The sequence below is a fragment of the Meleagris gallopavo genome, chromosome Z (genome assembly GCF_905368555.1).
Source record: "Meleagris gallopavo chromosome Z, MGAL_WU_HG_1.1, whole genome shotgun sequence".
In the NCBI taxonomy this organism is placed as follows: Eukaryota; Metazoa; Chordata; class Aves; order Galliformes; family Phasianidae; genus Meleagris; species Meleagris gallopavo.
The window spans coordinates 17,208,403-17,496,760 of record NC_139435.1 but is presented as its reverse complement, the minus strand read 5'-3'; the positions used below and the strand labels follow the sequence as shown (position 1 = coordinate 17,496,760).

General features: G+C 39.8%; 3 protein-coding genes and 1 long non-coding RNA gene across 8 annotated transcripts; 2 read left to right on the top strand and 2 right to left on the bottom strand.

Moving 5' to 3' along the window:
• Nucleotides 1-114,128: 114,128 nt before the first annotated feature.
• ANKRD55 (ankyrin repeat domain 55) lies at nt 114,129-165,902 on the top strand. Of its 3 annotated transcripts, none has more exons than XM_085213909.1 (11): nt 114,129-114,590; nt 122,400-122,522; nt 124,161-124,291; nt 126,314-126,423; nt 129,979-130,039; nt 133,831-133,959; nt 146,345-146,529; nt 148,219-148,386; nt 149,870-150,528; nt 155,878-155,979; nt 165,146-165,902. In XM_085213909.1, the coding sequence occupies exons 1-11, from the start codon at nt 114,551-114,553 to the stop codon at nt 165,412-165,414; spliced, it is 1,977 nt and encodes a 658-aa protein (XP_085070035.1). In that variant the 5' UTR covers nt 114,129-114,550; the 3' UTR covers nt 165,415-165,902. The 3 variants fall into 3 exon arrangements, with proteins under 3 accessions (XP_085070035.1, XP_010723734.1, XP_085070036.1); XM_010725432.3 differs by having other exon boundaries at nt 149,867-150,528; XM_085213910.1 differs by lacking the exon at nt 165,146-165,902 and adding an exon at nt 156,076-158,504 and having other exon boundaries at nt 149,867-150,528.
• Nucleotides 158,519-197,513, bottom strand: LOC146542145 (uncharacterized). The gene is made up of 2 exons (XR_014880600.1): nt 196,976-197,513; nt 158,519-158,671 (listed from the first exon to the last, which is right to left on the bottom strand). It is a non-coding gene; the product is annotated as an uncharacterized LOC146542145 (long non-coding RNA).
• On the top strand, nt 197,441-233,484 carry IL6ST (interleukin 6 cytokine family signal transducer). Of its 2 annotated transcripts, XM_085213904.1 has the most exons (17): nt 197,441-197,574; nt 201,303-201,428; nt 205,592-205,672; nt 206,779-207,090; nt 208,845-208,977; nt 209,665-209,825; nt 210,165-210,316; nt 211,854-212,013; nt 216,815-216,897; nt 217,988-218,207; nt 222,009-222,182; nt 222,865-222,966; nt 223,522-223,668; nt 224,566-224,706; nt 225,921-226,017; nt 226,869-226,950; nt 227,739-233,484. In XM_085213904.1, the coding sequence occupies exons 3-17, from the start codon at nt 205,606-205,608 to the stop codon at nt 228,462-228,464; spliced, it is 2,757 nt and encodes a 918-aa protein (XP_085070030.1). In that variant the 5' UTR covers nt 197,441-197,574; nt 201,303-201,428; nt 205,592-205,605; the 3' UTR covers nt 228,465-233,484. The 2 variants fall into 2 exon arrangements, with proteins under 2 accessions (XP_085070030.1, XP_085070031.1); XM_085213905.1 differs by lacking the exon at nt 201,303-201,428 and having other exon boundaries at nt 197,446-197,574.
• Nucleotides 233,485-236,655: 3,171 nt separating this feature from the next.
• On the bottom strand, nt 236,656-273,392 carry IL31RA (interleukin 31 receptor A). 2 transcript variants are annotated; one of them, XM_085213907.1, is made up of 17 exons: nt 273,259-273,374; nt 269,155-269,252; nt 264,287-264,371; nt 262,919-263,215; nt 261,931-262,051; nt 258,302-258,486; nt 256,200-256,351; nt 254,769-254,934; nt 253,920-254,002; nt 252,951-253,167; nt 251,412-251,594; nt 249,444-249,545; nt 248,243-248,389; nt 245,827-245,967; nt 244,509-244,602; nt 242,985-243,063; nt 236,656-242,474 (listed from the first exon to the last, which is right to left on the bottom strand). In XM_085213907.1, the coding sequence occupies exons 3-17, from the start codon at nt 264,339-264,341 to the stop codon at nt 241,866-241,868; spliced, it is 2,631 nt and encodes an 876-aa protein (XP_085070033.1). In that variant the 5' UTR covers nt 264,342-264,371; nt 269,155-269,252; nt 273,259-273,374; the 3' UTR covers nt 236,656-241,865. The 2 variants fall into 2 exon arrangements, with proteins under 2 accessions (XP_085070033.1, XP_085070032.1); XM_085213906.1 differs by lacking the exon at nt 269,155-269,252 and having other exon boundaries at nt 273,259-273,392.
• Nucleotides 273,393-288,358: the final 14,966 nt, after the last annotated feature.

Genomic DNA, 288,358 nt, shown 5'->3' with positions numbered 1-288,358 from the left:
GACAATTTGAGACATGCCCCAATTTTCTATGTAACTAGCATATAATGACTGATACCCAATACTTGGACCTTGTACTGAGGGTGAAGTCAACAGTTGAGCACTTTGTTTTAGGAAGGTGATTGAAGGCTCAGCAGAAGGATTCTGTGTTTTTTGTAACAGTTTTGGAAATGACTCTTACCTGTAAATTGAAAGGCTCCCATTGGTTTTAATAGCTCTCAGACACGTTCCTAAATGTTTCTGTAGTGAATTCTCATTCCTTCAACTCCATTTCATTCAGTTACTTCCTGTAAATGTTCAAATGAACTTCTTAACTCTAGGAAATGCTTCTTGGAACAAAGGATCTTCTGCTAGATCTACAGAGATGCGAGCCATGTTAAATCTGTGCATGTAATCCTGTATGTTCGTACCAGCAGGGTCTGAAGGTAGAAGTAATATTTATCCAACAAAGAAAAGAAACTCACAACTTAATAGTATACCCAACAAAATATCTAACTTCACTTAGCATGTTTGCAAAGTTTGCAGGTCAGGAATTTGTCAATTCAGCTAAGAAACTGAAGGTCAGGTAAAAAAATAAGAATAATAAAAAATAGCACTAGCTGGACAAAACACTTTCCAAATGAAATATTTACCCAGTTCTATTTTCATATAATTAGTTCAAATCTGACAAGGGCTGATCCTAAATACTGAAAGGCACAATTGTCCAATAGCATCTTTCTAGGCTTTTTAAAAGGCTGTGGTGGACAAGTGTCAGCAGGAAAAGTACCCCCAGCATTAGCCATACTTTTGAGCCATTACCTCACCTTTGGTCTAGGGTCTTAATCAGCTAAGACTAAAGTGCCTCATGATTCCTATTAAAAGAGCTCTTCCGTGCTAGGAGTTGTTGACAAAGACATGAAAAAAAGATTTTAATTTAGATACTGGATCTATAAAAGAAATACAGTTTCTTTTGAAAGCAAAATGGTTAGCATTGCTGCATTTTCTCAAAAGGAAATACACAAATAACTTCAGTATCCTTAATTTTATGATCACCTTTCAACCCCATGTTGAGAAATTTATTTGAGCGACCCAATTTTCAGAAGTCCAAATAGCTCCAGTTTTTCTTCCCTCCACAGCAGTGAAGAACTGTCAGCAAATATGGAACATGTCATTTAATTACAAACAACTATTCCCATTTTAATTCAAATTGGTTCTGAAAACTCTAATTCATACCATTGCTTGTAACCAGAACAAATGGATATGTACATAAACAAGTTTCAGACAGGGAGACAGAGTGAGAGAGGCTATTTATCATCATCATAGAATCATAGAATCCCTAGAGTTGGAAAAGACTTCTGAAGGCCATCTAGTCCAACTGCCTTGCAAAGACAGGGACTTTCACAGTTAGAGGTTGCCCAGGGCCTTATCCAGCCTCAAAGTCTCCATGGATGGGGCATCCACCACATCACTGGGCAGCCTGTTCCAGTGCCTCATCAGCCTCACTGCAAAAGATTTTGTCCTTATATCTAGCCTAAATCTATCCTCTTTGAGCTTGAAATTAAAGAGTATCAGTCCCAGCACCAACCCCTGGAGATAACTATTCATCACAGATCTCCATCCAGTCTTTGAACCATTGACCACCGATCACTGGACTCAATCCTGCAGCCAGTTCTTTGTCCATCAAACAGTCCACCAATCAAATCCATCTCTCTCCAATTTGGAGAGAAGGATGTTGTGGGGTGCCATGTCAGAGATCTTTCTGAAGTCACAATATTTGACATCCATGGCTCTTCCCTCCTGGACTTTTCTTTTCTGGTTGAGGTATCTGTAGAAGGCTTTCTCCATCTTTTCAGCATCCCTAGCCATGTGCAGTTCAAACTGATATTTTTTTGCTGTACTGACATTGCTTTAGAAATATGGAAATGAAGTACTCACACAACTCAAGTGACTGCAAAAATAGCAGATATTAAATAAACTATTTATATAAATGGATTTTTATACATTTTGATTTATAGGTAACTACTTAGCTGAGTTAATTTTAGATCAGCCATTATTTATTATACTTTGTCAGGATGTGTAGCATGGTGTTTTTATTTTTAGTCCAGCAAGTTAATAAAGAATCACTCTGGGTTCATCAGCTATACAGTTAATTCCCTCATGACTATTTATGTGGTAGGGAATATTATAGTAGGGAATTAGGCATATTGCTTAATTTGCTTTTGTGTTCAATTTCATGGCCGTGGTATATATGGATGTAAGTGCACTCTTTACATGATAATATGTCACACATTGGCTTATTTTACCTGTTGCATATTTTGGCCATGGCTTTATGTATGTGTGTAATATCATATGCTGTGAGTCAGATATTAACTCCAAGAGTCTTTGTAGAAATTGGAGATGTCTTACCATTGAATAATAGAATCATTTTCATGGGAAGAGACCTTTAAAGGTCACCCCACCCAACTTCCCTGTGATGAACAGGGACATCTACAGCTACATGAGGCTGCTCATCCACACTGACCTTGAATGCCTCCAGGGACGGAGCATCCACCTCCTCCTTGGGTAATCTGTTCCAACACCTCTCAACTCGTATTGTAAAAGACTTTTTCTCTTATATCCAATCTAGATCTCTACTCTTTTAGTTTGAAACTGTTTCCCCTTGTCTTATTATGGTAGACCCTCCTATACTAGAGAGTCTGTCCCCTTCTTTCTTACATTTCCCTTCAGATATTGAAAGGCCATTATCATGCCTCCTTGGAGCCTTTGCCTCTCCAGGCTGAAAATCTCAGCTCTCTCAGCCTGTCCTCTCATAGAGGATTTGTTCCATTTCCTGGAGCATTTCTGCGGCCCTCCTCTGGATGCATTTCAGCTCTTGTGCTGAGAAGTCTACACCAGTCTCACCAGTGCAGAATAGAGGAGCAGGATCACCTCCCTCGACCTGCTGGTCACAGTTCTTTTGGTGCAGCCCAGGAGGGTTGGGACACCTGGGATTCAGTCCTGAAGAGTAAAGAGGTCCAGAATGGCTGGATATCCCTCAAGAAGGAAGTCTTAAAGGCACAGGAGTAAGCTGTCTTCCTGTGCCATAAGATGACCAGGAGAGGAATAAGATTGGCATGGGTGAACAGGGAACTTTTTCTGAGACTCCCTGGGGTCTCAAAAAAGACAGTGAAAAAAGAAAAAAGAGTCTACTTCCTGTGGAAGAAAAGACAGACGACTCAGGGAGAGTACAAAGACATTAGGATATGCAGGGATAAAGTTAGAAAGGCAAAAGCCCAGCTTGAACTCACTATGACCACTCGGGTAAAAGAGAACAAAAAACTTTTTTACAAATATATAAACAGTAAGAGGAAGGCTAAGGAGATTCTCCATTCTTTACATGGCAGGTAACATGACCTCTGAGGATAAGGAAAATGCTGAGGGTCTCAATACCTTGTGTACATCCATCTTCAGAAGTCAGATCAGTTATTCTTAGGGTACTCTGCCCTTTGACACGGAAGTCTAGGATGGGAAGCAGAATAAAATCCCCTACAATTCAGGTGGAAATAATTAAAGACCTACTACTCCACTTGAACTCTCACAAGTCCATGGACTCAGATGGGATCCATTCAAGGGTGCTGAAGGGAACTGGCAGAGGTGATTGCCAAATCACTTTCCACCATCTATCAGCAAGTCCTGGTTAACCATCTCCAGTTGACAGTTTCTAGCACCTCTCTGTCCTAGAAGATTGGAGGCTTGCCAACGTGAATCCCATCTACAAGAAGGGTTGTAAAGATGATCCAGGGAACTATAGGCTCATCAGCCTGACCTCAGTGCCAGGGAAGGTTATGGAGTGGATCATGAGTGAGATCACATGGTATGTGCAGGACAACTGGGGGATCAGGCCTAGCCAGAATGATTTCATGAAAGGCAGATCCTGCTTGACCAAACTCATTTCCTGCTATGGCTGGGTGATCCATGTTGTGAATGAGGGAAAGGCTGTTGGCATAGTCCACCTAGACTTCAGCAAATCCTTCGACTCTTGTCTTCCACTGTATTCTCCTAGAGAAGCTGGCAATCCATGGCTTGGACAGATGTAGCCTTTGCTGGGTAAAGAATGGACTGGAGGGCTGGGCCCAGAGAGTGGTGGGGAACTGAGTTAAATCTAGCTAGCAGCCAATCACAAGCAGTGTTCCCCAGGATTCGGTACTGAGGCCTGTCCTGTTTAATACGTTTATTGATGACCTGGACAAGGGGATTGAGTGCACCCTTTTATGCTTGCAGATGACACCAAGCTGGGAAGAAATGTCAATCTGCCTGAGAGTAGGAAGACCCTACAGAGGGTTCTGGACAGGTTGAATAGCTGGGCTAAGCCAGCAGGATGAAATTCAATTAGATCAAATACCAGATCCTGCACTTTAGCCAGTGCTACAGGCTTGGGGCACAGTGCCTGAAAGATTTGAGGAAATGGACCTGGGGGTGTCAGTCAGCACTTGGCTAAACATGAGCCAGCAGTGTGCCCAGATAGCTAGCCAAGAAGACCAATGGCACCCTTGCTCCTATCAGAAATAGTGTTGCCAGTAGGAGCAGGGAGGTGGTCATCCCCTTGTACTCAGTGTTCAGCTTTAGGGCCCTCACTACAAGAAGGACATTGAGGCCCTGGTATGCACCCAGAGAAGGGCAACAAAGCTGACAAGGGATCTGGAGAACTATCCTTACGGGGAGTGGCTGAGGGATCTAGGACTGTTTAGCTTGGAGGAGACTCAGGGGAGACCTTACTGCTTTCTATCTGAAGGGAGGTTGTAGCAAGCTGGGGATCAGCCTTTCCTTCCAGGTAACTAGTAATAGGACTAGAGAGAATGGCTTCAAGCTGTGCCATGAGAGGTTCAGGTTGGATATTAGGAAAAATTTATTCTCTGAAAGAGTGGTTTAGGTGCTAGAATGGGCTGCCCAGGGATGTAGTTGAGTCACTGTCCCTGGAGGTGTTCAAGAGACATATAGATGTTGTACTAAGTGACATGATTTAGTGGGGAAGTATTGGTGCCAGGTGGATATTTGGACTGGATGTTTTCCAACCTTGGTGATTCTATGATTCTATGATTCTACAGTTAGCTTTCTTGGCTGCGAAGGACAGTGTTGGCTCATGCCCATCTTGCCATCCATCATTATAACAGGGTCCTTTTCAGCAGGACTGTGCTCTGTCTTTTTACTCTATCCCACCTTGTAGTGATAATGGGGATTGCACAACCCAGGTGCAAGACCTTGCACTTGGATTTGTTGAACATCATGAAGTTCTACTTGGACACATTTCCAAGCCTATTTAGGCTCTGGATTGCATCCTATCCATCATGTTTGTCTGTTACAATAAGATGCAAAAGTTTTGCTCAGCTTGTTGATCAGAAAGCCATATAGTAACCTGACTTTCTCTAGGTTTATAAATACAAATAACATCTGCTGGCAGAAGCAAGTTTATGAGATTGAATAGGGATCAGATGAAGCTGGATGTATATGAATAAACTGTAGATTCCTTGAAGTGAAGATAATCAACCTTTAGAGTAACACAGAAAGAAATATAGTGAAATCTTTTTTTGCTACAAAAAGGAACAAAGACTCTTTAGAGTTAGATTGGGCATCTGTGTAATAAACATGTTTGGATCAGTTTGAAATTATGATGTTCAGTGAGATATTCATAGAGGGATATTTTGTATCTGATGCTATACATGAAGTCCATGTAAAGGGTCACAACATGTATTCCAGAGTATTACAGACTTTTGATGTTTTGCCATCGTTCTCATGGTACTGAATGACTTACATGCAAAGCTCAAAGGCAAAGAACTGTGTTACAGGTTCAGCTTTATCACTGCGCTAGAAGGGACCTTTAGAGATCATCAAGTCCAAGCCCTTATCAAAGCGGGCTTCTTAGACAAACAGGTAGGCATCGAGGCAGGTCTTGAATGTCTCCAGAGAAGGAGATTCTACAATTCCCCTGGCAGCCTGTTCCAGTGCTCCGTCATCCTTAGCACGAAGAAGTTCTTACGCACATTTGTGTGGAACTTCCTATGCTTCAATTCATGGCCATTTCCCCTTGTCCTATCTCTGCACACCGCTGAAAAGAGTCTAGCCTCATCCCTATGGCTCCCACACCTTAGATATTTATAGACGTTGATCATATTACCTCTCAGTCTTCTCTTCTCAAGGCTGAACAGGTCCAGGTTATTCAGCCTTTCCTTAAAAGAGAGATGATCCAGATCCTTTTACATCTTTGTGGCCCTCTGCTGGACTCTTTCCAGGAGATCCCTGTCTTTTTTGTACTGGAGAGGCCAGACCCAGACGCAGTACTCCAAGTGAGGCCTGACCAGCGCAGAATAAGGGGGAAGGATCACCTCCCTTGACCTGCTGGCCACGCTCTTTTTAGTGCACCCAGAATACTAGCTGTATGATTAATGTCAGTTGTTTGCTTTAACTGTGTTTAAAAACCTCCAGTAAAGCAGATCTCCTTGTTTCTGAAAAGCCTTTTCCAATGTTACACTATACTTGTAATCAGATTTTTTCCTAAATCTTAATCTAAGTGGTGAATTAGCCATTTACTTCTCATCCTTTTGGGGAGAAGGGAAAGTTGGTTTCTGCTTTATTTAGAATATTTTTTATGCGTTTGCAAAGTATTATCATCTTCCTTCTGTCTTCACTTCCTAGACTAAACAGTCCCAGCTCTCTTAACCTTTCTCAGAAGTTTGTATTTTCTAAATCTCTTATCATCTTGCAGCAGCTCTTGAACTCTCTACCAGTTTGTCTACAGTTATCTTAGAATGCAGCACCCAAAACTGGACACATTGCACCAGATGAGGCTGCACTAGTGCCAAGTAGAGCAGAATAATTACCTCTCTTGTCTTATACCCAGCATTCCTTCTAATACATCTTGGAGTGACATTTGTCTTTTTTTGCAAAAGCATCACATTGTTTGAAGAGAGGCTTGAAAATGTGATCCAAGTTCTGGCTGAAGTTTTCAAATCCAAAGGCACATAAAAAGAAGAGGGAGGGAGAACGTAATTTTTCAGTCACTCGCACAAAATGAGGGTCTGGCTCAACATATTTAAATGTCTTGTGTTGGCAGTTCTGACTAAAAATCAATGAATCACTACAGTCAAGCCTCATTTAATTTGCACCAGAGAGTGGGAAAACCCTGGCAAACCGCATATTTTTGCAAAGTGAGACATTAATGAGCAAACCACTGGAAAAGGTAATGAATCAGAGAATAGATTTTCATCATTTGTGTGAAAAATGATATTAATTCCATAAAGTACTTGAAGTAAATGAAGCCTTACCATGGAAATCCTGCTGCAGTGCTCAGAAACTTAATGAATCTTTCAGGACTGGGGGTAGCATGATGTGCAGTTTTTCCAGTACACCATTTAATGCTCTGTAAACTAGAGAGGTTTTAATGTAATAGTCTTTATTAACTGCTTTTTAATCTGTGGCCCTGTTAGCCATGCGTTTCAGCAAACTGTGTAGTTTTTACTTAATTTTCCAGGCCAAAGCATCATGCTGAATTACATCAGTCACCTCATGTGTTCCTGTAACTCATTTTAACACATTCCTGCAATGACCTAAGTAAAATCAGGAAGGCCTGATTTAGAGAATATAGCATACTAAACATAGCCAGGAGGGTAAAGAGACTGTTTACAGTCTATTTAAAAATATTTATCTGTATTTGATGATTTATCACGGGGTTACATGTAACTCACTTTCTTTCAGCAGTAAATGACAAGCAGAAAGATCTTCCTCAGCTCCCCTTCCCAGGACCCTGATAGTCTGGGAAAATCACTCCTTTCACCCACTTGCCTATTTAAATTGTAAGTCTGATTGATTTTACAAGGGGGAGAGAAAGAGTGAGGGTGTCTTTGTGTTTCAGAATCTTTATCAAGAGTTTGGCAAGGACTGTCATGGACAATTTGCTTGTTAGCTTGATGAGAGACCTCACGAGTCAGGGATTACACAGGATCTCTGGAGTGTCTAATGATTCACAGTCAAGAAAGCATATGTGTTTGGAAGGGAAGCATGGTCACAAACGTGCAACATGATATAAATGCTCAAGCAGAAATTCATTCCCTTCAAGGGAGGTAAAAAGGACAAATGAGGTTTACATTCAGACTACCTCTTTTCTGAGACAGGAGAGCTGCTATTCATACCAAAGTGCTACCTCAAGACTGCAGACTCTTAAAGCTGGGTCCTGGACAATAAACATCAAAAGACAGTCCCTCTCACAGAACAAAAGCATACTGAGTACAAATTCAGGAAAAAGTGCTGTATAATTTACTGCTGAAGATTTCGGGTATGCTAAAATGACATGCAGTACTCATCACTCACTCCATGCATTTCAGGAGAGCTCCTGATTACTCCACCTTGTACTATTACATAGCACTGAATAAAATTAGGTCCTGCTCTAAAAGTTATTACTGTCAATCTATGGATCTATTTACTGTGAAGAAACACTCCTTTTCACACTATTTCATATATTATTTCCAATTAAGTTTCATGCAACTTTCCCATGGGCCTGATCAGGGCAAATAAGTGGGACCCATTAAGTAAAGCCAGAGTTTCTTTCCACCTATGTATGTGCAAGATGTCTCAAGAAATGACAGATATCGTCAACAGACATACTTACACTTTTTCCTGGACACATGTGCATGATAATTCCCCCGTGGTCAGAGCATAGGGACAGGAATTAAAATGGAAGCACCAACAACTGACTGACATAAATGTACTGTCTTGTTCTCATTTGGCTGAGAAGTACAAAACAGCCAATCTGGGGGAACTGAAGGTGGAACCCTGGGACATGTTAGTAATTTTATTACAGCTGGAGAAACACACAGGAACATGGAGTTGTCTTAAATGAATTAATTTCTTTCACATGGAAATTTTATAGAGGTTAAAGATTCAGGCTGTAGCCTTCTGAAGTATGCACTAATAAGAGGGCAGGAAAAGTACATCCTGCCTTTTCTCTCTCTTTCATTTTTTCTTTAACAGTAATAAAGCAACACTTTCTTCTTCTTAGGCATCTTTACCTTTTGTGTAATACTATTGTTTCAAACTAGAATGTATTCATCATAAACTTAATGAGTCATCACTTGCCAACCCTTCACCTCACTTTGTGAAGAAACATAGTCAGAAAAAATTCACTACATGTTCAAAGATAAGAAATGCGGGTGATTTCTGAGCCAAGATAAATTTTCATGAGGTTAATTTTATCTTAAAGCAAAGTCTGAGTGACTTTCTGCAGCATGTTATTCTGTAACAGTGATGCATTCATCTACGCTACGAGAAGCTGGGACAACAGAATTAGGCACTACTCTGCAGTTTGCTGCACTATAACTGTTAGCACATACCCTACCATGCACTTGACTCATAGCAGAAGAACTGAGTGGTTTTCAGAGTCCATGTAACTGATCCACATTGAGTTTTGCCTTGAGATCAGCAGAGATTTACTGGGGTCAGATATGCTAGTGTTTGTATTAGTTAAGCTGCATCACAGAGGAAGACAGCTTCCTTCTTCTGAGAAATGCGCTGGAGAGACTACATGGGAATTTTTCACCCTTCCAGATGGATAAGAAGAAACAGAAGAAAGTTGCAAAAGTTCCTTAATGGAAAAATTTTTTTTTTACTTTTAATTGAACCCATTTTAGGAGACAGAATTTTGAACCTGAAATTCCAATACTGCAGTGAATGCTGCCCAATAGTCAAAAGTTGAATTTGTAACATGTATTTCTCTACTTAACACTATATCCTAGATCTAGGATCATTTCCAAGTTTCCCAACTTTAAACAGCACATGCATGTGGTCCGCTGATCACTGGCTGGAATGTAACTGCAGGTGAAAATGTAGTAGTTGTGAATTATTCTTTGAATGTTGCTCATTGGTGGCAGTGCACCATGGACATATAATGCCAGTGCATCATGACTCAGCCCACCGTGACTCTCCCATAGATGGGGGATGGATTCAGCTTGCTAGCAATCATAGTGTCTATATTGTCATATATCTTGCTCACAGTGAGGTCACTGCAAAGCCTCCAAATCACTGAATTGTAGGAGGTAGAACTGGAAAGTATCCGGTTGAGTTTTGAATATCTCTAGAGAAGGAAACTCCACCACCTCTCTGGGCAGCTCTTTCACCCTGAAAGTAAAGAAGCTCTTCTTCATGTATTTATGGAACTTCCTATCTTCTAGTTTGTGCCCATTGCCCCTTGTTCTGTCGATGGTCACCATTGGAAGGAACCTGCCCCCATCTATGTAACATCTGCTCCATAGATATTTATAAATATTGATGAGATCCCTTCTCAGTCTTCTCCAGGCTGAACAGTCCCAAGTCTCTCAGCCTTTCCTCATAACAGAGATGCCCCATCATTTTTATGGCCCTTTGCTAGAACGTCTCAAGAAGTTTCCTGTCTTTCTTGAAATGAGGAACCCAGAATTGGTCACGGTGTTCCAGATGTGGTCTCAGCAGTGCAGAGTAGAGGGGAAAAAGAATCACCCTCAACCTGCTGGTTATGCCCTTTATAATGTATCCCAGGATACCATTCGCCTTCTTGACTACAAGGGCACACTGCTGGCTCATCACCAATCTGGTGTCCACCAAGGCACCCAGGTCTTTCTCCACAGAGCCCTTTTCCAGGTCAGCCCTTAACCTGTAATGATGCATGTGTTTTTTCCTTCACGGGTGTAGGTCTCTGCACTTGTCCATGTTGAAACCCATAAAATTTCTTTCTACCCAACTCTCCACCCTGTCCATGTATCACTGAATATCAGTGCAGCCTTCTGTTGTGCCAGTTACTCCTCTGAGCTTTATATCATCTGCAAACTGCCAAGGGTGCATTCTATCCCTTCATCTAGGTCACTGATGTAGATGTTTAACAAGAGTCCTGTTTAACTAACTTAAATTCCTTTTCTGACAAAGTCACCTATCTAGTTGACCAAAGAAAGCCAGTTAATGTGTTTGTTGTTTTTTTTTTTATTTCGGTAAAACTTTCAATACTGCCTCTCACATAATTCTTCTGGACAAGAAGACAAAAGCTAGACAGAATCATAATGAGATCGGTGAGCAATTGGCTTAGGGATCAGGCCCAAAGTTTTATACTAAATGGGGTTACATCAGGCTGGTGGCCAGTCACTAGTGGGATTCCCCAGGGCTCCATTTTAGGGCCAATTGTCTTTAATGTTTTCATAGATGACTTGGATGTAAGACAAGAAGGTGTTTTGAGTAAGTTTGCTGATGATATTAATTTGGTAGGAATTGTTGAGTCAGTCAAGGACAGAGAGGCCTATTAGAAAGATCTAGACAAATTAGAAAGCTGAGCAATTGCTAACTGCATGAAGCTTTAAAACAGCAGCCAGTGCTAGATTCTGCACCTGAGAATGGACAACCCTGGCTGTACATACAAATCAGGAATGAGACCCATTGTAAGAGATTTGGGGGTCTTGGTTGACTGCAAGTTGAATATGAGTCTACAGTGAGCCCAAGAAACCAGGAAAGCCAACTGTATCCTCAGATGCATCAAGCATGGCATTGTCAGCCATCAAGGAAAGTGATTGTCCCATTCTATACTACACTATTACAGCCTCACCTTGAATACTGCGTGCAATTTTGAGTGCCACAGCACTAAAAGGACTACTCCTGATAACCTTCTTTTCTTCTACTTGCTTGGAAATGACATCCAGAATAAGTTGTTTCAACACTCTCATCAGCAGAGGTGTGTCTGAGTGACCTATAGCTGTCTGACTCCTCCTTCTTGCCCTTCCTTCAGTCTCCAGGCATCTGTCACATTCTCCATACTTTTCATAGATAATCAAGAATGGTTCTGCAAACACTTCTGCCAGCTTTCTCAGTACTCATAGATGCATTCCATTGGGATCCCATGAACTTGTGTGCATAGAATTTGCCTGGATGATCTTTCACCCTTGATACATAAAAAGGATGTCTGAGGAGGCGGTGTCTTTTGTTGGTTATGATAAAAAAATTTTGCCTTCCTGTTTAATGCCAATGTATTCAAAGGTGACCACAGTCTACAAACCACTAGTGCAAAATGCTGAGAGGATAAGGGAGAAATTCCCTTAAATCTATTAGAAGAAGGTCTGTGTTTTTTTTGCAAGTAACAGATTTTAAAATACCAATAAATCTGAGATTGTGATATTTTACACTCACAGTGCATTTATGAAGGGCTCTCTGACGTTCAAGAGAGGAGAAAGCCTGTCCTGATGTCTGCTGACTGCCACCAGCCTGTGCAGCAAGGGCAAACCTTCATATGTGGGTACTAGAAAGAAAAGTTAATTCACGGGGAGGGTAAGTGTGGTGGACATACTGCGATGGAAAGCAGGCAAACGAGCTGAGGCCTTAACTCTTTCAGCCAGAGTTTCCTAGTGGGACTGCAGAGCACTGCTATCAAACACAAAGCTGACGTTCCACCAGCTTTATTTGAAGAGGAAGAAGGGTGGGAGGAATATTTTCTCCAGGGGAAAAAAAACAACCTAACTCTGCTGAAGCTTTCTGTTGCCGAGGAACTTCAGGGAAAACTCAGGAAAACTCCTTTTTATGTTCTTTATGATGTTTACTCTGCCACATGCTGCCAAGACAGGGAGGAGAGCAGCTGGGGCTAAAGCTGCACACACACCAGGCTGGCACGAATGGAGTGTTGCTCAGCACTGTAGGGAAAGCCCAGCCCAAGCAAGGACGAGAAAGGCCCTGCCAGTGGCCGCTGGCTCTTGGCTGCCCGTCCCCTGGGTGCCGTCGGCGGCTGCGACGGGAAGCCCACAGCGGATGTGTGATGAAAGGGCTGCTGCAGCTTATCTCCCCGAGCAGGGCCTGCTTGGAGGGCGGCGCAGCCCGCTGTGCCGGCTCTGCTGGCTGGCGCTGGTGGTGTGGCCCCATGATTCATGCAGGGCCAGCAATGCTTGCCAAGGAAAGCTTCCCCCTTTCCCTCCCCGGCCAAGCATCAACGCAGCAGAGGGCCGCCGAGGTCACAAGATCTGCCTGTTATTGCACTTTACAGGAAGGAAGATACACTGCCTTCAGATCAGTTTATCAGCTGACTTCCCTGTGAAGAAGACAGAGGCTGTTTTCCTGTGTATTGCCACCCCCGTAATTCCCAAACGATCGCTCTCTGTTCGCATCTCCTGCCGGTTCAGCTGCACACACTTCTGAAACAGCCCAGTATTAAGTAAACAAATAAAAAAGCCATTGTGTGGCTGTGCAGAGACGATGTCTCTTATCAAACTGCCCTGCACGAGGGGATAAATCTCTTCCTTAGGGTTGCCTGTCATCTCGCTGCCTGCCAGCGTCAATGCACAATTAAACCCGTTGTGACAAGGTAGACGTGGCTGGAGGGCATGGGGTGAGCTGTTCTTAGGGGTGCTGGCAGCAGCCGAGCTGACCTGTAACCATAGCTCCCAAGGTGCTCTCTTTGTGCTTTGAAAATCCATAGGCACTGTGGTTTTTTGAGTTTGAGGTTTTTTTAGGAGGCTGTCTTTTAAAACCCATCATCTCTGTAGATTATTTTAAACCAGCATGCAGACCTGGCTCCCTCCCCATGGCCTTTTCCCCAGTGTTCCTGTGTTCATAAGGTTTTCAGCTGAGGACAGGTTGCCTGTTTCCTCTCTTTGCTCATTGTGACAAATACTTTTCTGTGATTAGGAAACTGCAGATGTTAAAGGTCCACGAAGGCGCAGTTTATTAGCTAATGATTCTTAATCTTGGAAGAATTATACATATTGAATAATGCCATTCATTGATAAACAGGGGAAGGGAATCATCCTGGCTTCAAGAGTATTTACAGTAGCAGCTATAAGTGATTATGCTCTCTTTTTATACAGCTGTAAAGCTAAAACAATCCTCCAATGCTATTTGCATCTTAACAAGTTGTTTTTGTTTATTTTTTTTTAACAGCAAGAAAAAACATTTGCTAGAAAACAATTATTGTTTTTTCAAATAACTCTCTTTAGTGGTCTGAAAACCTACGTTGCACAACAAAAGTGTCATTGATCGTATTGATGTCTTCATTGTACACTAATTTTTGTGATATTCATCTAGCTAGATTTTTCACCCACTTTTACATAGCTCTGTGTTTTCTCCACCTACACAGAATACCCAGTGCTCAGTGTCTGCAGAATCTTGCAGTAATCCAAAGGGAAGAAGGCAATGAAAACTGGGTTACTAAAGACCCCATCCCTTTTATAAGCCAATAAGATTCTTGGTTTTGATGTAGGATCATGCCTAATATAATTATTCAGGGCATTTTCTAGTCAGTGTCTGCCCAGAGATGTTTCCTGTCCAGATCTTAATGCCTACATATGTCCAACCTTGCAGCTTACACTTATGCAAGCTATAAGCGTTTTTATACAGTAAGTATTTTTATGTATTTTGTTTTTTCTTCATCTAAAATAAAATATGTCTTTGGAAGGATTGCAGATATCTACCATATTTATTCTCAGACAACATCGTTTTATTTATTGAATCTGTGCAAGACCTTGATATAAAACACACAACACAAGAAGTTAAACTCAGATAAGTTTTGAGAAAAGTTTATAATACTCTTGTTGAATATCAGAGCATAAATCTAAAACATGAAGATGGCATTTTTTTAATAGAAAGAGAACACAAATGTTATAGCAGTACAAAAGAAAAGCACTGTTTGGTTTATTCTGAATGATTTAGGAAAGCCCTAGTCATATTGAATTTAAACTGAAGTATCTAAGAGAGAGTTATAACAAAGCTGAAATGAGAGGAAAAGGATCCTTCCGAGCGTTGTTGCTACACAAATGGGTTTTGGTTTGAACTCTTCAGTTTGCCATTTGCCAGCCTACATTTAAGAAGCAACCTTGTTTGGTTTTCCACAAAGAATCTCATTCTTTTTCAATAAAAAGACCTGGCAATAGTTCTATTGGCACTAGATGAAGAGCTTGTTTATTCCACTGGTGATGGTTTCTTTTGTTACCTATTTTAATGAAAACTTTATTTAAATAAAAAATAAAAATAAAAAGATTAAAAAAATAGAAAGAATTAAAAGAATTAAAAAAAACCCAAACCCTGAAAGTTTATGGATTAAGCTTAGGTACATTTGTACCAGTCATATGCTCAAGATTTATTTGTTATTGTAGAAAGCTTCACAACAGGGAGGAACAGGGTTAATAATAGTATATTTTGCAAGCAACAGTCTTTATTCAACAGCATGAAAAAGTGAACCAAACTACAGAGCCTGAGGCAGGCATGTGGGCAATTCAACAGTTTTGACTTCACAGTAATTCATTGCGACTATGTTGTTTGCAACCTTTCAGGAAAATCCTATGAAATCCACTTTAAAATTAAGTAAGTCTGGAAAAGCTATGTCTCCTTTGTAAAGGATTTTTCTGATACATTCCAAGTAAAGCAGGGACCTGTTTCTGTAATTAACTCTATATATGTGCCTTCAAAATCACAGGTGGAATATAGATTTTTTTCTGTCAGGATTTCTGGTTAAAATATTTTACATCTTGCATCTTTTTGGTGACACAAGATACCAGCTTTTGTCGTCGTATCTGCCATTCACATCACAAGCTCTGATGTCTAGCTGCTTCCAACAGCACAACCCACAGCATAGTGACAAAGCAGGTATCTATTCATGGCAAAGGTTACCAGCTGAATCCCTTTTTCAATTTTCACCTCACAGTCAATGATCTTCACACCATCACATCTTTGATGGATGGAATCTCCTTGCTGGGATCTGGGGTGATCTATCAGCAAGTGAGCTGGGAAGGGAGGTCATGCTAAGAAGACTTAGGGACAAAGCTGCTGCCAAGGTCCACAGGAGGAGCAGGTCCATGAGAAGCACCAGCTCCATCCCGGTGACCACAGCTCCAACACACGTTGCCTACATTCTGCTGGCCCAGGAGATGCATGCAAAGGGCAGGTTTCATGCAGTGGCATCCATGGCTATACACACCCATGCTGTGCAGGACATTTGCATAGTAGTCTTTTTCTTTTAAAGCATTATAAAAAACAGATTATGGCTCTGAAGTAATAAGGCTTAATGAAGTGCAATATTAGGATCTTTTTACGGTTTTCTCTGCGGAAAAATAAGCTCCCTGTTTTCCTGGTACATAAAATACTCTTTCTGATGAGACTCCGTAGAAGGTGGTGGAACAGCATCAGAAAAGAATTTGGCATCACATTTTAAATTTTCACAGCTTTCCTTTTAGGGCAGTTCTGTAAGTCCCACAAATCAGAGTTTCTTCCTCTCCACAGCATTTCCCTCCGTTCTATCTTCTTGCTCCTTCTCTCTCCTCTCTTGGCCTCTGCTGAAGTAACAACTAGGAAAATATCTCAGAGGTAGAGCTGTTTATTATTGTTATTACTGCCTCCTTTACATGCACTTCATGTTTTTAGCACACACAAATATCAGTAATTTTAGGCAGTAAACAATAAATACTTTCTGATTTTGTGCTGAAATGTGCCCTCTGAGCAACCTGTATCCACTTCACCAAAACCAGATCTAGATGCGACATTAGAATACATCTTTGTATGCAGTGAATGTGTTGTTTCATTACATTACTTATATTTGTTCATACATATTACTGAATGCTGTTTGTGGGATGGTTTTTAATGGGTGAATACTTTTTTCCCAAAGACAATAGAATGTGTCACATCACTGTCACAAGAATAATTTTAGAGCATTAATATTAGTACAATGTTCATGCATGGAACTTTGCAGAGCCATTAGTGGAGAAGTCTGAAAAAGCAATATTCAAGTAACAGTTGTATGATATTTACCATTGTGGTCTGCCTGATAGGCAGGGAAAAGAGAAAGAAAAAAGAAAAAAGAGAAAAGAGAAAGAAAAAAGAAAACAACAAAAGCAGAAAAACTAGGATGTTGCCACAAATGCAGATGTTCAGATGCTGCAGGTTCTTCTGAAAAGTTGGCCTTCATCTCTAATAACTGCTAGGTCTCAGAAGAAAATGTTTTGAATACTTGTCTTAAGGAGAGGGAGTTTTTTAATAAAAATGTTTTGAACTTAGCAAAGTCCAAACTTGCAAAAACGTGAAACGCCTCAAGAGATTATTGTTTTCAAAGGGTTGTAGTAGTTCATGTCTCAGGCTTGACCAGTCTCTGATAGAATCAGAAGACTTCTAAAGGACGTATTTTTCTCCATCTATCTTTTGTGGAGTTTCTATACCATGCTCTGATTACATGACTGCAGACAGTACAGAATGTTGTCACCCTTTGTAACTTTGGTGGCGCTAGGCATGGGTCAGCTTTCAACATCCAGTTGCTTGCTCTGCCATGTGCAGGTGCTCATATTCCCTATTCATGAAAATGCTCTCAAATCTGCTGGGTCTCTGAAATGTGCAGATGATCCTCTGAGTCTTAAAGAAAGGCAAGATGTTCTGAAATGTTCACTTAGCTGATATAAAAATGGCCCTCAGACCTGGGCAGATGGTCCTCACATGCTGAAAAGTTATATGTGCACACACACCACTGAAATTAAGATCATTCTGGTGGACAACTCCTACAAACAGGATTCGCGGAAGGGTGGAAGAGGCTCTGAAACTATAATGTGAGAGATGGTGCTCTAGGGTATTTGTCACTCAATGAGATAGCAAGCCAAGCAGAAAGACTAGTAGAAAGAAAGTATAGCTGGAAGTCTTTGATCTCTTCTGCCTTTGTTTCCAGGAACCTTCTTCCATCCATTATATATGTATGAGCTGTATATATTCAGTATATATGTATGAGACAAGGCATCTCAGGGATGGGTTTGGGGAGAGATTTGGGGAATTAGGGTGTTCTGCATGGGAGGTTTGGGAAGCTGAAAGGGATGGATGAGCAATTGCAGACTGCAATGCCATTATAGCTGAGCTGTTGACTCATGAGAGGCAGATAGGGTTGTTGGTTTTCTTACTTAATTTAGACCGCAGTTGCTACATTGAATTTTGCTTTGCGATCAGTCTTGTAGACCAGAACTTGAATGGAATTGTGATTGCATAATATCTTTACCTTTTTTGGAGATTATTTTCATGCTTTGCGAAATACTGAGGAAATTTGCTGTGTTAAAGTGTTGATACAAAAAAAGAAAAGCAGTCTGATGGAAGTAAAAGTGCTGCTTCTAAAATGCATGTGTATGCGTATCAATTAAGAAACCTTTTTTGATATTTTTCTTTTTCAAATGATGTTTTCATTTTCCCTTAAAAACGGTTCACTGTTGTCTTTATAAATAAACATACAGCAGAGACTCAAGTACATTTGGCAACTATTAACCCTTTGGCATTAATAATCTCATACATAAGAGACAGTGCTTGAGGCAAAGATAGTATTTTCGTTGCACCATCTGACTCACCCCTGACTTGTTACTGAGCTCCTCACTGTTTTCAGGTCTGGAGGAAACAGAGCTGTGAAAGATACAAAAGACAGTTTTGTGCAGAGTGAACACTTCTTTTGATCCTACAACTCATGTGCCAAAACCTTTAAGTAGATCCTACTACCTCAAAGACACTCTTCCCAAAAATATGTCCCAAAAGATCATGCTGATTTCATCCTAAATTACTTAGACAAAGAGAGTTTCCACCATTGATTTCTAGAGATATGAGAGACTCATCTGGGTTTGGACTAACCTCTGGTTTTGGTGTTTTATTTTTTTGTCCTTGACATTGAGCAAATTATGCAGCTTGTTCCTTTGCCATATTTCATTTTCCCTTTCACTTCTTGACAGAAACATCTTCCTAACACACTATTCATACTTGCTTTTATTGAAGCCCACCAAATTTAAGTGTTTGTACACTGATTATCCAAAAACTGGATGTGTCCACTGGCTTCTCTTGCCCTCTGATTCTCTAGTATTCCTGTCAGCTTTCTAACCAAAGGAGCAAGTTCTGTGGAACAAAACTTGCCATATCACAGTTGTCTCAAATCAGGCAATTTTACACTCACATCTTGCCACTTTCCTCCAGGAAATATTGATTTTGTTCTGTCTGTACCTGATCCAGGTATAGATTCACATGGATGGAAAAGATAGGGTAGAAGAGGGAATTTGCATTCACACAGCTTTCAAACTCCTGTGATCTGTGTGACTCAGCAACTACCCAATCCACAGTGGTTTCTTACCCCACAATCACAACTTTCTCAGTTCCTCCGTCTTTCTTCTATATAGTTCAGAGAGAAGACAAGAAGAAAGGAATGCACTAATGCTCATATTTCATTTTCTTCCTAGTCCAGGATGTTTCTGCAACTCTCCCAAGACACCCCTTGGTGGATGTCACATTTCCTACCACCAAAGTAATCCTTCCCCTTCCAAAACCATATTTGTTGAACAGCTTTTTGTGTGTGTGTGTGTACACTCAAAAATAAACATTTGAATGCAAAAGTTTCAACCAGTCCTTTTTTAAAGTTTAAATCAAATCAAACATATGAATAGAGTAAATTTGCAGGGCCAGGGAGTTTTATCTGGGATGATGGGAGCAGAAGAATGGGAGACTCTGTATGTATAATAACATACAGATGGTGTAACGTGGCCTGCTGAGGGCATAACCCCACATGTGAGAATTCTCCCTTCCACACAGTCATTCATTACTAGCATCACCTCTTTCTCAATTACAGAGAGTGTGTGGAAATGCCTCTGTGCTTCATTGCAATGATTATGAACAGAATGAGTGGAAAGGCAGGAATGGATATCAAGTCCTGAGTACTGAAATAGCAATAACACACTGGAGTACATCCTGTTGTGATGTATATACTTTCCTCTTTAATTCCTCCCCTGGGCAGTATGAGGATGGAAATGTTTTTCTCAGAGGAAGTATTCTCACTACTGATTTTATGGAGAAGCAGCAATTTCCGTAAAAGGGATAATACTGGAGAGTAGTTAGAGATCTCTTTGTCAGATATCATTTTTTGCTATTTCTGTATATTCTACATGATCATTCTTTTGCGAATAACACTGTACCATAAATTACACTATTATGTGGGGGTCTCTACCGCTCTGGATACTGCTGTGCAATGTAGTAGGTGCTGTGCAGAAGTGCTAATCCAATCCTGAGCATGCTGGCTGGGAGTCTAAAAGCAGCAGTGCTTCCCAAGTGGGGTGGGGTGGGGTGGGGTGAGAAGGAAGGGCGGGGAGGGGAGGGGAGGGGAGGGGAGGGGAGGGGAGGGGAGGGGAGGGGAGGGGAAAGTTATTTTAAGATCTTATCAGACCCTTACCTACTAGAGTTGTGCCATCACATTAATATAGAAGATCTCAAAATAGTTGAGGTTTGACTCTGGTCTGGAATACATTTTTATTATTTAATTGAAACTGAAAGTCATTGGCAGGTAATTGCACATAAAAATGATGTTTTCGGAAGCACAAAAGTCAGATAAACCCTTCTACCTTTACCTACCACAAATGTGAATTAGGCGGAGGGAAGAGTTCAAACCTGACTGTTTGGAACAGAGCTATATTTTCGCCAAAAACAGAGATCAGAGAGTGTAATGTTAAAATCATAAATTTTTGTAATCCTCCAAGCAGTATGACGGTATTATCTGAGTAGGCAAATGAGAAGCAGGTTCACAAGGTCCAGTATATTTCCTCATTTATTCCATCAGAGATCAAACCCTACATGTATCCCAGCCAATATTTTAGAAAGAGTGTTTTTAAAAAAAAAAAAAGAAGAAAAAAAAAGTTTTTAAAGATCAGCACACAATTGCCAAACTTTCTTCATAAGTTAATTTTCTTGAAATTTTCCTTACCAACGTCTTTCATCTCATAAAATAGCTGTATGTTGAATATAATAGTTTTCTCTTCATAGGAAAAAAAGTCTTGATATCCGGTAAGTTAAGAATGTCTCCAGATTCTGGGTGTTTATGGAGCATTTCCATCAGGGTGCTTGTTTATTCTGGATTCATTCCAGGACACAAATTTGGACCTAGATGGCTGCCGTTGACAAGAGAACAATGTATGACTGATCATGTGAGATTATTCTGATCACAAAGTACCTACACAGTTTATTTGTGTACTTGGGCTACTCAGGAGCACATATAAAAGGTCCTCAACTTTCAAACATTTTGCTTTTTCCATAGAGAAGAATATAAACAGCTACCAAGAGGACAAACAGAAACGTTAGGCTATGAGACAATACTTGACTTTCTCAGAAAGTTCAAAAGGTTACAATGAGCTACTCTCCTTCTCAGCCTGCCTGTGTGCCAGAGATTTCATTTGCAGTCCTTAGTCCATTAGTCCTTAGTACCTTAGCATAGAGTTTGATAAACCTTTCTGAATTTCACCTTTGATAAACCTTTGTGAATTCGGTGCCCAAAACACTGAAGAGGAGAAATCAGCATCAGGCCAGAATAGAAGATATTCACATCTTACGTTGATCTTTGTAGGAAAACTTTGGTATATCTCAGGAGAGACTGCTGAAATATATGGGATTTTGATCACGAAATTGCTGGTGGCAAAAGATAAGGCTGTGCTTTCCCCACGTTTGCAAATCAGCCTTGAACTGAACTCATAACCTTTGTGCACATTTCAGTATCAGTTTCTCAAAAGCACTTGAAGGATTTAAATGTCTTTTTACTAAGGTCATTAGGACTCATGCAAGGAACCCTCTAAGCAGCCATGAGAATTTCACCTTTAGTAACCAATTTTTGCAGCACTTCATGGGATTATCTCTTATACATGTTATACTCTCTTATAGAGAGAGCGGATCCCAAATGCATGGAGTTGCCCTGCATTCTTCACCCTTCCCTTACCATGTTCCTTTCTCCCTGTTGTTCAGCATTACCTCTGCAAGCCCATGTATTTTCCTTGCAAAAAAAATGCTTGGTGATGAAATGCTTTATTTAAAATCAGTGAGATCAAGTTTTAAATTAAATTAGTAATGTAGAAATTAAGCAAAAATCCCAATTTTTTTGTGTTCCTCTCGCCCTAAATTGAATTTTTTTTCAATGGATTCTATTTAATGTAGTCTGAAATATCTGATCATGATCAAAAATAAAAAACTCTGGAACTATTTGCATTTAAAATGTGGTTATTCTTCGAAGTAATTGCTTCCTTTTAGATTGTAGTATATTTATTCCTTTCAGAAGGATACAGATAGTAAGGGATCTTTTTTTATAGTGTTTAACTCAAAATATAACGAATAAATGGAAGGACATCAAAGCGGTAAGCTTTCTGCTCCTCCTTCCTATTTTCTGCAACATGGATTTGACTACAAGCTGTCAGCAATTCTTCTGAGATTAATCTACTTTTTAAGATTAGATCCATGAATGAAATACAGTACAAACTTGTCCCAGTGTTACTCAGCTGACAGAGAAGGTTATTTTAAATAGTTTTCTAAATGCTTTTAGATAAATTCATCACAGCTCAAGAGCTTATGGGTTACACAGAGCAAATAAAGTATTAGAAATGAAAAAAAAAATTGCATAAACCATTGACTGCCAACATCAGTCAGGACTGCTAAGCTAATACACATCCATTTCTTGAAGTTTGGGTATTTCTAGTGGACCAAAAGACAAAATTTTGATATGAAAGGAAATGTATTCAACTGAAAGTAAAGAAAGCAACAGATAAACTGAATGATAAATGTATTGAATAAGTCTGCATCATATGTGGTAAAGCTTATACTTTGGAATGTAATATCAACTGTAAAATATTTAGCTCCCAGATATTCAGGAATATCTGTTGGTAGAAGTGGTTCAGAGAGATTTCACAGAATTCAGTAGGATGTCGGTGCATTTCCCAGTTGTGCCAGCAACCAGCAGCCCACCATACCCTCTAGACATCCACCATCTCCATGAATTTCTAGTGTGAGTAACATGCCGGGCACTGAATATATTTTTTGCCTCACAGTAGAAGATTAATTACAACAACTCACTGTGTTTCATTCTTGCCAGGATTCGTATCAGTGCCTGTGTAATGAGTCTTGACTGCTCCCCTCCCCTTCCCAACAGCTGGTGACCAGAGCACGGGGGATACACCTCACTTGCCATAGGACAACTTGCCCAGATCACTCAGAGTGCATAAGTACGTGTGCAGTTCCCCACGATGATAGAAGTGAAAGCACATTTTTGCCAGTGGAAAAACTGTGTTGCAAAGCGACACACTGAACCTTGTTTTTGAAACTGACTGTTTCCTTTGCCTACAAAGTGAAAAAATTAGGGGTGTGATTCAGCTTCTCCTGACTGCACACTGCATTTTGCTCAGTGATTTATGTAAAGGGCAAAGCGCAGCCCTGATGCTAAAGAAGAGAGATCTGAGTTCTGGATCGCTCCTTTTAGGTCAGCTAGATGATGAAATTGTCATGCTGTTGTGAATGCAAGATTCCCTAAGGTTTTTTTTTGTAGCATTTCATGTCTTGCCTCAGGCTTGATAGTTGCAATGTACAGGACAGAGCAGATAGAGATAGGTCACTGACCTGTACCTTAGTGTACAGACTCCCAGTGCCATCAAAGAATAAATGATAACAGAGATTATCTATTAGATGACTACCTTTGTCTGACGGGTAAATTCATTTTTAACCTTACATCTTCCACAAGAGGCAATTGAAGCAGTGTCTTGGTTGTAATACCGGTCTGGCATTATTAAGACATGCAAGGTCTGGCAAAGCAATGTACAATTATCTTGCTTTGATTCAGAAATCTCACTTCCCCTATTTAATTTTAAGATAATGTTGGTTATTTCCTTTCTCTAAATAGCATTGCGCAACACCCATGCTCGCTATTTTGACATCCAGCAACTGCATGCTACCAGAATTGAGAGACCCAGAAAACATCCACTCTGTGCAATACAGCACACTGCAGGTGTTCCTGAGAGCCTGCAGGATCGGGAGATGAACTGGGGCAAAGCTCTGCATGGACACATCAAGACTGGAAGGGCCATAACTACATCCTTGGAGATATGGGCTGCCTTGTGGGACTTGATTCAGTGGTGAGCTGACCTGGCTCAGCCAGAGAATAGTGAGCTGCTACTTTCAGTTTGAGCTCCATAGGCAAAGCAGATACATCACGTTATAGAATATCACCTCAGTATCGAGGTGTCCTCACCCAACCTGCCTTGTCCTTTAGCTGTTGCTCATTCCATAAATATTACCTCTTACATCTCTGGTGGTGATATTGCCACTTGTGATTTAACAAGAAATGCTAATACCACTCAGAGCTGTTATACCCTTCCTTCAGATGAAACCGAATTTATATTCAGGAGGAAAGTGCTGCAAAGTCCATGCATGTTTATGCCAAAATCATCAGATAGAAAAGGGAAGAAGCACCCTACAAGGTCATTATTTTCACTGTCTTCAATAACAGAGAAAAGATGGTATCCAAACCATTGAGTCTGAAGCTTCTTTGTGCTGCTCTTAAGAATGGTGCCAGAGAAGCAAATTGCCCGCTAGAAACAGCAGCTGCAGCTAAAACAGTACAACACAGCCCAGAAACTGAGACCCAAAGTGCAACAAAAGACCCAGTTATAACAGCTGCAAAACCAAAGCCAAGCAGTGGGGCGTGACAGCCTCTCCAGCTCACAGAAGTCATGTCATACCAGTTGCGCTCCAATATTGCACAAGTGAAATTGGTCATGAAACCTGATGACCAAAACTCTATTTCATTCCCCAATTAAAATGTTCCCAGTTCCCTTACCCTGGTAATAAAACATATCTGCAAACTGAATTTGCATTGTAAGCTGCTTTGCTCAGCACAGACTGTGCTACAGCATTTTCCATCAGCCTATATGCAGTGGTGCTAGCTTCACTCCACGTCTTATCTCCTGATCCTAAAAGCAGATACCCAAGCCTAGTTACCTAAGAAAGCTCCTTGCACCATCACAGACATCAACAAAACTCTTCCAACTACATTTCTGACCTGGAGATGAAGCTGAATTTGGACCAAAATCCACTTGGTATGCATCTTGTGTAGGATGTAAGCCTGCATGTCAGCACAGCTATAAATGGAATGGTGAGAGAGCCACCACCACGTCCATTCCCGCAGCACAAAAAAGATGTGGAATTGTTGGAGCAAGTCCAGAAGATGTCCACAAAGATTATCAGAGGGCTGAAGCACCTCTCTTATGAAGAAATAGTGACAGAGTTGGGCTTATTCAGCTTTGAGATGTTTCCAGGGAGACCTCATTGCAGCCTTCCAGTACATAAAGAGAGTTTTTAAGCAGAGGTGTAATTGACATGATCTAATAGTGGTAGGAAGAGGGGGAATGGATTTCTGCTAAAATAAGTCGGAAAAATTGGGTTAGATGTTAGGAAGAAATTCTTTACACAGAGGGTACAGTAAAAGCTGAGGCCCAGAAAAGCTGAGGATGCCCCATCCTTGAAGTCATTCAAGGCCAAGTTGGATGGGGCCCTGATCAGCCTGATCTGGTGGAGGGCAGCATGCCCATGGCAGTGGGGATGGAACTAGGTGGTCTTAGAGTCCATTCCAACTTAAGCTGCTTTATGATTCTATGATTCATACTACATCTGTGCAAGGTCCAATTCCTGAATCAACTGCAGTATGAATGGGCTGGGGTGCATTTCCTCTGCTCCTGAAATACTAATATGAGGCTGCAAGGATTTGTGGCCATCATGAATGTGAGTTTTCATTACTCTATTCTTTTATAATATTCAAGCTTTCAGATATGACTGAGAAAATGTAATGGGTGCTGATGGCTCCGTGCATGTTCAGATTTGGCACACAAAGGTCAGTGTAAAAAGAGATTTTCTTTTGGGGGGAAAAAAAAAAAAAAAGGAACAAAGAAACAGCAAAAACAAAAACACAGAGTATGAATTGCCCAAGTCTTTGCCTCTTTTATCTTTGCTTTCTCTTCTGGTTAGACTGTAAAATCCTGAAGTTTGCATGTTTCATTCCGTGTTTCTACAGTGCCTACCAAAATAGAGCTGAGGCTCTCATATCCTATTTCATATCCTATCATAAGAGTAAAGCAAAAATCTTCTGTCTGGCATCTGAGGTTCTCCTCCAACACACTTTTTTTTTGGTAGCAAAGAAATAGAAAAAAATTCTGCCTGCAACCAGGTAATAAAGGGGGGAATTTCTGAGTTCTCATTTAAAGTAATCCAAAAGTGGAAGAAATTGTGTAAGTTGTCCCTTTGTCTCCAAGAGTCCTCTAAGGCAATAGAATCTAGATAAAATGCTTTTTTTCTTATTGCAAAACTTCCTCTGGTTCCAGATGGCTAGCTGGCCCTGTCAGCAGAAGCATAGATGTACACTTAGTCTGTTGGCTTCTGGAGAAAATGATCTCTCTAATGAAATCAAAAAAGACTTATACGAAATGATAGAAAAAGGGAAAAGATGAAAGATGCTAAATAAACTTTTATAAGATATGCACAGAATTTGACTTCTTGTCATCAGAATAGAATTCTGAAAATTATCATCAGAGCTGATGGAGCCAGAAAGGTAAAATATACTAAATTCAGCAAGCAAATCTGATCTTTACCCAAAAGTACATCTAACACATAATGGGAGCACTGCCCCCGTTTAATCAGACTATGCAAGCTAAATCCAGCTTAAAAGATTCCCTATCCATTTATTAAATTTGGCAGATGTCTCAACATACTGCACCAAACTCTGAGTTACATCATTGCCACTACAATGAAATATGTAATAGAATGGCACTGAAATTACTGAGAGAAGTGTTTGTTATCTTATTTGTAAGAAGGAAATATTTCTGCGTTGCTCCTAAAGAGGGTGAAATACTAATCTGTCTCCACACTTCTACACACAACTTCTTACCGTCCTGGTTTCAGCTGGGACAGAGTTGATTTTCTTCAAAGTGTCTGGCATGATGCTATGTTCTGGCTTATGTATTAGTATACTTTCTATTACTTCTCTCTTCCTTCTCTTTCTTAGTAAAACTTAACCTAGGGGAGTTTTACCTTTTTTTTTTTCAGATTCTCTCCCCAAACTATGGGGAAGGGAGGCCTGTGTGAAAAGCAGTGTGGTGTTTAGCTGCTTGCCAGTTCAAACCACAGCACTTACCTGCACACATCTTTCATGTTATTTCTGTAACTTTAGAAGGGCAGACTCACATCTCAATAACATGATCAGCGCAGTTATGGAACTTGCTTAAAGTTTCCACTTACAACTAGGTATGGGCTGCCCTATTGGCCTTCTGTATTCGTGAGAAGTGCATCAAAAAGGACTGGCACAGTAGCTGGTCTTGAAAATAGAGAACCATAGAATAGTCGAATCATCAAGGTTGAAAAAGACCTCCACAATTATCCAGTCCAATTGTCTACCTATCACCAATATTTCCCACTAAACCATGTCCCTCAACATCTCAAAGTTTCTTGAACACCTCCAGGGTCCACCACCTCCATGAACAAATGACATGGTGCACAAGGCAGCCGAATAATTAATGTAGGCACAAGAAGTATGTCAAGCCATATGTTTAACTCTATCAACAAAATAACTAATTAGACAATGCTCTTTTTTCTCAGAAAACATAGCTAAAGAAGAATTGCCAATAATTGAAACTATTTTGTGCTTGTGGCACAGACCTCTGTCAAAATGTTGCAGCATATCAGCGTTTCAAGAGGGATCTTCAAAGTAAAGAAGAGACTGTTATTTACAGTGGAGTTCAAATCAGAGCTGGAAGGCAATCTTTTAAAAAGCAGTTTTCATATAAATGGCCCTTAGCTATCTTAGAGCTATCTTAGCTCTTTCAGCCTCTACATTCTTCCTAACTTCAGGCTTTTAGTGAGAAAGACACCATAAGCCCAGATGAAAACAACTGTAAATTCTTTATGGTAACTAAACATATTTTGCTCAGATAAAATGTTCTCTCTTCTCTCAAAAGACCATTACACTATGCTCACAAAAACATAACCGTTAGACAAATAAGTAGGATGTTGTTATACAATGCACATAACCATGACATGCTAAAGATAATTTGACATATTTCATTAAAATAACAGGACCAAATTCTCATAGTCCAGTTTCAGAGTCCATATCTAGATCTGACTGTTGAAATGTGAATTTGTAGAGCTGTCCATCATCTACATGATCCTACATTTACCTTCCAGAATGTAACATATCTTTTTCCAGTTACTGCAAAGTTTTCTTGAACATCTAAACAGTAACTACTGGTGAAAATGGCTCATTATTTTTACATAAGTGTAATATAAAATTGTTTATTACCTAGTTAGTATCCACATTTTTTCACACATCGATAATTAATAACTCATGATGCACTGGGAATATTCAAAGAGCTGCAAAAAAATTCTATTACTGTGATTCAAATAAAATCTTGTACTTCGATGATGTTCATGGAGCAATTGTTGTTTACACTTTGTCCATACATGGAATTAGGCCTCCAGCACTGGTTACCTGAATCTTATTAAATGCCTGGATGTGTTGGTCTCTTGTCCGCTGTTTCTGAACCTCACTACAAAAGCTTGTCTAGCTGAGTGTGAAATTTTATCAAGACACAGATTAGTGTGTTAATCTAGCATTTTTAAAAAGTGCTACATTTGAGGTCTCCAAATCTTAAAATAATGCTTCAAAAGAGATTTTTATTTTGTGTGTGTGCTTTTTTAGTTACCTGATTATGCACACTGACTTTTTCTGTCACATCTTTTTGCTGCCTAAGCATAATTTTCCTCCTGAAAGGAGAGAATGTATGAAATGCGTGTAAGAAGCATTTTCTGAATTATTCCTCAATATGTTCAGTGATGTGGCCTGAAACATGTTACAACTTGAAAGAATGAGAAATTAGAGTATGTCAGAATGATTCTGATTTGAAGTTATGTCTGGATTATGACAGTGGCATGGCTGAATGTGTCAGAGCTATGATATTTAAGGGGCTGAAAGGGAAATCAGGTTTTGGTTTAGTTCTTGGTGATTTTGTCAAACACTTTACTGGAAGGAGGTAGGACAAAGTTCAGAATCTACTTCAAAATTCATCTTATATATTATTTCTTTCAGATGTAGTATTTAATAACTTAGCACTATTGCTATTAAAAAAAAAAAAAAGTAACGCATTTACACATTCCTCCAAAATTCAAGCTAACAGGCTTGCAAGTAACCACAGAGATGCTAGTAGAGATGCCTTTACCTCATCTGCAGAAAATGAGGAAAAAATCCACGACATCTTCTGAACTAGCAAAATTCCAGTTCACAGCAGCTTCTCGATGCAGTTAGCAGGACAAGGCAAAAATACACCAAAGTTAGCAAAAATATTTCAGTTCCCACTGGACAAAAGAAAAATTAGACCTTGTCTGCACACAAAGCAAAAAGCAGTGACCTGTGTTTCCTGTCTCACCCCTATTTGGACTGTTCACAGATGAGGTGACTTTGCTATGACTTTTGATATTCCAGCCTGCAAACAGTCATCAGCTAGAGAAATTTGTGTTACAACATCTAATTCTATGAGAGATGGCTGGCTGAAGGATATGTGCAGCTGGGTGGAGGGAAGTAAAACAAGATAAGTCACTACAAGCTGAGAATGCGTTTATCACAGCATATGTAATGCCCAGGTGCTTAAAGAAAATAAATAATGACAGTCCCTGAAAATCTTGCATTTGCCACAGAATTGCCAACTCTGATTATTTTATCAAGTAAAAAGAAGCATGTGTTTCATCACAATCACACCTTCATGCAGGCCTCAAATTGCAGACATATAATCACATATTATCTCTGGGTTAGTAACTTAGGGTCTTGTAAAACAGGAAATAATTAATCTAATAGTAGATTATGAGAAATTATTTTTGCAGTGTGGCACAGAATGGTTGTTACTTCAGAGCAGAACACTGTTCAGTAGGATAGGGAAGCTACAATAAGATGTATGTTACATAATCCTGCATCTTTTTTTTATGCTGAAAGATGTGATTAAACCAGAGACCTTTCATTTTTATATTAAATGAACTGAAGCAAATAGGCAGATGGGAGGAAAACATAATAGACTCAGATACTGCAACATCCTAACAGCATAGGAGTATTCTCAGTGGCAAAATAAAACAATGAACTCCATCTTAATTCTGCTAATGAGCACAGTAATGGGGGGAAATGCTGTTGAATTACATCGTAAAGATGTAAAATTGACGTATGGATTGAATGTACACCATGCTATGAAAGCAGAGGGACAGATTTTATTCCAGATTTGCATAAATGTTCCCTGGGAGATTGAATCTGACAATGCCAAATCCATTTTCCATGACAGAGTTATGAGAAGGGGGGAGTAAAGCACAGACTTTGCTGGTGAAACCCATTACAGCCTCAACTGGAAAGAGAGCTGGAGCATATGGAAAGGGAACAATGCATTCCTTCCAAAAGGAAGGTGGGGCAGGCTTCTCCCCTTTTTACAGAGGCTGCATGTTATCATACCTAGGGATGATGTTTATGCTGGGCTTAAATGGCAGATTTTCAATTTGTTTTTTGGGAAATGTCTCAGGAGTGGGAGAGGGCCCTTAGCATGGTAACAGCCATGCTGGAGGTACATCTCCAAAGGGATCTGCATACATGAAAACCCAGAAATCTGGCAAGGGTTTTGGGCAGAGTAACTCAGCATTGAGAAAGGTGATAGCTTAAAAGGAAATAGCAAACTGGTGTGTAATCAGGCTGGGATCTTTTATTTTTTACCCACAAAAGAACCAATCACTGTTATCATAACTGACCACAGCATGCTTTTTCAGCAGCAGCATTAATAAATAAAATAGACTGCCACCTTCCTGTTTTTAAACTGGATTCCCCTAAATGTATCTTTTCACTAACATCTTGCCCTCTTTCTACAGATTTTAATACAATCCCTACACAATACTTATTCTTTCACAATTTTCATATGAAAGTTATCATCAAAAGAGAAATTAAAAGCAGGGGAAAATAACTGAAAAGAGCATGGCCTGATTCTTGTAAAGAGAAGAGCTATGTTAACTTGCTGGAAATTCCATTTTCTTCCCTTTCTCTCAAAAACATGTACATATTAGACATTTACATGATAGACGAATATATTCCTTTCTTAGGGAAAGTATTCCACTGGAACTCAGAGCTCGGGTAAGTTCCATGTAATGTGGCCGTTGCCAAGGAAACTACTTGTTCTTAATTGAATAGTAGAGAAAATATTTGTGTAACTTATTGGCACATAAATTAAGGTTGCCCTTGAGCAGCCTTAAACTCACACAACCTTCTTTTTTTAACCAAATTGTCCTAGTTTCTTCGATTTTCTTTTAATGTACAAACATCACTGAAGAGTTACAAGATGCCAAGGGCCTCTTCTCCAGCCCAAACCACAGTTGAAGTAGCACGGTACTTAACTTCAGCATCTAAAAGAGAATAAGCTCGATTATTACACAGAAGATGAGGATATAATGTCAGAAAAGTACAGGCTAAGCAGGGAAAAGGTAAGAAAATAAACTGCCACAGATAAGACTCCTCCTAAAGAGAATGTCACATCTCCATCCATAATGGTGTCGATAACCTCAATTTGTCTACAGCAGTGTAGTTCCTCTGAAGTCAATTGACTCATGCTGATTTACATCTGCCGAGCCTTTTATTTGTGGTGGTTGTTTTTTGTTTTTTTTTTGTCTTCCCTGTGTCACCAGTTCTTACTATTTATTCAAATTAGTATCGGTTTCTGAAGGACAAAAGAAGTGGTTTTCTAAAACAAGGATTGTCTTTCATGCAAAGCCCAAAAGAACATAAAATCCCACGACAGGCTTGTTGAGTTAAACAGTCCTCTGTTGCTAGTGATGAAATGGAGCCAGAGACTGCACAGATACTGAGCAGGGGAAGAAATCTGATCTTTGTGGACCAGATCACCTTAACTTTCCTTTTCCCATGTGCCTCCTTCCCTGGATGCTATTGGAAAATGTAAGGGCATCATGAACTCACCCTGGCAGATATGGAAGGTGCATGTTCAATTGAATCATTCTTCTTCAGGTGTTCTTAAGAATTTGCTTACCATCTTGCTCCTTAACAAAAACGGTCAGTAGAGAGATTTCTGACAACCTAATAATCAATTCTACTGTTCCAAAAAGAATGTGGTTTTCTTCATTTATTTTTCTTTCCCATACATAGGATGCTAATCAACTTTCATCTATAATATTTCAAAATTTTAACGTTCATTTAACTCAAATTTATCTAGAGTTTATCTCCACAATAAGGAGGCAATAAAATAAGAGTGATTAAGCTGTGAAATTTTTAAGGAACCAATCAATACTACAAAGCATTAAACTAAACTATTCCTTTCTCTCTAGGTAAATTATGTTCTCTTCAGTCATGGTCCTACTATTTTGAAGTACAGGAATGGTTCTTCCATTTGTCAGGTCCTGCATGGCAATCAGGTTCTATCATCATCCTGGATTGCAGGATCCCTAGGACACAGCTGTTATATTAGATGCCTGAAAAAAGTCCTCTAAATAATAGGCCGCTGTAATACTTCCCCTGTAGACCCTTGCCACTAATTGATTTCATTTTGCTAATGAAATATGGCTTTTAAAGTTCAAATAAAAAGCAGATTCTTATTCAAGTGATTTCTTTTTCCTCTAACAATGTGGGAGGATGGTGGATAGCGTGGTATCCTTTCAGTCAGCAGTGAGTGAGTGTAGAATCTATATATTCAGATAACTAAGGATAAATGTTGGTTAATTCAAGGTTATGTGCTTGAAGATAAATCCTCTGAATAAAGATGTGGCGAGATACTACGAGACCAAGGCAGGGAGCCCAAACAGCATCATATAGGTGACCCTGTCATTTAAGCTGAACTTGTACTAATAATGGTCCTTAACAAGCTGTCAATCTTAAAGGAGAGCCTTTTGTGCCTTTTCCCTGATGCTTTTGTATTCGCTTACTCGATGGCCACAAATCAGCTCTAGCTGAGTTGCGGTCAGTCGTAGGGCAGCTTGGGAAAGATGACACTTCTTTCTCCTTGTATTCCTTGTGCTCTTGCTTTTTCCCCCTTTCTTTGCCTTTCACTGCCGCACAAATCATAAAAATTGCAGGCTGGAGGTCAAGCTGCATAAAACAAGCAGACATTGGTTTCCTCTTTGTTTCAATGCAAAGCATGGATGGGAGGAGGGAAACAACTGCTGTTTCACTGAGATAATTGCCACTAGAGTAGAAAATCCAGAAGCATCCCAAGACAATGGGAAACACATCAGCAGAAAGTGTTTTTCAGTCACTAGGAAATCCAGATGGGTTTCTTAATACCTGCTGAAGCAGAATAGTAGCAAACTATTCACTGAGTAATTAAGCTCTCCTCCATTTTTCCCACCTTTCTTGTTTATTGAAAAAATAAATACCATGCTGAGGACCAGAAAAGAATCTGCAGTATTGGAAAGGCTGCCACAAAGCCCAGTACTCCCAAAACCTCAGGGCCAGCTGGTAAATGAAAGGGGGATATCTTGGCCTTTCTCCATCATTCATTCATGTCTGCTGGTGAAGCCGCTCCTAGACTCCAAACAACAAATGTGCAGAGTGAGAAGTGTAAAGCCTTCCTGGAATAAGGGTGCTGGTACCAGCTGTGCTTTCAGAGCTATGTTCTCATTTTATTCAAGACACAGTGACACAGGGTGTGTTTCTCTGTTCTGCACACAAAGCTTGATTTGATGCTCATCTCAAGACTGGACTTGTTCACTGCCTATGATCCACCCTTCAGACATCATATATAGAAGAACACCGTGCTGTAAATGCCAGCAGGCTGTGGAGAGAGCTCATCTCATAGGTTCATCTCATTTCAGTTTCTTGAGCAACACCTTACATTCTCTTTAAAGATGTGTGGGGAAGAGCTGTTTACCTCAATTCTAGATTTAATACAGCACAGGGGGGATTCAAGCACAGAGCAAGACAATCTGCTTTGATCTCTGTCTGTAGCCAGGCTGTAGGTAGCACTGTGGGTAGATGGCATGGAAATTACAAACTGCAGGATCACTAGCATGGTGATCTCTTTCCCACATATGTTCACTTGTATATGCTCACAGCATATACAAGTCCTGTGCCACCCAGTTCTGCCATCAGAGCAAAGCTGCAACTCTGCAGCATCGCCAGCAGGTCATACACAACAGCAAGGGTCTGACTTCTGCTCAGCCTACATAGTCTCACTTGTTGAAAAGCTTTGGAATACCGTCAGATGGTCTTGAGTGGAACTGAGTCACAGACTATGGTGGTAACTGCAGTACTGGTTTGCTTCAGTGACATCTCTCTTGACATTTCACTAATCTAAAATCCAAGCTGTAGAGAAACTTGAAGACTTCAGCAGCTGGTAGTTATCTTGAGAGGAGAAGGAGAGAAAACAATCCTTTTCTTGAAGCGTTCTTACCCAATGTTTTTGCAGTCACCACATGCCTGCTCCCTTAATGAGAGGGTAGAGGGACATGGAGATCTATAAGATGCAGCTGAGTGTTGAGCTGGAAATCAAAATTTTTTTTTTAGCCATCAGTATCTTTGTATTCTGTATCACTTCCGCTGTAATGATCAAGGTAGAAAAAAACTAAACATCACCTCAACACCAAAACAGAGGAAGGTGGACTTGCAGATTAAACACATTTGACTTTCTCTGCACTGTCTATACAGCAGCTTTTGCCCTTGATCCAGTTTTCATTTTTTTTGCCAGCTTTGGCAAAACACTTTCAGTCTCTCTTAATATGTTTTATTTAATACTGTCATGGAGGTAATAATCCATACCTACATTTCAGCATTGTGAGAAATGTTTAGCTTGCACAAAGAGCTTTGACATGTTAGATGAAAGAACAGTTAGAAATGAAAAGTGTTTTATTACCATTGTTATTAGCTTATTTGAAAAGCAAATCTGTTAAAGCTCTGCAAAACAAACACAACCCCACGCTTGAGGGGCAGCAAGGCTCAAATCAAACCATTTGCCTCTATACTCTAGCTTTGGAAACTGAACATACTACAAAGATCCAAATTCCATCTTTGTTAAGATGGAATTGTGATGAAGGGCTGCTTTTGCCTTGCTTGTTTTAGATGTAGCTTTTTACAAGGTCAAGATTGTTCTCTTTTCAGAACAATTTTTCTATGTTATATCTTACGATTCTTGGAAAGAATAAAGCAGTGATCAATTTGTGTAACAGCATATCCAAAATAAAGCGCAGCCTTCTCATTGACTTTGGTATGTCCACTAATGTCTGGTCTCATTTCAGTTTCTTGAGCAACATCTTACATTCTCTTTAAAGATGTGTGGGGAAGAGTTGTTTCCCTCAATTCTAGATCTAATTCCTTTGTTGGTGTTATATAAAAACCAGTTTCATCTTTTTTATTTTGACACAGCATCTAACAGGTTGAGGAAAACTTGTGACTATGTATTGGTCTTAACTTGGGTCATAGCTTGGATTAGCCCATGGTCATCCATGCAGTCATACCTTTTAGCAGCTCCTGCATGTTTTGAGTTTGAGGTTGGCTCTGTAGGCAGCCTGCCTAGGCTTAGAGACAGAGGCAATACTCTGTCTGGGGAGGGAAAAAAAACACGGAAGGATGCACAAAAAACCTCTAAGAACTACTAGTCTGCAATTTAAAAAAGTGCCCATCTGTTGCTATTCACACACCGCTATCTAATGAAATCAGAGCAGTAGTTCTACTGATTTGTTTTATCTATCATTAAGGTGCTGGAGATCTATTACAGCCAAGGAATAAAGAGACAAACAAGTTCATCCTTCTACATGCTGAACTGGATACTGTTATCTGTTTTTGGCTTTTGCATCTTGATGAGTGTGATCTATTTACTAATGGAGTTAAAAAGAAGCTGAATTAGGTCCCTTAATCAGGTTGGCTCTATGGCTATTTACATCCCATTACAATATTAGTAGTCACAATCTCTATACTTCAGTTTCCAAATTCAGTTTGAAAATATTTTGAACCAAGGGAGGGAAGTGCATCATGCACAGATCATTCATACACAGAAAATATGTGTCCTGAGCAATTCAGGTTAATTTTCTTTTCACAGGATAAATCATACTCGGGAGTAAATGCAGGAATTGTGCCTTAGCAATAAATTAACCTGATGTCTCTCAAAACAGATATTAGGTCTTATTTTGCTGATAATAATGTGCAAAATGACCTATAGAATGCAAAGATTTTACTGTTGAGATGCTGGGCTTTGACTCATGTTGCAAAGAAAAAACTGGTTTTGGTTTGCTTTGGCTTTTGATTTATTCATTATTCTTGGGCATATCCAGAGAGCTATTACTAAAAGGTATTCTATCAACAGCAGATTTTGGCAGGAATTTAAAGACTAACTGACAAGAGGTTGAAAGTAGGACCTGTATCAGTACTGCTGGTAATACCACTCCGAGCAAATTACTCCAAGGAAATTTGCCAAGGCTGCAGAGTACATGGGTTATCTGTAGGAGATGTTTGAAGCTCTATCTATTTAATAAAAAAGTTCAGACTGCCCTCTTCGTATATTAAAGCCTAATGAAAAGACTATAAAAACAGATTTTCTGATAATAGGTAGCCACAGGTGGTTTCCAGTAGCAGAAAGCATCTTGGAAAACTGACGGGCTTACAATTTTTGCTTTTCAGAGTATTTTAGAGTGATGCTGCCCTTTTGTGCATTCATCATGTGCTGACATAAAACTAATCACAGGGTAGTTGGAATAAGCACTCTTTAACATCTTCCTGCATCAAACCCTGTTCAAGTTTGACTTGTCAAATCTTTTTTATTGCACAAGATGACTTTCAGCTTCCTACTTTCAGATTCAGCAGCTATTTTCTATGCTGATCAAATGATCTTCATACAGGGTTTTAAAAGCCAGGCTTGGAATAGGGTCCAAGATAAATAAGCAGGTCTACCAATTTCCACCAAACAAGAATGTGTAAGAGATTTAATCAACAGAAATAGTTTTTAGTTAGTAAATTCTGGAAGCAATTAATGACTGTCACCAAATTAATCTCTGACTCAAAAGCTATCATAAATAGGATTTGCCACATCATTAAATGGACATCAGGTGGTGCCAGGGAAAGAGTGAGAGAATGGCAACAGTACAGGGATTAGAGGTAGACAAGAACAGAGATTTCTCCAACATATGGGAGTATGAACTTTTGTCTCCAAACCCGAATTTGTGAGAGAATCGGAGCCAAAAAAAACATTGGTTGTACCTCTTCAAGTTTCTTCAAGTCCTCCTGCTCAAAGAGGCCTATGACCAACATGAGTTACAGTTACAGTTACAGTTTTGGCTAGCCAAGTAGCGAAAACCTTTAATGCCAGTGATTCAAAAACCTTCCTCAGTAACTCTCCCCTGTGCTGCAGCAACCTCCTATGATAAATCTTTTCTTAAGGTCTGCCTGAAAAGCATGTACTTTTTGTTATAGTGCTTTGTCATATCATCTACCACAACTAAGAAGAACTTGAATCCATAGTCCTAACAGCTCCATTGCAACAACACGTAGGCTTTTATAAGATCACCTCTTAAACTCTTCCACACCAAAATAAACAAGCCCAGTTCCCTTAGATCCTTCTTACTGCTGTGTGGTAACTTGCTGCACCCCACAACTTAGAACCTTCCACTAGGCCTTCTCCATTTTTCTGCATTCCCCAAAACCAAACTTAGTCATCCAGTTATGACCAGTTAAGCTGCTCTCCTCAATCTGCAGGCCAAATTAATTCTTATGTAACCCAGCACGTGGCTTGCCTCATTCATGATGGCAGCAGAGCTGACTCTTATTCACCCTGACATCCACTGCAATTTCCGGGTCTATCTCACCCTGGTGCTTTTCAGCCTGTCACTGCCCACTCTGTGCAGATGCATGAGGTTACTCTACCAGAAGCAGGACCAATGGGGGTTAATTAAAGTTGGTTCTAATAACCTTCTGTAGATGTATTGGAAAATGATTTTGATTAAATGCATTTTATGCAAACAGAAAGTCTGTTTTATTATAGGCTATCTCCCATCTCCCTTGTTGCACTGCACTTGTGATCCCATCCCATCACCAGCTCATGTTCCCCAGGGAAGTGTGCACTGCAACACAGAAAAAAATGTGTGACAGAAGATCCTATGCTCTAAAGGCAAAGAGTAATACAAGAATAATTTTCCAAGACAAATAGTTCGGTATCAGCCACAAAATGGTGAGGTTCACATTTCTCAAAAAAAAAAAAAAAAAAAAGAGAGACAGAAAAAGAAAGAAAGAGGGGACAGAGAGTATCAAAGTGTTTTCATTTTCTGTGAGTACTTTTCATTTTTCTTACCTTCAGAATTAACCCTAATTCTACCATCACTGATTCTAAAAATTTCTCCAAAATTTTGCCAAGTTTGTGATGACGTATAAGGCAGGACATGATAGTACACAAAATTGTCTGCAGTAGAAAGATTTAATGAGGCCAGTTCCAAGGTCTTTCCATCTACCAGCTCCTGCACGACATTATTTGTAACAGCAGTAATACTAATCAAATGTACTAAACCATTTCTTTTATCATTCCTTATAAGGAAGTATAAAGTCATAAAGAGGCACAGTTCAATTAGCTAGAGCAATTCTATTAACATACAAGGAAAAAAAAGACAAAGGAAACCTAGAGTAATTGTAATTCTTCAGACATTGATAATTTTCACATGGGTTTCATCAGCTCATGAAGTAAATAAAGGCCTTTTTTCCAGAAAAGGGTAGTTAAGAAAATTGTGGGCAGATGGTTTTCAGGCTCTCTAGATAATTTTACACAGATCAGAGATATGGACATGCATTCTATGAATGGTAGAAATGTAATAGCTTCATGATCCATGGATATTTTCCATTAGTATTTACCCATGCATGTTGCTTTTACTTTTGGAGGAAGGTAGGGCAGACAACAAAAGAAAAACAAGGAAAAAACCAAAATATTAACTATTTATGAATTGCTGACTAAGGAGTTCAGAGCAGTGTGATTGAGACTGCTCTTGGAGACAGTGGCAGGACTGATTTGAGCACAGATTAGAACTGCAGGCACAATTGCATAGTGTAGCCTGTTCCTGGAATGAAGATGTCAGAAGTGAGGGACTGAACATTTGTTGAACAAGCTGTGTGCTGTGCGTTGTATTGGAAAGTCAATGCGCTGTGTACTCATTCGTGCAGCCTCTCTATCTCTCTAAAAGCAGAGAAAAAACAAGGACAGCGACAGAGTGTGTTCTATCTTGTCCTGAGCCTTTCCCAATGCATCATGCAAAGCTGAATTTGTTTGTCAGAAATTGATTCTAAGGTAGTCCAATCCATGATATTTTTCCTATTTTATACAATAAGTAAGTGGGTACTGAATCACTGGTAACTGAACTCTATACAGTAATTCCTGTAATCTCACTAAGAAACAGCAAAGACCATAAGTACACGCCTAACTTCTGGTTAACACTCAAGTTAGCAAAAAGTGGGAAGTTAGAGAGCTGGCACCAGAGGGTTCTGTCCTGGGGGGTGATGCCCCAATGCCATGCTCCATCTCCAAAGTACTTAGCAGGAAGTCCTTCAGGACAACAAATGTCAAGTGGCCACTCGGGCTGTCTCTGGATATGGCACCAAGCTTCCTTGCTGCTTCAGTTACCCAACACAGTACATGCCTCCTGTTCCAATGGAGCAGTGGGGTATGGCACAGCACAGCAGCTCTGCACTGCTCTTAAGAAGTGCTGCACTGTTCACAGTGTACAGTGTCCCCATTAGCAAGAAGCGTTTATAATGTTTGTAAAGAATGTGAAGCACTTTTGGATTCTTCTGGATGAATGACAAATAAATGACAACAGGAAAGTTATTAACTGGCTGACATAACTGGCTCATTCAGGCTCCCAGATCTGCTCAGTATCTATATGACCTCACCTCTGCTTGGGAGACAAAATTTTTACTTATTGGTTGGACAAATCTGAAAGAAAAAAAAAAAAAAAGAGAGAGAGAGAGAGCATTCTTTTCTGGCCAGAGGAATGAGCAATGACAGCAGTCTGGGCAGGGCAGTCCACTGGTCAGCTTTGTCAGCTGGGGATGTGACTTCAATTGGACTCAGCAGAGGAAATATCGCCCTGGGACATGGCCTAGCAAACAAGACCTGCATCCATGTGTTTAACTTAGCCTTGTTTAGGAAAGGAAAGATGGGCAGGGCTATAGGAGATGCGGGGAATTGGGAAAATGGTGGCTAAATGAAACAGAAGTTTTACCTTCCACCAAGGGCAGGTATGCCAAGCAAAGGCTTGCTGAACACAAGGTGAATTGCAAGTGAAGCAGGGAGTAAGGGAGAACGGATATCCTATTGATTTTCTTAATTTACAGTTACAGCTGCACTATTGTGCTTTTGTTTCTTTTTACAGGGTGTTATATCATGAGGCATAGGAGATCACCAAAACAAACCATACACAAAGAGAAAACAACTGGCTGGGCTTTCTGCTAACAATCACCAACATGAAGACAACTCTTTACACATGAGGACAGGGTGTTTCTTTTCAGCCTCACACCATGAGCACACAGAAGACAATTTCACTGTTAACAAGCATTGAGCATTGCTGTGGATCCTTCCTCATACGTAAGGGTTGGGAGAAGCCCACTGACACTTCCAAGGGAGACAAATGCCTGGTGTGACATACATGTCTAAAGTAGAGTCTTCTCCAGGCAGAGCTCCTCTGCTGTGCCACTGTCACAGAGCAGTGGAGAGGCACAATGGCAGAGGTGCTGCTGTGTCCATCAAGTCAGCCCATCTCATTTTGTCTTCTTATCCCAGATCCACTTTGGTGATACCCAAGATCAGTAAGGCTGATCCTTTCCCTCAGGAAAATCGAGGTATTTAATCCTCCAGAGTCTTTCTGGGGTTGCCAGAGGAATCTTAAGCCATGAAAACAACAAGATAAAAATTTGGACTTTGATAAAAGGCACTTAGGCACCTCACTCTATTCATTTCAGAAGGAATTAGGTACCTAAGCAGCTTTAGAAAGCTTGCACATACTCATCGAATGAGGAATTTTGTCATTTCAGATGATTACTGCATTCTTCTGTAGTCAGCAACAAATGCCAGTTTAGAAATAGGAAGTGATTGCTGAGAGGCAAGAGGAACAGGATGAGATTTCTGTTTATTTTACACAGGGAATTGGCAGTGGCTGTCTCTGCTGACCGCAGTGCTACTCGCATTCCCACATTCTCAATCCCCCTCCAGCCTCAGGCATCCCCCTACCCCCTGCCACTGCTTAGGCCTTAATGTTCACTAAATTACTAGGTATCATTTAAATGTGAGGATTATCTTTCTAATATGCCATTACATATTCAGAAGTCTGATTAGATTCCTAGTAGAAAAACAAATTTTCCCTTTCTGTGGCAGAATTTTGAAAATATTGATGACTCCATTGTTAGTATTGACTTGCTAGTACAGATAAAATATAAAAATGCCAAATTCCAATTAATTTCTCCCATGCTTCAGAATTCATAGGTCAATAAATTAGAGGAAAAATCTCTCATATCTTTTCGTAAAGAGGGAAATCAAAGAATCACAGAATCATGGAACCATAGAATCACAGAATCACAGAATGGTTTGTGTTGGGAGGAACTTTAACGACCATCTAGTTCTCCCTTCTTTACTTTTAAAGCCACTTACCTATGTCCTAACACTACCTGCCCTTCTAATGGACAGATCGAATAATTTGTTCCCTAAAGCTAATGCCTGGCTTCTAATACTGGATCAAACATAGTACTGGATCGTCTCCAGATCTAAAGATTTTTTCCTTTCTGATCAATTTCTCTATTATTACAAAGTTTGCAGTACACCACTCAACTATATATTTGCAGTTCTTCAGGAGTGTATAATGTAAACAATATTTGCTAGTTGTTCCCTAAATGGTCTCCTGGATTTTTGCCTGGGAGTAAGTGTATTGGCTGATGCTGGGTCATCTGAGCTGTTGCCATTATTTTGTTCTGAAAAGTAAATGACAGAAGAAGGCATAATGATATTTGCATACACCCATTAAAGTGAATGTGATTAGCTAAAAGCCAATACTATTTGACTTTTAGCATAATTTTATAGGCATAATATGCATTAACAGTTCATTATTTGCTTTGCGATTTCTCAGCCTTGTTTAGTTTTGGAAGATTTATCATATAACTCTTAAAATAAAAATATGCTGACTTCACTCTGACTTGAGAGGTCAATTATTGTTTGGACATCCTCCATGTTTGCTCAGAATAAGAATTAACAATCTCTGAATTTATGCATGGCCTCACAGTAAAGAACAAAAGATGACATTCCAAGTTATCCAAACAAATACTATCTGTGTGACCTTGCTTCAAAATGAAAAAAAATTAATAATTCTGAGCATTATTTTCTTTATCACTAATAGCAAACACCAATGTTAAGCTGTTAGACAAAAATTGCATGTCTTGGTAAAGTCCTGATGCAAGCCTCAAATCGTAGAAAGTGTTGGCATTGTGATCACCAACACGTGAAAACACTTTCACCTATTGTCACTCCCTCACTATGCTACACAAGATTCAAGCTCTGAGGGACTGTAGCTCCAAGAAATACTGCCTTCCTTTCTCCCCTTAATTGCAGACACATCTCCAAAAATTTCCACCCAGCTGTTAAACTGGGACACAGAATCAGACTTGGGTAACTTGCCACCATAAGTATCTCCTGAAACTCCCACAGAGTTGGTCATTCTACCATTTTGTGCACTGCTGCTTTGCAGAGGACTAAATGCCACTTACGAATATGTTTTGCCCATAATGTTTAGCACCTTGCAGTGACTGTCTTTAACTGAGTTAAACTGAAATACTGAGCTGAGGGGTTCTCATACGGCTCAGTAGACTTGGAGAGCACTATAATAAGAACTAGATGGTCAAATTCTGCTCCTAACTTGTCTGCTTCTTATCTGCATTTTTTCTTAAGGGCAGCAACTCCAAAGATGATGATGTTCCATACTAATGGTTTGCCACACTTTGTGTCATAGATTAATAGAATCCCAGAATGGCTGAGGTGAAAAGAGACCTCTGGGGCCATCTGATCCAAACCTTCCTCAAACAGGGTCACCCACAGCAGAGCACCCAGAACCACATCCAGACAGCTTCTGAAGACACCCAAGGAGATTTCCAGGGAGGAAGTGTCCATCCTTTTCAGAGTGGAAAAGCTCACAGAGGAATGTAAAGCTATCCAAGGGAACAGGAGGAGGCTTACTTCATTTCTGTAAATCAGCACTCAGCCACCAGTGTGGCTGCACTGTGGTTGGTTCTCCCTGTGAATCTCTTCCTGTTTGAGAAACTGGACAATCTCTAACACTACTGACTGCTGCATTTCTTCGGTCTTGTTTGATTTGGACCTCTAATTGTTGCTGTTTAGTTTTAAGTTCCCAGCAGACTGTGCCTGGGATTAATTCTCATTATGAATGGAAATATCATAGGCTTTTTGCAAATATGATTTTTGTTTTTTTGGGCACTTCTTGTGACAAATGATTTCAAGTGACCTCTTCCTGGCTGCATACTTCACACTGCCAGATTCTCTCTTGCGTTTCAGACTTGTGATATTCATACCTCCTGAGTTGTCCTGCCATTGAGACACAGCAGGATGCCACAGTACAGAGATATCATCTTATCTGCACTGGTAGCTCTTTCCCACATGCATCAAATCCGGCCACATTTTTCATTTGTACCAAATGTCAATGTCCATTCCCTCACCAAACTGCAAACCACAACATTCCTTTTTTTATTTGACTTTGCTCAACTTTCTCTCTGTGTTCATCCTTTTTTTTATATTCTTGTAAGCAATGTTCATTGACTGTCAACATCAGACTGGGCCCCTCAGAGAATTTTTTGTTGTTGCAAGGGATCTATTTTCTCTTGGGTCCCGAGGAGATGCAAAGGCCAATGTTTCTACATATCAGTATCTTTCATGAGTTCTACTTACAGTTCTCATGAATAAGCCATTTGAGAGACAACAACTGTTAATGGGTTTCCAGCATCCTGTACTGCTGTACAAAAGACAGCATTTTTCAGAGGCCAGTGGTAATTACATACCACAATTTGTCAGTCTGATGGGGAACAATTTCAAGTTCTAAAGCCCACAAAGCAGAACTCTTTCACACAGAGGAGTCCAAGCAACCAGAGGAGCAATTCTGAATTTCCACCTGAGTGCAATTCCTATCCCCTGAGATGAAAGGAGCCATTTGGCAGCTACAAGTCTGGTCCGTAGTAACTGCTCAGGTCTCCTCTGTAGCAGAGAGAGACCTCCAAATACAGGTCATTAATAATGGCCAACTAGAACATGACTAAAATCTGGGGAGGTTAATCTTATGTCAAAACCTGCGCACATTAATTCAGTCTCCTCTCATGTGACAGCTATGTTTCCCACGTTTCTCTGACTCCGTCTCTGTAAGTCTCCTCTTCTTCCATTTTCCTTTTTTCATGTTTGTTCTGACACTTTCTGTTCCTCTTTCTTCACATAGTTGCCTTGTGTCCCTTCTCTCAGAAAATGTCACTTTGGCTATCTATGCTCTTTGCCACCAGAAAAATATTAGATGACAAATATTAGATATCTGCTCCTGGCTGGCACTACTGAAGGTCCTCTATAGTTCATCTTCTCTGTACATAGCTGTACAGTTTTTTCACTATCAAAATACCCACAGGTTCTTCAAAGCCCACATTGGAAATATGACCTAGGTATAATAGGAAAAAATGAGTAGAACAACTAGAATATAGTGAGTTCTGTAATATTGCTGATATTTTTACCTGAAAGAAACAAACTGTCAGTGAATTTCCTCCGTGAGAGCCCAGAAGAGACTCAAAACCACACAAATAATCTTGTAAAACAAAGTCTGCACACATTTTTCTGGTAGGAATGGAAGGGAAATTACATAAAAACTGTAGATTTGCACGTCAGTAAGAGGGGTAAGAGAGACAAAACAAAGACATTGCCATTTGACCTGAGCACTGTACAGATTGCTGATGCATTAATATTTTCACGTTAAAGAGAGGAATCTGAGTGCATGAACAATTAGAATGAACTGGAGATTTGTTCATCCACTTGGACCTGCCTACTCCAAGAGATGTTGTGTCCACTCCAAGCTACACAGACTTTCTATTCTGTAACAAGTTTGGAAGATAGCTCTGGGTTGCTGTATATTTGAATCATGGCCATTTGACTTGCTTCGTGGTCCCAGTAAGTGTGCATCACTTGGCTTTTCACCACTGCATGCAGCCATTGGTAGGAGGGAACCCCACTGTATGAGCGCAGCAGAGGTCACAACAAAAATACAGGACCTGTGTTCTCTGTTGCCAAAATTGCACAACATAACATAGATGTCAAATCTCAGAGTGCATTTCCATTAGTAAGCAAGTCAAAGCCCCTACAAGGCAAGTACTCCTGAGCAGGGAGACACAAGTCCATGGGGAATTCATTGAACACACCAGCCCTTATGCAGAAACCACAGACACATTCTCTCACACACTCAGGAGCCTCTGACACCAGAGGCATCCCAGAGGGAGCAGGGACTGATAATACAGCCAACTCTCATGACTTTATCTTGAGTCTTTCAATGATCAATGTTTATTTTAAAGTTCCTGGAGTTATAGTCTCATAGACTTAACAATAATTGTCCTGGGAGATGATGCATAGTGGATTATCCACTATTTCCCCAAGTCTGTTCTAGTGATCTGCATTTCCTTCTGTGTTCTTCATCTTTCCCAGACCAGTTCTGACTTCTATCATGCTAAGGCATGTATTGCCCAAATGGACCTACTTAGCCGATCAGTCACCCTGTCTGCATGCACGGTCTGTTCCTCTCATTGTTAACTGCAATGTCCATGTTTGTGACATCTGTAGATTTCACCAGCGAAAATCACACCATTTCCTTCAGACTGAGTGAATGTACTGGGTTACATTGGCCCAAGTGCAGTCACCACAGGTTTCTCCACACAATTCTTCTGTTGGATGAGCATCTGACATTTACAGCCACTCTTTAATATCCATCATTTCATCCACTTGATATAGACTTTGGCCATTTGACCTACTATATATGTATTTACTCAAGTCCACAAGTGATTGTTTTGGGTATGAGAGCATGATTATTAACCAGCATGTTTATTTCTACCAGCACTGAATCATATCTGTTTGAGCCAGGGTGCAAATAGCATTATTTACATCCACCACAAAGATGGGTAGCCAGTTACCTTTATGAGATTACAGTCTTATCAACTTGAAAACTGTTAGAGGAAAAGGAGTTCTATCAACTTTGTTAACCTGTCAACTGGCATTAACTACATTGCCCTCCTTTTCTAGTTGTTTCCCATATCTGCTCCCTGGTGTCTAGCCTATGTCTGTATATGATTATGTGGGAAACATAGCTTATATTTGAGATAAAATAAATATTTAGTCTTTAAAGTTTCAACACAAAAACTAAAACTCCAAAAGCTAATGAAAAATCTCAAAGTTTATAACAGTATAATGTCATTGCTTTTATGATGTTTTTGTGAATTTCTGGAGCCTGTTTCAATGAGCAGTGGGGTTGGTCAGCAGTGTCTTTTGCCCCAGCAAGACAATTTGGAGAAGGTCTCCTGGACATCCTCTGCACTGTCTGAGGTGGCTCCCAGACTGTGAAGCAAAGAGAATGCTGAGCAACAATCCTAAGTATAAACACTTCAAACATATGTGTATGTAAAGTTTGCAGAATAAGACAGAAAAACACATTGTAGGAGAGAGGAGGAACAGCAGTCATTCAGTCCCTCTACTCCTTACCACCATCATCATCCCCAAGCAATAATCTTCTCAGGGTCTACAAGCAAATCCCTGCTTGCCCATGTCTGCTTGCTAGCTAAGTTCTAGCAGTGTGCAAATACAGGCACTAATGAATTTTTAAAAAAATAACATTTTGCTGATTACCAAGGGGAAGAATTACGCATTAACAGAAGGAAACCAAAAGCCAGTGCTGGAGTGCAGTAATGAGCCAGGAATTCACATGAGCATTCCCTGGGTTCACATCTGTATGTAGGGCAGTCAAAGTTACACAGCTCATGCCCTAGGGAGTCACTGTACAGCATAATTAGAGTTAGGAAAATATATTTGACTGATCCTCACTGTGTGAAAATATTAACTCCCCTAGTTAAATCATCAGCTTCAGAGTGTGAAATTTCTAACAGTGGATATTCCAGTGCTGCATACAAAACCTCTGAAGAAACAAGGAGGGAGTCTTCTCTGAGGAGGATCCCACTCATGGGAATGCAGTACACAGCAGAACCTGGATTGCTGGACTCTTCTACTGCGTTAAATGTGGTTAGTTCCTGTTTCAACAAACTTCATAGTCTCCAAAAGTAGCCACAACAGAAAGTTAATCTGTGTATTTCTTACTACTTCAACTCTGAGCAAGCCTGGAGCTCTTGTATGGTATGTGCGGTATATGGACAGGATAGGATTAACATAATCTAAAGACATGCAGAAGATGAGAAGACAAAAGAGTCAAAAAGAAAGAGTACAAGCTTTCCAAAGTTTCTGAGACACAGAACATCCAAAGTCAACCTCAAAGCATCCATCACTCAGCCCAGTCATTAGATTGGGGAATTCCTGTAACATGACACTTTCTCCTTGAAAGAAGGCACACACCCGCTAGTAACCCACAAAGAGATTGGATAAAATAAATGTAGACATCTATATAATACTTACACACACACAAAAAGTAACCTGAGTTTCCTTTTAGAAAGCTCTGTTAACCAAAAAAGGGCTGTCTTGCTCCTAGGTTTTTCTGGGATTCTTCCTCGGTTGCTTTAGAAATCTATGCAGCAGAGAAGCTGTTCAGTGCTAACAGCAGAGGGCCAGGCTTCAGAAGCCAAACAAAACAGCCAGGGTACAAACTTCTGCCACTGAGAGAATTCTACAATACAGCCTCTTCTCATCTGAATTGCTTTTAAACAAAATCCTACAGGATATTAAAACTAGCTCAGTTTTCGGACTGATTGCCTCCAGTCTAAAACAAAAATCTGAGAAATACTGATAGAAACATCTGTACATCTAAAATCTTATATAGCTACGAAACTGCAGCTTTATATGGAGAAAGACACAGAGGACATTCATTTCTCTTCCCAGATGCCATCCCATCTTCCATTCATTTCTCTTCAGACTAGGACACTGCGATATGTTTATTTTCTTGCTTGCTATTCTACTACAAAATTGAGAATCAAAAAACTGTCTCCGGTTACTATTCTTCTCCCGCATCAAAGAGGTCTTAAAAAATCTCTCCTAATTTTTTGACGCTGTGAATTTGAAAACCAAAACAAAATTAACTGAGGTGAAGTCTTTATGAAGTGAAACGTGTATGTGAGATTTCCTGTTGAGACTTAAAGTTAGAAATGGAAAAGAGCTAGGTCTGGTTCCTGTCAAAAGCAAAACTTTCAAGCTATCTTACTTTCCAGCTGTTTGGGGTTGCAAAATAATAGCTAAGTACTGTAAATGAAGCAGGGAAAATTGCGTCTGTAGCCACATGCAACGCTTATAGAGAAATGCAAACAAAGGGAAGAAATATCGGAAGTGTGTACAGGAAATGTTTGCTTAAAATAGATTTCTACTTCTTCTTTGCTTGCAGAATTTGGTTTTTGCTGAATTCTGTATGTTTCCTCAAGCAAGAGGTCTCTGTGCATTTACAGACTACACTGACCCCAGTGATCAGAAAGCCCCGCAGTGGGAAACAAGGGGACAGCAGGGCATGTATAAGACAGTCCATGTGGATATCAAGGGAAATGGAGGACGCAACTCTGCCCTATCTGCAGAGGGAAAGATAAAGTAATGGTCACTATTAGACAGCCACAAGAAATACATCTTTTCATTCTGTCAGCAGAAGCAAGGTAGACCAGTCCCAAACTATTGACTCATTTTGTTCCTAATTGGCCATGTATTGCAATTTTTTTTGGCTCCTTACAACTCCACTTAGTGCTTTGAAGATTTTTAAACCCACAGGAAACATCAACAGCTCAACATTGTTCTTACCCAAATCTTGTATTTTGATGTCATGAAGATTTATTACTGTTTATGACCTTCTTTTCTTGTATTTAGATAAATGTTTGAAAATAAGAGTCTTATGTGAAAAAAAATACTTTTTTCTCTATGCTTTCTAGTTCTGCTTTGTCTGACCTGGATTAGCAATCAGCACCCTTCAACCATATTTTGCACAGAAAACGCAGTGTTCTTGCACATGATCAATTACTCTTGAATTTCCAAGTCTTTTGCAACATACAGCCTTCAGAAACTTACTTCCAGCTCTTTCAGAACAGTTATAATAGCCATGGAAATCCAATCTAGTCAAGAACATTAGGACATTCGGAGGGATTGACTGATATTTTAAAGCATGTCCTTAAAATGAGTCCTGCAATTACTAAGCAAGAAATTTCAGGAGCTTTGCAATGCAGGGGATCTGCATGTCCAGAGGCAAGAACAGACATACAGAGACATTATAGAGGAATAATCTGACCATGGAAATGAGTGTAATAACCTTGTTTACCTTGTTATCAAGGAAACCAACAAGTGCTATCAGCACTCCAGTACTCCTCACTGTGTATGGGACTTCTTAATGTTAAACTGGGCCTAAAATGCCACTAAGGCACTGATTCTTTACATACTATTCTGGGAAAATGAAATTGCACTTTGTTAAATGGAAAATTATTCATAATTAGATGGCGAAGCAAAGCACTTAGAAAGCAGTAAGCACGTGATTAACCTCCCTGCTGGATACATACTGTGCAAGTGCTGCAGAGCCTGAAGCTACTAAGCCTTTGTGCCTGGTCAGCACACACAGTGCTCCCTGAGTGAATGGCTCCTCCATTTCTCACTGTTTGCAGTGTGGCAGCCCTGCAGTGCAGAGACGTCCCCAGCACAGAGTTCAGTGCTCAGAAGTCAGGCTCATTTCAGCTCTTTCTGTGTCCTGCTGTGGTGCCATGACCTCCAGCATCACCCAGATGAGCAAGTGGCCTGATTTCTTTTTCATGGCTGGAATACTGAGGCCCAGTTAGGCATGGGAGGTCTCTGACATGCAGGTGTGATGGCACTTCAGAGAGCAGATCCTGTTGCCGTTAGCTGCATCAACATGTACTATGGTCTTCCACAAATCAGGAAACAGACACTAGAGAAGAAGGAACATATACGGCATTTCCTTCTGTTTAAAATGAGTTTCCTAGCAGTACAGCAAAATGCTGGGCATGGACAAGGACAGAACCCATTTCTCTGATAATATATTGAAATTACCGTTGCCATGAAACCACCTCTTCCTCCCCGCACTCCTTGTCTTGGCTGCTGTGTGCATTCACGGAAAGACTTTGTGGGTCTTTTGTGATGCTGAGACATCAACCTTTTGACTCAAATTCCAGACAGATTTCTTTGTCGAAACTGAGAATTTCAAACCATGAAGGCTGTCACAAGAAATTTCTTCCTTCTTTCACCTTCAGCACAGCCCCTCCTTTAACGGTTGATCTTCCTGTACAAAAGGTATCCCACATCTGAACTGCTAGGCCTGTGTCCCCTTCCCTAGACCCACTACCAGAGAGGGCTTTATTTTCAGACAAATGTAGGCTCAATGCTAGTGTAACATGACAGTTAATGCAGCCTTTGCAAAATTTTTCCCAACAAAGTATTCCTCATTAGCACTACTTAATTGATATCTATCATTTACACTAAACAAAAGAGGGACTATACCACATAGGAAGATGCAGAAACATGGTCAGACACATTAATATGGTGGAACTACACAGCTCTGTGGCTATCTCTTGACAACTGGGTGCTTAACTTCAAAACTCTAACAACTTTTTACACATTTTTTGCTATAATGCATGCACACATTGAGGTTTCATCAGCCTTATATTAGATTTTGATATCTTTCATCCATCAGAGTGGATGGAAGGAACTCCGACAGAAGCCTTGCTAATGCCAATGAGCAGTATGACTTCTCAAGCCATCTCTGGTTTGGAAAAATCAGCTGTATTATCTGTACTATTCACTCATCATCCTAGACAGAAAGGTTTTGATCAAAAGGATCTAGTTTAGCCACTTTCTTGTGTTGCCTTTAAATTCTAAAATTTCTGCTTCATTTTCACTATTACTAGGTTCCATAGAGATGCTGCTTCCAAGGAGGAGAGAGGATCCAACATTAAGAATTTATGCCTACACAGACATAAAAAGGTGTCCAGGAAGGAAATACTATCTCTCCATCAGCAGAAGATGCACACACACCAGTACAAAATCATACTGAAGATCTGTAGTAGAAAAAGATTTGTATCCCCAGAGTTTCTCTAATCACTTTATTCTAATACTACTCTTTTATTGCTTGTTCTCCATCTAGAAAAAATGATTTAGATAAGTCTTCTTTTTCCCTCAAAAAAGTGAATTTGCTATGCATGATTTAATAATAACTTTGTAAAACAGATTTGATCTGCTATCCTGTAAGAACCCCTTCTTTGCATACTTTGGATTCGCATATGCTTCTACCTATCACCTTTTATGTAATGTGTGCAAACTTTCCAACATGATATGAAGAGCTCAGCTGAAGACTCTGCAGAAGCCTCTGCTGAGATCAGCCTGGCCCTGAGACACTGCTCTGATTAGTTTGATTGCCCAGAGGCCTCCATTAGCCTAAGGGGACCAGGGCATAGCAGTGCTTTTCTTCCTCCCTAAATAGCAGTTTGATCTTGATAGAACCAAAACAATTAGGTTGGAAGTAACTGTTAGTCAAAAAAAAATGCATGATTTTAATTTAGAAAAGCAAAAATTGGAAAGTTCATTAAATGATATTGGAAGAGATAAAATTCTCTCTCTTTTTTTTCATATAAACACTGTCTTCAAAAGGAATGACTATCCTCCCGCACAAAGAAGTATGCGTTTTTATTTGGATGGCTATAGATAGCACAACTGTGGATTGCACTCTATTTTGTGAAGCAAAAATAAAGTCTGGTCTCTTGCCTTTTGAAAAGTATTTGCAAGTGGCACAAAATGTCATGAAGAGAATCATGAGATCCTAAAAACTTCACTTTGATGAACGGAATGTAAAAAGATTATTGAATCATGTCGGCACTGGCAGTGCTCATAGCTTTATCGGAGTTTCATTATACTTCATGATTTTTTTTCTGAAATCCCTGATGCCAAATTGTGTAAAGATAAAGGTCACAGCTTTCATTACAAAGAAGAAATAAATCTCTCCCTAATTACTATAGAGGGAAGAAAGGAAGAAAACTTATCTCCAGCTGTTTTTAATGGTACCTAAAATGTAATTGATAGACCTTGTAGCATTATATCTTCTTTTTAAGACAACCTGTCACTGTATTGAAAACATTGTTCCTGATTTTAAACAGGCCATGGTTAGCAATGCTGTTCCTCATTAAAGCTTCAAGCGCATAAAGCCAACAGCAAAACAGAAAACTTCGGGAAAATATCCAGCTTTCCCCAGCAAGTGCCCTGAGAAGCTGCAATTCTTGTTTAAGAGTCATGTGGCAAAACATTGGAACAGTATAACTTGATTTTGGGATGCTACTCATGGGCTGATCTGGCTCAACATTTCTCTCTCCTGCAGAGTAAGCCAGGTGCACCAGGAAACACAAATCATGTGCAGGCTTCTCTGTGGGCTAAAGAGGCTGAGGACCACAGCATTGAAGTTGCTGCTTGTCATTCATGAGTCTCACCCACAGGATTCTCAAACTTGGGCTAAGTTCTGAGTCAGGAAATGCAGCTTGGTTACCTTCTGCATCCCATTTACCACAGGCAGAAGTAAGTACTCCAGTGCACCTTGCATTTGGCTTTCCCATAGTCTTTCCCAAAGAAGCCTACAGAAACCATTACTATATCCTTTTGAAGAACACTTCTTACCTTTAACTCTAACACTGGCAGTGTCAGGGTTCTTTTGAGTGAGCCATGCTAGCTTTGCCAGCTCAAAATCCTCATTTTTCACACCCAGCGACCTTTTCACATTGGTGAAGTTCGGAAATTAGGAAGTTACACCATTGCTCATACGCGTGTGCTGCCCACATTGCAAGAAGTTACAAAACACAATTGCACTGTTCACGTGTGAACACTGCAAGTGGGGTTCTGGTCTCACATGCTGTTTGTGCGCTCTTCTGCTCATTGTTTCTGAGATCTATAGCACCAGGGAATACGATACCACGAGTCCGTAATTTTCAGACTTTAAACACAGTATTTCCTTGGGTTGGTGACCAAACTAATTTTTATGACATGTCATTTCAGCAAGGACATTGCTTTATTTTGCAGAAGGGTTTCCCATAGATAATGGTTGTTAGTTGGCTGAGTTGGAATCTGACAGGATTAAGGAAATCTAAACTGACAGCTGGTTTTGTGCAAGGAAGCATAATGTGGCTGTTGTTACAAGAGGCAATGTGAGATGTTTGTGCTCAAATGCATGACAAGGGGGTTTGCTCTTAGCTATATCTGTAAGTGGAGCTTAGCAGTTAGAACAGCACATCAGGGATAAATGCCTGATGGAGCAAACTGCATATGACTTTTCCATTGTATATGGTTTGCAGCTATAAATATGATTACATTCTTACTTTCATTATAGTTGTCAGGATCAGATGTTTGAATTCTGGTCAAAGGAGTCATATTGCAAACCATGTTAAAGAGAAGCCAGGTCAGCAAATATGATAGTCCATAGCAGAGGATCAGATTACCTCCCCAATTAACAATCAAGCTTGTATGTAGGTCGTCACGGCTGATACAGAAGTATGTTGCATAGGAAACAGCACCTCGGATGCTCACATTTCATACCGCAGCTCCTAGGTTTTATTTTCTGATCAAACTTCCCAGCAACTGATGCAAGTGAGGCATAGGCTTTTAAAAACTATTTGGCAGGTTTGGCACACCTTTTACACTACTGCAGCTCTGAATGCTCCAAAGTAATATTCCGTTTCCCTTAGCAGTGATGAGGACAGATCTAAAACCAGGATTCACAAAGCACTCAGTACAATGCAGTAATATTTTGGTGAGACATATAGGGCTGAGTATAAACATTCTTGCCTGGGACAGATGTTTAACAGTATTGGCTAAAATAAAAATGGAAGAAGGGTTAGGAAGAGATGAAAGTAGAGGGACGTGATTTGGCATAAAATGTTGTGCTGTAGACCAGGGTAGAGAGCAGAGGTAGCAGCAGGTACCTTTCTGTCCATGAGTGCTTTGAAGCTGCAGTGTACCTTACACTTGTTCATGCAGGTGGAGGACTCAGCTACGTGTCTGGGTGAGCAAGTCTGAAGAAAGGCATTCAGAGCAATCAAGGCAGAGTGAAGCTCATGTGGGCTTTCAGAGTGCAACATGGGCTTCTGCAGCTTCCTGACTCCAGGACAGACTACTCTCAAAATGAAGTCATTCCTGAGCATGGAGAGTCCAGCACACTATGCTGGGCTTGTGCAAAGGAAAGTCTGAAAGCCGCTGCCTTGAAATCTGAGATTGCTGTTCTCTTGCAAATGATACAGAGAATTTCCAGTTCCAATCAGAAAGAACCCAATGTACCCCCGTAAAAACAAGTCTGATCTGCCCACAGATCTGCCATCCCGTGAGACTTAATCTCAGGTCTTCTGCATTTAAACATACAGGGGAAGCATTTCCTTCCAGGAGGGGAAGGTAGGGAAATGCCTCCCACTTTGTCCTGCAGGCTCCCTCAGCCACGTCCTGTAGCAAGATCCTGTCTGTGGATGCAAGAGACACTTTGATTATGGGGTTTTGGCTTTATGCTGCTGTTTGGGACAGAAATATATTTCTAATTACTTTCACCCTAGAGAACATGAATCTAAGAGTAAAAAATATTGGAATAATCAAGGAAAATAAATCCAAAAACGAAGAGGAAAACCTGTTTGATACAAGCATTTTGATAATATGCAGACCCTTCATAGCCATTTTTCCTTCCTTAGCAGTTCATGGACCCTTATTTACAATGCAATATATTTCTTGGATTGACCTTACTGGAAAAGAAGTCCTGGTCTCTTTCTGTTGAAATATTCTTCTTCCAAACTGCAGCTCTTCTATGGAAAAACAACTTATTCACAATTGTCAGCATTTGATCACAATTAATATAGCTATTTTACACACACAGAGAGAAATGAAAGCCACTTCACTTGGTTTTTTTTCCTACTAATTTTGATGGTAAAGCATGCATGGATTTATAGTGCATTAACACATTCTCTCTTCACTGAACCGAGGGACAAAACAGCAGATCTCTGACCTTGATGTTCAACTCTTAATGTAGAAAATGTGCTATGAGCTTATTTAAAAGATACAATTAGTGATTAAATGTAACAAATCTTGTTATTTTCAAAACAAAATCCTACTTGGACAACTAAGTCTTCTTGTGAAGTATTTTTGACCATGGGTAGTGAAAATTGTAGATCTGTTTCTTGTTTCATAATGAAGCCAAGAGAGCATCCAGATCTGCCACAAATGTAAACAAGTGCCAGGAATTCATATAGGAGCTGGAAGGAGCCATCATCTAATTTTATTTCCTTAATAAACAAGCTGTGTGAGAACAGAAAGATCCATTTAGGGAGGGCAGCCTTTCTCTTCTGCATGGGCCTGACAGAACACATTTTAATGAGAAAATGCCAGTTCACTGGAACTGATTAATTCCAGATATTTTCTTGCTTCCTGCTCATCGTGTTCACCTTCAGGGGCTCCCACTCCCAGCCTTCAGCTGGGAACAGAGATGCAGATGGGGCTCACATGGCATCCACTGGCCCATGCCAGGCACCACAGTAGGCCAAGAGCTCCAGCAGACACAAGTGGTTGAGCAGCTCCAGCCATGCTGGAGGTTGTCTCCATCCATTCCTGGCTGGAGACATTTTGGAGTCTGCTTACCTTCCTCCTGCATCCCATTGTATGCTGACTAGGCACATACTTCTGATTTTACAAACATCCCCTAGTTTACATTTTCTCCAGTTTCACCTTTGAATTTGTCTCTTCACTTGAATAAGAATCCCACTGCAACCAAATGTTTTCTCCCACTGCTGTCAATTATAGATCAGGATCAAGTTCTTTCTTTGTTTTGTCTCCAGTATACAGAAACTGTATACGATTTTCTAAGGTTATATTGCTGGATCAATGAAATCTTTGAATAATGTCACTCTTCTGTAATTTAGACGTGTTAAATATGGAAGAAGCAGATTTATGTCAGATTAGCTAATCTAAGCTTTGAAGTAAAAATCAAAATCAGCCAGAAATATTTTAGCAAGAACTCAAAATTTAGTAGGTTTGTGTATCCAAAGGACTATCTTATAACATTAGATCATTTAGTACAAAGGTGCTCCTTACATGCTGCTTTCTGCATTTCTGGAATATTGTTACAGTTGTATGTCTTTTAAATGAATGTAAAATTCATGGTGTGATTGTATGCCTCTGATCTGTGCATGGCATAATTAAATGAAGTGAAACGATCTCATGACAAAAGTGTAGAGAGCGCAAAAAGAAGAGATTGTCAATGAACACTAAGAAGGTAGTAGGAAGGAAGACGAGAGCATTAGCATTGAATTTTTGACAAATTTAAGTAGAAAATTTGAAGTAGAATGGTGCTAATGAAGATTGTCAGTACCATAAAAAAAATTTAGGATAATTCGAGAATCAATCCTATAGCTATCTTATTCCTTCAGAAACATGAATGGAGTGGTTTCCCAGAGGTGTTATCATTACATTATTTTGTAATGTACAGTATGATACCAAAAAAGTCACCACATCTTTCTGTTTCCATTGTCCAGCAAAATTTTGGATGCACATCATGCAGAGTCTGCCACTATTTATGTGAGATCAGTTGATGCCCCTGGACACTTTTCAATATATGTAACATTAATCCCCCCTCAGTTCCCATAAGCCACAAAATAGCTTCTGAACAGAGAGAAGCCACGTTCCCTCGTGCTATGATGTGGCAGATCTCTTGTATTCAGTTCTTCAGTTCTTCAGCTCTTCACCTAGGGTGCTAGAAAGCTGTTGATTTCTTCCCCCCAAAGACAGAATTCCCATCATGACCAACTCCATCACCTCCAGCCAGGGAAGCATCCCATGCCCTGCTTGGAGCTCAGGCCGAGATAACACTAGGAGGCCCTGACCTCTTGTGGTCAGTAAAGATTCCATGCCACTGTTCCAGGAAAATAAATAAATAAATAAATAAAAGGAGGAAAAGGGTAAGGATAAGTCAACTCCAGTGCATTTCTGGCTGAATTCTCACTGCCTGTCTAATATCTTCCTCCTTTCCCAGGGGAAAGAGTATTAAAACAGTTTTGTGTCTCTCTCATGGGCCTCCAGCAGTTTATGTGATTGTATTTTCATGCATGGTTGTCAACAATAGAAAATATCTGGTAAATTTCCCTGAGACTGAAATACTCCAGGGGCAGGATTATTTCAAACATGTGACTTGTAAGAAGTCGTCCTGTGAGAAGTATCCCTTTCCTGTTGTACCAAGTTTTGCCAGAATTTAAGTGGCTGGCTGACATTTTCCATGCTACTGCCCTACCTCATTCTGCACCAGTTTTTACTCTGTAAAGTCTCACTTTGAGAAAAACTAACCATTTGAGTGCGTTCAAAAAGAATTGTGCTGTGCCTGAAATATTCCATGGGATGTCTCAAACTTTCCCACATGAGAAGAGCAAGATTTGAAATTTTGCTGGAATAAGGCGGTGACTTGCGTGAAGGCACTGTATAGAGAGTTGTGTTACTTTTTGACAAAGCTATGGACTTATCACATCAGCTCTTTGTAAATGCTTGATAGCTGGTGGCATGTCTCAGCACTTTTGTTGACAATTTTCTCACTATTGTGCATGGTGTAGCCTCAGGCTCCACAGCTTTTTCTTGTGCTCTTAACTCTGGCTTCCCTGGGTAGCATCAAATCACCAAGTTCTATCTTGGAAGCTGAGTGATGAAACAAAGGGCTGGAAACAGAAACTGGTAGGTGAGGAAGAAAGGATGAAGATCAGTAAAGAGCAATCACTCAGAAGAAAAGCTGGGAAGAGAATGGCATGAGGTCCTCTCCCTTCACAGTCCACGGCTGAAGCTGGAATCAAAGCTCCCCACATTGCTACAGCTCATGGTCAGCGAATGTCTGTGGCAGTCCTGTGTAGGACATCTGTGGTCAATGCCCCCTCCTCCTGAGCCAGCAGTTGAGGGCAAAAGATTGGCCCTAGAGATTTGGGCTGGCCGATGTACAGTCAACTGAAATATTCTATACACCACAGAAAGTCCCTGGCATTGAAGAGGGGAGTAATAAGCAGTACTGCTGACCATTACTGCAACAGGTGATGTGGGAGAGAACGGGCAAAGGAATCAATGTTATCTACTTTGGCAGAACAGGATTGTAATGCAATGCTGAATAATGATATGTCTATTTTCTTTCTTTCTTTCTTTCTTTCTTTTTTTTTTTCCAGTTTGCTTTCCCAGAACCCTAGGAAGTTATAGCAAGATCTACATTAAAAGAGCAGAAAGTAAACTACCCAAACACTGAGATATCCAAACATATTAGAAGAACTGAATTCCTTTAATCATCAAATCCCACCTGAATGCAAGATAAAGTCTTCAATAATTGACAAGACAAGATTTTCCCACAGCAAACCTGCCCAACAGCACTCACTCTGAGGTCAGTTTAGAGACTAGGATTTTTCCTTGTCCCTCAAACCACCGCAACTAAATGTCTCCCAGATGCTCTGATTTTTGGTTCCTGGCTTGAGACTTTCAGGCCCAGTCAGAATAAGTGCTGAGTATTTACAGCTGTATTTACATCACTGCTGCTTAGAACGCTCTATAAAGCTTCAAGAAAGAATATGTAAAATAACTCAAAACTGAGCCTGAAGAGCAGAAGTCAATGTTAATTTCACCTTGAATTCTGCACCTGCAACCTTCTTCCTCTTAAGACATTTATAAAAGATAAATTATTTCAGAAAAGCTATGAAGGTATAAAATGACAATATCTTTGTACTCTTTTTGAGAGTGGTGATCCAGGAAAGATATCAGTTCAGCTTTATTTCTACTGAAATATATTGCAGATTTGAGATTAATGAAGAATAACATGTGATAAGATTTCAGTTGAGATAAGTAAAGGAAAGCACAGCTTGTCCTGACCTCTCTTAGCATGAATAGTTCCATATCTGTCTGAGCAGTTCTTTTTATGTGGTAGAGGGAGTGAACCACCCAAAATATGCATGAGATGTATGTAGTGAGTTCAGAGTGAAGAAAAAGGCAGTATAAGGAAAACTGTCCATACACAAAGATCAAAGTTAACATATTGGACAAAAGAATAAAGGAAATGATCCCTATCTTCTGTTCAGCCAAGCCAGTAGATTCAAGTGCACTATTGTGTCAGTACTGTTTGAACTGAAAGACTTTATTATTCAGAAGTTAATGCTCTACAGCAGTAGATACTGATACAATGAGTTGTTCTGCTTTCCAGCAAAACTTCTGTAAGTTACTTGTATTCTTAAATTATCCTCCAGGGATCTAAGCAAAGCAAGTAAATTTAAACCAGACCATAACCTGTCTCACAAAAAAATTGTTTTTAGAATAAAAGTAAGCACCTTCCTCTATGGTAGTGGTGTGCAGTCTGCATGAGTGTTCATGCAATGCAGTGTGCAATGTATGCTCAAGTAGCACCTCATGAAAGACAAGCACTAAAACATCATGAGGCATTGACTAATATTTGCCCCAAAACTGACAGTCAGCATGGATTTTCCTTTTGGAAAGGTGCTTATATTTAGAAAAGTCTTAGGAGAACATAGAAGATTTAGAAAGGTTTTAGAAGGTCATCACAAGTGGTGTTTGCCACAGCTGCGTCTTGGAACCAGTGCTCTTTGACATCTTTATCAAAGACACAGATAGTGGGACTGAGTTTGCTGATGACACCACATTGAGTGACACAGTAGACACATTTGAAAAGGAGGCATTTGAGAATCTAATGAGTTTTAATAAGGCCAAGTGCAACACATTGCATGTGGGTTGAGGCAATCCCAGACACGAATATAGACTGGGAGAAGAACTTATTGAGAGCAGCCCTGCAGAGAAGAATTTGAAGGTCCTGATGGATGAAAGCTGGGTTTGAGCCACCAATGTGCGCTTGCAGCCTGGAAAGCCAACGATATCCTGGGCAAAAGAGGGGTGGCCAGCAGGGAGAGGGAGATGGTTATCCTTCTCTTCTCTGCCCCTGTGAGGCTCCATCTGGAATATTGTGTCCAGGCCTTGGGCCCCAGCACAGGAACGACGCAGTGTTGTTGGAGCGGGTCCAGAGGAGGACTATGAAAATAATCAAAGGGCTGGAGCACCTCTCCTATGAAGAAAGGCTGAGGGAGTTGGGCTTGTTTAGCTTGGAGAAGAGAATGCTCTGGTGTGACCTCATTGTGGACTTCTAGTACTTGAAGCAGAAGGGACTAACATTTTACATAGCCTGATAATGAATAACAGGACAAGTTCTTTAAACTAAAAGAGGGGACAATTATGTTAGGTGTTAGGAAGGTATGTTTTACTCACTGGGTGGTGAGATGCTGGCACAGGCTGCCATATGAGGTCGTGGATGTTCCATCCCTGGAGATATTCAAGGCCAAGTTAGATGGAATCCTGGGCAGACTGATCGATAGGTTGGCAATCCTGCCCATGGCAGAGAGCTTGGAACTAGATGATCTTTAAGTTTCCTCTAACCGAAGCTATTCTATGATTCTGTGAAATGTGGATATGTTTTCATTTTGTTATAGGCATAAGTGAATATCCTGAGGATTTTGTGTTTTTCTGGTTCTGATTACAGAACAGAAGATCTGGTTGTTCTATAGAGCTTAAAAGAACTTCTCTACTTACTAAAGTCCAATTACCAGGTTTGTACATACAAATATATACACCATTAACGGACAACTTGCACTTCTCACAAATTTAGTTAGCAAATGTTCACACAAAGTCATAATCTATTTGGTGCTGTCATGAAAAGTTTGATATGTCCTGCATGAATTCCTGCCTTCTGTTTTGAAAATGTAGCCTATACTGTCCTTCAAATACAATAATTAAGTTCTAAATAAGGAAGCAAAATTGAGGCATTAACACTATTTAAATAATAAGGAGGGACTGAACATAGGGAGAAGTCTTTCTAATATTTTACTCCATATGGATAACTTTTTGTGTCAGTTAAGGGCTTTGTGTGACATAATTCCCAGCAATGAAATACCCCTGAGAGAAAGTTATAATTAATCATCAACTTTCGTGTTACCACCCAGAAAGTTTTTTATTTTTTCATGATGAGGAACTTAAGGGAGAGAAAATACAGCTTGAAAAGACAATGTCCAGACAAAAGCCTTAATTTGGCTTTTGAATTTGCTCATGCTTCAAAAATTATTCTGAACATCTGGCTTCTTTGTTAATCAGAGAGAGCATGTTGAGCACGTTTTATTCCCTTGACTTTTGGGTAAGAAAAAATGAATGTACTGTAGTCTACCATATGATGAGAATCCACTGTAAGGGTAACTACTTGCATACAGAATATGACATCATGCTACTCGTGATATGTCTCTCTGTGTACACGTGTGATAACAATAAGCGATTATTTTACTGAAGGATTTGAAACCACACTTAGGAACCCCAATATCATGGCTAGCCAGGAGTGCAGTACTTGCTTAGCACTGCGACAGCCAACTTAACCCAGTCAAGAACTTACAGGTAGGCAGGGTGTGTTATTCTGCATTAGGCCCACACAAACTGCACATTCTTTTCTTTAGTGATGATCAGAAGAGCCTAGAAGTCAGAGATGATCAAGATTTTACTTCCCGAGTAGTCAGCTTCTGCTCCACTCCTACCTGGGTAGTCATCCCCAGTTGAATTTCTATTGATTTCCATATATATATATATTATGGTGCAGGAACAAATTGAAGCTTCATGGAGACTTTAAGCCAGCTACCCAGGAAACAAGTGATCTCATGATATGCAGAGAGATCAGAGGCTTCCCTCCATTCTATTAGTATGCTTCAGAGATGTTGCCATCATCAGTTCTGGAATCATGGCCATAGGCAGGAAGGAGCCAGGAACTCCTAAAACGATGGAAGACTACAGTGGATGGAACAAAGTCAGGCCTTTTTGCATCTCATTTTCAGCTCTAGCATCACATCAGGGAGCTGCTAGGAAGACCTTTGAGATTAGGGTCACTAAAGCTAAGAAAGAAAACCATGATAAAAAGATCCTAACTGTATCAAAAGGTTGATAAGGATTTGGAAGTTTGGGTTTTAAGAAGTTTTATTAATTATGTATTAAAATGCAGTAACATGGGACATTAACTAATTAAAATAGTAGGAACTGGATTGCATTTAAAAGATCTATTGCTCATTACTCTCCCACAATCTAATTAACTTATAATAACAAGTTCTAGAATAAGATAGCTAGTATAAAATGGAGCCTAAAATGTTTTATGGACTATAATTTCAGAAACATATCTATTTTATTAGCAGCAAAGCTTCACCGCTCTATAGGAAAAGACTTTTCACAGATTGATTCTGTGTCACGCAAACAAAAGCATGATTTGTAGGAAGTAGTGCTTGAGGGGTAAGAAATGCTGGGACGACCACTCCTCTCTCGTTAGTGGTAAGAGATCTTTAATGATTACCCACATCGGACAGAGTCTTTTACTGACTCTTTACTTTTTTTTTAACTTTTACTGACTTTCTTTACTGAGGAGAAAGAAAACATCATCCTCCTTTCAAAAGAAACTGCCAGTTTCTTTTGACTTCTTGTATAATCTGGGATTAAAAACTGAGATAGAAGTCTAAAGAGCTTTATTGTATCACCGGTCTGAAAGTATGCATATGTGATTGGATATATGAACTCAGTGCCAAAAATGATTGAGATCTCTCAGTCACCACTGTCTGATAGCTAAACTGTGAGTAACGACAATGGTTGTGCTCCTGTGAGCTGCACTGATAGCATAGCTGCCTGACTTTCCCCATTATTAAGCACTGTTTTCGGTTGAATTGCCAGTTTTAGCCATCTGGGCTGTGGTTGCCTATACCAAATGTCTTCTGCTTTGCCCACATTTAAATATAAATTTAAATGTAAATATAAATATAAATTAAAAAAGAGCAGGTATTGTCAGGATGAGGGGAAATGGTTTTTTTAAACTGGAAGAGGGTAGATTTAGACCAGGAAGAAATTCTTTACTGTGAGGGTGGTGAGACACTGGAACAGGTTGTTCAGTGAGGTTGTGGATGCCCTCTCCCTGGGCAGGCTGGATGGGGCTTTGAGCAACCTGGTCTAGAGGGAGGTGTGCCTGTCTATAGCAGGGGGTTTGGAAATAGATGATCTTAAAGGTCCCTTCCAACCCAAACCATTCCATGATTCTGTGGTTCAATGCCTTATAGACATTCCCTAAATCCTCCAGCTCTTCAAAGCAGTGACTTGAAATCTGGCAGTGGGGATCTCTCAGCTTGTCCTTGAAACTTGGACATCTTGCTCAGGATGTCCCTGCTTGAGCAGAGGGCTGGAACCAGATACTGTGAGAAGTCTTCAAATGCTTTATCAGCGGTTGTATCTCTGAAAATGCAGGTACACATGTAACAGGCAGTGGGGCTTTCTCTCAGAGCCCTTTGTCCCTGTGACTTTGAGCAGCCCTTGTCTGCAGGCAGCTCCAACAGGGCTCTGTGTAGATGTGCAGCTGAGAGTGGAACGGATCCACGGGGACTGAGAAGGTGTTTTCCAATAGTCACACCTACCTGCTGCTGTAGACACTGTGGGACTCAGCTTTAAAATAAGCTTACTGTGCTCACAGCACTCAGCCACTAACAGAGAGGCAAAGAAAGATGGAGAAAGGATGAGGAGGGAGGGGGAAAAGACAAATTCTGAATTAGGGCTGGCACTCTCTGAAAAACGTGGCAGATCATGCAAAGTTCTGCTGGTTGAGTTGGCATCTCTTCCACTCCATTTCTTCCTGATTTTTCTTAATCTTTTAGATGTCCAATTTCACAAATTTTATAGTCTTTTCTGTGCAATTATGTTTTTACATACATGCTCAAGCACATGCAGATACATGGATGACCTGCCTTGCTTCTTCTGTTTCTGTCATCTATGTAAAGTTGTCAGGGAAGTTCATATATCACTTAGTCAATGCACAGACTGTGGAGCTTGAAAGTGACTAGGGGAAGGAAGGAATTTCTTCTGCCGAGATACCTGTGTTTGCCTAGCTGACTCTGGAGCAAGCTGATTCTCCAAAAACATACTAAAAGGGCCACTGAAACAAACAGAGGCTACAGTGTTCCTCTGTGCCAAATGTGTTAGTAAGGCTCGAGGGCAAGTTGAGCTGTATGAATTACGGCACTTCCTCACAGCTCTTGGCACTTCCGCAATGCTCTTTTCATTACCCCACCCACAGCCTCCCAAATGCTGATGATAGCCCAACAGCGCAGCAAGGGCTACTGTGATCACAGGCAGCCTCTCAAAATGAACAACAAAGAGAATACACTCCATGCAGCCAAGGGCTAGCCCTGGTTTCCACAAGCCCACGGAGAAACCATTTACAATTGTTTGTTCCCTTGCTGTAAGCACCAGCTGAACGGTTCTGCAGTTGACCTGGGTGGATCTCAGTAGACCTGAGCAACTTCCTCTGGTCATCTGTGCAAACAAAAGGCCTCTGTAAATCAATGTACAGTGGAAAGCTGACACTGCAGTGCACTGGCTCACTGCTATTAAGAAATTAGTGAAAAAATGTGGCCAGCAGGGAACTGCAGGGATGTCTGGGGCAACAAAACAGAAGTTCACTTTTATCCATACAAAACTCTTTTAATGTTCACAAGAAATCTCCACTTCCACATTCTCTTCTGTGCAAAAGCATGATTAGTGGAGTTGGATCCATCAATATAGGTGTAATTAAATATATTTACTAGTGATCTCTAAACTCTGGCATTAGAATCATTCTGAAAATAAAGACTTTGCATTACTGAATATAGAATGTAGCAAAATTTTAAATGGCACATATATTACTGGGGTAAACTGAGGAAAACAAAATTACATTGGAGTATTTCAATTGAGATTCAGTACTAAATTTCACTCTTCCGTTTTGTTTCTAAATAATAAAATTAGATGAGTTGTTGAACACTGGTGAATGAGTATGAGATCAGACAAGAAAGGACACCATTGCATTTGTAGTCTTGTAAAACTCTGGCTGAGTGGTTAGGTTTTAGTCGATCAAGGAGGTCTGTGCTATTCACAATGGCAACTCAGAAGCTTAATCTATTTTTATATGGTCATATTTCAAACTCTACTCTGCTTTCAAATCAAAGCAGAGACTAACCTATTTCCGGACATTTCTCTGATTAGTTTCTCAGCAACAACATCCAACTGTATTAACACAGCTGTCAGAAGGGGGCTGCTTAATAAAATGTAGCCTTTGTGGAGAAGGAAAAAAAGAAAATTTTATTAGTTTGTTGACCAGGGCATTGCAACAGATTGAGTCTGCTTCTCTGGTTTGTATCATTGCTCAGATCCAAATCTTGTCACTGTACGATTTGTCTAGTTTAATTTCTCTAAAATGAGTATCTGAAGAGATTATATATTAAACTGGAAGCATACATGAAAGATTTTATTAAACTGCGTTCCTGTCTTATCTAAAACAGACCTAGTACTGTAAAACAAAAAAAGGGTTTATTAAGACTCTAAAGATGTCTTCGTCCATCTGCATAAATTGGCAGGTTGCATGAAAACCTTTTTGTTATTTATAAATAGAGCTGTGCCCAAAATAAAACTGTGCATCCAAACTGCCTCTAATTTAAGAAAGGTTAATATCCTAGGTCTTGATATCCATCTTGCAGCTAAAGCCTGTCATCATTATCAGAGGTTTCACTGTGTGTTTCCTCTGGTTCTTGTTTCAGTTTGTTGGTTTTTTTTACGAGCCAGCCTTCGGTTAACCCTAACTCTTTCAGTCATCATCTGGCATGTGCTACATCAGATAAATGTAAACATCCTTATAAGTCTATGAAATGTATGTGCTCAAAGATCCCCAAGACCATACAGTTAGCCTATATCTCCTCTGCTCAGATTGACCCTACATTGTTTTTTGCTTCTAAAATACCATATATACGCTATCACACCTGGTTGTTTTCAGCAATTACCTTGTAAACCCAGAGCAAGCTGGAATCACTTTATTTTGGGTCTTATTTGGGCCTCCTTCAGAATACCACAAAGATCCTTCCTGAAATCACCATCTGTGGGACAAAAACCCTCTAGGTAAACACTGCCCTTAGGTGTGTGAGATACACATTCAGACTGCAGATCTATTATCTCTGGCAAGTCCCGAAGCAGCAACTCAACACAAAATAAGTCTGCACAGAAACATAACCAAAGCTGTAACCAAAACCTGCAGGGTTAAGCAGAGCTGGTTGAATGCAATCTGCATTGCACAGCAAGGTGCTAAAAGGCTGCACACAGGTCCCACACATCCAGCCTGCAGTGCTCCAGGCACCTTCCTGGACTAGTTCTTCTCACAGTGCAGCTCCAGATACTCAACACCAAAGAGACTTAAGCCATTTCTGTGCAAAGTTCTCAAAACAGGGAATTAGGAACCCAGTGCAGGGCCAAAGGTAGGAAGTTTTCAGAATTTAAAACATTAGAAGTGATGCAGTCCAGTTCAGACAGAATTTTCTAAAGTTGCAGCTGAAATTTGAAGGCACATACATGCACTGTTCTTGTCAAGGACTGGTAACTCATGACTCTCTGGTAACTAAACTATAGTCAGAACAAAGTGTAACATTACACCATTCAAACACCAATTAGCTGTCTTCTGCAGAAAAAAAAAAGTGAAGCTGTTTTAACAACTGGTGTTTAACAGCTGGCAGTGGGCAGGCAATATGACCGACAGCAATGGCTGGAGATGCCTTCATTTAAATCAAACCAACACAGGCAATCCTTACCCTGAGGAATTACTTCTGTTAATGACCTGATCCATTAAGTTTGTGATGCTGTTCACATGCATCAAGAGTCTCTGCTGGTGGGAATGGAGTGGCTCTGTCACGCTTCCTCAAGACTAGGAATATATGAGCTTCTTTTAGCATGTGGTGCCAATCACACAGAGAAGTTATCTGGTTTGGATAAAAAATAAGGCTGTTATCACTGCCATGCTTAGGAAATGTTCTGTGCTTTATAGGGATTGTTATTTTCTTAAGTGAAATCAGGAAATGGCTGAGAGCTTCACATCTGTGCCTTACTTCTTCTCCAAACTACACCAAAATCAAAATGAACATCAGTTATGGTTACACAGGCTTTTTAAGAGCCTGCTCCACAGACTTAGCTAGTCTGATGAGAAACTATTCAGCTTCACAAAAGCAAGTCATTAATGCATTCTGGAAGGCTTTTCTAATTAATGCTTGGCTTACATTATTTCTTTGTGGTCTATGCAAGCTTGCCAGAAAATTAGGGACAGATGTGCTCCTTAAAAAAGACATTACATTCTTTCAATCTGATTTTAATGCTTCATGATTAAAATAAAGACAGGCGACAGGCCTTTTGTACCTCAGGACACAGCACCTTAGGACTTGCATGACTGAAGGCTTTAAAAGACTTCCCCATCACCAAATCATCAGGCCTTTACTCTTCCCTTCTTCCTCAGCTCTGCTGATATTCATGCTCTCTTTTACAAACTGTTTCCCAACTGTTGTCTCCACTCTCTTCCACTTTTACAACAGAATTCACCATGTTGTTTGTGCAATATTTTGAAGACTTTGGTCTTTTTATAAAGCTGCTCTGTACTTAGGTAACGTGTTCAACTCATACTTCCTCTTACTCCCAGTTCCTAAAATTGTCTTGCCTCACCTGATCTTTCTGTCTCAGTTCTCTCCCTCCAACCTTATTTTCATTTTTTATCTCCTACAAGACACACTTTGCTGACATCTTAAACTGGACATGGCTAAATCCCAGTGCCCTGCAGTATCACCAATGGGTGGAGCTGTGAGAAATGGCAAAGTATCTTCTTTCTCACAAAGGTAAATACTTACCTGCCAACTTATAATGCTTTCCACTACTTTCACCACACCCTTAGACAGTCTCTTCTAATATCTTACCACAGTAACATTGGAAAACATGGTTTTCCAATTCCACCATAATTTTTCAGCTGCAATGTAAGGTGATTTCCTCCTGTCCCTACTCCAGTTAGCATGGGATTTAGGTTAGAACTATCTTCTTTGCAATCCATTTCTACCGACTGGAAGTGTGTTGCCATGAGTTCCTTTTTTTCCTTTTCACTCTTCTCTTTGTTTTAAACTAAGCAAACATATCTCTGCTCATGGCAAGTTGTTTTCCAAACCTGCTGTCATTCTGTTCTTTCCCTGGTCTTCTGCAAAAGTCTTTGCAGCTGGGAAAAAAAAAAAGAGGAAAAAAAAAGAAAAAAAAGCCTTTCCAAAGGGTCATCTCAGGCCTGAGTAGAGCAGAGTCATTATCTAGTCTTACAACTGGCTTTCCTGGTTTTATTTCTTTCAGCTCATCTCTCATTTTGTGCTAACCTTACTAATACTGTATCTCATCATTCTGGCCCAAGTCTTTTCCTGACAAATCCAAAAACTACAAGAATACAGGAGATGGATTCTTATGTCTGTGACAAGAGGATGTGAAAATATGCACTATTTTTTTTGTTCTGCAGACCTTTCTCATGAAAAGATCGAAGTTTTCCAAGGTTATCTCAAGGCTATATTTATGCTTGCAGCCTATAAATCTGATTGTTCTCAATTCTCATTACTTTAAGTGCAAAACAAAACAAACCTCATGGGACACAATTTTCCCCTCCTCTCCCTCCAGCATTATTCAGAAATTATATTGCCTGAAGGGAAGTATTAAATCAATGCCTGTTATGGGTTCCCTCCTATACGATTAACAATTTCCAACTCCAGTGCTGCTCCTTGAATCTTGCCTTACTTCTATTGTCAATTAAGCAACTGACAGTTCTAATTATTGTATTCATAGGCAAGGACTTAATTAACCTAATCAGCCTGCCATGGAGCTGACAGGTACGCTTTTCTGTCACAGTTAGGTCAAAACATGTAATCTGCAATGAATAGGAGCTCTTTTTCAGCTGTTCTGGCAGTGGTTCAGCACATCTATGCCTCTCCTCAGGCCACTGAATTGTGTGATCTTGCATTTCACGATGAAGAGTGATGATTACAAAGCGTATGTCAAAAAGCTAGTCTTCTCTGACCTAGTTTCCAGAAACAACACGATGGATGAATGAAGTAGCAGCCTGTGCTATCAAACAATAAAAGGACCCTCTAGTGAAAGGGCCAAATCAGATGGATAGACCACTTCCTCAAAAATTGACAATTCTCAGCAGAGAATAGTATGAAGAGCTTTGTTTTTCAGGGTGTGACTATGAGTCCCAAGGTGATACCATCAGAGACACCTTAGCAAGTATTTGTATCTGTGCCTGCACTCTCCTGACTACCATGGCCACTTTCTGGCCACTCCAACAGGAAGATACCTTTTCCACATGCTGTGGCTGCTGTGTATTGATAGAAATGGATCGTTGCCACAAACCTGATGGATCTTTTTAGCTGTGCTACAATCACAAGATCAGGGACAGAGATAATGCCTGGAGGAAGCTATGATAAATGGTTTGTGTCTGTTTCTCTCTCCAACCCTCTTTGAAGCTGGAGATGCTGCATGCCAGAATGGGAAGCCCAGAGTGATTCTTTATTAACTTGCTGGACTAAAAATAAAAACATCATACTACACATCCTGAGAAAGCGTAATGAATAACAGCTGATCTAAAATTAACTCAGCTAAGCAGTTACCTATAAATCAAAATATATAAAAATCCAATTATAGAAATAGTTTATTTAATGCCTGATATTTTTGCATACTTGATTTGTGTGAGTACTTCATCTCCATATTTCTGAAACAATTTCAATATAGTAAACAAAAGTTCAGCTTGAATCAAACTTGGCAAGGGGTGTCAAAAAGAAGAAAGGCTTCTACAGGTACCTCAACCAGAAATAGAAAGTCTAGGAGGACATGCTCCTCCAGTGAGTGACATAGACAAGCTGGAAACAGCAGACAAGGAGAAGGCTGAGGAACCTAACCGCTCTTTTGCCTCAGTCTTCCCTGATAACTACTCACCACACAGGCCTCAAGCATTTGGTTTGGTAGGAGGGGATCGAGGAAGCAACATCACTCCCACTCTAAGCAAAGATCCAGTTCATGACCACTTGAGGAATCTGAACATTCACAAGTCTGTGGGTCCCAATGAGGTGCATCCCAGAGATCTGAGGGAATTGGCTGACGCGGTTGCCATGTCATGCTCAATGATATTTGAAAAGTCATGGCAATCAGGTGAAGTCCCTGGTGACTGGAAAAAAGGTAACATCACACGCATTTTTAAAAAGGGTATAAAGGATAACCCTGGGAACTAGCAATCTGTCAGTCTCAGCTCTGTGTCAAAGAACATCAGTGGAGTAGATCCTCCTGGAAGCTACGCTAAGGCACATGGAAGGCAGGGAGCTGATACGGGAGAAACAGCATGGCTTCATCAAGAGCATATCCTGCTTAACCAACCTAGTGACCTTCTGTGATGGTGTCCCTGCATCAGTGCACAAGGGAAGAGCCACAGATGTCATCTATCTGGACTTCAGTAAGGCCTCTAACATGGTACTCCATAACATCCTTCTCTACAAGTTGGAAAGATTTGATGGGTAGACTGCTCAGTGAACAAAGAACAGGCTGCAGGATAGAGTCTGAAGAGTGGTAGTCAGTGGCTCAATGTCTGGATGGAGATCAGAGAGGAGTGGCATCCCCCAGGGGTCGGTGCTGCTCAGTACACTTTCCTATCTTCATCGGTAACATAGACAGTGGAGTCAAGTAAACCCTCAACATATTCACTAATGACACCAAGCTGTGGAGTGCAGTCAACACAGCAGAGGGACAGGATGCCATCCAGAGCAACCTAGACAGGCTGAAGCAGTGTGCCCAGGTGAACCTCATGAGGTTCAACAAATCCAAGTGCAAGGTCTGGCACCTGGCTCGAGGCAACCCCCATTGCCAATACAAACTGGGGGATGAAAGGATTGAGCACAGTCCTGCAAAAAATGACCTAGGCATACTGGTGGATGGGAAGCTGGACATGAGCCAGCAGTGTGCCCTTGCAGCCCAGAAGGCCAACAGTATCCCAGGCTGCATCAAAAGGAGCATGGACAGCTGGATGAGGGAGGTGATCCTGACCCTCTACTCTGCAGTGGTGAGGCCTCACCTGGAGCACTGCATCCAGATTTGGAGTCCTCAGGACAGGAGAGACATGGACCTGTTGGAGCATGTCCAGAGAAGGGCCACAAAAAATAATCCATAATCCAAGATCACCTCTCCTATGAAGACAGGCTGAGAGAGTGGAGGCTGTTCAGCCTCCAGAAAAGAAGGCTCCCAGATGTCCTGATGGTGTCCTTTCAGTATCAAAAGGGGAACGACAGGAAAGAAGGGGACAGCCTCTTTAGCAGGCTCTGTGAGGATAGAACAAGGGGAATGGCTTCAAGCTCGGGGAGGGTAGATTTAGATTAGATATAAGGAAAAAGGTTTATACAGTGACAGTGGTAAGGCACTGGGACAGACTGCCCACTGATGTGGTTGATGTCCCATCCCTGGAGACTTTCAAGGCCAGGTTGGATAAGGCCTGGGTTAGGGCAACCTGATATAGCTGCAGTATTTTTGTTCACTGCAAGCGAGCATGAAGAAAGCTAGACATGTTTTTCATATCTAAAAACAGATATGCAAGAGTGTGTTTCTTCATTTGTTTCCTACAAGGCCATAAATTTCAAATCCTGTGGTTTGTCAAAGTCACCTTTTCTTTAACTGGTATACTTTTAATTAACTTGCACTCTAATGGTATGTAGCACAATACTAGCTCAGAGAACAAGTCTGAGACTACAACGGCAATGGGTGATGTTGTGTGTCCTGACAGCAGTGCTAGATCTTTCTGCATCAACTTCAATTTCTTCAGCCTGGAAAGCTCTCTTTTACTTCAGCTAGGACCAAAACGCCTCTTGTCAAGCAACTTTCTCGATTTTTTCCCTTGCCAAATAATCCAGGTTTGAAGGCTGAATGGCAAGGTGCCGGGGTAGCTTGTTTGCTTTCGGAATCAACCTGTTCTCCTTTTCACTAACATCAGTTACTTTGATATTTTGAAGTTATTCAGAATTTAGGTTCCCTTTAGGCTTTATATGCAGTGAAGGCACAGTCAGAAGGTGACTGTGGATTCACTCTGTAACTGACTTATTTTCCAAATGCCTTCTCTATTATCCCTGAAGAAGTGGGCCATCAAAAAGATTGAGGTCAGTAATAGTATAACATATATGTTCATAAGTACATATACTTATATGTACTTCTATACGAGTACAGGTATTTTCTAATATGTTCAGGGAGAGCAATCTAGTGGATAGGTGGAGGTTTCTGGAGCACTCCTCTCTTTTTGAGGAATAAACTTCTCTATTAGCTTATCCCAGTCTCCACTCTCCATCCCTCCCTCTAAAGATCTAACCCATCCCCTTCCCATCTAGCCATCTTTGTCCTCACATTTCATTTACCTCCTATTAATGACAATGAGCCTATTGCTCTCCTCAGACAGTTATTTTTGCCTCTAGGTTCTGCTTGGTCATTGAGGTTTTGGCTTCACCACTGCTCTAAGATCTTAACTGTGTGAGGCTGGAACAGCTTCTCTGCTGCTGGTTGACTCTTCAAGGTTTCTTCTTTCTCCATTTACTTCCTATCTTTCAAAACACTCACTTCCTTTGGCAGTTTCCAGTCATAGGAAATGCCCCCCAATGCAGAGAGAAGTGTTTCTTCATTAGCAGCTTTTTGCCTCCCATCAGGGAATTCATTTGGCAGCTCCTCTGACAAATTGATAAAAATATTAAAAAAAAAATCAAACAGAAATTGGAAACTAAGATGGAAAGCGAAAGACTGGGAAAACATTAGAACGAGATGGCATTTTCTGCAGTCTTTCAGTGAATTCTGTCCCTGGGCAACTGTAAGGAAGAAAGTGTATACTTAAAATAATTGATGAGATTTGGTCATAGAATCATAAAATGGTTTGAGTTGGATGGGATATTTAAAATCATCTAATTCCAACCCCTCTGATATAGGCAGGGACTTCTCCCACTAGTTGCTCAAAACCCCAGCCAGCCTGGTTTTGAATGCTTTCAGGGAGGGAATAATCTGTTCCAGTGTCTTACCACCCTTCCAGTAAAGAATATCTTCCTGATAACTAGTCTAAATCTACCCTCTTCCAATATAAAACCATTTACTCTCATCCTGTAGCTACATGCCTTTACAGAAAGTCCTTCTCCAGCTTTAATGTAGGCCTCTTTCAAGTACTAGAAGGCCGCTGTAAGGTCTCCCTGCAGCCTTATCTTCTCCAGGCTGAAGAACCCCAGCTGTCAGCCTGTCCTTCCAGGGGAGGTGCTCCAGACCTCTGATCATCTAAGTGTCCCTCCTCTGAAACCGCTCCAACAACCCCATGTCCCTCTTGTTTTGGGGGCCCCAGAATGCAGTACTCCAGGTGGGGTCTCACAAGAGCAAAGAGACAGAATCACTTCCCTTGACCTGCTGGTCACATTTCTCTGGATGCAACCCAAGTCATGTTGGCTTTCTGGGCTACAAGCCCAGATTCTTACTGTTGATCTCACTGACTTTTCATACTGCAAGAACCAGTTACAGACAGACAGTTGTTGGCCCTAGAGTTCAAGTTTTGCAGGAGATGAGTAAGTATCTACTTCAAGCATCGGGCTTCCTTCAGGCAGTGTCATACCAAAAGAAATGAAAGCAGATTGACGCACCATCCCTGTCAGATGATAATACTTGCTGCATCGATCCTTGTGTAAATTTGTTTAAAGTTAGATTTAATTCAGCTCCTATCAGCCTTATTCTTTTCAAAACATTAGGACTATTCTGTAATTTATATTTACCTACAAAATACCATGGTCTTTCATGTTATAAATTAAATTCTCTGGGGAGGACTGCCCAGCCAAAGAAAAACAAACATCCTTGAAAACAAAGTCTGAATAGGTTAAGCATCTATATTGCAAGTCACAAAATACATAGGACTCTAATACCTGTACTTGATGGCTTGAAAGAACAAATGTACAAAAGAGAAAACAGCAAGGAACAAATGACTCAGTCCAAATGGTCTCTTACAAGCATGACATAGGAAAAACACTGATGTTTATAGTAAAGAATCAGAAATCTTTGTCTAGGACCTCAGAAATGGCAAATATCCCCTGAACTAATCTAAATCAGGAAGAACATGAGTGCTCTGGGAAGATATAGATAAATTTCATAGAGGACTCTATAATATACAGTTGTGAAACTCAGACATCAGCACTAATATTTTATGCAACTCAAAATGCAGCAGGGGAGACATCTGTAATGATATAGTTTGATTTTAGTACTTCAGAAAATGTATTTTTCTCGTATTTCTGAAACTATGCCACTAATAAGAATTAATTTACACATATATTCATATTCATTAGCAATGAGCCCAAATGCAGTGCTGTCCAAAAGGAAATCCAGAGTCTGAAATAAGTAGAAAACTGCTATTAAGTCACACTAAATGTTGGACCATTGCAGGCTGAGAAAGGATCTGACTTTGCAAGAAGAGTTAAGAACAAAGAGTTAAGACAAGTAACAAAGGAGAGTTGTCTAAAGCACTTCTATATGATGCCTATTGCAAAGCAGCTAAAGAGATAACAAGTCCCAAGGATCCCTAGTTGCCATTGGACCAATATTGTTTACAATGTCTAGGAAAAAAAATGTGATTAAAATTAGAATATCCTGGAACAATTTGGAGTTTGAGGAGGCTTTTAACTTTATTCAGATTTGATTCAGGAACACAGGATGGATTTTAACTTTAATTTTGGGCGCCCATACTTGAACATGGCAACTTTTAAGCAATACACAGAACAACTGGTGTTTACTTGTGTTTTTAGCTTCAGGAAATCTTAAAAGCCTCTTAAAACACTGTATGTAAGATACATAATAAGCTAATATTATTGCCTAATATCTAATTTGGTAGACTAAATGGGTAGCTTTTTTTAAGAAAAAAGTGAGCCTCTGTATCTGCAGTGCATCCAAGGCAAAGAAAGCAAGGCCCTGAAAGATTTGATAGTGTGAATCCAAATACTGATTCTCTCTAAACAATAGCTTTCCATTGGTATGGTGACAGGATGCCTCTGATCACAAATATTACAGAGATGCTGTTTCCAGTGTTATTTCTGTTCTGACTTTCTCACACAGAATAACTAGAGCAGGGAAACAGCTTTTAGTGGAAAAGCAAGCAAGCAACAACAAAAATGCTTCTAAGTAAGGATAGATTAAGAGTCTGGGAATCTTTTGATCCTTTGGATTCAGCCGTTCCCTAGCAGAACAGAGAAGAGCTGACTGAGGAGTAATAATGCCAAATAACTGGATTTCTGGGGGAAAAAAGCTGAAAGGAAGCTAGGATTGAATGTGGAAATGTGTTTGCCAATGAAGCTGCATGAAAATCTAGCACTGCCACAATCACATTGGAGCCTCACTTTTGTCTGCTGTGGAGCCAGACTTTAATCACAGAGTTCAGTAAGATTATCCAAGTTATAAAAAGCTTTCCCCTGGAAATCTTAAAAAATTATCATTATAAAAATGTTGAAAAATTATTTTTTGGATGAGACTATCAGAAATAAATTAACAAACTTTATTTCCATTTGAGGTGAATGATGACAGTACACATTACCAAGACATAAATTAAGGTCATTTCTGTTACAGTTCAGATAAACTTCAACTCTGTCAAACTGTCAGTATAATTATCACAGACCTACTCATGTGATCTTCAAAAAAAAGGCTTGTATTTATCAAATCACAGTAGCACACAGAATGTGAGTGTATCATACATGTACACACACACAGAAAACTCTCTGATATCACTTTTGTCTATGCCTGTGTTTGAAACATTATGACGGCTTACCAACTGCTGGACTATAAATTTTGTATTAATACGTACTATCCTGAACCTAACACAACTCTCATTCAATTCAAGAAAAGTGGAAAATTTCTAGCAAGCATTTTTTGAATTTGAAATCACCACTTTGTTGAGACAGAAATGTTCCAAAAACATGGCTTGACTTTATTTTCTGACCACTTCTCTCTTGTCCTCTAGGGTCACAGGATAACCAAAGGCCTGGGAGACCTGGCTTTTGAGCTCCAAATAGTTCCAAGCTTTTGATGTCCTGAGGTTTTGTATCATTTGCCTTCAGGTGGCTTTAATTCAAACTCTAGATCTACTTCCCAGTGCTCAACATGAATGCGTCTATCTCAGAAAGAAGATTTAAAAAGGTCTGCTTAAGTATCTTAAGTTAACTGTGAATCAGCTAGTGGAAGGAAACAGCATCTGTTAAAATATCGGATATTTAGAAACAACCCTTCTTCCCTGTGTCTACAGCTGCCCAACTTCTAACTGTGAAAGAGGCACTCGGTGTGGAGAAAAGCCCATGGGTACTCTGCTTTTCAGGAGCACTATATAAACACTGCTACAGAATAAATAGATTGTCTTCCAAGGACAGCAGCTGTCCTTTGAATCACAGGAACTTTTCAGAGTTGTTATGATTCATTTATATACATATGTATACATATCCTGCATTGTGACAAAAATAACAACAAAAAATGTGATGCTCACACAAATAGTAACACTACTATCAAATGAAACAGAAAAAAAATAGCAGAAAAATGTTTTTATAGTAATTATTGATCAAATGATTTTATGTTTCCATTTACTACCAACCTGTTTCTCTAGGTAAGCCAATACTGACCCATGGGTCCAGGGAGAAGACATAAAATATTTACTTATTCACAAAATACCAGTAAGCAAAATTCTTGCCAAGTAGCCAGACAGCTACATAGGATGCAATAAGCACATCCTAATGGGCAGGGAATAGTCCATTAACAGAGCTGTTTTGCACTGTTTGTGTAGGTTACTCCTCATGTTTTGAGCTTCTCCCGAAAGGCCAAGATTTACCATTTGGAACAGAGGCGGCTTTCATTTATCCAACAAAAATTATTCTCTGGTGCAGGTTTAAGGCAACTGGCAGTGCAGGCCTTAACTCGATGAACCTGGAAGGGCCCACACCTCCCACACCACTGCCTTTCAAATTAGAAATTCCTTGGCACAAAAGGCTCAGCCCACGAGACTTCTCCAGACAAACAATCAGCCTGCAGTGCTTCACTGGGCATAAGGGTTTTGGCAGGGAGCCATTCACTATCATTAAAAGTGTTTATAAAAAAATGTTCATTTTTGGCCAGCTTTTTTTTCCAAGGCCAGGCCTCCACCCCCACATCTTCAGTGGAATGTGTTAATAATTTGCTTTGTGGAGATGAAAGGCTCTTTGATAGGAGTAGCATAAACACATCTCACTGTGCTCAAAGGTCTTTGTCCCACAATAGGAACACAGTTTCTGTACAGTGTCTTGAATGGAAAGAACAGACACATTTCTGAATCACTTTTCACTTCTTTTCTGTCTTTTTTCCCTCCCGTTATCTCTTCCTTTATTTCTCATCAACTCTTATAAACCCTTGTATGGAATACAACCAGGCAAGTGGTTCTGGACAAGAAAATCCTTGCTGATTAGTAACAGGCTGTAGAAAAATATCAGCCAGTGCCCACAGTCCAAAGCATCAGAAACCAAATGTCACACCAGAACACAAGTCTGTCCCCAAGTGTATGACAGTGTAAATCAGTGAGTGATGCAGGAGAAAACTTTGGCAGCCGCTGCCTTCCGATCTCCTCTTCATAGCAGGTTACAGAGTCTACTGAGTAAATATAGCATACAATGGAATTCAGACATCTTTTCAGAAGTAAGAGCTTATCTGGAGAAGTAACATAATTAACTCAAACTGCCATCTGCAAGCCTTGCCTGGCTGTTGTCACCCAGCTATGCTTCAACCCATTCACTGCAAGGTTGGAGCCACTGCATATATCTCCATTAACTATATTATCACTCTGAAAGCTCAAGTTACAAGTGCTGTACTATTAGCACTGGTGTTCAGTTTCATTTAAATCAGATTCCAATGGGATAACATATATAACTGAGATATTACCCTTCCTTCCTTTCTAATTTAAATGCAGACCCTAGTCTTAAACAACACCAAGTCTCTTTAGATAATTAGCACTTCAGGATATTGCTCGAGATGAACTGTCCTTTTGAGAAGAAAATATGTCTCTTCTCATAGTCCTGCTTTTACTGTGTCCTCTTTCCTTAAAAAGTATTCAGTGTGTTCACTCAATGTCTCCATTTACTCTTGAAAAAACTTAAATGCTTTTTCTATTCATGACAACCCTATCTAAAGAATAATTGATCATTTTGCAGATGTATAACTTAATGTTTCTTAGGTAACATCATTTAGTCATTAGAACAACAAGGTCAGATATTCTTAAGTGACTCAACAGTCTGCACCGTATTTTTAATTGTAATTCAGACACAAAAGGTGCTTGGCCACTACTTCACTTAAAGCATTATGTTCTTTCATGTTGTAGGCTACGACAAGGTGATTGGTATAGAGGGCTGCCCACCAGCCGTCTTTGCACTCTGCAGTGATGCAGTGTTAGCCTTGACACATGTTGCCACATATTTTCCTCTGGGAGAGACAGTACTCCTCGTGATTTTCCAGTGTTTTCACACAGCTGTTGATGTGTGTATGTCCCATTATGAAAAGGATTTTACAACTTTAGTTAACTCTGCTCAGAGTCTCAACACTCAAAAGAGCGACAGAAGAAATGCAAGGCTTTTAGGAAAACCAGTAGCACTGTAGTGTGAATGTAAGCTTTCCCCTGAGCAAGCAAAGCACAGTCTCTGAGCTCACTGAGGTGACAGCAGTAGATAGCTTTAAGTGCAGTCTTTCCAACATCGGATGTAGTTAGTACCATGGGCTGAGGGAGGATTTACAGGCTTTGAGCTACAGCAGCTCAGCAAGTGCTAATCTGGTCACCCTGCGCTACTAATCTTGTTCTTTTCTATAATCATTGTTTCCAGCCCTGTTTTTTCAGCAAGCATAATCACGATTTGTCATCTGCAACACTTCCTCCCATGTAATACTGTTTGACAATAATGTCAAGCCTGAGTTTTAGCTGTGGCCTTGGCCCTCCCTTGGTTATTAATCAGTGTTGCGACACTGCAGCAGTTGTTTGAACTGAATGGTAGGTGAGACAGTACCTGTATGGATGGTGTCACATGTTCAAGCTAAATAGTGTGGGTTTAAATAAAATATCTTGAAAGAACTACTGAAAGATATGGGCAACATGTATTTTTATTCATCTGAATGTTGGAGAGCTCTGGGTCCATCTTCATGTGTAATGTGGCCTGTAATGCCATAGTTTGCCAAAGTGTCACTGATCTTAGCTTTCCAGAATATAGGATTCCACAATGCTCTGTAAAATAGTTATCATCTATTTTGAAACACTTCCAGTGTAAAGCCATCTGAAGAATGGCAGTTTCACTTGAGCTTAATTTGAGAGTTTTGGGCCCATTCAGAACAGAAACTTAGGGAGTGCCTTGATACTGCAAAGCAAAGCAAATATTTGCACAACCCTGGAGACCTAGGAGCACCAAGTTTAAAACAGATCCATTGTGCTGCCGCCTCCAGCTGACATTTGTATGTTTGTGGTAGGAATAAGCAGGTTGGACCTGCTGTGCATGTCCCCAGTGCTGCTTGCCTGCCAGCCCCTGTGCTGACACATCCTGGGGTGCAGGTTGCGCAAGGGCCAAGACCAAGCCAACTGCTTGTGGAGACATGCTCTGGTAACAGAGTTTGTCCTTATCAGGGCATTAAGGAACAAGCTCTGGCTCCCTAAGATGCATAGACTGCATCAGCTCCACTCTTTGCCTACAGCAGAGCCAGGAAGGCAGTGTTCACCCACACACCGCCTGCTCTAGCACCACAACAAGCATCTTCTCCTAAACTGCACATCAAACAGTCTCTGTACTGAGGCGCTGGATTCTCTATTGAAGCAGATGAGGGGCTGAAGTGAATTCCCTTTCACTGTTCCTCTCATCCCAGAGGAAACCTCTAGCAGAGAAGTGGAGACAGTTCGAGGAGTGGAGGATAGCATTTTAAAGCAAAGCATCAAATTCACCAGAGTTGCTCTGCATGCATCTGATTCAAAACATCTCTTACTCAAAGTGGTTTTTTAAGGGAAAACTGTTTTCCTGGAACAGGAGTACTCCTAAGGTGAGACTCTTAAGAGAAAAGACTTTCTGCATTGTTGTTAGGCTTCGCTCCACTGATGGATGTATTTAAATAAAATGATATGCCTTGCAAAATATCAAGATTCCTCTTAGCTGACTTCATCTGCTTGCAAGTTGAATTGCAGATCTAGCTGCATCTTCTGCTGCCCAAGAGAGGAGCAGGAATAAATACTGTGAGAAGGAGGCAATACTCTATAATGAACAGAATTCTCTCTTTATTCTGCATGTAATGCCTGGCGTTCTGTCACAAACATTGCCTTTAACAAATAATTCTGTTTTCTCTGGCACACTCTGAGTTATGCAGCACAGTGATCTGCTCCTTCTGAATAAAAAGCCCCACTCTCACCAGTTTCACCATACCACACTTGCTCTCTGTGCAAAAAGAACTCATAAAATTGGACTAGGCAGACCCATGAGCAGCACTGATGTTCGTAATGAAATTGTAGATGTGACAATGGCTCCCCATGTAGGAAAGATTGCAGAATGGAAGGAGCATGGCTGAATAGCTGTTTACAGGGCTACCAAAGTAGGTGGTGGGTAGGATGGAGTAGCCCCAGCCCTGTTCTTCTCTAGATCTCTGAGTAAATCTGTAGAAATATGGAACTGAAAATGCAATGGAGATGTCCGAAGCATTAAGCAAGGCATTTACTATTTGCCTCTGGGCAATGGGAAAAGCTGCAGTTGATGTTTTTTACGCTGTTCATTTCCTTGTACAAAAATATAGGGAGGATTGCCAATCTCCTGATCATTTTCCTGTTTCCTCAAATAAGAAAATCCTGGTTGCATATTCCCAAGGAGTCTGAAAGCACACAAGCAGAGACAAGCTGGAGAAAAAAATAGGTACAGGAATATTGCTTTGGGCTGAAAGATCCACAACTTTCATTTTTTTGAAAGATAAACATTACATATAAATAGTCGTGACAACCTGATAGAAAACACTCTTTCATTGTTTATCTAATGAGGATGATACTATGAATAGCTTATAAGCTACTCCTAGAAAGTACAAATAGAATGCAGACTCCCTTTTCCATGCCTGTGAATGGTTTCTATGCATGTGAGGACCAGTTTTTGCAATCTTCGCTGACATGAGAAGTGTTTAAGACCAGTAAGGTTTGCAAGGACGAAGATAATGAGTAAGTACATGATCATAATGACAAGATTTTAATGTTCATGAAGAAAGTAAATTGAGGCACTTCATATTTTCCGTGCAAGAGGAAATAAATATTTTTTTAGAAGTGAAATTACAGAATGTGGGAGAAACGAGGCATTTCCAGGTGAGAACAATAGGAGCTCCCATCCTATCCGGGTCTGGGTGCTGCTCTGGAACTTTTGCTTCTGCTCCACTATGTCCCAGAACAATAACACAGCACCACTATTTTTAGCATGACTATAATACATAGCAATTCAAGGCATTCATGCCATATTTCATGAGGATGGTATTTCTCTTTTGCTTATATGGTTCCCAGGCTATAGCACCATTCTGTTCACCAGTCTTAAGCAAACGCCACCCTTGAGATTTCCTAAATAGTTCAAAGTAGCGCCTAGGGAAACATTAGAAACACACATGGAAAGCCTGAACATGCTTCAGATGAAGCCACTTTGAATATCCATTTTTGTGCAAGTTCTAGGCTGGAAAATAGCATAAAGTAGGAGTTTGTAGGATAAACTTATCAGAAATGCTGCTATAAAAGAAAACTTTTCTAAATATTTATTCCTGATAAGCTTTTCACAAGCCCTCCTTGGCTCATCACTTCATTCAGTTTTTAACACAAGAAGAATTTGAGGAGAAAGAATTAACGGTCATGAACTCTGCAGTCCCCATGCAGTTTTGACTGGAATGCATTTTATGTGTTATTTCCCTGCTTATTTGTTACAAGATGCATATGTAGATATGTTCACTGCTGGAGACAATGTACAACAGGTGCTGCTCCAAAAGCCAGTTTGGCAGCACACATCACAGCTACCATAACTGTTTTCTGTCCTAAATATAGAAAGGAACTGCTGTAAATTACACCTACTAATTTGCAAAATACTGAATAATACTCTCTCATTAATGGGTAATTGCTGTTCACAAGTAATGGAAATCAGGTCTCTATCAAACGATGTTATTGTGCTCTTTGTATGTGCTATAGTTTTCAGGGAAATAAATAAGAGGCATTACTTTTGGGGCAACTTAAATTTACTCAATGCCTGCCAACCAATGTCCTGCTTACATTATAACTGCCACCAACCAAAGCCCCACCACCAACATTAGGTCTCATCCTCTGCCAATCAACACAAGCAGTGGCTGCCCTGAGCCAACTTCCCTCTACGTGATGAGATATATTATGGAACAACTGCTGACCTAATTCATGCACAGGCCCCTGAGAGTCTGAGAAATTCTTCTGTGGCCTTTCCTGTGATTCCTAGGAGAGATGCTGGACCCATAGAAAGAAATTTACATTTCTCCTCTTCAAAGTGAAAAGATCTGCCAATCATTCTCCAGCCCTTACACAGCAGATACCTACTGAAATTTCCTTTCATTTGCAACCTTCTGTAGGAACCTTCTTCATCCTGGAGTTGGACTTGATGATCCCCAGAGGTCCCTTCCAACCCCTACGATTCTATGACTCTTTGGAACCCACTGGGGCATATTCCATTCCCGCTCAAGTGTAGTCCAAACAACCTAATTGCAGACCACATCTGACCAGTTCTTCACTAGGCACCATCTTGAATGCTAAGCTTGCATCTGTCCACATGGGCATACATAATATAAGGGTAGCTAACTAGTTTCTTCAGGATATTCCATTTACAAGAAATCTGGTCCAGAAGACAGATGTATTGAACTAATTATTAGGATTCTGGGGTGGATGAACATCTGATAAGCTGCTGCTGCATACAACATGGCACAGTCATCTTGTCTTGATGGCAAATGGGCAAGGTGGTCAGATGCTGGGCTGACGATCAAGAAAGCAGAAAATCTGCAATACCTGATGGAGAGAGGTTAGGACCTGTCCTGCTGCTGCTTCCCAAGACTGTTTCCTGTCTTCTGCTCTCTCCCAGCCCTACTTTCATCTTCTAGTTGACTTTGAAACACATCTGAGTCCCACCTGCTGCTTTAACCATTCTCGATCTGTTATTACTAAAGCTTTTATTGGTCAAAGATCCAAAGACTGGCTGCTGACCACACTGATGCTTCCCTGCTTTGTGGTCTGCCCTTTCCCTCCTTGTCTTCCAGCCACAGCCTTTTGCTCCTGACGCTGCTCCAACCTCATCCCACATCTCAGCTTCAAGTCAACCCTGATTCTGCAGCTGGCACACACAGATGATCTAGATCCGGGTCTGGTGCAGTATTTTGTGAGCTCTTCAGTGGCAGGGAGACATTGCTTCTAGCCCTACTCCTGAAGCACAAAGCAGAGACTGCAGAGAAGAGGCAAAATCCCAGTCTTTGAGGTAACAGGAGAAAAGGGAGATCCTAGGCATCCAGTCATTGCAGTAGCAATTGCAGTCTACTGCAACCCAGAAAGATACTGATGGATAAAACCAGGGAAAGGTGTTTCAACACATTTTCCCCTACTTTGTTTCTGATGCATTTTATTTCTTTAGTTAAAATAGCTGCTGATCATACCATACTGACACTAGTAAAGGGGCTTTAACAGAGGTCATGGCACCATTCAGCACAAGATGAAAACTGTTTGTGTGGTTTTGAGATAACACCACCAGTTGAAGGAAGCTGCTAAAACAGAAAGCAGAAAGTTTTGTGCTTGATGGATGCTTTTCACAGGTGAATAGTCACTTCAGCATGCATCTTGCAGAAAGAGAGGAAGAGCCATTCCTGTGTGTTAAATTTTGATTAAAGCAGATGTCCAGATTAAATTCTTCTGAGTTCCTCTGTCCCCAAATCCTTTTGGATACCAGTAAGCACCCTGCAAGATCTGCTTGTGCCAAGTGTACCGTCTATCCCTGTGAAATATGGATGTGTGTTTTGCAAGATGGAAAGTAAACTGAAAACTTCTAGTAGTAGAAAAATTACTTGTAAGCAGCTAACTGACACAAGGAAATTCTCTAAGCTCTTCCTGATTAAAAACATATTTAGTCAATGCATGATTTTATAAATCATATATATATAATTTTATAAATCTGGCTCCATTTCAGATGTGTAACTGTTAGATTACCAACTGTATTGCTTCTCTCTCAATTGTACAACCAGACTGAAATTTTCTTTTTTTCATTTCATGTATTTATTAATAAGTATGGAAGCATGGTTCCTGCATTTGCTGAGTTGGACTATGCAAAACATTTCCTATCCATCAGGATTTAGTGTTCAGCTGACAGTGCTTTTACATAGGTGTGTGCATGAGAAATATACATCTGTGAATGCTGTATGTACATATTGTTAATGTTGGAGAGGAAGAATACTCAGGTTAAAGGTCTACTCCTTCTTTGACTCAATTAATCTCTAAGGATGTCCTACAGATGTTAGTGGGAGAGCAGTTTTTAGCCTGATTTTCAGGACATCTTTTCCAAATGCAGGCATTTTGTCCTTTAGTGGCTCACAGCAAAGGAGGGAATTGAAATATTATCTTCCATGACCACAGTATTAATTCTAGCCATTGGACATCTCTACAAAGAAACATGCTCTTGCACAGCTTCTCTAGGCCTTTAAATTTAAGTAAAAGTTGTTGCTTGCCACTGTATTTTCTGTTTTTAACCTAATCCTGTGCATACATGTTATGTGTGCTCTGTAGCTCCCTTCCAGTAACAGCAGATGAACTCCTTACTTGTGCAACCTAAAGGTAAGTTAGTGGAACGTATTTGTTAAGTTGTTTGGACTTTCTGAGCCTCAGATATTTTGAGATTGCTGCTGAAGGTAATATAAGCAGCCTAGGGATTCTCCATCTTGAGCTTAGAGCCTCCTCATATTTAGGCATGAAACTGAGCTGAGGTTTTTGAAGTTCACAGATCACAGATGCATCATATTAACTAGTATGTACAGTTTAGTGACACCAGCTTTACCTACTGTCTGCCTCATACACTTATGAGTTAGAAGCTCTGTGACATGCAAGTGTAAACAGCAGGACTTTGCAAAGAGTCAGCATAAACAGGGAGCCAGAAAACAATCTTCACATGAAAATGCAATAAAAGAGAAAACAGAAGTTTAAAATGCAGAACAAATCCTTTCGTCTCCTTATTTCTGCTTTCTAAGAAGAACTGAAAGTGTTTACAGCAGGATGGAGGTTGCTGCCACTGGTATATTTGGCCGTAGTTAAACTTCCATAAAAATCACCCATGGAGCATTCAAACCTGGCGACTGCAGAAAAGGCTGAAGGCTGGCTACTTGGAGAAGGATTTACATCCTAGCATGTGAACCTGCTGTTTTACATTGCTCAGATATATCACAGATAAAGCATCACACAGCATGCTTGTTTACAAATTGCATATGAAGGATTGCTCTTGAACAGGAAGTTTCCTCATTATAGGAAGCATCTGGAACTAATTATGTTCTGCAGAATGGTTATATGGCTTGTAATAACACTCTGCACAAGAACTGAGCTTGAAACTTATTGTAAGCAGGCTAGAAGAAACCTAACCTCCACAATCAGTCTAGCAGAAAAAACACAGGCTTTTTATCACTCAAAAGATTTGTCAAATGACAATTTCATCCTTGATTAGATAGGTGAGAATCTAGACTACATAGCACTGAAAGTTTTTTTCCCAAAGAGAGTACAAGAGATTAAGCAGGTAAGAACAGCAATAGTTAGGATCAGGAAGCAGAAGCTGTGTGCTAGCTTGTGTACTGGCCAACACTGACCCTGCACAGCCAAAGGGCTGGATGCACTGACCTGCACCACTGCTGCCTCATGACTAGAACTGACTGATGTGAGGATGGAGAGGTCACATATAGTGCTAGCGTGCTCTGTTTCCTTCAGACACTGACAAACAAAGTATAACAACGTCAGTTTATTTTACAGCATGTTGTTGAATGCATGACTAAGAGTGCAATGCAGCTAACAGAGTAAAAGCCTCTATTATATGATAAACAGAATAACTCTATAATAAAGAAGCCTGATTTATCATTTTTTTCAATGTAACACTATGTTTTATTTCCTGCATAATAAAAACAGAAAGCAGAAGACTTGCAACAGAACCTTTCCACGTTATGAAATATGTTATCTGAAGTATGCACTCAGAAAAGGGTAGCCAGGGCATGCACACATCTCTGCACACATTGTGAAGACTTTGAGTAATCATCTGTCAAACATTTACATTACATGGAATATGAAAAATCAGTGAGAAAGCCAGGACATGTTAGACCCATTTACCACAGCCTAATCAAACAAGTGAGTTCAGATTATTAAACTAATTATGAGTGGATAAAATAATTAAGGATTCCCTTGTCATGTGATATTGTTGAAATTCTTTGTTGCAGAACAACTGCACTATCATTAGCAAACACTCTGCATATGTCCAGACATTCGCTTTTTTTTGGACAAAAAACCCTCATTGCTGAAAAGCTTTAGTGTCCATTTGTGAACAGTTAGTGTCAAATAGGTAAGAGAAACAGCTTAAACATTCAGGGAGGTTTTCTTGGGAAAATCATCATTTTGGGGGTGATAAAAAAAGAAAGTGATAATTGACACATAAAGAATGCCTCTACAGGACCTGAGGTTCACTAATGCCCTCTCCATCCTGCTTGCACAAAGCAACAGTAACTCCCCTTGACAATCACGTTAGCTGAATATGAGCATTCTATAGGTCTTTTAAGAGGAGTTACACTATTCCAGGCCATTTCTCATATATATGAGTATTCTTATCAGAATAAAGTCAGAAAACAACTTGCAAGTATTTCCCTGGCAAATACCCAATAATGGTACCAATTGCAGCTTTCTGAGTGAACTGATCCTTCCTTACTCAGAGTAAATCAGTGCACAGGTGTAAGGACTGATCTTCATGTTCACCATCAACTTGAGCAACTGAAATTAAGCACATTAAACTCTTTGTTGTAAGCACTGCATTTGTTTTTCATGTTTTAAGCCCAGTTCTGGTTTCAGCTTACTAGTTTCTTTCTGATGCAAAGATCCATCTGATATTTTTTATCTGTTACAAAAGATATTCTTTTTTTTTTCTGACACGCAGCACCATGTGTTAGATCCAGCCTGTACTGAGGTAAAAATGGTTCAGATGCTAGACTTGGGCTGGATCTAAGTCTCAATTCACCAAGTGTACACTAGTGCTCTTGATGTGTTTGCTAAGCTCAAAATTTTGGAAAATCAACAGCATCTTCCCAGCTGAACTTAACCATTTACATACAGTTGTCTTTGTAGTGCTGTGGAGGGGATAAAAATACCCAGTCCAAATGTCAGGAGCAATGTATGGAATATCAAACGTATGGAAGGAAAATAGTACAGGGTTAAAATGAGAAAACAGTGTTTCAACTGCAGCCAAAGCCATGTGCTAAGAGGAAAGCTGCCCAGCCAAATGATGGGGCTAAGTCTCACCAACCCAGAGCACACACTGTGCCACATAAGGCTAGTACATAGGTACTCTGCACGAATCACATCATATCTGCTGAGCATTAGTCCTTCCTGGCTTAGTAACATCATTTTCACAGGGTCAGCAACCTCTGTGGGAATGATGGAAGTTAATCTTTTCTCTTCCTTTCCCCAATTATTGTTCAGCTAATGATTAAAGCAACCCCTGGGAAACGGAAGGTGTGGTTTACAATCTCTGGGGACCAAAGTAAGCCTACAGCCTTTTCTTAGGCAGTGCTGCCTTAGCCTGGATGAAAGGGGCACTTTTTCATGCACAAACAGAAGGTTCACTTTGGTTTGAAATGCCTTCTTTATTAAATCCTCACTACAATCTAAGATTCTGTATTTTAAATACAGAAAATACCGACGTAGAAATGAGTTTTGACCACTGTTCTCTGCGGGTGGTAATGCTTAATAAAGCACGGCATGGTGTGGTAGATATAAAGCATCTCAGATATCACGATTAGAAAAAATATGAATTGAGGAATGAAGCAATTAAAAGATGTGCAGTATTTCTTGAACTTACAGGCCTGTTTCCTGCACCAGTGAAAGGACCACATTTTATAGTTTATTGCAGGTCTTTTTCTCTTTCTCTTCTGAAAAATGACCTGACAGAAAATATAAACAGCCTTTACAGAACTCTAAAACCACTCTTTATCTTTCATCATACTTTCTAGCAGCTATGCTTTATTATAAATAGCATAAGGGGAGTTGGGGAAACAATATAGATAAAAGAGCTAATGATGAACTAACAAATACCAGATCTAGTACAGCAAAAAGTACTTCAAAAGTATGCACATTTATTATGCATAGTATCAGGCTATCTTTCTGGACACACATAAATATAGCTCAGAACTGACATGGAAAAAATTTAAAATGGAAGTTTCAAATTCTGCTCTTATTCTGATTTCTGTCATAAAAAAAAAATCTCTTCTGATTAGTGACTGAAGTCAATGATTTTATACTTCGGGTTGGTAGCTGCACACACACAGGACTGACTCAGTGTGTAACATACCACTCCATAATCACATGAGGAAACAAAAGGGCTGCTCCTCTTGTTTTGTTATATTGGCCCACAATGTCAGAGGCAGATGTTGGTAGTACGGCAGCAGAGACTGCACCTTCTCGTCCATATCCCATTGCGCGTTGCTGCTGTGGGACAGATGGCAGCTGAGAGACAGTCTGATAAAATGGTGTCTGTCATAGTGTTGCCTATGAAACTGAATTCTTCCATGTGGAAAAAATGGCACCCACTGACATTCATCACCACTTCCAGAACATTTATGGAGCCCAACCTGTGGATGTGAGCGTAGTGAGGCAGTAGCAGTACATTTCAGCAGTGGCAACAGCAATGTAAAAGACAAGCTATGTTCTGGATGGCCATGTGCAGCTGTCACCACAAAATGAAGAGCATCTCAATCAGCTCATGCACATGAATCAGCTAATGTTGGAGACTATGCTGAAAAACAGTGCTTTGTAGCTGATAATTAAGTCTATCAGTGTTATTGTTCTCTTTGTATCCTTAGTAGTTTCAACAGAGGCATTGCTTTGACTGACCTGCATACATTGATCTTTGAGAATGTTATAAATGCATGTAATTTTTGAGGAAATGTAATAGCGATGACAGCCTGCCTTGTAAACACAAATAGTTCAGTGAATAAGAAAACAGTCATAAAAGTATTGTCACTAAATATTTAAGTATTTGGATTTAGTGGCCAGTTGAAAGCGTCTTGAGGATATGATCCTTAAAGACTTCTGTCTTCACTATGTATGCATGTAATTTACTGGTACTGATGCTAGTTCTCCAGTAGATTAAGGAATGCATTGCTCATAGTTTTCTTTTACTTGTTGATACATACTACCAGGTCAGAGAGGGAGCTGCTTGGTGATCTATCCCAAATCTCCTAGAAGCTCCATGTCCAGAAGAAGAGATGGTCCCAAACAGATGGATCTGCATCCTGGGAGGTAGAATTTGCTGTTCTCACCAGTGACTGCTCAGGCCAAAACATTTTCTCTGTCAGAAGGTAAGACCTATGCAGTGTGAATTGTCACAACCTGACAGAGAAGAGCAGAGAGAGCTGCACTTTTAAACTCACAGGAAGGAATTTGTTGGTTTTAGCATCTTTGCTGTAGGCATCAAAGCATTTATTTTCTCTCTGAAGAGTATTTTTCTATCTTTCTGAGTATACTGTTAATACAGAGACATTCAATTTTTTCCACTTAACAGAATTCCACTGAGTTCTAATAATGAGCAGTTTCTGCATCCAAAGAAAGAGCCATTCTTTGCAGGCTGCACCCATTCTTCTTTACCCGTAAGCCTCACTCAGGGGAACATAGAAATAAAGATGCCATCCATCAGATATATTCTTATCCCAGCCCACTTACAATACAGATGCTCCTCTGGCAGATGCTGCTGTGAACTAAATGGGCAAGTTGGAGACAGCATTGCACCTCTAATGTTTGAGGTGGAGGAAAGGCAGCAGCCCCCTCAGCCCTCCTGTTCTGGTAATCTTCTATCTCTAAGAGGCTTCAAGTGGCTTCAAGGGTTCCCAAGTCTGTATTTATGCTGGAGAGTAAATGCAATGTAATCCTTTAAAAATGTGCACATGCATGGAAATGCAAAGAAAAGTATAGAAAGGGCTTGAGAAACACAGAAGATGGAGGGCTGTACAGCTGAAAGCATCTAAGTGCCTAAGTGCCAAAAAAAAGAGCAACATTAAAAAAAAAATTATTTAGGAAAACTTTGATTTTATGGAACAATGAACACAGTAGGTAGAAAGAGGAAGGAAAAGACCTTTTGAGGGCAGTTTTTGACGTACATATCCATGTGGTGTAGAAAATCTCCTTCTAAAGATGCAGGTATGATCTCAAATGCTTGTGAATTCAGGAGAGACCCTAGCTAGAGGGCAGCAATGATGGCACTGGCCTGGGGCTGTGAGTGGCTGTGAGGTTCTTTAGAAGGTTCAGGAGTCAAAATGAAAGCTTCCTCACATAGCACAGACCAAATATCCCTTTTTGGAGTAGCAAGGAAAAATTTAGATGAAAGAGTAATAATAATGTTTTCTTGTTTGGCAACCAGAAATTACTAACAGCAATCTCTTAAAGCTTAAAGCTTTATTTGAAGGGATAAGCCTGCCAGAACAGAAGGAAAAGTAATTAATAGTAGTTCATTTTCTGAATTAAAATATTTATGAGGCAACAAAGAGCTAAACTATTGTATTTAGAGCCAGCACAGTGCCTGTATACACAAAGCCTCCAGGAAAAAAAAAAAAGAGGAGCATAGAAGGCAAAGTCTATAATGCTACACTAAGAATCCACTAGCCAGTATGGCTACTACTGTATAAGTTTTGGCTTTCTCTACCCTGCTCTCTCGCTCAGCACTTTCGTATCCTCTATTCATCGTCATACTGACAACACCACTTTCTCAAAGAATGGTTGCATTATTTCAGATACCTTGAACTGAAAACAAAAAAGCAAACAAACAATCCTGTGGATGAGAAGTACTGTATGGGACCCAGTGGACACAAGGGCCCAATGCAATATAATGTGAGCGTGACTGAACAAATACCTAGTTTAGACTATCCCCTAGCCCTGTGTAGACGTAGCCTAACAAAAGCACAAAACCGAGTAGATCTACTGAGTCAGTAATTATAGGTAAGAGTGGGGGAAATGTTAAATGAAAGTATTCGTGAATGAAGGATACTGGGCACAAACTTTAGAATGATGTTGATGATAGTGCCAATGATGAAGTGAGGTGAGGAAAGAAAAAGACATAATATCCTGTTACTTGAAATAATCTCTTTATGCTAAATAAATTGTTATTTATTAAGGATAAAAAAGAGGTATGTGGCTGATTGGAAACCAAAACATATTTTAGATTTGTCTATGTACAATGCTGTGATCATATACAGTAGAGTCTGTGCAACTCTCATAGCCATTTGAGTTTTCTTCTCTACAACATGCTGTATCTTTATCAGTAGAACTATGTAGATAAAGAATCTATAATCAAGTGAAACTTTGTCTAAACTATGGTATCTGTTTATGTCAAAGCTGGCTGATACCACAGCTTTGATCTTTCAGCTAGGACAACAAGACCAGAATTTTTAATTACTCACATTAGACAGAATAAAGTCTCTCTCTAGGAAAACAGGGGGGATATTGTTAATCTGTTTCTAAACAACAGTGAGTTATAGTAGCTCTTTCATCTGAAGATGATAGGCCCTGGACTGGAATGAGTGCCAGCCAAGTTCGATGAAGAGTAAGGAGTGTGTATATCATACTTTATAGAAGCATTGCTATTTTGTGACCCACAAGAAGATACTCATAGTGTTGGAAGTACTTGAGAGAGACATCAATCTGTGATCAGTAGGTGCATTTGCTATACTTTCTCCTCGTTTGGTAGTCTTATTTTTTTTTTCTTTTGAACTGTAATGTACTCTGTTATTTTCTTGTCCTTTAAGGACCTTCAGCCTATTAATTAAAAGTAGATAAGATAACTTTAAGAACCATAATATTTCAGAGCATGCATACTACTGGACTGTATTTATGAATACTTTTATGCAAACTGGTAATGCCTGAGCAAATCCAGTAGTTACTGGGATTGAGCAGAATATTTTTACCCAACAATTAAAAATAGCCCTGTTTTGAACTTGGTAAGCCATTTTGAGATCTATCAAACTATTAAGTAGGTTTCAATAAAAAAGATGTATAAGTCAAGTAAGTTTTCTCTTTCATAATGACTTTCAATGAATTATTTCAAGACAGTAAATGAGTAGCTTTTCATGATCATAAAAAGAAGATACTTACAGAAAGATTTTGTCAGCAAAATACAACAAATACTCTGTTAAAAGCTGCAGAACTACATATGCGTAATTCCAATACTTTGCTGTTTAAAACATTACAATAATATAACTCATTAAATAAAGTAGGAAAAATAGAAAGAGAAAGACATCTGATAACTTGATGATGTACTCTTGTACTAACTTAGTACAAGAAGTTATTCATGTCAGTCACCAAAGTCCATGATGAAACAAAGTATAACAACCAGATCAATGAGCTTTTCAGCATTCTGCACATAGAACCATATTTCAGTTGTATCATCAATCTAAAACCAAGTAGAACCACAATTTAAGGGATATAACAAACAGGTCATCCTCTTTATACAAATCCCGGGAGAAAAAGAGCTCAAAGAAATAAAACCATATTCAGATCTAGGTCATGTATTGAACAAAAATCATGCCTGCAAATCAGCCTCAGTGCCCTTCAGAGTTGACTTCAGCTTCATCTTAGCAAGTTTCTGTGTCTTCATGTTTTCAAAAGCCAACTCATGGATGAAATTGCTTTAAATATAGCTGGCATGCTTGCTTTGTAACTGCTCCAAGAATATTGAAAAATAATTAACTTGTCAAGCCAAAAGCACTGGAGTAAACAATTTATGCAATAAACATAAAAATGCGGCAAACTTATTCACCCCCGAAATCAGAGAAGGACAGAAAGAGCAAATCAAGATGTAAAAATATTTGGATGGAAAACAGCAACACAAACAAGTTAAATTGATATTGAAGTTCTCAGCAGCATCTTAGCAAATCTGGTTTAACAAATGTTTGGATACAGTAAATTGCTAACAAAGCACAGAATCATTAAGAAGTGTATCTGAATGCTAGTGTAAATCACAACAAACTTGCCAACAAACCTACAGTAATCCAGAAAGAAATTATCTGTTTGTGGCATGTCCTCAGCTGGTTGTAAACAAATTGAGAAATAAGAAATCATTGCTGGGAGAAAATTATAATAATCATAGAATTGTAGATTCATTAAGATTGGAAAAATCATCAACCATCAACCCAGCACTACCACATCCATTAAACCAAGTCCCTCAGCGCCACACTACACATTCATTGATGGTGACTCCATCATCTCCCTGGACAGCTCATTTCAGTGCCTGACCACTCTTTTGAAGAAAAAACTTTTCCTAATATCCAACTTGAACATCCTCTTGTGCAACTTGAGGCCATTCCTTCTAGTTCTTTTGCTGGTTATGTGGGAGAAGAGGCCAACACCCATCTCATCACAACCTTCTTGAAAGGTAGCTATAGAGAGGAATAAAGCCTTCCCTGAGTATCTTCTTCTGCAGACTAAACACTCCCCGTTCCTTCAGCCACTTCTCATAAGACTTGTGCTCCAGACACCAGCTCATTGCCCTTCTCTGGACACACTCCAGGACCTTAATGTCTTTTTTGTAGTCAGAGGCATTATTCTGAAAGCATTACTCAATGTGCAACCTCTCCAAATCCAAGTACAAAGACAAAACACCTAATGGTCCTTTGGGCTGCACTATTTTTTTATACAAGTCAGAATGTCACTGGCCTTCTTGGCCACCTGGGCACACTGCTGGCTCATGTTCAGACAGTTAAGGACTAGCATGCCCAGATGTTTTTCCTCTGTACAGCCTTGCAGTCATTTCTCACTAAGCCATAGCAATGTACTGGCTTGTTGTGAGTAACATGGAGGACCCAGCACTTGGTCTTACTGAACCTCATATAGTTGAATCAGCCTATCAGTCTTGCTTACAATGCACATAGAAAGACATTATTTATTATAAATACTAAAAGGATACACCAAGAATATAACAGGATCATAAAACATAACAAGTATATGAAGTTTCCAGATATATACTGGCATGTGCCAAAGTGATCTTTGAGAAAGTGAAGTTCACTATGACAAGAAAAAGCCTATTGACCCTGTGGAATTTATCTTCAAACACTGAAATGTTCAAAATAAATGAACTCATAAGAAATCAGAACAGTGAATTGTGTGGGTGAAAGATATACCTCCATAGAGATAATGCTATGTCAATTTGGAGTAGAAAATAGATGCTGATCTAAAGACCAAGAAGACAATGCACAGACACTGGAAAAGGGCATAGGTACCAAAGGAAGAGCATAAGGAGCATAAGGAAGAGGTAGGCTGTGTACCATTGGGGTCAGGAAAACCAAGACCCAGTTCAAACTGAACTTGGCAAGGGATGCCAAAAAGAAGAAAGGCTTCTACAGGTACCTCAACCAGAAATAGAAAGTCTAGGAGGACATGCTCCTCCAGTGAGTGACATAGACAAGCTGGAAACAGCAGACAAGGAGAAGGCTGAGGAACCTAACCATTCTTTTGCCTCAGTCTTCCCTGATAACTACTCACCACACAGGCCTCAAGCATTTGGTTTGGTAGGAGGGGATCGAGGAAGCAACATCACTCCCACTCTAAGCAAAGATCCAGTTCATGACCACTTGAGGAATCTGAACATTCACAAGTCTGTGGGTCCCAATGAGGTGCATCCCAGAGACTGAGGGAATTGGCTGACGCGGTTGCCATGTCATGCTCAATGATATTTGAAAAGTCATGGCAATCAGGTGAAGTCCCTGGTGACTGGAAAAAAGGTAACATCACACACATTTTTAAAAAGGGTATAAAGGATAACCCTGGGAACTAGCAATCTGTCAGTCTCAGCTCTGTGTCAAAGAACATCAGTGGAGTAGATCCTCCTGGAAGCTACGCTAAGGCACATGGAAGGCAGGGAGCTGATACTGGAGAAACAGCATGGCTTCATCAAGAGCAAATCCTGCTTAACCAACCTAGTGACCTTCTGTGATGGTGTCCCTGCATCAGTGCACAAGGGAAGAGCCACAGATGTCATCTATCTGGACTTCAGTAAGGCCTCTAACATGGTACTCCATAACATCCTTCTCTACAAGTTGGAAAGATTTGATGGGTAGACTGCTCAGTGAACAAAGAACAGGCTGCAGGATAGAGTCTGAAGAGTGGTAGTCAGTGGCTCAATGTCTGGATGGAGATCAGTGAGGAGTGGCATCCCCCAGGGGTCGGTGCCGCTCAATACGCTTTCCTATCTTCATCAGTAACATAGACAGTGGAGTCAAGTAAACCCTCAACATATTCACTAATGACACCAAGCTGTGGAGTGCAGTCAACGCAGCAGAGGGACAGGATGCCATCCAGAGCAACCTAGACAGGCTGAAGCAGTGTGCCCAGGTGAACCTCATGAGGTTCAACAAATCCAAGTGCAAGGTCTGGCACCTGGCTCGAGGCAACCCCCATTGCCAATACAAACTGGGGGATGAAAGGATTGAGCACAGTCCTGCAAAAAATGACCTAGGCATACTGGTGGATGGGAAGCTGGACATGAGCCAGCAGTGTGCCCTTGCAGCCCAGAAGGCCAACAGTATCCCAGGCTGCATCAAAAGGAGCATGGACAGCTGGGTGAGGGAGGTGATCCTGACCCTCTACTCTGCAGTGGTGAGGCCTCACCTGGAGCACGGCATCCAGATTTGGAGTCCTCAGGACAGGAGAGACATGGACCTGTTGGAGCATGTCCAGAGAAGGGCCACAAAAAATAATCCATAATCCAAGATCACCTCTCCTATGAAGACAGGCTGAGAGAGTGGAGGCTGTTCAGCCTCCAGAAGAGAAGGCTCCCAGATGACCTGATGGTGTCCTTTCAGTATCAAAAGGGGAACGACAGGAAAGAAGGGGACAGCCTCTTTAGCAGGCTCTGTGAGGATAGAACAAGGGGAATGGCTTCAAGCTCGGGGAGGGTAGATTTAGATTAGATATAAGGAAAAAGGTTTATACAATGACAGTGGTAAGGCACTGGGACAGACTGCCCACTGATGTGGTTGATGTCCCATCCCTGGAGACTTTCAAGGCCAGGTTGGATAAGGTCCTGGGAAACCAGATCTAGCCATGGTGTTCATGTTCATTGCAGGAGAATTGAACTAGACATTCTTCAGAGAGGTCCCTTCCAACTCTAAGGATTCTATGATTCTATGAAGAAATGAAGGCAATTTTTATAATCTACTCTGGAAATTCATAAAAACTTTTCAGAACTGCTTATATTTCACATGTGACTTCAGTGATAACAGATAATGTACCTCCAAGTTTGTCTTTCCAGTGATCTTAACCTTACTCAACTAACTGATTGAAATAAAAACTTCTCTCACACATCATCAAGAATTTTTTCACAGAAATATGTTTGAAATATGTTAACAAAACTACGTATAAATGTCAATCAGTCACAAAGAATGAAAAAAACACACTACAATGCAGAAAAGATATAATTTTTGCTGATGAGAATTAAAGCTCACTCTGAAGCCATATATTTTGTATTTTATATTTTTTCACCCACAATGCATTGAACTAAATAAGATGTCCTCTTTGGGTTCAGGAGACCCGAGTATTGACCTTATAATTTGGCAGCATTTTTATTAATTATATCAAAACACAGATGTTCCCATATAGTTTCATAGAATCCACATCTTTTTGACAGAGTATTTAGAGACACTGAAACTACATCTGGAGACCAGTGCATTGAGAGAATCATGAATGCTTTAGTGTTGACAGTTCAGAACAACCTCTGCTTTCATTTCACTTTGAAGTAATGTAAAAGTGGTACATTAATTCTTTCCTGTTTCTCTAGCATTAATGCTATGTAACGTATTTCTTACATACACTAAATTTTAAGGGCAGACTTCACCTGACATGATTTTGACAGTTGCTTTGGGATGAAACTGGTTCTGTGCTAATAGCATTTATTTCTCCCTTGATTCTAGAGACAGCTCAGAAACTGGTATCTACAGCACAAATAAGTATCTACAGCATAGTTTATTAGATGGATTCCATCTACAGAGTTCTACGTATAACATTCTTTATTCACAACTCCATTCTGAAATGAAGAGGATTGATTACAAGTCATGCAAAATAATCTCTTCCTTCCAGGATCTCAGCCCACCACCAATGCCCTGTTCCAGGAGGGAAACCCATCTCAGAAATTTCCGCTGGTCAAAAAAGATAATAAAAAGCAGATTGTTCTGCTACCAAATATTTCCTTCTACAGGAAAGTAGAATGTCTTTTGCTGCAGCAGTGGTTGAATGCTGTCTTGCACTAGTTATTTACGAAAGTCTTTAACTTGCCCTAGAAAGAATCTGAGAGAAAATAAATTATCTGAGTTGTACCTTTTTATGTCTGCATAGTGACACACAGTAACAATACTCACCAGTAAGTTAAATCCAATAAAGTTATCTTAAAATGGCATGCTATGCTCACTTCTGAGGTAAATAAAAGGAGATGGTGGAAGAATACCATCTCACAAGCATTTCTGACTCTACTGTATTAAACATGCTTACGTTAGATATTATTTAATGGACTAGTCTGTGCAGAATATTTTATTTGGAGCTTAAATATAGAGAGAGACAGTATTTTTTTCGCAAAAAGGATTTGTAAAATGATAAAAAATGACAAACCGGCATTTATAAAGTAACATACTCTGAGCAAATCCTGAAAGTTGTTACTTTAATGTTTCTTGATATTAAAGTATCACCATGGCTATGTCATATAATCTACCATTTCACACACCCTGTCATGTACTGAGAATACTAAAACCAAGCTATGACTATCTTCTGGCAGAACTAAAGTTCTCATGCCAAATTGCTTTTGAACACATTTCTTAATTTATCAATTAAAATTTGTTTGAGCTGTGTCCAGCAGCCAGATACTTGGATCAGCCAGCAAGGGACAGAACAACTTGTACTGAAAATATAATAGATGTCCTGCATGCATGTCACACTCTCGTGACCTCATGGCCCTTTTTCTTTATTTCTCTTTGCCTCTGTGCATTTGTTTTGCACTGTTGCTGCCCTTTCATGGATGTGCACAAGATGCAGTGACCACTGACTGCTGTGAGGTTCAGACATGAAGGACACATTTCACCCACAAAATGCTATGTGTAAAGTAGGGGTGTTTAGGGTTAGCCCAAGTAAATTTGGGGGGTAAAATAATTTCAGTGTTGCTGTGCTGATTTGCAGCAGCCAAGGGTCTGCCATTTTCTGAAGACACTGATTAGAAGGAATGATGAACATTATACTCTTGAAATAAGAAAACCTGGCAACCTTCACAAGTCACTAAACAGTCTATCAGGACCAGATCGACATCTTATCAGTTCCAAACACAATTCTATATTTGCCGTACAGGAACTAGCCATGGGAGATCCCAATTTAATAGAACTTTTTAATTACAACACAAGACCAGTCTGCTACATTGATCTTTCTTTTTGTGACTACTTCAAAAATCAGCTGGGCTTTTACTTCAGCCTCCTTTCTGTGAGCTGTAGAAATGTCAATCACAACCCAAGCTACTAAAGGAAAATGTACAGTTGGATGAAGAAGAACGCTCAGGTAGATAGTGAAAGATATTTAAAAGAGAGCTACATAGATGAGGTCTTTTTACAAAAATTAATGTAAGCATGGCTTTTTGCGTACTACATTTTTGGCAGTCCTCCAGGAACGGTGGTCCACAGTGTCTTCCATAGCTGTAGTATGGAGGGATGAAAGGAAAATAACTCTATGACAATCCTCTTAGTTTTGGACAAGCCATATCATGCAATTCTCCTGAGATGTGGGTGTTCACTCTCTCTTAGTTCAATTACAGAAAGAATAACTACTAACCCAGGCTGCTCACACTCCCTGTGCTGCATCTTGTGTGGGTGAAGTACAAAGCAAATACTGCAGCCCCAAATCTACTTTGAGCCAGACAGCCAGCCTTCCTCCTTCTCCCCCCTCCCCCTGGCTAAATTATAAAAGACATTTATAAAAGCTGAGGCAGAGATAACAAGAACTAAAGGAGTTGTAGCAGGTGTTGAGCATTAGAGTACCATCTGGGGCTGTCTAATTCCAGCCAAAACAGTCTCCTCCACAACTGATCAGAAGGGTGGTATAGGATCGTTACTCAATGCCATGTGGACTAAAAGAAAAGCAGAAGCTCTGGCTCAAGCCTGGAGACCGTTACAAGAGCCTCAGAGATTGTAGCAGCACTATTAATTACAAGGACGCATTAACACAAGTGCCAGCTCACATTCCTTCTCTGATAACTTTTTTTCTGATGTATCATGACATTTTGAAATTGCCTTTGACTCTGATGGTGTTAGTCAGATTCCAGAAATGTGCTGCAAACTTCACCAGTAAATGCAGGAAGAGTACAATTGCTCCCTGTTTTAGGTTAAAGTAAGCTAAAAGATTCCACACCTTTCTCAGACAAAAGCTGAAAAAACTGAGGCTACGCCATGTGTTGAAACTTAAGAATCCCTCAAAGCTGGTAGCACAGGTTCTATTCACAACGAAAGGCTTCCAAGAAGCACATGGACGTCAGTCCACATTTCCCAACTACAATTTTGTTTGACACTTTCATCTGACACTTGTTTGCCAACAGTCCACTGAGCCTGGCATTATGAACCTATCCCTACTCTGCATTAGCTGTAACTTTGAAGGGAATTTAGGAATTCTTTATTGTAAAATACAGTGTTTCTCAATCAACAATAACTGAAACACATTTTATGACTAGTTATGATCATTTTTTAGGGTAAACTGCTGTAAATCCTGTTAATATATGAAAGCACTTTATTCAGGAGCTACACATTTACTGGAAAAATAGGGGGATAGCAACAAATACTTTTTAAGGTATTATATCAAACAAAAATATAGTGAAAAGGTGAAATCAGACTAAATGTACATGTAGTGATGAGGTTCACTCTTTTCTGAGTTAGTTTTAGAATTTATTTTTTTTCATTTTTATTACACAAACTGATCTGTGCAAATAGTGAAACACTAACCAAACACTTCAAACTGTAGCTCACAAAGTTGGTAATAAAGTATTATGACCACAGATGAAGTCAAGAATGATCAGCCTGTTTCACAGTATAGCTTATGACTCATGCCACTGAGTCATATGGCAGAGGAGTTAGCCAGCACAGAAGATGGGTGCCCTGACCTTGGAGAAAGCCATGCCTGGCAACGCATCTCATCACTCATGCTGTTTTGTGCAGAGGTCCAAAGATGGTATTTCAGAAATAAAAAGAGTTATCCACAGCAGAAGTGAGACTTAAAAAGCTATGTTGTACAATTTTGCTTTAAATAAACATATAACTCAGGCTGATATCAGTGAGAGAAATGAGCTTTGTCTTTAATGATATTTGAGGAGCTGAAGCCAATAAAGAGGAAGTAGCAGGCAATGACTTTGGCTTGTCTGGCTGAATCTGTGCTGAATGTTTTGAAGAATCCCATCCTGACTGTGTATCATCTCATTCTCCTGTAAAGATATTGACTGCAAATGTTTATTTTTTAAACTTGCTGAAGTTAAGCCACCAGTTCTTCTTTGTCTTTTAACATATTTTACAGAATCAATGAGATTTAGACAAGAAAAATGTAATATTCTTTAATTATATTCTCATACATGCTAGATTTTGTTTAATAAAAGAAAAACAAATGTAAAGCGTATAAGGAAATTTTGTACATAATTTCCCACAATACACATGACTTCTGATTTTTGTAATTGCTATGTCTGTAATACTGAGAGGGAAATATAGCTGTAGTTTCACAAGCAAAAAAACAAACAAACAAAAAAAAGGCTATAGTATATTCTGATTCTCATGTGTACAGACCAGCAACAAACAGCACAATTGCACAGGTCAAGTGGTAGCCAGAGGCCATTATTTTCTTGGCAGCTTTTATTAAGTCATTTGACACTAGAAAAAGATGGCTGTGCTATTCTGTAACTGTGCAAAGGATAAAACTCCAGTGCTACAAAATCTTTTCTTTCATATACTCTGAAACCATAACATGCAAGATCCACATGTAGATTTGGTTGGAGGCTTTGGATCCAGCTATCAGCATCACAAAAACAATACCCTGATATTTGTAATAATGATTTCTGTTTCAGTAAGAAACAGAGGAGCCAACTGCAAACAGAGGCAGCTTCTAAAAAGACACGGATTCCTAGGCAGCCCCTTCTTTTTAGGCTATTTAACACAATAACCTCTCAGCTCGTCTTGCATCATATCTTAGAATTTTGGAAATGTTCCCTGTGACTGATATCCACTTCTTTAAACTAGATCCAAATATCAGTGCCTAGGCTTAAAAATACTGTAGTCTCTCCATAAAACTATGTTTTATCACAGAATAACAATGATGTCATCTGTATCTCTCCCCATGAATGCAGGGTGGTTTTCTACAGTGTATGTCAGGCAGCTTTGTTCTTGTTAGTTAAATGATTCTTGGGCTTTCATCAGACTTTTACAGCTTAACATATCTTACTTAACATGATGTCTATTCAGATATTCAGCCTACGTTCTACTACACATATTTTGAATTGCTATCCTTCCTCCTAACTGAATAATCAAGTAAGCAAAAAATTAGGTTCTCTTTGTGTTCTGCCCTTCAGAGAAATGCAAAAAGACTTGACTTCATGTGTTGAAAAAAAACATACCGAGACAGAAAATGTAGGTGGTTTCAAATGCACCAAATTTAAACTTTTTCAAATAATTTTATTGTTCATCAGAGTCCAAACACCTCTAACTTTGACTCATTCTGAGCAATAAATTAGGCCATCATTTTCTATCACCTCTCATCATCATTTTGGTTTCTTCCTGACTGCGTTCTGTGCACTTACCTTCTTCAGATTCAGTGGATACAATTGATCATCATTTGAATATCAACTGAATAGACACAATGACTCCTATAAAAGAATGCATGTTCATTTTGTTGTTTGTTTTTTTCCTACTTAGCGCTTTTTAAATTGATTGGTTTAAAAAACACTTCCATGTAACTCTAATGTTTTCACTCTCCTATACCCTGCAGCATCCTATTTCTGACCTTGGTCTCACACAGTCAGTTGTCCTCCAAACCATTCTGCTTCATGCACCAACATAACCTCAGAAAAAGTCTGGTGGATAGACCACCCTAATTAACAAGAAGTGTTATCTAACTAATCTCATTAGACACCATAATCCTGATTAAAATGTCCAGGCAGCCAACATCTAAGGGGATGAGTAAATACATGGATTCAAAGAAAATCTGGATTTATAATTGTTCCCAAATAATTAAATCCTGGCTTTTTTACATTTGAAGGATCTTCAGATATAATATGTAAAAAGAAGCAGGAGACTTTGCAATAGTTTTTTTTAGGTAGCTGCAGCACCTTATAGGCCTTCGGTAGCATCTCAAATAGTTGCATTAGGTATTAGACATATATCAAGTGCAGATACATACTAGGCTACCCATTACATATGTGTGTAAATGTCTATGAAAAGGTGGGAATGTACAGATACAGATATGGACATGCATACACACATAGATAGGTCACTCTGAAACTAATGCCTCTTACTCTTTTCCATTGAAACTACAACAGATACAAAGATTATAATAACACTATTTGATGGAGCACATTCTCAGCAACAACACACTATTTTTTTCAACATAGCAATCTCCATTAGCCATGCACTTTGGCCAGTGATGAACAAGAGCCTGCATGACTTGTATGTGAAAATCTGCACCAGCTTAGGTGACCTGTTGATGCTGTTGCCACTGCTGAAACACAGAACCCACCATCTCACTGTGCTCACATCCAATGCTTGGGCACCATCAATATTCAGCAAGCATCAGTGAATGTCAATGAGTACCATTCTTTCAGCAGGGAAGAATACAATGGCACATCTTTTCTTCATATGCATTTCCACCTCAGATGCCATTTTGTCAGACTGCCCCTCTGCTGCCATCTGTCACACAACAACAACATGTAATGGAACACTGGTGCGAAGGTTCAGCCTCTACTGCCATACCACCAACATCTGCCTCTGACGTCATGGACCAACATCACAAAATAGGAGGCATTACTTTCAGAGCTTCCCCGTAGAAACATGCATACATACATACACAGGTTCCAGTGTGTTTATGAGATGTTCAGCACCTAGGATAGAAAAAGCAATTATGTGAATTCCATATTATTTGCAATGCTATCATCTGTGGTAGCAGAAGAATTAAAGCTGAGGACTGCTCTAACTCATGAAACCACTGATATACCCTACACTTCAGCTTTTGCAGTTGTTTTGGCATTGTGAACATACAGTTTCTACCATAAAGTGTGTGGCCCAGTGACATTTGGGGGTATATTTACTCCACCTCTGATAAAACATTGTGAAACATCGTCTTCCCCATCCAAAGCAAAATGTGGCAGCAGATTGCACAAGAAGTGGCCTTATTGTAAGCTAAAGTTGCTGGTGTTTGCTAAGCAATTTTAAGCATGCTAAGCTTTCTAGCCTCTTTACAGTCTAAGAAAGATGTTTATCTCCTCTTCTCTCTTGAGTATTCACCTTCCAGAGGAAAGTAAATCTGCTCCAAGATACTTTAGAAACCTTTCTAGGATGATGACAGATACTAATGGTAGGTATTTTATACTATGCCTATGGCTGCTGTTTTTCTTTTGCTTTACTAATTACTGACCTAAATTAATCATTGCTAGAACTTGATTGATTCAGCAGCAAACTCTCCTGGAAAAATCTATCCTATGCTATGTTTAAGCAGCTGCCGTACCTGCTCTGCCTCAGCTCTACATTGACCCTGTGGTCACCTGAGAAGACACTCATGAAAATCTCTGCATCCCTTTCCTCTTTTAAAGAAGAAATTATTTCAGGAATACCTTTTCATAACTTCTTTCAGCTTATTTTATTTCAGAGTACTCAGTTATAAAACTTTGGCGGAGAAGATTCGTTTGTTTCTACTACAAGAAATCAGTTTTGCTGTTCCTCACTGCTGAGGACTCAAAACATCTGCACTGCATGTTGGCTTAAGCAACATCTACGTAGAAGGACCATCAGTGATAGAGATCTATAAATTGAGAAATACTGCAGCAAGTAGAAATCTGTTTCTGAAAGTACAAGATTACTGGGCACAACAAATTTAAACAAGTACTTCAAAATGGCATAGAATCTAGAACTATGAGCTAGTCCAACAACCTAACAATATGACGAATTGTTCCACTTATTACACTTATCATAGCCATCTGAGGATGATATCCAGAATAGGAAGCCCCCAAAACACAGATAGGTAGCTGGTAACTAGGTACATATCACAGAAAAAGAGATTGGATTGATTCACTTCCTACATTTTCAAGTTGCTGCTTCTCACGGTTGCTGGAGACGGCCTACCAGTCTCACAGAAACCATAGTTCCTGTAGTCTAAATATCTCTGAAGTTAAGGCCACTGTTTTTTTATCGTCATCCAGTACGGATGCATGATACCTCATGAAGTCCCTGTTCAGATAAGCCATTCTTCCAGCCAGCTACACAGTCCTTTAATAGCTTCATTAATAGGGATGTTGTGTCTATACTTGTGGTCTTACTTTCAGATACTTCCTCCTAGATTGATGGAGTTCTGATGAAGTGATTTTACGTGGATCCTCCTGGCTAAGCTATAGATCTGCATTAGTTAAGCAGAGCTCACTGGAGCTGTGGGATGGATTGAAGGATGCACAGCTGCTCCCCATGCATGTGTGCCATGTATGAGGAGCAAAGACAGTCCTCTGTTGTCTCCCAGCCATCCACCAGCAAATTCCCTCTGGATTACACAAATTCAGCATAAAATTGTCTGTTACCCGGCTTTATTTCATATAGATATATTTTTTCTACATCAGAGTCCACTGCAATATATATATTTAAAAAAAAAAAAATTTTTTTTTTTGTACTGTAATCTGATTCCAGTTAAAGAGGTAAAGGTCCTACTTTGTGTTTGTGCAGATATATAACATATGCGTGTTTATGTGTGATTTTCCAAATCTTAAATAGGCAAATGTCTATTGCCTATTTGTTGTTCATCTTGTTTGAGTGATAATCTAAGGGCCTGGTGTATAACAAAATTTACTTGCTAAAATGCTTGTTTGGAATTGTAAAGGTACAACTTCCTTGCATAAATTCCTGCAGGATCAGAGTTATCCTAGAATTGAAGAATCAGAATGATAGAGACTGAAAGGGACCCCTGGAGATCATCTTAGTCCAGTCTTCCTGCTAAAGCAGGTTCACCATACTAAGTTGCACAGGAAAGTGTCCGAGCAGGTTTTGAATATCTCCAGAGAAGGAGACTCCACAGCCACTCTGGGCAGCCTGTTGCAGTGCTCTGTTACTCTCAAAGCTTTTCCTCATGTTCAGATGGGACTTTCTGTGTTTCAGTTAGTGCCCATTAGCCCTCCTCCTGCGATGGGCACCACCAAAAAGAGGCTGACCTCACCCACTTGACAGTCAGCCTTTGAATATTTACAAGCATTGATATGATTCCCTCTCAGTCTTCTCCAGGCTGAACAGTCCCAAGCCTCTCAGCCTTTCCTCATATGGGAGATGCTTCAAGCCCCTCACTACTTTGTGGCCTCACACTGAAATCTCTCTAGAGGGTCCCTCTCTTCTTGAACTGAGGATCCCAGAATTGCACACAAAATGCCAGATGTGGCTTCATCAGGGCAGAGTAGAGGGGAAGGATCACCTCCCTCAACCTACTGGCCATGCTCTTTTTAATGACCCCAGGATAACACTAGATTTCTTGGCTACAAGGGCACACTGCTGCTCATGGCAAACATGCTACCCACCAGGACACACAGAACTCCTTTCCAGCAGGTCAGCCCCTAACCTCTGAAACAGAGGGGAAAAAAAAGTTTTTTCTTTACTCTTTAGCCAACTGAAATATTAACAAATACAAACCAGTGTGCCACCTCATCTACTAAAAAATATATGAGCCTATCCCATAAGATCCTCTATTTCAAATAATGAAGATACATGTTATTCTTTCTTCAACATGGCCCTGTCCGTCCCTGACTTAAGCAGTCTGTAGACTGCCAGATCTACTCCAGTTAGGAGAGAAATTACACAATTTTAAAATAACATTAAATTTAGTGGCTGATTTAGTGAGAAGACATCTACTGCTGCCTGTGTGTGCACTTCCCTATAGCCATTGCCCTTCTGCTGTAGGATGCCACAACGCTGCCCCAAAACTGACCATGTGAGAGAGGTCTGGCACAGCAACCAAAACTAGAGATTCTGTTAGGAAAAGCTGAACGACTGGGGCATAGGGAGCATTTGCTTTCCACTGCGTAATTCCCTGCTGTCCAGAACAAATCTCAGCTAGAAAAAGCGTTTGTACAGACAAAACAACTCATACTATTCAGTAACACCCAGGCAGACACTCAGGGTGAGAAGAGCCCCGAGGCTCGTAAGCCTGCACGAGCCCGCACGGAGCCCGCTGGCAGCCTGCGGGGACCTCGCTGGCAGCCTGCAGGGAGCCTGCGAGGGACCTCGCAAGGGACCTCGCTGGGAGCTCGCTGGGAGCCTTCTGAGATCTCGCTGGGAAGCTGCAGAGAGCCTACTGGAGCTTTCTGGGAGCCTGCAGGAAGCATGCGGCGAAGCCGCAAGAAGCCCGTTCCCAGCTGCTGCTCGCGGCACGGCCCAGCCCTGACCCCAGCTGGCAGCTGCTACAGCTGCAGGCTCGCTCAGGCCAGGTCGGCGTTGCCGCCTCCGACGGTGCCTGCCGCCAAAGCAGGTCTTCTCAGACGGATTCCTGCAGCAAAGACATTTTCCTACCAGCTACATCTCCAGAGAAGCTGTGATGCCTGTTTGTCTGTTGCCAAAAGATCTACACTTTCACCCTTACCCAGGATTTTTTATTTTTATATTTTTAATTTAAGACTGTCACGCCAGACAGAGAAAAACTTCCCTCTCACTGAAAATAACCAGCAGAGCAGCAGCTGTGGCAGGAAGGTGTGTGCACGCAGCGCAGCACAGTATGCTGATAGGACCCGTGGCTTCGGGTGTCACTCACTACGCCATGGAAGCCAGAGGTGTCACCCGTGCCATGCTCCCCGATGTTCCCCATCCCTCAGCCAGCTCAGCACCCTGACAAGACCCACCTCATGCCATGGTGGTGGGCGCACTCCTGTGGCTGAAGCAGTGGTATGGCAGTAGAGGCTGAACCTTCCCACCGGTATTCCATTGCATTTTTGCTTGCACAAAAAGTGATAGTATCAGTGTCACTGAATTCCTCCATGTGGAAAAAAATGGCACCCACTGATTGATGCTTGCTGAATGATGATGGAGCCCAAACAGTGGATGTGAGCACTGTGATGCTGTGGATGGTGCATTTCAGTAGTAGTGATGTTAAAGACAAGCCACGCTCCAGATGACCATGCAGATTTTTACAAGCATGGCATGTAGGGAAAAACGCATAGCTAATGTTGATGACTATGTTGAAAAATATTGTTTTGTAGCTGACAATTTGTTCTATCAAATAATATTACTGAACTCTTTATAGCTGTTGTTATTTCCATTCAAATAAATAGGAGGCATTACAAGGCATAACAATGGAAGCAAAGTATGTATCTATGAGAGAAACAGCGGACAGACATCAAAGCTAAAAGATGAGTGTGCACATTCACAGTGCTGAGCCTGAGCTGACATACCAGGTTTGTTCTTCTGTCAGAGAATAAATCAAGGAAGTTCCTGCTGTCCATCACATGCCAAATAAATACAAGGTTACCAAGTGGTCCCACTGAGTTTCCAGTTTCTGTTGCCAATTAAAGAACCCACATAGCTCAAAGCTACATTTTGATCTATTTGGAACAGCTTTTGTGTTGTTGGAAGAGTCCTCTGAGATTCTAGAACTATTCCTTATAAAAGCCACTTGTCAGCAGCAAAACAGGGTTGTAGGCTTCTCCTGCACAGAAACTACAGAGATCATAGTAAGAAATTAGCAAATTTTATAGTAGCTCTCTTGCATCTCCATTCAAGCACTTTAAGCCACAGAATTTCTGTGTATGAATTCTTCCTACAAATGACTTTGAATGTGGTGCTCAGGGACATGATTTAGTGGAGGGTTGTTAGAGTTAGAGTAGTATGGTTTGATTGCTGTTGAACTTGATGGTCTCAAAGGTCTTATCCAACCTGAGCAATTCTATGATTACTACCATTATTTGTTCCACTTACAGGTTGTGAGTACATTGGCACAGCAGAGCCCAGGTCTCAGGATGTTTTTCAGCCCTGCAAGACACAATGTGAGCCCCACACTTGTTGGCCCAACAATAACAACATAATTTCACAATAAATACAGCTCTACTGTACAGGCTATGGGTTTCAGGGTTCCATGTGCAAATTTTGTAGGTCTGGTATTTATTCTGTCTCCATCAGAGCAATAACAAATGCTACTGCAACCTGCAGCCCTGCAGATTTGATGTTCCTTCAGCACGTGCAGTAGTGTAAGTCTTAGGAAAAATAATGTTCAGTCAAATGTGCTTGGTTTTCTTCTGAGCTTCCTTCTGGTGCTGTGGCCTACTCAGCTTCTTCCTTTCACATTCTGACAGTGTGTGCATCATGATTATTGAGTTGCATTCGTGTCTGAGCTTCACTGGCACAGGATTAAATTGCCTCTTCCCTGTAAGTGTACTCACACCAAACTACAGGCCTGTGTGCATTGTTGCTGCTATTGCACTTAGCAACTCAGAAGTCTGAGTGAAGACTTTAATCTGGGACTAGGTATCAACGAGAGTCCCAGGTGGACAAAGAATGCAAGATGGACACAATTTGCAGTTTGTAAGCCACAGACTTTTTTTTTCCTTTAATCTGGGCTTCAAAATACCCTGGCATCGTCATGTAAAATATGGCTGATCAAAGACTTCAGTGGGTATGTATCTCTGATTACCCAAAACTACAAATAGACAGAGACCATCAGCTCATTCACTCCATGTCACGTACCTCACTGCAGTCACACTGAGAAGAGTCACCAGAGCAGATTTTGATGCAAGATACCCTGGACATTGCTGAAGTTGCACAAGTAAAGATCTAACACTTGTCTTTGGATCATACTTTTGCTGACATACACCAGAATTTATGCACAGTAGGAAAATGGCCAGCAACAAAAAAAAGATGTACAGGATCAGAGCTGTAGTCAGAAATAGAAGAAAAAAAAAAAAAGCATGGTAACAATAACAAGATATAAACGGAGGAAGGAATTGTTTTTCTGCTTACAATGAGATGCTTTTTCATGGTAACTGTCATTGCAATGTGGCCCATCTAAAATGCAAATTTTCTTGGTCACATTACTACTTTTTTCCAGCATTCTCTGTACTCTTCCTGTGTATAAAGTTGATTTGCCACTGATTGTCACCATGCCTTGACTACTCCCCCACAATCCCAGCCAGCTTTCCTGAAGCATGACACAGCGTCCAGGCAGTGGGATGTCTGGCTGAGGGCTGAAAGCTGTGTCACTGGAGGACTCACCATCCTAAGTGCACGCAGTTATGAGAAACTGAAATCACCAGATAGAGCACTATGTGGAATATAAACTTGTTATTGTCCTTTGATTTCTGCATTAAAAGGCAAAGATTTAAATAAACATGATTAGAAAGAAGGTTTGCACTTTCGTGGCTAACTACATTAAGGAGAGGAAGCATAGTCATCTGATATTGGTATATTGTAAAAACTAATGAGAAACAGGGCATTGACATGGAACAATAATCTTATGACCAAAAAAGAAAAAGAAAGAAAAGAGATTCCTGTTTTTCTACAAGAAAAGCTAGCTGGACTCAATGTTCTATATTTGCCTTTCACATAATATTAAAATGTCTAGAAGCAGAGAGTGAACTGCTTTCCTGACTAATCCATTTCCTTCAGAACCAAACTCACTGCTCACTGCAGTTTCCAGTTCTCTGTGTAGATGGGCCTGCTTGCATCTGTTGCACTGCCACAGAGTGATCTGTGGAGCCCGAAGGCACTGGCCAGACCAGACACGGCTGCTGCTGCAACTTGCAGACAACTGACAAGCTGCTCACAATCCTTGCTTTCTGCAACTGACAGCAGAACTCTTAAAGGACAAACACAATGGAGGATGGTGTGAACAGCATTGAGAAGAGGATCAAGCATCCGTGGGGGACTGCTGCTCCAAACACAATCAGAAAGATGAATTGACCTTACCATCTTTTAGTGCAGTCAGAATGGGATTCCCAGTGTGCACATCCCCATCTGCTGGGGAAGAGGCAGCCTCACCAGCTTCTGCTGGGACAGCACTGTAAGGCATGGTTTTCTCCCTTTGCACTTCAACTCTACAGACACAGTTACACCTGTCAGATTTGTTCATGTTGCTTTCAGACCATTTATAATTTGCTATTTACCCCTAAATGATTAATTTCCCTGTTTAAAATAGAGCTTTATGGAGTAGAAGATGTTAAATACATGTTAAGCCTTTCATGTCTTAGCAATGAAAATGTACAATCACAAAGGTTTGTAAAGAGGCTCTCAGAGTTTACCATTCACTGATGATTAGTCATGCTTTGTAATGTTATTCGATATTTGGAATGAGACTTGGTTCATTTGCAAGCATTCTTAATGCACTGCATAATGTCAGAGATTACTAGTCTCCTGCAAATGAATTTTTCTTTCTCTGTTTAAAAGCATTTTACAAAAAAAACAATGCAAGTATCTCAGTGTAGAGCTGTTTCTCTGGTTCAAAGAGCCAAGTGTTGATCAGATCCCACCATCTACTGGGACTCTGCGAAACTACAGTGCTGTTTTGGAGTGCACTTTGAAGAACACTGGATGCACTGCTTGGCCTGAAATTTCACCAGACAGCTAGCCAAGTGCTATTTAGACACTGCAGTTACTGGACTAGTAAAATTATGGTCTGACCTGAGACAGACAGGAGAGGGAATGACTGTTTACAAGGGGGGGATAGCGATAGGACAAGGGGGAATAGTTTTAAACTGAGATGGGAGAGATTTAGGTTAGATAACAGGAGGAAGTTTTTCACTCGGATGGTTGTGATGCACTGAAACAGGTTGCCCAAGGAAGTCGTGGATGCCCCATTGCTGGAGGCATTCAAGGCCAGGCTGGACGTGGCTCTGGGCAGCCTTATCTGGTGGTTGGTGCACATAGCAGGGGGGGTTGAAACTAGATGATCTTTGAGGTCCTTTTCAACCCAGGCCATTCTGTGATTCTATGATCTTCCCTTATGCTGTCTTGTAAAGCAAGCAATAGTGGAATACCAATCAGTAGTAGTTGTAGTGCAAATGTTTGAGCATAAATTTCCCTCTGTACGTATGAGACCATGAACACAACAGCCCTTAGTCACATATACCATCGTCCTTACTCCATGCCAGAGGCTTTCAATGAGGTTTTAAACCTGAAAGTATCACAGGGAAGACTTTGGAGGCTAAAGAGTGATACCTACAACGTGGTGAGGGTGAAAAACTCACTGGGAGACTTCCCACTTCTTCTAATGTATGCACAACAGCCACTGCGAGCAAAATTTACAAAGTGACTTAGTTCAGTACACATGTTGTCATTTGAGAAATCAATACATACAGAAGCAGTTACTGGTTTGCAGCTCTTCTATAACTACAGAAAGGACTCTCAGGTGTGTTTGGCTTGTTGCTAAATTTCCCTCATGGGATACTAGTGATGTCTCAAACAGTTGTGCCATGAGAGACACCTGATCCCATTATAGTCAAAGCCAAAAATTCACATTGACTTAGCAGAGGATGTTATTTGAGCTTATGAAGAAAGAAGCAGAGTAGGACAGATACTCACTCTGTCTTGCATTCCATGTGGGAAGCTCTAGGATGCAACCGTGGTTCCATTCTCCAAGCTCTAGTTGCTGTTTATCTACTGACACAGTGGTAGAGATTGTCACTGTTTGGTTGAGCCCTGGGTCAGTCCCTGCAGAGGGCACAAGCCAGTCCTTCTGTCTGTCTGTCTTCTCCAGATGCGTCTGTACTTGGTGCACTCCATAACACTTAGGATGTAGCTCCAAAATACAACCAGGAGTCAGTATAGGTAGAGAATATTTCTGCCCAAAGTCGGAAATGCCTTGCACTCGATGGACAGCAGTGTGCACTTGCAGCCCAGAAGACCAATGATATCCTGGGTTCCATCAGAAGAGGGATGGCCAGCAGGGAGAGGGACATGATTGTCCTCCTCTACTCTATTCTGCCCTTGTGAGGCCCAGCTGGAGTATGGGAGCCTGAGGCCCCCAGTACAGGAAAGATGTGAAGTTGTTGTAGAGGGTCCAGAGGAGGTCTACAAAGATGACCAATGGTCTGGAGCACTTCTCCTATGAAGATAATCTGAAGAAACTCAACCTTTTCAGCCTGGAAAAGAGAAGGCTGCAGGGAGACCTTGTTGTGCCTTCCAGTATTTAAAGGGAGTTTATAAATATGAGACAAATCAACTTTTTACATGAGTAGGTAGTGATAGGACAACAGGGAATGGTCTTAAATTACAGAAGGGGAAATTTAGATTAGATGTCAGGGGGAAATTTTTCACTCAAAGTGGTGAGGTGCTGGAACAGGTTGCCCAGAGAGACTGTGGATGCTCTGTCCATGGAGCTGTTTAAGACCAGGTGGTGGATGGTGCCCTGAGCAGTCTGATCTAGGAGCTGGGAACTCTGCTGTGGCAGAGAGGCTGGATCTTTATGATCTTTGAGGCCCCTTCCAACCCCAGCCATTCTATGATTTCATGATGACAGAGGGCCCCTGCCACACATGAACGGCCAGGATCCAGTCGTGGTGCCTTCTGAAAGCCACTGGGCAGAATGATAACCTGCAGCTGGAGGTGCCCACCCACATTTCCAGCTGCAGGCCCTTCACCTATCTGAGCAGCCCAAGGCACTGGCCCACAGGGGTTGCTCATGAGCCAGGGGCAACAGGGCCACTAGCCGGCCACCTTTCTGGTGAAGCTGTGCTAGATGCCAACCATCCGCATTGTGCCACATTCCCAGATCTGTACATGGCCAGCGCTCGCCAGGCAATGGATCCCTCCTCAATACAAAGAAGGCAGAACCAAAGTACAAAGACAGCAGTAAAGAAAAAGAGTCAGAGCCTGTCTCACTGTCACATTTTGGAGATTTTCAGCTTGGTTCAAGATGTCAAGGCTGTATTACTACCTGGAGCATATAATATTTTTCCAAACAGTTTCGATTTAGGTTCAGAGTCACATGCCTGGGATATGAATCAACTGCAGATATAACTCCTACAGTGCCTATATGTAAGTTTCTGGTATCTGCTGTAGACTATAGAGTTGGTCAATTCAGCAGAATATAATGAATGTGTAACATCTAGGGGGTTGTTAGGCTGACCAAACATGGACATCATTTTACTGTATATCCTCTTTATGCTCTTAGGCAAAAAGTGCCTTCCTTAATTTTCTTGCATTGCCTTGCTTTACTCAGCAGCAGCGTGTCTATTCCACTGCACAAGTATAAAATTATCTACATGCCCCAAGCTGCCAGCACCACTCACTACTCTGGGCAAATATCTGCCTTCAGATAAACAGATTATCAGCCCATTTATTGCTACTTACTATTATTTCTGCCATGGTAACATCCTAGTATTAGGTTCACTAGGGGAACCTCCTTTATAAAGCAACGATCCGAATTCCTAACTTAGGGAGGTACAGGCCCAGCCAAAAAGGCAGCTTTTAGACATGAATCCGCTGTCGTTTTGGTGGATGCAGAAGGTTTGGAACACCCTCTGTGAACAGCTGCATTTGTTGCACTGCTTTGTTGGAGCATCACTACCTGCTTCAGCCGTAGTAATGTGCTCACAGTTCTTGAGAACCATTCTTTTATTATACCTTGCATACTAATTAGGTATAGCAATAGCTTCCTTATTTACATTCTGCACTCCACAGTTAAGTCAGCAAATGGGTAATTTCTGAAATGATGATGCAGATAAGCACCCCAGGCACGGTGACTGCAGCACCACACTAGCAGGGCCAGGTGGGCGCAGCACATGCCGGCACAGCGAGGACGGCTGCACCCGCACAGCACCACAGCTCTGCACATGCTCTGTGTGCCAGCACAATCCCATTCACGCTCTGAGGCTTGTTTGTCTACAGGCAGCACTCTGCTGCTGAGGCTGGGCAAGCTGCAGCATCTCTCGGAGATGCTTGCAGCCAAATTAACTCGCTGAAGGTGTTCTGTAAAAGCTAAGGGATGTCATTTTAAGAGCACAGCAAACAGAATATACTATTCCCATCAGGCTGGTGAAATGTCCTTGCCTTGACAACAACCTGAAGCCATAAAGCAAGTTTAATTCTCTGACAAGAAGGTTGGCAAAAGCTACCATTGTTTACTGTAATATACGGGATTCCTCCTCAAAAACCCTGGAGATGGTGTTTGCCCGGTGCGGTTGTAAATATTGAGATAGACCACAATGGATTTCAGTTCCTCATCTGTATTTGACCAGCAGAAAGGTAAGTCACTTCTTCTGATTTCAAAACCTCCAGTGCTCCCATGCCTCCCATGCAGATATACTAAGATTCCCTGACAGAATGAATGGTAAGATTTTTTGGAAGAGGTCAGGTCTCGTGGAGATTGGTTTTGCTTACACAGGAGGTAATTTCTTCTGACAATCTCAGACACAGATATTTCAGCCTATTTCTATATTTATGTATAGAAATAAAATACTTTAGCAGATAAGCTACAGTACTTGATTGCTCTTACATCAACATCAATAAACAAACACAGATTTATTGCTTATATTGTATATTTGTGCTTTTGTGAACATGCATATTTATAAAGCAACTGAAACAATAGCAAACAAAGTAATTTAAAATGGAGAAAAAATAAGAATAGCTTATTTTCTTATATCTGCTGGTTTGTATACACTGAGAGGACTAGGTGGTGATGAGTGATTGACTTTGCTTTAGTAAATGTTAGCCGTATAGGTAAGTATTGCCGTAATTATGAATTTAAGATGTCCTTAAATGCCACAAAGTGAGGATTTTCTACATGATAAGGTTGCTATGGAAATACTAGTGCCTCTTTTCTGTCTGTTTTTAAATTAAATGAATGAAACGTCCTGTATTTATTTGCCTAGACAAGCTTTTCTTTCTTGTTGTTTAATGCACAATCAAAAATATAGTAGTATTCCTCTTACGCTCTCAAAGCAGAAAGCAGTCATGTTCGCTCATCTGTGTTCCAATACATTTCTCTTCAAGTCAGCTTGCAAGATTATCTGTTTGCAGCAGCCGCTGTTTCCAGCACATGCTCGCAAAGTGCCCCAGCTGATGTGGCCACGCCGGCCCCACACTAAGGGTACCGAGGGGCTGTGTGCCACACAAACAGGGACAGGACGTCCTGGGTCATGTTCAAATGACGTACGGAACATTTCCTCCAGAAGTACAGAGGTGTGGGGCTGACCGAGCTTCAGCAGCTCCAACAGCCATTCTGGAGCTGTCCTGCAGCTGCTGCAGCGCTCTGAGCACAGCGAGGGCACGGAGACACCCTGCGCTTTTGGTGCTGCGGGGCTGGCTGGTGTATAGGGAGCTTGGTGCCAGCAAGGAGGATGGAGTGTAAGCAGGGTTGGAGGAGCAGAGAGGGCTGGGGAGCAGACAGCAGTGAAGGAGACCACTGATCCAAACCGCCTTATCTGGATACAATTGAGAGAGCGGGGAGGCAATACCTGCCAGTACCTTCCTGACTCCTGCTCTGCTGCTGTCCTCTCGCTGGGACATTTTCCACGCTGATTCTATCACTATTCCCGTACAGCACCATCTCCCAACCCCACCTTCCGCTGCTCGTGCAGCATCTTCCGAGCAAACGGCGCCCTCCGGCGCTACCCCTCAGCCGCACGGCCACGGGACTGCCGGCTCACCGAACTGCCTCGCTGCCCGCCTTCCTGCCGGCTGCAGAGACGCGGGCGAGCAGGAGCAGCACGCCGTAAGGGACACTGAACTCACCCGCAAAGGCAGCTCTGTTCAAAGCGTATGATGGATTTAGCTAAGTAGTATTGAGTGCCTTGACATATTACCAATTTAATGAAGAGTTTTTTTGCGAGGAAAAGAAGCATTGTTACTCTTTGGAGCGATTTCTGAGAATGACAGAATGCAGACCATGTATTAAACACACTGATCAACATCCATCAGACCGATATATCTTCCCCTACAATCCCATCTCAATCCCAGTTATCAGAAAATTCCTCCAACAATAGTGAAGAAAGAAAATCACACTGTCTCTGCAACAATTATTTGATATCACTCATCTGTAGCGGTAGCAGAGTGAGACTTCCAGAAGCTAAGCCTTTCCTCTCTGCTTAATACTGCTCGGTGCCATTCATGTTCTGTACCTGGCTTGAGATATTTAACAATTAAACAAAGGAATCAGGAAAAGGTCTGGATGGTCACATTCATAGCCAAGTACACACAGGGATTATTACTTTGTTGAACAATCAATGAATCTTTAATATTATAGATCGAGTTATGGTTTCCAACATCTGCACTCATCCACCCATGTCCCACACCCAGGAGGGGGCCACCAATGCTGACACAGGTTACCCCAGTACAGCCAGAGTGGCTATATTATTTAAAACATCAGAGAATGGGGATAAGAGGATGCTCAGTGGATGCAAACCCTTGTTTGTAACAGTAAATTGCAGCAAAGTGAGACTGCATTGTTGCACTTCAGTTGCTGTCAGGGATTCATTGTGTTTTGGTGAAAGTAAGCAGCATCTTCTTGGTGAAATCACACAACTGTCAGCATCTGCTGATAAGCAGTGGGAAATCATATACGGCACTTCGCTACTGAGTGCAGGGTGGGAATACAGTATGTTTGCTTACTGAAAGAGGGCAGAAAATTGTATGTATAAATATTTCTTCTTACTGGTGAACATAAATTATTCTGTCATCCAGCTTTCAGCTCTAAAAGCCCATGAATTTCATCAGGGTCCGAATCCATCATTGTCAAGTCTGCGTACAGTCAGCCAACATGCAGTGACATTATTTGGATCTTACAAATCCAATGCAGTAGAAAGCAGGCACTTACGTACACCTAATAGCCGCTTTGTAAAATAACAGTTCAGCCGACATCACGAATTGTGTAAAGCACAATCTCTTCACATGAAAGTCAGAGTGTTAATTGAGTATACTTTCATTGCTGTGAATCCTGTGATCTTTCTGTATGTTTCTTTATGTATCTCCTTTCAGACCAAAAGGCTTTTATTGTACGTGGGACAAACGACACGTTTTTAAAATACTGCAGCTCATTTCAAGTAGGTTGGCTTTTAGCTGTGATTCTTTCTGAGAATTTTAGCTATGAAAAAAAGCTTCACAGCTGTTTTTCCCTACCTCTGCTCCACACACATGCTGTGAGATGGACTTCCTGCCTTCCTGAAAATCACTTTCATGAATAGCACAATATTTTCCAAAATATCGTGTATATAAGACAACAGAAGTGCTCCTTGGCATTTACAGGGCAGTAAAACCACAGAAATACAGCTAACATGTTTGCAGATGGAGGACAGACCCCCTCACTCCTGGGAGGGTTAAACTGAAAGAGAATGGAACAAGAGACTACATCACTTGCAGCCTGGTACAGCCTGGTGAATGACATCCAGGACCTCTTCAAATTCCCTAGTCCCTGCCATATGAAGCATCAGAAGACCACATAACCATTTCCCCTCTTCTCCACACCAGAGCCACATAGGTTGTGTTAGAGAGACCCCACCCGCATCCTTGGTCATGCTCCAGAACTAGAATTAGTGTCTACCTATTCTTATGCCAGATGCACCACATAGTTCTCTTTAGTTTCTGTTGGCCCAGTGTCCCCTGCCAGTAGGGGAACAGCATGTCCCATGCACCTCGCTGCTCTGACAGCTAGGTCTTCTGGTGGGGAAGAGCAAAACCTAATCTTGGCTTCATGCCACTGTTCCCTAGCAGAACTGGAGTTCATGCTCTGCTAGAGAAGGTGCAGGGAAGACTTATTCAGTCATCCGTCATTCATTCAGCTCTGCACCCTCTCTCTGCATGGGAGGACAATTGCTCAGAGGAAAGCAAAGCACAGAGGAGAAGGCACTTGAATCAAAAAGGGCAGAGGGAATCTGTCCCAGATTCAAATTTGTTTCCATGCCTTCATCTTCCTACCAGTTTGCCCTAGGTAGCAACTAGTCTGCTCAGGAGATGAAAAATTTCTTCTTCTGACTGGATTACTCTGCTCCTGACTCACAGTTGGAAAACAGAACTTACAAGGTACTCAAGAAACATATTAAAGTGGCATTGAGGGACATGGCTAGTGGGCATGGTGGGGATACACTGATGGCTGGACTTGATAATCTTAGAGATCTTTTCCAGCCTTAATGATTCAATGATTCTAAACAGCAAAAAGTTTAAAATTTACATGAATCATAGAGCTGATGACCACTCTGTTACACAGTCTGTACCTGATTTCTTCCCCCACACCAGCTTCTCCATAACTCTCCCATACGTCAGCCATCAGATGCAGCTGTCAGAGGCACTGTACCAGTGCTCATGGCACCTCCTGGGAAACTCTGAAAGGTGGCCAAAATGAACAACACCTGTGATGATCCTCTGCCTTGTTCCTTGCTTACCATCTAGCTCACTGCGCAACCCACTTTTGTTTTGGATCTGTCTCAGCAGCACACAGTTCAGAGTTTCTGGGAGAAATGTCTAGTTCTGTGAATGGCAGAATCTCCAGCAGAGTAGAAATTAAGAATTGTATCAAACGTGTAAGTTGAAAGACAAGTCAGGAGAGGAAAAAGGAAATTTGCATTAGTGGAGCGGAGAGGAAATAGGAATCTGAGCACTGCTGAAGACAGATTTATTATCACAGAATCACAGAATCACAGAACGGTCAGGGTTGGAAGGGACCTCAAGGATCATGAATATCCAACCCCCCTGCCGCATGCAGGGCCACCAACCTCCACATTCAATACTAGACCAGGCTGCCCAGGGCCCCATCCAATCTGGTCTTGAACACCTCCAGGGATGGGGCATCCACAACCTCTCTGGGCAGCCTGTTCCAGCACCTCACCACCAGGGAGGTGCTCCAGTCCTCTGATCATCTTTATGGCTCTCCTCTGGACCCTCTCCAACAGCTCTCTGTCTTTCTTGTACTGGGGGCTCCAGACCTGGACACAGTACTCCAGATGGGGCCTCACAAGAGCAGAGTAGAGGGGGACAATCACCTCCCTATCCTTGCTGGCCACCCTTCTTTTGGTGGACCACAGCCCATTATCAGCAATGCAGTTTTCCCAAGTCCCCATCCAGGACTCCAGATCTGACAAACCAACCTTTCCCAGGGTAAAAGCTGATTGCATTTCCATGGCAGCCAAGTTTTACAGCAGAGGGCGATGATTTTGTTTCAGGGAGAGAAGGCCACCTGTGGGTGACTATACAAAGCCTAGTGCAGAGTTAAAGCAGGTTCCTATTCCACATATGAATAGGATGGCAAATATTTTAAAATCAACTTCAAGGATCTTTTAACACTCAAAAAGATACATAAAAAAATTAATATAATTTATATTAATGTGCTAATATTAACACTGATTATGAAAAAGATTTTTTTATCAACTCTTTAAATTCTCTTTAAAACACCTACTTTTTTTCTTTTTTTTCTGAACAGCTCACAGATTCTTATTTCCAGAAAACGCAAGCATAAGGAAAAGTCACTCCAACCTGTCTTTCCTTTGTTTGACTTTGTGGCCTTATTTAGAAATCAGCTTTACTTCTGCTAACACAGCATCACAGCTCTGCTCTGTAGCTCTGGCCCGTGGCCATGGTGAATGGTACAGCTCACTGCAGATGTAGTTCTCTTTGAGTCAGCAGGGATAAGAAACTCCTCTTTTCAAAATTAAAGATGAGATGGTAGCTGACCAACAGTGCACACTAGAGCACTTTATTGTAACATCAGATTTAAACCAAAAAAAATCAACTTGTTTGACTGCTGGATTTAAGAGGCTGAAAGCCCGTCTGAAGCCAAAAGGCATGTGGAGCACGGGATGTGCAGTCTCGCCATCACAACGAGTCATCTCAGTCACTCCTCTGGAAACAAAAACCTGTTGTGTTAACATTACCTGTAAAGAAGAAAGGTTGCTTGGAATCCAGGACTAAGACAGGCTTGTGAAGTTTGCCCTTCCATTAAGAGGGCCATATAAAATAATTACTTGTTTTTTAAATTCACTGAGTGGAAGGTCATAAGAATAATGCAGTTTCAACTCAGGGATCTCTACAAGATAACGAAGGCAACATGCTGCTCCACATTGGTCATACTTGCACAACTCACAGAGTTGAAAAGCACACAATCCCAATCCCAACCAAGAAAGTATTACTAAAAGTTGGTAGCTAATCATTTTGACTTCCAATAAATGTTTCTAAATTATAAAATGCCAAATAAAAGCAAGAAATAGACATAAAAACATAAGTTAGTAACCTACTCTAACAAGAAAAATTAGAGCTTGTGTCACTGATTGTCATGGATTGTCACTGACTGCCATTGATTGCTGAGTGCCTAGGAAGGACTCTACAACAGGGCGAAACATCATTTCTCCATAAATTAACCATCTAAGTGAGGGATCTGTTTAGTTACCTGTGCCTCTGAAACTGATTTTGCTTAGATCAAGCATTCGGGCTTTCCCCAGACCTCTTCCACTGTCTGCTTCACAGTCAGATTGGGGATTTTCCTTCTCTTGCCTTCTCTGAAAATTTACCTCATAACAGCTATCTTCATGTTTGCGAATGTTATATTTGGATAGATGCTTAAATACATATTAACACATGGTCAATACCTATGTCTGAAAATAGAAACCTTTTTTTTTTAATATCAGTTCACAATCTCATGAAATACCAATGACAGAATATAAATATATATATATATATATTCTGTCATGGAACTGTGCCTTTCTGCTGTTTCATTCTTCTCTCATGCAGGTAGCTGTACTCCTATGTAAGTGTAGGGGACTGAGAAAATGCCACATAGGTACAGATTCACTGAGGGCATTGGAAGACTGCATGTGGCTTTGCATCACTCCTCATTTTAAGCAGGACGTGTCTCCCCTTGGCACAGCCTTTGTAATTTCAAGCAGACCTGCTTTTTGTTTTATGTTTGCTCTGAAATCTCAGAAGCTGAGGAGTAAGACGGTTTTATAGCACTTTGTCTAAGAGACATCATTCAGAATATGGGGTTTGGGACATTTTTTATTAGCTGCAGATGTCCTTCAGTTTTGCTCTGCCATCACTAGTAGAAAATGTGCAGAACTGTGCCCTTTCAACCCATTAATGACAGTCTCCTTGATGAGTATTGATACTTTCTATGAAAAATGCATTTGAATGCATTCTTTAGCCAGCTCTTGACTGGTTCTGTGGCAGGACTGTGGCTCTCCTCGTTGGACACAGCACTCAGAGGGGTGAGCTCAGGGCTGACTGAGGTCCAGGGACAGGCTGAGAAATGCTTCCTAGTCTGACAGTGCCAGCCTGTAAAATCAGAGTCCAACATCATTATTTGGAAACACAGGAAAATGTTTCAAACCAACATTTTTGTGTTTGAAGTTCATAGCCAGTTATTATAATAGCTAGAATTAGCTATTATAGTTAGTGCAAATAATTAATGCAAGGTTAATGGGGATGAATTCTAACAGTGTTTTATATTATTTAGTTTCCTTCTCTCCGTGCAAGTAAGGTTTCAGAGCAAACAGAAATGTACTCTTTACTGTACAAGAAATACACCTTAGTCATGGGTTCCAAGAAGAGTTAACTTTCCTGTGCACACTAAATGCACAGGCATTGTTAACACAAAACAGAGGTGCTGGAGGTGCACTCCCGTGCACAGAGCATTCCCCAAACACCTGGAGAGAGGGATAAATTCTCCATCTTTAGAGGGGTGCAAGGATAGCACAGGAGCTGAGAACATCTGTGTTTCGATGCCAAACTCTCTCATGGAAGTGCAGTCAAGCACAAGATGAGCCAGTTCAGTTCTTACTTCACTGTTTCTCAAGTCATGTTCCATTATTGTTCTTTTGATTTCTTACGAGAAGTGGAAACTTTAAAGAAGTTTTGTAATGCCATTTCAACGTTTACATCCAGTAGTTTTTGGAGGAAGCAAATGATGAAGAAAGTTTGAAATGACTAATAAAAGCCACAATGCTCTTTGGATACACTTTGTTCCATCTCAAGTTATACAGTCATACCATTTCAGTGAAACGTATTGTTATTTTCACTGTTAATCATTTGTACTTGCTCCCGGCTTACTCATGGGCACACTCCTCCCTGTAGGTGATGCAGCAGAAGAGACTGACTTGACTGTGGTTTACCAGGCGGCAGCTAACGGTGATGTGAACACACTGACTGCAGTCATTCGAGAAGATCCCTCCATCCTGGAGTGCTGCGACAGTGAGGGTAAACGAGGCTGAGCTTTTTCTCAGGGGAATCCCTGCTTTGGATTGCCATTAAATTTTCCATTTTAAGTCCTGATTCTCGTGCTTGGAAAATTATATTTAGTAACAGGAAATGAGAAACTTGTGTTACTCTTTGGAAAATCCCCTATAAATGTATAATCCAGATATTCTTTTATCCTGTGTTTGCATGATCGGATAGAAATAAGCTGTTTTGATACAGTCAGAACATTAACAAGCCTTTAAGAAGATGCTGAGAAATTTCTGTCATTACAGAGTTTTTATCAAAGCCAAATGCTATACATTCCACACGTCCTTGGAGCAGAGGGTTCCAGTAATTTGCACTTCAATAGCATGTGCACAGACACACACCAAAAAATACAATATTTTGCTTTGTGGTTCTTTGCCCATAGGCAAACCATGCAATATGTGATGATCTAAATAACCCGTAAGACTCCACTCCTTTTCCTTTCTGCTTAGTTTACTGTGTAATGTTCCTACAAAGCACTCTCCTGGGGTTGATTTTTACATGCATCTATTTCCCATGTGATTTAAAGCTACGGATCTATGGAAGCTTCTCTCAAGGAAGTCCTTGTTTATTCAAAAAAATTTGATTGCAACTTCTTTCAAAGGATTGAGATTAACCCTGCATATTCTAATCCTTGCCAGTATGAAGGGCAATGAGTGGAGGCAGACTGATCAGCAAAGGGGAGCATTTCAGCTCCAGAATAATCTTGTTTTGTACGTGCAAATGTAACTAAGATCAGTCTTGCAAGACAAAACATGTGTCCGTATCCTGCCGATATGGCATAACTTTATCTTGAGTAGTATATATTTGCTCAGCAGTCTTAGTGAATTCAGAAAGGATCATTACTCTTCACTTGCACCTGGTTGCATATTATGGTTTCTAATATTCAGGTTTATTCCCAGCTTACTACTTTTAAATTGCTCTGTCAGATTCCTCAGGAAAGTCTTTGCTGTTATTCAGCAGTCAAAATAATGGAAGGAAAGGAAAGCAGTTAAGTAATGCCGTAATACTGAGCATTAAGAAAATCTGCATAAGTCCGATGGTGGATTTCAGTCTTTTTCCAGCACAGAAGTGGTTTGCTGAATATAAAATAAGTTCTCACCAAGAGAAAACTATCCCAGGGCAAATCCAGTCATTAAAATAAGTTGTTAAAAAATCATCACAAAGACACACATTTGCATGAAACAGGGTTTGATTTCATATATTTTTTGAACACAGGAACACAGGATGAAGCTGGTTTGAGAAAATTAGCCAAGCATGACCTGGTGACTGTTCACTTTGAAGGATATCATCTTTCAGTGTCTGAAACCAATAGTTCATGCAGGAATCCTGAGAGTAGAAAATGAATGTTCTCTCCAGATGCAGAGTTAATGAGGCAGTGTTTTCGCTATGCTATTTTTTGTAATCAGTGGTAATCTGCTGAGTTACCGCCTGCCTGCAAAAAGCTGAGTACAGCTGTTGGATAGTCGCGAGAGAAAAAGCTTGTTAGTTTGCCAGTGCTAACCTCAGCAAATAAGGAAATGTCTCTATCTTATGGCTTTGACTAATAAAAACTGTAGAAGAATAGCCAATCCCTGCAATTCTGTCATTCTGTGATTTGACTTTCTTCCCCAGGTTGCACACCTCTGATGCATGCTGTGTCGGGGCGCCAGGTCGATACAGTGAAGCTTTTACTGAAGATGGGAGCCAATATTAACACACAAGATGCATGTGGACGTACCAGTTTATCTCTGGCAACTTATCTGGTATCAGGACTGGGGGGTGGAAGAAAAAATGGGTAGAGAAAAAAAAGAACTAAATATTTTAGTGGAAAATATTGGTGATGTGTGGATGGTTGGGCTGGATGATCTTAGAGATCTTTTCCAATGTTGGTGATTCCACGATTCTATGATTTGTTTCTAGATAGCAGTGAAAATGTAAAGTTCACTATAATGCAAAACTGGGAGCTCTGTAAGATTCTCAGAAAAGGATCAAAACTCCTTTCAGAGTGTCCTTCATCTTTCAGTTGCAAAATCAGCATGTGGCGTGGGAATCTCACAACATCCAGGGTCCTCTGCATGGTTTTCAGAAAAGCCAGTTGTTTCCTGTGCACTGGAAAAGAGCTTGAAGTTCCATCCGGTCTTTATAGGCAGATTAACTTCTCCTTTCTCCCTCTCAGTATCAGATTTTTACTGTTCAGCAGGGAGTGCATTTCTGTCTCAACTCTGGGTGGCCAACTGTCATGTTTACCTGCACACTTGAGCACTGCTTTTCGCTTCACTATAGAGCTGGACTTGGAATGGCCAGGTGCAAGGTGCTGCAGGTGTCAGTGCAAATCTTAAGTGATCCAATCTCCCAGTTAACCCACTTGCAAGCAACAGTAGAGGAAGACATCCCATGAAGAAGCTGGGGAAGGGAGATGTGGTGCTCCGGTGCTCTCCATCTGAGGCACACAATTATTGTCCTCTTCTCCTTGTCTGGTCTGCTCCACACTGGAAGGAATTCAGGATGCATGGAGAGGGGACCACATTAGTTGGGCAGAGGGGTTGACCATTGACTGGATAAATGCCAGTACTTTTGAGCAAAAATAGTGGCACCTTTATTAAATCAATCCCTTGCATCTTCCTGCAAATTCAGTATGAAAACAATGCTTCTCCTCAGCTGTTAGGTGTTCAGCCAGAAAATATGTGTATAAAGTAGCAAAACAGACCATTTCATTCAGTGCAAGGAGCATGCCCCACTTACTTCAGCACAAACATTTCCTCTGCCAGATACTTAAAAAAAAAATCCTGTAATTAGTATCATGCTCCTTTTTTCCTCCCTCTTTTCCCACAGGGGAAAAATATTCTTTGGGAAGAAAAAGAAATGACTGGAAAGGATTTAAGCCACCCAGGCTTCAAAGTTTCCATTTCTGTTTCTGTGATGGATATAATCAGAGGTCTTGAGAGCATTTGGTTGCGATGTCTGTCCAGAGAACCGAATTCAACAGAGCTCTGTGCTCACAATCCCATGCAGAATTTGGTAGTGTCATACTTCCATCAAGAACCACAACAGATATGTTCCGATTCCAACATTCTTTTTCTCTATAAATGCTGGTAATGCTGATCCAACATAGATCATACTGGAGGGAATGGTCTTTATTGATCGCTTGCACAGATTCAAAGAAAATACTTAAACACACGCTCATTTTTCCTGGTACATTTCCTGGAACTGAAAGATTTATGCAATCACAACCAGATTATTTATTTGTTGTTTTGTTGAGGTGATCAATACAAGGTTTTAGTCCAAGAACTGACTCATCCCATCTGTTTCAGTGCTGTTTTCAGTCAATTCAAACTTCTGCAACAATCCTTATAAGACTACACTCTAAGGCATATTAGTATTGATTTGATATCACCGCTAAAATACCATAAAGGAAATTAGATCAAGTGTTCATGTTCTTGGTTTAACCTGGTATACTTAAATTCACATGCAGGAATATGTGTAGCATTTGTTAGGTTTACAGGAATTAGAAGGTTTTTAATGACTGTTTACACATTCAGTACTTGCCACAGATGCAGAAGAAAAGAATGTGTTGTAAATAAAACTTTGTTTTAATGGATGAATTAGTCTGAGACAGACTCCAGAGGGAAAAATTCTCAGTGCTGAGACCAATGTTGGAGAAACCAAAGACCATTTCCTCAGCTGGCTGAAACAACCAGTGACATGCCAAAGCCAGAACCACCGAGCAAAGACCTGGCCTGATGTATTTTATTTTCCCCTTTGACATACTACAATTTCTTTTTTAGGGCTGGTTGGAAGGCTGTGTCAGTCTGCTCAGAAATGGTGCTAAGCAAAACATACCTGATAAAAACGGGAGGCTGCCACTACATGCTGCTACTGCAGAGCCCGACGTGAGGTATGTCTGAGGATCCCGCAGCTTTTGCTGATTGAATCTCAGCAGGTAGTCCTCAATTCAGCTACACAGTCCAAAGGAGAGACCAAGTCACAAGGTTAGCCTTGACAGTTGCACTTGTGACTTGCCCTTCTGTTTAATGGTTATCATAAAGAGGAGAGGATAGAAAGAGGGAAAAGCATTGCACAGCACTTCTATAACAGATACAGCCAAGAAAGGTGAGGAGACCAATACAAAGTCACAAAAGCAAGAAAAAGATATATATATATATATATAACAGAAGTTGAAACTCTAGGTTTCCCTCAACCCTTCTTCACCTCCCAAGAGAAATTTTACAAGAAGCTTCATTTCTGGATGTTTCCTCCAAGCAGTACAGCACATGTGTGAAAAGTTTTCCACACGACAATCTCTCTGAGAGCCCCTATAAAGGGGAAGCAGAGGTTTGGTGGACTGTCTTGATTTTAAACTGGAAGAGGGCAGATTTAGATTAGATATTAGGAAGAAATTCTTTACTGTGAGGGTTGTGCATGTTCCGTCCTTGCAAGCATTCATGGCCAGTCTGGATGGGGCTTTGAGCAACCTGGTCTAGTGGCAATTGTCCCTGCCTATAGCAGGGGGGTTGGATCTAGATGATCTTAAAGGTCCCTTCCAATCCAAGTCATTCTATGATTCTATGATTCTGTGATTTTTAACTACTCTTATTTATGGTGCTGTAATAGCTAAAGCATGCGTAGATCAGAAATTGCAAGAAAGATTCTTTGTCTCATTTTCATCTGTGATGATAGCAAGTGCTTTTTGAGACTTGATTTGTACATTTGAATAAATTTGTTCAAAAATCTTTCCTAAGTATGTCATGTCTGGGGACATTGGAGACAGGTAAAACATTTAGCAGATATAAAATATCACTGTGACTTAATCATGGAGGTTATGGGTTGTTTTTTTTTTTTTTTTTTGTAACCATATCAGACCGGAGCTCTCTGCACTTCTGCTGATCTTATTTCACAGTCCTTTTGACAGTTTTTTTCATTTTCCACATTCATCACTGCTTTCTGTGCATTACTTTGAGGAAATAGTTCGAAGCTTCTGCAATAGTGTGAGTGCATTTATCTGCATTTGTACAATTCTGCCATGCTGCTACTCGAAAGGGTGCAACTATAGTTTAACTGCAGCACACAGCACTCCCTGAACATTTTTCATATTCTTCATGGACACAGAAATACTTTTACTCTAAATAGGAATTTGTCAGCAGTTTAATTCTTTTACATCTGGGGTTACCCATGCCCAGCTTTTCCATCCTGGCCATTGCCATTCTACTGAATGCCGTGTCATTACCAAAAGGGCAAATGTAATGGTGTGTTAGGAAGTGCTTTTTCAGCTAAACTTTAAAATCTGGGAATGCTCTGCTAAACCCTATGTGTTTCCAGTGCATGAACCACACATAATGCCGGAGACTGTGATCAGCTAGCTTGGACTAGGTGATCTTGTAAGTCCCTTCCAACCTTGTGATTCTATGATTCTGCATCTTAATGTGATAATGGATTCATTTGCATCAATACGTGTTCTACGTGACAGAAAAGGTGGAAAGGGAATCCACGAACTTACTGATCTCTAGCTTTTAGAACAGGTAACAGAGAAATCTCAGTTAGGATGGCCAAATATCTACACATTGAATGCTAGTCCTGCTGTTGCTATATAGAATTCAAGGGAGCCAAGAGTTGTTGATAGATGCTTTATACTCAAAGAGTGACATGTCCTTCTCTACACTGGTTTCTTCAAAGATATCTGAGGTTAAACTACAGAACCGTGTAACTTAATGATCACAAAACTAAAAAAATAAAGGGGTTTTACAAGCATACTATAGTAATCTCATGTTATCTTTGCTCAGTAGCCCTCATTTACTTAGACTTGCTTTCAAATAGTGAATTTCTTAGATTCTGGTTGGAGTTTATTGAGCCAATTGACTATAAAATGTCTCTGCTTTACCACTTTGCTTTTTTCAAATTAATCACAATTATAAAAATTCCTTCTCTTCAGTTTCCATACTTTGAGTCCACAATACCATTCATTCATTATGTGATTAAGAAAAGGAGGTGTAGCGCCCATTTACTACAAATGAATACACTCATATGTAAATGGCCTTGATGCCCTGATAAAGTGCTGAGATTTACAGTCTTCACCGTTTAGAGATACACTAGTTAGAAAAAAAATAAAGCTGGACTTCCTGTCCGCTGAAGGACAAACAGTTGACAAACAGTTAAGATTTTTCCCCAGCAGAACAGACAAATCATCCCTAAGCAACAATAAATTCTTTTGAATAACGTCTAGTTGTTTACTTCTGAGAAAAGAAAAAAAATTTCTCATGCAACACTCTCAAAATGATCTGATGAGCACAGTTCAATCTGAAAAATGGAAGATGTTAAAGTTTACCCTCATGAAATTAACAAAAGATTTTTGTTTAGTACTCTAGGTCTGAGAATCAATGCATGGTTGCATACATTCATCCGTGCATTATCTGTTTGTTTATCAGAATTCCCACTTCAAGGTGGTACTTAATTTTCTATTAACGTCCTTGCAAAAAAAAAAATATATATATATAATAATAAAATATATTTTAAAGTCTGTTTTGAAGCTTTATTACAAATCTGCATCTTCAGATGAGCCACATTTTTGCATTACGATCTTATTTAGGGATTCACTATATAAGTATCTTTCCGTTTGCTAAGATCAGAAAAACAGTACATCTACCACAACATCCATGTGATTTGGCTTTGTTACAGACTATTTGTTACAGTCATTTCCACGGTCTACTCATCTACTCAAAACAATTTTGGTTCTAGTATGAAACATAATCATCTTCTCTAAAGCTATAGTGATTTCAGAACATCTTCATAGGAGGCCATAAGAAAAAGCAAAGCCTTTGCAGCGTTAAAAACATCACTGCACTTAATATTTCAGTGACTATTTATTGTAGCTGTTCCCTCCACCAGAGGGGAGTAGTCTGATATCCCATAACAAAAGCAAACCAGTGCACTGCTGCATTTTATACCATGACAATGGCTCTATCCCAGCAAAAATACTGTAAAACCTTGGCAAATGCAATTGGTTAGTGCATGTGTAACTGTTACAGTTTGTATGCATGTATACAAACACACACTCAAGCGCATACACAATATCGCATTACTCTGAGAGTTAAGGAGCACTAGAAATCATTTTTGTAAACATTAACATTTCTGTTTGTTTAAAAGTTTATAAAGTAGAATGAGGATGAATTTCTAAAAAAATTGCACACATTTAATATAATATGCTCTGATTCACCCTGACAATCAATATAAGAATACTTCCTAGCGGATCTGCTTTTGATTCCCAGCACAAAACTTCTGGCAGTTACAGTATGCTATAAAGTCTCAACTGCTTTTCTAGCCCAGACCTAAGATGCTGACCTGTGCCCATCACTAAGACTACTTTGTCTTGAAATTGCACATCTTCTTTCCCAAACAATGTCAAAATTTCAGGTTTAGTCAGTAGTTCTGTACACTGATTATGTCATTGCTTCCACAGGCTTCTGAACGTGCTCCTGCAGCAGTCAAATCTTAGCGAAATTAATCATCAGGACAATGAGGTGAGTGAGCTTGTGCCATAAACCACTGTCTCAGGTCCTGGGATCATACAGTTCATGCTGTGCAGAAGGAGTCCACTGAACTTTATGATGAGAGTATGCATAAGCCAAATTTTTCTATAATGCATTTTGCTAAACCATGCAGAGCCCTATCTCATTCTTCCCACCGTGCATGATGCATCTTTAGACTAATAAAATTTCTCCATGTTCAGTTCTCTTCTCTCACTTGCCAAGACATAAACCGCTTTTGATTCTTCCTAAGTTAGATAATGGGCTTAATTTTCAATTTTTCCAAACGTCCAATCATCAAGAATTAAATTCTCAAGAAAAATATCAGAAACCTAATATAGCACAGGAGAATTACAGAAAGACAAAAAATCGTCTGATCCTTAAATAACTGCACCCTGCATGCACGCACAGGAGAGTGTCAGCTCCCCAGATGTACTGTCCAGATAGAGAAGCCAAGGCACAAGAGAGACTCTGTATGTCTTTCCATATGTTTCTCTTCACACTAGCAAACACTCAAAGATGCTTCTCATCTTCATGGTGCCAGACCCACCACTGAGCTGCCGATTTTCCCTCTTCACATGAGCCTCCAATGTCCACAGGGTGGTTTGCAGACTGTTTACAGCAACCTAAACCAGATATCTGGTTTGTCTTGGCATGGAGTTACATTGCTAATGAATTGCATGGAATCATGGATGACAATTTCAATCCATAGTGATTGCAGTGCATCACTGAATGCAATTTGGAACTTTTATCCAGCTCGCAGTCACCTGGCAAAGGGAAGACATTTGTTCAACCGTCAGTATTAGGCCCTGAATATTCAATGTTTTCTGAGAAGTGTGGATCCTCATAGACGATTTCAGCTAACAGAGCTGTTCTCTTGGCACAAGTAAAGCACTTCAGATTTCCCGTCTTCTACTTTAGAGAAACACACTGATCAATGCATGAATATGTATCAGTAAAAAGTACATCTGAAAGTTTCATTTGGTTTCCACAACCATAGCTTTCTGTAGATGTACTTATGAAACATTCTAAGATCACGATAGAAAGAAACATTCTCTGAAAAAGCCAAAATATCAGCAAAACTGATATCACACTACACTTCGCAGAGGCAAACATAGCTGCTGACTGCTTCAGGTCCCCATTTGCTGGATTCCATCTGTCTGTGGTTATCAAACTGCTGATCAATCATCTACATTTTTCTTTTTTTCTCCTTTTATGTATCTTATTGCTGTATATTTTTTTATAAATGCACAATTTAGGAACTTTATTATTTTAATATTACATATTTCTAGATCTTTACAGCCCTGCAGCTTTGACATTTCTGTTATCACCCCCATGCTCCCTCTCAAAAGCACAGATGACGCTGAAGGGTGTACAAATCAGATGGTTATGAGCAGGTTGGCCCTTGCCCACATTGGGTGTGCTGCTACCACCAGCTCAGTCTTCTATGCTCTTGTGGGCGCTCTGAAAGGACACGTGGAACACACAAATTATTAGAAAAGAAAAAGAGAACAAAACAGGAAACAGCATTGTGCTCTGTCTCAATCCTTGGTGTGCCCACACCTTTAATGCTTGCTGCAAGTGTCATCTGAAAAAGGGTGTACAGCAAAAGGAACAGAAAAGATCTGCAAAGATTATTATAGAATGGCTTCCTTTTACAGGCAGGTCAATAATTAGAACACACAAACTATGAAAGGACATTCAGCTCTGACAGAGGGACAGTATAATATAAGTCCACAGCATCATAAATGCTATGGAGAAGATGCAAAGAGCATGATTATTCACTGTTTTTTACATCTAAAATGATGGGGACACCCAAAGAAATCATCTGACAGCAGTTTTACAGGAAATGAAAGAAAACGCTTTTTCACAAAATGTATGGTTATCCTTTGGAGGTCTGGATGGCATAGGAAGTCCTTAGTGTGATTATCAGATGTTATATTATTGTGTATCACTAAGCCTTATTTCTTAATATTTCTCTAAGTATTTTCTACTGACCCTGGGAAAACTTTGATCTCTAAGCACAGTTCTTAAATTCTCTCATGTTATATCTGTCTCAGCTGATAGCAATAGTAAGAACAGAAATCTGATTTTTCAAGAATCTTGCTTTTTGCCAGTATCGACTGAGAGTAGATGACAAAAATCTGGCCTGATACACTGCAGCTTCCCCAATTTCAGTGATTGTTCTGACTGTCCAGAGCTAGGTGCAAGGATCCATGTCCCAGATGGAGATTACCTCACTGAATTCTCCCTTAATAGTACCCACAGGGTGTGGGAGCCCATCAATGATACTGGGTTCCCAGTACCAAAAACACGTGCCCACTGACATCAATGGTAGAACTCTCATTAATTTCAGTGAGACAGGATTAAATCCTCATTTCTGGTTTTACGAAACGAAAACCCCCATGATTAAGATTTGGAAAACCTAACTAAAAACAAAACTGCTCTTGTTCAATTGTTTTATTTTGTCATCACCCATATTTAACCCACCCGAGGACTTGAAAAGAGTTATAATATATCTGATAGTTCAGAGAAATAAAAGTTAAGGGGTTCAAGCTTTCACTTAGAAAATCACTGCTAACCACTTTTAGTATTTATGCACTGATTAGCTTGTCTGCATTGATGTTTTATAGCTTGTGTTTAATCCAAATTGTTGTTAACTAGATTTATGAGGTTCCACTCAAGTTCCAATTTCTTTTCCACTTAACATTTGTGGGTTTTTTTTTTTTACCATTTTGGATCCCAGGCAAGACCCTTGACATACAGTTTCAGTAGTAAAAGATAGTAAGCACGTCTGCTCAAATTAAAAAGTTACCACATCTGAATAATCTGAATGAATTTTAAGAAACATGTTGAATTAGAAACATCTTTACTATTATGGACTTAGAATAAACAATGGGTGTATAAAACAATGTTGATGAAGGTGAAATTAACACATCACGAATTCTATGAATAGAGACTGACAGAACACTACTAAGATGGAATGAAAATGCAGATCCATCACTGTTTTCTTCCTAAATGAGAGATAATGGCCTCAAGTTGCACCAGGGGAGGTTCAGGTTGGATTTTAGGAATAATTTATTCTCTGATTGAGTGGTAATGCATTGGAACAGACTGCCCAGGGAAAAGGTGGAATTAATATCCCTGGAGGTGTTCAGGAAACACGTAGATATGGCACTGAGAGACATGATTAGTGGGCATGGTGATGGTGGGTTGATGGTTGCAATGATATTAGAGGTCTTTTCAACCTTAATGATTCTGTGATTCTATGATTCTCTGAATATAAACTGTAATTGTTAGATGTTTATATTGTGAGTCCTTTTGTTAACATCACTGGGGCAGTTCTTTAGCTTGCTGATTAGAGTCAGCTTATAATTCTTATTTTGAATTAAAGGTATGGTCTGAGTTAAACACCATACTGTGTTATGACAGAGCACACGCCTGAAACAGGCCTCTCTCACAGGACCCAAGCTTAGCAGTGAGGAACCACCTCCCCGGCCATCATGGTCATGATCACACATCATTTGAGACAGTTACTGTCAGGTACAAAAGAAGCCTTTGTATTTGTACTGATTATCTGCAATAACTCTAAAAAGATCATCGCAAGGTTCCCCATTATGGCTAGTTACCAAATTGCAGCTAATTATTTCAGTTCAAGGCAAAGAAAAAAGAGTCAGTCCATCCCCAGTGGTTTCAGAACAGTCTAGTTTTTCTACAGCTACAGGAGATGCAAAGGGCATTACTGTGCATGACCTTTATTTGCTCTCTGCATTTGTGGCTTTCAGGGAATGACTTCACTCCACTGGGCTGCTTTCCACAACAGGCCACAGCATGCACAGACCCTACTGCACAAGGGAGCAGACCTGACTCTAGTGGATAAAGACTTCAAAACCGCACTGCACTGGGCCGTACAGGTAAGCTACAACCACAATTTCTCTGGACTGTTGCTTGAACTGAATCAGTCACCAAGTTGAACTAAACAGAGAGAAATGGATGCTAAGAGCACTCATGAACACCCTCAGCATTTTGTTTCTGAGCATAGGACGAGGAATCCAATGCCTACTCTGGAGGGCAAGGCATACTTCATGTAGGCTCAGCACTCTTGCCCTGGAATAACTTTTTATCCCACAGGAACTACCCATATGCTTCATGCTGAACTCACACTGACATTTTTTCACTGAATCAAGGTTGCAGGAATGAGCAACTTAAAGTCTTACAAGTAACCTGTGGTAAGAAAGTACAGAAAATGCAAACTAAAACATAATTAAACAGCTATAATTGTAGAATAACTGGCTGAATGTTTGGACCTCTGCTTTGTGGCAATTAAGGAAGTGAAAGAGCCAAACATAATTCACATTGACCTGTGTGTCCCTATTTTCTATGCAAAAAAAAGTCAAATTGCTAAAAATCGCCTGGAAGGTCATTAGAGGGAAAAGCAAACAACAACAAAAAAAACACAGATAAATAAATGCACATGAGATTAAACACTATCATGCAATTGGTAATGCATGTTGTAGTAAGTTATATAAAATACCATGTCATTTTAAGAAGTTAAACCTCACTGCAGGAAAAACCGAGATGAAAAATGGAGAGCAATCACATAAATGTGTTTTTACTTGCTCACTTGCCATAGCAAGTTCCGGTATCAGTGTTCAAAACACCTGCACAACAGATAGACAAAAACAGAACTTAAACAAAAATTCAGTAACATTTTCCTACAATGACTAAATATTTGCATCCTCACCTGATCCAAATCCACTCATCTTATAAATGCATGTTACCAAAGAAATTGAAAAGCTGCCATACACTATAAATGAGTAAAGATATCTATTTGCTTCAACCGCAGACTCACTCTGATGGTTCACGTACAATTATGCTTTAACCTTTGTAACTGATGTTATTTCAACAAAAGTTTCATTCTTTATTCCTGAACAGCCTTAACCTGTGTTACTTCCTTCTCTACTGTGCCTTGGATGCTAAAAGTATCTATTCTAAAATCCAATGTGCATTTTGTCTAGGCTTGCTCCTGTGCAGGCTGCTTCCAGTGGGAGCCATCTGAAACTTATTGCAGGCAGCCACAGGTGGGGTAGTTATCTGGATCAGAGCTCTGGGGCTGAGCTGCCTATAAAACAGAAAGACAAAGGCAAATCCACATCCCTTCAGGACTCTCTGAGTGACACTCATCTTAATCTCCTGCTGATTCTGTTTTGTGAATGTTATGATTTAACTCCACTGTTAACTCCTGCCTCCAACTATATCCCACAGATTGGCAAAACAACTCTTAAAAAGAGGTAAAATTGCAAATGCACAAAATCTGTGCTGGTTCAGTTGAAGGCAAATTACAAATCCCTCTTCTTTCTCCCCTTAAGCTGCTCTCCTAAGTCAGAAGAAGCAGGCGCAGGAGAACTACAGTTCTCATCTTCTTGTCAGATTCCTGCTATGAAGCCTTATAAATCACTTATTCCATCCACATTTTTCTCCATACAACAAGTCAAGAAGGGCTGGTTCAAATACCAGAGCATGGAATAGAATTGTGAGCATTTCTCACAGGCTTTTCCAAGAAGAAACATTTTCAGCCAGTACTCTCTGTTGCCTTACTAGGCCCAGGGGAAAGAGGTACTCTGGACAGCCATGGCTTTCTCTACTATTACATCTTTGCTGCATAGGATCCTCATTCTCGCATATCCATTTTAGTATGTTCAATGAGTGTTCTCTCCAAGATGAAGGCAGGATCATGCTCTTTGAAGAGATTCTCAGAAAACGTTTAATAACCTCTCCCACAGCCCCTGGAAAAATGATATTTTTCCTTTAAGAATTGCATTTATATCTCCAAACAAGAGCCTCACAGAGCTCAGGCAGTAACAGCTGCAGGGCCTGTTTTCGTCTGAATAGGGCCTTGTGTTTAATTTCATTTTTAAAAAATGCAGTAAGGGGAAGACCAGGCACAGCACAGAAACTTGTTTCAGAAGCTGCAGGGCAAAGGCAGTCAGTGCACACTGGGCTGAAACACAGAGCAGAACCACATAAAAACCATCATCCACTATTGGAAGCCCAGTTCCCCTGAGTATTCTGCACAGAACAATTGTTCCACACTCTCTGTTTCCAAGAACAGATGTTTGTGCTTGGTGTCCCATCAGGCAAACAGGGGCTGCAGAGCTTCAGCTCTGCGGAGACCTTACCTGCCTCAGGTCTGCTCTACCAACTTTCTGCTGCCTGAGTTCATGCCTTCAATGCAGATGTGTTACATTGCTATTGGAAACACACATCATTTTCATCTGAAGTGAGAAAGTCTTCTGACAAATTTTTCATGCACAAAATGTGAGTTGGTACAAATCAGGCTATAGTAGGAGTGTCTCAGGTGTTCCTCTCCTTTCATTCCAACCAGCAAATGATGGGATCCTGCAAGAACCTGTTAAGTGGTATTGAAATGAAATGTAAATTCTATTTAAGTCCTAAATAATGATGCCATTAAAATCCTAGTAAAATACAGTATATACAATATTACTACATAGTAGCATACTATGTGCCACTATATCATAATAGTATCATCAGTATCTCAGAAAAAGTATGGGAAGATTTGGAGGCTTCCTACTTTGTCTTGCTAGTTGGCATGAATTTTGCCAGAAGTTTCTTTGTCTCTTTCTTAAAACTCTGGCTCCCAAAGTCATATGATTATGTAAAAATATCAGCTTTCATTTTAAGAACAAACAATGAAACCAAGATTTCTAGCAATCATTTCTTGTAAAGCTAAGAAATGTGAAACTCCAGATAAAAAGAAAGCGGCAACTAAAAGAAACCATCAAATATAATTTTCTGTCATGCAAAGCTACAGTGCTGATTTTTTAAAATATTTTTATTTGCAGCATTAACATTTAAAAAATACAAACCTGGAATATTTGCTCTATAGAAACAATGCAATTATTTCATTCCCCACTTTCTTGAGAGCAGAAAGAATATCTCAAATGTACTATAAAAGAACAGCAGAGTTACTCATTTGCCTTCAGCTGGAAGGCACAGCAACATCTTTGTATCTCTTGGAAGGTGTGAACTCACAGGCATTCCAGGATGTCTAGGAACTAACCCATGTTGGTTCAGGGCATCTCAAAAGGCTATTTAAAATGTATGAACTGAGTTCATTGCACAGTACGTGCAAAAATGGGTATATTTCCTCCACGTTACATGCTGTTTCCTGGAGACAGCTATTAAGGGACAGCAGCAATTTCTTTTTTCATGTCACTGACATTAGAAGACAATTTTGACTGCTAAGAAGCAAATGAAAAACAGATTCATTTTATATTTTTTGTTTAGTCATTTCCTTAAAAAATCCTTTTCTTGGGTAAATCCTGTCATTCCACTGAAGGTAAAGCTGCTGCTCATGCATGGCAGTAAGGCTCTGTAGAGAGAGCTAAGTTGCAAAATGAGGAGAAAGAGGAATTGCAAAAAGGATACTTTTGAGTAAAAAACAAACATACTCAAGTACTATCAGAAGCTTTGAATTTGGAGGATTATAATAATTTTACAGTATGGACTTCTGATCCCCAGGATCATTCCCCAGTGATATTCCATTTTACCTTCTTAGCTATCATGTACTTCCCCACTTCTGTTTATGCCAGCTTGTAAGCTGAAGCACCCTTTGTGATTTGTAAGTGATACTGAAGTGCACAATACTGACATACAAACTTGCCAGCACATTCAGACCATCAGAAAAAAAAATGCCCTTACATGAAATAACTGACTGTTAAGCATTAGATTCTTCAAGCATGAACACGCTGTTGACAAGGTAATTATTCATGCCAATCAAATTTCTACGAAAATCAATTGCAGAACTCCCACTTAGCTTAGCAGGAATTTGGGGGGTGGGGACAAAAGCCACAGGGAAGCACACAGTCATTCCCAGACGTCTTCTTAGCACACAGTGTATGTTTAACTTTGTAAGTGGATGCTGGAACATGAGTCATGAGCATGCACCGCACCTTTTCTTTATCTGTAAATGTCCTAATTTCCTATGCTTACAAAAAGGGACTGGAAGGTAAAGCTTTCAATTTCTCAGATAGCAGAATGGGATAAATCCTTCTGCTACTAAAGAAAAAAAAAAAAAAAAAAAAAAAGGTGACCTATTTTTCAAAGCACATAAACAAATAGCTTATCCAGAGAAATCAGTCCTCACAACAACGCATAACGCACTAGGAGAGGAAAACTGCCAAGTAACTTTAGTCATAGGCACGGAACACAATAAATCATATGCACTTATTATACAAGAATTCAAGTGAAAATAAAATTCTCTGAGAGACTTGGCCAGTATGTCATGCAGGTTTTTGTTTGAGCAAAGAGAGAGCAAGTGGGGCAGCAACATACAGTAGCCATGGAAGTATGCATCTGTGGCTGTCACCTGGTAACTTTTTCTAACAACCAACAAGGGTGCTGAGAGCACAAATATTTTAGAAACACTGTGTACCCTTCTTGTACCAGAGGCAAGCAGTGCTCTGAGGACCACAAGACAAAGTATTTTGTACAAGAACACTTTCTCTTTCCAAAAGTACCACAAAGTCAAGCCAAGCTGGGTTGCCCTGTGTCGGGAAGGAACACTCTCAGTGGGTGTGTGAGTCTGAAGTACCAGGGTTAGGGGAAGACAAATGAGCTGCTCTATTAGCTGGCTGCGTCTCACCAGTGTAACTACAGCGGCGTCAGTAGAGTCGTTGTTAATTTATGTTGGTTTGCCATCAGAAACACACCCTGTGAAGTGCCTGGGCTGCTTCCAGGCAACTCCTGGCAAAGCATCACTGGCAGGAAGAAAGCTGAAGATGGTGTTATGGGTTGTTCCTTTCCTCAGCATGACGCCTGGTTGACTCTGTCCCCTGAGAGCAGAGAAACCATAGGGTGCTCCTTCCTCTGCTCTCGTTCTCTGCTGCCATCACAGACATTGCATCGTTTCAGCTGAAATATAAAATTCCTTCATAGTGACATGGTTCTTTACAATGAGATACGGATGTGTAGCTCTGACATACCCTTAATATCTGATTCCAACCAGACTTCTCCTCACTGTTAAAGCAGCACTGAGTTTATCTCGCACTTATTCTAAGTTGAAATTCTGAACTTGTATTACAGTAGAGGAAATGATATATTGATGTCACACACAGCCATAGTACTCACAACATAAACACCAGAAAAACTGCATTTCAGTGGCATCAGCCCTATAAGGGAAAAGATTATATTAGAAGAACAGTTCTATTTTACTTGTATGGCTGTAACTGAACAAACAACTGATAGCAAAGCCTTGAGTCAAAAATCAAGACTTTTCAACCCTCAACTAGCAGAATGATGTGGGAAAAGTCTGTGGAGTGATTTTTGCTTTCAGTAAACTCAGAATTTCAAAATCAAAAAATGTAACTTTGAGAGAGAAGGCATTTTTACCAATGTAATCATCTCAACTGGAGTTGAAAACTATCCACAGGCAAACTACCTGTTCACATTTTGCTATGGGCTGCTCAACAAATCTTTGTAGTGGCTCACATGACTATTTCAGTGAAGGAGAAAACATTATTTGCTCTTTTCTTCAGGGGTCCTCTTGGTGCTACAGTCAGCTTCATATTAAAATACACTATATGTGTCTGTGAGAGATAAGAGAAGGATGAAAGCACTGGGAGATGAGCCAGCATTCTATTACACACAATTCAGAGAGCACCAATGATGAACAGGGATGATTTCCAGGAGGAGGATGGAAATACTGATGAAAATTTTATTTAACCTACAGTCATTTATAGAGTTTCTTTATGAAAACAAGTTACCTCCCAGAGTAGGAATTAAAATAGTATTTGCTTGCTGCAACAGACAGGGGTGAAATTATAGTTAAAATGTCAAGTTGTTCAAGGTCAGAGAAGAAGGACATCAAAAAGAAAGTCAAAGCTTTGTATTCACAGATGCAGAGAGAAAGTGGAAGAAGGGGAAACACAGCCCTAATGTGAAATGCTAATGCTAAAAAGCAAGATCGAGGACTGCTGGTAAGAAATTTCTATTCAGTAAAAATGTATAAAAATATAGGAATATTTTAAAATTCACACTAAATGCAAAGGCAAACTAATACAAACTAACCACATAACCTCCAGAGACATTCTCTTGGAAGAAAAACACTTTATGAGGATTTTCTGAAAACAATTAAGCAGCCCGTAACTTGTTCTCTCTGCCTCCCATCTGTACATTGCCAGTAGCCACAGGCCAGTTTTGCAGTCTCCCTCACATTACAGTTCTCTCTTTGACGCTGTATCACCTACTTCACCAGAGTTCTGACAAGGGGAAAAAAATTACCATCTATACAGTGCATTTAACATTAAAAACTTTGTACTATGGACAACTGAAGATCTGGAGAAGAAAATGTAATGTTCTGACAGGATACTAGGTAAGTGCCAATAGAATATCCTACTAAAATTCTGGCTTTACATAGCAACTGGGCGTATGCAACCATTGAGTTATAAGAAGAAAGGCTGTAGCAATAGTGATGATAAATTGAGTCGACACAAGTAGAAAAAATGTCAAAGCAAGAAAAGCATCCTGAATATTCATGATTCTCCTCATGGTATTTCATACAGTGGATATTTCTGGAAGAACTATTTTCTAAATTTGAAAGCACTATCAGAACCTGGACTTTATATTATCCAGCCTAAAGAGAAACAAATTGTAATCAAGGGAAAGTAATAGCTAATGAACCTTATGTTAGTGATTTTTTTGTTAGCCACTGTCTGAGATAAAAGCTTGCATAAAGTACAATGAGAATTCGCCTTGCAAAAGAAAGCTTTAGTACATTTCTCTTTTGCAAATGAAGTTTATCAAGATGAATGACCTAAGAAATAGGTCGTTCAGGGGAGTGAATAATGGCTGGCAACTGATAAAGGTGTAAGAACTAAACTGGGGAGAACCTTGGAGAATGATATAAAAACATAAAACCAAAAATAATTAATAATGTGAGAAAACACTGGTGAAAAGAATTTGAATGCAAAAAGAGGAGAATGAAATGTAGGGATATATAGAAAGATTGCAAAACTATATAATTTTCCTATGGTAAATTTACCACTGAACACCCTAGTCTAACAATAATACTGTGGGTTTTTGCTAAATTTAAACAGGAAGACTACATTTTTTGTGACCTCAGCTTGAAGCTATCAATTCAAGAATAAGGGCAGTGTAAGCATTTCAAGACAATTTGTGTGCAACTTAAAAAAACCATGATAAATGTAATGATAAGAAGGCATTCCTAAAAAGAAAGAGTTGAAAAGCCACAGACAAGTTGGCCAGAGAGTTTTTGCAGAAGATTCACAATATTAGAAAGCACCCTTGGATGATATAAAAAAAAATAATTGAATTTCATAATGCCTGTTATGAAAATAGTACCTATTTTATTACAGTGGTCTGCAACATCAGAGATGGATGTGGTGTTATAGCAGTAGAGGCTGAATCTTCCCATCCATATTCTGTTACACTTCATTTTTGCATGACAGATGGAAGCAGAGGAGCAGTCTGACAGTAAGGCATCTAACATGGAAGTGCACATGAAGCAAAGGTGTGTCATTTAATTCCTCCATATGGAAAAAATGGCAGCGGCCAGAGTGACGATAGCAACACAAAAGACAGTCTGCATTCTGGGTGGCTATGCACAGATGTCACACCACAAAATGTAGAGCATCTTGATCAGCCTATCCACATGAATCAGGCAATTATGACCTTGAACTTTGTAAAGAATTGAATATCAGCCTTGGTGCATTGGAAATTATGGCGGCAACGCTGGAATACCACAAAGTTTGGGCTAGGTGGGACCCATGGATGTTCACACAGAAATAGAAAGAACACCTTATGCAAGTTTGTCAGGACCTGTTGGACAAATACAGGGATCAAAGTGGCAATTTTCTAGATTACATCACTACTGGTAATGAGATGTGGGGTTACCACTAGGAGCCAGAGTCAAAACAGCAATGCAAGGAATGGCAACACATGAATTCCCTTTTGAAGAAAAAGTTCAAGATGCAAACTTCAGAGGGTAAATTAATGTGCACTGTCTTTTGGGATAAGAAAGGACTAATCCTTTGGATTCCCTGGAATCTGGACAAACCATCACCTCTGACTGCTACATAATGATGCTGACTTAGCTGAAAGCTTGAACTTCCAGAGTCGGGCCAGAGAAGAAGACCTTTCTCTTGCAAGATAATAATGCCAGGCACCATACCAGTGTGAAGATTGTGGATCATATTTCCAGTCTTGGCTGGATTGTGCTACCACACACATCATATAGTCTATATTTAGCACCTTCTGATTTTCATCTCTTCAGCTGACTGTGTGTGCAGCATTGTACTAGCAGTGATGCCACCTACATCACAGTGAAATAGTGGGTCACCTGTCCTGGTGCAGATTTTTACAATTGCAGAATTCAAGCTCTTGTTCATCACAAGCATAAATGTGTAGCTAGTGGTGGTGATAATGTTGAAAATGTGTGTTTTGAAGCTTAGAATTGTTCTATCAAGTAGTGTTATTGTGCTCTTTGTATCTGTTGTAGTTTCTATGGAAATAAATAGGAGACATTACTTCTAGAGCTACTTACATAAAACAGTACAGAAGGCTATTAGCCATCTTCAAAGCTATTATTGTTTTTTTCAGATAAATAGCTTTTCTCAGATAAAAAGCTGTTAGAGTATGTTTGAATGTCAATGAATCAAGGTAACACCCTATAAGGTATCCCACTGAGAAAATGTGAAGGGATAACATAACCAAAGTCATCTTGGAAGCTTATCTTACACATTATATAGTTCATATCAACCTCATCCAGGATAGATCAAATACTCTTTGGTGAGGGACAGCTCATTGATAACCCAACAAAATTTTTAGAGAACCCCAGAATGGTTACTGTTGCAAGGATTTGTGCACAAGCACAGCCACCCAGAGCAGGCTTCCCAGGATGATGTACAACTGGCTTTTGAAGATCTTCACAACTTCTCTGGGAAACCTATGCCAGTGTTCAGTTGCCCACACAGTACAGATGTTCTTCCTGATGTTCAAACAGAATTTCTTGTGTTCCAGTCTGTTGTCATTGCCTCTTGTCCTGGAACTAAGCACCACTGAAATGAGCCCCAGTTTCATCCTCTTGGCACCCTTCCTTCAGGTATTTATAGACACTGGTGAGATTCCTCCCTGATCCTCCTATTCTACAGGCTGAAGAGTCCCAGTTCTGTCAGCCTTTTCTCACAGGAACAGTACTCCACAACCTTGGTTGTCCTCTGCTAGATTCTTTCCATGTGTCCTTGTCTCTCTTCTACTGACGGGCACAGATTTGGACACACTACTCCATGAATGGCTTCACGAGTGCTGAGTAGAGAGGATCTGCTCTCTTGTCATGCTGTTGATACTGTGCCACGTGCAGCCAAGAACACCATTAGCCTTTTTAGTAGGAAAAGCACATTGCTTGCTCATACTCAACTTCATGTCATCCAGTACTTCTGAGTCCTTTTCCACAATGACTTCTCATGAGACTGTTTTTATTTAGTAAGGTAATGAAATATAAAACCTGTACACAATCCAAAGGTAAAAACAAATAGGCACCAAGTACAGTGGACTTGCTTGGTAGAATGCAAAATTAAAAGTGGTTCAATAAATTTTAGGAATGAACAGAAACTAATGAAATAGCATTCCACACAGATTTGTGAAAAGCAAAAGATGCAAAAAATGAAGAGTAACAAACTAGTGGATTAAAAATTGAGCGGGGTTTAAATTACAGTGTTGATATAAAACAAAGAATCATAATTGTGGGACATACTAACGAAAGTGTAATACATGTGGGGTACAGGAAGTGGCAATTTCCTTTTTTTTTGGCAGAATGAAAGTCACGATGGGATAATTATGTAATTTGGAGTGCTGTGGTTGAAGTAGGCTGTAGATATATTGGAAAGAGGCCAAAAGCAAGCACCAAGTATGTAAGTGGTATGAAAAACATGATCCATGAAGAGAAGCTAAAATGGTTTAGTCTAGAAAACGGAAGATTGATTGGAGAAAAAATAGTCTGTGAATAGATAAAATGGCAGTAAAAAGAGTGGAAATTTTTTTTATTCAAATGTTGAGTTGTACAAGACTATTAAGAGACTCAACCTGATGTGCAGAATGTAAAATTTGAATTTATGTAAGTATATAGTAGACTAATAAATTCAGTTAGTCCTGAACATGATAGAGATTTCTCTGATGCAAGTGCCAAATAAATGTATCCAAGAATTATTTTAATATGGAAAAAAAAACTGATAGCATAGGAACTGCAAAATAAAGACAGTTATTATTGAAGAGATGCAGGTGTTACTGTACATGAAAACCAATACTCCTTTTTCATCAAATATTCAGGCAACTAAGAATTAATACGAATTTTAAGATGGTTAATGATATTATAAAGTGCCTGATAATAGAAAATAAACTTGGATGGCATGACCATAAGTAGACTCTACATTGAATAGGTGAGTAAGCAAAGTGTATACAAAACAAAACTCTTGGTTTTAAAGGGATACATTTTGATAAACCAAGAACATTCTCAGCTGGACAGAGAAGCTCTGGGGCTTACAGATTCCATGACCCTGAATTTTTTCTACAAATACTGACAACTTTATCAGGAATCTGCATCATATAAGAGGAGAAAAAAAATGTGCATTAGAGGCTTCAGATATAATGGATGACTAACTATATTTCAACGATATATTTGGAGCAAGCAGACGTTTTTGAAAATAAGAGGAAAAGGTACTGAGAAGCAAAGAAATATCTTCAAGATCAAGAAATAAAGAGTAATTAATAATTAATGTTGAAGAGAGGCTGAAAAAAAAAATATTGGCATGGATAATCCTTGAAATCTGTCTTGCTTAATACTGTTTTGATAACTTGGCATAAAATACAGAGCCTTTCTAGTGAAATCTGACAATAAGAAAAAAACAGAAGACATTTACAGGAGAGAATGGAGATATCATAAAAGGAAAGCCACATCATTTTGAAATCTTAAATAATGCACATAGGATAAAATTGAATACAGAGACCATTTAAGTCTTGTACTTTGGTAATAATAACAAAACTTCTTAATGGAAACTAGAAAATCTACATTTGGAATTGTCTGTGGAAAAGAAAAAAGTAGACATATGAAACAATTAGGATCTTCTAATGAGGCACAGCTGTGAATAAAACAACAATTGTTCTGTGTCATATCAAAAGAGATACTTCTCACAGATAGAGGGAAGAGCTAGAGCTAGTACAAAGATGTGAGAACAATGTCTGTGTATGACTAGGTACAATTTTAATTATCATTCCCCAAGGAAACACAATTAAAACATAAAAGGACAGAGTTAGTAGAGAGAAATAGAACATTTTGCAAGCAAAATTAGAAAGGGTTTGGTTTACTAGAGTAGCAAGACAATAGCTGAGAAGAGATATAATAGTTGATTGTAAATACATCTGAGGAATAAATAATAATTAGAGGAAATAAGTATTTAATCTAAATAATAATACTGGCACAAAAACAAAGAGATATAAATCAACCAGGAGTGTGAATAGAAATCAGAGATTCTAATCATTAAAGCAAAGAAGTATTTGAACTGCCTTCCATTGAGAAGAATGGGGACAAAAACTAATTGCTTTTAATGTATGCAGTATGCTTAAGGAAGGGGTGTTGGCACCAGTTTCATGGTCTAAGAAGAATTTTCTATAGTAGTTTTTCCATATTGTTATTTTAAAAAATCATGATCTTTTAAATCTATTTCCGCAGAGATAGGACATGAAATGCTCAGTTTTATTTGCATGTTAGAGAACAATGTAAACTTTCTATTACGATATTAAAGCACTGAAGCAAATTTGCGAAGAAATTTTTCAAGAACCACTTGAGCAAATATTTGGTATCGCTTGTCTGGGTACACTTGGACAGGCTTACAGGAGTGCGCCTTTTGAGGTCCCTTCCAATCCTGAATTTCTATGAAATATGTCAGCTCATATTGTTCCACACTTTGCCTTAGAAAAACAGCTAAAACCCCAAGCTATTTCAAAGAAAATCATTGAGTAATTTACACTCTGTAACTTTTGGATATATTTGCAGTGATACATTATTTATTATTTTTGCAACTAGGAAATTAATAAAGCAAATCCTGTTCTCAGCAGGAGATTAGAAGCTTTTGGTTTTCATATTCAAATAGGCTAGTGTGCATAAAACAAAATACTATCATTTTATTTACTTTTCTCTAGCAGAGAAAATGCAGACTGATGTGAACTCTATTGTAAAATGCTTTTCTCCTCTAAATTTCCTTCCAGAGTGGCAACAGGATTCTGTGTTCCATCATCTTGGACCACTACCAAGGACCATCAATAATAAATTACGATGACGAGAACGGCAAAACTTGTATGCACATTGCTGCTGCTGCAGGCTACAGTGATATTATCAGCCAGCTGGCTAAAGTCCCAGAGTGCAACCTGCAGGCCCTTGATGTAGATGACAGGTAACCATGGAAACCTTGAAACTGAAATTGCTGCTTCCTTTCTATTAACCTGAGACTAGGTCTGTTTATTCTATAATCATGTTTCCTGTTTCACAGGCCATGGCCTAGTTAATGAACTGCACTTACAGAGATTGTGTGTTTGCTCAGAAGCCCTGCAAAGCAGTCCGACTCACATCTATCACATTGAATATAACAACTGGCTACTGTGAATGTTTTTTAACTTTGTGTTTCTGGTAGGAAATGATAAGATTATGTATGAAAGGACTTTGTCACCACTTGACTTAACTTCAGTCAAAATGGACATTCTTCTCAAAACAATGGAATGCGATCCTTCTGCTTGGAGCTGTGATCTGCTGCTATTTGTATTCAAGAAATGTCAATATTTCCTTGTTACAGTTCAGATGCTAACAGAGTATTCTTAAAAGATACCATCAGGAAATCCCTCCCCTTCCATTCTCACTCAATCCTCACCATGAATAATCCCTTATATCATAAATCCCTGTATCAAAATATCTTGGCCTCCCTCAGAATTTTGCTTCCAATTTCATTAATGCAAACAGACTCAATTGACCATTCTGATTTCACTATCCTGCTCTGTGGAGCAAAAGCCAAAGTTTTCTTGGCATAGGTCTTCAGGTATTTAAAATAATGGCATTCTTTATGGAAAAGTCCAATGAAATGGAACAGAAATAAAATCAACACAGTTCTGTAGACATTTCTAAGCATCAGAAAAATGTAAGAGAGAAGGTTCTGTTTCTATGAAAAGAGGAAGGGAGGAGCTTAACTACACCTAGGAGTTTTAGTTTTAAAAAAAAACTCCTATTATGCGTTCTTAGCTACTTCCATAAAATGTATCACACTTAGAGAGGGGAAAAGATAAGCTGTTAACTATAAATACATAGTATATTTCCATTCTATTACGTTTCCTACTGCATTCAACTGGAATCACTGGGACTGCAACAGGCATAGAAAAGTCATCTTTATTCTTTCACATTGTAGTTTCCTTGTGGAGCTTTTAGAAATTTTACGAGTGTGTAATACTACAATTCTGAAACTGGACAGAAGTTTCCAAGGGTGTGCAAACCTCTGCAAGCAAGAAAATCAGTTTGACTCTCCCACCAAATTCAAGACAACTGTATCTGATTCAGTCTGTGCCCAACAGAGAGCACAGAAATAGTCAAAGGGGTAATTACAGCCTGGTAGATGTCCAGTTCTTCTCATTGTTCTAAGGAGGCTTCTTCTGCTATTACCTTCCTGGAGAGTCATAAGCCAGCCACTGTTAACTGTGTTCAGTGTAAGAGTGAGAAGGGCTTGTCCTTATGCAGAGCACAGCACAAAGAGTTATTTCAAATTCTGCTCTGAAAACTTCAGGTGCTCCTTCTACTCTACAATCCCAGAAATGAAACTGATGCTACTATATACCACATATAGGCATCCACCAGGCTCATATCTACCACCAGCCTCATATCTACCTTTACTACAGCTAAATAAACACATGTAGACAGATGCTGGTCTCTGGTTTTACTCCTTTTACTGGGAGCTACATCAGTGGGGGATTAATTAGTGTGAACTGCTTAAAATGGTTGTTGTGCATCCATTTGAATAGTATAGAAACACACCTCACTGTGTCACTAATAGCTTCAATAGTGTATTTATTAATCTGTATTAATGATATTCACTTTTCCCTAGGACACCTTTGCACTGGGCTGCAGCAGCAGGGAAAGCTGACTGTGTGCAGACACTTCTAGAGCTGGGAATAGATAGCAGCCCTCGAGACATCAATGAAAACACTCCTCTGACATATGCAATGTACTGTGGTCACACTGCATGCATTAAGCTGCTGTCTCAGGAGAACAGGTAAAGCAGAAACTCACATCTTTCTCGCATGTTGTTACTGACTAGAAAAGAAATTAATAGTGTTTATTAGTACTTTAAGTATTAGCAATTATAAGTATTATTTCTGTATGCAACTGAAGGGTTTGAGCCCTATGTGATGGTTCAATTCACATGCAATTCACAACCCAAATTTTCCACCAAAATAGCAACACTAAAATTAGTCATCTTCTGAAGATTCATCTCTGCGGTTACAGTGCTAGTCTGCCAGTCAGCACAGGGTTCTGAACCAAGAAAATGTGGGCATAGATGTTTCTCGGTCACCTTTGTGCATGAAATCTATATAGTTTCAAAGTTTAGACACACGCTTTCTACATTTTTGAGATCTATATACATTCGCTCTGTATTCATATAATCAGATAAAGGGATTGAACAAAAAGAAGCTTTGCCAGACAGACAGTGAAATAAATTTCATGTTTTCATCCTCAGAATAAGGACTTCCAAATAATTTCCTAGCCTGCCTTCCTTAGTTGTCTATTCAATTATCTCTCTTAACCAGTTTCCTTTTTTTTTTTTTTTTTTTTTTTTTTGCTATTAAGAAGTATAATTCTTCTGCCATTGCTTATATTTCCCTCTCTCTTCATATTTCTCAGGTTTCAACTGCTGTCATTTAATTCATTTCAGTTCTTCAGTGTTGGCAAATGAGCACATACTTACAAAGTCACTTATTATCACATTTCTTTGTGCTTGCCCCTTCTTTCCACTCGGCTGTCAGTATTATTTCCTGTGTTACGGAATGGTGAGACATGGATAATGTTACATCTCCTTCTTCTCCTCCTACTGTGCTGCGCTCTGCTTGTCTGAGTAGGCCTGCAAAGTTTATTTGTCAACATCTCATCTAAAAATCACTACAGCAAAACCATTGTAGGTAATTATCTTGACAGGTCTTCCGGAATTGTGCTGGGCCTGTTCCGTAAATAGGTTAGCAACTTCAAAAAATAATAATGATAATATAAGCAAGGCAAGGCAAGGAAAAGAAATGAAAATAAAGGAAAAAAAAAAAATGTGAAGTAGTGTCTTTTTCACAGTGTTAGCAATGACTGTGCTGCTGGAAATCATATTTTCTGAATATGACATAATACACTGACCACTTGGTTCTAAAGATCCCAGGGTGTTCTAATTATTGGATTTTCCTTCACTATTAAGAATAATAAGTTTGCAGCTGGTAGATGCTGAAGCCAGAAAAGTTTGTTTTTATTCCTGACATACATGCTGAGCCTGCTTTAAGATAAGGGCAAGGCAACAAACCCCATCAGAGTGAAGTAATGTACTATCATTATCAGTCTTTATTAACTACGAATTTGTAATCTTCATTTTTTGCCTCCTTGAACCACCCCTAGAAATGTATCTGAACAGTATGTACCCCATCTCATAGGCTAACAAAGGCAGCATTTGATTAATTATTTGGTGAGTAATGGTATCACATTTTGATCTGTACTTTCAGTAGATCTGAGTTAGTTCATCAGTTTCCCTCTCAGAACAATAAAATCCTTAAGAAAGAAGGAAGATTCAGTATGCTGAACCACATCTTCTGCAAAAAGAAGAAAGAAAACCAGAAAACCATTCAGAAAGACAGAAGCAGAGACCGATATGCTACAGAGGAGACCTCCGAAGTAGATGACATCATCACCACTTTTGATTGCATTATGGATACAAGCTGCAAAGACATTCCAGATGAGCCTGCGACCACTACTGACTTTGAAAGAAGGACCACAGACACAAAGTACCTCATACCAGAAAAGAAGCCAGCAGAATGTCATGGACTTCTGTCCATCAGAACCCAGAGCCTCCCCCCAATCACTGCTAGCAATTCCTTCCTAACTGCTGCCCAGAGCACAACATCAAGCATGTCCTCCACCACCCGCACCCACCAATTTGCACACAAGTCTCAAAAGAGTAGGAGTGAACACGACTTGCTGGATCACAGAAGCAGCTGCCAGGCTTCACTGGATAAGCCTTGGAATACAAAATCTAACCAAATACTCTCCTATAAAGCCTGTACAAGAACTCCTTCAGACAAAGAGATAAATGGCTTAAACTCTGATAGATCTCACCATGTGCTTTTGTGCCCTCCCCACCTTCCCTCACTTCCTAGTTCTCCATCAGGTAATTTCCTTCTTCTATCTCTCTTTTATCACATAACTACTACTGATATGGAAAGCTGAGATAGAAAAAAATAGGTAAGTCGCTCCCGTGACAATTCTACTTAATATATTTTTCAGTTTCTTTTCCTTGTACATGCAGGAAATGGATTCAGTGATCCTTCTGGGTTCCTTCTAACTTGGGATAGTTCATGATTTAAGCAGTCACAACTGCAGATAATGTATGTACAGAATATCAGCTGACAGCTAAAAGCAAGAAGCTTAGGTGTAGGAAATCAGAGATCTGAATAGATATCAGAGTTCTAGTTATGAGAATCAGAGATCTGATTATGCCTAACAGCAAAAATACAAGTCGTTAAGAAACACGTAAGGTACCTGAGCAAGCTAACTGCCTGCAGATCACATACATGTTTTGTGAATTGCAAGTTAATACATGCTGGCCCTCACGTTGCTTTTTGTCCGCATTTAACCCTGAAACTGGATATGCAAGGGAGCTGTGCTATATTCGAATCTCTAATTGTGCCAGGAGCTGCTTCTCAATCCAAACAGGTAAGCCCATGTGTGCCATGCTGGGCGACTTTGCAGTGCACCCATCTCCTCCTACAGGCATGTGCTAACTCCTGGGCACAGTGTCACCCCTTTCCACTCCCCAGCCCTGAGAGCCCATTGGTTCAATCTGCTGTGCTTAGCTGATTCATGGATGAATTCAGGTTGCTAAATTTACAGGGAGAGTAAATGCTTTTTATACTGTGGTTTGGAAATGATAATATAGCAATATTGAAGCAGAGTATCAGAATTCTGAAGGAAGCTCGAAACTGTGGTCTGGGATTTAGTACTTAGACTCTTATCCACGTTTGAATGAATCTTGCTGTATGGCCTATATGCACTGGAGTCCACTTCAACATATCAGTTTCTTGAACTTCATTTCTTTTGAGATTAGTCACACGCCAAAATTAAACACATCTAACATGCCTTCCAACCACTGTAATATCCAGCTGAAAATGAAGCAAATAAGAGCAGCTGCCAAACTTACCAGTACATCATTACAAGGAGTAAACATTACACAACAAATTAATCTAACCTCCTCTTAGCAAACATGCTGAGAACAGAACTGAAACCCATTCTGAGAGGAAGCCACAGTTAAGTCAGGTAATCATCAAGCTCTGCATGGCACGGCAAACTGTGCTAACTTGTAAGTGAAGAGATTGTTAGAATTGCAAATCTGGATTCAGTTTTCTAATAGTAAGAGAAGATAAGGCAATTTCAGAACTTCAGGTCATTTTACATTGTGCAAATCAAGACTGGAAATAGTTTTCCAGCATAAAAAGGAGCTATTCAAAAAGTTCCACTTCCTGAACATCAGGCCAAGTTCCAGAAAACTAAACAGACCTGGTTTATAGGCATAACTACTTTTTACTGTGCATTCTTCAGCTGTTCACTCAGCCATACAAACCCCAACCTCCACATAGCTGTCAAGGAATGTTCCAGCATAATTCATCCTACGCTGAGGTTTGCAAGCTTCAGCTCACATGTAGAAGACAAGAAAACCTGCAGGAGTACCTTACAACCTAAATATAATGAAACATTTGTGTGTTCAGCAGGAGGAGGAATGAGCTTGATGTGGATAAACTAAACCTGAGGATGATTATGGGGAACATTTCTTGATGAAATCAGTTAGACTATGAATATATTTTATGGGGAAATACCTACCATGGTATTTAATACACAATTATAGATTTTTCCTATGACTGTAGAATATCATATGATTAAATCCTTGCTTGTTGTGAACAGAAGGACAGGTGATTTTCTATGAACATGCTAGGCAAAAAAAAAAAAAACACAGCCAGGCAAATGACTGAGAAAACACTTAGGGCTTCATGCTTTGCACTACAATTCAGTAGAGGAAGAGCAGTCTGTATGCATGAAAGAGAGCAAAAACTTATCAATTGCCTTTTAATTATTACAAAGGGAGTTGTTTTTCTATGTCCAAAGAAAGAACAGACCTCTGGCAGTTTATTATCTGCCTCTAAAGAAAAAATCCTGAGACTGCTGCAACCTCAGTACTTTGTGTAACCTGCTCTCTTTAACAAAACTTTCCAACAATGAAAAGACTCCTACAGGCAGCATGAAGGACTTCCATTGAAACAAGTGCAACAAGAGCATGTAAGGAGGCAGAGAACGTTTGGCAGGTATGTATTGCACTGCTCAGATATTGGCTAAGTTTTTTTCATAATAAAAAGAACAGTTTACCCTTTTTCATGCTCACTGTGTGGTGTAAATCTATCTGCCCCTGTAATTAAAACTACCTCCCTTGCTGTGAATTAGAGCTATAAAGGCCTTTATGAGAGCTTCAGGGCCTCCAGGTCTCCAGCGTACCCATAAGTGCTGTGCCTGCATGAATTGCAGAGATCAGGAATAGAGTAAGCCTGGCTCCCACCCAGCCTGCAGTGCTGTGCAGGCAGCTCTCCCGGAAAGACATTTCCTCATTGCTTTTTTTACTGCAGGAGGCCTAGCTAAGGGAAAAACAACATCTGGTCTTTGATGGACACTGAATTCTTGATACTCTGTTTCTCAAGACTGTGGTGGCTCCACATAATCTTCTAATCATGGAATATCCAGAACAGGATCATGGGCATCAATAATCTAAGGGAACTCAATTTAAAAATTATTTTTTCAGCTGACACACAGTGTTAACTGTCTTGCATGACCATGCCATAATGTCAGAGCTCTTTCTTGTGCGTATTGCTACTAAGGCACTTGACACAGATGGGAATTTCTAGAGGCTTTTTGTTCTGTTTTCTGTGCTGCTGGAAAGAAAAGATGAGTCAATTTACTAGCTGAGTAGCTGAGACCTGACTCTTATTCAGAGGAGAGGCTGTTATGGGTAAGAGTGAGACTTACCTATCATGGTTTGTCTTACTACCTGCTGAGGAGAACAAAGACGAATTGTACCAAAAACTACTGCCAGTATTGGAAGAGGACATTGTAAGGTCAGATGGCTGAGCTGGCATCCACTACCTGAAGCATTTTGTACTTACGAGGATTGCAATTATCTCTTTTTGCAAAATGCACTAGCACCTACTTTTTGTTGGAAAAATTCTATAAATGAAGATATTCTAAGCGACAGGGGCAAAAGAAGGTATCTTAAAAAAAAAACAAAAAACAAAAAAAAAAACAGGATAATCTGGTTCATTTATCCAAACAAAAAGGAAAATTAAAGAACAATCTGTGAAGAATTTTGCATTTTGTAATCAAGAAATAACCTCTTTTCCGTTTCAAATGCCATCATAAATATGCACTTACAGTGGCAAAGACAATGTCTAAAGAAGGAAAAGCTTTTGTTCTCAGATATCATGTAGAGCATATAGGAAGGAAGAGCAGAAGAATAGTTCCTCTTGATGCCAGAACTTGTAGACAGGGTTTCTTTTCCAAATTTCTATATCAATCTTGCAAACATAATTATGCTTTGTACTTTTGTTTTGCTGCCAGATATCCCTGTTTATGAAATAAACATGTTCCTTTACAGGAAAAAAACAATTTACCCCTTATCAAGGCTGTTATGGTACATATATAAAAAGCTATTATTTCTCAGAGTAAGCATCACAATAAAACCAATATAACTTGAATTGCCAATGGGAGCAGCTGACTTCAGTTTCTGCTATCTATATATTTATTTATTTGTGCACAGAGGACTCAATTTGTATAAAAGACATTTACTAATTTTTACACACACAGCAATTATCTTGGAGAGGTATTAAAGTGTAATTAAAGAACTAAAGACATGAGAAAAGGAGAACAAAGATTGTGTGTGTTAGACACAGGTCATCTGTAACACTTGCTTTCTTCATGCATTAGCCCAGCATACATTAGCTTTACACATGGGAGCCAATGGAGTGATCCAGTGTCTATCAGCTGCCATTTTGGACCAGAATCTTGACCTACTCCCATCTGAAGACTGCTCTGTTATATGGCAGTTTTGACTGGTAAACACTGCAATGGTTCTTTTCACTCAGAAACCATTTAGCTAGTATCACAGTGGTCTTCACAGTTACTTCAGTGTACCTCTAGGAAAATGTTCTGTAGCTGTTTTTCTATAGATTTATCTTGCACAACCCAGTAGTGCATACATATATTCAAGTGCTAGCTACAAAGTCATCAGGACAATTTACATCTTTGCTGTTTCTTAAGCTGGTGTTCTAGATCCACTTTCTGTCTTCCCTTATCTCTGCATGCCAACAGAGCATATGCTTGTTCTGCAGCGAGCTGTGTTGCTATGCTATGCTGGGCAAACAGCATGAGACAGCTTGACACTCCTCACAAAACTCACTTCAGATTTTGGAATAACAAAAAGTAAAACTTTGAAAGACTCAGACATCACAGAACATGATCAAGACAGGGAAAAGATGAGGATGTGGGAAAAATGTTGACTTGGAGGTTGATTTCCTTCTTTTTTTTATTATATTTGATGTGGAATCTATGAAGTGAAATGCATAGTATCACTTACTACATTGTATTTTCTTTTAGTACTACACCGGAGTTAGTAGCCATAGCCAATAAAAAAAGCACAACTAGACATTTTCATTTCCTAGCATCTATTTTTTCTTGATAAAAACAAATTGCTATAAAGCATTGTTTAATGAGAATCTGTATCCATTTATGTCAGTTCTGCTATATTTCACCTGCAGCAAAACCCTCTCAAAGCTCATCTTTACTACTGGTAGACTACCACTAGCCTGACTTTCCAACCAGGAGTTGAACTCCATTTGTACAGAACTGGTTGGGTTGGAAGGGACTTCAAAGCTATTCTAGTTCCAGCCCCCTGCTGCAGGCAGGGCTGCCACCCTCCACCTGAGGATGACCAGGACCCCATCCAGCCTGTCCTTGAGCACCTCCAGGGATGGGGAACCCACGGCTTCTCTGAGCAGCCTGTGCCAGGGCCTCATCACAGTATGAGTAAAAAAATTCCTCCTAACACCTAATCTAAATCTCCTCTCCTTTTGTTTAAAAACACTCCCCCTTATTCAATCTCTATCTGCCTGTGTAAAAAAATCACTTAATCTATTTTCCCAATACCTTTAAGTAGGTCTGAAATGTGGCTGTTTGAATAGCAATTACTGTATTATAGAAGAGCGAGGGAAAAGCTTATAAAAAAATCAGTCATAATTTAAATCTGTAAAGAGCTATTTTCTGTTGGTGATTTCTTCTTATTACATATTTTTGAGAATTACATATTTTTTCCAGAAACTAGAGATCTGCAGTGTTTTTTGCTTACAATTATTTTCACATAATAATAGTAATACATAATAATAATAATAATAATTCACATAATAATAATAATATTTTTCTTCCACAGGTAAAAATTTTCAGAAGATATCCATAGATCAACCCAAAATAAAAGAACTTACTCCTGTGAGGAGCAGTCTGGCTCCTATACCCAACCACTGTGTTCACAGATGTAAGTACAAGCAAACCTTCACTACAGTACCATGCTGCATGCCTCCATAACTGGCACCTGAGGGTTTGAGGGAGCTCACGTTTTCCCCTTCTTCAGGCAACACAGAATGGCTGGTCTCAAAGACACTGTTGGATGATCCCTACTTCAATGCCCCTGCTCACAGCAGTGTTATTTACAGTAGATTGCTCTGGACCACAGAGTTAGGTTTTGATTATCTCCAATGATGTGACTGCACAATCTCTCTGGGCAACCTTTTCAAGTGTTTGACCACCCTCAGAGTAAAAGTTTCTTCTTGTTTAAATAGAGTTTCCTGTATTTAAATTTGTGCTCCCTGAGTCTTTTCCTGCCATGGATATCACTGAGTCTGGCTCCGTTTTCTTTCCTCCGCCTGCCAGGCGTTTACATAAGATTCCTCTGAGCTGCCTTCTCTTCTCAAAGCTAAAAAGTCACTCTCAGATTGTCCTCTGATATCAGATGCTTCAGTCCATTAATCATCCTATTACCCTTCACTGGACTTGATCTAGTTTGTCCGTGTCTCTGTGGTGGTCAGGGCCCCAGTACTGAGCTGTGTACTCCAGCTGTGGATGCCCCACCTCCCTCAACCCGCAGGCTACACTTCCTAACACAGCCCAGGTTGTTGTTGCCTGTCTTTGCCAGAATGGCATATTGCTGGCCCTTGTTCAGCTAGTTGTCTATCAGGACACCATGTTCCTTTCTGACAAGCTGCTTTCCACACAGCTGATCCCATCCAGCATGTATTGCATGCAGGATGCCATTCCTACCCAGGGGCAGGATTTTGCATTTCACTTTGCTGAACATCACAAGACCCTTCTCAGTCCACATCTCCAGCTTATCTAGGCTCTCTGAATGGCAGCACTTCCACCTGCTGTATCAGCCATTTCTCAGGGCTTTTTATTGCTTGCAAACATGCTGAGGATGCACTCTGTGTCATTGTCCAAGCCATTAATGAAGATGTTAAGTGGTATTGGCCCCTGTATCAGCTCCAGGGCTATTTCACTATTGACTGGCTCACTTCCAGCTGGACTTTATGCTGCTGATCACAGCCCTTTTCTCCTCTTCATTTCGTAGTGCTCATCTAACACAAGTGATCTGTACCAACAGAAAGGAGAGTTTGGTGCTACATTTGCTTTCCAGAGCAGAAGAGACTAGAAATCTCACAGATATGGGATTTTTCACTATCAGAAAAGGTTGCATTTGCCTGTCGGTCTATGGTAGCATTTAACTAGGGAAGGACATGATGTAACGAGGTGACTTGCAATATGCAAGGAGTCACTAGAGATGGATGAAAACATCCTAATAAAAGCACATCATAGGAAGGTTAGGCATGTGAGACGGAAGCCAAAATAAGCAATGACCCTTCTACAGATAGTGTGAAAAATATCGTAATGCGCACTTGTGTCCTTTTGCTAGTGAAAGTTGGAGAGAAGAGGATTAGATCAAGACCATCAAGTTTCCAAAATAGAAGTTCCTTCTTAATTTCCAAGACAGATCTCACTCTGTCCTAAACACTAGACTGGTTCTTACTTGAGAGTGGGAATCATTCAGTTCTCTCATTCTAAAAACAGTGGTTTCAGGAAAGCTTTTATAACACCGGAGAGAAAAAAAATTGGAAAAAAAAAAGAGAGTAGAAAGAGCAGCAGCCTTTTTTCCTCTGCAGTGTCAGCCAGCTCCTCATTCCTAATACAGTTAGAAGCCAGCTCCTACCCAAAGGCCAAGGAAAGCCTCACCCTGCTCCCACAGCCCACGCAGAGTGTCAAGACTCAGTGAGAGTCTCAGTCTGGACCTAGCCAGGGACTAGGATGTCCTTTGCATGCAAACACTACTCTACGTCCTCACTTTCTTGTGTTCAACTATCCAAATCCCCCAGTATGTTTTGAATAAGGATTTGTAGTTTTCTATTTGTCATTCTGCAGATTAGCCAGATCCTAAAGCATTTAGCCTTCAGGGCTAAATATAAAATCTTTTCCCTCTCGTGATCTGAGCTTATGAAGCAATACTGCATTATGACAACATTACTAAAAATGAAACAGCAGAGGTAACTTTACAGAGAACATCAGATTGTGTACAGGAAACACAGAATCCTCCCATGCTGCTGCACAGTAAATGAGAAAGGCTGTGGAATACTGAGGTGGTATTCTCTGCCTCCTTGGAGAAAAAAAATCTTCCAACTGCTTTGGAAACCTGAGCTCCAAGTTTTCTTTCTGTTTTCAAGCTTCTTTTCACTGATATTCTCTGTCTTCTACTCAAAATATTGTTAAAGCAAAATTCTAAGAAACAAAAATGTTTTGGAATCAGTGGTATTTTTGTAGAAATTCACACAAACAACCAGGATTTTAGTTATAGTCTCATGCCAGAAAACATGCTCTGCAAATAAGATTTGCTTATTAGAGTTAATAATCATCACATAATGAACTAACAAAGTACATTTTTACAAGTGTCACTGTTGTCCAAACAACAATTCAAGATAATAAAAGGAAAGATATTTAAGTTGTACCTGGATTTGTGTAAAGCATTTGACATTGTCCCATATGACATTCTTTCGCCAAACTGGAGAAAAATGGATTTGATGGATGGACCACTTTCTGGATAAGGAATTGGCTGGATGGTCGCATTCAGAGAGTAGTTGTCAATGGCTCAGTGTCCAAGTGGAGATGGGTGACGAGTTGTATTCCTAAGAGATCAGAGTTGGGACTGGTGTTATTTAACATCTTTGCTTTCAACTTGGACTGTGGGATTGGGTGCACTCTTAGCAAGTTTTCAGATGACATCAAGCTGAGTGGTGCAGTTGACACACTAGAGGGAAAGGATGCCATCCAAAGGAAACTGGACAGGCTTGAGGTGGGCCCATGCCAAGTTCATGAAATTCAACAAGGCAAGCTGCAAGGTCCCACATCCAGGTCAGTCTCAAGCACTGATACAGGCTGGGCAGAGTGTGGCTTGAGAGCAGCTCTGAGGAGAAGGATTTGGGAGTGGTGATTGATGAAAGATTCAACATGAGCCAGCAATGTATGCTTGCAGCCCAGAAGGCCAACCTTATCCTGGGTTGCATCAGGAGAAATATGACCAGAAGGTTGAGGGAGGTGATTCTGCCCATCTACTCTGCTCTTGTGAGACCTCACCTGGAGTGCTGCATCCAGTTATGTAGCCCCCCAACACAAAAAGGACATTGAGCTGTTGGAGCAGGTCCAGAGGAGGGCCATGAAGATGATCAGGGTGCTGGAGCACCTCCCCTGTGAGAACAAGCTGAGAGAGATGTGTTCTTGAGCCTGGAGAAGAGAAGGCTCCGAGGAGGCCTTACAGCTACAGGATTAGGGTTAGGGGGGCCTACAGGAAAGCTGGGGAGGGACTTTCTGTAAGGGCATGTAGTGACAGGACCAGAGGAAAAGGAGTTAAGCTGGAAGAGGGTAGATTTAGACTAGATATTAGAAAGAAATTATTTACTGAGAGGATGGTAAGACAATGGAACAGGTTGCCCAGCAAGGCTGTCAATGTCCCCTCCCTGGAAGCATTCAAAGCCAGGCTGGACAGGGCTTTAACCAACCTGATTTAGAGGGAAGTGTCCCTGCCTATAGCAGGGGGGTTGGAACTAGGTGACCTTAAATGTCCCTTCCAACCCAAACCATTCTATGATTTCATGATTCTATGATTCTATTTTCAAATAGATTAAGTTTCTTCTTTGTTAACATAAATTACCTATTTGATCCTGGAGTTTTCCAAATATCTATGTCAGAGCCAAAATTTTAGTCACCCTCTGTCCAGCCCTAAAAATATTACTATTCCAGGCACAGACATTATTCAGGCAAATGGCTCCAGCAATGAAGTTTGAGTATAAACATTTGTGTTTTTCTACTAGTTTCATTGCAGTAGATGTGTGCTAAAAGCAAGCAACAAAACCAGTGGGCAGAAAAAAGAAAAAAAAAAAAAACAATCAGGAAACTGGAAAGATAAAACAAGCAAAAATTAGAAAGAGAACTGAAACTCATCAGAAATAAATAAAAAGAAGAAACATCTCCTAGAAAAGGAAGGACAATGAAAAAAAAGAGATGTTTTAACCTCCAAGTAAATACATCTTAAAATTCAAGTTAGTAGGACAATATTAGCAGTGGACTTCTGTGACTTTAAGCCATAAGCTCCTATACTGCATATGTGCCATAAGCTCCTATACTGCATATGTTCCCAGGGCCGAAGAGTTACTTCAAATATCTTTGTGAGTAGCCTTGGCGTGAACTGACATCTTTTACACTGCACCCAAACACTCTTCCTACCTCATCATACAGCTCTCCCAAGGACCCTGAACAACACATTTAACAGCAGTTACACATTGCTCACACCATGCCAGAACTATTTTCCAAGCAAATATAGAAATATTTCAAGAGCAAGAAAGGTCTGAAACCATTCTGAGGTTATTACTTGTTGAGCAAAAAAAAAAAAAGGAAGATCTATTTCTGCAGGTCATTTAACAATTTATCCAAGGATTAGTAGCTGCTTTTATTGTTATATTTCATTATTTGAAATTTCTTCTTTCCCAAGTTAACAGCAAAGCATTCCATGAAGCATCTTTCTCCCTACAAAGGGTCACCATGATTCACTGTTTGTAAAGGGAAAGAGTCAAAGAGCATCCCTTCTTCCGGATAGCATATAATCCTCCAGCAATGCCTTCCTGACAGTGCTATTCTGGTCTCTGCAATTTATAACAACTGCTTCAGAATCTCTTCTGAGTGAAAAAGACTTCCTGAATTAGTAGCTCTTTTAGTATCACTCATTCCTGGGTAACTGACTGCCTTCTGAACACAAATAATTACCAGTGCTTTTGCTCTGTATAACTTCAGGAAGTGTGGTGACTCGACTAAGCGGTTCTGTATCTCAGGGACTCCAGTGCTGGGTTCAGTAGCCTGTTCCTCAATACAAGTAATAATACTTCTCGTGATATGTATTATTTCAAAATCATCAGTGACCTAGTCCTGAAATTCCTATAGCATACCCTCAGCCAAAGACCCTGAGTGTAGTATGTAGAACTAGGTGGGCAGTATGGGTGCTTAGATGCTGTTTTTCCCTTCATTGAAGGAAGATGGGTTTGTGATGGATACCTAGTGCATGGTAGTAAAATTAAGTTAAAGCTTTCACCCCACTTAACCCTACCATTACAGGCTTATCAAGTTCATAAAGCTTTCCAGAGATTTTTCACACAGATATAAACATCGAATTCCTGAACATAGGGAGACAATTGATCCTCTCACTATGCATTTGGCTTTCATGCCAAAACGTCAATGAATTGAACATATTGAGTATGTTCAATAGACATATTCTACCGCGTGTCACACAGCATATGCTCTTGTATCTTGTGTTTACCCCGACTCATGCAAATTCAATATAAACTAAAGCGGAGTTTTTTGTTTTGTTTTGATTTGTTCTCTAAGAAAGGGGAACTAAGCCATTTTCTGAACTTCTAAGTATGAATGAACCTTGAATATGGTCAGTGAAATAAATTAAATTGCCAAGAGCCAGGCAAGTCACATACAGTGTTGCCTGCCAAGGAATCAAAATTTGAATTGTACTGAAAATAGTCTGAAATGGAAAAACGTTTTCCAAATTCTTAAATCCTCTCAGTGAAGATTCAGCTTTGCCACAAATAAATACCTCATGAGTCTTGATAAATAAACAACAAATGCTGGCATGATCATATGGCACATAGTACAAGGGAAAATGGTAAAAACTTCAGTCTCTTTTTCAATGTACGAGGAATGCTCCAAAAGTAATTCCTATCTTATTATGTTGGCCCACAACATCAGAGGCAGATGTTGGTGTGGCAGTAGAGGTGGAACTTTCCCACCAGCATTCCATTCTATTCTGTTGCCAAGTGACTGATGGTAGCAGAATGGCATCTGACATGGAAGTGCTATTGAATTCCTCCACGTAAAAAAATGGCAGCCACTGTCATTCATTGACATTTGCTGAACATTTATTGAGTCCAAACAGTGGATGCGAGCACAGTGAGGTGGTGGGCGGTGCATTTCAGCAGTGACAACAGCAGTGTGAAAGGCCACATTCCTGACAGCCATCATGATCAGCTCATTCACACAAAGCAGCAGATTACAACTAGGAAACTGTATGTAGAGCTGAATATCTGCTTCAACGCGATTACCAGCGATGAGGTGTGATGTCACCACCACAAGTCAGACTGAAGATAGCAGTCGAAGGAATGAGAATACACAAATACTCCACTGAAAAGAAGGACACAAGCCTCAGCATGTAAAGAGATGTGCCCTGCCTTTTGGGCTAGGAAAGGGCTGGGCCTTATGGATTTCCTGAAAACTCAGTCAAACATCAACTCTGATTGCTACATCGTGAAGTTGACTGAGCTGAAGGCTGAGCTTTCAGAATCAAGCCAAAGAAGACAACCTTTCTTTGCAAGACAATAATGCCAGGCCCCACACCAGTGTGAAGAATGTGGATCACATTTCCAGTCTTGGCTGAAGTGTCCTACCACATCCACTGTATAGTCCAGATTTGGTGCCTTCTGACCTCCATCTTTTCAGGCCAATGAAAAATGGCTGCATGTGCAGCATTGTCCTAGCAACGATGAGATTGCAGCAGTTGTGAAACAGCTGGCATCTCCACTGTTGTTGATTTTTATAAGCACTCCACGCAGGCTCCTTTTCATCTCAGGTGAAAATGCATAGATAATGGTGGTTACTATGTTGAAAAAGAGTGTTTTGAAGCTAAAAACTTGCTCTATAAAATAGCATTATTGTGCTGTTTATATCCATTGTAGTTTATATGGAAATAAATAGGAGGCATTACTTTCAGGGTGACCTAGGTGTACAGTGCAAAAATTTGTAGATGCAAAATTTTTCCAGTGCCCTCTGAAGACATGCCTTCAACGAGGTAAATTTCTGATTTCTCAACTATATACTCGATAAACCTATAGGCACAGAAGTGCTTGCATGACAAGGCTTTTGTGCTTCCTCTTTACTGAGGCGTGGAAGGTTCAGAGTTTCTGTTTGAAATTTCGCAGAGTATTTTTTGACTTGAGCACAGACTGCATCCTGTTAGCTGTGCTATTGCTGCTTATCTAGCCAATTATTTCCATTTTTCCTGCTGATTTGGTGGTTTAGGGTTGGGGTTTTTTTCATTTGTTGGTCTTAAATGTCCTAACTAAAGTATTTTGCATATTCCTTTGCTGAATTTCACTATCTGAATTCCTTGCTATTTCTCCAATTTATCCAGGCAATTTTACACTGTAAAGCTCTTCTCGCCTCAAGAGCCTTTTTCAACAGGTCTAAAGGATGCATCTTTTTCTAATTCTGAAAACTTCTGGCAAAGTCAGTGTTTCTTCCTTGTTAAAATTACATAATTTCTCACTTCTCCTGCATCCTCTGTGCCAATGTCCCGGTGAGTCTTTACAACATTTCTTGATGAACAGTGAGAAGTTTGACTTCATATGTTCAAAGACTTACTTCTGAGAAACATCTAGCATGGAAAGTTTTTAGGTAGAAAAGTTATGTTAATTTATCTGTAATCTCTTATGTCCTGTTTTCTTGTCTTTTTAATTTACAGCACATAAGACACTCCATCCATTATTCTGTCTGTAAGTTTCTCAAGTGTATTAAAGGTTTCATTTGCTTAGGGGAAATTTTAAGATTAAAATTAACTCATAAGGTCCATCTTACCATAGGTGCATTGACTGCAGTAGTTACCCATTTCACACCAATTGATGATGTGGCCTGTAATTTCTAATAAAAATTTGTTCATTTAAACCTCTTTTAAAATATTTTAAGTCACTATTAACTTCAGAAGTTTCTCTGGAATTACACAAGACTCCTATGAAACTTCTGTAGAATCTCCTTCTACTTGCACCAGGAAAATTTCTGTATGAACAAGGCTGAAAAAGTCATTTTTTGCTTAATAGTGAAATTCTTTCTGCATGTTAAGAATCAGGAAACAAGTGTGATACCAATCACAGAATGGCTTTGAATACCTAAGTGCTAGGAAATATTTGTGGCTTATTTCAAAGGATGAAGTCACCAAAAAAGATAGAGAAACAAAGTAACTTCCTGAAAGCTGCTATTACTATTAGGATGAAACGAAGAATAGAACATCTCAGATGCAAACATTAATAGCCTCTTGTATGACAGATGAAGATGGAAGGAAATTGCTGATGGATTGAGGCAGTGATCAGGAAAATATTAATGTGAAGAATAGCAAGGAAGAAACTGTGATCAAAATAGGGATGGTATTAACTCGTGTTGGAAACTCATTACATGGTCAGAATGAAAAACAAACAAAAAAGCAATGAATGTTTAAATTAAAGAGAATAAAATAAAGTCAAATGTGGAGAAAAATAGGTCTATTATTAAGGTTTTGAATTCTCCTTTTAAAAACTTGTGAAATAAGTTAACAAGTTGCCTGAATGAAGGAGCTTGAGGACATGAATTTAGAGAAGGCATACACTGTTAGAGTGCTGATTGTAAGGTGAAAGTTACACATGCTCTAAATCCGCGTCTTCTTCCATGACTCCTGTAATACACGAAACACATAATAGTTGTGGCTCTCATGTTTCAGTATGAGTCTTAAGTACGCTGAGAGTATTAGGCTGCTTTTGCGGCCTGTGACATGCAGAGCATATATTTATTTAGTCCTACATTCATGACTGACTGTACCTAAGAAACCCACACAGCGTGCCAAGTGTCCATTTCATCCCCCTACAATTTTTTTCTGCAATTTCTCTTGAAAAAATAAAGCATCCTCCCACAAAAGCTTTGTTAAAACTAATATATCACTATAAAACAGTTCTGTTTCAGGCAGCCTGTTTTCAGAAGAAAATATATCTATCCACAACAAATGTCCTTCAAACAGTAGATTCCATGTTTATCAAAAGTAAACATCAGAACTTTTTTGGTTGTATTGATAAGTGAATCTCCTGAGACTAGAATTCTTTTTTTCAGCTTAACATAAAACCTGAAAGGCCGTAGGAATTTTTCACTCCATTTTTATCACTTCTTTCAAAAGCAGGTCTAAGTATACACAAGACAAGCAGGTCTAAGTACACATAAGAAAAAGCAAACATAGCATTTATAAAAATGTCCCACTTCTCACCTTCTGCGCTTTCTTTCTCTTTTTTTTTTTTTTTTTTCCTCTTCTGTAGCTCATCTACCACCTCAGGGTGCTAAGAAGTTTATATCCCTGCCTTTAAATTCCCTAAGGACTGGAGCAGTTGTTCTCCCACCAGTGCCATCCTCCAGATCTCAGAAAAGAGGACATTCTCACAATCATCTGCTATATTCTTTCTTACCTAATCTATCAGAAGAGCCTCTGAAACCAACCCGTGTCCTACCTGCAATCCCAAGCCAAAAGAGATCCAACCCGGCAGAACAGCTTGAAAAACTCCTCACCAACACCGACACTGAAAATTAACTCATTGCATCAGCCTCAAACCCTTCAGCTGAAATATATCTCAGCTTGTTACAAGATAAATATATAGTAAAAACTCATTAATTTGTGCCAATGATGCTCTTGTAAGCTGGAGTGTAAATGAACAACAGCAAAGAAAAGAAAGGATAGCACATAATAAAAGCTGCACAGTGTATTTATATAGGCATTCTCATTATAGTTTTCATTTCAGATGGGAATACTAAGTATTTAATGTGCCGTAAATCTATTTTGTGAATGGAATCCTTATAACATGCAATATTGTTGCATCACTTCACTGTTAAATCCTCCAATGAAAAATGGAAGAAAGAGTAAGATTTTCTGTGTGATTTACATTTCAAAATTAAAGAAACACAAATTGATGGGGATTCTCTACATTTTGTAAAGATGCTGATTCTGAAGCTGTGTGCTATCAAAATTAGCTTTTTAAGATTAAAACAAAAATCTCAAAATAAAAGGAAGTTTTAACAAACTTTTTTTGACTTTTTATTTCTCACATATTTTCTACATTTCAAGTTTGTGAGTTTTGTGACTTCTACAAGCCAGAAAAGTACAATGAAATACAAATCCTTGTGGGATAGACAGGGCTATAGCACATTCTACTCAAAACTGTACTTTGCACTGACAGATTGACACATCTTTCTTTTAATATTTAATGTTCCTCGGTTACAAAAATGCAGTTGTTCACTGCTGTTTTCTTGAAACAGATTGTATGGTACTGCGTTATTAGGCATCACTTTAGTGCTTTGATCCCCAAAACTGAAGAAAATCCAAATAGTCAGCTGTTTAGTTCAAGAGCTATGGCAAGTGTCTTTGACTAAACATTTCACAAGGCTGTCTTCTCCTAAAGGCCATCAAAGACACCTGCCTTCTCTTCTCAGAATTCTTATCTAAATATTGCTGCTGTTACCCAGAAGGCTTCTCCAATTTTGATTACAGAAGAGGTTGTTGGTTTGGTTGAGGACCAACCAAATACAACTGGGGAAAGAATAGTGTGGGCTGCACAAGGGGGGAGTCCCGTTTTATCACCCATTCTGTATCACTGTTGCTAGTAAATCTGTCCTGTAACAGGAGCTCCAACCAGAATGTGGTCTGTCTCTAGATAAACATTTTATTATCTGTGCAAATGTTTCTTTTGCTGTGTCACTGTAAAAGACAAGCCTAGCATGAAAGAGGAGATAATCATGTCTCTCTAGCTTTCAAATGCCTTCAGGTAATGAGTGTAAGCAGAATGGCTGGTGGTTATTATGGGCAGTTCCAGAAAGTAAAAAGCACAACAGCTGTTATGAAGCAACAAAAAGAGAAAAGATAATTTTTACACAAAAATAATATGATGTTTTATTTATTTCTAAGTGTCAAATTAAAGTAGCAAAGAGACGTATGCATCTAGCTTCTTTCTGAAATCCATAGGAGTAAAAAGCTTGTGTGTTTGTGCCTGACAGGCAACCTAATCCCCGAGGCTAGATGGAAAAAATACTGCATGACAAAAGCATGCCCTGTCAAAGGAAAAATCTGGCGTGTTTTCACATGACCAGCCTCAGTCCAACTTCACTGGAAAGTCCAGAGCTGCTCGTGCAGACTGGTGCCCGTTCCACAGGTCCTCTATCTGAGCTGCACTCCTCTCCAGTGCCCCTATATTTCTCTGCCTGGGAAGCCCATCAGCTGCTACCCTCAAACTCTCCATTCTGACTCCAGCCTCTTTATACATCCCTCTGGCACCTCACACGAGAGGCAAGTGGTACATAAGTCACATTAAAACGTTGTAGAATACTCAAATTTCAGTGCAAGACTTAGGGCACTGTCAAAGCTGAAAAATCAGTGGCACAGAGCAGATGGTTTTGGTGAAGACTGAAATGATAAGAAGGAAGAGATTGTTCACACAGCACTGAATGACAGCAAGTAAGCTCTGTATTAATCCTAAATGTCACTGTAGGCAATATACACATTATTGTTAATGTAACATGTGTGGACAAACCTGAATAAGGAACTATTTTTGATCAAGGTTAACGCTATCTTTCAAAAGAAGTTCCTCAAAAAATGCAGAACTTCAGATACAATCACTTGAAGCAAGAAACAGAGTAGCACTGCCTCTTATCTACACAATCAACTTGTGCTAACAGATAGTAAGAGACATCTGCTAGCTGGTTTGTTTGTTTTTTTCTATCATATCCCACTTCTTTTCTGGGAAGAAGTGATGTTTTCCCCTGGGTCATTAACACACAAAATAAACTCTTTTCTCAGGAAAGGAATGAAAAACTAATTGCCTTTAGACTGCAGTATTTCCCTGAACAATCTTAAATATGTAGTAATTGGAGCCAAGATCCAGGTCACTTTTCTAAAGCATTTCTTCTCTAAAGCATTAGTAAAGTGGTGGTTCACAGTTTACCAAATATAGATCTTTTTAAAAAATAATGCTTTAAGAAAGCACTGAAAGTTATTCTCCAAAATGTTCTCACCATAGGTTATGTTTGTCTTTGTGCTTAGGTAACCAAGTTCCAAGTTCCGTGGTAAATAAACTTGTCAAACAGTATTAAGTCTTTCACCTTCAGAGGAATGTGAAGTGTTCACTGCAGTACACTGCACAGAAGATAATAAATGAACCAATACCTACTTAAGCTATATTGACCTCTTGCTCTTTTCCTGAACAATAATGGCAGGATAGATAAAAACAAGACTAAGACAGCTGATTAGCAATTACCAAGAAATATCTGGTCAGTAGGTAATAACAGAGATGTTTTCCCTCTGCGTGGGGATTAAACATCTCTAACACACTCTCTTGTGGCACTAGTTGAATGTTAATTCTTAGTGTTGCAGTACTTGGTCGTCTGGGGAGTTTGGCTTGGCACAGAGGGTTATGAAAATAAATATACATACAGCATACATTTTCTGACCAAAACATAATACACTTCCTTACTGGAACATGTTGTACCTACCACGTATCATTAATATGAGTAAAATTTGAAAATGCTTTTGAAAACAGCATTGACATTATTCCAGTGGACAATTTACGTATAGATTAATTCTGAATGCAGTGTTGCACCCTTCCAGAAAATTGTGAAGGAGGTTTACACTGTTTCATTATTTCAAAATAAAACAAAAAAATGTACAATAGTATGGAGATCTTTCACAATTTATTCTACCAATGAACAGGGTATGTGATGAAAAGGCCAATCCTTCAGTATAAGTACCTAAAGTGTAAGCTATATCGTCTAAAACTCAGTTCTAACAAGGTGTTTTAAAAACCTCTACTCCTGCCACAACTGGAGATTTGTACTCATTTATCATCACCAAAGGTAAATCTGCACAATCTATATACTTTTTACTGCAAAGCATCAAAAGTATCATTACCACTTTCGAGCAAAAAAGAATAGCAACCTTTCAGACAATTCTAAAAAGGCTGTAAGAGCTCATCTAATCATGGAATCATAGAATCACAAAATATCCTCAGTTGGAAGGAACACACAAGTACCACTGAGCCCAACTGCAGGCTCCACACAGCACCACTCAAAATCCAAACCCCACGTCTGAGAGCGCTGTCGAAATGCTCTTTGAACTCCGGCAGCTCGGGGCTGTGACCATTGCCCTGTGCAGCCTATTCCAGGGTCCGACCGCCCTCTGGTGCAGACCCTGTCCCCCACCCCCCAGCTGCCCCTCCCCTGGCACAGCTCCGTGCCGTTCCCTCGGGCCCTGTCGCTGTCACACAGAGCAGAGCTCAGCGCTGCCCTCCGCTCCCTGTCAGGAGCTGCCGCTGCCATCAGGCCTCCCCTCAGCTCCTCTGCTCTGGGCTGAACAAACCCAGGAGATTCAGCCACTCCTCACACACCTTGTCTTCCAGATCCTTCACCAGCTTTGTAGCTCTCCTTTGGACACTCTCTTATTGCTTTATGTACTCCTTATATTGTGGCACCCAAACCACACCCAGTGCTGTAGGAGAAGCCACACAGCACAGAGCAGAGGGGACAGCCCCTCCCTTTGCCTGCTGGCAGTGCTGGGCCTGGGGCACCCCAGGGTACAGCTGGCCCTTTGGGCTGCCAGGGCACACTGCTGCCTCACATTCAATTTGCCATCAAACAGTGCCTGCAGATCCCTTTCTATCAGGCTGCTCTCCAGCCTCTTCTTCTCCAGCCTGTATATACATCCAGATTGCCCTGCCCCAGGTGCAGAATTTGACACTTGCTTTTGTTGAAACTCATGGGGTTGTTTATTTCCTCTGCAGGGCCTCTCTGCCCTTTGAGGGAATCAACAGCTCATCCCAATTTAGCATCATGTTAAAAGTTATTTAGTGTACTTTCTAGTCTAATATACAAGTTAGTTATGAAAATGTTAAAGAGAACTGGCCCTAAAATACAGAACCCCACTAATGACTGACTGCCAGGCTGATGTAACCTCATCAGCCAATTGCTCACCCATCCCATTTTGTGTTTGTCTAGCTGTATGCTGAACATTTTGTCCAGAAGGATGCTGTGAGGAATAGTATCAAAAGCTTTCCTGAAATCTGAAAAAATTACGTCAACTGACTTCTCTTGGTCAACTAGGTGGTTAGCCCTGTCATAAAAGGAAACTGAATTAAACAAGACTTCTCCCTTGTGAACTTTTGTTGGCGGTGACCAGTGACTGTGCAGTCTTTCAAATGATTTTTGATAACTATAATAATCTTCTCCATAATTTGATCATACTCTCTCATTAAACCTCTTACACTACATCTGCTCTATAGTAACAATTTTGAAGAAGACAGAAGTATTGCAACAGCATGTTATTGTGACTTTGTATTTTGAAAGCTTTTTTTTCTCTCATAACATTCATAAGATTTTCCTATGTTCCTTGGTTTAGGTTTCAGAATAAATAGAGATTTTCTTGTGTTATCTCTGTTGGTGGAAAAGCTCAAGCAAAGCAGTTAAAATTGTAAGGTATTCAACATCAAAGTCAATTCTAACCAAAAGCACTGAGAAGTACCTGATGTGAAGCAGCAGCCATTAGCCAAGAAGTAAAATCCAAGTCCATCCCTTCTTTCTAGCCAATGCTGTCAAGGCCTGTCTTCTGAAGCTATTACTACTGAGTCTAGTGTTTGCAGATACTTACCTGGCATAGCCTCCTGCTGACTTTTCAGCACTATTAGTGGTTCTCTAAAGATACTCGGATTATAACCTTCCAACCACCAAATTTTAGAAATATAAATTGTAATAATAAGAAATGCTAAACCTATATATACTAAGTATGCAGTGGTATGGGTAACATCTTCTATTTCTAAAATTTGCCAGTCATGTTCTATTTCTGTGACCATTTGTAGTAGGCTCTGGGAAACAAGGCAGAGATTTGTGACTGAGAACAACTTCACTAAATTCTTAAAATGATGAATTAATCCATAAGGAGATTCTGTCTCCCATTCTGTCCCACTCCTAACACCGGATAACAGTACTTTATTCTGATCTGGGAATCTGGAGCTTCTTAAATGTTCATTCACCCTCCTGCTCTGTATCCAAGACATCCTGTGTAGGGTATTTATCAGGAAAGGCGTGGATGGTCTTGAGAATTTTAATACTTGAATGTCTTAAAATATTTTTGTGCTTGGCCTTTTCTGTTAAAGAGTCTGTTTTTTCACAATTCACTAGGTTACAATCTCACTCAGAAAGATTGCCTTTCCACTGTTGATATGGGTGTCTTTTCATTACATCTTAGAAACTACAGACTAAAGCCACTTGAAGTTTGTCGCTGTCCCTGCAGTCTTTTTCTTTCTGCTAAATATTTTTAAAAGATTGATTTCCCTGTAAATAACATTGAGATCTTATTTGCACTGTGGGTTCCAAGGCATATTTTATGAAAGCTTCTGATTTGCCATTGCTTAGGTTTCTTCAGGAGACACACATTCATGAATTCAAGATAATTAGTATGCATGAAAATTTCCACTCAGAAATCTAGAGAATTTTCAGCAGCATAGGTTGTAAGGAGCAATGGGGTCTTTGTGTTTATCTACTTCCTTCTATACAGGTTGGTAGGATTTTCTTTTTTTTTAATGCCCAATGAATTTACATTAGGTTTTCTTGTTTTCACTCTTACATACATGCCTACTGTACACTCTGCCAAATGCTGCAGTTATGAGCTTTGTAAAAGTGCAGGTGAAGCCTCTTCTCTACTGTTCCTGATGTAAAGTTCAAAATATTTATTTTCAGAAATAATAAAAAGATCAATGTGTCAGTACTTAAGCTACATTACTACTTTCCTCAGAGCAGTCCTTAAGAATCCAAATAGCAAGTTCTTAACTGGTTAATTGTGAGGTCCTCAGTCTCTTGGTTTACAACAGCAAGAAATACTTCCTAAGTTATTTTTCGTATGAAAATTTTGTTCACTGATACTGTCAGATCTATTGCCGTCAGTTTTCACCATTACTTTTTAAAATGTCAGATCAGCACACCTCTGACAAGCATCAAGAACAGACTCTAAAGTTGTTGCAGAAACTGGTGTAAGCTCCTTATCTAAATGGAAAAAGCAAGCGCCCACCAGCTTTGCATTCTTCTGGTGCTCAGTGGTAAGGTGATAAATAGGAAGACAGTCTGCTCTCATGGAGGCTTTATTCTCCTCTGAGTTTTTATATGGGGATAGTACCTGTTTTCCAGAATTCACAGAGATCTTGTAGCAAACTGGAGGGCTTGTTATATGGTCTAGTGAAATTTAGCATTTGGCAGTAAGTAGCCATTCCATCACTGCCATTTTCCCACTAAGCCAGTAAATAATAACATCCTAATGTTACATATGAGGAAATTACACAATGCACATGGCTCCTCTCAGTACACAGTGCAGAGAATCAGAGTCTGAAACTAGATCCTGGCCACTGGTCTATGCTTGTACTTGGCCAAAAGCCACCCTGACTAGTCAGCCGAGGCAGCTCAGCTGCAAAACTCCTGCTGAGGGACGTGTAGTAGTGACAGTGCTGTCACTGACAGTTTGAAAAGCAGCATTACCCATGGCTATGGACTGTTCGTGCAGGGCTGGGGATCCTAGCCAGAAACCACAGCCTCAGAGCAGTAGTACAGGATTGAGAAAGAGCCTTAATTTTCAGGAAGATTAGATGATAATCTTCTTCACAGCAGTTACATTTTGTGATAACTGTCTGGACTAGGAGAAGCTTAGAGCTGCTCTGGATAAATTAGCTGCTAGCCAAGATCAGCCCTTCTTTTGTATCTTTGATGTCCTTGGAGAATGAAATAACACAAACAGATATTTTGGAGTCACAGTTTCACCAAACAATAGAAAAGAGATTATACAAGTTAATATCTACCAAGCTTCTTTCAGCTGCTCTTCTGACAGGTTTTGTGAACTCTGCCTGAACTCATCACCTAATACGCACAGCTTTTCCACAATAATGAGCAATAACTATTAACACTGCAATGGTTCTCACAAATAATGTTTTGTTTCACACTCTTTAGCTGATCCAAATCTAAGTGCTGCTGCCTTCTGATAAATGCCCATGGAGAGACACCAAATATGGCACACAAAGTCAGCACAACCTTTTCTGGGCATCATCACTTGGTAAGTATCTCGGCACATCATTTTCACCCAGACACAATGGTGCATGACCAGCACTCAGGAATGCAGATCTGTATTTACAGCTTAACCATAGGAAAGAGCTGAGGAGGAGGGTGTAGTCATGTTTGCCTGTTGTAACGGCTGGAAAATTTCTGCAGTAAAATCTAAATCACGAGTTTCTTTGCTGTTTTATTTGACTTGTCTTTAAAAATTAAAAAGCTTATTTAGCAATGCTTAGAACTGTCTTCTGTGATCTAAACAAAAATCATCAACTCAAACAACTGTGTGTTGATGATATTGAGGGTGTTCTTACAAGCATTCTTTCAGCCAGCATCAATATTGAAAATCAACGTGTATTACTGTGCCATACAGAAACATGCAGCTATGGAAATAAAATCCACATTGCCATAACTACCTTGTTTAATACTTCTAAAACCCATAATCCTAATTTAGTAACCCAGCCATTGGGTTATGTTCAACAATTGGGCTAGTTAAAATTAACAAGTATAAATTGTTTCAAATGATGACTTAACTTACACTAATTTAAAATGTGAATAAATCCTGTAGACCTTCCTCTCTGCACCATTCTTCACTTATTAATGGTCTCCTTTGAATATGCTATTAAATGTGTACAAGCTCTACTTATATTTTGATCCTAACTTTGCAAGATCAACAAGGGAATTCTCATATTCATGTGTTTTCTCCAAGTTCATAGTCTGAGGAAGCATAACAGATTTTGCATTCCATACAAGAGAATGTTGTTTCTGTTGGTTGCTATGCCTAAACACAGTGTACTATGTAAGACAATGAAGTAGACTTTTCTACTTCAAATATTCTTCAGAGAAAAAAAATCCATCAGCTGTCTGCAGCTGAGATGTGTCAGAAATCTGTGTCAAAATGTTCTGCTTATTTAGGGCCTTCAAATAAATGCTGCTACAGGTGTGAACTACTTCCTTTCAAGAACATCTTCCAACAATCTCTACCCAACAGTTAGTCTGAGAAACCAACTTTGAAGCTGTTTTTAAGTATATTTTCATAACAGAAATCATAGCTCAGCTCAAGAAAGATTTTTCAGAGAGGAAAGCACCCCAGTGACCTTTTTGATTTGGCAGTCATCTGGACTTCTTCAAGAGCCTGACTTCTCCTCAAGATAACTCCTTTTTTTTCGGTTGTGTTTATGGGAAGTCCTTGAAAGTAGTCAGCACTGATCCTCCAGCTGTTCAAATGTTACGCACTTGGTCAGATGATCAGTATTAACTCTTCAATGCCATCAACACAAAGTAACGAGAGGCTTAATAAGCCTCCATAATTATACTTTATGGACTCTCAAAACAAGGTCAAATGTCATAATATCAATTGGTTGTAATTATACCCAGTACATTCTGGTATGGGGGTACCATCTCAAAGTAATGGCATAAATTTGTCCAGACATTGTTTTTAAAACAATCAGTCACTCATTTTCAAACTGATTACCCAATCATACTGAGAAAGTCCTCTAGATTGTGTAGTATTGTCTGTACAGTGAGTAAGAAAACAGTGAATAAGAATACTTGATGTTTTGATTGTTTTTTGTTGTTGTTTGATTTTTTGACAGTTTATTAGTTGGGTTCAGTATTTTTTCAGTTGTGTTGCTGTTTTTCTGTTGTTTTCAGTTGATTGCTTTGGCCTGGGGTAGGTTTCTGGTAAGAAGTGTGAGCTGTGTGTTAAAACTCTAGGAAAATAAAACCAGCTACTTCAGATCATGGAATAATAGAATCATTAAGGTTGAAAAAGAACTCTAAGATCATCCAGTCCAACCATCAATCTATTACCACCGTGCCCACTAAATTCTGTCTCTCAGAGCCACATCTACACATTTCTTGAACATCTCCAGGGACAATGACTCCACCATCTCCCTGGACAGCCTGTTCCACACAACCTTTTCTGAGAAGAAGTTTTTCCTAATATCCAACATGAACCTGCCCTGGCTCAATTTCAAGCCATTATCTCTCGTCATGTCACTATTACCTGGAAGAAGAGGTCAACCTCCACCTTGCTCCAATCTCTTTTCAGGTAGTTGTAGAGAGTAATAACCTCTTCCCTGAGCCTTCTCTTCTCCAGACTAAACAATCCCCGATCCCTCAGATACTCTTTATTGTTCCAGTCCCTCCACCAGCTTTGTTGCCCTTCTCTGGACATGCTTCAGAGCCTCCATGTTTTTTCTGTAATGAGGAGCCCAGAATTTAACGTGGTACTTGAGGTACATCCTCATCAATGCTAATTATAGGCAACCATTTCCCTGGTCCTGCTGGCTACACTATTTCTGGAGTAAGGATACAAGTCAGAATGCCACTGGCCTTCTTGACCATCTGAGTACACTGCTGACTCATGTTCTGACAGTTGTTGACCCCCCCAGATCCATTTCCTCTGTGCAGCTTTTCAGACTCTCTGCTCCAAGTAGTGATGCATGGGGTTGTTATGACAGAAGTGAAGGACCTACAATTGGCCTCTGCCCATCAATCCTCAGATCCCTCTGAGGAAGACCAAGTCCCAACTTGGTATCATCTGCAAACTTACTGAGGGTGGACTCAACCCCCTCATTCAGATCATCGGTAAAGATATTAAACAGGACAGGTCCCATTACTGACCCCTGGAGAACACCACATGTGACCAGTGATCAGCTTGGTTTAACTGTGTTCACCATCACTCTCTGGACCTGGCTATCCAGACAGTTTTTTATCCAGCAAAGAGTATACCTGTCCAAACCAAGACTGCCAGCTTCCCCAGGAGAATACTGTTGGAGACAGCATCAAAGGCTTTGCTAAAGTCTGAGCAGATTACATCTACAGCCTTTCCCTCATCCACTAGGTGGGTCACCTGCCCATAGAATATTGGTCTAGCAGGACCTGCCTTTCATGAGCCTGTGATTGCTAGGCCTGATCTCCTGGTTGTCCTGCATATGTTGTGTGATCACACTCAAAATGATATGCTCCACAACCTTCCCTGAAAACTGAGGTCAGGCTGACAAACCTGTTCTTTGGATTCTCTTTCTGATCCTTCCCATTTAAGGCATACACTGACAAGCCTCTAGCTTTCTGGGACTTCTCCAGTTGACCAGGACTGTTGATAAAGAATGTACCCATTCAGACTTGTTGTGTACTCCGAAAATATTGTTTGCTCTATGAAGATATCACTTTAATTACACTTATTTCAGTAAATTTTTCAGTGCATTTGTAATATAAATGCTTTTTAACCTCACTTTTTAGAACTTGCTTCCTGAGGCTTACACTTACCACTCCCACCCTTTTCAAAGTGGAAATAGTAGTGCCTAGTTCAGCACAACAGAACAGTATAGCAACAAAATGGAAACAAAGATAATGATGTGTTGAGTTCTGTGTACCCATGTGGATAGACAGAGGCATTGTGGAAAGATTTTGCTGGGGGAGACAGATATTAAGGAACAACTGCAAGGTAAGATATTCCTAAGATGAGGCTCACTATGTATTTTCGGCTAAACCAAGAGATTCAAGGAGATCTCCACAGTAGTTGTGTAAGTAACTATTGAATCCTAAGTAACTAGCAAATAAATAAAAAAATTATATTCACTAGAAGTGTATAAATAGCATGGTTTCTAACTTTATCTAATTATTTTCCAAGAATATACAGAAGGTTGTGTTTATGCATGCAAAGAAACAACCAACATAACATTCCAGCTTCAACATTCAAAAAAGTTGACGAGAATCTGGCAGAGCCAGATAATTTTAATCCTTCTCTTTACTAGAGTCACAATGACAGTGAGTCTTCATTTTCTTGTGGATTTCAGGCCACTTTCTTCACATAACCAATTCTTCAGGTTTCCTTGCTCTTGTTTTTAGTAACTCTATAGGGAAACTCGTCTTAGCCTTACTGCTCAATGCTTGTGGTTAAGCATTCTGGGATATGTTCTCCTTTGTTTCAGCTCTTTCTTCCATAAAGATCTCTCTTGCCTTTGTATTTTCTACAAATGAAATTTAAAGTCCCTATTTACAACTTTTCATACTCACCAGCACAGCAAAGCTGGCTGAGTTACTACCTCAGGAATGTGGTCTATGTGTATGTGAACAGTTAAGACTCATACAGCTGTGTTAAATATTGACAGACTGTGTTGACAGTTTTGACTTTTTCTGGCAATACTTATCCAATTTAAATTAAGATCTTAATAGTCTTTAGTAAGATTTTAAGACAGCTGCCTATAAATAAGTTTCTGAGAGAGTGGAATGTCACAGAGCAGCAGGGCATATGACACTAACTTCTGTTGGGATTTGTGAAAAAAAGAAACTCTTTAGGGCTGCTTACTACTAGCTTAAACAGCAAAACAAAACAAACAAACAAAAAACAAAACAAGACTGAATTCCATTATGCAAAATATTCTTTCACTTTGCCGTCAGCAAAACTGGAAATACAACTTGCGGCAGAAGTTAGTTGCATCACACTGCAACCATGCTCTCCCATGCTGCAGGCAAATCTTTTGCTATTCATTCATGTTCCATTAGATTCTAATTGAACTAAAGCCCATCTGTTATATGTGAAATGTGACTGCTTATTAAATTGTGTGTAATTCATTTACTTATGCCAAAGTAGCACCTGGAATTCCAATGAAGATTTAAATCTCATGCTTCCTGCAGTGATAATACATCAGAAAAAATAGATCCTGCAAACTCCAAATTTGGAATTGAAATAAGCAGATTAAACACAGAGTAAAAAATGTAACAGCAACACTGAAATGAAACAATTTAGTTAAAATCATACAGCAAGGATATCTGGTTTGGTTTCTTGACATAGCCATGCATTTTGTTAGAATCTTTCTGAAACTTAAAATATAATGCCTACTTGCAATTTGTAATTGAAAATTGTGTTATTCCCTTGCCAACATCCCCTAGTCTTGGTCACTATGGTAATCAAAATGAAGATTACAGACTAGTGGAGAATGTTGTTCTCTTTTACCTCATCATTTCAGCTCCATAGCTATAAAAGAAAAATATTAAATTTGGGGCTGACAGTCCAGTATTCACTGTATTACTCTGGAGAAAGAGGAAAGAAGACCAAGTCACCTATTGCTGGTATCCATGAATTAGAAAGAACATTTGTTCATGGTATGTTATAAAAATTACTCATTTCTCCATACAACTGGTATAATAATCACAAAGATCAATAACTTTATTCCCACTGCATTTTCTTTTGTGATATTTCAGAGACAGCATTCAGAAATGAAATAATTGGTGCTTTAAATGATACTGTGATGAAACCATTCAAATGAAAGATCTGCATTCTCTTTCTTTTACCTCTGGTTGTAACACTCTCTTTTGCTTCTTATGTAGACTGAAACCCTTTGTATCATCTTGGCAATTTAACAAGGTCTTCCAAATAAGACTAAAGTCCTTTCTACTTGATTTTTATTCTCATTTTATTCTGAATGTAGGACTTTATCAGTATTTTGCATACGTTGCACATATTTCCAAAGTAAGTACTATGCATGCAGTCTCTATTAACACAAATCCATATAACTCTTGTAATGCCAATCAGCCCCTTTTAGCAGTCACTGTAAATGGGGCTACATTTTAGCAGCGGATAAAATATAACCATCATATAAGCGTAATTCCTTAGGTTTTCCCTAAGTATTAGCTATTTTTAAATTACTGGTTACAGCCTGTATTCCTCCAAATATGCCAGCAATGTACATTAACTAAGAAAAAACCAGTGATTTTCCTCATACAACACAGCTTCTATCTAGCCACCTTCTTGCAACAGTTACACGCTCAGCCTTTCAAGGGATTTTTTAACAGAGCGCTTTTTAATCCTCCTACAGATCTCTGACCCCTTACATCATTCCCATCACTCTTTCTAGAAGCCACATGTTTAAATATAATCACTAAAACAAAAGACTGCATTTGGTGTACCGCAGACATAGTAAGGCCAATTGAAAACTACAGTTGTTTGAATTCTTGCACAGGGGAACTGTGAAGTCATCGCATGGGCACACTGGGCCAATCTGAGCTGACTTTCAGAGGTTCCAGTCAATTATGAAAGAGCATTTGTAGAGCTCCTGGGATGCTGTGTTTTGACTGAAAACCATACCACAGATTAGGGAGCAAGCTTTTCAGAACCCGTATTTTTAATGTCACAAGAGTCTCCAGATGCTTTTTTTTTTTTTTTTTTTTTAGTATTAAAAAACATCTTAAGCATTTTTCTAAATATTTACCTTAGAACTTGAGAATTCTAAAACACCTTTCTTTAAAACATTCCTGTCCTCCTGAGGTAAAAAGAAATAGATTTTATTTTGTTTTTCTGTAAGAGATGTGTGTTTACTGCAGAGACAATGCAAAACAAATCAGATTCAGTTCTTCATAGAAGAGATCTTATTATCATGTCTTTGGGTTAGGCCGTAATAATCACAAGGATCCTTCTATTCTTCCTCAGTTGGGGTTTCTGTGATCCCAGCTGAGTCCAAAAGACTTTCCAGTGGCACAAGGAAAGTCCGAAACATATCTACATATCATCTGTGACCTTTTATTTTTTTCAAATGGAACTGTCCTAACAAGAAGTTACACTCTTTTCAGTTTATTTCCAGATGTGACACTAAGTCAATCAGACCTTGGATTTCACTCTAATCTCTACAGGTCTAAGAAATCTATTTGTCTATGATATTAGGAAGATGAGACAAAATTATAATCAACTTTCTGATGCAGGTGGTGAAGAAACCGACGCAGGGAGGGGTGTTACTGGACCTTATTCTCACCAACAGGGATGGACTTGTTAAGGAAGTAAAGGTTGGGGGCAGTTTGGGTTGTAGTGATCATGAGATGGTGGTGTTCAAGATCCTAAGTGGAAGAAGCAAAGCAGTAAGTAGGATTGCTACCCTGGACTTTAGGAGAGCCAACTTCGATCTCTTCCGGGACCTACTTGGAGCTATCCCGTGGGCTCGGGTGTTAGAAGGTAAGGGGGCCTCTGAGAGCTGGTCAGCATTTAAACAGCTCTTCTTCCAAGCTCAGGATCGGTGCGTCCCTGTGAGCAAGAAATCGGGAAAAGGTGGCAGGAGACCTGTGTGGATGAGCAAGGAGCTCATGCACAAGCTTAAAGGAAAGAAGAAGGTCCATGAAATGTGGAAAAAGGGTCTGACCACTTGAGAAGAATATAGGAATGTAGTCAGGGCCTGCAGGGATGCAACGAGAAAGGCTAAAGCCCGCCTGGAATTGAATCTGGATAAAGTGAAAAAGGATAATAAAAAAAGCTTCTTCAAGTATGTTAACAGCAAAAAGAAAACTAGAGAGAATGTGGGCCCCTTACTAAGTGAGGGGGGGGGTTCTGGTAATGAGGGATGCTGAGAAGGCAGAGATACTGAATGCCTTCTTTACTTCCGTCTTCAGTGAAAAGGCTCTCCCGCAGGTTTCCCACACCCTGGAGGTTAGTGAGAGGGTCTGGGGAATGGGAGACTTCCCTTTAGTCAGGAAAGAGGACGTGCGTGAGCACCTAGGCAGTACTAAGGTCCACAAGTCCGTGGGACCTGATGGGGTGCATCCACGTGTGCTGAGGGAGCTGGCGGAGGTCATTGCCGAAACGCTCTCCATCATTTTTGAGAGGACTTGGATAACAGTGGAGGTCCCTGAAGACTGGAGGATAGCCAATGTCACTCCGGTCTTCAAAAAGGGCAAGAAGGAAGATCCAGGTAATTATAGGTCTGTCAGCCTCACCTCTGTCTCTGGAAAGGTGATGGAACAGCTTGTGCTGGATACCATCTCCAGACAACTGGGAGAAAAGGAGGTTATCAGGAGTAGTCAGCTTGGGTTCACCAAGGGGAGGTTGTGCTCAACCAACCTGGTGGCCTTCTATGATGCTGTCACATGCTGGGTGGATGGGGGAAGAGCGGTAGATGTAGTCTACCTTGATTTTAGAAAGGCATTTGATACTGTCTCCCACAACATCCTTATAACAAAGCTGAGGAAGTGTGGGATAGACAAGTGGACAGTGAGGTGGGTTGAGAACTGGCTGACTGGCAGAGCGCAGAGGGTCGTCGGTGGTGGTGCAGAGTCTGGCTGGAGACCTGTAACCAACGGTGTCCCCCAGGGGTCTGTGCTGGGTCCGGTCTTGTTCAACATCTTCATCAATGACCTTGATGAGGGGATAGTGGCCACCCTCAGCAAGTTTGCTGATGATACGAAGTTGGGAGGATTGGCTGACACGCCTGAAGGCTGTGCTGCCATTCAGCGAGACCTGGACAGGCTGGAGAGCTGGGCAGTAAGAAACTGGATGAGGTTCAACAAAAGCAAGTGTAGGGTCTTACACCTAGGGAGGAATAATTGCATGCACCAATACAGGCTGGGGAATGAGCTGCTGGAGAGGAGCTCTGCAGGGAGGGACTTGGGCGTCCTGGTGGACGACAGGTTGGCCATGAGCCAGCAGTGTGCCCTCGTGGCCAAAAAGGCCAATGGCATTCTGGGGTGCATTAAGAAGAGCGTGTCCAGCAGGTTGAGGGAGGTGATCCTCCCCCTCTACTCTGCCCTAATAAGGCCTCATCTGGAGTACTGTGTCCAGTTCTGGGCTCCCCAGTACAAAAAAGACAGGGATCTCTTGGAAAGAGTCCAGCGGAGGACCACAAAGATGGTGAAGGGCCTGGAGCATCTCCCCTATGAAGAAAGGCTAAGTGAACTGGGTCTGTTTAGCCTTGAGAAAAAAAGACTGAGAGGGGACCTGATCCAGGTTTATAAATATCTGAGGTGTGGCGGCCATAGCGGTGAGGCCAGTCTCTTTTCAGTGGTACGTGGAGAAAGGACAAGGGGAAACAGACATAAGCTGCAGCATAGGAAGTTTCTCACGAATGTGCGTAAGAACTTCTTTGCGGTGAGGGTAACGGAGCACTGAACAGGCTGCGTGGGGAGGTTGTGGAGTCTCCTTCTCTGGAGATATTCAAGTCTTGCCTGGACGCCTACCTGTGCGACCTGGTGTAGGGAACCTGCTTTGGCAGGGGGGTTGGTCTCGATGATCTCTAGAGGTCCCTTCCAACCCCTACAATTCTGTGATTCTATGACAGCAGTCTCATCCTTAGTTCCCTTGAAGTTGCATCACTTATTTTCAATATTGAGAACTCATTTATATTACTGCTCATTTAAATTGCAACTTTTATAGCTTGTGATTTAGTTAGTAACTATTTAATGTGTCCAAATGATTGATTAAATATTTTACATCAAGCTTTAAACAAATGTTCAGATATTTTGAGGCATCTAGGAGATGATGCCTGCAGTCTTTTAAGCTTTATGCAGACCTAAGGAACTTTGCTCTTCTAATGACTAGATGAGTAGTGCAAAGAAAGAGGTTTCTCTGCCCATATATCTCTATATAGCAGCTGACTTGAAACGGTTGCCTCCTGCAGGAACTGAATTGAAGGAGGAAGATATGAATACCCAAAGAGGTGGATATATAGTAACTGCTGGAGTTTTTGTATGGGTACAGCTAGTCTGTGATTCTTTATTAATACGTGGACAGGTCGTAACCTTTTTTCTTTCCTCTTTTTTTTATTCTTCTCTTGATGAGTATTGTTTTTCCAGCAGCTGTCAGAGACTGAAGAAGAAACTCCTTAGTTTTACATGCAGCAAGGCTTACATACGTGTATTAGATGAAAGCATTACAAGGAGAGGAAAAGCTATAATCAGCATGAACAAACTTATAAAGATTTGATGTAGAAAATGAAAAGAGAAAGGCAAATATCCATTTCACCAAATATTTCTCCTCCTCTTTAGGAAACTCTAACTTGCATCTGAACAATATATCCTATGTAGTGCAAGTGTTTATATTAAATTTTTTAAAAACACAAAAACAAAAACATATATAGGGTGTGTTGTTCTTTGGGTTTTTTTGTTGTTGTTTTGTTTTTGTTTTTTTTTAAGGGGTTGTCTGTCACATGCTTTGAGGCTTAAGGCCAGCTAAAAAGTGTGGCAGCTGCTTAGTAACTATTTAAGGTGAACTTAGACAGAGGTACTTTATACATAAAAATTCACCCCCCCGTTTTCAAACCAGAAGAACAGGCAAGATGCCAGGAGTACAGGCATGTCTGTAAAGGGGGAATTCACCTGCCAAATCATGAGCTCCCTGAGGACTGCAAAACCTTCTACACCCACTCCTCCAGCACATAGTCCTGAAACAGCTTCAGCCTATGTTGCAACCCAGAACCCAGAACAATCTATTCCCAGGATCCCTCCTTGGACTTTGTTCACTAATGCTTAAGCTTATGCTGTATGCCTGCAAAACAATAGTCTATCCATACAGCTAACATCTTGCCTCTCTTACCACAGAATCAGAAACCCTTGTGAGGGATTTCTTAACTACAGTGACTTCAGTGTATTCAAAACTGATATCATATATGATCTGAATGAATTAGTTGGAAAAAAAAAAATTAAAAAAATAAAACTAGGAGGTGAGTTTTGCTTCTAAAATGTAGTAATTTGGCTGCTGAGAACATTCATTAAAATAATGTCACCTAGATAAAACCTGAGAATGGGCCACAGAAAATATAGGAGCAGTTTTTCTTTTTCTTGACCTTCACTATTACCACATAGTAATAGTAAGTACAATACTATTCTCAACCAGTCCCCTTAACAGCAAGCCATTTCAGTGTCAAATATTTAACTCAACTAAAAACAAAGCACTTACTGCTCACACAACATAGCTTAAGTAAGATAATATGCTCTTAAAAATCTTGTCTTTACTCATTTCATAAGAGTGCTCCTCAGCCTTCCAGGTATAACGATTCATGTACTTAGAATATAAATCTTATGCATTGTATCAGAGTGTGAAATCCTGATCATGTATATAGCTAAAACATATAGTTGGTCTTAATAATGTAAAACTTCTCTAATCTCCGTAGCACACAAATTTGGCATTCTTCCAAACCAGGAGGAAAAAAAGGGATAACACTGTTTTATTTTCCTTTTTCAACAATTCTTATTATACTGAAGTTAGCACTATTTTCTTCCTCCTGGGACAGTTATTTGTTTTCTAAATTGTCAGACATGGTTAACATGGTTTTCATGAATGCAGAGCTGTGAGAGGTAGTGAAAAAGACTTGGTGTACTTCAGCAGAAAATAGCACTCCAGACTATACTTCTGCTTTTACAGCATAGATGAAACAAAACAGGGTAAGATGAAAAATAATGGTATCTAAGAGATCTCTAGGATCATCACGAAGCCCAGCCACCAAAGAAAACCATTATGAAACATACTATTCCAGTGGTATCTTGTTCCATTATAGCCCCCAAAAAAAGAAATCAACATTCTTTGGAAATGTGCTGAATATGAGGAAAATGGAACATTCCTCCCCATCTGCTGGAAATACTCTAAAGTAAATAAGGATGCTAAGTACTGGGCAGAAATACTGGAAGTAATTTTTTAAAATAACAAAAAAGCAGACGCCAATGGAGGCCCCTAGTCATCCCACTAGCTTTAGCCCTGGAAGGAAATTATAGTTTGGGAAAATAGACCTACAGACAGCTGCCAGATGGTTAATCACACTTAGTGGAGAACACAAAAAGTTTTGCTTGATGATAAGTCTTAGCAAAATAACAGATGCCCCTAGGAAAAAAAAAAAAAGAAAAGAAAAGAAAATTTTACAGATTTTTAAAGTTCTGGAGCTAGTAATTTCACACAATCTGGCTCACAAAGTAAAATCCTTCATTTAAATGCATGTCCAATCCCACTTAAATATTGATTACTGTGTATTTGCAGGAAAAAACGTGTACCTGAAGACGCTAGTACAGGATTTGTCTCTACCATGCTACCAATGTACCATGAGCAGTATTATAGTAAGATGACAAAACTAACAACTGTCATTCTTGTGTTGTTAGCTCTGATCTAGGAAGCACTTCCCATGACAGTGTTGGGCAGCATGATGTTAGAAGTACCTCCTGTTGTCCTCTCAGATTTTTACATACTTTATGGGAGTAGGTAAATTCAAATAAATTAACTAGGAAACTTAACACATTATTAATAATTAGAGATGTGACAGAGCCACAATGTTCTCAGTGACTTTTCAACAGTATCTTGTAGCCCTTTTCAGAAAACTTACTTGCTGTTATCTCTGGTTTTATTTTTAGCACTATGGTTTGACTCAAATAGGAAGCAGATTTGCTGTGTTTCCTTTCTTTTGAAGCCATGTGGATGTCAGTCAATCAAGCAGAAAGTAGCTGTCCTTGTTTTCTTCTTTTTCTATTTTACTTCACAGCTATACTGCAGCTTCATGTCCTAAATAACTTGACACCAGTGGTGTCATCTATGTTTCAACAACACTGACATATTTCAAAAATCAATGGCAACTGAAAAAGCAGTGACTGTAAAAAATGAACAGCTTTTAAAGGCTGAAAATATAGGAGGTCTCTGTCACTGTGACAATTTTTAAAAATTCTGGTTAGCTCTCAGTCAGCTGGGTAGCCTGTTTTCGGAAAACTGAAGATGAAAACTTTCAAAAGACAATGGGAAATACTTCAGTGAAATCAGAATTTCCTTCAGGAGAGAGTCAGGTTGGGTGTTACGAAAAGATTATTTACCAGAGGGTGGCCCTGGAACAGGTTGCCCAGGACAATGGTCATGGCCCAGAGCTGCCAGAGTTCAAGATGCATTTTGGACAATGCTCTCAGATAGTGGGTCTGGATTTCGGGTGGTGCTGTATAGAGCCAGAAGTTGGATTGACAATTTTTGTGGGTCCTTTCCAGGATACTCTGTGATCCTGTGATTCTAAGACAATTCTTCTGACAATGTGTTTTCCAGTAAATTGTTACAAACTCATGGTACCGATGATTTAGTTTCTACATGAACAAGAGAGGTTAGTAGAGGTCAACAGAGTTCTGAAGAATTTGATAATTGCAGCTTAATCCAATTGTTAAATAACTCAATATCAAATTCATATTAACTTAAATTGAAATTAGAATTAACATACACTTATGTTTACTTTTCTAACAGTGGATGAAAATCTAATTCCTCAGACATCTTCACTGTACAGGGTTCATAGGAAATGCTTATTAGCTTTATTGGTCTATAATTTTATCTGCAAGTTTTGTTTTACAGTTCAGGAATCAAATCATCTAGTCTTTAGTATGATGAAAAAATTCTATGTTTCTTCAAAATATTGTCAAGATAACTTTATGCTATTTCCAATAAGAAAACTAACAATGTACTGGTTGTACTGACTCTGACTAGGTTTGAGGAAAAAAAAACAGTCATAAGATTATTACCCATAGAACTCATTTTTTCTTCAGAGTAAACGTTGAGGCTACTAAATACGTCAAGTTACATTCCTTTTCTCAAGAAAAGCATAACTGATTAATGAGCAGGCAAAAAGTTGCTTCCTGAGCAGACTGGAAAAGAACCTTCTTAGAGCACAGCACATACTCACAAGTGATATTAAAAAAGTATGGTCATTACCACTTTAGAGCTATCAAGCTTAAAATGTATGAGTTAATAAGCCTAATTTTGATGTGCATCCAGCTTTGGATAATTAACTTCTTCCTGTCTGCAAAATCCCACTACATAATCAGCTGAATATAATTCAAGGCTTTACATTATTAAATAATTGTTACATTCATCCCAGACATTGCTGAAATCAATCATCTGTAAAGAGGACTTCTCATGCAGATAAATGAAACTAAACCCCTTCTGTCTTCATCCTTTTTTTTTTTCCTTTTTTTCTTTTTTTCTTTTTTTCTTTTTTTAAGGCTGTGGACAAAGAATTACTGCTTACAGGAAAGAGAACTATGTTAACATTGAAAATAGTTTCCCCTCATCCCTCAGACACAAGGGTCAGCAACTTAACAAGGATTATATGTCAGATTGTATGCATTTTTCTTTTCTACATCAGTGGCTGAACTTGCTGGAAAGAACTCAGCTGATGCCAGGAACTGCTGCCTTGCAAGCTGTAAGATCCTGTCACCATATCATCAATAGCTTGTGTAAGTGAGATACTCGTTTCTGGCTGCCACCAAATCGTAGCACTGGAGTCAATAGGGCCTGAGCTCTCTCCACTCTCTGCCACACCTAACCTTGTTTTAAGCGCACTTGTTTTAAGCGCACAAGTCTACTTTCCTAGTCATATCTGCTCCTAGATTATATGCTGTGATGTCAGTCCACTTTACCAAATCTATCTCCTGACACCAAGACATGCACCAAGTAAAACCAGAAAGAAGAGTAACGGGAAGGAGGAAATATAGTAGAGCAAGCAATAAAGAGAAAAAGAAAGAAAGAAAAAGAAGAAAAAAGGAAGACAAGGCAGGAAAAGGAGAGCCTGATACCGACACACTGCACTATACTGCAGAAGAGCAGAGATAGCAACTTCAGGTTATTCCCAAGAACGCTGAAAGTTCTAAGAAACTTAAAGCTACAAATAAACCGCAAAGCAAATTTACACCATAATTTACATATTTGTGGTTCTCTCAAAGTGCTGGGAGGTGTTCACGACACCTAAGAATTTATAAGCATTTCTAAAATACATTTATTCAAACTGCTAAGAACTGCGTATAAGCATATTGTGATTGTGAAAATATTGACACCTGTTAGATAAACTGCAATTGGTGACTGAATTACTCTTATTCATACTGATTATGAAACATATAATAAAATTCAAGTAGTATTATAAAATCACAGATTTGCAGGGGTTGGAAGGAACCTCTGGACATCATATAGTCCAATACCCCTGCTAAAGCAGATTCCTTCAGTACATTGCACATGAAAGTATCCCAGTTGTTCTTGAAATATCTCCAGAGAAGGAGACTCCATAGCTTCTCTGGGTAGCTTGTTCCAGTGTTCTGTCACCCCCACAGTTAGGAAGTTCTTTCTCATGTTTGTGGTAAAGTATAACTTTGGAGCAAATACTAGCACACTGTTTCCTATACGTTTCTGTTTCTGTTCAGAACAGGCATTAAAAGTATTAAAAAGCAGCAAATGAGGGCTACAAAGATGGTGAAGAGTCTAGAGGGTAAGATCTTTTCAGAACAGGTATTTGTAGACGAATAGGAGCAGCCTATGTGTCTCAAAGACATATCGATTCTGAATCTCGTCTAGAATATGTGCATATCTTCAAGAAGATTGACATGTCTCCCCCAGCTTACACAGAGCACATTTCACTCAGTATTTATACACTGAATGAGAAGTATTCCCAATTACAAAAGAAAGGCAAAAGAAAAGTGACAGAAAATATCATTTTGACATTTCTGCCAGAAATGACAGGAGAGTGAGAAAGAAAGGAGTAGACAATTATATTGTTTTTATGGTCTTTACTGTAAAGGAAAGTTAGTCTACTATTAGCATGACAATTTGGTTTGCATGTTACATTTCTAACTATGAACATTTGTCTGTCATTTTCTTTGATTGTTCAAGACCTTTGATTCTGCTAGAAAGTCTGTATCTTTCCACACGTTATACAGCAGCAAGACAATGAGCTTCTGGGATACCAGCTTTCTTATGCCTTATTCCACTACAATTATTAATCGCTGAGTTCTGACTCAGAGTTCTGAGTTCTGCAGTATCAAAGCATTTGATACTGCAGGTGGTGAGATGAGACCTAAAGGAATTCTCTGCAACTTTAGATTTTCTGCAGAATTAAGTGAAAAATGTTGTGCTGTATATATGAATGATAGTATAAATATGATACACAAATATTAACTTTTGTGCTATAATGACACTTTAAAAGCAGTTCTGGGGGACTGATTCTGCACAAGTTCTGACTATAACAGCTGTATTTAAACTAATGAGAGCAGAGAAAATAGGAAAGTAAGATTGACAATGGAAGAGAAAAAGCAAGCACCAGAAGGTAATTGGAAAAGATAGTAATAAATGCTAAGCAATAATGGTAAAGTAGAGGAATGAGAACATAGATCAGGAAGATTAGAAATGTGAAATACAATGTAGATCTTCAAAGTCAGTGAATCATGTGGGGCAAAAATGTTTACCACTTGACTTTGTACCAGATATACAGTTGTGGTATGAATTGATTAATACAAATCATTACTGTTTCTTCCATTTTCCAGAGAATGCATAAGTTTCCTGGGTATCTAAATATATAATTCACTCTAGATAATAAATGATTTAAGACCAAAGCTGATGCAAGCCATACCACAGTCTAGTATGTCTTAACAATGGGAAATCATTACTGAATGCTTATTCTCCTTTGGTCGCTTTCATTCTGTTGTTTATTTCATTTTATACATAATCTTTTTGTACTGCAATTTCATGTACAAATTTCTATACTCCTTGTATCTTTTATTTATACATTCACATGCACTCAGTGTGCTAAATTTTGTTACGATTTCTTCAGTTGTTTCTGGTCTCTATTCTTACCATTCTTTCCATTTCTCAATCATACAAGATTCCTAGTGAGAATGCTTTTTGTGTGTGTGTGTGTGTGTGTGCGTGTGTGTGGTGACATTTCTCTCTGTATAATGCTCACAGCTGAATATACTTTTCTACATGCAGACTTATTCTGAATAACATCACTGAATGAATGAGGGATTCTCTTATACAGAACTTAGCTTTGGTTTTACGGATGAGAATGTATTTCCCCATGATGCCTACATCATTTTTCTTGTAGTGACAGTCTCCAGTCCTTTGTGTTTTAAAACAGCTCAAGTAGAAAACTTCAAGCACAAAGCTGTCAAGATCCCTTTTTCAATATGCATCACTTTAAAGCAATTAACTGTATATCATCGCTGATAGCTGTTTTCCTGGAAATCAAGTGCTATCTCACTGTATCGATTTATGTCTACAGTATATATAGCAGGGGGAAAGTAGAATTTGGTAGTAGTTTTCACCTCTGTAATCTTTGTACTCGCTGTAATTTCAGAAAGCCAACCTTTTCAACCATAACAATAACTCAATACATGCCCAGCAAGCTGCAACAGAATAGGTCTTCAGAAGCTGGGTGTTACCCTGATGTGTGAATTCACAGGAAGCAGGCTTAAGGTTGTCAAAGTAAGTCAAGCAGAACTATTTTCTACTGCATTCAGGTTATTAAAACACAAACATCTTGCTAAGCACTTTCCAGCAAGACAGAACCTTAAACGGCATGACTAACAGTTATGAAACAGAGCAGCTTGAAGTACAAGGCTGTTGTTTGTTATAACATCTTCTCTTTGTGCATGGGAACATATGTGGCAGGAATCTTGCATACCTGATACCTCATTCTATTTTAAATGTGGCAGGTTTTTTTTAATGTTGCGTTGTTTTAAGATCCTGCTCTCTCTATACAAATTAAGAACTATGCCTTGCATTTGGAAAAAGGATGAAAAGGCAGTACTATCTCTTAGTGCTTAGTCATTCCATTACCTACGACCAGCTCTCACACAGACTAGTTTTAAGTTCTTTACAGAGAGAGTGGTGAGGTGCTGGAACAGGCTGCCCAGAGAGGTTGTGGATGCCCCATCCCTAGAGGTGTTCAAGGCCAGATTGGACAGGGCTCTGAGCAGCCTGGTCTAGTATGAAATGGGGAGGTTGTTGGCCCTGCATGTGGCAGGGGGGTAGCAGATTCATGATTCTTGAGGTGGCAAGGTCCACTGTGCAACGGAGAAACCAAAGTACAGAGCTCAGCTGTCTCTGCTCCACTTCAAAGTTGAGGGCCACAAGAAAGAGCTCCACTTGAAATTCTGTGCCTTGCAATGCAATTGCCGTAAAATCTGAAGAGGTATTTCATGTGATTTTGTTCTGCACTAACTGGAAAATTGTTATAAGAACAAAACACTAGGAAGGTGTGAATAACCATTATCAGCCACTATTAGTTTGACTAGGTTTGTTTCCTTGCTCATTGGAAATGATGAAAAGAGTCACTTTTTAAGAATTCATTATCAGAAGGAATCCAAAATTACATCAACCTAACACAAAGTGATTGTGAAGATACATCCTACAGCAAAACAGACTCAACTCTGGCCTTGAATTTTCAGAACAACTTTTTCTATTGCTATTATTACATCTGCCAGCCCATATTTAGGCTCAGTTCATTGTCCTTCACACATGATCTTATCTTGTTCAAATATTAAGCTACTTTGGCAAAGACTAACCTATGTTTTCTGGAATACCTCTTGTTGGACTCATAAACATCTCATAAACATCTTTGTGGCCATGTAAGAAAGATAATCCCAGTCCTTCTTAGCACACCACCCTCCTTTCTTTTATCATCTTCTGCTATTTCTAGTTGGGCCTTCTTGCCCAATTTCCAAGAGTTCTGCCCTAAGCATTTGTTCAAGGACACAACTACGCTTTAGGCTGTGTATGCAGAATCACTACAAAGATTTTTTCGTAGTTGCCAAAAGCATTTTAAATTCATGGGCAGCATAAGTGACTGCAGCATGTCCTAACACCTTCATAGAACCATAGAACCATTTGAGTTCATCTCAGCTACAAGTCTGAGTCAGCATTTCCTCATGGTGAACTGCAATTTCACTGTATTTCTCATTCTAACTGAAGAATTTGCTCTGTTTGCAGAATTTCAGTTTTTTTAGTATTTTATCTCCTCTGCTGTTTCTTTGCTTGTTTTGATTTAGAAGACTTTTCCTTTTTTTCTCCCCTCACTTTTGGCCAAGTTCCTCCAGTAAAGCTAAGATTTTTTTGATTGTTCAACTCACTGTCTTTTTTGGGGGGGGGGGGAGGAACAAAAACAAAAACAAAAACAAAAACACTACTTAGCAGCACATTCCATTAGTTAAAACTATATAAAATATTAGCTTTATAATTTCCACCCCAGAAAAAAAGAAGCTGATTTCTTAATTCAGCTCTAGTCTATCACATGCGCCATTATTTTTTTCTTGTGGGCTACAACCAATCTTCTTTCTAATCCATATGCCCTGCTGTAACTTCATTATGTTGTCATTCCTCTTCTTGAGAATCAAGGAGTAATCACAACAAAAATATTGCATCAAGTTCACTTCAACAGCCCTAAGCTCCCTTGATAAGTTTATCACTTGTATAGGTGTCAGCTATTATCATTTCCAACTTCTTCCAATGATCACAAGACCTTTCCTGAATTGCTGGGGCCTGTTTAGAGTTCTACATGTCCTAATTAAATTTTGTAAGACCTTGTTCTGAGACTTATTTTTAGTAACCTACTAGCTACAAGGATACCTAAGAAGAGGACCGGCTCACTCATCATGGCAAAGCCAGTCGCCACACCCATCATCTGCTGCTTGGTGCAACAAGTGTTACCCAGTATCAAGGGGACTTGCTTTTGCCTAGGTTGTTTGTATTTTACTGGTTCACTGAGCTGCTTGGCTCAGTGAACTTCTACCCCCTCATCACAAAGACTGCAAACATCTAATCATTTTAGGGAACAAACAGCATTCTCTAATCTCTCCTAAAAGTAAGTAATGAATTACCAAGTCTGTTTTTTGCTGCCACTCAGCAGCTCATGCAAGTTATGAGGCTGGGAAATGCTGCGATCCTCACTAAATCATTTCTAATAGTTACATCACCCACTTAACCTTGCTGCTATATATTTCTTTCTTCTTCAGGAGACTTTACCACAACTTCATGACCAAGAAAACAATGCCTTCAGCACCAGAGTACTACTTTACTGGCCACTTAGGCCAAAGGACTAGTTCTTTTCACTCTTGGAGAAAAAAGTGACATTTCTTACTGCCAAATAATGTCAGAATGCAGAGATATGTCTTAGACATAAGGACCCTGAAAACCCTGTATTTGCAAGTTCAAATTCAGGACAGTGACTGAAGCTGAAATAACACCATCACTTCAGTAAGGGGTTTGGATGTGTCACTGAACTCCCCAGATGAATAGTTTAATACAGTGATTCAGCCATCTCACAGAAAATGTCTCTGACTTGTCATGGGTCAGAACATCACCACTGTATCATTGTTTAATGTCTCCATGACTAAAAATCTTCCCCAAAATCCCAGTGCTGGCAGTGTCTCATTTCTAACAAAACCACAAGTATCCTGGACTGAGGAGTCTTTTCACACCCCTGACGGGATGCTTGATATCATTACATCATTACATTACATTACAAGGTAACTGTGGATTTCAGAAAGATCTCTTCCTGCCTGTAACACATTTGCTATGGGATTCAGTGGATTGTGTATCAACTGCATACTTTGTCGAAACCTGCCACAAAATGGCTGAAATTATCCATTATCCATTATAAAAGGTACAAGTTTGTTCCTAGGCAGTCTCTACAACGTCTAAAAATTTCTCTATTTTCCCAATCAAGCAGCACCTAGAAATTTTTGCCAGTCCCTAATGTTCCTCATGTGGTATTGCCCATGGAACAAATCATCCTAGAAGAAATGTAAAGACATGTGTGAGATGAGGTAATCCAAGACAGCCAGTATGGCTTCACCAAGGGCAGATCATCCCTGATTGACCTCGTGGCCTATTATGGAGTGATGATATCAATGAACAAAGAAAGAACAACTGATGTCATCTACCTGGACTTGTGCAAGGCTTCTGACAAGGTCCCACATCACATTGTTATCTCTAAATTGGAGAGGTATTTGCACTGGCACGTGCTTAATGATGTTCTAAAAACAGTCCAATTCTTTGTGTATTGTAGAAAGTACAGTCTATATAATTTAAAAGGACATAGTCCAGACAATTAATTTAATATTCTAGGCTAGAAGATTTCTGTTCCTAAGTACCATGTTGTTTACACAGTTTGGGCCCAGTGTATAAGATCACACTTCTAAGTTTTATCTCCACCAACAAGGTACAAAATGAAGCATTTATTACTAGAGAAGACGCTGACAGAAAACTAGAAATCACTGCAGCATGTACAAACTGCCTGTTAGATTAAAAACATAGGTTTCATAAGAATCATAACAAAACTTCACTCACTGAGTGATGTAACAGAATTGCCCACAACATTCAGTCTTGCCTGCAAAAGAAGGAAAATATTACTAGAAATCACATCCTGGAGTAATGGTAAACAGTTAGGGAAAATATAAGTTACAAACTTTAATTCCACTTATTTCCACTTTGTCCTGGTTTCAGCTGGGACAAAGCAGATTTTCTTCATAATGTCTGGTACTTAGGCTTTAGGAGAAAAAACAGTATTGATAATACACTAGTGTTTTAGTAGTTGCTGAGCAGCGCTGCACAGAGCTAAGGACATTTCAGCTTCTTACACTGCCCTGCCAGTGAATAACTGGAGGGGCACAAGGAGCTGGACAAAACCAGGGCAGATGACTCAAACTAGACAAAGACATATTGCATACTAGGTGGCATCATACAAAAACCGCAAAACTGCAGGGAGCTGGCTGGGGGAGAGCTGCTGCTGCTTAACAACAGGTTCAGCTTTGGTTGACGAGTGGTGATTAATTCCATTGTGCATCACTTGTTTTGTAGAGAGACATTCATGTGTACATCTTTTTATTATTACTTTTATTCCTCTCTTCCTTTTTGTTATCAGTATTTTTTATCTCAACCTACAAGTTCTACTTTTTTCCCTGAATTCTCTCTCCTGTCTCCCAGAGAGGTGCGGTGGGGTGAGCAAATGGTTGAGCAGCTGCTGGGTTTAAAACCCACACATTTGCAACGTAGATTTCAAACCAGTTATTCAGAGTAGCGTAAGGCAAGACAAACAGCAGTCCTGACCAAAAATCACTGCACTGACAAGGCAAAAACTGATCAACAGAGGCCATTAAGACTGTCTTCAGGACATGCTTGAGGTCAGCAGCTGCACCACCAACCGTGACACAGTTGCTGTTAGGGCTGATGGAAAACAGAGGACTGACTTGTGCCCACTGTCTGACTGTAGAGAAATGGCACTTATTCCATCCATGAAACTATTTCCTTCTATTTTCCAGTTGTCTTCCAGTACACTGAGAGATTGGAGAATGCTCTGAAGAAGAGATAATATATATACTGGCAAGGATGCTATCAGTGCTTTCCAAATCTGCAGGAAATTTTTGGGAAAGCCCAAAAGAGCTCACACAATATAGAATAACACAACTAAATTGTTACTAAATTAATCATAGTTTGTGCCAGTACAAAAAGTAAAACTGCAAAAAAAATCATTTTATTGTTGTGCACAACTTCAGCTGTTCAAAAATCATTTTACACCGATCCCATAAATAGCCTGTGAAACACAAAAATTCTTGCTTATTTAAAGAATCTCTGCATATGCTTACGTGCCTGATACCAGAATGGATTTGAAGTGTGAGAGTGTGTTGTTCTAGGAGTTCTGGAAATAAATCAAGAATTGCTTCAGGCTATCAGATTTCGGGATGAGAATGTCACAAGAGGCTTTCCGTTGGCTGGGGGATGGGGGGAGACTTGATAGTTCATGCCTGGCAAGACCTATTTACCAGAAGAACTCTAATGATCTGACAGGACACCAAAACAAGAAAGGAGGAGGAAAAAAAAAAAAAAAAAAGTATTTTTGCTGCTCCTCTCACTGGAGTCTAGTTTCACTTAAACTTCTGTTGCCAAACACAGACATCTTTTAAGGATACTGAAGCAGAAATATTCATAAAGATACTCATTTCAACATCCATAAAAATACTAATATCTAATTATACATCATTCTCACATCAAAACGAGCACAAACACACCTGGAACCATAAACTGAAGACAAAGAAGAATGTGACAAATTTTAATGCTGGTACTTTTCTTCTTAGTGAATAAACTGTGGAACGATGCCTAACTCTCGCCTGTCCTCATGCTTTAAGAATGGTTTGAACATACAAAAGCCTGCTAGGAAAGCCTCCTAAGTGCAGAGACTACCAATGGGAGAAATAGTAACACCACAAGTATTTAAGGTTGCTAGAAAGTGCGCGAGCTGAATATAGGAACATAAGTAATAAGTTTAAACTGCAGGCAAGATAAATACCTATCAGAATTATTCAGTGATTGATAGTTGATTTTGTCTTGAGGAAAGGAAAACACTAAATGACCTTTGAAAAGCTCTTCCAGCTTTACTTTCTGCTATCTACAAAATGCACAGATCGCTCTAAAAGTAATGCCTCCTATTTGTTTCCATGGGAAAAGATACAAAGTACACAATAAAACTATTTAGTAGCACACATTCTCAGCTACAAACCACGATTTTTCAACATAGTCACCATTAGCTATGCATTTTTGCCAGTGATGAACAAGAGCCTGCATGCTTCACTTGTAACAGTCTGCACCAGTGAAGGTGATCCACTGTCACTGGAACACATCGCTCACCACTTACTATACTCGCATCAACTGGTTGGTCTCCATCAGTGCTCAGCAAGCATCCATGAATGTCAGTGGTGCCATTTTTTCCACATGGCAGAATTCAGTGACATACTTTTTCTTCACATGCATTTTATGTCAGCCACTATTTTGTCAGACTGTCCCTCTGCTGCCATCTGTCATATGGCAAATAAAAAATGTAATGGGATACTGGTGGGAAGGTTCAGTCTCTACTGCCATACCACCAACATGCACCTGTGATGCTGCAGGCCAATATAATAAAATAGGAGGCATTACTTCCAGAGCCAGCTTTGTATGTAACATCCTCAGTTGGTAACAGACCAACAGCTGAGGATATTAAACAATTTCCAGACGTAAATCAAACACAGAGACTGGAATTAAACGTGTGAGATAAGAGGTTATCTCCCACTACTGTTTAGAAAGTTCTTCATCTTTCCCATTAGCAGATCATATAAGCCAGTGACTGAAGTAGGATACTGGTCTAGACACCCTTCTCACACACCTGGCTGATCTGCCTACTGCTCTCATGAAGTAACTAGCATGAAGATATACTCATGTTCCACTCAAGGTCGTAAGTTGTATCAGAATTACACATTACACAAAAGCCTAACACAAGTGGCAGGAAGCAGCTCTGGCATACATTGTGGACATCCAGTACATTCCCCAAAAAAACAGCCGGAGACACTTAACAAGGTGCAAGCCTGTGTATGTGGCACTTACACCTGTTTCTTCTTATTTCTGAACCCGAAAATTTAATCTGAAATCAAGAGGACAATTGACAGTACGTGTGTCCCGTGCACCTAAGTCATTTTTTGAGACTCAGTGAATTACGGCACACAAGAGCAAGCACACAAACCGTGCGTATCCCCTAGCAGTCCAGCATTCCACGAACACTTCTTCTAGGGGGCTGGTCCTGATAACAGAGCTCGGCTAACACGGCTGCCGTCGATAAGCCTGCGCTCCGGCCTCCCGCGCTCGCGGGGCAGCTTGCGAAACACCGGGAAGGACCGCCGGCTGCCGGGCCGGCCGAGCGGGCCGGGAAAAGCTCTCAGACGGAGCGGCGCGGTCCGCGCGTCTCAGCCAGCAGGCACCGCGCAGGTGGGAGCCGGGGGGCCGGCCGAGGCGCCAAGCAGCGCGCGGGGGAAGCGGGCGCACGGTCGCCGCCGCCATCCGCCGCCCCTCAGGAGCCGGCCCCGCCGCGCCTCGCGCCCGGCTCCCGGCACGGGCCGCCGCCTTACGGGAAGCTCCTCCCCCCGCCCCTGCCGGCGGCGTCAGCGCCCCGCGCGCCAATGGCGGCGGCCGCCGAGAGGGACGGGCGGTGGGGGCGGGGAGGACGTAGCCGGGCGTGGGGCCTCGCGTGCGGGACGACGGGGCGGTGGCGGCGGCGGCGGGGCTGCGGCGGGGCCGTTATTTAGGGCTGGCGGCGGGGCGCCGGCAGGCGGTGCCGCACGGCAGGTGAGGCGTGGTGCGGTAGGGGGCTCGTGTGGCCGCGGGCGGTTCCCTCTCGCTCCTTCGTCCCCACCCCACCGCCCCGTTCTTTCTGCGGTTCTAGGGGGGCTCGACGCGCCCCTCCCGGTGGGGCGGCCGTCGGTGGGCCGGTAGGCCGCTCCGCCCCGGGAGTCTCCGTGCCGAGCCGCGCCGGGGCCGGGCTCCGCGGGCCGGGCCGCGCGCCGCGGGCGGGCAGGCCTGGTGGGTGGGCGTGCGGCCAAGGCTCGCTGCGAAGGCGGGAGCGAACGCCGCCCCGCGCCGATCGCCGGACCTCGTTTGTCCCCGCGGCCCGGCCGCCCCTCTGCGGCTTTCCCGGGCCGGAGGCGGCGGTGCCGGCCCCGGGAGGACGCCTCTTCTCGCCGCCGTGGGCTGTAGCCCGGAGGCGCGGAGTGGCTTTGCCCGCTGTGGGGCCGGGGTTTGGCTGCGGATCCCGTGTGCTGGGAGTGCCTCGGCAGTACTCCTCCGGCCTGGGCCGGTGCCGATTGGCCGAGCCGTTGGCGTGGCGAGTGGGTTATCTGTGTTTTCCTCCGGTGGTGCGGTGTGTTGGCAGTCCTAATGGAGGTGCTGTGCCCCCCTCGTGGCTGTGTCTTTCGGACGTATGTTTTTCAGATGTCCGTAGGTCTGGTGAGATTGAACATATCAGCATGTCTCTTCTTTCTCACTGAAATGTGCTTTGTGTTGTTGCATGCCTTTCATGTATCTTTTAGTCCAGGATGTAGAAAATTCGTGATCTTGGAAGAAATATATGTTTTGTTTTACACTACGCCCAACGGCGAGAGCAATGACGTGTGGGTGCAGTGTGCAGGCTGGGCCTTTGAGCACATTCAGAGTGTCCCTGAACTCCACCTGTCCCTGCAGTGAGTCTCTTATAGTCTTCCTCAAGAAGACTGTTGTCAGTATTTCCATCTTACAGTTGATGAAATTCAGGCACAAAGGAGAACAGTTTGCCAAATGGACTGGCAGTGGAGAGCAAATAAATTCCAGTCTCATAGTTCTCACTCTTGTTTCAGGCTGACTAGGTGGCTGCCAGCTGGTTGCGATTTGTTGCTTGTTAAGTATCTCTGACAGAGAAACCAGGTAGAATCCAGTAGAGTTAACAGTTTTGTTACTGGTATTCTGTGCTGTTATTCAGAAGGGGGAAAAAAACAGAGGTCTACAAATGGAAGAGTTCAGACTCTTGGTAACGTTAAGAATGTTTGTCCTCTTCATACAACATAAATTTAGTTATTAACTAAATATTATTAATTTCAAAGGAGTAATGATTCATAAAAGGTATCATCTGCTGAAATCAAGTAATTTCTGAATTTAACAAGCTATATTTGTTGGTGTATAGCAACAGGAAAGTGAGAGAGAGAGAGACGATGCAGCAGGACATAAGCAATCCAGGAGGTTCCTGGAGTATGCTGATAACTTCTGTACAAGAAGTGGTCTTGTAAACCTCATATTCACCAGCAATTAGAAGTTACTTGGGAATGTGAAGGTCAAAGGCAGCCTTGGCTGCAGTGACCACAAGGCTGTACAGTTCAGGATCCTTGTTGGGTCAGGGAGGAGTGTGAAAAGTAATATCCCAACCTGTACTATAGGAGGGAAGAGTTTAGCCTTGTCGAAGATCTGCTTGGAAGAATAAGAATTGCCTGGGGTAAGGCCGTTGAGGATAAGAGGAACCCAAGAAAGCTAGTTTATACTGAAGGATCATTTTTTCCAAGTTCAAGAGCAGAGTATTCCCATAAAGAGGAAGTTAAGCAAATTTGCTGAGAGGTCTGCATGGATGAGCAAGGAGCTCTTGGCCAAACTCAAACACAAGATGGAATCATACAGAGGAGTGGAGGCAAGGATGAGGAGTCTGAAAGAAATACAGATGTTGTTCAAGCATCAGAGGATTAAGTTAGGAAAGCTAAATTTTAAATGGAATTCAATCTAGCCAAGGGATATCACACATGTCAGAAAAGGCTTCTGTGAGTGGATTTTTAATTAAAGGAAGACTAGGAACTAAAATGAGGGCTGTTGCAGATCTTCACTAAGACCTCTGACACTGACCACCATAAGAATCTCATAGACAAACTGTTAGTGTATGTGTGGACAGTGAAGTGGATGAAAAACTGTGAGCATATTGTGATGATTGGTGGTAGGTGGAGTGGCAATGACTAGTTGTATGCACAATGCACCATACTGTTTCCATTCCTGTTTTACATGTTGATGATTAGCCAGAGTGTACTTTCATTGTATTTGCAGATGATCCAGAACTGGGAGATACTGTCATCCAGGGGGACTTCAGTAGGCTGGAAAAGTTAGCTAATAGGAGCCATTGCATTGCAGTTCAACAAGAAATGCTGAGTCTGTACATGGAAGAGAACAAACCCAGGCAAGAGTACCAGCTTGGGGGTCACCAAGCTGAATAGCAGCCTGGCAGAAGAGAACAAAGGATCCTGGTGTACACCAGCTTGAACATGAACCAGCAGATTGTGTCACAAAGTAGGATACTAGTTCTCTGGGCTGCATTAGGCAAAGTGCTGCCAGCAGGTCTAGAAAGGTGATCTTTTTTTTTTCTTTTTTTTTTCTGCTCAGCAGTAGTGAGGCTCCCTCTGGAGTACTGTTCTGGGCTCCACAGTACAAGAGAGACATGGACATGCTGGAAAGAGTTCAGTAAAGGTCAATAAAAGTGATGAAGGAGCTACAGCATCTCATATGACATTAGTTCTGAGGGAGAGCTGGGGTTGTTCAGTCTGGAGAAGAGAAAGCTTGAGGGATCTTATCAATGTATCCTCCATGTATTTTTAGATAAAGTGGATGGAACCACTCTTTTCAGTGGTGCCCTGTGCAGGACAGGAGGCAATGGGCACTAACTAGAACACCAGGCAGCAATTCTGGGCTGTGCAGTTGGAGAACTGGCATAGGTTGCCTGGAGAGGTTGTAGAGTCTCCTCCTCAGGGATCTCCAAAAGCTGCATGCACATGGGCCTGGGCACAGTGCTCCAGGTTGTCCTTCTTGAGCAGAGGGGGTTGGACCAGGTGGACCCAGAGATCCCTTCCAAACTAAACAATAGAGGTTATTCTATAGTGGAGTATACCTTCAGTATGAAGATGAATTTCAGAGTATACTATGTGTGTAAGATTATAGAGTCGTGGAATGGCTTTGGTTGGAAGGGACCTTAAAACTCACTCTGTTCCAGCCTCCTGCTATGGGCAGGGCTGCCACCCAATAGATGGGGCTGCCTAGGGCCTCATCCAGACTGACCTTGAATACCTCTGGGGAGGGGGCACCCACAGCTTCTTGGACAGCCTCTTCTAGCACCTCATCACCCTCTGAGTAAAGAATTTTCTCCTAATGTTTAAAGTAAATTTCCAATTTTAGCTATTTAAGATTTTCAAGTGATTCTCTTTGAAAATGTGTTTGAGTCTCATAAGTATAGCCAAAGAGGATGTAGGCTTGGAGGAAGGAAGGAAGCTTGCAGATGAAATACTCTTAATTAGAAAGCAGTTATAGCTTGAGTAATCAGAAGTACTTGAGGATAGATGCAGCTTTTGGATTGGTTTTAAGTACTCTTTTCCTTGTTATGAAACCTCAAGCAGTAGCTCTGATTTGCAGTATAACTTCTGTATACAGCTTCCTCACTCTGCTTACCAGAGATATGTGGATTCTGGGTGAGAGATTACTGCTTAAAAGTGTAAGCTTGACTCTTTTTTTTTTTTTTCTAGAAGTTCCTCATAAACAGGAATCTGTTTGCCAGCAGCCTTTGAGCTTCTGTGATTGACCTGGTGTTTAGCCTTACTAGACCTAACACCTCCCTGTGGAGTCTTGGTGTAACCTATGCTGCCTGATTTGTAAGTGGAATTCTCTAGCAAGATGATGCCACTTTGCTGTAGTTTCTTTAACTGAAATTGTCATTTGTGTGTCACTTGAATTATAGTCGTCATGTTATTCATTTGAGGATTTTTTTCATAACTTATGAAATAAGATTAAAATAACAAGTTTTTGTATGTTGCTTAGAATAAGTAAAGCCACCCCTTTTGCTTGAATCCCTGATATTTCTTCAAAAGGTATTTTAAAATTGTGATAACCAAATACTGTTGCTACTCCACGCATATGGTGCTTGACTTCAGGCAGGTTTCTAGGTTTCCACAGATCAATTCTTGAGCTGTTGGTTTCCTCTTAAAAATAACAATATGTGAGCTAAAGGCTGTCACCACAAATAGTTCTAAACTGATCATATTGTTTTTTTGTTTTTACTGTGGTTATATTTTCCAATATCCATTTCTTTCTCTGCTTCCCTTTCTTCTTTACTTAGCATTGTACCTATGTAAGCTTGGCTAGGAAAAACTGTTTTAGTGGTCTGGAACAAGTACATAGTGTAGATAAATTGTTGATCTAGTTTTTTTTTTCCTAAAGAAGAAGCTTCTGAACAGACTATCTGTGCCAGCATTAGTTCAGTGTCAAGTTGAACTTTCACATTCGATTCCAAACAAAAAGCACCCGCTTGTAAAACAGGATTTCTGGCTGTGCTGCCTAATTGCTGAGTCTGAGTTTTCCTTCATACAGACCTGCTACTTAGTCTGACATACAAAGCTGTTAGCCGTAAACAATAGGTATTTAGTAGTATGTCTCTTTGAATGACAACATCTTGCCAAGTTTTGTGTACTTTGCTTATATGCAAGTTTTCTGTACTGGCAAACTTTTATGTGCTTGGATTAGAAAGCAAACATATCTGTAGAAATCTCTCCCATACTGTAAAGTGTGGCTGTTTGTTTTGTTAGGTATTAGGCCCTTAATTTTTTTTTTTCCTACAACTGTCTTCTAGGCAGGATGAATGGAACTGTTCAGTGTAACTTGGATTCTTTTCTCCGTAATTAAATTTCACTTAAGAATTAATCTTATAAAAAGAGAAATTCATGTTTTGTTTTAAAAATAGCATGCATTAGAGGGCATCGTAGTAGCCTATTTGTGGACTCAGGTGTCTGCAGCTTAAATCTTGTAATTGGATTAATTAGAAGAGGAAAATGTCAGATATGTCTACTTTTAGGCTATTCTGATGTATGCTGAGCTCAGTGCGATTTTTTTGAAGATACAGTTCACATCTGTTTGCTTCCTTATAGTGTAGGCAAGTGGGATTTCCAATTAAATGTTTCTTTGCAGATGATGGAGCATGACTCTCAGTTCTCCTGCCTTTCAGGAGCTGAGTACAGTGAAATGATATTATGAGCTGTGGAGAGATTGTTGTTTTGGTGGGGTTTTTTTTCCCTCCCTTAAAATGAATACTAAGCTCTCCAAAGTGCAGAGTAGCAGGGAATCAGACCTCAGGTTTCTCATGTGTAAATTAGATTATGCACAGGACAAGTAAACAGGGAAAAGAGTTGAATCTCAATAATGGTATTTATTTAAAATGATGACTTCATCTTATTTTGTTTTCATATAAAAAAAATTACACTTCAGAAGAAATGTTAGAATTCTATGTCGCTGTTAATTTCTGATTTGGTTTTTGTTTATTAAGTTGGGTTTATGTTCCTTCAGGTGACTCAGATCTTTTCTCTGATTAGCCTGAGCCATATTTAAGTTAACTTAGTGATTTTTACATCGACAGTTTTTAACTTAGCTTTGTGAATCTATTGTCTAACCTGAAATAAATGGTTACTAAAAGAAAAACTAACAACTTTGCAATGATGCAATACTTAGCTGACGTTACAGCTTTTTTTTTTTTAATACATCACTAATAATGATAGCAAACGTTTTTGTTTTTTGATTTTTTTTTTTTTTTCTGGGAGAGGAATGTTGTTTATTCTTGAATTTTGTTCTGCCTTTTTACATTTGCTTCATTTTTTTCCTTTTTTTTTTTTTTTCTAGCATAGAATTTACATCTGCTATTGTTAGCAGTTTTTGGCAATCAGCAGGAAAGTAGTGCATCTTCCTTCTTTCCACTTATCTCATGTTTTTCTGTAGGATTTTCAGGAGCTTCAAAACCTTCTCCGTTGCATTGTTTCAAAGCTATTTAATTTAAATCATCTTGATTGAAATAACAAATCTTAAGGCTTGTACTGAATGTACAACAAGCTTCAGGTAGCAAGTGACACTTCTGATAAATGTTAGAGTATGTTAAGACACTGGAAGAGGTCACTAAATGCAAGTATTCCCTCATGGACTTAAGACCAAAGCCAACAGAATGCCATTGGTCTTGCTCGCTGCCTAGATCTGCTTAAATTTATGGAACCAATTGGGATTTTAAAATGCAGAGAGAAATGGATGCGTAAAAATCTAATTTTTCACATAGCAGAAGATGCAACTGTAGTGAACAGAAGTCAGTTGCTTTATTTTCATTGTATGCTTGCATTCAGTTTATCTAAAGATTTGCTGCACTGAAAACCATATGATGATTTTCATACCATTGTATATTTAAAAAGAAAAAACTTTTTGATTCTGAACTCCATGCAGAGTCTGATTACTGCTTAACATTTATAAATAAATACCTGCTGACAACTATAAATACCAAATTACCAAATCTTCTAATCAGCTATATTTGTAGTATATAATTTTCTTTAATATTTTTTTATCTTTGAATAATGAGTTCTAAAGTATGGATGCAAATATTCTGCTAAATAGCTATTATTTTAGTACAAACTGTAATACATCTGTGGATAAGACACTGCTTTAGAGGTTTGAGATTAGCTTTTGTTCAGGTGTTGTCTTCTAATTCCCACGAAAATAAATTTTCTTTACATCATACTACTTAGCCTCTTTTTTAAATCTGCGGGCTTAGGTATGCTGATGTATAAGGAATGTGAGTTTGGATTGCTGTTGATACATTTGTACATAAATGATTTATACAGTCTCATTCTAGCATGACATATATAAGGCATGCCTTGCATCTTTTTGTAACTGCGGAACTGCGTGTAGTCAAAACACAGGAGTGTTTTCTGTTACATGTTGCAGTTTCCTTTCCCTCTTGTATTAGCAATTTCTGCTTTTCTTTTCTAGAGAATACTGTGGAGTTGTTTTAAATTTCTTAGCGAGTTTTCTTTTATTGGGATTAAGTGCAGAGTAATTTTCAAATAATTTTTGTCAGATTGGTGAAAACTTCAGAAGCTGAACTGAACCTAGCATTTCTAGAATTATTTTTATAACTAGAGAATCTAGGTTTAGTTCCTAGCTATGAGAACAGTGTTTTTAGAAATAATGTTGTGGACTGGATGCTACGTTTGAGTAGGCAAACCACATAGAGGTGATTAAACATAATATAGCTTGCTTTGTTAATTTGGACTATTTCCTAACTGAGAAGAGGCTGGCCTCCAAAGAACTGAGGTGAAAGCTGACCCCTGGCTTCAGTTTTTTTGAACTGTTCTGTGGACTTCTCAAGACTGAGAGCAAGAGAACTCTGTTGTAGTTTAGAAACAGCAAATGTGGAAACTTAAACAGCTTCTGAGAAGTTAGAAGCTCTTGAAAGTATTGTACAAGCTAGGTAGTGGTTTTTTTGTGGCAGTCAGAAGTTCTCAAGGTGAAAGCTGTGCTTCATAATTTTTAAGTAATTTAAGTGTGAATGAAATATTTGATTTTGTGGTCTGTTATTCTGAACCTTAACGTAAGGTGCTTTTATCAGCATCTTTGAAAGCTAGATAATGGTAATCATAATCAAACCACAGATTTTGTTTTAAAATCTGAGTCATGGTGTTATGCTGTTAGAACTGCTGAACTCCTACAGAAGTACCCATGAAGTTTTTCATGTATGATAGCTTCTCCTGTGTAAGTTAAGAGACTTTGAACTCCATCAGTTGTCTTAAATAGACGTTGAGCTTGTGAGCACGTTAGCATTGTGTAGAATGGAAAAAAAATGCCCATTCTTTTCCTAGAGAGTAAGAAGATAGTACTTCTGGAGGGTCAGAGAGGAGGAAGGGTATACCTGAGAGATTGTCATAGAGCAAATAGGAATTTGAATCTGACCATGATCTAAAGGGAAGAGTAGTTGCTTAAAGAACTTTCTTTTCCATTAATCTCTTAACAGGAATTCTGTCCAGCATGTTTTCTGGGTGGAACTGGGCGGTCCATTGCTTTTATCTGTTCTTGAATATTTGTTCCTTTGAAGGTAAGTCATTCATCTTAAACATAATAGATTTACAGAAGTTCTTTAATTGGATGCTTGAAACACACATCTGCTTTTTCTTTAGATATATGTTGCAGGTTTGGGGCAGAAAATGAGAGATCTATTAATATCTAGGCTATGTTCTTAATCTTGCAGTGAGGTAATGCAGTGCTTAACTAATACTCCGCTCTGCTTCTAGTTACGACTGTTTAATGTAAAGAGGCAGAGAAACTGACTCACATCTGTAACAGCTAGCTCTGTGGGGTCACTGTATAGGACCTAATCCACCACTGCAGTCTGCTAATGTGATTTTAAATCACATTAAAATGTAATTTTAAATGCAGTATTGCTTCAAAGTTGTTGGTTTTTATTTTGCATATGCCAGGTGAAATCTAAATGAAAGCTTACCTTGGTTGGACTAAGCAGGTGTTAAAGCACTAAGCTTTCAGTGAATTAGTTGTGATCTCTGTCATCAACTGGAACCGTGGGCTACTTCTGTTGTGTGGGAAGTGATCATTCTAAAGATGTTTACTGTGGCTGGTTTAATCAAGGTAGCATTTCAGTCATCTGATGTTTAATCTTTTAAGAGCTGACATTTGTGTACCTATGTAGCAATAATCACAATTTTATTGCTGAATATTTAAAAAAAACGTGTTTACCTTCATTCCCAAATATTCTTATACATGTCAATGATTCTGAAATAGGTAACTTAACTATTCAACTGTTTGCACGTGATTCTTCTACAGTTAGTCTACTGCAACGAAGGTGCACACCTCAGATCTTGTTAACTCTCAACAGAAAATAACTTCTTATATGCAAGAGTAACTTCAGTTTCTTTGCCCTTCAAAATATACTCAATGTTTCTGTCTTTGACTTTTCTCTCAGTCTTTTTAAAAACCCGTGGTTATTAGTTGAGATTTTCCTGCTTGGCAGAACTATTTTTTGGAAGCCTAAGTAATGGTAGACTGATTGTGCCCCTCTGGTTTGTTTTGTAACTGTCAGGTAACTAGTTTCCTGCTTAGGCAGATGTAGTAATATCTTCAATATTACAGTAGTGTTGTAGCAGCAGTTAGAGTGCATTGTTGTTTTTTTACTTTTTTTTTTTCTAGTTTCAGGTGGACTTGTTCAGTCATGTGGTCACATCATTCCGGAGTCTCCAGTTTTGGCCCTGGGTTCTAATTTCACAGCACTGTGCATTTTGAATGAGAGTTGCCTTGACTTTGGCAATATATATGCTAGTCAAATTATATGGAAAATGAAAAATAAGGTGGTACCTAAAGAACAATACCGTGAAATAAATATAACTGTTTCTAGTGTCACATTTAATGACACTTCTTCTCTGGCTTCTCCATTGACATGCAACGTTTTAGCAGATGGACAGATTGAGCAGAATATTTATGGAATTTCAGTTACAGTAGGCTGTAAGTACTGTTTTTTTTTTTTTAATTTAATTCTTGTTTCAACAATAGCTCCCAAGAAAATTGCTTCTGTGAAAAAGGGAAAAGAATGAAAAATGTTTACTTTTATGTTTATTTCCAGTCCCTCACCTCCTGGATAATTATATAAAAAATACTATAAAATATCTGTCTTAAGAGCTGGTGAATAAATATAGAATAGTTTTCTAAAAAATGGAAAATATTCTGGAGTATTTCACTCAGATAAAAGTATTTAAGCAGCCTTGAATTTCAGAAAGAAGATAGGAGTTTAATTTAAAAAGTTCCTGAAGAGAAATCGAACTTTCCTTGATATTTTCCCCCCTTCTCCCCTCCCCCCTCCGTGCAAGGAAGGAAGTGCAATAACTTATAAATACTACCTTTGTAATAGCATAATAAGCTTACTATTTCCTTCATTAGTGGACTGAGAAATATCTAGTCCATCTGTACCACTAAATTAAACCTGAGCTGCCTTTAGAAGGGAAGATGCTTATTGAATTACTGTACTCTTAGAGATAAGAAAGTACTCCTAATTGTAAACTTTCCTTATTCAATCTAGATTGTGCTTGCATAGTTCTGAGCAAGTGTTCTTTGAGGCAAGGCTTAGGTGTAACGTTTCTGTGTCCTGAATTCCTTCCTGAGTATAGCTGGTGAATTACATTGCCTCCTAATGTTGGCAGAAGGTACTGGAGTTACTATGGGAATTCTATACGAAGGGCTGCTTTAGCTTTGCTATTTAAGATAATACAATTCTGAGTTGTTATGAGTTGAAAAGATTTTGCAGAAAAGCACTTTCATTTCAACTTCTGATGAGTACATTTCCTCCCAAGAGAGGTGGAACAGATGAAATATAGGGAAAGTAGAGGACATCTGGAATATCCTGTGATAAATTAAATGACAGTACAGGTAACTTGAGTTGTAATCCACATGTGAATTTTGAGATGCATAGTTATTTTCATTCTGTCACTGTCCTATGAACAGTATATTTGTCCTATGTCCTATGAACAGAGAGAAACAGTATATTTCAGAACAGTACAAATACTGAAGAACAGAATTGTATGTTTATAAGTTGGTAATTGCTTAAAATTGGATCTTCTGCTTGAAAAGAAGATAGATTAAATATACTAAAAAGAAGATAGATTAAATATATTAGACTGTTGTAAACGGTGATATCTTAAAAGCTACAAACAAACTCAGTGTTAGCTCTGTATATCATTATTTGAATTCAAGAAGCAAAAAAAAAAAAAAAAAATCAGCTGCTCTTTGAAATTTTCTTACATACTGTTGAAGTGCGCTGTGAAGATTGTGTATCTTCCTTATAGGTATCTGGGACTAAACCTTCCCTCTCCCATATATGGGTTGAGTTAGAAGACACACAACAATTGCCTTATATCTCAAGTTATTGGCAAAGTCAGCATATGCCATTGCAGCTCAACTACTTGTCATTTTTGTTCCATGTCATTTAAAATGTGTAGCATGGTAGATGAGATGGCCGATACTTTTATCTGCCTTGTATCTGTTTGTTACTTTGTGAGGCATTTGCTCCTTATTTTGTTTATGGTTTCTCAGAGTAGATGGTTGAACTTAATGACTTTGGTTTTCCTCCTCCTTTAAAAATATGTGACTAAGAATACTTCTGGTGCTTTCTGAAGTTGCTGTAACAGAACATGTATCATGATTCTTATGGAATTGTGTACATGATGAAATATATATATTAATTATTGCTAATTCTTTTTGTACAGTGCCCCCAGAGAAGCCTGAAAACTTAAGTTGTATTGTATATCAACTGTCAAATCTCAGATATCCTATGAACTGTACCTGGAACCCTGGAAGGCATACATTCCTGGATACTCATTTTAGATTGAAATATAGGTGGTAAGTAGCTCTTTATATAATATCTAAATGATTTTAAGCAATTTTTGTAGGCAAAACCAAACTTCCTTGCAGTTATTTGATACTTTGAAATCATTTTTTAATTCAGTGTTCTGAAACATTGTTGCATGTTTTTGAGGGGAGGGCAGAGCTAAAGCAGTTCACAGTATAGAACTCCAACTTGAAATTTGTTTACTGCAGTCATTTTACAGCAGCAGCATCTTAATTTTTCTGTTCTTGAAGTATATAACATGGTTGAGTACAGTACACCTAATTGTTATGTGGGTGGACCCAAAATATATACTGTTTTTTCTTAGGTGATGGTTCTGTGCCATTCTAAGTAGGTAAAGATAACAGCATATAATAACTGGATTTTGTAGTTGTTTACTGTGTATTCCTTAAGAACTCAGTGTTATTGGTCCACAGTCTAATCCTAATCTTCAGCAAAATTTTTTCTCCTGTGAAGTCAAATTAAAATGTTTTTCAAATGGTATCTTCTCACGTAAAGCAGAACAGACAGATTTGGAGTCCCTCTCTGGGAATAAGTGCCTACAGCTTCCCATTTCCCCTGGTTTTTCTAAAGTGCTTTGGTAATGAATGTGGTAGAAAGTATGGGTAGCTAGAAAACCTTAAATGTGAAAACAAAAATCTCTAAGGGAAATAAAATTTTATATGCTTTTCTTTACTTAGGTCACGAGAAAGCTTTCCTGACTGCATACCGAAATCTGTAAATAATTCTTGTACCATTTCTGATGTTCAGTTCTTTGTTAACCTGGAGGTCTGGGTAGAAGCGGCAAATGCTCTTGGAAAGGCTGAATCTGATCGTCTTGTTTTTGACCCCATTGAGATTGGTAATCAATATCCCTATTAATAAAGTTTTAGTAGTATGCATGACTTCTGTTCCTGTACATATTGCTAAATAGCTATTCATATTTTTCATTATAAATATAACACCTCCAAGTATTATTAGATAGAACTTGAACTGTGCTGAACAAAAATCAGAATTTGGAAGATTTGATTGCTTTTAGAGCCCAAAGTTCTTATGTAGCCTGCTTTAGAAATTTTTGTGAAATAGCAGCCATTTGGACTTGTGGAAGGCCTTAATGATAGTGCTGCAGCACAGTGTACTAATTGCTAGAGGCATGGAAAAATAATGCAGCTACAGGGATGACTGACTACTTCTCTTCTAGTCAAACCACTGCCTCCACACAACCTATCAGTCAACTCAGGAATACTGCCTACTGTTCTGAAGCTTTCCTGGGAGAACCGGATTTCAGCAGCTGTGATGAAACTGAAATTCAATATTCGCTACAGGATCAGTAGTGATACAAACTGGATGCAGGTAACAAGAATGTCTCTTGTGACTATCTGCTGTAACCTGGCCATCTGTCAAATTACTGCTGAAGTTTACTTAACATTTCATCTCATCTTGTAATTTATGTGGTATCCCAACATTTTGCCTATTTCTGATCTGATGCAAAATTACTGATCTAAATGTAGCTTAGAATGCTGGGATGCTTTTTTAAAACTGGTTATAGCTACAAGAGTATGTGCGGTACAACAGTCTGGTTGTCTTGCATAGATGCCTTTAGCTTGACACAATCACAACAGGAAAGAATGAGTGTGTGTCATACATGTATAATATGTCAATGTCATCAAGAGGTTTTTTTTTCCTTTAAGTCATCCCCTAGCTGTATCTTCAGTAGTTTATCAGTTTTTCCCTTTTTCTTAGCATTCTCTGAGCAGTGGTATTCCAGAAATTTTTTTAATAAAAATGTGTCCAGTTTTTGTTTCATCACATAGATCCAAAAGTATTTTGAATTTTGTGACTTCTTGAAAGAGATGTTGATGTTAACTTCACAAAATACAATGTTGGAGCAGGTAGCATAGCAAAAACTGCTTGTGACTAGGATGGTGTATCTCTTTCAAGGAACATCTGCTTTAAATGCAGAGATTTATAACTTAAGGTCTCCTGTATTGATATTTTGCGCAACACTGTTCAGTACAGTTTATCCTGCAATTTCAGAATCTGTTGATCTGTTGTACTATGAAGTCTTTTTTTAACTTGTCTTCCCCATGTAACATGTTGAATCATAGAACTGGTTGATTAAAAAAGAAGAAAACTCCGAAGAGCCTCACTTGCAAGTAGAATTACTTATGCTGGAATCAGTGTGTGTGTGAACACATTAATCTGTTATCTATATATGTTTTTCTACTTATACAGTAAGATTTTCTTTTTTTTGCATTCAGTTGCCATTTTAAAAGGAAAAAGAATTACGGAGAAATAAACTCTTTTATTAACAAAGTTCTACACTGCTCTGAAAGAAAATATTAGACTTTCAAAATATTTCAAAGTATTTCCATGTCAACTGCAAAACACTGGAAGTCATGATCTTAAGTACTCTAGCTTGATAGATGCTTTCGAGCACAGGTATTCTGCAGTGGTTAATCCAGGAGATATCCATCCTCATGTTTCAGAGCTTTGCTAAGCATTACATATCAATAAGAGGAGTTACAGGAGAAGGAAGAAACTTTGTATTCCTTATGTTTATGAGAGTTACGCAAACAGAAAATCATCTATATGAAAAGACTCAACAGAATGTAAGAGTTATTCTGAGATAGCTGCTTACCTGTTTTTGCATATATGCTTCATGATGCACCTAAAAAATGTATAGAGCTGTGACTGAACTCCTGCCACATCAGTGGTTGAGAATTTAATCTTTTGGAAATAAAAGGGACAAGAACACTGTTGTATTGACCCTGTAATATAGCGTTTCAGCTGTTTGAAGTGGATACTCCTCTTGAATGTGAAGCTGTAGTAGTACAGATTTCAAATTTGCTTTTTTTTATCAGCTTGTACAATCTTCCTTCCCTTACAGGTTCCTCCTGAAGATACGGCTTCACCAAGAACTTCATTCAGCATCCAAGGTCTCAGACCATACACAGAGTATGTCTTTTCAATTCGATGCATGAAGGAAGATGGAGTAGGGTTTTGGAGTGACTGGAGTGAAGAAAAAGTTGGGGTTACAACTGAAGATAGTAAGTATTATATGAAAACTGATTGCCAGCTTTAAAAACACCTGAGTGCTCAGCAGTTTGACAATAGCCAACTGAAATTCTGCATCCTCATTTTAGCTGCTTGATTTGTATGCTTGATTCTGCAATAGAATCTGTTTTTTTAATGAAAGCTTTCATTTAGTAGACAGAGTGCCTTAGTTCATGAACAGTTCAGAGCTAAGGAGGCCCTCAAATGAAGTAGTAAGTGATCTAGCATCACTTAATTATGAACAAGAAGATTGTTTTTTCAAACAGAAGCACTTGAAAAAAGAACATGCAGATAGAAGTGTGGCCTCTTGTTCACTGAAGCATGTAAATAGAATACTGTTTTAACTTTTCCTATGTCTGCTACACTTTCTTGCTTGTCACAGTACCACAGCCTAGTTTTGCAGTGTCTTGCATCCACTAATTTATGATACTCTGTGCACAGTTGCTCATCCTTAATAGGGTAGACATTGATATGCCTTAAAAAAAGAGAACACCATGGATAAATCACTGACTTTAAGCAAGACGAGCCTATGTGAAGAATGGTTTTATTTGAGCAATATTTAGTCAAAAAATGTTTGCTTTGCCACAATTTCCATTTTTTATGACAGTTATTGATTTTGTTGAAATCCTGTAGATCTAGATTTAAGATATCCTTTCCCTTTGCAATATGGCTGAACAGTGGTTTGCTGCTATTGTGACTTAGTGAGGAAGACATTTTACCTGTAGCAGCTCTTAAAGGGCACAGTGTTCATATCATATTCAGTCTTGCCATAAAGGACTTGATGAGCAGGATCATAGAAGCATAGAATTGTAGAATGGGTTGGAAAGGATTTGAAGGATTCTCAGGCTCCAACCCCCCTACCACATGCAGGGCCACCAACCTCTGTATCTCACACTAGGATGTGGTAGCCTCTAATTGTACACCAAATATTTCACAATTAACAAACACAAAAGATGGGACATATTTAACCAGTAGGCTAAGTTTTAATTTCACAGCCCTGGTGGGAAAAAGGTGCTGAGAAGTCAAGGGTCAGCCTCCACAGCTTTGCAGGACGAATACTCAGCATCATGTGTAAGGTCCATCCACACTGCGTCTAGCTGATGAACTTGACTGGCCATGGCCATTCAGCTTTTTGTCAGTCAGCTGTTTGTCTTTTTTCAATGAACTGTGTTCTGTATTTGTGCTATTTAATCATAGACTCTGTCATATTCCTTCAGGACAGTGGTACTGAGACTGTCACTGCGCTGGGGCATCTTCCATTAAAATATGTATTCATTGCATTCTGTATTTTGTAGCAGCATTGTTTGCTTCCAGTTTCTCATGAACACACTACTTGAAAAGTAGCTACACCTCACCTTGCTACTGTATATATTACCTTTTACAGCTAATGGAAGTCATTCCAGTATATCCTGCTAATGAGGCACTCCTGCAAGTTTGTGTTTAAGTAAAGTGATGGTGCCTTCTGCCACTGAGTTGTTGCCAAAACTATTAGTTGAGCATACTATGTGTGTTTAGCATTTTTCTGTTATGTATTTTTATTGTTTTGTAGCATTTTATGCCTTAGCAATTCCTGTAGCGACTGTAAACTCAAATTGCAAAACAGTAGTGAGCAATAATTATTGGAACACTGGCATTAAAATCACATCCATATGTTTGTTACTGCAAAACCTTCTAGGATATAAGACTGGATTCTTATATTTCTCCATTAACAAGCAGCAAGCTGTGAAATGTGTATACAAACACAGTCTAAATCTACGCATACTGCTGTTTAATTGAACAAACTTTTTAACAAGTCTGCTGCACTGTGTTCATCCATAGGATTCGAACCATCATCTCCAGATACAAGCCCAGACTTTGTTGATGTTCATCAATGTTCTGTGATCCATTGAACATTTGTCATTCATTTGAATGACCCATCTGTTAGACTGAACTGGAACTAACTTAAGAGTGTTAAATAGATCTTTTAAGAAGTGCAAAATGCTATCTTCTTGAGTCTGAACCTCTGTTGGTGTCAAAACACTTTGCATTAATATGTTTCTTGCTACAGCTAAAATGAACTAATTTGTTGTTAGGGTCTGCTGAGCTTTTAGTAAGTGTTAATACAGTCTCTTCTGCTGGTTTAACAGATTGCTGTAGTTATACCTCCTAATGAAAACAGAATATTCATTCTTCCTCTGTATTGCTTGCTAATTAATCAGTATTTTTGTTGCTTATAGATAAGCTGAGAGTGAAACTTTCTCTTCTGAGTTTGCTTACATCTTCAGTGGTGGTGTCACCTCCTGCAAATAGCTAGATAAGCTTGCAAATATATAGGGTAAAAGGATAACTTGAGTAGGAAAGGACTTCAGGAAGTCTCTCATTCTGTCTTTATCCTTTTTCTACTACGTGCAAGGCTCAGACAAAGAAATCCAGTTCACAGTATCAGCAGAACCTATATGAAAACTTAACTACACAGCTGTCTGTTGCAAATGTTAAATGAAATGGCTGGATGTTTAAGTTACTTATGCCATTATTATTGCCTGTGTAATCAAATCAGAAAACTGGTGATTTGGGCAGTATGTTTTGTTTAAGTTAGACCAGTATTCTAGAAAATTGCACGGTGCTTGCATTCTGTGTTCAAAATGTCTTGGTGACATGCTACATTAATGGCAAAGACATAAACATGTGATATTGATGCTGAACAGTAACCTGAGAATTCTGACAATTTTGAAATGATTTAGCAGCTTTACTTCATAATCCTTATCAGGAAACATCTATTTTGTACCCACAAATAGCAACTGTAGCCATAGGTATTTGTGTCCAGTAGATGAGATTTGCTATGCAATTGTGTGTATTACAGTGGTATATCTAGTGATTTCTGGGGATTGCAAGAATAAGTTACCTTCAGAGAAATTTGATTTTTAGAAGCTTGTTTGATTTCCTTCTAAATTGTCATCAGCAGAATTGGAAATCACGTGCTGATTTCTGGCTTTAAAGAGAAATAAGGACTTTTGGGATTTTAAGCCTTATTTCTCAAGAAACTTGGTTATTATTAGTTAGAAACTTTTCCTTTCCAATTCTTGCATTGTAAGGTGTGAAACCGTTGTAGTTTGGTTTGGTTCTGTTTCATTTCTACTTTGCAATGTTAGCTTTATATCTGTTCCATAATGATCCTACCCAGTATGAAGACAGTGCACTGACTTCTACTTCCGTACTTGATAGCTGGTAGGGAACCTCTTTTTTTAAGCACTTTGTGGTATTTGTTTAGCTTCTAAGTTAGTCCTTTTTTTTTTTTTTTTTCCCCCTTCTCTGTGCTTTTAGTCTTTTTGCGTGCGCTTTTCTTGGTCTTCCTTTGGCAGTTTCTAATCAGTTCTTTAGTGCCTTCCAAGCACTTCAGTACATCTGTCTCTAAACAGAGTTAAAACAGTAAAGAATTTTATTTCAAAACACTACTTCATGCATATTGTTCTACTGCACTGGGTCAGAAGTCTGTCCTTATTTATCCTAACTGAGCTCTCAGGAAATGAAGTTTTGAGTTTACATTTGAGCAGAAAGAACACCTGTAGGTAGAACTTGCCATTAAGCAGAGTGGAATTTGTAAGTATGAAATGACTTACCTTCAGCTCTAGTCAAAAATTATTTTTTTCTCTGGAGGTATTATAAAAATACTCTTTCAATATCCTAGCCACTTTTTTCAACTTCAGTGACAGTGCTATTCTGCTTTCTGTTGCATAGAAGAGATGTGTTCTGTGGTTACTATCTCAAACTGAGCAATGGGAGATTTCCTGCTTGCTAGACTGCATTGGCTGTTGCAGCTTGCTTTGCAAAGGAAAAAAAAGTAAACCACTATTAGTGATCGAGCATCCATATTTTATTTTGGCCTGAGCCAAGGTGTTAAAGTAAGAAAAGAACATGAGGCAGGTCATGTTGTAGTCATGATCTGCATTAAGTGAGGTGTGTGTGTGCTGTTTCCACTTTCTGTGTATCAAAGCTGCGTACAGAAATAAGATAACTTACTTGGCCTCATTTCCCAGCTCTTTTCTCCTGATGTAGAGCATAAGAGGCAGAAGCAAGATGCACCCTGTAGACTTGACATTGCTTTTTAGACATGGAACTGCCAAATCTTTTAATTATTAATGCTGAAAATGCAATAAAAGAACTCCCACACAAACACAGTCTAGCAAGATTATAAATGTAAATGCATTTCAAGACCTATTCTTTCCCTTGTGGTTAAAGTCCTTGCCAAGAATTGGCCACTTTTTCTTGCTTTATGCACTATGATAGATTCATTCTGCATTGAATTGAAACTTACAATGGAAGTACTACTTAAATTTTTAATGGTACTGACACCAAAAACTATTGTAGCATTGTGCAAAAAATATTGCAGTTCTGTTATTCAAATTCCTCCTACATTTTTGTAGTAAAAGTATTTTTTCATGGGAGAAACCAGTCTCCTCTGCAGTTGCCATTTTGAGGTGACTTGATGTTGAGTGGTAGGGAAGGTGTAGTGGTTACTAAGTGCAACAAGGTTATTGGTATGCAGAAGTGTGGTATTGTGCTTCTGAACACAAGTTGCACTTTGTGGATTTAGCTGTACCTTAGCCCTGACAAGTTTGGCCATTGTCACTGATGCTCAGTGTGGTGATGCTCACTTTCTTTGATATTGTGAGTTTGGAGCAGAATTGGTATTTCATTCATCCCTTCAAGAAACCTTTCCATGAAGCTATTTCACTTAACATGCCTAAGCCTTCTTTCTTCTCAGGGAAATAAGGAAACAATTTTTTTCTTTTTTTTTTCTTTTTTTTTTTTTTTTAGACCCATCTAAAGGGCCAACCGTATGGAGGACCATTGATGCATCTCCCTCACCAGCTTTTTGGACTGTACGACTGATGTGGAAGGTAAAAACAATGTGCTAAACTGCAGAAATTGAATATTATTTTAAAAATGATTTTATGTGGAAATCTACCTCAACAGACTTAGTAGATATCTGGGATTGAACAGTTATCGATCCAAGAAATAACTTAATTTTTTCATAACTACTTAATCTAGTAAGCATGCTGAAAGTAAGATTTTAAGCCTGTGAATAATCCAGAATCCACTTTAAGATTTCCTACTTGCTGTCTTCATAGGCAGTGTGTGGAATTGGAAACTCTCTTGGACATAGTAAAGTTAAACATTATGCCTTCTGATCTATCATACAGGAATCCTTCAGCTGCGAAATCCATTAAGCCTAGAGATATTCCAGAGACCAGACTTATTAAGTACAGTTCTGTGTGTTTGCATGGAGTAGGCTACTGATTAGTCCAATCTATGAAAGTGAATGCAATGATCAGTCCTCATCTCCTTCTTTCTTCTGGTTTCTGAACTTTGTTATATTTGATCTAGCTTTCTTTTATTAGTATTTTCCTGTTAAAAGATGCCTTAGGTGAACTTCCCTGTATATGGATCCTTTTCTGATTTAACTTGTATGAGACATAGCACTCTGATATTATTAATTAGCTTAGAATTGGAAAACTGGTGTTACTTAAGTTCACCCTGTTTAACCATTTTCTCTGTTTCCTGATAGTTAATATTGTTACAGATAATACAGACACAGATATTTTTCTACTTATAATAAAATTGCTCATTCTGTTTTGCACTTAAGGTCAACCCAACCTATAGAATGAAATTCTTTTGATGTCATTGTGTTCTGAAGTTGTACAAAATGTAGTTTTTTTCCACATGTAGTCAGAAATCTTGACAGAAGTGCTTTTGTTAGACAGCTGAATAGGATTATGAGTCAAGCAAGAAGATTTAAAGAAGAAATAGTTCTAGAGAGTACTGTTTTACAGAAATGAACTCTAAAGCCATTTGCAATTCTCTTAATTATGTAACTTATTTATATACGTGTCTTTCTCTCAGTTCTAAACCATCAAACTGTGTTTCAAAGCTAATAAAGGTTGTCACATTTGTTCAGTATTGATATAATAAAAAATTGTATTTTGACAGGCACTAGAGCCATTTGAAGCCAATGGAGTAATCTTGCAGTATGAAGTGACTGTCAGAGCTAAACCACCCCTCTCCCATCCACCATGGAGGTACAACGTTACTACCACCAGCCTTACATTAAAGCTGCCAAATGGAACTTACGAAGTGACTCTGATTGCACATAACAGAGTTGGGGCATCCCCTCCATCAGTTCTACTTATTCCATCAAGTAATTCAAAAGGTTAGTGTTACAGTAATGTCTCTAACATACAAATGCATAGAATAATAGAATCTCTGTGACTTCTCTGATAAAAAAAAAAAAAGTTCAGTGTTGTAAATTATACCTTTAACAATAATATACAGTTGTAATACTGTTAAATGCATGTGTGTTCTTAACTTCTTTATATTATGCTGCAATTTGAACATGGGCTGCTCTGAAAGTAATGTCTGTTATTTTAGAGTGTTGGTCTGTGACATCAGAGACAGATGTTGGCAGGTGGGGCGGAAGTAGAAGTTGAACCTTTCAGTATTCCTTTACATTTTGTTGCTGTGTGACTGGTGGCAGCAGAGGGTAGGTCTGACAAATTGGCATGTGACATGGAAGTGCTGATGAAGCAAAGATATCATTGAATTCCTCCAACACAGCTAATGGTGGTAACTATGTTCAAAAACAGTATTTTGTAGCTATTTGCTCTACCAAATAATCTTATTGTCCTCTTTGTAAATGTTGCGGTTTCCATGGAAATAAATCCATAGAATCATAAAATCACCAAGGTTGGAAAAAACATTCAAGAGCATCCAGTCCAACCATCCACCTATCACCAATATTTCCCACTAAACCAGGTTCCTCAGTACGACATCAAAATGTTTCTTGATCACCTCCAGAAGCAGTGACTCCACCACTTCCCTGGGCAGCCTGTTCCAGCACCTGATCACTCTCTAAGAGGAAAAAGTATTTCTTAACATTCAACCTGAATCTTCTGTGGTGCAACTTGAGGCCATTCCCTCTAGTCTTATTGCTAGTTACGTGGGAGAAGAGGCCAATTTTCACCTCACCACAACCTCCTTTCAAGTAGTAGTTGTAGAGAGCAATAAGGTCACCTCTGAGCCTTGTCTTCTCCAGACTAAAGAATTCCAGCTCCTTCAAATGCTTCTCATAAGGCTTATGCGTCTGACCCCTCACCAGCTTCGTTGCCATTCTCTGAACATGCTCTAGGGTCTTAATGTTTTTCTTATAGTGAGGGGCCCAAAATTGAACACAGTACTTGAGGTGCAGCCTCACCATGGCTGAGTATAGGTGAATGATCACTTCCCTGTTCCTGCTGGCAGCACTGTTTCTGATACAAGCCTTGATGCCATTGGCTTTCTTAGCCACCTGTGCACACTGCTGGCTGATGTTCAGCCAAGCGTTGACCTAAACTCCCAGGTCCATTTCCTCTGCACAGTCTTCCAGCCACTCTGCCCCAAGCCTGTAGCATTGCCTGGGGTTGTTGTGACCAAAGTGCAGGACCCAGCACTTGGTCTTGTTGAACTTCATCCCGTTGGCCACAGCCCAGCTATTCAACCTGTCCAGCTTTCTCTCTAGGGCTGTCCTACCGCCAGGCAGGTTGATTCTTCCTTCTAACTTAGTGTCATCTGCAAGTTTACTGAGGGTGCACTCAGTGCCCTCATCCAGGTCATCAGTAAAAAGTTAAAGAGGACAGGCCCCAGTGCTTACCCCTGGGGAGCACTGCTCATGACCAGTTGCCAGCTGGATGTAGTTTCATTCATCACCTCTCAGGGCCTGGCCTTCCAGCCAGTTTGTTACACATTAACAAATATATGTGTCCAAGCCACAGGCTACCAGCTTCTCCAGGAGAGTACTGTGGGAGACAGTGTCAAAGGCTTTGCTGAAGCCTAGGTAGACTACATCAACAGCCTTTCCCTCATCTTCCAGGTGACCATAAAAGGAGATCAGGTTGGTCAAGAAGGACCTGCATTTCGTAAACTCATTCTGGCTAGATTTGATTTCCTGGCTGTCCCACACATGCCATGAGATCTCCTTTAAGATGATCTGCTCCATGACTTTTCTTGTTACTGAGGTCAGGCTGACAGGCCTGTAATTCCCTGATCCTCTTTATGACCCTGCAGGTAGATGAGAGCATGGTATCTCCCATAGTAGGCTCTCCTACCAGCTGCATCAGGAAGTTATCTTTCATACATGCTAGAAATCTAGACTGCTTCTTCTGTGCTGTATTATATTTCCAGTGTATATCAGGAAAGTTGAAATCCCCCATGAGAACAAGGACTGCTGATGGCACAATTTCTGCCAGCTGTTCTGAGAACTTTCCGTCTGTCCCTTCATCCTGGTTAGGTGGGCTATAACAGATTCCCACAATGATGTCTGCCTTGTTGGCTCTACCTCAGCTCCTTACTCATAGAGATTCAACCTTAGCATTTCCAACTGCAACCACAAAACACTTTCTAACACAGAGAGCCATGCCTCCACCCCTCCTTCCTTGCCTGTGTTCTGAAGAGCTTATAGCCACCCACTGCAGCACTCCAGTCATGGGAGCAAACCCACCATGTTTCTATAAAGGCAACTAAGCCCCAGTTTGTTGCCCATGTTGTGTGCATTGGTGTAGATGCGCTTTAGCTGAGCCCCCTGCCTCAACTCCAATCCCCTCATCATTCCCCTAGGCTCATCTCTAGCAGGCCTGGTTTTATCCTCTTCCCTCTTCATACCAAGTTTAAAGCTCTCTTTATGAGCCCTGCCAGCTCCTGGGATAGAATCCCATTCCCCCTTTGAGACAGGTGAGACCCATCAGGCCAGGTGCTGAGTAAACCACTCCATGGTCAAAAAGGATGAAATTCTTGTTTGCACTGGGCTCTCAGCCATGTATTTATGAGATTGGCTTTCCTGCTTCTTTAAGTATCACTTGCTGACACTGAAGGGACAAAGGGAAATACAACCTGTACATCTACTCCATCCACTAACTGCCCCAGTCCCCTTTTAGATAAATCGTTTTGGATAATCCTCAAGCTTCTCTCAGCAACTTAAAAAAAACTCCAAAAATAGGAGACATTACTTTTGGAGCAAATGAAGTATAAATTCATTGCTATTTTATGTACTCATTAATTCATTGCAAGATTTGTGTGCTGTTTTACTGTTCTTTGTGGTCCACGGAGCAACTGTGCACTGTATTTTCTATTTTATTTCTTCTAGAATAGCAGGCATTTCTGTTTTCTAAAAATAAAATAGTTGGGGAAGCAAGTGTCATCTATTCGTGTATATTCAGTTTAGCTATTGTTCTTCTTCCTTCTGTTTTGTGGTATTCCCTCCCACTCACCTCCCCTTTCTGCTCTTGTCCTTGTCTTACCCTCTGGTGTTTCCTGTATCTTATGAAATGGTGGAAGCAGACAACTCTGTTCGTTTTCCTTTTTATCATGTTCCTTTTATTGTGCTCTGGTAGTAGTAAATGCAGGCTGGTTTCTCCTTACTGCCCTCATCTGCTGAATCTAGCCTCTTATACTCTTACACAGTCCAAGAATGAGGAGCACAGGTAACAAAAATTAATACATCAATGGGTCTGATACTTGGTGCATAAACACTAGGGAAGATTCACAGATTCTAAAACTACTAAATGACCCAACTAAAGATATGCTTCAACATAGTAGTATTGTAGCTGGAAGAACTTGGTAAGGTACATAGTATATTCAGGATTGGAATGGGAATTTAGAAGGTCTGTAGGTTTGATTTTACTGTGAAATAGACCCTTTAGTTTGGAAGAAATATGCTAACTCTTTATTGTGCAATAAGACAACTTACTATATAAAAGTGTGTCTAATTTACAGTTTTTGAATAGTGTTGTTTGTCTCTCTGATACAAATTCAAATGTAAGCTTCTAAATTTCAGCAAATGACTAACATTTTATTAGATTCTGTCAGGTTGTCACCATTACAATAATCAAAAGTATCTTCATTTGACAAGACAGCTGCTGTTTTGACTATCTAGTGGAAGAAATGTCAATATTTAGTGCTCTTCTATTTTCTTTTATTTCAGCTCCTGTGAAGAATATTAGAACACTACCTAAAGATGGCAAATTGTGGGTAGGATGGACTGCTCCTAATAATGTTCTTAAATACGTAATTGAATGGTGTCTGATGTCCAACAGCTCAGACTGCATCACGGAGTGGCAGGTAGAACCAGGAAACATTCAAGGAACATACTTAAAAGGTACTTATCTTACAAGTTTGCAAATATCTTGTAGAACACTAAGAACCTAGTGAATATTCTCAAAGGGAAGAATATATTTATGGTAACTAGGTTTCTCTTTGTAAGATGAGAATCTGGGCTAATGCAAGGGCTACTCTTAGTTTATCACAAGTATATGGGAATATCTATATTTTTGCCAAATTAACTCATTTTTACATTTTGAAATTCATGTTAAACTGAAAAAGTCTTACCTGTGTTTTGCTTTTAATCTCTTAATTCTTGGGAATGATTGAAATAGTGAAAAGGGTGGGGTCCTTCCAAATCTCAAATTGTCATGCATCTTTAGGTCAAACGGTGAAACTCAATCAACTTTACAATTCTATTCAGATGGTAATCAATGACTCACAACTATAATTATGTGTTTTAGTGTGGTAGACAGTTAAAGACTTAATTAGAATAAATTGGGAAAGCAGCCAAAATTCTCTGAAGCCTGCTTATACTTTAAAGAACCACTTTATTTTTCTCTTGGTTATTTCTTCAAAGCAATATGTAAATGAGCTCTAGAATAACAGTCTACTGCATTAGTTATAAGAGCATTTAATAAAACAGACAAGTCTTGGGACCCTGCATCTAAGGTAAATGGGGTAGATAGTGAGAAATTTAACTTCTGAAACAATATATATTTTAAAATTCCTTTTATTAGGTGACATTAAACCATTCAAGTGTTACTTGATAACTGTGTACCCACTGTATGCTGATGGCCAGGGAAGTGGACAGTCTGTGAAGGCTTACCTTCAGCAGGATCGTAAGTACAAAGTCACCTTGGAGCACATTCACTGACATCTTGGCTAACATAGTGGAACCTTTGCTTTCATGCATAATTGAAAGTGGCCCTACACATAAGGGCCATCTGACGTAATTTTTTTTCCCTCTATTTTAACATCCATTCTGCTAGTATACAGTATTTAATTAAACAGATGTCTTTGTATGAGTTACTCTTTTCCAGCTTTTTTTTATCACTTGGCACAGGATTTTGTTACTTTATCAACATAATATTAGTTCTTTGATTTATTTGAGATACCAAATATGAAGTCAAGAGAAATTGCCTTCAGTGGAAGACTTTGTGTGATCTCATCTGGTTACTTTTTCATACATTTTTCTAGATATTCTTTTTAAAGCTTCTTTGAAATTGCTATATTGCCTGAAAATAATGTGTTGTGTTAAAATAATACTTTATAGATAAGTTAGTCCAGCTATTCTATTGAAGCTTTCATGAAATAGCAATCCAGTTCTCATTAATGCACCACTTTTATGGATGGGAGGATATGCAATAGAAACTAATGTTCATCTACCATTACAGGTCCTTCAAAAGGACCAACTGTTCAGACAAAAAAAGTAGGAAAAGCTGAAGCTGTTTTGACATGGAACCATCTCACAGTAGATGAGCAAAATGGATTCATCAGAAGTTACACAATACTGTACAAAACTGTCGATGGAAATGAAACAGGTAACAGAAGGCAGAGACGTGCTTTGTGGTGTTGAAGTACTCAGTCTGTTTCCTTCCTAATACATGTTCCTGGAAAACAAGAAACAGCCTCAAATCTGTTTGACAGTCTTATTCTGATGATCTAAAGCTGATGTTAGAGGTGTAGCTCTCCCATGCAGTCAACAGAAAAAAGTTACCAATAAAGAATTAAGCACATGCAGTCTGTGTATAACTGGCTACTGAGTTTGGTTTTTGAAGGCTGATTGGCAGTTGTTGTACTCCCATCTGTCTATCTAAATACAGAACAAGGAGGTTGTGTAACAAGATGGGCACAAACTGGAACACAGGAAGTTCTGACTAACCATCAGGAGGCCCTGCCAACCTCAGCCATTCTGAGTCTGTGAAGATGAAGCTAGACCATTCAGTCTGCAAAGGATTATTTATTTATTTAAAACTGTTTTTGCTTGAAGTGCATTTTAATTCTTCATAGTCTCTATGAGCACCAGACAAAGACAGGGAGATGACACTGTAGAAAGGTGGGTTTTTTAGGGTTCTACGTAAGCTGGAAGAGCAATTTACTTATGCTTCTCGTTATCCACTAGATTTTTTTCTAACTAACTGTGCATTCTGCATATTAGAGGCCTTTAAGCTTCAGTTTTACTTTCAGTTTGCTTTCTGAAAAAATAGCAAGTTGACAAATGAATTATCACAAAGAAGGAATAAATTCATGTGTAAATAGAAACAAATTAACCTCAGCATTCATTTACAAATCTGTAATCTTTCTGTGGCAGTTGTTTTCCACGCAGCCACACATTCCACAGAAACTGTTGTTTCTTAAGATGTAATGTCTTAATGCTTTTCTGTTTATGGAGATCTAATAAACCACACTGAAAACTAGTATATTTTTCTTCTCTTCAGCTGTGTCAGTGGATCCATCCAAGACAGAGTATACCCTCTCTTCTCTAACCAGTGACACACTGTATACTGTGCGGATGATGGCATACACAGATGAAGGAGGCAGGAGTGGTCCTGATTTTACTTTTACTACACAGAAATTTGGTAAGGAAGAATTGGAAAAAATCAACAGAAGTAGGAATTGATGTTTCAACAGTATAGCAGGGCTCAATTTCTGATCTGATAGGAGAGGAAGATGATTTTATAAAAAAAAAAAAAAAAAAGCATTTCAGTTGTTCATCATACTCACAAAGTGCAAGAAACTGTCTAACATTCAAGCACAAAAGGATATTTGACTTTTTTATTATTTGAATTCAGTTACGATTACTTTGGGCTGTGTCTTCTGCATGTTTTCTGAATTTTTCTTATGTGGCAAACATGCTGGCTTGAGATGTGCTTCTTGTGCATTGCTTAGAGTACAGTGAATGGCCCACTTTGTGTGAGTAATTAGAATTTTCTCAATGTCATTGTGTCCTTATCCTTATTGGACGGCTCCTATTCTTGTCTTAAAGACAGCGTCTAGAATCTTCATTTTAATCTGAATGTAGATTGTCTTCATTTTCCTGATAGTGGTGTTCTCCTAAGCTGCAGGTTTGGGCTGGGAATCTCGACCTGCTAATGTGGATGCCTGTCAGCACATGCCATTCTTTACAACTCTTATTCAGCTTCCATGTTTCTATTTTAATGGCTATTAGTTTGGTACAGTTCTCTACAGAAATTCATTGTGAAGAGTTAAATTTGTATGTGCAGCTTTACAGAGCTTTCTGTTTATAATGGTAAGAGCAGCAACATTAGGTGTTTTTTTCAGGGTAGTGTTGCTCTTCCCTAAGCATTCTGTAAGGTTTACTTGTAAAATATATGCATCATTTGGGAAGGGATACATGCCAACAATGCAGCTTTAAGTGTCTGTAGGTAAAGGATGTTTTGATGTACAGAATAAACTGATAGATACCTTACATTAGTTATTTGGTCATGATTCTGATATGGCAAATGGTAGGTCACTGAAACTGGACCACAGATGCATTCACTTAGAAATTGTATCTGCCTAAATTAGAAAAATTATTTCTAATATTACAGCTTCTAGACCAATCAGTGGTTTTTATTGATGCAAGCTATTAGATTATTTGAACTGAGCTTTTCTTAAGTTTAAAAACAGGCTTTTTTCATAAAGGGAAGAGGTTCTTCTGAAACTGAATCTTATGGCTATGCTGTGTGTTTGGTTTCAGGTTATCCCTGCTTGTGAGGAACTGTGTGCTGCTGATGATTTCCTTTTAAGCCAAAAAGGGCTCTAAATGCTTTTCTTTGTGTTTTTTTTTCAGGGAGAGGAGAAATTGAAGCCATAGTCGTACCTGTGTGTCTAGCATTCCTGTTGATTGTACTCCTTGGAGTTTTATTTTGCTTCAACAAACGTGACTTGTAAGTGTAAATGAAGCTTTTCTCTCCTCTTCTTGGTATGTCTTGGTGTAACATGATATGGCAATAATTCATTATGAATGTGTAAATGTTCTACAGCTAGTTTGGAGAAGAAAAAAAAAAGGTAAAACATATTAATAACGAACATTTTTGTGTTTTTCTTGAAAAAATCAAGGGCTTTTCTGATACTGATTTTATTTATTATTGTGAACCATTATCACTGATACAATGTCCCACAGATCAATCTTCAAGAGAATTTTGTGCTATTCTTGGTTAGTGTTAGGTTTGTTAGGTTTTTATTAGGATATACCATCTGTGTTGTTTTGTAAGTCATCAGATGAGACTAAAATGATGGCTTTCATTTCATAAAGTACAGAATATTCTGTTTAACTATATTCAAGCTATTTAGTGTTAGGAAACTTTAATTTTACTAGGTTCTTATTTAGTAGTGGCATATATTGTGTCCTCTTCCAGCTCTTTTTACCAGTTCTTCTCTGTGGCTTTACCTGAGAACTGAAGTGTTTTCCCTGAGAAAGAGCATCTCTTACATGTCCCCAATCAACTAACTTTTCTTTCTGGTTTAAAAAAAAAACTATTTGCCCTTCTCATTCTGACATCCCTGCTGCTTCTAAAATCAATTCTTAATAGACTATAGTTGAAAAGCCCATCTTGGAACATGTCCGAACTTTGTTTTTAGTTGTGAAGTTTGCCGTGATATGCATAGTTACCTCAAAGTAATGAAAGTGTATGCTTATACAGACCTAGGTAATATTTTCTACCTAAATACTTGCTCTGTAGTATCCAGATAGGAATTTAGAAGTGCATCTTTTAATCTTGCTTTTACTCTTCTGCAGAATTAAAAAGCATATCTGGCCTAACGTCCCTGATCCATCCAAGAGTAACATTGCTCAGTGGTCCCCGCAAGTTCCAGCTAAGGTAATACTCATTTTTCTGCATCCTTAATTTTCCTAATACAAAAGGTCTTAAACTAACCAAAGAGAGTCTTCTCCCTGCTGAAACACACAGAGTTATGGGTTTAAAATAAGACTGGATGTAAGTTTCACAACATTATTATATGATATGGCTAGAAGACTTAATTGTCAGGTAGATCCAGTGTTAGAAATATATGATCCTTAGCACAAGTTCACAGCATAGAGCTTGAATTTACTAGTTTGAAGGGCCAAGCCCCAATTATTATACTCATTAATGGGAAAACAGTACTAATTAAACAGCTAAAGATTCTTAAAATTTTGTACAGGTAAGTGTGAATGAGAGGGAGATCTAAAATACGGATGCTAAGTGTGGCAGAAAAATCTGTGCTCTTTGTGGGATGGATGACAAGAAATTCTGTTCAGTAAACTGCGTCTAACATCTTCTTAAGCTCTGATTTTGAACATGCTATTGAGAGTACGTGTGCATGGCCTCTGTACAGAATGTTCTGTACTGCGTAGTGAATGGTTTTCTGTTTACAGTTCTTCAGAACAATTAAAAATTAGACCAAAGTTCCAGTTGCAGTTCTTAGAGTGCTTATGGAATTATGAATATAAAACTACATCTTTCATTTTGTAACAGATAGTTGGAGGGTATTGCCATGCTCAATAAGCAGGCAAACTGTATGAAAAATATTGGAATTACTACAGAGAAAGAAATAAGTTATTTAATATTTTGCTTGTTTTCAACTTAAATAACCTTCCTCTTAGGCAACATCCTTCTCTTTCTTTCAGCACAACTTTAGTTCTAAAGATCAGATGTACCCAGAAGGCAGTTTTACAGATGTGAGCGTCGTAGAAATAGAAGCTGATGACAAGAAGTCTTTTTCAGAACAAGATCTAAAACCTTTTGATTTGCTCAAAAAGGAAAAGAGTACTTCAGAAGGGCACAGCAGTGGTATTGGAGGATCCTCGTGCATGTCTTCTCCTAGGCAAAGCGTCTCTGATAGTGATGAAGGTGAAACTACACAAAACACTTCAAGCACTGTGCAGTATTCAACTGTAGTACTTAATGGCTACAGAGATCAAACACCTGTACAAGTCTTTTCAAGGTCTGAATCTACTCAGCCTCTGCTAGATTCAGAAGAGAGATTAGAGGATCATGCTGGAGGGAGTGATGGAACGACACAAAGGCAGCATTATTTCAAACAAAATTGTGGTCAGGATGAAACCAAGACAGACAGACCATTCTTTGAAAGAGCAAAGCAGATTATTTCTGCTAATGAGGAGGATCTCGCTGGATTTGCACAACTGCAGATCTCAGGTCAGAGTTCACAGCCTCTAGGCTTTGAGCTGGAAGAAAATACCCAAGAAGCTGCTCTGCCAGATGTTTTGCAGACAAGTACTGAAGGACAAACTGTGAGACCTGAAACAGTGGAGGGAAACGTACCATCAGTTGATGAAATGCCAAAAAGTTACCTCCCGCAGACTGTGAGACAAGGGGGTTATATGCCTCAGTGAGAGAAGAGACTGGCTATATTAGGCCTTCATTAGTGCCTGTTCACACTTTTTTTCCTGTGTTTCTGATAAAGTAAGCTAGATATTTTTATCTGAATGCAGATAGAAATATTGAAATTAGGTGAAGAATAATTTGACAAAGTACAATAAGGACTATGTTTCCGTGGAAAATCTGCAGTCCAGACCTACTGGAGATTTACTTTTATGCACTACATGAAATCATATTTGTCTGAAAAGCTGAACAAGCCTATGTCCTACCTTGCTTTTTGTCTTGTCATATCAGATTTACACATGATTGAAAATAGCAAGTTTCAATTAATCACATTGGCCAACAGACCTCCTGGAAGAAATACTTTGATTTGTGACAGTGTACAAGCCTAAAAAGCCAGCTTCGGTTGCTTGGAGCATCTTTGTGCAAAAATGAGACTGAAGTTCAGTATTCTAAAGCGTAAAAATACTGTATCATACACTTTTTAACAGCTTGATTAACCTTCAGAGTTTTGACTGGCCCAGTGTCACAGTTTCAGATTTATCAAACTCAGTATGCAAGTCATGCATCCCCATTTAAAAACTACATACAAGTTGTGATGGTGTGCAGGTAAAAAATGCTATGATTGCTTGACTCTGAGTGCTACTATAGTCACTGATACTCTGTCTGCATTTAAATACGCTTGCACATGAAGTATATAGTAATTTGGCCTAAAAGTGTGCCTTGCTACTGGCAGTTCAGTCTTTGTGTTTAAATGTTAAATCCAGGTGAAAACACAGATGAGGAATTAGTCAAAGATTTCTGAACCCCAGTCGCTTCCTGATCATACTGCATCTCGCCGGTCATGTTAATTGACTTTGTATAATATGTGCCCCCTTGGCAGTGTACTTGAGAGATAAATAATGGGCTGACGGATTGCACAGTCCCTATAACTGCTCAGGAGAAGGTGAATAGGATTTTCTTCCTGATTGACTATGAAGATTCATATCACAGGACTTCCTTGAAACAGAACATAGCAAAAACCAAAGCGCTCAAGTCATTGAAGTGCTCAGGAGAAGAAAAAAAAAGCAACTACCCTGAAATTGACAGTTACTGACAATATGAATCTCTTATCCAGCATGGTCCACAGATAATATTTGTGGCTGCTAAAATTCCTCATGTCTCAGTTTGGCCCTGTTCAGATGGTCTGTGTTTTATTACAGGTACATACAATTGCATTAATATAACCCTCTTCCCTAACGATGAAATTTTACGACACTCTTGTAGATGTTTTTCTTAGTCTAGTCAGCTTTTCTAACTTGACACTAATAACCTTTCATTCAAAACACTACATGCTGTTCTGTGAGAATAAAAAGAGAGTTTTAATTCTCCTTCAGCAAAAGGGAGATCTCCAGAACCTTTCGTTGCTGTGATACATGGTGCTGCTGTCCTGCAAAGCACTTGCTAAAGGCCTTTGAAGAACAGATGGAAGTATGATGTTCACTTCTTACGCTTTTGTTTCAAAGAAACTCAGTGCTAGTGTGAATTCAGAATATTGCTATTTGGACTACTCAAAACAGAGTTCTTAAACTTCAATAACATTCAACATTCTGCAGTTCCTTTCTGCTTACAGTATTTTTCATGTATGGGCACTTTTTTTCAACTAAAATGTGATGTTGCAGGTTACTGTAACTGTACTTCTCTTCGGAACAGATCACCTTCCCTCCTCCCTATGCCACCTCAGCACATTCAGCCTCTTCCTGTAGAGAGCAAGGCACAATGAAAGCTATGCTGTCATGAGGCAGAGGAGGACGTGTCTGGTTTTTCAAAGGCTGAAGGAGCATTCTGTTATCAGAACACATTCCTCTTGGAAAATGGCAGCAGTGAGTTTGTCCAGGGATAGGTGTGTCTTCTTCAATCAAACTTCGATGTGGCTGTGGAAATAATGAGTAAAAGGGAAAGTCAGTGTGCGTGCTTACTTGAAGTGCCCTACAGCCACATGCTGTCTAATTCACCTTCAGCTGATCTCTGAAATGTTTTGGGCTGCGATTTTTATGGCCACAGTTTGGCTGCTTAGCTTGAACGAATGTTGCTTTAAACATGCTATCTTTCATCTGTGATCCAGCAATACTAACTTTTGGTAACATATGTCATATCTGAGAGACCACTTCAGCTGTTTCTAAAGTTACTGTTCTCTTTCTGTCATGTAGAGGGAAAGCGTTTTGTTCTCAGTTGCTGTTAACTGTGAACCATTTCCAAAGTAAGTTAAAAATTTTGAAGTGATTTTTGGGGGGTCAGTGGTAATGAGAGTTCTAGCCTGTCACTCTTATTTCTTTGTTGGACACTATGGGTCTGTGGTAATGAACTCACACAGTTGTGCAACAGAATATCCTGGCATGGGTTCTGTGTGGCAGATTTACTTTGTCTTTCTATCTCATGCATGCATCTAGGAATAAAACTGTGAAGATGAAGCAGGAGGTACTTGTGGGTGAATAGCCTACAGAAGCCACAGAGAGTCTGAGTGACAGGTTTGCTTACAACTTCATAAACCTCTGTGCCAAAGTGCTGTGTTGTACAGTGTTTGGGTTTAACTTGGTTTTGTACTTCATATGCATTACAGCAACAGAGTTGTATCTAAGAGTTGCACGCAGGTTTTAGAGTGTATGTAATGCATTTTAGCAAGCCACTGAAATTCTCTGAATTTGGCCTGAACATGATAACTAAAAAAAAAAGCTTTTTTCTTTTTTCAATAACTATGGTGCACTTTACTAAATAAAGGCATTATTAAAATTATACTTTACTATTGACACTTTAGTGCCCATCTTGATTACCTAGACTGGAATTTTTCAAGTAGAAATGGGATAATAGGTGAGAAAAGCATTCTGCTTCCCCTTCTGCAGCAGGTAGGGATGGTGAATAAGGAAATGTTTCTCCTGTATGATCACACTTGGAGCTGCTTTCAGGCGCAGACTAACTCCTCCTCTGTTTGCAAGAAAAGTGCTTCTGTTATTTCTGTAGTGATGATCAGTGTGCTCTGTTAGAACAGGAGGTTGGTGGGGTTGATGCTGTGGCTGTGTTGGCTTGTTTCCATGGTGCTTAGCATGGGAATATCTTCTGTTGCAGTGAAAAAGTCTTGGGGTTGTGTTTCTGCTTACTGTTGTAAGCTAAACTACCTGCTAAGCCTCAGGCTAACAAGGTGAAGGACAGCAGAGCAGAAACGTTCTTAAGTTAGTTTAGGATTGTCTGTGTTAGGCATGTGCTGATCAGTGTGACAGTAGCTCAGCAAAGTGATAATTTTGCAGATTTGCAGAAACTTTGGCCATATCACTGGGGCACAGGGCCAAGTGTTCCCATGGCTGCCCCTTGCTCACAAGGACTGTTCTGGTTCTCAACACTGGGAGAGCCCCTCTGCCTGCCCCAGGGTTTGGCAGCTTAGGCTTTGACTGTAAATTGTGAGCACCACCAGATGGCTAAAACCTACGTGAGCACACTGAGGGAGTGTGGGAGTTGTGCTGCTTTAACTTATCTAATTAATGCCAGGTCTTAAATATCTAAGACCCACGTCAGTATATGCTGCTATCCTACTGACTTCACAATAGGATCTAGAAATTCAGAGCAACTCAGAACTGGTGTAGTCAGCCCCTCTAGGATGTGTATGCATTCAGTGATTTATATGCATTAAAAGGGCCTAAATAGACCAGTTTGTCTTCTGTGAGATGGTTGTGATTGAGACTAAGAGCTACTTAGGTACATTCCTTGAAGTGCATTAAAAAGTTCCACTGATGGCCGGATCCTAAAAATTCCCTGCTTCCCTATAAATGCTGATCTCTTGGCTAGATGGATATGTACAGGCATTTCATATTCCTATATTTGCCTTTAATGTTATTTGGAAGCAGTTTATAATAGCAGAAGTATCATATCACCTGTGGTGGAGCAGCCCGTTGGCGATCACCGCCTTCAGTATTGCAGGGAGCCTGGTGCAGGAGTCTGGAGAATGGCAGAATCACATAACTCTGCAGCTGATTCATCAACTCCTGTTTCTTTTCCCTAAAAGTGAAAGGATTAATTAAGATGAAGCTAGAACACGCATATCTGCTTTCTCTATCGTTCCCTTCATAGCACTTGTGCAATCTGAGCCATTCATAAGACAGAGCAGTGCTGACTCTATGCGCAAGGATGCACATCAAGGCCACAAGACTTGTTGCAGACTACTCTAATGACTACGGCCAGAGCGCAGTGGAGCGGGCAATGAATAACTGATGGTGTGCAGCGCGGGGCAGGATGTGTGTATGCAGGGACGGCTTGGTGGTGGACACAGGCAGTGACAGCATGGATGTGCTGCAAGAGCACACCTTGGTGATCAGTGAGAAACGAGTGCATGGCACTGCTGGCAGTGGCCAGCTGCAGCGCGGCTTCCTCCTGCCCTGACCTGCAGCGACTGCACTGCACCTCTGGAACTGCCAACTGTGGAACCGCTCACAGCAGCCACTCTTCACAGCAAAGCACATTCGTTCATGGATCCGCTTGGCTTACCGTGGCCTTTTTAACGGACTGGACTCAGTTGTTGTCGCACAGTGGTGGGCAGTCTGCTCCCCTCATGCTTTCTGTGGGGCAGAATGGATAAAGGTGAACTTGAGGTTATGTCACCGAGTACATCTCAGTAAGCGTAGTCGTAAGACATGGGGATATTTAACAAGGAAAGTGCCTTGATGCTGAACACTTAGTGAATGTAATGTTAAATAGATTTTATTATGTACCATATGGGGTTACGGCTGCCTGAGCTACTGCTGATGTGTAACCTCTGCCAGCTTTGAGCGCATGCTGTGGCAGCCGGCTGAGCTGTGGGTGCGTGCGCTGTCTATACAGAAGTGTTTCCACAGCACTACGCAACCTTCTCTTGCAAGCTGCATGTTTATTGTCATAGACATATTGTCATAGACTGCTTTCTACAATTTACTTTTTACTGTAACGTTTGAATGTCTTTGTTACCCAGCTGAGCCTGAACGTTGCATTTGTCTACTACATAATATTAAAAAAAAAAAAAAAAATTCCAAACTGTGTCTGTCAGAGTCGCTGTAGAGGTTACGGGGCATTCTCTCCCCTTTCCGTTCACCCCGGGCGCGGTGCGTGGCAGCACCGGGCGGTTCGAGTCCCTTCGTACAGGCGTTGGTGCCGCTCCCGGCGCTGCGTCCCGAGTCCCAGCCCCTCCGCCGGGTGCGCGTCCCGGGGCAGCGCCACCGGACGGGGGCAGCAGCGCGACGGGCCGCGAGCCGGGGCCGCCCTCAGCGGCGTCGTTCTCCGCATTTTGTTTGTTACCGTCGCGCGTCCGTTTTGGCGAGGCTCAGCCGCCCCCCCCGCCAGCCCTCACTCCCGCCACGTCCGTGCCGAGAGCGCAGCGCGGCCTTCGGGCAGACACGCCTCCGCCTCCCTCTCCCGGCCGCGTTTCGCGCCGGAGGTAAGGGGCTTCTCACGCCGCCCCGCCGCTGAATCATCGCGCGGCGACGCCCGGGCGGGGGGAGGCCGGGCCCCAGCGCGGCCCGCCCACATTCCGTGCGTTCCGGGCACAAACGCTCCCGCGGACCGGATGCAGCTTTTTCCCCTGCGCCGAAATCGAACGCGGCAGGAAGGCACGGCCGAGAGCCGCGCACGCACCGTCTCGTGTGGTCCCGCCCCGGGGGGTTGCGACCCCACGGCGGCGCACATCCCCGCCCCGAAAGCCACGGGGCCGCGCCGCTCACCCCGTCCCAAACCCGGTGACCTCGGTCCCGAGGGAACGGCGCAGGGCGGCTGCGTCACCTGGCAGCGCCCGCCCCCGCGCTGCGCTCGCTTCCCTGGAAAAGCCCCTCGCTCCGCGGGCGGGGGGGAGGGGCGCTGCGGGAGCGCCGCGTTGCGTTCCCGGGCGGCTGCGGGAGGAGCGGGGCCGTTCATGGGACGCTGTGAGGCGATTTCTCGCCGATACCCGGGTCTGGAGGAAGGTTGCCACTCTCTGGAGAAACGCGGCGCCTCTAGGGCCATAGGAGATGGAAATGAACTGGCCACCCTGGCACTCCCATTGGTATCCGAGAAGTCATGGCAGCCCGGTGAGGTCCCTCGTGACTGGAAACACGGACACGTCACACCCATTTTTAAGAATCATAGAATCGCTCAGGTTTGAAAAGTACTTAAAGATCATCGATTCCAAGCATGACCTAACCATATTACCCTAACAACCCTCCGCTAAATCATGTCCCTGAGCACCACATCCAAACGGTTTTTAAACACATCCAGGGACGGTGACTCAACCACCTCCCTGGGGAGCCTATTCCAGTGCTTAACAACCCTTTCTGTAAAGAAGTTTTTCCTGATATCCAATCTAAACTTCCCCTGGCACAACTTGAGGCCATTTCCCTTCATCCTGTCACTTCTCACCAATGGGAAGAGACCAGCCCCGCTCTCGCTGTAAGCACCTTTCAGGTACTGGAAGAGAGCAATAAGGTCTCCCCTCAGCCTCCTTTTCTCCAGACTGAACAGCCCCAGTTCCTTCAGCCACTCCACAAAGGGCATGTTCTCCAAGCCCTTCACCAGCTTTCTTTGGACCTGCTCCATCTTCTCATTGTCCTTTCTGTACTCAGGTGCCCAAAATTGAACACAGAGGAGAAGATGACCCAGACTTCCAGCCTATCCTGGGCTGCATCAAAAGAAGCATGGCCAGCAGAGTGAGGAGATCCTGACCCTCTGCTTTGTGCTGATAAGGCCTCATCTGGAGTACTGCATACAGATGTGGAGTCCTCAGGATGGAAGAGACATGGACCTACTGAAGTACATCCAGAGAAGGGCCCACAGAAATGATCTAAGGGATGGAACAGCCTGAGACATGAGACATGAGGACAAGCTGAGAGAGCTGGGGCTTTTCAGCCTGGAGAAGAGAAGGCTCTTGGGGAGACATGAGAGCAACCTTTCCATATCTAACAGGGGCTATAAGAAAAAATGGGACAGACCCTTTGGCAGGGCCTGTGGTGACAGGACAAGAGGAAATGGTTTCAGACTAAAAGAGAGGAGATTTAGACTGGATATAAGGAAGACATTTTTTACAGTAAGTGTGGTGGGGCACTGGAACGGATTGCCCAGAGAAGTAGCGGATGCCCAGTCCTTGTGGACATTCAAGACCAAGCTGAACAGGGCTCTGAGCAACCTGATGTAGCTGTAGGTGTCCCTGTTCATTATAGGGGAATTGGAGATTACCTTTAAAGGTCCCCTTCCAACTCAAGTGATTCTGTGATTACACAACTGGGGAAGATACTGGCCAACTTCTCTCTTTGAAATCAGCTTGAAAGCAATGCAGGGTCAGGCACTGTCACAGCAAAACATGTGGAGTCATTTAAATACAAATGTCAACATAGAAACGCCCAAAGTAAACAAAAGCGACCACAGTACAACTCCTTTAAAGGTAATGACACAGAGATCCATCCCCAGGGGCTGCAGCAGTGGGAGTTGTGCCCATGGGTGTGGGAGGAACTGGGCACTGCAGGCAGACACACAGCAGCAGCCGTGGGGACTACAGTGGCACAGGGTGGCACAGTGCAGTTTCCAGGAGCGTGGTGCATAGGCATCACCATCCCCTGCTTGAGGCGGCCCTGGCAGCACATAGGCACAGAGAACAGAGACTTCAGCTCAGGGCAGGAGCCTGGGGAGCACATGGACAGCAAGCCTGGGGCTGAGGCTCTGCACAGTCCCCGCTGGCAGGCGATGCCAGAGGGAGCAGACAGCTGGTTTCGGGGCTGCAGCACACAGTGTAGCACAGTGGTGGTGCAGCGGCGGTGGGTGCTGCCCTCCTCCTTCTCCCTTCAGAAAGGCCAGAGAAGGCCGCAAGTGTAGGAGAAGAGGTGAAAATGAGCACAAACTGAAGCCGTACGAGGCAATTGGCACCAGATACGATTCACAGTTTCTTGCCTCACAATGCCTGCACAACATGAAATCACCTTAAGATGACACCGTGGAGAGCTTCATCAGGAATGCAAAAGCAATTAAACAAAAGGAAAGCAAAAAGGAGGGGAGAGGTGGTCCTCAAAAAAGAGCAAAACTAGCTGTATAACAGTGAAGAACACACTGCAGACAGAAGCAAACACAGGGATCATGCTGGGAGACGTTGGCTCTCAGAAGAAAGCAGCAGCCACGCAGGCTGTGGGAGAGAAGGGGCATGGGGCACTATAGAATGAGCTTCCTGTTAAAAACAAAGACACTGTGTCCTCAGGGTTAATTCCTGTATGCATAAGCTTTTTAAAACATATGTTTTCAATTAGAAAAAAAGTCAGAATCCCCAAAAGACCACGTGCAGACTCAACAGAGAGCTGCCGCACAAGGATTTGTCCCGGAGGTGTGCAGTGCTCACTTCATAGAAAGAAAGGTAAGAAGAATTGTCCAGATTTTGTCACATTATGGCAGAATCTGCTGTAGCATAATTCTGGAGCCTCTCCAGCTCCCTTTCTTCAGGCCGAAGGGTTCCTTTCAGTAACATTCCAAGTGGACAACACAGAGCACTAACCCTGATTTTAATCTCATGAGCCTTGTTTCTGGCATCCCTGAGTACTACTGATTAATCCCATGGTTACGAAACACAGTATTTCTTCATCAGAATCCACTGCACATACAGTTTCTCATCTAATGGAGAAAATCCTGCTGTCTGATCCTTGGCAAGGGCATACGGCATTCTCAGGATAGCAATGGTAGATCCAGGAAGTCTCAGACTGCTTTTCTGAGAAATACTCACTGCAAAGCTTCTGTTCCGTTGACTCAGTCACGGTAATCTAGATACACACACAGCTTGGCTCAAGAGGTTTTCAGCAGCCTGGGGCTAAGCAGTGCCTGAAGAACAAGACAAGGGCTTCCGAAAAACGCCTGTGGCGTTCATTCAAACTTGAAAGCGTTACCTTCATTGCTCTGTGCGACTCGTTAACGCTAAAGTGGTACTTTGGGAACAAGAAGTGCCGCGCTACAGCGCAGCTCCTTCTCCCGTTGGGCCGGGGGATCCCACAGCTCAGCCCCACAGTTGACAGCCCTGCAGGCAGTGAGCAGGGGACTGGCACTGCCTGCACTGCAGGGCGCAGCGCCAGCGCACCGTGAGCTCCCCTAGGCTGCTCCACTGACTGCATCCCCGAAACCCTTCCTAGAAGTGTGCCATCCTTCTAAGAGCTGAAGAGAGCCAAAGACATTGGATGAGCAGAGTACAGCACTAAGTAATACCTCTGCATTTACTTCTCTGGCAAGTCCTGTTTTAAACAAATTTAGAGAATAAATCTACACCATACATACACACATCTGCTTCAGTTCATGTTTTGATATGCTATTAACAAAACTTCATTCTGTGGAAGAACATTTTATTCAAATGTCTGTGCCAACTTCCAGACTGTCGCTGTTCATTCTTCTGTTCTGGTTTCAAAATAGCCAGCCAAAAATAGTTTGAGTTAAATTAAATAGCAAGATGGCAGCAAAAATGTTTGCTTACTCATGGAAAAAGGACAAACAATAATCATAAGAAAGGTTTTGAAAACAAAAAAAAAAAATCACTAGAATAATTTTTTTCTCAAATACTAAAAAAGACAATTTATTTTAAATAACAGAACAGCAAGAAAAGTGGAAAAACAAAGGCTAAAAATGAAATGTTTCTCACACAGAGCCCTGCTCCTAAGTTATCAGACTGGGACACACAACACGTTCACAGAATCAGACCTTACTGTTAGGAGCAGTATTACAAAATGAATGCATAAGCCCTTCTGTTGGCTCCATTTACAAATATTATTCTCTGTATGTGGGACAGAACAGTGCACACAAAGCAGCCATTTTATGCAAAGCTCTATCTTTAAGATGGGGTGGCCACAATGAATAGGCGTAAGACAAGCTCATCACAAGAACTTATTACAACCACTGTATTTACTCCTTCTTGCGTGTTTACTCTTTCTTGCTAAGAGGCAAAAGATAGTGCTATTAACAACTACCTGAATTTACAGTTGGTCCATGCAGCTGTGGGCTCCAGACTTAGACACCGTGAGGATGCGCCCTGCTTCCTGCTATTAACGTTGACACAGAGCTGCAAAGTGAGCCTTTCGCTCTCTTTGCAGAGAACTGGAACCCAGAGCAGAGCTACCCTGAACTCCATCACACGTTTCAGCCTGTTCAAAATCAATTTTGCACAATCTTAAATCATATGTATATGTTATATAAGCTCTATGTGTTATATGTTAAGCAACATTTGGCAGGGTATCTTAGGTGAGTATTTCAGAATAGCTGCTAGCAAAGCATAAAGCTATTAAATAAATTTTCACAGATTACCTCTCACAGTAACAAGTATGACATTTGCTGTTAAGGCATTGCTTTGTGCACGTGACCACTGAGATTGCTTGTTACAAAAACATCAGCCCTATTGCTCAAATCTGTTAAGGGAGATTTCAAAATTAAAATCTCAGATTTCTTTCAATTAGAGTTTCAGGTTATCTTCTCTTGTGATATTTCTAATCGTCGGCAGCGTAAGACCAAAGGATTTGGTAATGGCAAAGGCTACCAGCCGAAAGCTCGCTCTCATGACCACATGCTTGCATGCACCACAGTACAGGCTGTAGACTGAACGATCCCCAGAATGTGTTCCTCCCAGCCTTTTAGAGCACAGCTTTGAAATATACCCAACACAGCCAAACACCACTGCCCTAAGATCCTTATTTGCAAAGGTCTGCTCAGCTTAACCATGAGTCTCGCTTTCTCTATCACAGCTGCAATCACCAAGCATTTAAAGTGATTATCTTACTACTGATCTTAGTAATTGTCTGTATATGGGAGCACTGGAAGATAACATCTATACTGTCACTGTAGTTCAGGACTTCAGCCTGCCTGTGCCTCAAGCTTCTCAACCATCCATACTGCTGAAGTGTTGGTTTGCACTCAGCAGAGAAGGGAACAAGCACACCACTTTCCCATATGGGAAGTTCAGAGGTACTGACAGAGGTGGAGAAGACAGCCTTGGACTAGGCACAGTCATCCTCCTTCCAGCACCACGTGCTCAAGTCAAGGCACATATTGAAACAAGAAGCCACATCTGAACAGCAAAGAACAGCAGAACATCAAATACGGTAAATACACAGATTAGTATTTCAGGTCAAAGGCTGGGATCCTGTGGGCAAGACTCCATGCATATTTTAGAATAAAAGATCGCAGTTTGCCATCTCATCCATTCTGATGAACAACAGACATCAGCAATATAAATTATACCAACAGTTGCAAGTGGAAGGTGCAAGTTTTGCTGCACAAATAATAGATTAATTGTGACATTTCTCTGTATCTGGGCTCAGACACAAGTACGCATGTATTTATATGTACAAAAGCAATTCACTGGACAGTTTCTCAGAGGAACTGTTATAGTTTCATAGATGACATACCGGTGTAATTGCATCTCTTCTGCTGAAGCTGTACTAGCTTGCAACAGCAATGAGGCCAGCTCATTGTCTCTTCCTGAAAGTCTGTATCCCTAGACACTCTGCTTATTACCCACTACAAGGAAGCAAACTGTGAATGTAACATCTGAGCTTTCCTTATTGTGAACATTCAACATACTGGAAAACTGTACTGCACACAGATATGAAATAATATGCTGCCCACTGACTATATAATTTTGTTGTCATCACCGCAAGAATACTTCAGTGTTCTTATACGAGCTTATTCAGTAAAAACAGGCATACATGCAAAAAAGTGCAGTATCTTCCTGTAAGGTCTGAAACGGTTATAACCATTAGGGAAATAAAGAAGGGAAAAAAATAAACACCCATGCAAGTAATTGCAGATGAGTTGCACCTACAGAAGAAGCCTGTAATGGACCAAGTTGAAATGGTAATAAGGTCTCAGGTCCTTCCTGCCTGCCCTGAGAGATAACAAGAATCAACAGGGTGAGCTGTACCTAGAACACATCTTATGCTGTTAAATCTTAAAGCTGTATACAAAAACAAAGCCTACAGGATTACTATGCAAAAAATGGAACACGCAAATGGAAGCAGGATTGAAGTAACTGTGCAAAGGTGACATGAACCCATTTGCTGAGGCACAGCAACAGAAGCTGCAAGTCCCTTTCAAGCACTGTGCTCAGATTAAGGCTGTCACTTTCAAGTGTTTACTTCTGCTACGGAGATATCAAACTTGGATAGAAAATTCAGCTCTTCTGAACAAGTTCCCACTCATGATCAGAAGTTGGAACATCTATCTCAAGAAGTCATCAGCAATCTCAAAAAAAAGAGAGATCTGTTTATAATAGATACGCTTATATCACTTTTTAGGAATATTAAAGTATAACATAGCATCTGTAGTGAAATATACACTGTGGCAAGAGAAACATTAAGTAGCTGGAGCCAGAGCAGACTATTTGCTTATGCATCCAAATCATCTGGGAGATGCGTCCATCTCTTCCAAGCATTCATTAATAGTGCATTTTTTTCTCTTATTTAGGGGGTTTTAATGGACATAAGTATCATAGGTCATGTAGTGTGAGAATTTTGTCTGTAATTGGTTAATCTGTTAAAGTCTGGGGGATTTCCATTTGTAGAATTTGAAATTCTGGAGAGCTAAATGTTAATTCTAAAAGACTGAATGTTTAATTTAGCTTTTTTTTTTTTTTCCCCCAGTTCAAAATACCACAATTTCAACTGAGAAGAACAGTTTTAAACTAGGAGAAATTAAAGGCAAAGTAGCAAGAAGATAAGAAGATATCATGCAGTAAACAACTAAAAAAAGCAGCGCCAAAGGAGCATAAAATACAGAGAATGACTGAAAATGAGAGAAAGGAAAAGAAGCAGGAAGCCAACACAAATCTCCCTTTTCCAAAGCGTAGACAGGTCAATAGCATGTACATAACATATCCTCTCATTAAAGATATGGCAACTATGAGCCAAACTGCTGATTCGAGAGTCAAGATGCACAAAGATGATTACCAACTATCTGTGAGATGGGAGAACAGTACACATAAAGCTAGATACAAAATAAGCATGGGAAAAAAACAGCAAAGTTGTTCTACTTTATGTAACTTAAGGAAATATTTGGGAGATGTTGGCTGTTGGCTCTGTTCAAGTTCGTGCACATTGCCCCAGGAGTGCTCATCTATCTGAATTGATTGCCAAGGTTGAAAGCAGCAAGCTACTTGCACTGCTTGGCGTTCTCACAGGGAAAATCAAAAACAAAGAAAAGCTACGTCCTTTGCCTTACTACTGACACATTTCTCTGGTTTAAAAAATAAAAAATAATAAAAAATTAAAAATCCCCAGCAACTCTGAAAGTGAAGCTTCACAGGAATCAACACGGTATGTTCATTACCACACAGCTGTTCAAGGGAATAGGGTAGTTTCATACGAGGTAACCACGACCATCCAGGAAACACATACAAAAGCAGTGCTACCAGGTTGGGACTTCACAAGGAATTATTTCCTCTGCTAATGAGCTGTTGCCAGCCCAACCATGTCCAATGTTATATAGGATTGTCCTACAACATTTTGTTGAAGTCCAGGTAAAACAGTTGCCTGGCTTTGGGGTTCATTCTTGCTGTGTTCTGACAAATTCTCAGAAACAAATTCTCTTGTTTTAACAGAATTTCTAAGGTACGGATTGAACACGCTTTTTTCACTGAAATCTTCTCTGCTTAAAACTTCTTCATTATCATTTTCTTCATTTTTAATTGAGATCTGTTGGGATTCACATAAATCATCCTCCAGCATTTTGATGGGTTGGAGTTTCTTGGACGGTATCAAAGCTGAATGTATTTGACTTCTGAAATCCTGATCAGTGATTATGTAGGGCATGGATGGTGAAAGGTGCTTAGCAACTTCCTGTTCTTCGTTATTGAGTATCTTTTCATCACTATTTAGCAGAGTTAATTTGTATTCAGAAATATTCTGTGCCTCATTTGTATTAATGTCAGTACTTCCAGAAACACATTTTTCACAATCCATTAGTAGTGATCCTTCATGTTCTTCTTCAGGAAAACAATCTTCCAAAACACTTATGTTTTCCAGGCCTCTGGTTTTATCCTCACATGCCACTCCCTTTGAAAATGAATTATTCTGTCAGTATAAAGGTGTGTATTTGAAAGTTACACAAAGATAGATAAATTATCAGAAGACTATTTAATATATGAAATATTACTGATTTAAGTGCATTCCAGCACATGCAGCTAAATGTGAATGAATATCTTAAAAATGACAATGTTATTCTATCCATTTGGTAAATACTTTCACTTCATGCTTTGAATGAACATGCACTGTTTCCATCTAGTCCACTCTAACCAACTGTTGTATGGACAAAATTTAAAATTCATAGATTACACTTTCTATTAAATCTTGATAAACTCCATTGAAATATAAAGTATAAATGTATAAAAACATCAGTGAGGATATATGAAAACAGTTAAAAAGATGGATTATCAACTTCGATTATATGCTGCACTACATTTTTTGTGGAGAACGGAGGAAATATCAAGATGTGGAGATTTCAGTCACAAGGACTTGTCTTCTGCCCGTTTGATCCCCTCTTTAATAAATATAACCACGTGTTACCATAGCTGCGTCAAGAGGCCACTGCACTGCAATGCTCTCTGCAGGATTGGGTACATCAGGCCAGCAAACCTTTTTAAACCTGTCAGTGAGAAAGGATATTTAGTCAAATGTTGAAAAAAACAGTTTTTTAAAAATCTTGTGTTACAGAGACTACAGAATTAATTGTTAATGCACAGCAGTCAATTTTCTGATCATACAGTAAACTAAATTATAACATCCCAAAATAAAGCTGTATACAGAAACTGCTGTGGTTATGCTTCTGGTAGTTCTTTAGGAAAAAAAAAAAAAATTCCAAATCAAGTAAATTACACTCTTCTGAAAGAGTTCGAAGAAGTATACCACACAAAAGGAACACTGAGTTCTTATTTTAACAGCAGATAAATCGCGTTAAGTGAAGCAGTATCTTATAGTCCTCTCATGGAGTAGTAGACAGGAAAGAAAATAGTTAATTCATATTATTTTTTAGTGAATCAAAACTTGGCCAGAGCTTGACTTTTCACATCAGAACTTGATCCACAGAAGAATATGAACACTAAACTACATCTGAAAGCATTCTCTGGGATGAAATTATAGTTTCTTTCTTTTATGAAAAATCAGAATAAACAAGGAAGATGAAGATGTGAAACTGCTGCAAATCACACTTATCACATCAGCTATACTTACAAGTATATACTATGTTTATCTATCTATCTGTCTATCTATCTATCTATCAATTTATATCTCTTTAGAAGTTTTCACATCTTAGAACCTTCCAAAAGAGTTGTTACTGTTAAGCTTATTATTAAGCTCTGTCTAAACAACCCAGTCATTCTTCAGGCACATTTTTAACCTTAGCAAATCCTTACAGCCATCTCTGGGATATTGTATCCCTGACTTCTGAGAAATCTGAAATCTGGCTGGGGGCTTCTCTGACAGCAGATAAAAGAATTACAGATCATATATAAATATGGATTCACACCCATGAATCAAGCATACACATGCTTTCACATGATCAATTTTTTTAGTTTATTTACAGTGCAAGGAAATTATATATAAACTAACTAAAGTAATACTAGCATAGCTAAGATCAGCAATACAGCTTAAGTAAAATGTGTTTTAGTGGTGTGCTTGCAAGACATATATTAAGAGTATATGGGAAGCTTTCTTTTAGTTTTATTAAACATTATTACTTCAACATCTGAATTAAATTATACTTTTCTCACTTGAGAGTCCACAGAACTGCAACTAGCATGTAACGTTCCATAAACTGATACAGAGTACCAAATCCATCTCTCTCTCTTTTTGTTTTTCTAACTGCACTTTCTGAAATTAATATTTACTTTTAGTCCATAGCATATTAACTGGTGTTACAAGATAATCTGTATGCTTAGTTATTTGTTACTCCATCTGCCAGCCGTACTTTCCTAATTTGACACTGGTATGAAAACCAACACAGAAACATTTTGAAAATAAATAAAATATTCCTTTTTATAATTTAAAATATATTGACTAGATTCAAATTTAGAAGACGAAAAACATACTTACAGGTGTTTTTTCATAATGCACGTTATCCAAAGGCCTAACAGAAACAACATGCTTAATCCAACTGGTAGAGCAATGAAAATAACATCTTCTTTATCTTTAGAGGAAAAAACAGATGGTCATCATTTCTTCCTGTATTTCAATAAAACAGCTGATTTTCTACATCAAAGTCACCTAATTAGCAGCACTGTAAAACCCTTTGCCAAAATTAATCAAAATTACTCAGAATACTGAATAGTACCCATTGTACAACGTGTGAAAAGTTGAGCATTTTTCCTCCACCTACTAAGACAGAAAAAGAAGAAAAACAAATAGCATTACGCAATAATCCAGACTGGAGTGGACCAGCTCACCCTGTCCAACATAGAAATCAGAATCAGGTTGTTTAATCCTGCGCCAGTGCCAACCACTGACCGCCATCCAGGATGAAAAGCCTAATACACTTCTGGGTACTTGATGTTTTTGAGTAACCCAAAACCACTGTATAGTGACACTGCCACTTGTTACTACTGGATAAATTTTACATACAGTGCCAGACATGGATTTTAAGTATGCTTAAAATATAGTTCTAATGACTGAAACATACTATACAGATTTCTGAGCTAGCTTACAAGTACCTACCAGAGGCAGGTACAGATAGCAACAGAGATCAGATTTCAGCACAGCCTAACCTATCTTGTATGTGAGTGGCAAATCTGCAGAAGAATTTACAGGAAGAAAATAAAATTAGCTTCACATCTCATATCCTGTTCAAGGGGCAACTAATGTACTTTCTTCATATTTCAGTTCACACATACACGCATATACGTATTTCACTGTGACTATATGCAACTACATATATGTATACACACATGCATGTATGGAAAACATTCCTCCAGAAGCATGTGATTTTCTTCTTGCAATCACCTTATTAATCCCCATAGTAAAAAAGTTACTCAGTGCATAGTCATTCTAAACTTAGTATCTTGGATGGAAATATCTACTTTCTGATCAAGTGTAAGACACCCTATCCCATAACTGATGGCATAGAAATAACATGTTGATCCCACAAAAAATTATAGCATTCCACAGTTTTACTGATAGCAAAAAAAAAAAAAAAAAAAAAAAAAAAAACCATGGCTTTTTGACTTATCTCAAGTTTTAACTCTGTAAAGATTTCCAGTGAAATCAAGTTAAATTCAGCTCGTGTCGATCATTCTTACTTGCTTTAATATCCATTTTAAAAGTTACTTTAACAAACATCTAAACCAAAAGAATCCTGTATTTATTACCCCCAAAACTGCTTTCAAAATAGTAGTGACTAACCTTGAAAACTACTTACTGAATTTCAAAGTCTTGAATGTTTTTGGCTCTCCACTGGTTCCACCAGCGCTGTTGCTTGCCATAATATAGACAGTGTATTGTGTATTAGCCTGCAAAGACTTCAGTGTGTATTGTAGCACATTGGAGTCCACTGTTTCATCTTTTAAGGAAAACATTTATGTCAGTAAACACACAAAATAGCAGTTTTTTTCTATTTCCATAAGCTCTGGAATCCAGGCTAAGAAATTAAAACCTTAAAACAGCTGGTAAAATCTGTGTTTCTGCAGCTCATAAAATTTGACTATATTTCTAACAACGCAGCTAGACACCCATCATCCAAAAGAATGCAATCTACAGGGCTTGGATACCAACCCCATAAAATCAGAGGAAATTAGCAAATTTTCCCTTGCTAATTACTGGAATTAATGTGGGTATGTTTTACATTAGAAGTATTTTAGACAGGGAACATATCCTAACATTTTATGTCTACGAACTGATAAAGAATATGTTCATAACATGGAATTAAAACATTTTCTGGTGAATTTAGTCTATGCCAGTATATTGTTATTCAGACAAATTAAGAACCACTGGGGTAACAATATGTTGCAACATATCCTGAGAATAAACAAAGTACATTTCCCCTAAATCAAGATGGGGAAAATGAAGTCCTGGAGTTAAAAAGCCATCAGTGAGATCACCTTGGCACATACTCAGAGTTCTATTTTCTGATGTGACAAACAAATGTGACAACAGAAAAGCCTAAAAAAACAACATAGTATAGCCAGGTTTTGCCTTTTAAAATTAACTTAATTAACTTACATGAGCTGCTATTTAAATGTTTTTTTTTTTTTTTAAGAAGCTAATCTGAATCCCTAGAATAGACATGGTCTGTTTCACATGAGAAGCTTTTCAATGCCTTACACGTTATTTGGTTACGGCTGTGTGTGGGAGAATGACCCCACACAAAACATTCAGTAACTAATATGGCATAACTCATTCAGAAATTAACATGGCAAGAATAATTGTACATACAAGGCTCAATCTGACAGAAATTGTCACAGCTTCTTTCTAGTTTAAAGACTGTCTAAAATACTTTTGCCTTGGCTCTGAACTGGTTATCCAGAAGCAATTGAAGACATGCCAAGATTTATTAATTTGAGGTTGTTTAAAAAAATATTATGTTAGGTATCTGCTAATGTCTTCTTTGCTATGTCTGAAGCAAAGAAGGAAAAGAATCATTTCTAAAATATTGAGTGATACAACAGTACTCTTAATAAATCAAGCAGGAAGAAGAAAATTAGGTCACGTAAACACTTCTCATAAAAGATTTTACAGAAATTATTGCTATAAGTCTCAAACAGAATTATATTGAAAACTTGCATGGATACTACTCATGATACATGAAATCAAGAATATAATCAAAAAGTTATGCTGGCAGCCTACATAGCAGGAAAGCTGTATCAACCACAGAACATTAAGCACATTTGAAGAAATTAATCTAAAAAAATATGTCCAAAGAAAAATTTTCTTGGCAGCTTATTTTAGCTCTGTGACTATCATTTACTATTTTGCTTTTATTATAAAAATAGTTCTAATAGAAAATTTCCACCACACTGTTCCAGAAGGCATCCTTCCAAGGACGTGCATGGAACTTACAAACTCACTGAAATCTCATGAACTTTAAATCCATGAATTTGCACAGGATCTATGCCTCATTAATGTATTCCATCTGCACTTTATCTCCTCTACTTTTGTTATGATTTATTTTAACTGGCTTCAAATATGTCATCATAGACACACTTAAAATGAAGAAAGACTAGTACTTATGCAAGAGTCGAAAACTACAAGTATACAAGTATACAGCAAATAATAGTTTCTGAATTTGGCATAAACCTGCAAAAAAAATTTTTTTTATTATTATTAATTATTTACATTATGGGAGAACAAGCTGCAAAAACTCTCTAGTATATGAGCTGCTATGCATCCTGCTCTCAGAAAGAGAAAAGGAATGATAATGCTACCACACTCTGACTAAATTAACACTGAGATCCATCATATTTGCACCCCCTCAATGAAGCACAAAGGACAATGTGGTTAACACTCCTGGCTGCATCACCAAGGGTAGTACATTAACAGTAAAAAAAAATAATTTAAAAAAATTATTAACATCAACCCATGCTGTACAAAATAATTTCAAAATAGATAAAGAAACAGAACAAGACCACACGTGCAGTACTAAAGCAAGGAATGTTCACTAGCATACCTCTTTGTTTCAGTTAAATCTAAAAATAATAAAAATAAACTTAATGTAAGCCGTATTTAGTATCAGTATTTTCAGACATATTTATGACATACAAGAACAAAGTTTGCTATTAACTACAGAGAGCAGATTGTCATAGCCCAGTCAAAAGCTTTGATGCTTGATGTATACTTACTCAATTCTTTTCCACCTTCAGGTTTATAAAATATTGTGTAGTTGTTGATAAAGCCATTTCTTTTATCCTTTGAAATCTCGTTCCATTTTATTGTAACTTCATTTTTGCCTGGGAAACCCGTATCAGCCACAGGGCCTTCTGATGGCTCTGCATCAGAACATTGTAAATTAGGAAAATAAATGAATTAGTCTACCTGTCAATATTATCCACAAGTTCTTTCACACATACCAATAACACTACCTAATATAAATGTCTTACGAGTGCTCTGATACAGCCCCTAACTTTTCTCACTCTCTCCAATGTTTAACTTCTGATCCCATGTCTATCTTGATCTTCACATATTTCTTAGCATTATTGCATCCATACATCTCAGGACCATTAAAAGGCTCTGTCCTCACAACATCATAGAGAGGTAACTCATAACTCTGAAGAAAAGTGCTCACTGTGCTTCAATTTTTATAAAACTAATCTCTGCCAACATTTAATGCTAACACAGCATTCAAATCATAGTTGTGCTAATAAGTGTTACTCTATCATATAGCAGTCTTATCTTTTTCTAGTAATTAATGTTTAATCCTGCACTGTACGATGTGTGCATGCACAATTACATACGTCTATATGCATAAACAAGAGAAAATTTTCTCCAGAAATCTTTAAATTATCAGCAAACTACACTCTTACAGCTGGCTGTATACATCACCATATTCACATTAAACTTCTACTAATAAAAAAAATGTTCACACACATACACCCAATTTCATCTGTGCTTCTATTCAGCTACAAATGTCATAGCATATCTTTTTTTTATATGCAGGACATCACATATACTATTACAATATAAAACTTAATAAAAAGCATGATTTTCAAACTACTGTTTTAATCTGTGAGAAGAATGTCTCATACACAAGCACAAGTAGCACAGTCAATTGCATAATTAAAACCAAGCCAAAATATATATCTAAATGCAGCTGCAACATTTAAGAGAAACCCACAACTGTTCCATGTCTATAGCTGTACTCTTTCCAAGTACTCTGTATACAGTGCATAAAATTTATAATGAATAGTGGATTCATGCAGCACTGTACTATTTTCTTCATCATCCACTTCTCTCCTTCAGTAACGCCAGTACCAAATTTCATAAATAAAATACACCCTAAGAGAGAGACTACCTTTCACGACATTATTGGTTTTAAATACATACTTTTTTCTTGAACATAAGTTTGTATGGAATACGGAGCCGCTATTTTATTTCCATAAATAGGATACACTGACATGTTGTAGCATACAAATGATTTAAAGTTTTCTGTAAAGAAAAAAAAGGAATATTTGCATAGAATTCTGCAATAATACTTACACAACTAAAGGAGACTCAATCACAATGTCTTCCTAGGTGGACAGTAAATACATATATACAGCTTTGCAAGTACAGAATATATTTATTATTTCAAGTATTCAGTATAACATTTAACAGAAAGAATTCTATTTTGTAAGATTACCAGTATTCTGAATCATTCTTCACAGAAATAGTTTGAACTAGTAATTATTCTTCAGCTTTATATAGTTTCCATATATGAAGCCATTTACTCATCTCTAATAGTTTGAGATTTTGGCAGAAATTTTCACATCATCATTATAAAATGATAATTTCAGGAACATTTTCAATTTCATAAGTTAGGTTTACTGCTCTGCAGGAAAGAGCTTTGATTTTTGAGCCCCAGCTCGTAACTGTGCATTGATCATCCCGTTATGCTGACTGTAGAAATACCTCTAAGCATCCTGACTCACAGCACAACTGTACAAACGAAATCTCTGCACTGGACTTTTATAGGCTTCAAAACATAGCTCAAGTCTCAGGAAATTACGTTATGCCAAGTAATCAGCAGGATGCACCTCTCTACTTAAAATAACTCATCAACTCAGAGAGCACTCATTTGTGGTTTTATGAGAAGCTTAAGGGGTTTCCTGTACCACTCCTCCTCAAACAAAGCAAGTATGATTCTATAGACAAATCCATATATTATATCAGCTTTCCACTGCTTTTACAGTCTCTTACACTTATCACAGCCCAGCACAAATGAGGATGACCCACATGTTGTCTGTAAAATAATTCCACAAATAAGAGAATCAGGCTTGAACAGACAAATTACACTACATTTCTAGTGTAACTTGTGCTCAGGGTAACCAAGATGCCCTAGTTACGCTAAAGAGAAAGATGCTCTTTAATTAAGAACACCTGTGAGTACAATTTATTCCTTATAATAATTTGTTGGATTAGTACAATTTCCAGCATAAGTGTCAAGAGTCAAGCCAATTTGTTCTAAATGTGTACTGCTCTTGAACTTTATTTTGAGGAGATTATAGCTTAGCTTCATATATGGAAACACTATTTACATCAGTGTTGCCTGTGCCAGTAAAATACATTTCAGCAGCAAGATAAGCACTCATTAACAAACTAGGTGTTCCTTTTTACTTTAGAAAAATGAAGTGTACTTGCTTCCTGAATACTTTAGAAATTCTTCTTGCTAGATGTAGAACTCAGAAAGATCTTTATATGAACAAAAGCAACTTTCAAGTTTATTAAATTTAAGTTCACTAGTGGAGAACTAAAGAAATAAGAATCCAAGTCGCATTCAAGATATATCATGTACTAATTCAAACATTTTTACAATTGCTCCTGTCTTTGTAAAATAAAAACAAAGGAAAGATACCTTTCATTACCTGCAGACAACACACAAGAACAACACACTCACTCTGATACTAACATTCACAGTTTGCCACAGTTTTGTCAGACATCATAAGGCCAGGGAAACCTCTGATGAGTGTCTTAGGTCATAATACAAAGGTAATTATATGATACTTAAGACAGCATGTGGGAACCATTAGGCCACGGCCTGAACCAGGGATTGAACACCTGGTGAAGGAACACAGCCAGCCCTGAGAGCACAAGTGGAAGCAATTCACTTGCACAACTAGAAAGGGTGGATCTTGGCTCCATCCCTCCCTCTCATTTAAGGGATGGCAGCTGCAAGGGAAGTATCTCTATTTACAGATTGCCCCCTCTGGAGAACTTGGTCTACATATAAATAAATACACATAAGTATCTATATGTACATAGAAGCATACATATATCGTGTCCATTATTACAGCTGTAACTTGTAAATGAACGTACTTTTGTTAGGTTTCCACTTTGTAGAATTTGATATATACTGCCATGACCTACTAAAAGGATCTGTCTCCATTTCCTCATACCACTCAACTACATACTCGGTTACTTCTGGTTTAGAGACTGTCCATTCCAGAATCACTTCTTCCTCTGTTGTAAAGGTTCTCACTGCTTCAATAATTTGAGAAGCTAAAAATGTAACAGAATGTCATCAATTCTATCTTTGTAAAAACTGCAGCATGAAAACAATTCAGTCACAGCAAGCTGAGATTGCTTCTTTAGAGAAATATGAGGCTTAGCCAAGGTTAAGAAAAAGTGACTTTACAACTACATGCACACATATCAAAAATACTTTAAAATGAAGCATATAAGAACTATAACATTAAAAAAGAGGGAGGGACCAATAAAATAATCAAGACAGTACGTAAAGAGATTTACACAGAATCAAAGAGCACTTCTCTTATAGGATCTAAATTTCACAGCTTATTGATTACAGTTAGTGCAAATAAGCAAGTTTTCCTTGGGGAATCGAATGGCAGTAGCAAAACAAGTAAAGCAAGTCAGCAGGATTCTTAAGTGACAGTGAAACAAAAGCAGACTATCAACCTGTAGACCAAAATTAATGGAAATCTGACTGAAAATTTAATTGAGGAAAGCAGAAGGGGAAAAAAAAAGACCTGGCAATACAAACTTAAAATATGAGTATATAGAAAGAAACATAGCATGGTAAAAACAGAAATGTTTACTGAAGAATATGGAAGCAGATAGAGAAGTAGTCAGCAATCTCCAGGACATGATGACAACATGTCTGCATATCCAGTTTTTCTGATTAGACTGGAATTTAATTGTGCAATTCCAGAGAAGCACGTCTACAACTGATGTAGGAGAAGTGATTCAACAGTGGGTCAACTGCAACCTTTCTCCCAGACCATGGGTAGTTCGCAGGACATTGTAATACAAAGCTAACAAAGACATCTGAATTAAGCATAAGAGCTCAAGAACAATGTACACGGAAGTGCGCAGAATGAGTGTATATAAAACAAGCATGTTTCTCTCTTCACTTCTGTTAGGGACTTCTATTAAAATGGGAATAATATCCTACATGGTGCAATAATGCCCCGAGGTAACCAATTGTATGGTCCAGGAGATGGGTGAGGCATAATTTCATGATGCTATAAATCTATTTGGGAGATTCAGGATTTGAACAAAAACAAAGTAATGCAACAGAAATAATAATGCAACAGAAATAATAACACATCAGAAAATGCTGGTATTTTAACAACGATATGTTAAAACAAAAATCCCAACAATAATCTTCTGCAAAAGAAAGATGGCATCTGACAGCCAAATACAACAAGAGAAACACTACTGTTCCAGTAAAAATTAAAAGATTACTAGTCTTACATATAACATGGTTCTACATATGATTCAAAGACAAAAATCCTTAGCACAATTTTGCTTCCACTACAATAGAACTTATGCAGATTTCAAGAATATCATTTGCTTGTAATGAGAAAAATATATTGCAATATTAAAAAATCTTACATTTTTCATCAGTGGATGGAATCCTCAAAATAGCTGCAGGAGAATTTCCAGCAGAATTATAGGCAGTAAGAGATATTATATATGCCTCTTCATTTAAAAGTAAAGCAATCTTCTTATCAGAAGTGAAGTTTGTCATTTGAAGTGCAACATTATTTTCTGGAAAATACTGTATTTTGTAGCCTAGAATTCTCCCATGGGGTGGAAAGTTGCTTAACAGCTATTAAAAGAATGTATTAGTAAATTTTTCACAGTGTTATCTTTATAATCAAAATTATATTCTTATTAAAGAGTATAGAATCTCTATTAAAAAAAAATACACATGCTAAAAAAATATGGCAGAGAGTAGTTAGGGGCATGATTCAGTTATTAGAATGCAAACATACACTAGCTCACAAGCAGTTCATTGTCTTGCTTCTCAATACAGGTTTCTTAGAACATCTCACTACTTCAAAACAACAGCTCTAGAAACAATTAGCATGTTTTATTACCAGAAAGATACTGATAATCTTTCCTTTGAAGTATTTTATAGTGATATTTTGCTCTAAGAAGATACATTAGAAAATCACAAAAGAGAGTACTTCTTAAAAACATCTATCAAAAGTGATCTCACAAAACTGTACCTGAAATCACCAGAAAATCCAAAAATTACACTGCAGCATTAGAGAAAACTACAACATAAACCTAGTCATTTGTTTCAGTAATTTCATTACATAAATGTTTAGTTTTACTAAAAGACTATTAAATTTAAATGTGAATTTAAACACAGCATTGATAAATTGCATTATTTAAGATCAGTTGCAAGGATTTTCAATCAGATTTTCTAGTGACCTGAACTCAACGAAAACCTCTTTGTTTGCATTTATAACAAAGCTCTATTAATCTACCCCTCACTTAACCAAAGCCTTTTCACTTCTAGTTTGGTTCAGGAAGGGTGTTGTTGTTCTGATGACAACAAAAGAATGTATTTACCTTCCACATAAGATACACGGATCTGTTTCCAGATGGGGTTGAAGGCTCAATTACTCTCCACAAATCCACTTTTTCTGAAGGAGCTATTAAAAAACAACAAAAATCCTGAAATCTGTTGCTATAACTGGTCAAAGAGATGCCTCATACCATACTACACTGTGCTCAGCAAAAAAATCTGGAGAGGAAACAAAGGGGTGGATGCTCAGAATGATAGCATCTGTACCTTGAGTACAGCGTACGGGTTTGGGCACCATGATATAAGACAAAGCTATCAGACAGTGTCCAAGGAAGGACCACAAAGAAGGGGAAGGGTCTAGAGGAAGATGTATGAGGAGTAGCTGAGGCCTCAGGGTTTGTTCAGCCCAGAGCAGAGGAGCTGAGGGGAGGCTTCATGGTGGCTGCAGCTCCTCAGAGGGTGCAGAGGGCAGCATTGAGCTCTGCTTTCTGGGGACAGTGACAGGAAAAGTGTAGAGCTGCATCAAGGGAGGATCAGGTTTGGCGTTAAGAAAAGGTTCTTCATCAGAGGTCAGGCCCTGGAACAGAGTCCTCAGGGTAGTAGACATGGTCCTAAGCTGCTGGACTTAAAGGAGCATTTGTTCAATGCTCTGAGATGTAGGAATTGTGTGGTCCAGTGTGGGACCAGGAGTTGGATTCAACAAAAAATACCTCCTGACTCTCTGAAGTGTGATTGGTATTTAAAATGCACATTAGTACTGGTTGAATAACAGAATTATGAATTCAATAGATCAATTTGCTGAAAATAATTTTCTATTATTAACTCACAATGCTCCAAAGTATACCCTCAAAACAAACAAACAAAAAAAAAACCTCACTATATAGTTGGCCTACCTTTCTCTTCTGTACTTGCTTTTTCCTCTTTACACCATTCACTCCAGAGTTTTGATTCAACACTAATACACCGAATGGCAACCAAATACTCTGTGGAGTCCCACAGACCTGTGAGATTATGTGTTGATACCTCTTCTCCAGAAGCCACCATAACAGTGTCAATTTCCTGAAATTGATGCATGAACAAAAATGGTTAGTTATAAAATAGGATGCAGACACATGGCCTGGCTTTAAAATACTCATGGTGAAGTTTTGACCTTTCACATGTCTCCTGTAAAACTCAAAATCACTTGGTTTTTATTTCAGTTTTTGTGTAGTATCTTCATTCTTCCCATAAAACTCTGGTTCCTGAAAAACTTTAGTCTAAAGTAGATCGGGATTGACTGACATGTGACTTGAATCACGTGCAGCTCCCAAGAAGTTCTAGGGCAGCCGTGCTGGGCAGCTGTGCTGGTAGAGGTGGTGCTTGGTAGCTGTAGTTCCTAACAACTGGGAAGCAATTGAGTATTGCTAGAGCTAAATATCACCATAATATCCTGGATACAGCTGGAAATATCCTTCAAGAGGCAATGATTACCTGAACATACTGAACAGATCTTTTAAATAAACTTTCTAATGTACACCATAAATCAAAACCATTCTGTCCATCAGTTCATTCAGGAAATTATATCCTGAGACCAACAGCTAAGATGCTAATTAAAAAACATGTTAGTGTCAGGAACTTCTTTCAAGCTCCAAGAACTTCTGTTAGTTACACTGATGATTTTTTTTATTCTCTGCCAGTACTGAACATACCATGTGTTTTAATGAGCTAAAAAAAAACAAAAAGAAAGCAGCCTGTCTAAAACCTTATTAAATTTGGAATGGAAAACAGTAAGACTGTGAATGGAATTGTCACTTTCATACTGAGAAGCGTGAAATAAGCCATCTGAAATAAAATGAAGTCTAAATAATATTGTTTTTCCCTACAGCCACCGTTCATTTAAGTATCAGAAAGACAGACTCAGAAAAATAACTCACTTATTTTCTATCTTGCAAAATCTATACTTTGATATGCTTGAAAAGTAATATATAATTAGTTCATCTTAATCTGATTCATCTACTATGGTTGGAAGTAAATGCTGTTTTCATTATCAGTATACAGAGCAAAAATAACATCTTGACTAGTTACATGTGTGTAACAGGCCATTCCTTTGCCATTCATAGAAATATCAGAAGTACAGTATGTATCAAAATATATACTGACCAAAAGGAAAGTTCATCCTAGACAACAAAACAACAAACTGAACACATACCTAATTATCCTCCACTAAAATAACAAGCTTTTACCATCATTTCCAATTGCTTCTTGTCTTTTTTATAGTTAGCCTTTTATAGCATTGTGAAATTAGTTACAAAGCCCACATTCAAAAGAGAACAAGAGCAGCTTACCGATGAGTTCGAATACAAGTTTCTGTATCGAATCTGACATTTTACATCCAGTAAGCGTGTACTTTTCTCAGGTATTTTCCAGGTTACTGTAAGCAACTGCTTTATACCAGCATATTTTTTTAATGAAAGTATTTCAGGAGGTTGAAATCTCTCTAGAATGGAGAAACAAAAGAAAAAGCTTACATAAATATCAGAACTGGTCTATGTATTTTCCAAGAAGTCTAACTACTATCCCAATTACATACAGTCCAGCAGAGAATTCATATGATGGTGTATTTTATAAACATAACTCTATATATGGGGAATTATTTATAAGAGATTGTACATGTAATTAAAGCTAACAAATTCACTCTCAAATAGATGTACAGATTTCTCCCACCTGTATCAGTGCTGAAGAATACTACCAGAATCTCTTCTCACAGACAACAGCATGGAAAAGAAAAGAACTGGTGCTCAGTTGCTAAGGTCAATTTCTAAATGCAGATGAGGAAATAATTCTGTCACAAAGGATTTCAGGGCAAGAGCAATGTGAAGAAGACAATGGCAAAACGACAGATAAACACAAAAGAGAGATGACTGATACATAGGATGTGGAAAGTAACATGGAGCCACAGCAAGCCTGAACACAAGGCATAAAGGCACACAAGGCTGCATCAAAAATACACAATTAAAAGTATTACACTTGTTTCCTCTGAAACAGCACTTTTAAGCCTCTTGAGTTCTTAACACTGACTCTAGGATAACTGACTCTCCTTGACATTTCTTTACCACAGCTAAAACTTGTACCTCACATAACTTCTTGTATGCTATGTGTGGTACACACAGCAGTTTCACACCTGAAAATCACTGAGGAACTGAATCTGACACACAAGATTTGAGCAAAAAAATAACATCACTGCAGCTTAGTTGTTTACATTCCACAAAATCCAGCTCAGGGCAAGTCTTATAGCTGGGACCCATCCTAGACTCACCCTTTCCACCAACATCTCATATGGAGCCCTCAAATCCAACACATCACAGCAGCTAGTCACTCACACTGGAGAAGAAAGTATTTAGAGGGATGTACATTATGCAGGAAAGAGTGACAACGCTGACTTCACTCTACTGAGATCAAAATCTTGAATACATACACGAGAATGAGTAGAGGAGAATGCAGTACAGAAGAAGAGGGAGCCAAAATAGTACTACTGCTCCTGAGAACTGCAGAACAGGTAATTTTTTTTTACATTCCTAACCAGAAAGTAAAATAGCAGAATAAATGATAGGCAGATCTGGTGGTATGACGATATCACCATTCATTTACAGCCAGACACTCTACTGACACCTAGTACTACTAAAAATACAAACCGTCCAAGTACCAGTTATTTTAAGAAAGAATTTTAGTATATAGCCTTTACTCATAGATTAAAAAATGCTTCATTGATTTTTGCTTTATTGCAGGCATTAGCTAAAATACTGCTGGAGTTAGATATTCTAGGTATTCTGTACTATGAATACAGCTTCTTCTTCTTTTTTTTTTTTTTTTTTTTTTTTAAATCACCTCTTGGTAAGGCCAAGAAATTGCTAAAATTTGCTGTATTTTCCTAACAATTCAAAGAATCTTACATAGAAAGACAGTCAGTTAAAACATAAGAGAAGATTCACTAAACTAAATTGGATGCATCCAAATTTTCAGAAAATTAAAAGGAATTAAGCATTTTATTAAACACTAGATGTCATTCATTTCAGACTCTTTGCAATCTCACAGTTTAATCTTTTAGTTCGTCAAGCATGGAGTCAGGACTTGGACTCAATGATCTATGTGGGTCTCTTCCAACTTTGGATATTCTACTGTTCTATGAATTTTAACTAGCAATTAAAATGAATTGGTCATTCAAAAGAAAAACAATACAAAACTAACTGAAATGTAAAGAATTATTTCAAAACTTTATATTGGAAATACTATTTTTCATAGTTTTATTCTACTAAAACTAACTTACTTTACACAATTTGTTCCAGAATTCTCTAAGCTGTATTTACAGAAAAGGAAAAATAAATGGGGAAGATGCCATTAGTTCAACATATACTACGTTTCTGTTTTTATTTAACTCTTTTTTAATTACCTATTTCTTCCATATTTATAGGAACACAATCTGATGAGGCTTCACCCAAAACATTTTCAGCTTTCACTTGAAAACAAAGATTATCACCAAACGGAATATTTGGGTAATGAAATGAACATGACTCAGTTTTGCTTTGACAGACGGAGATCTTCAGCTCCTGCATAATTGGACCTTGTACACTCATACTAAAAATTGAAAAAGAGGAGAAATAACAGGAGTTATACATTAGAAGATTTTCTTACAATAACCCTCACTGATTGTTAGGTTAGGACTTAATTATTACTTATATGTTTTCAAAGTTGCACAACTTCTTTATCCAGGAAAACTTCCTTAGGTAATACATTTGTGCAAGAAAATACGGTTTCATAACTGCACTGTTTCTGCACTCACTCTATAAAAAACAAGAAATAATGCATATGAATAGCCCACAGAGATTAAATTAGTAAGACAACTTTCAGGAGTAGTAACAAAAAATAAAAATTACTTAATTCACATATTATTATTTTAGGTAACAATCTAAGCAGTGAAATAATCAAGCAAGTCCACATGAGAGCTTTTATAAAAATAAATATGCAGATACAGCTCAAAAGACATCCCAATTGCAAAGTTACGAGATAACAAGCTTTCCCACACCTTTTCAACAGAGTATAAAGAAAAGCCAAATTGTACCACTGCCAATTTCAAAGAAGGTAATTGAAATTTGACAGATTTTCCTGAAATAACACATAAGTAATATACTGATTTTTCAGCATTTGCTTTCAAGTAAGTGGAACAGGATGTAAGGCTAACAAGAATTGGTTCATTTTACCTAGCAACAGAGAAATTCTACAAATTAAAACTTATATATGAGAGCTGTATTAAAGACTTTATATTATGCCCCAGTTATGCACATCCTTGGTGTAACTCCAAAAACAGTCTGAGATAGGTATTTAATGAATATTTTTAGGACAGCGTAAGCTTGCAGTGCTGTAAAAGGAACCACAGACTGGTTTATGTTGGAAGGGACTTTTAAGATCATCTAGTTCTAACGCTCCTGCTACAGGTAGGGACACCTCCCCCTACATCAGGTTGGTTAAAGCCCCATCCAGCCTGGCCTTGAATGCTTCCAGGGAGGGAGCACTCACAACCTCACTGGGCAACATTTTCCTGTGTCTCACCACCCTCTCAGTACAGAATTTCTTCCTAAGTCTAAGTCTACCCTCTTCCAGTTTAAAACCATTTCTCCTTGTCCTGTCACTACATGCCTTTATAAAAAGTCCCTCCCCATCTTTCCTATAGGCCCCCTTCAGGTTCTGGAAGGCCACAATAAGGTCCACCCAGAGCCTTCTCTTCTCCAGGCTGAAAAACCCTACAACTCTCAGCCTGTCCTCATAGGGAAGGTGCTCCAGACTTCTGATCGTTACGGCCCTCCTCTGCACCTGCTCCATCAACTCCATGCCCTTCTTGTCCTGGGAGCCCCAGAACTGGATGCAGTACTCCAGGTGGGGTCCCACGAGAGCAGAATCACCTCCTTTGACCTGCTGGACGCACTTCTGTAGTTGCAACCCAGGATACAGCTCATGTTGAATCTTCCATCAACCAACATTCCCAAAACCTTCTCCACAGAGCTGCTCTTAAGCCATTTTCCACCCAGCCTGTATCTGTGCTTGCAAAGGAAGAAATCCTCCTCTCCATAACAGGAATAACTGTTTCCATCCACAGATGTCTGCTCCCTTGTACAAGTGCTTCGTAGTCATATGGAAGACCCATAAAACATCAGTAGTTAGATTTTAGAAGAAATAGTTCTGCAGTTCAATTCATTTTATGGGTAAAGAAGAATATGTGCTGATACAGGAAGGAACCGTACTAATATTTTTCTTCCATAGCTGTCATCAGTTTATGGTTTCACATAATCAGCTAACTGACAAAACACAGTAACACCAAAAGCAGTAATAAATTTGGAAGTAGTAAACGAAAAATAAAGGTGAAAGATTTAAATGCCAAGCCTAAAATGAAATAAAGTTAAAGACTTTTTCCTCCCTTATCATTTAATTTAAAAGGTATATATGTTTGCATAACTTACAAAAAGAACATATCTCCACTGAAGTAAAAATTCCTTTCAATTGTCAAGAAAATTTCAGAAAATTACTCATAACAGCATACTAGCCAAAGCTTTGACTAAAAAGAAAAGGAGCACAACAAGCAGTATTATTCTAAAAAACAGACTAATAGGTTTGAGATAAAATCTGTACTGCCACATTCAAAACTGCATCTGAGATCTGCCTTGAAACAACACTGACTTCACTGTTTTCACAGTAATTTGTGAAAAAGTAAGCTTTTAAACAATATTTAACTGAAACTGAATGAAGCAAATACTTATGCTCTTATAATGGGGTCATAAAAACTTTAAAAAGTGTGAGACTGCTGGAACAAAAGAGGTTCCACATAAATATGAGAAAAAGCTTCTTTATGGTGAGGGCAAGAGAATACTGGAATAGGCTGCCCAGAGAGGTTGCGGGGTCTCCTACTCTGGAGACATTCAAAACCCACCTGGATGCATTCCTGTGTGACCTGATCCAGGTGTTCCTGCTCTGGGAGGGAGACTGGACTAGGTGACCTTTCAAAGTCCCTCCAATCCCTGTGATTCTATGATATTTGTATATGCAAATCCCTGTGTGTAAGCAATCCAAGAAGGACAACTCTTCTTTCAAACATTAAAACATTATGACTTCAAAGACTCTCAGATTAAACTGTCAAACAGCTCATCATTATATTTGCACAGTTCTGCTTTTTTTTTCCTTCTCCCCAGCAGTTTCCTTGAAATTACAAATCTATCAGTAGAAAAGATAAACAGTTATCAATTGCACATATTTTTTTAATGTTCAGGGTAGCTTTATAAATAGTAATTGTCATTTTAAACATGCCTAGCCTGCAATAGATGCCGCTAAATACCAAGCATATTTTGGTAAGCAAATGAGTAAATTATGCAAGTTTGCAGCATCTACACAACAATTCAGATGAAAGGTCTGGCTTGTAATAACTATATTGCACAAAATGCTTCCAATAAGAAGAGCACCTTGAAAACTGCTATTTAATATAAAATAAATAAGCCTTAAAATATCCCTGAATGTAACACATGATTACAAACAACTATACTTGCTATCACTAGACAAAATATCAGAGACTTTAATGGTTTTAACAAGGAAACTGTTTAAAGCAGAGAAAGAACACAACTTCTTTCCTCATCCAAAATGAAGATAGCTAAAAGCATAAAGAATTTCCATTCTACTTCAGCAGTGGGATACCCTAAAAGATGATGTTTGTACTTAGGCTTACTCAACCTTTCTCTAATTAGTAATGTTACCTTGAGGAAACAAGTGAATTTAAGTTCTGACATAATCATTTGTCTACTGAGTATTAGGTTGAAAATGCTCATTACTTACACACAGAGAACTAAAACAGTATCAGGTTGTAACTTTTTTCAGCCATTACCAACCCAAAATCAATTGCGCTAAGAAATGCCTCTGAGCCACATGATGTTTCTATGCTTCCACGTTTACTTTAAACAGAAGTCAGGAAATGGGGGGGTGGACGACCACGACTAGTGGTCTCACCCCAGCACTCCAGTTCCTCGTACATTCTATACTTACATTTTTCTGTAAAGAGTATAACTTGTTGCAAGATTTGTTTCTCTTCCTGAAGCCCAGTTACAGGTAAGCTTAATATCAACATCGTAAATGCAGGAAATATTTCTTGGTGTGCCTGGTGGAACTACAATGACAAAGGAAAAAAAATTCTCATGAAAATAAGCAACTTTAATATAAAACTTAAAACGTTGGTAGGCTGGCTGATTACGCCAAACCACTACAAGACTTGCATAGAACTTAATTTAAGAATTTCTTATTGCCCTCAAAACCCTTCACAAAACCAAAATCACTCTCTTTCCCAGCTAAAGCCAGACAATTTGCTCCAGCTACTTCTCAGAAGTACTTAATTAAGCAGGCCTGAAAGAATTTTTCTACTAACTCATTAAAAAAATTTATATCAAATCAATATGCACTTCAGCCTGAACCTCTAAGTATAACCCCTTCAAAACATCTATAGCTAAATGCCAGTCCAGTTAGTAACAGAAAAACAAAGAAACAATTTAAAAGTTCACAAAAAGAGGGCATTCTCCAAAAGTTCCACTTTGTTCCTTCCCATTACCACACATCCTATCAAAACTGCTGATCTGAAAAGCCCTCATGACCTCAGAAAGATAACTTCCCGAGAAATGTATCGATACAACTCTGAAGACACCCCCCTAATTCCAGACTCCCACTCTTCCAAGCAAGACAGCACAAAGGAATGCAATCTTTATAGTTGAAGTCATTCACAAAAAAAATGCAACACCCTCTTGATATCTGTGTTAAAGCTAGTCTTCTTCAGCCAACAGAAGAAATAAGAGTTGAAGGGAAGACAAAGATCTCCAGTGAATTAAATTAGCTGGGAAGGGGAAGGAGAAGGGGAAGCAGAAGGGGAAGGAGAAAAGGAAAGGGAAAAAGAAGAGTTGTTTTAAAAATACTTCTTTAAAAGTATTCTTTTAATACTTCTTTCATTCAAAAATGTTATAATTAGTTGCCCCATATTTCTACTTACATCCAGACTTAACTTCAGTGTGAACCAGAAGTTGTTCCTTCCCCAAGTACTTAATGAAGCACTTCACATGTGCTTTGCTGTGAGTGAAATTACTGATAGTTATACTAGATACAGTCTCATTGACAATCTTATAGTTTTCCTGAGCAATTAATTCACGATTCAATTTCCAGATGATGTGGCTTGCGTTCCTGTGAGGTGTGTAGTGTTTTCCAAGAACACAGAATAGTTTCAGGGTGGATCCTCTTTCAATTTCAGGAGAAGAAGGAAAAATGTCAGCATCTCTAGTAGAATTTTCATCTAAAAACAAAATTAAAGTTATCATATAACCTAGTCTCCTAAAAACATGTGAAAAAAATGGTAACTTACTTTGTTTTCAGTGTATATGCCCAGAGATTATTTTAATGTTTTTTTAATCATAGTTCAAATAAAATGCTCAGATGGCACCTATGTGATATATATTAATATAGGTATTGTGCAAGAATGATGTTTCTATATCTTTGCTGTTGAAAATGTATAGCAACTGTTAGTGACTATATTGAAAAACAGTTTTGTAGCTGAGAATTTGCTCTATCAAATTGTGTTGTTTTGCCTTCTGTGTCTGTTTTAGTTTCCATGGAAGTAAGTAGGAGGCACTACTTTTGGAGCAATCTACAGAATACTGATGAAAAATAAAAGCCTGTGGTTTTCCATTCAGATCTGCTTCTTAACCACTTCAGAACCAGCCATACAACAGTCACTGCAATTTCAATAGTTACTGGTGCAAGCTTAAACTGACTACGGAAAGACCATACTTCTAAAAGATAAATTAATTAATTAAAAAAAAAAAAATCACACATTCTTACTGTTATTGTGACTTTTAAGATCAGGGATAATGTTATTATTCAGAAAGTCATGTAATGATTACTAACATTTGATGTAAACTAGATTTAAAACAGCAGACATTAACTGTTCCTTGGGTGCTCATGTATTACAAAGGTAGTAATTTGGACTAGCAGCAGATCACCAGAGCTAAATCTTGACAACCCAACAAGAACTGAAACGTGATACAACTTGCAGATACAATGTCCTCCATCATCCTGCGCAAGAGGTAAACAACTAACATTGTAAATTTTAAAATATTAAAAATAAAAATACAAAAACTTACAGTGATGACAGTTTGCACACCACAAAGAGAGATCAAGAATACCATAATGAAAAAGAAAGTTAATCTTTCACTCTATACCGTACACTACCTAATCACCTGCTCACTCCTATGTTTAAAATATTCTGGTTTTCAGACTAGTAACACTTAAAAATTACATTTGGCAAAGGATCCTTGCTGGAAAATTTTCTATTAGCAAAATCAGTGCTAGTAATTAAGAAACATACCTGCTATAGACCTTCTACAGAGCAAGATAAATATCCAAATCCAACAGTTGAACATTTCCTTTTCAATAAGTATGGGCAGGAAACACTGTCAGGAAATAAAAATATTAAATAAATAAAAAGCATGTAGTTCAAGTAAAGATGCCCTTGTAACTTTCACACTTTGCAAGCATTTATATGACAAGAATGATGACCCACTTGTGTTTAATTTAAGTATTGATTTGCCTGCATGATATGAGAAATCTGATGCAGTTTTCCAGTTCTCAAGTTTTCCAGAAAGATGAAAGGGGCAAGTGTATCTGAAATCCTTCTGGGTGGGATCCAATCTGTCTTATAATTGCACTGTGAATCACAGAATCATAGAATATCTCAGGTTGGAAAAGACCTTCAAATCACTGAGTCCAACCGCAATCTAACCATACTATCCTAACTCTAACAACCTTCCACAATCACGTTCCTGAGCACCACATCCAAATGGTTTTTAAACACATCCAGTGATGGTGACTCAACCACCTCCCTGGGGAGCCTATTCCAGTGCTTAACAACTCTTTCTGTAAAGAACGTTTCCTGATATCCAACCTAAGCCTCCCCTGGCACAACTTGAGGCCATTTCCCTTCATCCTGTCACCTCTCACCAATGAGAAGAGACCAGCCCCGCTCTCACTGTAAGCACCTTTCAGGTACCGGAAGAGAACAATAAGGTTCTCCCCTCAGACTCCTTTTCCCCAGACTAAATAGCCCCAGTTCCTTCAGTCTCTCCTCATAGGGCATGTTCTCCAAGCCTTTCACAAGCCTTGTTGCCCTTCTTTGGACCTGCTCCAGCACCTCCATGTCCTTTCTGTATTGAGGAGCCCAAAACTGAACACAGTACTCGAGGTGAGGCCTCACCAGTGCCATATACAGGGGCAGGATGACTTCCCCAGTCCTGCTCACCACACCATTCCTGATACAAGCCAGGATGCCATTGGCCTTCTTGGCCACCTCGGCACAATGCTGGCTCATATTCAGCTGACTGTCCATCAGTACACCAAGGTCCCCTTCCATCAGGCAGCTTTCCAGCCACTCCTCCCTAGGCCTGTAGGGTTGCCTGGGGCTGTTGTGACCAAAGTGCAGGACCCAACACTTGGCCCTACTGAAATACATACAGTTAACCTTGGCCCATCGATCCAGTCTGTCCAGGTCCCTCTGCAGTGCCCTTCTCCCCCAGGCAGATAAACACTGCCTCCCAACTTGGAGTCATCTGCAAACGTACAGAGGGTGCACTCAATCCCCTCATCAAGATCATTAATAAAGATGTTCAATAGAAGCAGCCCCAGTACCAAGCCCTGGGGGACACCAATTGTGACCGGCCGCCAACTGGATTTAACTCCATTGACCACAGCTCTTTGGGCCCGGCCATCCAGCCAGTGTTTCACCCAGCAGAGCATACACCTATCCAAGCCATGGGCAGCCAGTTTCTCCACGAGAATGCTGTGGGGGACTGTGTTGAAGGCCTTACTGAAGTCCAGGTAGACCACATGACAGCCTTACCCTCATCCACCTTGTCACAGAATGCAATCAGGTTTGTCAGACAGGATCTACCATTCATAAACCCATGCTGACTGGGCCTGATCCCCTGGTTGACCTTCAATTGATCCACGATGGCTCCCAAGATTATCCGTTCCATAACCTTCCCGGGCACCAAGGTGAGACTGACAGGTCTGTAGCTACAAGGATCACTTTTCCAGCCCTTTTGAAGATGGGCGTCACATTTGCCAGTCTCCAGTCTGGTGGGACATCCTTGGTTAGCCAAGACTGCCAAAGAATGATGGAGAGTGGCTTGGCAACCACATCCACCAACTCTCTCAGCACTCTAGGGTACAATCCATCCGGCCCCATGGACTTGTGAGCATCCAGCTTTTGGAGCAGGTCCAAAACCACCTCATCATAGATTAAGCAGGGTCTATTCTGTTCCCCATCCCTTTCTACCACCACAAAAGGGCTGTGTTCCCAGGGAGTAACAAGTCTTACTATTAAAGTCTGAGGCAAAGAAGGCATTAAGTGCCTCAGCCTTATCCTGATACTTGGTTACCAACCTGTGCGGCCTGGTGTAGGGAACCTGCTTTGGCAGAGGGGTTGGTCTCAATGATCTCGAGGTCCCTACCAACCCCTACAATTCTGTGATTCTGTGTGAAATGACAAAGACTCTCCCTAGCCCTTCTCTTATTTTTGATGTATTTATAGAAACATTTACTGTCGTCTTTCACCCTAGTGGCCAAGTTTAGTTCTAACTGGGCCTTGGCCTGGTTTTCTGTGTGAAGCCTGCACAGCTTCACCATGTACTTGTAATTCTCATAAGTTGCTTGCCCACTCTTCCAAAGACCATAACCTTTCTTTTTGTTCCTGAGTTCTAGCCAAAGGTTTCTGTTCAGTCAGATCGGTCTCCTTCCTGTCGCCTTGTCTGCCGTAACTTGGAGATGGTCAGCTCCTGCAACTTTAAAATAACTTCCTTAAAGTACTCCCAGCCTTCCTGGGCTCCCATGCCGTCCAGAACTACCTCCCAATGGACTCTTTCAACCATGGACCGAAAGACACCAAAGTCTGCCTTCCAGATGTCTAAAGATTGGTGAGAAAGAGAATTACATTTATTTGAAATTTGGCCTGACCAACTACCCTGTGGGAGCAGGCATTAAACAAGGCTAACTCTTAAAATGGCTAAATGAAAACTGCATTCCACTCAAAAATAAAGGAAAATTGTAACAGTCAGATTACTCTTAACCACTTCTGTAGAACACACACCAAAGACTATGTTATGCAGTTGTGGTCAGCAGTGATGCAGTCCACAATACTTTACTAGCTAGGTGACTAGTGGTTGCAGAGCAACTAATAAATTTCAGAAGCAACTACCGATACCAACAAAACAAAGCAAAATAATCAAGAACTCTACAAGATGATGTGCCTCATCCAAAATATAGAACAGAGGAGGAAGGATGAACCCAGTACAAATCAACATTCTGCAAAAATGAATTACAGATGCACTGGCATAAGAACTTTTTTTCCCATTTCAAAAAGTTAATCATTTTATTAGATAGTTAAATAAAATGTTTTGTAACAGCTCAGTGAATATGGCTTTAATCTTGGAGGAAATACTAATTCACAAGAACACCAAATCCTGTGTGTGGCATGTGAAGATAAGCATTTATAGCTGTTTACAGGAAAGAGCTTGGGGCATTTAACATAAATGATACAGCTCTATTTTTTTTTTTTTTGTAGCCTTTAATAAAAACCTGTGACAAAAGCTCAACATGTATTCTTAATTGTAAAAACTTTGGGAAATAAAACTAATGTTAAAAACACAGTTTTTCCTTAAAAAATAAAGCAAAAAAGAGGATAAAACTGTCACCACAGAGCAGTCATCTAGAGTGAAGCGATCTCATTGCTCTAACTAAAATGGGTAATAAGTTTTCTTCATTGTAGACTGCTCAAAATATTATCTCAACCTATACCAAGAACAAAACAAACATCTCCCCAGACAGGGCACACAAATAACTACACTACTACAGAATAAAATGTCTTCCAGCTTAGCAAACACTCCATTTATGAGAAATTTTCAATCAAGTTACACAAAATTTTTTAATAAAATTAACAGTCCATTTCAACACGGGGAAAAAAAACAACCCTACAAGATGACATGGACATTTGATTTTACCTGAGAGCAATGATTCTTCTGGAAATTAAATTACTGTATTGATCACATGCAAAAAAATTGTGAGAAATAAAGAGAAGAGAGTATGAGCAGAAGAACCAACTTGGTTAAAGCTCTGAAGGATGCAAAAACTCTTAGCACAGAGAAATAGAACAATCTATCATATAAAAAAAAAAATTAAAAAAGGCCTATAAAGGCCTATTAAGTATGCTTCACATTTCCCACTGTAAATTTCTTTTATACCCTTGGAATTTTTCAAAACGCTAACAGTTTCTGCTGAAATCTTAGCATGCCTGCTCTGTAGTTTTGAAGGCACGAGACGAGGCTGCCTTTCAGCCAAAAAAGAGTTTAGGCACTTCCAAGAATGGGGAAAATGTTTTCATGACCCTAGCAATCCCACACTCCCACACTCTTAGTGAGCAATTGAGACTTAAAAGCACAGGGGAGTCATAAACCCATTTCCAAGTTATGCTTGTGCCAAAAATATATCCCAAACTACTGCAAATTCTACTGCAGTGGAACACAGTGCTAAGAAGTCGAGGCATGGGAAATCCAGCTGCAATGCCAGGTTACAAGCTTTCAAAATAGCCTGGTTCCTTGCACTTACATAAAAGATTAAACAAAGATCAAAGATCCCATCTATACTCAGCAATCTCCTTGTCCTAAACCCACATCCAGCTTTCTCTTCTGCTCTAGTGCTCCTCTAGTGCAAATCACACAGTCAGATACTTCCACTTACTAAAATAATTTTTTTTGTTGTTGTTGTTGTTAAGTAGCAAATGTAAATGGCTGTACAACTATCTGATTTTGCTGAAATAGAGAGATGCAGAGGATCTAGGGAGATCCTACAATGTTTCTTCCCCACTGTAAGCTGTTACACTGGTTCAGTACTGATGCGCTAACAGCATCTCTTTCTGCCTTCCCCAGTTTAGCAGCTGGTTACTCAGGGTGCAAATTGCCAATTACAAGATGTCAGAAATCAGTGTAGCAACTCAGCAGGTTACAGATCTTACATCTTATGTGGTTACCACTATAATCATATGTGACTAAATAGTAGTTTGGCTGCTTACTTGTTCAAGACACGTGAAAAAAATGAAAGAATTGTCTGGTGATGAAGAAGTCACACCATAAACCCAGAAATGTTTTACTTAAAGATGACCCAAAACTAGGGGAAAAGTTGATATACCAGAAGGCTGTGCTGCCATCCAGAGGGACTTCAACAGGCTGGACAGACGGGCTGGCAGGAGCCCTGCAGTGTTCAACAAGAAGTGCAGAGTCATTCACCTGCGGAGGAACATGTTTAAGCATCAGCACTCCTTTACCATAAGGGTGGCTGGGCACAGGATGCCCAGAAAGGCTGTGGGACTCCGTTCTGGAGATCTCCAAAAGCCACCTGGATGTGCGCTTGGGCACCCTGATCTGGATGTCCCTGCTGGAGTTGGGGTTGAAGCAGAAGGACTCAGAGGACTCTTCCAAGCCTCAGTCATTTTGTCGGTTTGTGAAAGACAACTGCAAAAGCTAAAATCAGATCAGTACAGAAACAGCATTAACATAACTGTTTTCTTCAACAAGAGCTATTTAAAAATTTAATTCATCAAAATGAAATTTCCGGCACAAAGGGGGAAGCTCAATGAAGGTCACATTCAAAAAAAAAAAAAAGTAATATGCTTGAATGCTTGATAAACCTGTCACATCAACAAAGCCTCAGGGTTTCCATTTTTAATTTTGAAATTTAAGGTATTTGGAATAATTATAGTGTAAATGTATGACAAAGCCAAAGAAAAAATGACCCACAGCAACTTTTCCCCATGTTTTCTATGTAGTGCTACTTCTCCAATAATATTTCCCTTCTTTCAGGATAGGAAAGCTTTTTCCATTCAAATCTAATTCTAAGATTATTTTTAACAACACAAACACATATTTCTGCACACAATGTAGCTATTATGCCATTAATAAAAATCACAGTACATTTATAAATTGAACTGGCAGTATGTCTTTAGCCTACATAAAACATGAGCTCTTCAAGAATTTCTAACAGTTCAAATCTAGCAAGGTACTCCTTCTTACTAACTACAGATACAACGCTTACAGCAACCCTAATACAGAAAAACTGAACAGCTGTTGGTGTCTTTTATTCAGACTTTAGTAGCAATTGTAGCATCTCCAGCCACCATACACAGAGACAGCCTCCGTTCTATACCTGATCAGTCAATGCTGACTGCCAGGAACCCAGGCCTGCGCTATCCCGGTGAATTAATGTGGAAACAGACTCGTTTGGAAGAGCTATAAACATAAGTGTCCCAAACTCCACTATTCAAATCTGTTAGTATTTACAAAACACAGGGGAGAAAGAGGACATTTCAGGCACAGAATGCCTGAAGTTCCAATTATGAACTCCAGTCTCCTTCCTAGAAAACAGGCTGCAGAAGCATCAGCTCCCAGGACCAAATCCAAGGATGAGTATCAGTGGGTATCAGAGGAGGAAGAACAGAGATCATCTACACAGGTCAGAGCAGAACAAACAAACTGGAGGAATCAGCAGAAGTGAGGGAGAGTTTATGCCCTTTCTGACATCCGTAAGCTGTACTTTGACAAGACCATTCAAGGGAAAAGCAGCAGACGCCACAGCAAATGATCCTGAGCACACTGGTTTCATAGCCTGTAGTCTCTCATCAAGCCAAAAGTAGCTAGCTGAGCCTCAGTCTGGGAAGAATAAAAATTAATATTTTACTATTTCAGTTAAACAGAAATTCAAGCCAAAGAAGCTAAGCACATTTTCTCTTGAAAAATAAACCTATTTAAATTTGAAATGATGCCGATTTGCTACCATTATCTATTAAAATCACTGGAATAGATTCTTAGTGTTATTCAAACAATACAGATTTATTGAGGAAACAGGAAGTTTATGGAAAAATCCAAAGGAGCAATGCGGAGCAGAGCTCCTTGAAGCCACAGCAACTTGTTCTTTAGATATCATAGCAAAAAATAAAAATAAAAAATGCTGCATCCCGAAAGTTCAATGACATTTTAATTTACAAGCTGTAAACTGACTGGAATCTGAAAAAGCAGGAAAGACATTTTCTTCTGTCATTCTCTAAGTAGAATTAGTTAAGTAAAAAAATAGGAACAACATGATAAGATACTTTTGTTCAAAAATCCTGAATGACGTGGTGGCCATGCAAGGTCAGTTCAGTTAATAACCGCCGATAATATTACTTTGTTTAGCATACATTAGAGTTACAAATGAAAAACTTGTTTTGAGAAACCCTTTTCTTAGGTCTAGAACATCATTTAGCAGCATATTAACACATTTTGATATAAAATGCTGTATATGATATTAAGGTCACTTTTTTTTTTTTTTTTTTTTCATTTTAACTACACAATCAGATAGAATTTGAGAAATATCTCTGAAAGAAAGGCCAGGACAACAATACTACCTTAACTGACTGTTGGCAATTACCAGAGAGAACTACTGATATTGTCACTACAGGTCATTCTTGTTTTTATCGATGAAAAAAAAGAAGAAACTTTTGAGTAAGGTTTTAAATAGACCTTGTGTACAGGCCTGATCCCGGGAGTTTTCTTCTTAGTTTAGTGTTTGAGGAACCACAAATGTTAGCGTATACACTGAGAGATTATTTTGTCACACATCTCCAGTCCATAGGCCATTACTAGGTAAGGTAGTCACCTTTGTACCATTTCCTTGGACACAGTCACACAAAGGAAGGTAGACAGCAGGATAGAACAAGATATCTCTGCCAGTATAAGCAACTAGATGAGAAATGTGGATGGCTCCTGCAGAAGGATCCACGCACTACCCTTTAGATAAAGGTAGAACTCTCATCAAGAGAGAGGTTTTTTCACAAGCCAGATCCAAATCCTTTTCTTACCTCCCAAATCTGGGAACTGTTTTAACTTGAAATTCATGAGAAATACACATTAGTCCATACGTTAGAGGGAAGATTTCCTGTACTACTTCAAAGCATTTGTCCACTGTGCACAACCTTGCAGTTGCTACCCACCACAGGGTAGCAACTGTGTTACAGGAACAGGGAGGACCATGCAGGTAAACCTGTGCTCCCACAGATAGAAGAGGAAAAGAGAACAAGATGAGAATAAAACGTACCATTAAGAAAAGATGACCATGACTGTGCAGTTTACCAACCCTCATACCACAGCTATTCTAAAAAAGAGATTCAATCATTATTCCAGAAAATGTTATAAACTCATCTTACAGACACAGCTGATAATGAGTTTTGCATTTGTACAACTCACTGCAATACTCTATCCTGTCTTTCATAATTAATTTGGAATATAGATAATACGCGCCATTTCATCCTGTATCTTTTGTAGAGTGGTTAAGAAGCTTACCCTGCATTTCCACTTCCAAACATCCCTCTGCTTTTCCATATCCGGATACCTAAATGTACTCATATCAATTTCACATGACGGTAAAAATTACAGTCCAAGTATTTCACAGCCTTCCTACCCAGTGGACAAACTCTTCAAACAGTTGGAGCTGGACACGGAGGAAGAAGGCATTCATGCAGACTGTCGCACGAACGTAGCACATGTATGACCGAAACAGGGAAACCTCTGCACAGCTCATCTTCACCAGATCCTTCATCTTCCTCTGTGGGACACCAGATCTCCTCACTCACCACATTAAGGAACACAAGAGCCCCACCAGGCTCTTAGCACCCTTCCTACTACTGAATGTCTGAGCACACCATCCCTGTCCCCAGCAGAGGAGGCAGCTCTCTGTTCTGCTGAGTATACTCTTTGTCTTTGATTCCAAATGTTATTTATCACAGAACCAGTCTGGATGACACAACCAAATGCTGACCACCTTGCTAACACAGCACATCCATATAACCCATTTTTCTTCTGTTTATTACCAATGCAGTAAACTCACCCTAACCATATTTTCGTATTTCACTCAAAGTGCTGGCTGACAGAATTACAGAACGAAACCAACTACTACAAACAACACGATTTGGAGGTCTGCCAGTACAACAGTTTTTTACTCGAAGATGCTACACATCCCAAGAATGCAAAAAATCATTCATCGGATTCACACTGCTACAACAATGCACCAAGTTAACACTAACTAACATTCAGACTTAACCCCAGCCGACTGCTCCGTGGTCCTGCCTAGAGAACCAAGTAACGAAGTCTCTCAGAAGCAGAGCTCAGAAGTTGTGCTCAGGCTTTTTTATGCGTTTATTTTCAACAGCTGGCACACAGACGCCACAGACGCGCAGTGTCCCGGTCTACGTGCAGGCAATACCTGTGACAGATCCGTAACAGGAAACGACGACGGCTCTCGGGGCACAAAGCGTGCGCGCACACAGCGTGCGCGGGGCCGTGTATCCACCAGCCCGAAACACCCCGGGTAAAGCCACTGCCGAGCGTAACGCGTTCTTCCCCAGAGCAAGCAAGCCGGCAGCTCAGCCACAACTCTCAGCTCTCACGTCCAGGGGCGTCAGAGAAACAACCGCCATCGCCGCAGCGCCGGGACGGCTCCTCCCGCCGAAAGCGCCGGGACCTACCGCGGCGGAGCCGGCTCTGCTACAGGCGGCGAAGGGATCTCACACAATAGGAAGTCAGCGGGTGCGGCACGGCTACGCTTTTTCCTGTAACTCTGAGAGAAGGCGGCCCGCCGCGGCGAGCTGCTCCCCTCGCCGCAGCGACAGAAGAGCGAGGTCCCGCCTGGCGGAGCCCACCGGGCCCGGCGCCGCCTCCCGCCCGCCCTCACCACCTGCCGGGCCAGGCTGGGGCAGGTACCGACCTAACAGTGTCCCACCGGGCCGTGGTTTCCACAGCTGTCGTTGGTGGGCGTGCTGGCACCCATCTGACGCTGCTTCCAAAGCGCTTAAGTACATCAGCGCTGTAATGCATGTTGATACACATCGTCTTTAAGTTGCATCAACATGTACAGTGAAACAAGAGGGCTGGGTTATGGCCGTCGCTGATGAACGCTCAGGGACGCGTCTCATGCATTATTTAGGTCATCGGTGCCGTTTGGAATAAATACGATCCCTTTTAAAGCTTGCAGATGCGTGCCAACTAATGACGGCCATCAGCCACATAAAACGGAATAAAAGGAACAAGAGTTGGAAAGAAGATTGCAATTATGCGAGATGCTGTGCAAATGGAATGACATAGTCCCCAGAAATACGACTCCTGATAAGCATCCACAATCCTTTCTAAGAAGACAGTCCCTGAGAACAGATAATGCACTTTTGTAATCAGTGCCGATGCCATCCAGCAGTCTTGTCCCTGGCCAGAAGAGATCCCTGCTAGTTTGATGTGTTAATGCCAGATTAGTATCCCTGGGAAGTCAGAGCAGAGAAGCTGTGCCCATGCAGATGCAGGAGGCTGTTTCGAACCCAGTGAGGTCAGAACTAGAACCCGTAACAGATTCACTTGGCCCTCGCTCAGGCCCACCACCACTGCCTGTCACAAACTGAGTTGGATTCAGAGATGGATGCTATCTGGGAGATGTGCTGCCTCTCTGTCCATGGCTGCTCACTGTCATCACTGTTTCCCCTGCATGCCTCCACTACATCTCCCCCATCTTCGGGACCTGTCCCCAGTCAGGATGCTCACCCTCCCTGCTTTTCCCAATCCAATAGTTTATGTGCAGAAGTGGGATCAGCCTGCTAAGGAGGGATCATACCTATTTATTTATTGGAGGAGTAAATAAATGCTCTGTTTTGTTTAGTTCGGGTGTTTAAAGAAGTCACAACCAGCCCACACATCTGTAGCAAGCAAGCTGTAGACCTGTTCATATCAGTTTCCAACACTCTGCATATCTGCACAATTTGGAGCATGTCAAAGACGGGCAACAAAGCTCATGGAGGGTCTGGAGCACACATCATACAAGGAGTGGCTGAAGGAACCGGAATTGTTCAGTCTGGAGAAGAGGAGGCTCAGGGAAGACCATACCGCTCTCTACAACTACCTGAAAGGAGGTTGTGGTGAGGTGGGGGCAGCCTCTTTTTGCAGGTAACAAAAATATGAAGAGAGGTAATGATCTTATATTGCTTCAGGGGAGATTCAGGTTGGATATTAGAAAATATATCTCAGTGATGAGGTATTGAAACAGGCTGCCCTGACTGGCCTTGGAGGTTTTTCCTAGAGGTTTTCAAGTGAAGGGTAGCTGTCACATGGAGTGACATGGTCTTTAGTGGTTATACACATGGACTGATGATTGGACTAGATAGATGATCTTATTAGTCTCTCTAAACTTAATGATTCTGTGATTCTATGAATCTGCTACCTGTCAGCAATTTAACCTGCAATTGCCATTTTTTTTCCTCTGCAAATACACAATGCCACCACTTTCTCCCAATCCTATTTGGAAAATGAGCAGGCTGGTTGACTGAGTAAAAAGCTCCAAGCAAAAACCCAACACTTCACTTCAGGCCATGCTGTTGGTATACTGGTGTGCCATCAGTCTCCTACCCACTTCATTTACTCGTTCCTGCTGCTGTTTGTCGTCTAGCTCCTGTTTGCTTGTCTTTTTCCCACAGACCAGCCATTTACACTCTGCACCGCAGCATCCACTCCAACTTTCAGAGCAGCCCTGAGCATTCACTTCTTCAGCTAACTCCCCATAGCCACCACCTCAGAGGGTAGCCTACTGATTCCCCTATTAGTTTTGAAACAATGTTGCCATCTGTTTCTCATCTGGTAAAACTGCACTGCACTGATGTTTCCCTTGCTATTAACAGGAATTTTAATAAGTTGATACCACAATATTTTGAAATTTTCCCTCTATTTTGCTACTAGATATAAAACAGAACTATGAGGAAGCAAAAAGATTCAGACTAAAACCTAAACTCTCCTTGATTCTGCAAGACCTTTGACGTGTTCCCACAGTACATCCTTATGTCTAAATTGGAGCGATATGTTTCGAAGAGAGGACTATTTGATGCATAAGGAACTGGTTGGATGGCCACAGCCAAAGGGTTGTGGTAAATGACTGTTGAGATGGAAGCTGATCACGAATGCTGTCCTCTGGGTGTCCATCGTAGGACTGGTACTCTTGAGCATCTTTATCAATTACATAAATGATGGGATGGAGCATACCTACAGCAAGTTTCCACACAACACCAACCTAAGTGGTGAGTTGATAAGGCAGAGGAAAGGATGCCATCCAAAGGGACCTTGACAAAAGGTGGGACCATATCAACCTAATGAGGTTTAACAAGGTCCAGTGGAAGGTGTTGCGTTTGGGTCAGTGCAATCCCAGATATCCCCCAGACTGGGATAAGAGTAGCCCTGCCTAGAAGGACTTAGGGGTCCAGGTAGATGAAAAACGTAACATGAGTCAGCACTATGCACTTGACGTCCAGAAGGCCAGTGCATCAAAAGAGGGATGGACAGCTGTGAGAAGGAGGTGATTGTCACTCTCTGCTCTGCTCTCATGGGGTCCCATCTGCAGTACTGCATCCTGAACCGGGGACCCCAACTCAAGGACATGGAGCTTTTGAAAAGGGCCCAGAGCAGGGCCATGAGAGTGATCAGAACCCTGGAGACCTCTCCTGTGAAGGCAGGATGAGGGAGCTGGACTTGTTCAGCCTGGAGAGGGATCTGAGGAGACTTCATTATAGCCTTCAAATATTTAAAGGATGATTATAAACTTTTTATACAGGTAGATAGTGATAGGACAAGGGAAAATGGTTTTAAACTGAAGGAGGGGAGAGTTAGATTAGATGTCAGGAAGAAGTTTTTCACAGAGAGAGTTGTGAGGTGCTTGAACAATCTGCTCAGAGAGGTTGCGGATGCCCATCCCTAGGTATTCACAGCCAGGTTGGATGGGGCTGTCAGCAGCCTGATCTAGTTGTTGGCAAGCCTACCAACACGGGGAGGCTGGAACTAGATGATCTTTGAAGTCCCTTCCAACTCAAACCATTCAGTAATTCTATAATTCTTTTTTACATTGTTTGCACAGGAATCCTGGACTTGACCTATTATTTGCCTGTATCAACATATTAGTACCGTACATTGGTTTTTTACCTTACTGAAAGATCTTTTAAAACAATATTTTAAAGCGATGAAAAATTATACCAGACCTAACAGAAGTAGTTATTCACTTGCTAAACTTTTTAAAATCTCCAGCCATCCTTCTGACTGCCTGAAGACTAGGTACATGCTCTAATTAAAGCTTCCCTTGTTTAAAATGTTTTCATGGAGGCTGTAGCACTTAGGACATTCCAGGATGCAGAGGACACTTAATGAAAGCAGCAATAACTGTTCCAGTTACCACCATCTGTAATGATTTTAATAGGAGAGGGAAAATGCATCTTACAGAAAAAAAAAAAAAAAAAAGTTGATGTGATTTACCAAAAATGATTTGCCATAGAAGTCTGGAAACCTTTAGAGTATAACAGTAATCATGCCAAAAGATGTGTTGTCACATTGACACTTAGGGGTGCTTTTATCCTTTTTGTGCTAGTGTTTTAAAGGACAAACTCTTCTGCTGTGAGGATGGGAGAAGAGTGAAGCTGCTATTCCTGGAACTTCAGGGAAGAAAATACCCTTGAAAGGAAGACTCAGTGTTTTGATTGTATTCTCTTCTGCTCCTGTGTTCTGGCAGTTAATGGATGGCTGCTTAAGAGACTGAAGGACAGATCTCAGGAGCTACTCCTTAGAGGAAGGAATGTGTGCTGCCTGTATAGGTAGAATGAGACAGGACACTGAAGAACTACTGCTAAAATCTGATCCTGATCACCCATTAATTTTTTACTTCACAGGAGCTCAGTTTGATACTTCGAGAAGTATTTATCTTCTGTATTATCGCCACATGCTATAAAGATATTAATCACTCCACACATACTGTGGATCTGTATAAATTAACATTTGGCACAGAACAGAGAACCGTGCAATTATCTGGGAAAATGAGGTGCATTTTCACTGTAATTTGACCTTGCAGAATTTAAATGTGCGATCTTGATAAAAGCAACCCTGACATGAAACAGAGTTTTCATTTGGTTGGTTTTAACTCTGAAATGGTTGAAGATGCACTGATGTATTAGGAAAAGTGTGTGTGAGAGGGGGACAGTGAAAGTTACGTAACTTTTTCTAAAAATCACCCCAATATGTAAGAAATCATCAGGCGATTTGGAATTGTGGTTTTTAGAAGCACTTAAAACCTTTGCCTCATTAAGTTGCATGTACATCACCTTTTGCCCCATACAGTTGGGATGCAAAACTTAAAAAATCAACGGAACCACACTTCCATCTATTTCCATTCTGCCTACAGCTATCCAGGCTCCCAGCCCTCACAGCAATACGTTTTTGTTTTTCCTCTGTGTTGCTATGGAGGCATCAGTACAAACCTGATGAACCATTCTCTTGAAAGTCATTCTTTCCCCACACTTGGGGTAGGGTATTAACTAATTCAAATACCAAAGCCATAATTTCATCTTCCCATGAATTTGTGATCATAATGTAATTGCAGGAAGAAGCAGAAAAACATGGTATCATCAGTTTGTAAAGGAATCTTTGTTTACATTATTAAGCCAACTTGAATTATAGCATTCTAATATGGCCTGTATAAGAAGACTCAATTAACCAAGACTTGATTTTACTGTTGTAGCAGTAAAGCCACAATCCTTGTGGACAGATTCTGTAGCTGGAAAATAATTAGCATAAAAGCAGTTTGTACTTTACTGTTTTAATATTTTTTCACCAGAAGTGTAGTTCCTAATTATAGCCTATTTCATGCTTCTCACTACTAAAAGGACAGCAGCACGCATTTGAAAAAGAGACTTTCCTGGTATTGACAACAAAATAAAATCAGTAGCTTTTACTCGCAGTTAGACAGTTTAAGTGCTTGAGAACATACAGCTTAATTGCACGGTAACATTCAAATGGATATAATTTCAGATTTGGTGGATTAGTGTAACAGGAGATGGTAGCATGATGGTAAAATTTACAGAGAAAACTGAGCTTGCATTTACAGTACTTCATAATGAGATCACGAAATACACAAGACTGTATAGCAACAATGCATGATGGAAAGGATCATTTTAAGAATAATACTGTTGTTGTCTGTAGCAGGATAAAACTTTATTCTGCATATGAAGATGTAGTATTATCATTTTGTAAAAGCTACAGCTCTAAAGAAGTACAGGCCCACAGAAGATGGCACTGCCCACAGTCTCAGCTTTGTCCCACTGACAATTCTGACTCACTGCTCACCAGCAGTCACCAGTACTAGACTCTGTACAAGCTAACTCTGTGCTGTATCATGTGTTAGATTGATATGCTTGTTGGCTGATGCCCTGGTGCCTCATTCCTCTGAGTGTAAAGAGGAAGGATTGCTGCTGTCTTTCACTGATTTATTTTCATTTATTTGTGTGTAGTTCTGCAGTGAGTGTCCATCTATTCCCTGCTGATTTAATTTGTTGGGGGGAGCAAAAATTCACTGCGAACAGTCAGATCCTGTATTGTATATAAACAAATTAGTAACGTTCTTGGATTTCATTTTAAAATAACAAAAAATGCTTTTCATAACAGCAGCACTTTCTAAACAATGTTTTTCAACTCCTGATTTATGCCTGTGGCCTTAGTTTCACTGCATCACTTGACCAAGACTACCACAATTTTATAATATGCCACAAAAAAAGCACAACTGTATCATTTTAGTTTGATATATATTTAGCAGAAGACATGCAAACTGCCCAAAACTAATAGGATGGGTAAGAAATACGCTATTTGCCATGTTATGCAGCGAGCAACTGTCCATGTTTAACATACACAGAAGGATTTTTAAATCTAGATTACTTTAATTATTTGCAGGATGTTAATCTGTTCTCAGGAATATTCTTTTTCCTCAAGAAAAGAATCAGGTGTTTTCCTAAAGAGGCCACAAAGCCGTTATCCATTTCAGAATCGAATACGGAACTTCGCAATACTTCCTTCCCGTCACATCTTCCCTTACAGTATTGCAACACCATAACATCAGCTATAATTGCAATCAGTTAAAATGCTGGCAAAGAAGGGAGCCTTGCCGTCAGAGGCTTACTACAGTAACATTTAAGATGCTTTCATCCTCTGGTAACTCAGGCTTCCCAAACCTTTTACTACGATTACAAAGGTAGGGAAATATAATTATACACATTTGTACAAGCAGGCTGAAGGAATTATTGAGAACCTCATGTGACTTTAATGAAAGGACTCCACAATGCCATTTCCTCTAATTTCCCATAAGGAGAACACAATGAGCAATGATTTCTTATTACAAAGATACAAAAATTACCTCTTACAAAAAGAGCCCATCTAGAAATAACAATCACCAACATCAAGTTTCTTAAAAACAAACATTTCAAAAAAGACCAAAAAAAGTGGAAAAGTCTCATACTAAGAATGACTTGTTATACAGATATTCCCCTCTTCCTACATGCCATGCACAGCTTCGAAAAGATTTGTGTTATTTCTAGAGTGGGCACCTTTTGAAGGTGACATGGCTGTCAGCACTTCTCCAAATCAAAGTGTAGGAAGCACAGTACCACACCAACAATATAGAATATATGGGTAACATACAAAATATGTAATGCAGTAAATGCACATAAGTAACAAAATTTCATTTTTAAAGTATTTTTATTAAAATTTAACTTAAAAAGAATAGAACAATAAAACTAGTGGTATATTTGACATTGTTTTTGTAGGCTAGCTTACTGGCAGGGGCTGCAATTCTTAGGGACCTCTCAAGGTGCTGGTCAGAAATTTTTTTATGAAATTTTACTCCTCCTGTGCTTCATCCTTAAAAAGAGATGCTCACAAATGTACATACTGCCAAAAAAAAGTGATGGCATGAATAAGGCTCAATTGTGAAGTGAGGGATTTTTTTTTCTGGTAACAGGGGTCATATAAAAGTCCAGTTGAGAGACAATTTTTGAGCTGAATATCTGATCACAACTCTATACATTCCATTTGAAAATTTGCACATAATGAATTTATATTGACTGAAATTGGAGTCTCAAGTATACAAAAAACTGGTAATTTTTTTTCAATCTTGAAACCTATTCTCAAATTCCTTTATCAAAACAGAAAGCAAGGCTGCATTTGTTCTCCCTTACAATGGCTTTGGTTGTTTGTTGCAGAGCACCACTTTAACGTGTTTGCAACAGTCTTCAGAAAAACAGCAGGTTCATTAGTATTATCATTGAATCATAGTATGGGTTGGTTTGGAAAGGACTTTAGAGATCATCTAGTTCCACATCCCACATGCTGTGGGCAAGCTGCATTCACTAGCTCAGGCTGCCCAGGGCCCCATCCAACCTGGCCTTGAACACCTCAAGGGATGGGGCATCTGCAGCTTCTCTGGGCAGCCTGTGCCAGGCCTCACTACTTCATAAATCACATTTCTAGAACTGTTTAGGTGCTTAAGAGGAAACATTTTCAGTACTCTCTCTGGCTTCCAACTGACTTGTTCAGTCTGTCTAAACAGGGAACTGAACCCCTGAACAGAAAGTAGCTCCTCTAAATATCCTTCCTTGCTGCAACAGTTTCATTCCTGTCTAATGAGGAGTAATAAAAACCAAGTTCACTACACTTAGAGGTACTTAAAAATGTAGACATACTTTGAAGAAAATTAATAGTATAAAATGAAAAACCTTTAACACTTACACTTCTGGGACTACAGAATTATACCCTAACTTGCCTAACTTGATTTGAACATTTTAAATAAATACGAATTTGGGGAAGAAAAAAAAAAAAAAGAGCAGATAAACATTAAGAAAACACACTTCTTTTGTTGCTTATTGGCTACTGCCCTTGAGAAGGTATACTGAAACATCCGCAACATTAAAAATCAGGAGTGATTGTGCTTATAAGTGGGGTTGCCAACATCTGAACCTAAACGTACACAATATATTCACAGAAAGTGAAAAATTTGCTAAGAGAGAACCAAATATTCAGTATGGTGCAGGGGGTCCACTTTCCCAGAACAGCCCACACAGCGCTGAGCTCTGCACTTGCTGCTGGAGCAATGCTGATGTCACACTGAAGTTTGGCTGAGGCTGAGCAGTGCAGGCACAGCACCAAGGCTCTCTCCAGCCCCAAAACCAGAGGCTGGGGGTGGGCAGGAGGTGGGTAAGGAATACAGACAGGGCAGCTTCTCCCCAAAGGGATATCCCACACCATGCAGTGCTCACGTAGCAATAAATCGGAGAAAAGAGAAGGAGAAGGGTGGTCTTGTTATAGGAGTGCCTGTCCTCCCAGTTAAGCTTGAACAGCTGAACATCACTACCTGATGGGAAGTAAAGAACAGTTGTTTTTTCTCGCGTTGCTTCCATGTGGTCTTTACTTTTATTTTTCCTCCACTTTTTTCTGTAACTAAATTATACTTATCTCAACCCCTGAGATTTTTTTTCCACTGTATTTTCTCCCCCTCTTCTTTTGAGGAGGGTCAGTAGAGCAAGCAGCATAGTGGGGTTTAGTTGCCTACCCATGTGAAACCATCACACAAAGAACAGTAGCATACATATTTATCTTTGACAGTTACTAGGGATCAAATACAGACATCCAAATCTTAGCAAGTAACAACCGTATGTAGTGTTACTAAGGTAAAAATTGTGACCTGTCACAATATCTCCCTCTTATGTCACTATTACTTAGAACAACTAAACAGTATTGTTTACATTCAAGTAACTGAATTTGATAACAAAAAGAAAAAAAAAGAAAAAAAAAAAGCATGTACTACCATATAGCCTGAAAGAGTCACAGTTTGTTCTAAATCAAGGAGGAACATACACTTTATGCTGACCCACTGACAATGTGTTGTGGTTTAATTCAGCAGCCAGTTGAGCACCACGCAACTGTTTGCTCCCCTGCAAGTGGGATAGGGGAAAGAATTGAAAATGAAGTACAAGAATTTGTAGGTTGAGATAAAGATTGTTTAATAAAGGAAAATAAAAAAATAAAAACCATAGCAATGTGATGTACAATGTACTTGGTGACCACCAGCCAATCAGTACCCATCCAGTCCCTGAGCAACAGCAGTCCCCATCAAATTCCCCATTGCTATAGTTTAGCATGACACCATATGGTATGGAATAACTGTTTGGCCACTTTGGGTCAGCTGAGTTCATTCTGTCCCCTTCTAGCTACTTGCATATCCCTAGGCCCCATGCTGTTATAGCATGAGAAGCTGAAAAGCCCCTGACTCAGTGTAAGCACTAACCAGCAACATCAGGTACCATCGAGATCATCTAAAGAATATGAAAGTGCACAAGTCCATGGAACCTGACGAGGTGCATCCGCTAATCATGAGGGACCTGATGGATGAAGTTGGCAACCTGCAATCCATCATATTTGAAAGGTCACGGCAGTCTGGTGAAATTCCCACTGGCTAGAGAAGGGGAAACATAACCCCCACTTACAAGAAGGGTGGAAAAGATCTGGGAAGCTACAGGCTGGTCAGTCTCACCTCTGTGCCTGGTAAAATCATGGAACAGATCCTTCTGTGGTCCTACAAAAACACATTAAAAGTCAAGATCAGATGACTAGTGGTAACCAACATTGCTTCATCAAGAACAAATCACGTCTGACAGAATCGGTGGCCTTTTATGATGGAATTACAGCATCAGTGGATAAAGGAAGAGCAACTGATGTCATCTAGCTGAACTTCTGCAAAGTGCTTGATGCTGTTCTGCATGACATCCTAGTCAGTAAACAGAATAAATATGGGTTTGATGGACAAGCTACTTGCTGAATAAGAAATTGGCTGGATGGTCAAACTCAGAGTTGAGGTCAGTGGCTCATTGTCTGAATGGAGACCAGTGGCAAGTAGTGCTCCTTGGGGAATGGTACCGGGATCAGTACTTTTTTACATCGTGTTCAGCAATGTGGACACTGGGATCAAGTGCACCTTTAGCAAGTTCACCAACCTGGCCTTGAACACCTCCAGGGACAGGGCATCCACAACCTCTCTGGGCAGCCTGTTCCAGCACCTCACCACTCTCTCTGTAAAGAGCTTCCTCCTGACATCCAACCTAAATCTTCCCTCCCTCAACTTCAAACCATTTCCCCTTGTCCTGCTGTTATCTACCCTTTCAAAGAGTGGGCTCCCTTCCTGTTTGTAGGCTCCCTTTAGGTATTGAAAGGCTGCAATGAGGTCACCCCACAGCCTTCTTTTCTCCAGGCCGAACAAGCCCAGCTCCCTCAGCCTGTCCTCACAGGGGAGGTGCTCCGGTCCCATGATCATCTTTGCGGCTCTCCTCTGGACCCTCTCCAACAGCTCTCTGTCTTCCTTGTACTGGGGGCTCCAGACCTGGACACAGTACTGCAGATGGGGCCTCACAAGAGCAGAGTAGAGAGGGACAATCACCTCCCTGTCCCTGCTGGCCACCCTCTTCTGTTGGAACCCAGGATACCGTTTGCTTTCCAAGCTGCAACAGCACATTGCTGGCTCATGTTAAGTTTTTTATCCATCAGGACCCCCAGGTCTTTCTCTGCAGGGCTGCTCTCAAGGACCACTCCTTCCAGTCTGTATAAATGCCTGGGATTCCTCCGGCCCAAGTGCAAAACTTTGCACTTTACTGTGTCGAACCTCATTAGGTTCACCCAGCCCACTTTTCCAGCCTGTTGAGGTCCCTCTGAATGGCATCCCTTCCTTCCACCGTGTCAATCACACCACTCAGCTTGGTGTCATCAGCAAACTTGCTGAGGGTGCACTCAATTCCATCATCGATGTCACTGATGTCAAAGATGTTCAAGAGCACTGGTCCCAAGACAGACCCCTGGAGGACACCACTCATTACCAGCCTCCACCTGGATGTAGAGCCATTGATGACCACCCTCTGTCTGCGACTTTCAACCAATTCCTTATCAATCAAGTGGTCCACCCATCAAATCCACATCCCTCCAATTTGGAGATAAGGATGCGGTGGGGGACCATGTCAAAGGCCTTGCTCAAGTCCAGGTCAGTGATGTTGGTCACCTTCCCTTTGTCCACCAATACCATTACTCCACCATAGAAGGCTACCAGATTGGTTAGGCATGATTCTTTAATGCATACCCCACAAAGATCATCTGAACTTAGAAAACAAAATCCAAAGTACACTCCTCTACACAATTGTTCTCTGTTCCAGTTCTCTGATTGCCCTAGAAATACTTTGCTGAGTGTGCTATTTCAATTAATCTTGAAGACTGAAACTATTATAGTCATATTCCCAATTCAGAGGAGTCTCCAGCCTTCTTCACTTCCTTTTCTATCTGAAACACTAGGGATCATAGGATAGTAATTCATGTTGGACAGCATAACAGGACATCTCCAGTTCCATGTCTTGTTCAAAGCATCAGCATATATTGGATTGTATGGCTCATGGCTTTTTCCTGTCTAGTCTGGAAGGCCTCAAAGAATTGCATACACCAGAAGATGCTGGTCTGTTACAGTCACAGTAAAAAAGATGTTCAGACTCCAAGGAATCACTGAAAATGTACTACTAGAGCTCAGCATCAGTCACAGATGAATTGCAGAAGGCCCCCTCTTTCAGCTTGCCCAGGCCCACTGGGTCCATCTGCTGATCCCCACCAGTTTGGTAGTACCTGCCAATCTGGGTAGCAAGTACTTTCTCACCTTCTCTTGGTCCTGATGCAACCAGGGATACATTTTTTTTCTCTCTGACCAGCTCAAGATCAGCAGATGACATTCATTCATTCTGTGCCAAGTCATAATTCCCAGCACCTCAGCTGTTTTTTATCTGGTGGTTTATTTACAGCTGCAGTAAACCTGAAAATTATGAAAGGGTTTTTCACCTCCCTTGAATTTTTAATAATGTAAAGTCTTTTGTGCATTTGTCTTCTCTGTAACTTACTACCCATCTTCTATAGTACTATACAAGTAACTTCTATCCCTAAGGACTTAACTGCCTCATATATTTTGAATAATTATTTCCAAAAAGATCATGCTTGCTTACTTAAAAAATAAAAAATAAAAATAAAAATAAAAATCCTGATCTTCTTTGCTTTAAGTCCATATTCTGGTTACAGAGAACTGGAGAGGATATAGTATACTTATACAGGGTACCAACAGAACATTTATATAACACAAAGATGCTGCTGTCTGCAGGCACAACTGTATGTCAGTGGGGTTCATACTCCAGTGCTACATCACTGTACAGCACACACTGTATGTGAAAAGCAAGACTTTTTAAAAATCAGTACAGTATTCAAACAGTGTTGGGGTTGAAGTCCCAGAGATGGACCCTGAAAACAGATTCACTCAAAACCAGAGAATATTGAAAAAACCACAGGTACTCCTTCAGCAGTAGGATGCAGAAGAATGATCATGATCATCTGATGCACAATCATCCGTTTTCCACTCTTCTGTTTTAAAGCACATCAAATACTATTTTAAGAATCATTTCAGACGTCTCAGAAAAAAAACAGTGAAAAAGAAAGAATGTGATTATTTGGGTCGTGTGTTTGGAGAACCACATCATTTGACCAATCATCACAGACTAACTGGAAACAACAGTTACATACCATCATCCTTCCTGTATTTAAGGGATCAGAGCAGATGTCTCAGTCACAACCATTCTAGAAACTGACAGACTGGTTCACAGGATATTCAATCTCTTCACCTGCTAAGTAGAGAATGTCTACAGGGATTGCTATTTATCCCAGACATAGAGCCAGAACTTGTTTCAGAAAAGGCAAAAAGTGAGTCTTGTCGATCAAAGCACTAGCACTTGTGTGAAGTTCCCTCCATGGCTGCTTTACCTTCATTTTTCAGATATACAGAAAAAACCCTGACACCACTAGCTCTTCTGCACATCTGGAACTGCTGATCTGATCAGGATCCACCATAAGAACATATCACAAGTCACATGTACAGGCCTTATTCCTTCAGTCCTTTCATTCTCTGAGAGTTCATCTCACAAGGAAGAATGTTCAAGTACTGCATTAATAATATGCAATTTGACAGAAATTGGAATAAGCAAGATTCAAAGTGCAAAGTATATGCTTGATGGCATTTTGCAATACTGTCTTGTCATGACCCTTCAGATTAGTCTTGAACTACTTTGAAATACAAGGAGCATTTTTTGTACCAATATGGAGGTAATGATAGAGAAAAAATACACAAGGACTTGAAGTTAAAATATGACCAGAAAAAAGTAGAAGCACCTAAGAATATCATAGCTATATTGTTCTCAGTTTTCAATCTGTTTAATAAAATATTTAAAGCACTCATCCTGACTGCCATCTGGTGGACAACTGTCTACAGATAAAAGCATTAACAACTAATAATATACATGCTATTTAAATGAGTGAAATGAGGGCAAAGTGAGCAGTTTGAGTATTAACTTGTAGCCAAAGAGCTGAAAATACCTGTCCCTAGAAAGATTTGGCCTAAGCAAACCTTTCCCGAATTTAGGGACCCACAACAGTTTTTATATAGAAATGAGTATATTCAAGTCTTTGAAGCCTTAGCTAGCTACTTTCTCTGTGGAATCACTTAGCACTGAAAATATCACTTCACATCAGTAAAGTGCAGTGATTCATTTACAGAACCCACACAGCAGCAAGATCTATAAAGAACAGTCATGCCTTCAACTTCAGAATTGCATTGAGTAATCTGACATCAGTTCAAAAACATTACAGCAATGAAAAAAATGAAAACCCTTAAACTGAACAGAATTTTGATTTTAACTAAAGCAGCAGGAAGAAATACTCCGCAGAACAGGCAAAAAAAGATTTCCTTGTAACATCTCCAACCACCTTCAGACACTACTTAAATGAAAGAAAAGGCCAGTCTTATTCCCTTAAAAAACAGGTTTTTTTCAATGCGCAGAAAAAGATACTCCAGTTGTAGGAAGTATATGTTAAAAAAAAAAAAAAACAGCAAATCCACATTAAAGAGTATGAAATATATGAAAAGCATGAGCAAAGTCACTGTAATTGTCATTTTAGCGGGGACCCTGCAAGCAGAAGTAGCCAATCCAGCTGCTCACCCGCAGGGCAGAGGGCTGAACAACCCACGAGAGGAAAGGGTCTGGACCTTGTCTCTGCTTGAAACAGAAGGAGGCGTCTGCCCCCAGCACCCACAATGCCACCAACCCCCGCAGTGTCCCTGAGTCATAGATTTGAGGCTCTCTGGCAGACGGGAATGAGGGTCTGGAAAGTAGTCAGAACCCAGGCCCCGAGAAGCATATTGGGAATGCAGGGAGTAACAAGCCAAGGGAGCAGGGCTCGTCAGGACACTGCATCAATACCAGTGTAACTGCACCTGCTGCTTCTCTTAAGTGCTTGTATTCCAACACATTTAGCATAGGAAATGAACAGGATGAGCTGAAGATCTGAGTACAGGAACAGGGCCATGATCTCATTGCAGTTACAGAGATACAGTGGGACAGCTTGCATGATTGGAA

Bases quoted from the DNA above. Each gene is read 5' to 3' on its own strand.
- ANKRD55 (XM_010725432.3), top strand. From the start codon at position 114,551: ATGGATTTCAGTTCCTCATCTGTATTTGACCAGCAGAAAG. The intron at 130,040-133,830 runs GTGAGTGAGCTT...TGTGGCTTTCAG, and splicing joins TTAATCATCAGGACAATGAG to GGAATGACTTCACTCCACTG. The intron at 150,529-155,877 runs GTAATTTCCTTC...TTTCTTCCACAG, and splicing joins ACTTCCTAGTTCTCCATCAG to GTAAAAATTTTCAGAAGATA.
- IL6ST (XM_085213904.1), top strand. From the start codon at position 205,606: ATGTTTTCTGGGTGGAACTGGGCGGTCCATTGCTTTTATCTGTTCTTG. The intron at 223,669-224,565 runs GTAACAGAAGGC...TCTTCTCTTCAG, and splicing joins TGTCGATGGAAATGAAACAG to CTGTGTCAGTGGATCCATCC. The intron at 226,018-226,868 runs GTAAGTGTAAAT...ACTCTTCTGCAG, and splicing joins TGCTTCAACAAACGTGACTT to AATTAAAAAGCATATCTGGC.
- IL31RA (XM_085213906.1), bottom strand. From the start codon at position 264,341: ATGTTCAACTGTTGGATTTGGATATTTATCTTGCTCTGTAGAAGGTCT. The intron at 254,003-254,768 runs GTAGGCCAACTA...GTTTTTTAATAG, and splicing joins AGCAAGTACAGAAGAGAAAG to CTCCTTCAGAAAAAGTGGAT. The intron at 243,064-244,508 runs GTAAGTATGTTT...TCTCACTGACAG, and splicing joins TGCATTATGAAAAAACACCT to GTTTAAAAAGGTTTGCTGGC.